The sequence below is a fragment of the Leptinotarsa decemlineata genome, unplaced genomic scaffold, assembly GCF_025532065.1.
Source record: "Leptinotarsa decemlineata unplaced genomic scaffold, Ldec_3_MD MMD2_tig00000008_RagTag_RagTag, whole genome shotgun sequence".
Taxonomy (NCBI): Eukaryota; Metazoa; Arthropoda; class Insecta; order Coleoptera; family Chrysomelidae; genus Leptinotarsa; species Leptinotarsa decemlineata.
In genome coordinates, this window is record NW_027412537.1 from 2,993,529 (window position 1) to 3,237,321 (window position 243,793).

Here is a 243,793-nt window from a genome sequence, read left to right on the forward strand (position 1 = left end):
AAACTTGCATTTACCGGACAGCCTGTCAGTGTGGCGTATTCTATATCGGTGAAACTGAAAGACCATTGAAAGACCGCATTGCCGAGCACAAGAGAACTCACAGCGAGAAGAAACCAGCAAATCGGGAATTGCAGAACATTTTCAAGAGGAAGAGCAATCTGACATCCATTACTCTGGTTTCATTAAATAACACTTCCGTTCGATAGAAATGAGATTTATGGGGAGTAACTTGTATCATTTCCAGCGGTGACGGGTGATTGGAATATGCGGCTCCCCGTGCAATTATACCCTAATCAATGAAGTTTTGCACAAGGGCATAGTATAGTGTTCTTATCTGTTGGATGTTGAATATACCGGTGTAAGGCCTTGTTCTATATAGCACATACCGAAGTTTCTTAACAGTCAAATCATCTAAAAGAACAATTCGTTCAGGCCAGTCTCAACACCCTACACAGTAGGTTAATAAGTTTAATAAGTTTCTTTCAATAAGCATCATATGCCAAACCCTTGTCGGCGTATGAAATTTTCATTTACATACGTCAACTTATGAAGTTAACAAAGATATAACTGAATGTAACAGGTATTCTTCTAATATAATGGTTAAGTTCAGTGGGATAAAAACAATTTAGATTACGTCTTCGTGAATCTTAGGTTATTCAGAAAGATCAAGACACAACATTTATAGAACCGAAATACACCAACGGATTGGTCCAAATGTTCAAATAATTCAATATGAAAATGGCTCTCAGAACTATTTTCAAATTTCACCAAGTGTTGGGTAACCCAAAAGACGAGACATCGAATTATGTGGTTTTCGAAATGAGCTTCGAAAATAGCGATAAAAAGTATGTTGGAAAAACTAAGCGGAATACAATAACTCTCTATAAGGAATATATTTCACATATTCGATTCCATGGACCACAGGAGTTCACTGATGCTGAACATTCCATAAAGAATGAACAACTGAGCAATGTTCAAAATTGTTGAGACCAGTATATTGCGTAATTTTTTCAGATGCCTTCGATGGTTTAGAAATCAGAAGATGTGGAATGACATCTATGGAGGACAACAAAAGTTCTACTCCATAGATTGTTGGTCTCTTTCGTAATAATTACAATTAGAAAACATATACTAAGTAAGTAACAAAACAGTTAGTCACGACAGGGACATTAACAAAATACTGGATATTGATTTTGAAACTCTTATACCTAGCCGTAGGATTCGGTTTCAGTCATCTCCTGATGATACTAAATGCTAAATGCTAAATGACGATGCTTTCTTCTTGTAATATCTATGTTAATATTGTATATTCTATAAACTATAATTCTATGAACTACTCAAGAACTTAAAATACTTTCGCCCATGCACAAGGAAAACCTTTTTTTGTAGGTAACAAAACAAAGTTACGTCAGGGACATTAACAAAACACTAGAAATTGATTTTAAAACTGTCATACCTTGCCGTAGGATTCGGTTTCAGTCGTTTCCTGATGATACTAAATGCTAAATTATGATACTTTTTTCTTGCAATATCTATGTTAATATTGTGTATTCTGTAAACTATAATTCTATAAACTACTGAAGGACTTAAAATACCCCATGCACACGGGAAATCTTTTTTTGTGCGCTTCGTAATTATTCACCATTATTCACTTTTAGCAATAGTTATATTCAAACTCTACTTGTATATTTAGTGATTAAATTTTATTGTATTGTATTGGGTGCGTCGGGAGACAGTAATTTTGTTCTGGCGCGAAAAAAGTATTTTCAACTCAGGCATTTTTCTTGATGTTTCATGACGAAAATGGAATAATCATATAGTATTCTTGAGAAGAAATTCAGCATTTTTTTTACGAAACTCAGTAGAGAAGGAAGTAATACAAATCATGAAATTATGAAACAAGAACAAAAAGTAATTGGCGTTCCTGGGCGACTCCATTGATTGCGCGCACTTGCTTTTTCACCTGCAGGATAACCCGAAAAAACAGCACCATATCATCTGAAGATCTTGATCTGCCAATGCCCTCTCTTTCATGAAACAAAATGTAGGGTGTCTCCAGAGGCTCCAATAAATTCAATACATCGCCAGAACACTTGGTGACACGACTATCGTCAAACTTAAACCAGTCCATTTCAAAACTTGACTTGAACTTGATGTATTTTTTTATTTTCTTTCGAAAATTTCAAAATCCTAGCCTACCTCTGGTTTAACTTCAAGTGCTTCAAATTTGTAGTTATTTCAGCTAAACTACCCCTAGTAATTTTAATTTTAAAAAACTCTATAAAGTTTTCCCGATAAAGTTTCATGTTGAAGTGAGATATTTTTCTATATTTCTGACAATTGCTGCAGCATTTGCTTGATCTGAATAACGAAAATTTTATTGAAGGGTAACTGAATATTCTTCTCATAAAAACATATGGGATGGCCGTCTATAAAGTTTTGAACGACTTCTTTACTCTTATCGGCTGTCAACCAGAGTATCTGCAAAGTATGCAGCTCCAAAATCCAGCAGTATAATTTGTGCTGCTCCCTTTTCCGGAACGGTGGCACTATCGAATGGGATGAGAGAAGGGTATGAAATTATTAAAGTAGATGTGATATGGTGTCATTGGCAGCCGGCTCGGAATTATTGGTGTTTTGAAGACTTATAATAGAGATGATGTGATGCAGTGTTTGAAGTGGTTTAGAAGCAAGGATGAAATTACTAATAGAGTAATAATATTGAATGATGGGTAATTTCTGAAGTTTGTTATTGACCAGTATCGAGCTCTGCATTTATGTAAATGTAAAATTAAACTCAACGAAAATCCACAGGTGGTTTCCATTCATCTTTTAAACTCTCAAAGAATTTTCATCAAATTTTGTCTAAACAATTAAATTTGGTGTTCAAAAACTCTGGGTGAAGTCGGACAGTAGGGGCTAAGGCAGACAGAAGCACTTTTTTCTATAATTTTTTTCAAGGACATTTCGCCGGTGTGTCAAATCGCGCTGGACCTGTCTAGATACGTTAGTAGACATCAAAACACATTAGTGGATAGTCGTGGCGACTGTAATTTCCTCCGGTCGCGTACAAATCGGCTTCTATTTCGTATTGCGTTTTGTGTTGTTTTTTTATCTAGTGACCTTTCGTTTTTTTGAAAAATAAAATATTGTCCACAGGTGTGGTGAAGGCGGACACCATGGTGAGAAATTACAAAAAGAAGATAGGCCTAAGTTTCATGAATTATGATGAAACAAATTCACAGAGAGCAACAGACGATGTGAAAAAAGGCAAGAAAAGTTTGAGACAAGCATCAGAATATTATAAAATTCCTAAACCTACACTCCATGACAAAATTAAGAAAAAAAAGAAGGAAAACATGGCGGCCAAACTGTATTTTCGGCAGAAGAAAGGTTGTTAGTAGAAGGCATAATCGAATTTGGTGAGTGGGGCTTTCCATTGACGAGCAGAGATATAAGATGCTCAGTAAAAAATTACCTTGATAAAAGAGGAAAGAAAATAAAAACTTTTAAAGACAATTTACCTGGAGTTGAATGGTTCTATAATTTTTTTAAAAGACATAACATATTAACCGAACGATTAGCCCAAAACATCAAAAGATACAACGCTAATATTACCAAAGACACTATAAGAGAGTTTTCTTGGAAATTTAGAATCGACATTGGAAAATGTTGAGCCTACCCATATAGTAAACTATGACGAAACGAATCTCACGGACGACCCAGGGAGGCAAAAAGTTCTATGCCGCCGTTTGTCTAAGAGGGTAGAAGTTATACAGGATTCCAGCAAATCAAGCACCTCAATTATGATGGCAATTACTACATCCGGACATCTACTGCCCCCATATGTGATATACAGAGCTGTCCACTTATATCCAACCTGGATAGAAGGTGGACCACAGGAGACAATATACAACCGAACTAAAAGTGGTTGGTTTGATGGCCCAACCTTTGAAGATTGGTTTGACAAAATTCTCCTTCCTTATTTCAAAAATCTTCCCGGAAGGAAGGTGCTCATTGGAGACAACCTCGCTAGCCATGTTTCAATACTTGTTCTTGAATGCTGCGAACAATATAACATCGAATTTGTGTTGCTTCCACCTAACGCCACCCATCTTCTGCAGCCCTTAAATGTTGCCTTTTTCGCCCCTATGAAAAAAAGCATGGCGTGCCATTATGCTACAATAGAAAATAAAGAATAGAGGAACTATCCTGAAGTCGGAGTTTCCACGGCTTCTTGATAAAGCTATTAAGAAGACTGAAAATTTAGAAAACAATATCCGGGTTCAGAGCTTGCGGGATTGTTCCATTAAATAGTGACGTTGTGATAAAAAAAAATACCAGATGTGGATGAAGGCGAAGAAGCGGCTCGAACAGAAAGTGCGAAACACTGGACCGAAACTTCACAAGAATTTTTAAAAGAGACTAGGTAGTTATAACTGAAGAAACACGACCAAAGCGAGGAAAGAAATCAAAAGTATTGCCCGGCAAAGGAGTTAGAAAAGAAGATCTGGAACCTTCAACTAGCCGTCCTCTTGAGGATGAAAATAGTAACGTTGAAAGCAGTAGTGATAAAGGAAACAAGACTGATTCAGATGATAATGATCTACAGCTTGAGGATGTGACTGAAGAATCTCACCAAGATAATTTCGAGACAGGTGACAGGTGATAGGTTCCAATTCCCCATTTTGAAAAAATATGAAAATATTCGAATTGAATAATTCAACAACATTTCAGTACCTGGTATAAGGTTTATATTTTGTTTTGTGTTATATGTAGGTAGTTTTATTTTCCTAGAAGGCAGTACAATTCGAATTGAATAAGTTCAGAATAAGTATGAGGTTTATGTTTTGTTTTTACTTGTGTTATTTTCCTAAAATAGATTAGTTTCTTATTGAAAAATGCGTTTTTCTTTCTTGTGATTTGCTATAAATTATTATTTTTCACTTTTTGTGTCCGCCTACGCCCCATTTCAGAAGTGAAGATGACTTCTGATGCAAAATAAATAGGTGTTCATGTTCACCCCACACGTAGGGGCGAAGGCGGACAGCACCCAACCAAAAAAAAGTAGTGGGGGAAATATTTTTCTACATATTTCTATATCGTATCATATTCTGGAGATTTAGGGCTTCCTTCATTATTTTTTTCAAACTTTTTGCTCTAAAGAGGTTCGAGTTATTGGCAAAAAAGACCAAAAATTGTCCGGCTTCACCCCAGATTATGGTACAAGCTTTTCATAGAAGATCGAAAAGCTGTGAATGACGACGTGTTGGACGCCTTGGAAGCACCAGCACATCAACAAACAATTAAAATGTTGAGAAGGTGAAGAAAATGGGAAAATGGGAGAATCGTCGAATCACTATTAGTTAAGTTGATGAGGACTTCAGCAAATAGGTCGGCTCATATTATGCATTTTTTTAGAAATTTAGGGACAGAGAAATTCCTTCGAAAATTGCAGAATTGCGATCAAAAAAGCCGTCTCATGAGCATCGCTAAGGAATTGTTGGATGACGTCAATGTCACTCAGTGACGGAAACCATAGGATTTGAAAACACGGAACTTATTACCTCCTACCAGGGATACCATAGCCAATTGGTACGAGAGGAAATACAGATCCACAAACATACAGATAATTACAACAACATGACGGCAGGTAGAAAAGAGACCATGAATGTTTTTCATCACTTCGGACTTCCATTGTCTAATATGATATAAATTGATTTGAAATCCCTGAAAAAAATAAAAGATCAACCGAAAATTACAATTTTATTAGAAACAAAAAACTGAAATTACAAGGAAATAATATACAAGCTACAACCAGAAAATAAAAAATTGAAATATTAATAAAAGCTGAAAATTAAAAAATATTATTAACAAAAAAAAATTAAAATTAAAAGATTCCAAACCCAGTTACGTCACGACGTTTCGATTGTTAGTATCCACATTCGTCTTCGGCTGATAACTTAATAAAATTGTTATTTTCGGTTGATCTTTTATTTTTTTCAGGGATTTCAAATCAATTCATATCATATTAGACAATGGAAGTCCGAACCACGAAACATTGTCAACCACCTTCTAACAAACCATGAATGTTATTAACAATTCACCTACTCCAGGAATAGGTATTATCCCAGCAGTCCACCCAAGTCAACATAAATACGCTTCAGGCAGCCGTAATACCCAGTCATCAAAGACTATCTCAGGATGTAAAAACCTCTGAAAAAGAGAGCCACTCGCGCCAAAAATGAACGGCCTTCAAACCCGAAAAATGATGACACTCATGAGTGAATGGTCCGAACGTCCCAATGGAAAAGCCCATCAAAAGAGTCAAGACCAAAAAAAAGCCACCAACTTCGATCAAAAATCAAGGTTTTGCTCACTGTTTTCTTCAATCGCCGTGCCGTTGTGTGTTTTCGCTACATGGTCGTACGATCAATGAAGTTATGCGCCCCTTGCGTAAAGCACTACGAAGAAAACAATTCATGGCTTTCGCATCACTCGTCATTGCTGTATCCACCAGATTTGTCCTCCTGCGACTTTTTCCTGTTTCCATTATTGAAAAGACACATAAAAGAAAGGCGTTTTTTGATGGTTAAGGAGATAAAAACCGAATCGCTGAAAGAGAAAAAGGACATACCAAAAAGTGCATATCAGATCAGGTTCGAAAATTGGAAAAAATCTTGCACAAGTGTATTATATCTGAGGGGACTAATTTAAAGGGACAAAATAAAAATTGATGAATTAATAAATTCAAGACAGTAGTACCTATATGCTCTGCTACCCCTGAGAAGCCCGGTCGAGTCGCTTGTTGATTTTGTCGGTGTTATCTAAACTTTACACCTAATAGCAGAATAGTAATGTCACAGAACAAAGTAATGATGCAGATAATATCAATTATACTGTCAATTAACGCATCTGCATTTCTTTATCAAAACTTTCAGAAGAGTAAAAGAGAAAAAGTGAAAGTGTAGTGAATGAACGTCCCCAATGATTCACATTGTGACAACATCCCTAAAATAAAAGTGAAAGATGAAGGTGAATATTTGGTGTAATCATACTTCTTGGAAATAAAAAATGCTTGATTCTCGTCCAATGAATGATTTGTTGCGAAGAAAAATGAAGCCCTAATTGTCAAGTCCAGAGAGCTGAAAACAAAACAATAATTTACTCATAAATGTAATTCAATCGTTCTTACTATTCCACCTTATAAAATCGTTAAACTGAATTCATTTTGCTTCTTCGGCATGAGGCAAGTACTGTAGAAAAAAAACAATCCCCGTCATTTGAACAGAATATCAGGGACCCCAACATAAATATTTTTATAGACAATATCTCATGCAAGTGAAATGATATTTCCTGCAAAAATACTTTACGAAAAGGGACGACGAAAATGAGATCACGACGCGGTAAAAAATTCATTTCATTGTTTACTGTGAACCGCAATATATTTTCGACTATACGTTTTGCCAACGAAAGTTTAAGAGGAATAGAGAAAAAATAGCAACTGGTGAGGTTGCAATATTTTTATATATCATAAGTCAGGAAATGACCAGTTGAACAACCAAATACCAATAATTTTATAATATTTCAGTAATTCAATAATCTCGCATTCAGCCTATTCCCAAAAGGGCAAGAAAAATATTCCAAATAACTATATATCATTCGCTTTGCTATCAGTGATAAAAAATCATGGAGAATACCGATAAAACACCATATCTTCAAATATTCGAAAGGCTTATCCATATTGAGCGATTATCAATATGGCTTTCGGAAACGAAGATCAACAGGCGACCTTTCATTCTATGTCACCCATATTTGGAATAACGCAATCGAGAAATATGGAGAGTAAAGATCTGTTGCGCTTGATATTTCTAAGGCCTCTGACCGTGTGTGGCATAAGGATTTGCTGGCCAAACTTCGATGCTATGGCTTGTTGGATAATTTTTGTGTATGGCTCTCCAGCTTCCTAATAGAACGTTCCCTGCAAGTGGCCGTTCATGGATATCTCTCTAATATTTTCACCATCAACGCTGGTGTTCCCCAGGGATCCCATTTGTTTCCAAGCTTTTTTTAATGTGTATTAACGACTTATTGGAAAAAACCAAGAATCCAATATATTGCTTTGTTGTCGACAGCACACTTGTCCTTTACATTTCATTTGGATTACACGACATCGGCTGCGAATGCACATCTTCACCGGCAGCAGGAGGATCTAGAGGTGATTTCTAATTCGGGTGAAAGTAACCAGGTTCAATTCAATGCCACAAAAACCTCTTCCATATTCTCTGTTGCACTATCACTTAAATCAATAAAGAATGTGTTTCCACCAATAATATAGAAGTGTCCAATCTCCATATAGTCTTTTTCAACTAAAATTACTTTCTTAATCCTTTTCTGCCAATCTTCTTCGGTAATATTAGATACTTCTTATTTTAGCACTATTACCATCTAATATAATTTTGGAAAATTATTTTTACGCCTGATGCTCTGTTTCAATTTTTCCTAAATCAACTCAATAGGATTGAAAACACAAAAATAGGGGGAAGTCTCAGTACGGTGTGTCCATACTTTTCAGCCATACTCTCGAAGGAATATACTTTTTCAAATGTGTTTGTCTGTAAAACTTCAAGTAGTTGGTTTTTGGTTCAGCAATCTCCAAAATACAAATTGTTATCCATTAAAAAACTTTTTATTTGATCTTTTTATTCGGTACTTTCATGAGCTGTCGCGAATGATAGAAAGCGTTGTCAGGAACTATTACACTATTCGTATCCCATTTCGGATTCAAGGTGTTTTCAAACCATTCCCCGGAAATATTAGCCCTCATGTTCTTATGATAGTCAACATTGCAGTCCACATAATTTCAAAGAATTCGGAACCTATCCCTAACTATCTCCGCAATGCAAAATTATTAGTCGCGATCATTTGTTTGCAGGCATGTTAGGCGTACACATTCTCTAACCATCTGTCCACCCTTTCATAACTGTGTCGTGAGTGTCATACCAAGATTCGCCCTAATAGAAAATTTGCTGTTGTTCTTGTCTATATTTATTTATTTATTTTAAGTATTTATAACGCAATTCCATTACTCTTCTGCTTTTCATGACCGCTTGACGTTTGTTCATTATTTTAAATCTAAATCCTAGTTTCTTTATCCAATTCTGAAGAACTTTGTCACAGAAGGTCACGTTATGGCCGGTAGTATTCAATTTCTTCCTTATGATTTCAGTTGTAGGAATCTCATTACTTTTGTAATAGTCGTATATTGTTTTTTTTTTCAATGATTTCATCAGATGAACATCTAAAGGTTTTGATAATCCTGTATCACATCGCGTCTTGCGTTCATAAGGTTTGTTGACAGAAATGAATCGGTCAAATCTGATGTTGTTTGTAATAGTGTGTTTTCCTGAAACCGAACTTGAGATGTAAATTTTTATATACACTGAAACATATTCTCTGTTTTTCAATATTCATATGCATTCGAATTTCATTCACTAGCATCTCTTTTTTGCTTATTCGCCATCGCTATTGGAACCACTACACTGAAATAAGTCTGCGTTGTTATCACACTCGTTATTAGTATTAGTACTTGTCTAAAGACGCCACATTTTGAACAGATTACAAAAATTTCAACATTTCAGAATAGTATCAAGATTTTTGATGCAAAAAAATATCTGGCTGATGTTTCACTATACAGAGTGGTCCAACAAAAAGTATGTACCTTGCTTTTCGCCTTTTTTTGTAACTTAACGCAAAAATGCTCGAAGAGGTCAATTTTGCTTTCGAGGGGGAAACATTTTAGATGTATTTTTCTACCTGTGCCTTCAACCCCCTAGCGAGGGTGAGTAACAACCCTAAAATTTTAAATGGAAAGTGGGGTCGAGTGATATATCATTTGAAAGGGCACAAAATTATCTTCCCAATGATATCTAATTTGTTGTATTTCACTCAAACATGTAGGTATTATGAAGAAAAACAACTACAACCCAGTACTTTGAAATGTGTAATTGACTTAGTAGAATCCCACTTCAGCAAGTGCTGAAAATGTGACCCATTTGCTTCCAGACAGATTTTGTTCAAATCTATTCCTAACATTCTGTAGCATATCAGGTGTTATACTTCTGCACTCTGCTGTAATTCGTTGGCGAAGATCTACTATGGACTCGGGCTGCGTAGCAAAACATTTATTTTTCAAGTGTCCCCAAAGGAAAGAGTCTAAAGGCGATAAATCAGGTGACCTGGCAGGCCATTCTATGGGGCTTCTCCTTCCAATCCTCCGTCCAGGAAACCGGTCATCTAAAAACTCTCTTACCGGAGCAACATAGTGAGGAGGTGCTCCATCTTGCTGGAAATGAAGCCGATCATCATTATGATTTTGATCATTTTCAATTATTTCTGTTATGAGAGGATCAATTGTATCTTCAAGCATGTTCAGGTAGACCTCACCAGTTGAATTCCCAGGAATAAAAAGTGGTCCTACGATATGACTACCTAATATGCCACACCAGACATTGATTTTTTGAGGGTTCTGGGTGTGGACCGGCAATTATGCCTATTCACAGCTCCATTAAAAAAAATGTACTCTCTCGGAAAAGCACGTGTTGAATGATAGGTGCGGATCATCAATTAGTAGCTGGCTCAGTTGTTCACAAAATTGCAGGCTTCTATCAGGATCATCTTCATTGAGTTCCTGTACTAATTTGATTTTGTACGGATGAAATTTATAGGCTTTTAATATCCGTATTATGGACGAACGGGAGACACCTGAGGCTGCAGCAAGCTGACGGGTACTTTGAGTAACATCCAATTCAACATGTCCCAAAACAGCGACTTCCACTGCTTCATTTCTGATCGGTTTCCGAGGCTGGTGCTTCATATTATAGACAGATCCGGTATCGACAAACTTTTGGACTAACTTGGCAACGTACATTTTTCCCGGGATGACTGTTATTAAAGAGGCGAGCAGTAAGTCTAGCACAACTATTATGTTGATAAAAAAGTTTAAAAATTTCAACTCGTTCAGGAATGGAATAAACCATTTTTACAGTAAAGTTGAAATAATTTCAAAAGCAACCGAACTGAATCGATCAACGTTTGCCTAAATTATTTTTGTACACTTATCTGCTGTTGTTATTTGAACCAAAAAACGCACGAGAGAAATTGAGGAATGTAGTAGTGATGAAAATGCCGTTTTTTCCGCATTGTCACTAACACCAAAAATATCAAGTAAATGTTCTTGCTATTTTTATAACTATTCAAGTAAATACAACAAATTATGTATCATTGGAAAGAGAATTTTGTGTCCTTTCAAATGATGTATCACTCGACCCCACTTTCCATTTAAAATTTTAGGGTTGTTACTCACCCTCGCTAGGGGGTTGAAGGCACAGGTAGAAAAGTACATCTGAAATGTGTCCCCCTCGAAAGCAAAATTGACCTGTCCGAGCATTTTTGCGTTAAGTTACAAAAAAAGGAGAAAAGCAAGGTGCATACTTTTCGTTGGACCAATCGATATATGCATTTTCACACCCACACAGCGGATAAGAAAGTAATCAATCTACCACCTCGTAACCTTGCCAGCTCCCTTACTCAGATATTCTGTTTGTTCATTAGTTTCACGAAATGCCAAACACCTACATGAAATATGTTTGGTTGACAGTTATACTATTCAATTATTCAAACATCTATGAGTTACTGTGAACTCACTCCCGATCAATCCCTTATTCATCTAGGAAACCAGATGAATAACAAGTAAAGCGGGAGGAATTAGGATTAGAGAAGGGATGCGTTAGTGGGGTGTCACTGGAAATATACTATGAACAACTACAAGGAGATGTTGTAAGAAACACCTGGTAACTGTTGGAGATAGAACTTGAAATGGTAAATACACAGTGAAATATACTCTGTTCTCCAGGATGTTTATTTTTAACCAATCAGAAGAATCATATTTATCTTTCTGCTTATAATTAACAATGTACGAGAAGAATAATTTGTGAAACAAATGTGTGTGCACACTTGTTTCACATACAGCAATAATTTCAGCTTTTGCTAATAAGGTTCTCAGAAACTGTCTCAAGTGTTTGGAATGAATTGAACACAGGATACATATAGTAAAATTGAATCACTTTTAATGTCCATCAACGATGGTGAACAATATTTTTGACATTGATTGGTTTTCTCTTTCTCAAAACCAAAAAATATTCTACAATAAATGATTTTTTTTGAAACAGAAATAATTATAAATTATCCGTTAAAAATTCAAATTATATTGAATCACCATTCAAAAATGATATTTGCCATTTTTCTCGAATCTCAAAATTCATAAAAAATGACTAGAAAAATTTTTAGACAATTGATTTCCGATTTGAATACCCATTATTTTTTAATGGAAATAGAGGTTCACGAGAAAAAGCCATGTTTCATTCATATTCAATAAGTTTTCCATTTATTGCCATATTTTTCGTTGCGTTGAATCCATGTGAGGAAAGTTAGCATTATGAAAATAAGTAAATGAAATGAACAAAATCAAATTATATTTTTATATGTACACAAAATTCGGCGGTTGAAAGATGGATTTATTTCACATATTTTCCTTTCTGATATATGAAAACTGGGCAGGTGAATATTTCAGTTTCCGTAATTACAGCTTGGAAAATCTAGATGTGCCTCTTAGATACATGAATGCCAACAAAATGATATTTCATCAGGAAATATAATAAACTCATGACATCACATGACATTTGAAAGAGACATTTTTATTTACCACGTAATCTTTCAGTCCAAGTCCAAACCAACTCAGTTGGATTTAGATGCGGGTGATATGGTGATAATCGTTAAACGTTGTGATTTGCTGCTTGAAAGAACTGATCTATTTCATACCGCTTGAATGTTGACTTACATTTGTCTATGGTGACATGTAATTTACGTTTCAGCATGTTCATTCAAAATTAAATATTCCTCTCTGATAACCACAAATGCATATCGGCTCTTTTGGTCGTTGTCGTTTGCGGTTTGTTGATTTGTTCATTATAATATCGTGCATTATCGATCATCACAACGCTTCTTGATGGTAAATTCGGAATCAACTATACCAACACCCATTTCTTGTAATTATAAAAATTCATGTCGTTGTGATAGATACCTGTATTATTATTTGATTTCCATCTAATGTATGAATTAGATACAAATCCATTTTTACCACCACAATGTATTATGATCGAACGTTTTTTAGACGTTCCTTGGTATGATCACTTCAACCTTTTTGGTGCTTGTGTGTAGTGTAACCACTTTGTTGACCTAGAACATTGAAATAACTTCAAGTCTTCACGAAAAGTCCAGAGTAGCTGTAGTAAATTGAAACCGTATTTTATCTTAGATATACACTCACATTATTTAGTAACTTATTCACCATAAAAGCTCCCTAATTCAGACTCAATTTATCGCTTATATAGGCTATATAATACAGAAACATCGAACCCATACCGAACCTAAAAACTCATTTAATAAGAAAATTTCAGGTGGAATTTGTGACTTCTCTATAGATGATAGAATTTTTTTACTATTTTTTCCGTAAACTGCATACAAAATACTGTTAAAATCACTTGTTAAATACCCTACAAATTATGAATTCCTGGTCACAAAGACTCCCGCTACTCTGATAGTCAATAACACAGATGATAGTTTTATAAATGTCCCTAAGCGTAGAATCTCGTTTCTGTTTGATATAGAAATGAATTATTCATTTGCGTGAAATTGCCAAATCAGCATCATCCATAACAATTTTGCAATTTTTGATACGTCTTTTGTTATTTGGTTTGATTTTTCGTTCAGTTCGCACGCCTCAGCTAGTTGTTCTTGAACTTTCGAAGTTAAAACACAATATTGATTGCAATTTTACTTGTTATTAATATTACAGCTTGTCAAATCTAGTAAGAGACTTGGGAAATATTTCTCTCTCTCTCTCCTCTCTCTCTCTCTCTCTCTCTCTCTCTCTCTCTCTCTCTCTCTCTCTCTCTCTCTCTCTCTCTCTCTCTCTCTCTCTCTCTCTCTCTCTCTCTCTCTCTCTCTCTCTCACTCTCACTGTCTTCTAACGAACGCAGATCTAGTGGGCGGATCTATAACGGAATTCAGAAACATTTTCCTACATTTGACAATCTGTAGTGCTTACTTTCGCAAGAGGAATTCTCATTTCATCTGTCGTTACTTCCGCTTGCATAAATCTTAATACGTTGTCCACAATTGCACTGTTTTGTCCACTAAGAACTTTGTTTTCCAGTTCACTGTTCGAAGGTATTACCAAAGACATCAAATTATTCACAGCTCATCACACAGAATATATTTTTCACTTACTATACTTACACGATGGCTGCTATTCGAGTTCTTCGATGTTATTGAGCTCTCGCCCCATTCTGCCGGCAGATCTACTATCCAATATTCAGAGGCACAGCTAGATTTGTCAAGCTGTACACTTGTGAACTTGTCCAGTTGTAAAATTTTGCCAGGTACTTGGACATAATTACCTTATCTCATTTAATTATAAACTGAGCGAACGATACTCAGGGCGGAATATATAAAGATACACCGATCACAAGATTCAATTTTGTTCCCAAAATCTTCAGTTATTTTGTGAATTGAAATAATTAGTTGGGTTAGGTCAAAAGTGAGTGACCCTCCATCGCAACCCGCAAGGGTTTATTGGGGCTGACACCTATTCAAACTCAACCAAATAAACCCAGCTTCTTGACGAAGCCGATTAGTTTATATAGTGAGTGGTCAGATGGTAAAAGTATGTTTCTACCAAACTCTGAAAACCTGATTCGGTCCACAACAAGGCACGCACAAAGTATATGCTTTGTTGTTTCATCATTTTCCAAACAGAGGCGACAAACACACTGTCTTTCGACAGTTCGAATCTCTGCATATAATGATTTAAATGACAGTGACCTGTGAGAATACCTGTTAGACATCGTAGTTCATCTCTACTGTAGTCCAACAACTGTTTGATTTCAAGCTTCGAAGAGTGAATGAACGCCTTGGAGTTAGCGATTCCTGGAAGATTTTGCTAGAAGTCTTTAAATCTTCTTGCCATCCAGATGTTCAATGTTTGTTTGGTAAAACTCACAGCGATGCCAATGACTGGTTTTGGTCCGATGAAGCTGCTTGCAGCAAGAGAGTCAGCAGCCTCATTGCTTTCCAGGCCAGTGTGGCTAGTAATCTGGACCATACAATAAATAATATAGGAAATTTTAATATAAAAACAGCGATTTATTTCCAACAGAAGGCCAAAATGTAACTACACATATTGCAATCTCGATAACGATAGAAGGTACGATATTGGATGGATTACCTACCCGCCCTAAACTAAATCACGATAACTTGAACCTCAGACTTTTAGGAGAAAACCTCATACTCCAGGATTCGTTGTCTTACTTGGGGGTCACTTTCTCGAGGACCCTCAACTGGGAGGTCGACCTGAAAGAAACTCTGGACAGAGTCCGGAAGAAAGAAAACCTGCTAAAAGCACTGAGAGGCAAGCTCGGGAGGTGCGGCAGTAAAAGTCTCCTACATACTTATAAATCTTTCATCAGACCAGTCCTAGACTACAAAGCGATGATATACTGTACGCTTCCCCCGAGACTATCCCACCGTATCTTAACTACCTAGAGAAGAATCCTACGCAACATCCACAACCTCCCTTACCGTTACCCATCCCAAAACTTATATAACCAAATAAACACTACACCAATCAACCTACGATTAGAACGATGAGCAGTAGCAACACCGATTCCATCAACTCGCTGACCACACCGTGGACTCCTCATGGAGGACCCAGAAGGATTCCTAGGAGGAAGCTCCAAACTCCTGGAAACAATGGAAGATCCACCGGTGCATATCCAGGATATCCTAGAGGGATACCCACTTGGAATCAGATAGCGGACAGCTGTGTCCAGGAAGGAGCTGAAATCTGAAGCCATGACCCCGGCCTTATAACCCTTACCCTAAAAACCCCAACAACCACTGCAACTGACCCGGACCACTCTAACGGAACAACGGAAAGGCTACAAACAAAAGGAACACTTGACACTAACACAACACACAACACTACACTAGACATCATCACACAAGACACCACACATGCAATCCACTAACGCTGAAGAGGCATACGCCTATAGCAGGGCCCGACACAACACAATATACCTTCACAATATTTTGTATATATTCTTGAAAACCAATAAATATTTTTGACTTGACTTGACTTGACTGGATGGATTACACCAAAAATGTATTGATTAGAATGCAAATTTTCTGTTTCTTTATATAAACTCCTTGAATTTCTTAGTATTCAAAGTACTCGCATCTCGAATATGAAAGAAAAATAAAAAATATCTAGTTCGTGTATGAAGTTTTGTGAAGTTTTATAAAAAATTCAAAACCCTTTCAAATAAGTTCCAACTCAACCACCCTTTCTACCTTTAGGATGGGGGATTGAAAGAGGGTTGGGAAATTGCGTGCAAGAAATAAATTTTCGAAAATTCAAACGACTTATTCGATGATTTTTCAAATATATTTTCGTTATGGAGATACGGTTTTCGTTTCATAACTTGTTTCCACCCTATATATAACTCAACATTTCCTATGTGAGAAAACACCTGTTTATTGCTCATTCAATGAATGAATTTAACTCGATATTTTGCACAGAGAGGTGTACAGTTCGGATGTAAACAATGCTATAAACTAAACTCTATTTACTGCTTTAACCGAAGAGCAAGTCGAACAATGCAGTCAATTTCACGGCAGCAGCGTAGATAAATACTTCCTACAAAAGGTGAGATTACTCTTGAATCTCTTGGGTGTTAAATTGAGACAAATCCTGGAATCCTCTTCTTTTGAAAAGGATAATGCAATTTCCAAGTCGTCGAAGAAGAATCAATTCCACTCCAAAAACCTGGCTTCAATAAATACCAATCGATTTCTTGCCTTCGTTCATTTGAAAACCTGCAAATTGAAATTCATTGATTTCAGATATGTTATCAGAAGGTCCGAATACAAACTTCTGAACTGAAAAAAATCACAAATGCTTCGTCTAGTTACACTAGAGATGTTCATTGTGGAAAACACTTTTTCCACACGAGTTTTTACAAGAGGTCTCGACTGAGGAGAAATTTAGGTTCATTTATGAAAACAATGATTCATTTTGGACCTTACTGTCAATGACAAAACTGAACTGCTATTGAAGTCAATTATCTCATGTGATTGGTGCAAATTTTCTTCAACGAATAAAACTAACCCATTACGTTGAGTGAAATTCCCAAAATTATATATTGTGGCTATAAAATTGATATAGGAATACGTTGAATTAACCTAATTTCATTATTAGATATGTGTTGTTAACTGTTGCCGCGGCTTCTCCCGCGTAGAATTTGGTTTGTCACATTGAGTTTCGTAACAGACCATTTAAAACAAATAGTTACCAAATTTTTTTTCAACCCAAAATTTCAGGTTTCCAACTTCAAAACTGATGAAATTCAATACAGTTTTGGAACCCCTATTTTCCCCCTTGGGGTGGAAGATCCTGATTCCCTTTCTTGATGATTAATAATGCTTATTTACATTCTTATTAGTCAGTGGGCTATGCTTTTAGACTGGCAGTAAATAAATCTAAAGAAATGAACTTTAAACGTTCAAGCCAGACATTTTGTTGTTCACTCCAACTTAGGAAAAGGAATGAAATACTCTGAAAGAATTCCGATTTTCAATTATGGCCACGATCTTGCACTGATGACTGGCTAATGAGCCCGAAACCGGTCTGCAAGTGTGCTCGTTTCAAAATTGAAGGTCGACTCTTTCAGTTGTATTGACAATTGCATATGCAGGAAAATTTCTGTGAAGATTCTTGCACTGACGCCTGTCGGATATAATCAATCCAACGCCCTTCGTGGTATTAGCCAGGGGAGCAGTTATTTTCTAATAGGCGAGAGTTCATTCAACCTATTGTGTAGGTATATTCAAGACTGACTTGAACGTTTGAAGTTAATTTCTTTAGATATGCTTATTGACGCTATACAAAGAACCTACCTGCATATTTCAAAAGTCTATGTTCAGTAGCTTCGGCTTTACGATAATATAAGAGTGTCAGTCAATCGATGTGTACCCATTTATACGATATTGAATAGCATCAGCAAAAATACTGAAAGGATTAGAATGAAATACATTGGTAATCTTATTAATCCTACTCCTACTAATATTGTAAATGTATAAAGTTTGTTAGATTGGACGAATATAATGTATGTATTTACGTATTTTACTTTTTCACGCCTAAATATCTCAACGGATTCAAATGTGAGTTGGTATATAGATAGAGCATGACCTGGAATGACACATAGGTTACGTTCCCACGGCAATGAGAGTAAAGCAGCGGGGAACAGCTAGTTTCTAATAATAAAAATATTGAAAATCTACAAATGGAATCGAAAACTAACCCAAGTCAATATTTCAAATATAACCCTTTACATTTCATCAGATCATCTGATGGGATATAAGGCGGATAAATATATTCACATCAAATGCGTATAAATCATACACTTTTCAAAAAATAAGATCCACCCAAAAAACACGAATAATGTGGATAGAATATACAGGTTGAATGATACCTTATAGACTGATATTCGAAGCTTCTACAACAAGCTTCTACCACGATACTCATAACGTTCCAAAGCGCTTAGTTTGGTCATCGTATATAAGTTAACACCCTACTTTTACTTATATACGGTTGGTAGGGTCGTTCCTTTTCGTACAGTTTCGCTATGGTATTTTATCGTGGTATTTTCCAGTCACGATCACGACCGTGCTTAGACCGTCCCTCTAACCCCGCGAATCGTCCCCTGTTGTCATACAGTAGACGCGACGCGTAATGACTTACTGCGTTGCGTCAAGTTAATCTTATCTTGATAACTTTCAAACGATTCGTCCAAATTACTTAGTGTAAAAGACAAAGTTTATCTATATTGAATACTTAAAACGACAATTGTATTCATTTTTATAAGAATTTGACACATATTCTGAAATTACATAGTGAAAAAGTATCCAATTTAATTATATATACTTATCGTTATATTATGAACGAAGTTACACAAAACCTTTATAAATTGTAGCTTATATGTTATTCTGATGTATAAGCTGTATTCATGTAAAGTTTCATCTAAATCCGTTCAGTCGTTTGGGCACAAACATACATACAGCCCATCATCACAAATTTTCACATTTATAATATTAGTATAAATTCAGATTTAGATATGTGGATAGCACCACATTTCCAGGACAGGTATAACTCTGTTAGTTTCTCTAGAGTAGAAAAGACAAATTTGCTTTTTGAACTCCAAAAGGATTGGTACATGGTATTTTCATAACCAGAATTTTTTCGTCTTCGGCTATCGATTTCATTATGGATAACTAGCAGCAAGAAGATAAGAAGAGAGCGTTGACGATCCAACTGCCAAATATAAAATTACTTTCTGCAAATAGCAAAGCAGATGATACACGAGCCGAAAATGATATCCACGATTCTCATCTGGGGTGAAAACGAAAATTGCCATGTTGTTGGTTAAATATAGTCTGTTTATAATCTGTTTCTGTTCATAATCTGTTTTTTCCGATAACCAGCTGTCGCACCAGACAGACAACCCTCAGAAGTCAAAACTTGTGCGAGCCAAGAACTAACGAGATATTACCTTTTAACGTGAGATTCCCAACACGAGTTGGACGATAGCAAGTGAAAATCGATCGTTCTGCCTGGGGCTTGAACCAGCGACCAACACGGTGGTCGATTTGAGTCGGTGAACCCACCCACGTCGAACCGACCAGCTACCGTCCAAAATGAATGAATAGAATGGATACTAAGTGATGAATAATCATTTTCCGTCACTTACATGATATATAGTATTTTTATGAAACTGATGAAAATGGATATTAATTTTGAAAATACCCTCAACAAAACATTTTATTTTCAAATAGACCCAATTGAATTGACTATAGTTTAGTGATCCAATAATTTTTCTCAAAAAGAGGTTGGTTGGGTAATAGGATCAATTTTTTCTTTCAAAAAACAATTGTATTCTTGCCGACGTTTCGAATTTAATTAGATTCTTCTTCAGGACTCGAAAAGTAGTTTTATCGTGTCGATGATAATACTATTTTAAAAACCATCAGACATATTAGATACGTATTTAAAAAAAGAAAATAAAAAACATTGCAACAACAAATTTTCTAGGCGACATGTCGTTTTGTGTTGGTATTGTCTCGAAAATTTGTTGTTGCAATGTTTTTCATTTTTATTTTTCGAATACGTATCTAATATGTCTGATGGTTTTTGAAATAGTATTATCATCAATACGAAAAAACTACTTTTCGAGCCGTGAAAAAGAATTTAATCATATTCGAAACGTCGGCAAGAATACAACTGTTTTTTTAAGAAAAAATTGATCCTGTTACCCAACCAAACCCTTTTTGAGACTCAAATGAGTTACATGTCTCAATTTTTATAAGGTTTATTATTTTTTGTGATGTACCTCTATTGATCATCGAATATCCTCAGCTTCTACCGAAACACAATTTATGAGTGCTTACTTGAAGAGATGATCCCAGGCTTTAATTCCTTAAATTTTCAGAATTCCTAATAAGATTTACAACATAACTTTCAGAGCTTTGAGTTACCTGTTCATTGTGTGAAACATGAAGTACTAGTCAACGTAATCTTATTCGAGCGGTGTGCTTCACTAAAATGTAACCTTTTTTTATTGTTAATATACAGCGTACAGCGTACGAATATATTAATATTTATTTTCTTATACTATGTATCTATCCAGTCGGTTCATAAAAGTCAGTTACACTTCAACCTGAGAAGGGCTATATAACCCGAAACAATGTTTCTCTATTGATATATCCTATGAATTGATTATTTGAGTACAATTTATTTGAACTCACTCTGTGTACTTTGCTTTGAAAATGAAGATGGATAATTAAGGAGAAATGAATACATGTAGTAAACGCAACGTTCAGGAAAGCCTTATGGAAAATTCCCCCGAGAAGTGTGCCGTTTCTTCAGAAAAGAACTCGCGAACACTCTATGGGGATCATAAGGAGATTCGGTGCTTTGCCATAATTTGCATATAGATATGCCAAGAGTCTACGAAGGTATGCATCCTCCAAAAACATTGTTTATTCATTTCATGAGCGCGTCGATGTGAACTCATAAATATTTATTGCGTTTTTAATACTTCATTATTTGCGCATTGTGGTGACTTGCTACAGCGAGCGAAAAAATTGGTAAAGAATCGGAATATCTGAGATTTTCCTCTTGAATAAATTTCACAGTCATCGACTGTAAACCATTTTTCTTGTAGGACTGTGGTGAAATTAATTGAAATGGATTACTGATTATCATAACACTGAATAACATCGAATGCAATAGTCATTCTCATTGTTTCGAAACTTCAATAACTGACATATTCCTCAATATCTGATAATGCCCTTTTTGGCAGAACATATTTTCAATTCAAAAAATTAAATGAATCGGGTGTGAGCTGAACAAAGACTCAGAAATATTCCTCATTTCCTATGGCTGATTTTAAATGAACTCAATTTCAAATGAAGTCTAAAAATTTGCATGAAAATTTTTTGCCAAAAAAATTATCCTATCAAATTTGTCTATTTCTAGTCATGTGTGTCGAAATAACCAATGAAACCATCATTACACTGAAAATTTTTTGCCAAAAAAATTATCCTATCAAATTTGTCTATTTCTAGTCATGTGTGTCGAAATAACCAATGAAACCATCATTACACTGATAACTACCCATGGATAGTTTTCACGGGTAGTTATCACTTATGTCATGACATTGCTAAGCAACCAACACAATAAAGTTGTTTGACAATTCAGTAATTCAATTTATTTCGAAAATGTCACTTCCTCGCTTTGGTGTTCATATTTGAACATTGATCAGGAACATCATAACCAAATAATCAATAGTATGCGTGGAAACACCTATGCAGTAACCGAGGCAAATACAGCAAGATCAACGGAATATCATTATACGAATTGTTCTTTTAATAACTGTGTGTTCAATAAATAATTTTGTTCGAATTGCAAAAAATTTTCTCACCGAATATCCCTCGAACATTGATAAATAACTCATAATTTTATCACAACTTCCTCAAACACGTTATTTTAGGTAACATCCCTCCGCCTTCGGCGTCGGGATGTTACCAAATAACGTGCTTTCAAAAACTGTGATAAAATTATTTCGTTAGTTATCAATGTCCTTGGGATATTATAGCTGATAACTACCCATGGATAGTTTTCACGGGTAGTTATCACTTATGTCATGACATTGCTAAGCAACCAACACAGTAAAGTTGTTTGACATTTCAGTAATTCAATTTATTTCGAAAATGTCACTTCCTCGCTTTGGTGTTCAAAATGATGCGGCAATTGACAAAATCATTGAAGAAAATACACCAAAAAATACTGTCAATAGTAAAAAATACACTTGGAAAATATTTATGGAGTTTTGTGACGCCAGAAAATATGAATTGGATGGAAATCGTACTCTCGAAGAGCTTGCATTAATACTCAAGGATTGGGCGATTAATATGAGAAAAAAGGATAGCACAGAGTTTAAGGAGGCTACTGTTAAAACCGTATGGAATATAACAAGCAAATTATTACAAGAAAAGTATTACAAGGAGTATAATATCATGCTAGACCCCTTTGAAAGTGTTTCATTCAAACAAGCGCGGAATGCACGCGACGCAGCACGAAGAAATTTACAAACAGATTCCACTAAACGCAAAACAAGCTTAGTACCATTAACTTCAAATGAAATGAGTAAAATTATAAACTTTTGGGATGAAAATACCCCTATAGGACTCCTACGCAAATTTTATCACATAGCAGCGGTGGAATTGGCTTGGAGAGGTGGTGAAGGTGCTGCTTGCTTAGTTGATTATTTTCATATCGAAAAGGACAACAATGGATCTCCAACTAATAGGATAGAATATAATCCAATTTTCAGTAAAACCTGCCAAGGGGGTTCAAAGAACTGCGCCTCTAGCAAATGGTTAGTTCAAAATAGTGATAACAATGCTTGTCCTGTCAGATTATTCATTAAATTATTATCAAAACGAGGCACAAATATCAAGACAAATAGACTATTTTTAAGGCCAAATCGTCACTGGAAGACAGGAAGCGATAACTGGTATGACAATATGCCTCTGGGTAGAAATATAATCAACGGATGGACGAAATCTTCTGCTGAAGCAATTGGCTTGGATACGAAACAGAGGAAAATAACCAATCACTCTAATAGAGCAACTGCAGTCAGTCAACTAGCTAAGAGTGGAGTTCAAGAACAGCAATTGTTGAAAATTACTGGGAACAATAATGGAAATTCCATAAAACCTTATTTGAATATTGATCAGGAACATCATAACCAAATAATCAATAGTATGCGTGGAAACACCTATGCAGTAACCGAGGCAAATACAGCAAGATCAACGGAATATCATTATATGAATTGTTCTTTTAATAACTGTGTGTTCATTAAATAATTTTGTTCGAATTGCAAAAAATTTTCTCACCGAATATCCCTCGAACATTGATAAATAACTCATAATTTTATCACAACTTCCTCAAGCACGTTATTTTAGGTAACATCCCTCCGCCTTCGGCGTCGGGATGTTACCAAATAACGTGCTTTCGAAAACTGTGATAAAATTATTTCGTTAGTTATCAATGTCCTTGGGATATTATAGCTGAAAACAATTCAACAATTTTCACAAACATTTCTAGACGCGTTTCGCTAACACCGTAGCTTCCTCGGTAGATTGTTCACAAGACTTCCTATGAGAGCAGACTAAGCCACACAGAAGAGGCAGATCGTTTTTTTTTCAGAACATACGAAAAAAAATACAAAACACCAAAGCACACCACGCCAATGAGATTCACATCCAAATGGCGCAAAAAAGCAACTAACATAAGACTGACACGACTTGAAAGACAGTGTCTTCAAGAACATGATTCAATATAAGATAACGTCAAAAAAGCGAAGGAGATTCTACCGCCATATTTCACTGAAGTACTTCAACAACCAACTGAATACACAAGACTGGATCTTTTGAAAGGAGACGATACTAAGATATATTGGTTCACAAATGAATAAAAAATAACTGCGGATTCTGGTGCAGACCCAGACCAGAGATATCTGCCAAAGGACCCAAGCAATCATTTTTTTGACAACAAAACACAAGCACTACAGGAAAATCCTTGAGGCGCTCTAGAGCGGTGCCTGTGCGAAGTCGCGTTAGATTTGAATAGCTAGAGATTGAATTCAATTGGAAAAATATTTTCAGGAAGATTATTCCACATAAACGCAGTTTATGGAAGAGTTTTTAAACACTTAAGTTCGAGGTATCTGAGTTGAACCTCAAAACGATGAACAGCCACAGTCCGTCGCGTATTTCTGATACGTACCGCTCTTGGTGAAATCAAATGTAACAAGTCACTTGAAGACCTCCCGTGATAGTATTTATAAAAGAGAGACAAATCTCCAACCTTTTTTCGATGTTCCAGGCTATCAAGGTTGCATGTGATGTTCGCGTCTCCAATCAGGCGGATAGCTCTTTTCTGGATGGAATACAGCAATTTCAGAGTATATTTGAGGGCAGAACTCCATACCTGAGAACAATAATCCAAATAAATCTAAAGAAATAAACTTCAAATGTTCAAGTCCGTCTCAGACATACCTAAAGGGTAGGTAGAATGGACTGACGCCTATCAGAAAGGCGTCAGTGCAGGAATCTTCACAGAAAATTTCCTGCATATGCAATTGGCAATACAACTGAAGGAGTCGACCTCAAATTTTGGAACAGGTACACTTGCAGACCGTTTTCGGGCTCCTCAGCTACTCGTCAGTGCAAGATAGAGGCCATCATCGACCTAAATCAATGATATTTCATAATCGAAAATCGAAATTCTTTCAGGGTATATCATTCCTCGTTTCAAAATGGGGAGCGAACAACAAAAATGTCACTCCATCTAGTAGATGAGGTACTAACCAATGGCATAGCCGAAATTTGCTCGATTCCTCTGAATAAGAAAGAAAAACTTTCTTATTTTTCTTTAGTGGCCTATGCTTGAAGGAAAGCAGTGAACAAATCTAAATAAATGAACTTTAAATGTTCAAGCCATTCAACCTACTGTGTAGATATATCCGAGATGGGCTTGAACATTTGAAGTTCATTTCTTTAGATTTGTTTACTGCCTGTCTCCTAATATAGCCCGCTAACTAATAAGAAACTCCAAAGAAGGTCTGATCTGAGCTTTATAGAGCATCAAAAATTGCTGAGGTGTTTACAGTTTTCTGGTTCGGAACAGTGTTCCAAGCTTTTGAGAAGCAGCCTTTGCAATTCCAGCGACATGATTGTGCCGAGACATATTGGTGTCCATTTTAACCCCCAACAAACTTATCGGAGTAGAAAGCGGATGTCCTGATATTATTATATCCGGTTTGGAGACATTCATATTTTTGAAGAAAACTGATGCCTGAGTTTTCGTGGCATTGAATTGAACCTGGTTACTTCCACCCTAATTCGCCTCTAATTCCTCAATAAGGTATGCAAACTCCTGCTGGCGGTAAAGATGTGCATCCGCAGTCGATGTCCTGGAATTCAAATGGAATGACGAGACGAGTATGCCGTCGTCAGCTAAGCAATATATTGTTAATATACAATAACAAGAGGGTTGGAGACAATATAGATCCCTGAGGAACACCAGCGTTGATGGCAAAAGTATTCGAGAGATATCCATTGACGACCACTTCCAGAGAACGTTTTTTCAGGAAGCTGGAGAACCTTTCGAAGAAATGATCGAAAAAGCCATAACATCGAAGTTTGGCCAGCAAACCCTCATACCACACACGGTCAAAGCCCGCAGAAATATCAAGCGCAACAGCTCTCAACTGAGTGGAAGTCTAGCCGAATTGCTTCAGAGGCACTTGATTTATACTAAGCATCGTCCAATTTCCTAGTGAACTTTCAGAAAATAAATTGTGAAAAACATTTTCATTACATACTCTGGAAAGAAGAAATTAAACTCACATAGTGCTTTGAATCACACAAATTATGCGACTGCAAAAAGCTGCGTGACACTCCAGCAACTTGCGCGAACTAGAAATACGATAACAATGGTAATTCCGCTGCTAAATTGGTGTGAAATTTTCCAATCCAAAATTTTCTTCAAACTGAGGAGCAATCATATGCCAGTGGCAGATACACGGTTCAACACGAATAAAGACTGACCCTTCTGAGGAAGCTAGTGTCGTCCAACCGGCTGAAACGCGAAGGAGACATACCAGGCAACTTGGCAACTCACCTCGTAGATTCGTAAAATAAACCGCATTCCAAGTTTAGGCCGCATTCAAGGCTCTCAGAATTATAACACATAATCTTGGCTTGTTTATCAAAAATATTCAACTCAGAAAGTAGCGAAAAACCCCTTTTTGATCATTTATTCCCTTTGGGAGATTCGTTACGCCTAATTCATATTAGAAGCTTGCAAAGCCGCTTAATTGACAGGGATTGGGGATTGTCGCCAAGGGACAAACGGCCCATTACCCCGTTTGACTGAGAATCTGTCTAGAGTTTTTGAATCTAGGAAAAACATCAACAAAAAGAAATGAAGTCGGAAACGGGTCTCTAAAGGCACGTAAAAGCATCAAGGGTGATATTTTCCATGTTGTTCAGTTTATTATTTCCCGAAACTTGGAAGTTTTACGAAAGTTTGCGTTCCTCATTGGTATTATAAAGTTTCAACATTATAGCAGAATTACAATTTTAATCTCTTGTATTATTCATATAACTGGATTTCCATAAACAACTCAAGCGTTTTTCAAAAATGTCTCCAGTATCTGCCAGGAATAGTTTACAAAAGAAATTCTGATATTTTTTATAAAGGAAAAGTGAGTTTGAACGTTTTTGTTTCACTCTAGGTCATAAAATACTTCTCTTGCAATGAATATGGAACTATATCAGATGCGCAGTGATTAGGATTTCATTTTTATCTTTAGAATCTAAAGGAGAAAAAGCACAGAAGCTTTTCCGTTAACTTGTCTAGTGGGTCGTATCAGCTGATCGAATTCAACTTTACTATAACCATTTTAATCTGAAGGGAAGGTGGTGGTTAAAGTTTTTATTCAGATATTTGTCTGTGCGCATTGGCTTCCTGTACAGTTCAAACGACTTAATGTTCCACCCTTGTGTCATCGCCAAAATAGATTTTTGGGTTGAGAGAGTTCAGATATGAAGAAATTGACTTTATTCCTCTTCATGCTGCTTCACTACGAACGTCGTGATTGCTTCAGCACAACGCATTGGTTTCATGGCCTCTTGCTCTAAGGCCCGTTTTTCCTATTTTTCAATGAAAAAGTTCACCTACCATCATCGGGCATAACTGCTCTTCATCCCCCAAAGACGCCAATTTGGTTGATGGAATTGAATGACGGTTGCCTCATACATAGTCACTGTGGATATTGATAATTTCACTCGGTACGATATTTTTCAGTCCGGCCACCTTCCTTGAGAGACGTAGGGAATATTGATTTAACATGATGTCATATTTTCTTCTCCATGAAGAATTATACAAGCTGTTTCTATTAGCTTCTTTCTCGTACGATATTTTTCAGTTCGGTCACCTTCCTTGAGAGACGAAGCCAATATTGTTTTAACATGATGTCATATTTTCATCTCTATGCAAAATTATATAAGCTGTTACTATTAGCTTTATTCTCGTTTCATTTGTTTTTAGATTCCAGGGGTTAGGTAAAGTTAGGTTAGGTCCAGAGTGAGTGGGTCTATTCGACCCTCCACCGCAACCCGCAAGGCTTTATTGTGGTTCACACCTATTCACACTTGACCAAATAAACCCACCTTCTTAACGAAGTCGATTGGTTTGTGTGGTGAGTGGTCTTTCAGGTCAGATGGTGAGAGTACGGCTCTGCTGAACTCTGAGATCCTGATTCGGTAACCAGCGGAGCAGGCACAAAGTATATGCTCTGCTGTTTCATCATTTTCCAAACAGAGGCGACACACACTGTGTTCCCACAGTCCAAGTCTCTGCATATGATGATTCAAGTGACAGTGGCCTGTAAGAAGGCCTGTTAGACATTGTAGTTCATCCCTACTGTAGTCCAACAACTGTTTGGAATCAAGCTTCGAATGGTGAATAAACGCTTTGAAGTGAGCCAATCCTGGAAGATTTTGCCAGAAGTCCATAAATCTCATTGCCATCCAGGTGATCAATATTTGTTTGGCAAAGCCTAAAGCGATGCCAATGGCAGATTCCGGTCCGATGAAGCAGCATGCAGCACCCTTCTTGGCAAGGGAGTCAGCAACTTCATTGCCTTCCAGGCCAGTATGGCCAGGAATCCAGACCAGAGACAATCTGTTGAGAATTCCTATCGAGGAGAGTCGCTTTTGGCAATTTGCTACCAATTAAGACGTTGCTCGGTAGGAGTCAAGAGCTACCAACGCTGCTTGATTGTCCGAGAAAAGTTTTTTATTGGCTTGTGTGTGAGGTTGGATTTATTCAATCTCTCCACACACAACTCAATAGCATAAATTTCCGCTTGAAATACAGTCGCGTAAGTTTCTAGGCAGGTAGATATCTCTGTCCTGGGTCTGCGACCAAAAACACCTGCACCAGAACCGGGAGGTGTTTTTGATTCATCTGTGAACCAACAACTTAATATTTCTCATCTTAATATTTCCTTCTCCCGAAGGATCCAGTCCTCTCTACTCGGGAATAGTACTTTATGAGGCAGTTCGTAGATGACAGTTGGAGGCATGAAGTCAGAGGTCATTTTCAGAATGTTGTGACCAGTATCAACCAACAGTCTGTTGCACTCTGCTTCAAATTGATTTGTGCAATTGGCAATGTTCACAAGTCTGTATGCAGTCCATTTAGCCTCTCTCTTCAGAAAAATGTGGAGAGGAGGTAGATCTAGAAGGATCTCCATGGCCGCTGACGGTGTGGTACTGATGATACCACTGACAGGCAGACAAGCCTGTATCTGTAAACCAAAGAGCTTCGCTTAGGCCGTTTTCTGTACAGCCTTCTGCCACCAGTCAATTGCACCATAAGTGATCATTGGTCCAACAATCATTACATAAATCCAATGGATTTGTTTGGGACCACAAATCCTTTGTGTCTGGCTTTGTGTAAAACTTTTTCCAAGGACAATGCCAAGATATTTCACCTCCGTTTCAAATGGAATGATCTCACCATTGAGGAAACGTGGCATTAGATCGGCCAATTTTCTTCTCTTGGTGAAGGGCATTATCACCGATTTGCTGGAGTTGAGAGACATCTACTCCCTCAGGGATCAGCTGTGAACAACGTCCAACGTGCTTTGGAGGATATTACAAGCTACCCTTCCCGACGTGGACCTTTCCAGGATGACAAAATCATCTGCATAAGCTTGCAGATCAACTTTTCTTCTGTCGAGAGCATCAAGCAAGCTATCAATCAGGAGCGACCACAGAAGTGGAGATAGTACCCCACCTTGAGGGCATTGTTAAAGTACGGCTCTGCCGAACTCTAAAAACCTGATTTGATCCCTAGCGGGGCAGGCACAAAGTATATGCTCTGCTGATTCATCGTTAATGAGGTAGTCGGATAGTCAAGGTGCCAGATTCTCACCTTGATACCCGCGACATTCTTCCCATATGAGGGTTTTTGCACGTCAGCTACACCTGACATTGCCTTAGATTCAACAGTATACGGCTTTTTCGCCTCTGGTTTTGGTGAATGATCACTTGAGATTCCAGAGAAGTGAAAACCCAAAAATGCTAGGAATAACTCATCGACCGTCTCAAATAACATTTGAAAACAATTTATATGTGCAATATCGTTCTTTGAAGAAATATAAAATAAATCAGAGAAACGGACAATTTTATTTCTCAAATACAATTATTTCAAGAAATATTTTCAGTTTTCGCATTCCACCTCCAACATTGAGTAAGTTGCTGATACCTTTTGAATTTTAAATGGGAATCGAAACCAAGTGGCACATAATTTTGTAGTGTTCAAAATTCTCACTCCAATGGTATTCTTACGTATACTTTTTACCTTGGTAATTTCCAAAAAGTTTCAAATTGAGCCCAGAAAAGACAAAATGCATCCTTTTTACCAGAAAGAACAACATCACTGCACCAAAACTGACGGTCTGTAATCAGTAAACTCAACTGGAATGCTCACTTAATTCAACTAAAAATATCTTGTAGAAGTGGTATTAATTTACTGCGGATGTTATCCAATCAAAACTGGGGTTCCGATAGTGAAACCCTTTTACTCCTGTATCGAGCTTTGGTGAGGACCAACATCGACTATGGATCCATAGTATATGCGTCAGCAAGCAAAGCTGCCCCTTAAAATTATTGATACTGTTCACAACACAGCAATAAGACTAGCTCTTGGAGCATACAGAACTACACCCTCTGAAAGCCTATACTGTGAATCGGGTGAACCATCATTACACATAGGAAAAAAATACCTGAGTCTGGCGTACGCATCTTCAGTTTCATCCAAATAATTGTCACCCGACATACGACTATACGTTTTCCAATCGTTTAAGCCGGCTTTTCGAGAAGAGAAAAAGAATAACGTTGCCTTTCTATCAAAGGATCAATAATACATTTCAGAATTGAACATAGCCTTCCATAAAACTCTCCCCATCAATTACTCCGACCCTCCGCCTTGGCTCCTGGTTCTACTCCGTTGCAATACGTATCTCTCCTATTTTATCAAAAAAAACACAGCATTCTCAACTTTTGGTATTCCAAATGGAACATCTCAAGAATGAAGTTGAGAGAAATCAAAACCAATACTACACCATGGAACAGAATCCCTGCATGAAGGAGACACCAGATTGTTATAACACGTTTACGTATCGGACATACTCGATACACACATGAACATTTGCTGAACGGGGAAGAAGAAAAGATATACCCTATGTGTTCGGTGCCAATGTCCGTCAAACACATCATAGTGTTTGAGTGACATTGTCCCAGTTTTGCACCACAACGACAAAAGTTCAGCATCAGTTCAGAATTGAAGACAGTTCTTGGAGAGCAATGCAACTTTGGAAATGTCGTAGGGTTCTTAGCAGAAATAGGAATTCTTCACAGGATATAATTTTTATTTTTAATATCACACAGTTTCTAGCCTCAATGTTGTAAATAGTATTAACTTCATGAAATGTTAATGTATTGTTGCTAATAACCCTAGGGGTTGATACAACTTATATTTTTTCCAATAAAAAAAAACAAAAAATTTGAAATAACAAATAAAGGTAATTATTACTATGAAAGATGATGGTTTTCATAATTCCAATCCCTGTAAATAATATATTCCCCTCATTCAGATAACATCTCAGATTGTAGATTATTTTTTCTCTCCATGTATGCTAGATTTATATATCCTTATTACAGCTCTTATACAAAAGTGAAAACTCGATAATTTCCAGAAAACTAATTTGCTCGTTTTGGTATTCAGCAGACGCGAAAGCATTTTGTTTTGATGAAGCCAAACTTTCTCAGGCTCCCTAGATAAGAGCCAAATAACTCGCACAAAGTTTTTGCAGTTTCCCAAAACAGATGACATAATTCGTAACAAGTTTCCTAGATACCCTAGCGTTCAAACATTCAGTTTCGGCCGACTTTGCTGAAGTTTCTATGTTGTTTATGTTTAACAAAAAGAGAAATACATTATATAATTTAGATGTGTCTTAATTATATTCGCTTGGATTAATAGTGTTCTTCTCAGATTATTTCCTTCAATATGGTAAAGATATAGAAGCAAAATACTACAACTAAATAGTTTTGTCAACTACAATGTTACCGTTTTGAGTTAACAAACCACCTTAATGCATTCCTGGTTCTTCATGTCGAATGTAATATCCTCGATTTCAGCTAGTAGTCTACAAAATTGATTTCATGAGATGAATTGGTTTATACTTTGGTCAACTCAGAAATCAGTATAGTTGTCTTTATGAAGATAATGTCATCAGTATTTGGAAGTACTAAAGTGCTATATGATTTGAGAGGGTGGAAAAAATTGCAATTATTTTCAATCAACTCTTACTAAAATTCGAAGGACTGTTATGATTTTGGTACCGCAAATAGTGAATATAATTCAGATGAAGAACCTCATCTCAAATGATGAAACCTCTTCACTTTATGATATCCACCTCAAAGCTGATCTCAAACTTCGGCACTTCATGAAAAACCAGCACTGAAATTGCATTTTTGAGACCCTCGGAAAACCAGTTTCATATCAAATGGCGTTAGATGCTCTTGAAGAAGATATTGTGGAATGAAACCGGTGTTGTGGTAATTTGTTTTGAAAAATATCTCAGCATGTGTTCCATATTTTGGATTCATTCTTCCTGGAAAAAGATAATTGATAAAATCATCTGGAGGAACAGGCCAGCCTCAACTCCCTACACTGTAGGACTGACACCTATCAGAAAATAACTACTTCCCTGGCTAACACCACGAAGGGCGTTGAATTATATCCGATAGGTGTCAGTGCAGGATTCTTCACTGAAGTTATGCCTGCATATGCTCTTAGCGATACAACTGCCGCAATAGATATTCAATTACTGGAACACACTTGCAGACCGGTTTCGGACTGTTTGGCCACTCATCAGTGCAAGGTAGTGTCTATCATCAACATCCATCTTAATTTCGTTCAGGTTTGGAGACCAGCTCCCCTACCCTTTTGGCTGATCATTGGCCTTGAGAGGGACCAATGGGTACATGACTGATGGATGACGGCATGAAGTCCTTAGACATCAGTGCCGCCCTTCACGGGATACCCCTACCTGGCTGGGGTGGGATGGATGAAAAAGTTATTCATCCTTTAACGGGGGACATGAGGGCCTCATTCGACAGAGTGTCGGGGCCTTCTATATCGGGAGGGGTCGTCTACAGCATAATCTGTGGCTTCCCTAACTAACGGAGATCAACATAAAGTCGATGATTTCCGATAATTGAAAGTCGAATTCCTTCAGAGACAACAAATAACAGGTTTGTCATCGCCCCATCTGCCTGTGAACGAGGTAACCAACCACATTATAACCATAAATTGTTTTCTGATAGATGTCAGTCCATTAACCTACAGTGTAGGGAATTGAGGCTGGCCTGAACGAATTGTTCCTTTAGATGATTTGATTTATAGCCATTCTTCAAGTATATATATATATATATATATATATATATATATATATATATATATATATATATATATATATATATATAGTGGTTGTTTTGAACGAGGGATTGACATAGTGTACCAACCAGCAAAATTGTTTCATGTTGCTGCAACAGTTTTATTTTGTTGGTGTTATATAATTACTTTCAAAATGCTAATTGATTATATTAGGCGAGCCGTGAACACAGTTTCAAGCAATGAAAGTGTTTTATAAATTTTTCATAGAAACGTTCATAAAATAAAATTAAATAACCATTATGAAATAGTCACGAAATTATCACAGAAACGTGATATGATGTATGATCTTCATAAAACTGCTTCAAACTCATTCCATAACTGCTTCTTGTGGCCTAAATGAAATTATTTTGTTGGAATGCTTTCAAACAAAATTTTGTTTTTGGCATCACACGTTAAAATGTAAGACCTCGTTGATCCTTTTTTTAACAGATTTTAATACCATATTGTCACTTTGATGATAATTTCCCAACTGTTTTATAGTATCGTATATTTACTACAATTCCAAAACAATAAAATAAATTATCAAATGAAATTGCTTAAGCGAATATATATTTGCTGTCGCCTAGAAAAAAATACAGAATTTAAGGAGAACTAGCTGACATTGATTTTAGAGGTCAAAGCAGCCATTAGAATACCTTATAAAAAATTCATTCAGAAAACTGACAGCAAGATTATCCATATCCCCAATAAGTTTTGGTCATTCATTAACAATTCAAAACATACGAATAGAATCGGAGCCAAAATGTTACATGAAGGCAAGCTACTAGATAATCCCTCAGATATTCTTGTTGGTTTTGAAGATTTCTTTAGTGGTTCTTATATAGTGTCAACAGCAAGTGACCATGCGAACAACAGTAGTGACATTCCCAGCTAAGCAATCAAAAACTTTAGTATTGAAGATGTATATCATACCCTAAAAAAATTAAAGCCTAAATTCACTGCGGGACCTGATCATATTCCAGCATTCATCATTGAAGATTGTGCCTCAGCTCTGGTTGAACCACTAACAACTCTAATTAATATATATATATATATATCCATCAATATGGATAATGTCGAAGGTCTGCCCAATTTTCAAATAAGGAGATAAAAGTGAGATACAAAATTACATACCAATCTCTATCATATGCAACTTTTGTAAAGTGTTCGAGATGCTTCTTGAAAAGATAATCTTTTGTCATGTCAGCAACATTATTAGCCTCGATCAACTGGAGCGTCCTGACACATTCACTGATCTAGGAGTTACTTTTGATTCATCCCTCTCTTTCAATAAACATATTGACACTACTCTAACAGCAGCTTAACGCATGTATGTATTCTTAGTTAGAAATACAAAGACTTTGAAAAAGCTTCAACATTGAGATTACTTTATTTCACTTTTGTTCAATCTAGGCTGGAATATACATCTGTTGTGTGGAGTCCCTACTATCAGGTTCATATAAATCAACTAGAAGCCCTACAGAGGCGCTTCCTAAAATATATGTCTTTTAAACTTAAAGGCACATATCTAACTGTAGGAATACCCTTTTATGAATTGCTTGTAACTCACAATTTTTGTAGTCTCGAGGTAAGGCGTAAATATTATTCATTTCTTTTTTCATTCAAGGTCATAAACAATATCATCACCTGCTTTCAACTGTTACATATGTTGAATTTTTGGGTTACTAGACGGTCATCTATCTCAACACTCCGCGTACAAATATAATGAAAAAATCTACAATTTATACAATGTGCGATATCTCTTATTCTGTTAGTCATGTCCTAGATGTATTCAATTGCCAGATTATACAAATCAGAAGACATTTCTTAGCTAACTGACAGTTCTGTTTTTATTTTATTCTTCATATAGATTCACAAATTATGTAAGTACATATTCGTAAATGTCACTGTTACTCCATATTCTGTAATTGGATTCATCCTGTAGAATAGTGTATGAAATAAATAAATAAATAAACAAATAACTATATACCTAATACTATCCTTCGGAATCTAGCCTTCATAATGAATGAAAGAAGCTTTTTAGCCAAAATCAAGAAATGTATAGCTTAACAAGTAGTCCGACTCTGCCGCAATATCATCACTCCTAGAACGGAGTGTTTCTTAAAAGTTTTATAGGGGTAACTTAGTAGCTAAAATGCGTTGATGGGTTGTGCATATAGTGATATTTATAGCAGAAAAGTACATAGATATTATAAAATTATATTATTTAGAACAAACTGGGTGAAGTTTGCCACTAGAAAAAGAAGTGAATTTTTGTAAACCTAATAATTTTTTTCAAAACAATAAATGAGTGGCGCGCTTAAAATTTGATAATAATACGCTATATATTTGTCAACAAAATTTCAATCACAGTAAAAGCATCGAACTTTGAAGCACACACAATATGTTTAACAGATTTATAAGTAGAAAAGTGAAATTATTAAAATTGCTTCAACCTCAATATTTGTTAGTTTTTAGTTGGCGACATATCTATTATATTTTTCTAGTGTCCAAAACAAAATTACTTCTTCCGCCTTTGAGGAAACATTTTGAACAGTTTCGTATTTTATCGTTATACTTTTAGGCTACATTAAATTTCATAACACTCACTTGGAACTACTGAAAACTCTTATAAAATTGTCTTTCAATTATTTTATAAGTATCTTCAGAAAAATTTCATAGTAACTGCCGAAATGTTTACAAAACTCTTGTGTTTGTGAAAGGTCTAACAGAAAATTATAAAGACTATAATGTTTCATAAAACGGTGCCGTTTTCCTACTCATTACCATTTTATAAATTCAATGAAAACATTTCTGGGAGAAATACAGTTTTATAATTTGTTCATCCGACACGTTTTCGCAACTATTATAAAATATGGAATTGCTAGTTAGACTTACATTTTGCGACGTTGAAATATAATTTGTTATCACAGCCCCATTAATGAATACAGTGTAATTACACGCAATCTCCTACATTTTAGACTCTTCAAAATTCAAGATCATTTGCAAGAAACAGACAATTCAAATTTTTTACTGCAATAGGCAGGTAATTACTGAACCTACTGAATTGAGGAGACCCCAAGTTGGAGCCCTGAGGTACCCCAGAATTGGCTGAAAATTTTCTACAAATATTTTCATTGTGCTTCACAATGAAGGATCTACCTTTCGAATAAATTTTAATTGAACGAAGAAAATTATTTGCGATGCCAGTTATTCAAAAATTGCAACTGGTTGAAATCACATTTGTGATCCCTCTATAATGATAGTCATTGTGATAATAATTAATGTAACTATTTTAATTAAAATTTTGTAACTTTTCAAAGAACTCTGACGCTGCAGATTCAAACTCATTCCTCATGTGTGTGTTTCTGACAAAAACATTCATTTCGTAAAAATATTTCCTGGATGGATTTTCTGCCATATTGCGTATGCATGCTTTTTTATTTTTATTACAAATAGGCGGATGCCTTCGGCAGTATAAAGGGACAATCGTACATAGGATCTTTTTAGTCAAAAATCATCCGTGTTTCTCTCATTTTCCCGTCCTGGAAAATGCATTTCAACGAATTCAGTGTCGTTCATTTTGAAGCCGAGGTATTTCCACTCCACTCACGTCCTTTCATGGAAATGGTGCTGTCAGTTGCTTCGGTGCACGTCTCAGTAATAGTAGCGTTCTCCGATATGGGTAACGAGATGTGAGAGGTAGAACTAGAAAATGCTTTGAAATATGATATATACTACGTTCTGAGTGCCATGTCGCGCAAATTCCCTAAAATTTTTAATGGTTTCGACATAACTGAAATATGAGCAGGTTATTGCTATAACTGTGGCCACTTTCCCCATTTAGTGTTCTAACCATACAGGGCGTTCTAACGAAAGACTCCCTCTGTAAGTCAGAAACAGACGTGTAATCGAAAATTTCAAAGAACACTTCAATTTTCTGTTCTAGAGGGACTAATTCACCCCGCTGCGGTCAGCAACTACCCTCCCTATTTTCTTCAATGGCATGGGGGGTCAAGTGATACATCATTTGAAAGAACTTTTCTCCCTCTATTACTTCTGTGATTTTCTTTCTGAAATTGGTTCATTCGTTATTGAATATTGAACATTTCATTCAAGAAAAAAGAGAAAATTCGCTGTCGCTCATTTTATTGACGAAATTAACAAAAGCAACATCAATCGCAACGCAGTCAACGGATAAAGTGTTCAAAATGACCTCCATCTAGTTCCATACAGTAATACAATCTACTTTCCAAAGATTTCCTTACATTATTGAAGATATCCGGAGTCAGAAATCGGCATTCTGTCGCAGGTTTTCTGTTTAACCCATTTTTGACCAAAACAAAAACAAGAACCGTTGTACGTGTTTTTCAGCTTATTCACTGAATATATGCTCATAAGAATACAAACAAAGCATAACATTGTAGAAAAAAATTTACTTTGATAAAAAATAGGTGTACTCAATCGAGTACAATGGGATGATTCATATATCTCATTTCGAGTGATAGGTTTCAAAACATCTTCTTTCTATGCAAAGCGTAGTTTTACATTTTTCATAACACCATCTTATTCGTGCATGACATATTACGCAACGCAGTTGTTTATCTAATTTTTCAGGATAATGTCCTATATTGTCCTGAACTACAGATAGTGGCACTGTATCGTGTTTGTATTTCATCAATTAATGTCTTGCTATATATCTAACGAAGTATATCTGACTCATTTTTCCAATATGGTAGGCTCAAAGACATTTTCCAAGCATTTGTGACGGTGAGATCTAACATATATGTAAATAAGACCCACCACCAGTTTTCCACTAATTCCGATACGGCAGACACCGCCCAACACCGCCCATTTTCTGGTTTTAATGATGAAAAACTTGTGTTTGAGGAACGTCCACTTTTTGTTTTTTTTTTTTTTGTTTAGACCACCGTTTTACAGAATGAAGAGGCTCCACTGTCCCGAAATTTGTAATCATTGTCACAACACTATTATCTACCCATTTGACCATGAGAAACTTATTTATTTCATCAAAAACATACTCGTATCTGCCTCTTTCTTGCTTAGCTAGTGTTTTCGATGATGTTAGAGGATATTCTCCCATTCTATTTTCGCGCATTGTTGCAGACGCACGAAATCCTTTCTCCCATAGGGTTTTGATAAGCAAATTGGTTGAAAAATAATTGTCAAAGAAGACAAAATGCTTCGATGGGTCGGGTATTTCATTCAATAGATCTAGAACAACATTGCTACCGATGGAATCAGTCTTCTTTTCGTAATTACTTTTTCCACAATATATATCGAAATAGTAGCAATAGCCTGATGAGCTAGCTATGTAACATCCGTTGTCCCAGATTGAAACGGTTACTTTGTTACTTAGGAACTAAATTATGGGCTGCCGGAACTCAGCGGAGAGGGATGGTGGGTAAATATAAGTTCAATTGGAGGATAAGTGTATTGTTTCTTTAAACACGCAGCACGCAGTCTCCAGCAGCACGATCCAACCCCTGTACGCAGTCCACTCAGGCAATAATCTTTTCCATGCAGATAACGTGCTCCTCGGAAGACCGTAATCAGAGATATAAGGAGTGTAGTGGTCTAGCCTTGCGAGAGATACACCAGGATATAGTTCACAATATCGACTTGAGGTGGTAATAAGAAGGCCTGAAATAAGGTTAAGGTTTAAAAGGATATACCCTTTAGGGTATCTTCGGGAAGTGGTTTCTTACCGTAGTTGTTGTGTGGCCTGAAGATTGTAATTTGACAAGAGAACGGGTACTTAATAAAAATCCCCAATACTGTGGGCGAGTTATTCCTTTAGATAACCCAAATATAGTTATTCCCGTATTGAATATTTTGGTTTCTTCAAATCCACACAGTGATGAGCTCAAAATTCTTGCTCCAGAGAAAATAACCAAACTCAACTCTCCTTCCCAGAGAAAAAAAACCCTTTTCTTTTTCCTTTCCTTCTTTTTCCCTATCAACGTTATTCAAGGTCGAATTATTCTGATTGTTTTTAGGCACAAAAAACTGAACTGAATTGTTTTGAATTTTATACAGGGTGGATGATGTTTAATACATCATTTTTCTGTTATCTTATAAATCAGTTCTTGCATTTTGGGAATCGTAACAGCTAACACCCAGTTCTTGTACCTGAAGCGAATAGGTTTGCCCCTGATGAACTGTTTTGACGAATGGCGGCCAAAATACTTGATCATGGCTTCATCTATCGAAAGATAAGTATGAAAAATTCCTCACTGCTTGAATTTTTCGTTGAGAATATTTACTGATGGGCATAATTTGAACATCTCATCGGACTGATCAATGTTGGAGTTATCTGCAAAATGAGTATTTTGTTTTATGCTGTCATATATATTTCGGGACATAGCAGATGGAACTATTTCTACTTTAAAACCGTCATCCAATTTCCAGTACATTCTTTCTTGCGATAGCTGGTGATATCCTGACAGTAAAAGAATTGCGAAAAATATTCGCATTCCTGATGAAGATACTGAAAAATTATGACGATTATGCTGCATTGCATATAAATTCGTTCGCTTCACTGAATATTCAATGGTTTCGTCATCAAAAAATATTTGAATAATTTCAACGAGGTTGAAGTCTCTCAAGTCATTCAGTATTTTTTTATATTCTTGTGCCAATATCAGTCCGGTTGATAATTCGCCTGCTTCCCACTTCTCATAAACAGGACGCTCTTTCTTCCAGTCGAATGAAAGTTTAGAAGAGCTTTTTGCTGCAGTGTCTTTTGTTGGAATGTTTTTTCCTAATTTTTTCAATCGGATTTGCTTTTCACTCAATAATTCATCATCACTCGAATCGAATGTTTCCTCTGTACGATATTTTCTCATTATCTCCAATGTATCAGCTTCTCATCATCAAAGTTTTCTTCAACAGTATAGGCATCTACTTCTGGAGGTATTATAACTAGATCGTCGTCTTCATCCTGTAAAGCATTCGGCAAGAAGTTGAAATACCCATACTCTTTTCTAGGATCGTCATAAAAGGATTCCATAATACTGGAAAAAAAGATAAATCAATCTTCACATTGTACTCAAATGAGTACAGACAAGTTTGGACAGGTATAATGAATTTGTTCATTATCTAATTGTGAAAATATATATATGATAATTCAATAATAATAGTTCAAGCGTGTATATAATGTAGTGAAGTCCTAGATTACTCACCCAAATTTGAATAAACACAATTTGTTCATACACAACGCATTGCTTTACTAAATGTCAGTTTTGCAACTGGCTGCAAATATGCAACATGAACAATTCACTTCTGTATGTTACAAAAATCTACTCCATCATTCATCAAAAACGCTCATTCAATTTCGGAAAGTCATAGAAATTTCAATAGACGGCACAATAAATTACATTCATGGTGTACTCACTTGAGTACGGCAGACAAAAATAGGTTAACGTATTGATGGCTCACGTTGTGGTCTGGATGATTCGTATTATAAATATTTGCAGCGGCTTCAGCACTTTCCTTATTTAGGTTGCAACAATTCTATTATTTCTTCAGTAAAATATATCATATTGGAACACAATAAACAAGAATGACTGAATGATAATTCGTGAAGAAGTGACAGTGGCCAACTATCTACTTTTGATTCTGCGACAACTAGATTCAACAAAAACTACTGGTGCAGAAAAAACGAACAGTGTCGTCCATTTCAAAACGTTTACTACTAATTGAATAATTTCTACAAATCTAGAAAACCTGCGACAAAGAATTGTTTGGAAATGTCGATTTCTGACCCCGGTCATCTTCAATAACGTAAGGAACGCTTTCGAAAGTAGACTGTATTAGCAGGGGAGCCCACGATGGGGATTTACTCGAGCGTCATCGAGACATATTAGTTTGCAAAGCTTAGATGATAAGAAGAAAAAAATTTTATATAATATATGCCTTTTCATCGGTGGGCGAAGCGGCTATATATTTTTAAATAGGTAAAAAAATACTGTTGCATGGACATACTCGAGCGCGTCAGATATTATTAGCATCAATGTCCTACGTATTTTTAATGATGTTGGTATATTCGAACCAGTTCGAAAAAGAAGATTGCCCGTTCCTAGAAAACTAATATTACTGCACGAATAACTTTGCGCCACCAGATAACTGCACACTCCACCTCTTTGAAGGAAAAGCATCGAAAAAATTATACATTTTGGAAATCAACGTGCAAGATCCCATTATAGAACAAGTAACACAAGATCAAGTATTAATAATCCCTTTCAAGGAACAACGTCTGTATTCCAAATGTAAAACAGATCAATTACCCAGTTTTGATCAAAATCCCACAATCATGCGAAATTCAAATCCATGATACAAAACACGTAAACGACATTTACATTCAACAAGAAAATCCTATGATTTTACCTAAACTGAAAATAACGGATTTGAAAACTTCAAAAGTCTACGACACCCCATAGTTTACCAAAATCAGACGAACTGCACCAAATCGACAGAATTGCCAATCAACTGATACCCGTTCAATCGCAACAAATCAAGGTCTTACAACACCTATTTTTGGGACTATAATATTTATAATCATCATCATTATAATACTGTTCAGTTTGAAGCAGTATTCTGTTTGAAATCTGTTTTTCAGTTAATCAGCTGTCACAACCCTACAAAAGACAGCCCTCAGAAGTTGAAACTTGTTCAAGCTAAGGAGTAACGAGGTCTTACCTTTTAACGTGTGATTCCTAACACAGAAACATTATTACCAAACAACATTCAAGAAGAACCAAAAAGAAGCCCGTGGATCCTTGGAAACCACAACTTCCAAAAATAACTCCGTTATTTTTATAGCCTAAGGAGGAACGAGTTACGTGGTACCGGCTAACAAAAAACGTGCCTTATCTTGTGAAATCGATTTTCTTTTTTAAAAATTTAGTATTCGATTTCAAATACATCATTCGCTGCTACCTATGCGAATTTTCATCGAAAACGCTGTCTAATTCATTCATGATATAAGAAGACAATTCAGTAAATATTATTTTTCTCCTGAAAAAACCATAATGGCATATAGATAGCTTACTTTACAAATGTCAGTGTTGAAAATAATGGTCACATATAATATGGTTGGAAAGCTATTCAGAAGGACACAATTCAAATTGATTGTTCCAGTGAATTTTCTTCAAAGCTTTCATTGTTAGATTATAGTTAAATCATTCAAATTTGCTCAGAAAGTTGATATGAGACTATGTGATAGTTGGGACAAAACCTTACGCTTCATCTTATGGAAGGTCGACGGACCTTGCTTTGCATATCCCTACCAATGGATAGCCTAACCTGCACTTAAAAGGTCTGGAATATTTTAAAACAATCCAGAGCATTTCACAATGACCTGGTTCATTTTGGGATGTTCCTGAACTTTCCATACTATTTTCGAACATTCCAAAAAGTTCACGAATGTTCCAGTATATCCTGAAACGTTCTAGAATGCTATCAAGTACTATTGAATATTCTAGACTATTCTAGAAATGCCCAGGGGACAAACTTCTAGCTATCTTCAAGAACACGCTATTCAGGCAATATTGGAAACCTCCTTCTAGGATGAGAGATAGAAGGCTCCATACCATATAACTACCTTGATGTTTTCACGATGAACTGAAATGTTCTAGTTTATTCTCGAACTGACCAGACTATTGGAATGTTATGGAATTCTTTGGAATACTCTCGAGTATTCTGGACTGTTTTAGACATTTCTGGAAGGTGAATTGTAGGTCTCATATCTTCCAATTGTGTAAAAACGGTAATCAATCTCATGGATAAGGGATAGAGGGTTACCATAATATTTAATTCTCCTGACCATTCCAAAGTGATCTGGTATATTCCAGGATATTCCCGAACTTTTCAAATGAATACCGAATAATTAACCATTTCCTGGAATATGCCAGAATGTTCCTGGATATTCTGGGGGGTTATAGAATATACACCGAATAATTAACCATTCCCTGGAATATGCCAGAATGTTCCTGGATATTCTTGAGGGTTATAAAATACTTTCGATGTTTGTGTGAACTAAATTGGGAAGTTTAATTTCCAAAATTCAATTACTGTTTGTTTGAAATCTGTTTTCCGTAACACGCGAAAATAAATATATAGTTGTGATACAAAAGAATTTTGTGGAATGTGGCAGAGACCGCGCATATTTTTATGAAAGAATAACTATGAAAAAATAATCTACCTAGCGTAGGTACCCTTCAGGTGCAGAGCTTCATCTTCAAAAGAATATTTCTAGCTACTTAGACATTCCTCAAAAAGAACGACCTAAATAAAGAGAAGCTGATTAACTTACACTTCTTGAAGAGACAAAACAACCAATAAAACTACAGTGGTTACACATTCAGTTTCAATATGACGAATTACAGAAATGAACTGGCTGGGCTGAAAGTGAAATTATTCCTTTCAATACGAATTCGTTAATTGAAAACAGGTTGAAAAACTTCGATTCGAACGCACCTACTTATTAAAAATTATGTCTCCGACACAAATTCTCAACAAGAGTCAAATTTACATTATTAAATTAATAATAACTGTGAGAATCCCTGCTTTCACTAATTTCACGTTATTACTGCTATCTATGCCAAAATACAAATATAGTATCTCTAACATGATTTCGCAATTACTGCAGTACCTATTTCCTTTGAACTTTAATCAGTAGATACTCAACAATTTCACGTAAATGAAAACCATTCAGATAATCGATACAAATAACATCATCATGTAAAAGTGAAGTTTCGACCAATTTGTAGTTGATTATATATATCCAACCTAATTGGAATTATAACGATAATTTGCTATTAATCTGACACTGTTATTTGTGTTTAATGCTACAGAAATTATTTTCCCTCGAATTGGGTTGAAATATTCACAATTTTCACAATAAATCTCATTTAAAACGCCTCACGCTACACGCTGGCTTCATCAGTTACTGGTTACTGTTACTGATTACCAGCAACCAGTAGCTTATGATATACCAGTAGCTGGTGGTTACTGGTAACCAGTAAGTGAAGTGAAAATTATATATGGAGTTCTTTTCCGACCGCGAAAGAGGACGGTTGTGCCGATAACGACTGCCCTCAAAAATGGCAAGTGGATGTTGTGTTCGGAGTGGAATTCAAAAGTGAGGTGGGGTTCGAATAAATAATGTCACGATTGCCTGAGTATCGACAAATTGAGAGAACTGGTGGCCCCTTATGCTATCAACCAGGCTGAATGTCGACGGATTCGACGAGGTCGTCAGTTCTTAAAGCATTCAAAAAAATGTGAAGTGTATATTTATATGAAAAAAAAAACACCAGAATGTCTCCCGATGAGAAGGCGACTATTATATAATCATTCCTAAATGTTTTTAATAAGAAAGTATGAAAAAATTAATAGGGTGGCAGCATTGCGTAAAGCAAGACGGCTGTGCCACCCGACGAAGCTCCTGTTAATTATTAACAGGGGGAGTCTGGTTAAATGCGACCGAGTGGGAAGCAACGACCATTAAAAAAATAGAGAGAGAAAATTATATAATCATTATAATCCGAAGTATCACATGAATGATCCCGAAGGTTCCGTAGAGACAGCTGATAGGCTCAAAGTCATTCATCCTCTCAGCACGGATACACACATCTTAGAAATAAGCCATCGTTGGGATGCCATTCAGTTAGGGAGTAACAGAACCACAAGTGATTCTGTCATTTCCGTATCCAGCGGGGCTACGTGGAAGCAGGCATACGATGGCCGGTTTGCTCAACCCCCACATCCCAAGCCAATGCACTCGCCAAAAACAACATGCACAGTGGTTCAGGCAGTGAAAGATGAACAAGGACAGCCAATCCGGAACCTTCGAGATACCGGGCGCCCTCTCGTCGTAGCATCGTCTTGTCACGGTAATGCGGGGCTCTGCCCTGATTGTCCTTCTTTCCCCAGCTACTCGTGGGACTTTTATGGGCAGAGTAAACTCCAGAGGAGATGGTTGTGGAGCTTACGACTCCAACTGATCTCTCTGTAAATTTGGATCAGGAGCGAGTCTACAGATGAGATGGATATCGAGCTTACAGCTCCAACTGTCCTTCCTGTGAATTCAGATCAGGAGCAAGAGCTTCTTAACTCTCCAACTCCTGATCCAATAACTGAACCTAAAAAGAGTTTGGTGGTGTAGCCAGGAAACGACTGAGTCGTTTCCGCAAGAGCGGGGTAGCTTATGAAATCGCCTTGCATCAAATATTTGAAACGGCTGGTCATGCTATACTTAATTTTATTAATACTTCTTTACGAACGGGAAAAATTCCACAGGGACTTAAAACCAGTACTATTATTCCAATCCAAAAAATCAGTAATACTATAAAAGCTGATGAATTCAGACCTATTAATACACTACCAGCCTTAGAAAAAATTTTAGAAATTACTGTTTATAACCAATTGTTGGAATTTATCAATGACAATCAAATCTTATTCGAAAGACAGTCAGGGTTTCGAAAACACCATTCCTGTGAGTCAGCACTCCAGTTGTCATTAAGTAAATTTAATAATGAATTAGAGCACAGCAAATATGTTGTTTCTGTGTTTCTCGATTTGAAAAGGGCTTTTGAAACAATTGATAGAAATATTCTTCTTGCTAAGCTCAAGAGATATGGTGTAGGCGGTCAGACCTTCAATTGGTTTTATGATTATTTGTCTAATAGAAAGCAGAGGGTAAGAATTAACAATACATTTTCAAATGAAATCACAAATGACAAGGGTGTTCCTCAAGGTAGTGTTTTAGGTCCACTGCTTTTCATAATATATCTTAATGATATTAACTTATTTGTGGACTGTGAATTCATAAATCTGTTCGCAGATGATACATTATTAGCATGTAGTGATACAGACTTGGATAGAGCTATTCACAAAATGAATTCCATCTTAGTCAGTGTTAAAAGATATCTCGATATCAATAAATTGAAATTAAATGTAACTAAAACCAAAGCCATGATAATTACTAATAAATTTAAATACAACAAAATTGGGATAAATAATTTAGACATAAATATTGATAACAAGAAAATTGAGATCGTCACAAATATAAAATACTTAGGAGTCCAACTCGACAATACACTTTCTTTTGATAGCCATTTCGACTATGTTCATAAAAAAAATTCAAAAAAATTATACTTTTTTTCAAGAATTGCTAGTAATTTATCAACAGCCACTAAAATAACAGTTTATAAAGCAATTATTCTGCCTCATTTTGACTATTGTGCATCAATCATATACTCTATGAACTTAAATAAAATTAATCAACTGCAGAAATTGCAAAATGGAGGCATGAGAATTATTCTGAGATGTAATAGATACACACCAATAAATTCAATGTTATCCACCCTTCAGTGGCTGCCCGTATTACAAAGGTTACTGTACTTCGCAATGATATTTATTTATAAGATAATAAATAATTTGTCCCCTTCTTATTTCATGAATATGGTCAACTACAATTATGAAATCCATGAACACTATACTCGCAATAACTGCAATCTACATATTGTCAGAACAAATTTTAAAAGTAGTATGAATTCAGTATTTTTTAAAGGCTTCATTGAATTAAATGACCTACCAACTGACGTAAAAGACTGTTTATCAATAAATGTCTTCAAAAGACATTTGTTAAAATATATAAAAGAAACATAACTTACATTTGGATAAAGTTGTAAATCTATGTTTTATATGTTAGTTTTGATTGTAAAATATTTGAATTGTTTCGGTATAAATCTTCTAATGTTACCTATATAACTAGCATTAATAAGTAGAAATAATGAATATTATTTGTAAAATAATAGCACGGAGCGATAGAACTATTTATTGTTACTTGTAATAGTTTTAAAATTACTGAATAGCATATATTAGTTACTTTTTCTGTTCTATCTTTTCCTATTTTTTTTTATTGTATATTAGGGAAACCTATTTCTGAAATAAAAAAAGATTAAATTCTTGAGCGGCTTACGCAGAATCTGTGTCAGGTGGAGGAACAAACCCCCATGAGCAGGTTAGCAAACGTTTTGTGCTCAAGTGATGATTCACCAAAACCAGAGGCGAAAAAGCTCTGCACGGTTGAATCTAAGGAATCGTCAGGTGTAGCTGACGAGCAAAAACCCTCATATGGAAAGGTTGTCGCGGGTATCAAGGTGGGAATCTTGCACCTTGACTACCCGACTACCTCAGCAGAGTATATATTTTTGTTTGCCACGCTAGATACCGAATCAGGGAGTTGGGCAGAGCCCTACTCTTACCATCTGACCTGAAAGACCACTCACCATACAAACTTATCGGCTTCGTTAAGAAGCAGGGTTTATTCGGTCGATCTTGAATAGGTGAAAGCTACAATGAACCCTTGCGGGTTGCGGTGGAGGGTCAAATAGACCCATTCACTTTGGACCTAACCTAACCTAACCTATCACATGAATGATACTCCGGATGGAGGAATATTCCTGTTATAAGTCATAGGTAAAGGATGGTCATATGACCTTCGACTCGTGCCAACAAATTTCATTTCCACAAGAAATATCCTTTTTCTCGCTCGCCGAATAATATACTATCCACAAGTATCTGGCTCACGTATGGGTTTTTAACATTTGAACTTTTATGAAAACAGACTTTCACGGCCGGTGGTCGTTAACTACGAGAACGAAGGTATTATCTCATATCTTAGTACTGCTGAGCATAAGTTACAAATTGATTTATTGAATCATAACCTCAGCCTGAATTTCCTCCTGGATATCAATAGCATTTGAACGCAGCCGCCTAAAATTGGAACTGAAAATGGAAAAGCACCTTACCTCTTCAGTGTGACGACGCACATATAAATCAGCATTGATATTTCATGCATCAGATTGGGTCTCCACATTCCTTATTCACACACAACCTAATATTGCATAGAGTTTTCCTATGCTGCGAAGGCACAATTTACAAAACTTTTTCTTTTTTTTCCGGTGAATAAGAAATGAACATTTAAAGTGTTCGAGGAGGAGAATGTTATTTGTAGGAAACTTAAAGGGAAGTGGATGCAGTGGCGTTCTGGGAATTCCTTTCTGTTCGGATGAAGTGTGTATTTCAACTAAGGTTTTGTCACTTATTCTGATCACTCAGATTCTTGAAAGTGTTTTCATTAGATAACATATTCTGAACAGATCGATTGTTAAAGTAAATTCTTTCAACGCCGAAAACAAAAGAATGTTAGTGAGATTGTTTTCATGTGTGGATACAAAAAAATAAAAAATAATTCGTAATCGCCTAGTGATTTGAACGATCTCCGTCCTATCAATATACTTTGTGCGATATCCAAGGTCTTTGGAAAAATAACAAGTAAACAAATAAAAAATTTTATAGATGAATTCCATATTCTACCACCTAGTCAATCTGGTTTTCGAGCAAATTTTAGGTGCACCACTGCATTACTAAAAGTAGTTGATGGCATCCAAATGTCAATAGATGATATATAAACTTTGCCTTCTAGTTCTGCTGGATTACTCAAAGGCGTTTGACCGCATCAACCATATCATTCTGAATTAACTTGGATTCGCACCGAGTGCAAGAGAGTTGATTGGAAATTACTTACAGAACCAATCGCAATATGTCACTTTCCAAAACTCTACGTAGAATCTCATCAATATCTGTAATGGTGTTTCGCAAGGGTCCATATGGGACCCACTACTATTTGTATTATATACATCACAATTTCCAGATTGTCTTCAATATTCTTTTATCATCTGCTACGCCGATGAAAGTCAAATCTACATAGAATGCGATGAAGATACTTTTGACATAACACAGAAAAAACTTAATGATGACTTATGTTCTCTGATGACATTATCAACCAAATATTGCTTAACTGTCAACCCCTCTAAGTCAGTAGTTATGCTCTTTGGAAGAACAGTGTCACGTAAACGCAATCTAGACAAGGTTTCTATAACTGCAAACGGAGTTGAGTTACCTCTTAAGGATATTTCTAAAAACTTAGGACTATACCTCGACAGTTCTTTGAGATTCACACGATACGTATCGCAAATTCTGAAACGAGGGTACAGGAATCTCAAAATGATATATTCTAATAGAACACTTTCGAACAAAAAAAAAATACCTTTCGAACAAAAAAAAATTACCTTGTGCGAATCTTTAGTGCTGTCACATGCTAATTTTGCGGACGTAGTATATGGTCCCAATCTCCTTCAAGCTGACAAGAGGGTGATAACTGGAACAAATAGACGCGACCATATATCACACCATTTGAAAGATATCGAATGGCTAAATAAGGAGTCGCGACGCATTCTACATTCTACTGTCTTGTTTTATAATGACAAGAAACCAACTTATCTTTATAGAAAAATCAGTTACAGGACGGACGTACACAACCTCAATCTGCGATTCCGAAATCAGCTTACCACACCAAAACATAAAACCTCTCAATTCAAAGGCTCTTTTTCATTTTCACTACCCTGGCTCTACAACCGGTTACCGAATGGATATATGCATATTTCTTCTGGTGCCCTAAAAGAAAAACTTGAAAGAGATATTTTACTGGGTATTTTCACTATATCTTGAGACCTGTCAAGTAGGGATTTTAATATACCATTTCATCTCATATATATATATATATACCATTTCATCTCACTCAATAATTATAATCTTCATTTGTATTTATTCATAATTATCATTTTAGAAATTGAATTTTGAACAGGAATAAGGTTGAATGGAAGAGCAAGTTTTGTCCATGTGTGAACATGTGCGAAAAATTAATCCTGCCATTTGATAAGAGCTATGTATGTACTGATTACTTATGTATGAACTTATCAATAACACCAATTATTATTATCATTATTTATTTTTGGAAACATTGATGTTCTTGTTTATGTCTTTTTACGTTTTGTCAGTTTTCAACTTCCAGAGTACTGCAATTAGTATGGACACGGGAAAAGTTTGGCATTATCAATATCACCAGAGTTATAGAAACATTATTAAAATGAATACTTTCAATGAACTATAAGAACATGTTTATGGGAAAAAATATTTTGGCTTTCTACCTTTCCATTTTGATACAAAAAAAGTGGAAATCTTCGAAAAAAGGGAGAAAACAGTAAATTTCAAAAATTAACTCTATACAAAGATGTGTAGATCATGCAAAGAAGTAACTTTCAGACGCAAACTGAAAGAAAAAGCCCTCTAGAAACAGCCATTTTCATATAAACATTGAATACACGGAATGAAAATACTTTCAAAACGAATACTTTTATATGAACTCTGAATTATATGAAAAACATTTTTCTATTTCGTTTGTATTCCAAATTATCGTACTGGAATCAAATCAGATATCATTCACAGGATTACTACACAATATAATTAATGAAAGAAGTAACATTTCGCTCACATGGAACACTGTCATACTCACTGGTAGACACCCCGGAGGTTTCGCCGTAAGACACTTGCCTTATTGGCAATTCAGTACCAAACACGGATAACATTATAAGAAAAAACACCTTCCCAAAAATTATTCTCTTCTAAAAATATACCTTTTCAGTTTAAACACGAACATATCGTACACGGAATCTTTTCTTTGTTCAATGAAATCTAGCAACCTATACTAATACATTCTTTTTGTTAAAGACTATCAGATTCAACTGATTTTCATATAGAACAATTACAGCAAATCATTTGATGTAATTAACCAATCGAAAGTTTCTGGTTTGTGTATCTTTCACTTTGATTATCTTCTTTCTGCATAGTGGAACCCATGTTGTTGTGATGAATAATAACAGGGTGTACCTCAGGGATCTATCTCAGGTTTTCTTTTTGAGACTTGAAGTTCGGTAATTTTATACCATATAAAAATGATAATCAAAAACTTTTCTAGAATTGCGTCTCTACATTTCTACCTTTTCAGCAGGTAGATTCTACAAGTATCCCACTGGAAATATGTTTTGGCACCGTTCTTCAACATGCCGTCTTTGATTGCCCCAATATTCAGTTTATACAGTGTTATCAATAAAGTTCGTATCATGGAGGGTTTGACCGTTTGATTTTGGCCTCAATTTCAGTAAACAAATTTTCAAAGTGAGGTTATTTTCCTAAATATTAAAAAAGTTGCTTTTTGGCCATTTTCGAACTTCCAGCTGCACAAATGATTTTATGTGAAATAAGACTGATTTCTTCACCCAAAAAAAGTGGCGGTAACACCTCCACTTTCTCCTCCAAGAAAGGGCAAGATTTATCACGGAGGTATTCGATGGCATGAGTGCTGGTGAAATGTGATTTTATAGCCTTCATAATCCTCCACCGTAGTCCTTAATTTTCAAAATTCCGTTTAATATTTCTAAAAGTATTGTATATTCTGAAATTTGAGATTAATTCATATTCATGATTAAATACTTATATATCTTCAAATGATTTTCGGATTGATTTTATACCATACTCTTCAAAAACTATTCATTGTAAAATCCACGGAGCGTTTCTGATTCATTCGTGATTTAGATTAAAATCACACTCACTTCCGACAACTAAATCTAAGAAGAAAGTATAAGAAATGCATTGGAAGGGAGAATTATTTATACATGGGTTCCAAATAACACAAAACGCAAATAAAACGTTATTTTTGAAATATCTCCGGCAGTAAACATTTTCATGTTGATATCGCAGGAATTTCAATACGAGTAATGAAAGTGTATATGAACCCGTTAACGTTTAAATTCATGAAAAAATTCTCTATATAAAATAAAATGTATTCGAAAACCATGGTTCTTTATAGAATTCAACGAGCTATATTTTCAATGGTTCTCGAAGGCTCATGAACCCTAATGAAATAAATCAATTATGCAGTCATGCCACTCACCAAAAATAAGAAATTCCACGCTATAGTCATATTGCCACCCACTCAGCTATCTCTCTTGAATGTATGAGACAATGTACTCTTTCTAATGTTTCATAACTACGTATTTTTGTTAAAATAGTTGACCATTGGCACCACTGCTGTAGACACGATCAATTTCATTGGTCAATAGACACGTGGCCAATTTAAACTCTTGCTTCTCGAATTTTTCTTTTTTCTGCAAATGTAAAGAGGTATTGGGCCGATTAGGCTCGATAAGTATAGTATAATAACTAGATCAGTCTATAAGCAAACCAGTATCACTATCACTAGCATGAAACGTTCATTACTACCATTACGTTCACACTGAAAGAACTGAAGGACAGTCAAAAATTTATTAAGTTTTTGGGGGTAACGCTGGATCAAACACTGAATTGGAAAAACCACATCAAAGATCTCTCTACTAAGCTGCCCAGCACTCTTTTCCTCCTTCGTAGAATCAATGAATTTGCTCCCTCTTATGTTTCGAGAGCAGCTTACATGGGGTTATTTCAGTCTAAGCTGTCATACGGATTAGTTTTTTGGGGACTTTCAACTGATTGGGAAAGGATATTTATTTTACAAAAAACGGCTATTAGAATCCTGGGAAGAGCAAAAAGAACTGGCAGCTGTAGACCTCTATTTGAAAAATTTAATATATTAACCATTACGGCTCTATATATAATTGGATGTCTTCTCTATATCAAGACACAAAATAACACTCCTCAAGTTAATCGCAACCATGAATATTTGACCAGAAATGGCCACAATCTTCTTATGACACAACATCGACTGGCAATAACTCATAAATGCTTTTTTACTATGGCGATAAGGCTCTTCAATCATCTACCACCATACATGAGGAAATTACATATGATTAAATTCAAAAAAAGTATAAACGGTATGTTGGTTGATCTCTGCCCTGCAAGTTTTAATGCTTTGTCTTTTTAATGTGTATGTATTGTGTATGAATTAATGTGTATGTTTTTTATTATATTCATCTACCTTGACGATGCTAAATCTGTTATATTGATAATTTTGATTGATTGATAGTGGGTCAAAGATCGAGCCCGATAAAAAATAGAATAGTTAGATGATGGCTTAATTTCAGGCTGTGGTGAAAAGTCTATGTTATTCTTGGCTTACTGCGCTTGCTCAGGGCACATGATTCTCGGACCCAATGATAACTTACCCTACGGTATGGGGAGTGGTCACTGGTTGATAATGCTGGCGCCCCCTCCCGAATATATCGGGGCTTCGGGGAAAAAGGCCTGACCAGCGTACACTACGGTGGAAAAAAAACTCTTACTCTACTCGTTTGGAGTAGTGAAGTGGACTCGGGAGGAGCTGTATCAACTCGACGTAAAGACCCGAAAAACTGAAGGGTTCATCATGGCTTGCAAGGATGGTGTCTTCAACACCCCAGTCTACCGCAGTCGCGTGAGATTCCTGACACAAGGTGCAGACCTACCGCGAGGCGTCCGAGACCCTAATGTACTTGCTATCAGCATGTCCATCATATGCGGTCTCGGCCTATATCCATCGACATAATGGATAATCTTAAACTTTATGGAGAAAGCACCTACATTAGTCCTTGAGGATGTTGAAAGAGTACACGCATACTATCGGTATGGAATTGGGAATAGTGCAATGGTCGATGATCAGAAAAACCATGCGGAGACTACGGAGAGGGTAATATTTTTTCAACGTAATATTACTATAATAAATTTTAATGGACGCTGGTTGTATATTTCAGAATCATAGCTTATTTTCTCTAATACTTTTTCCATGAAACAGAACCAGTTCTGGTATTACAGAGCTTCAAATCCTTATACCCCTCTCGCAGTATAATATTATTTGTTCTGAAAGTTCGGATTCAATTACACCCGTAAAAGTTTTATTTTTTTTAATATACTTGTTCTCAGAGTTTACTCCGTCTGATTAGCTCATTGTACCCGCTACTGTCTACTAAAAGGATAAAGAGAACGAGCAAACTTGCTTTTTGTCTATCTTGTAGTCCGTTGATGGTAGTCCTGAATGACAACTCCTGTTTTTCAAATAACATCCGTGAGAGCCGTTCTACAACGGATGTTTTCTCTTTTCTATTCCCTATAAAAGTTTTTGCGGGGATTTTTCCTTGCAATTTTGTACTTTTTATGTCGCTTACATGTGGACTAATAGTATAAGAAACTGACTGCTAGTTCGAGCCAGACCTTGTCTTCGAAAATATTTTTTGTCCTCGCGAGGGTGACTGATGATCGCAAAAATATAGACATGAAATATGAAATAAACGACGCATTTTCGTTTCACTGTATTTACGATGACAGAAATGAATAGTTGTTACATAAACCCGAATTGATATCTAGGAAAATCATTGAACCGAGATGATTTTAGGTATTTTTAGTTCAGTTCTAAAATTTCTTTGAATTTTTTCAGTCAGTGGTAAGTGAAAAGTTTTAACTTCAAAAGAGTTGTTTTTTTTGCTCAAGGGAAATGTGAACAGTCTATGGAGAAGAAATTGTAGTCCCGCCATATTTTGTTGTTGGCAATGATGGGAGCTCTGAAGTCATCTTGAATTTAGACAGGTTGGAGCCTGGCTCCCTCACCTTTGGACTGATAGCGATATGATGGGAGCTGTCAGGGATAAAAGTGAAAGTGCTTGAATGCTTTCTATATACATCAAACTCTATACCCTCATCGACATTTTTGATAACTAGTACATCCAGGATTTGTAGGTATTCAGGTAAGATGAGGCAAAATACAGGAATCCTTTACCTTTGTGCCCTAACAACATTTTCCTGACTGAGGATTATTGTTTATTCATTCATCCAGTGAGTGTCTGAATTTTTTCAATTCCTAATTTTGATATTTAGTAAGTCGAAATAATATTTTTTCATTAAAGGTCCAAAGTGGGAGTATTTTGCGCAAGCCAAAGTACACGTTTTAGGACGTATTTTCAACCCTCTGGGAAAATTATAAAAATTGGTCCTTCAGTTCTGGGATGGATATCTTTTTGGAAAATTTCCTCCTATTTTTGAATCATTTTTCTAATTTGCTAAATGTCAAATAGTTTTTGAGATATTTGCAAAAGCCCCAACCCCTTTTTTCCAGTCAATTGAAAGGCACCGATTAAAGTAATAATAATAATAATAATAAATATAATAATAATAATATGGATCGATTACCGTAAGGCATTTGATACAATTTCGCATGAGCTCATCTTGTATTTGCTCAGATGCCTTGCGGTACCCGGCAAAATGGTGAGATGCATTGAACAACTGATACCACTTTGGCGAACTCGCTTCACCATAACATCTGGTCAAGCAAGAGTCCAAACAGAGTGGGTCACTATCAGAAGGGGTGTATTTCAGGGTGATTCCCTCAGTCCCCTTCTATTCTGCATCTCACTATTGCCATTATCCGTTGCGCTCAGGAATACTCGAGGGTATAACTGTGGCACCCCCGGAAACCGGAGGCACAAGGTCACCCATCTGTTTTATATGGATGATCTTAAACTTTATGCCTCTGGAGAGAAGGAACTCCATCAGTCCTTGAGGGTGGTGGAAGAGTACACTCATGCTATCGGGATGAAATTCGGGATAGACAAATGTGCAATGGTCCGTCTCAAAATAGGACGATGCGGAGACTACGGAGAGGATGTGCAGCTCGTAGATGGAAGCATCTTACACCATATGCATGCCGGAGAGACGTATACTTACCACGGGGTGCAAAAACGTCACTTACAAGAGGTAACAGCAATGAAAAACTCTCTCCGCGGCAAGTATCAGCACAAACTTCGACAGATCTGGTCATCGGAACTGTCGGGGAAGAACAAAGTTGCTGCAACGAATATGCTTGCCGTTCCAATCTTACTCTACTCGTTTGGATTAGTGAAGTGGATTCGGGAGGAGCTGTATCAACTCGACGTAAAGACCCGAAAAATGATGCATCCCAATAGGAGTTTGCCTCCCAAATAGTCTGTTCCACCATTGAACTTCCCCCGACAACAGGGAGGCCGTGGACTTTTGAGTTTGGAGTGTCTACATGACAGAATGGTGCTGGATACAGCCTGTAAAGTCGTCAGGAGTTCGGATCCCCTTCTCTGCATGGTCCGAGACCATGAGAGAGCAGAAATTGGAGCATTTCTCTTAAGAGCAGCTGCCCGAGAAGCTGATGAACTCGGTATAGTTTTCGACACTGAACGAGGTGACCACAACTCTGTCACCGAGTTGGAACCTGTTCACCAACCAAAAAGCTCAGATAAAAGCCGCAGAGATCAACTCACTTCTGCGGAAACACAAGGATAAGCCAATGCATGGGTCTTCTTCAATAATACTGGAGACCTTGGCTTATCAAAGCGCCTGACCTTCGCTTTTCTCAGGTTGAGTGGGCTGAAGTCGGAAACTGAGGGGTTCATCATGTCTTGCCAGGATGGTGTTTTTAACACCTTAGTCTACCGCAGTCGCGTGATGGGTATAGAGGTTCCTGACACCAGGTGCAGGGCCTGCCGCGAGGCGCCCGAGACCCTAATGCACTTGCTATCAGCATGTCCAGCATATGCGGTCTCGGCCTATATCCATCGACATAACGCGGCCCTAAAATTGCTATACTACCATCTGCGGCACTATTACGGTATTGACGAGACAATGGTGTTGCCCTACGCTCCAGGGGATATTGAATCCGTTGTGGGGAACGAGAAGTGCCAAATTTATTGGAACTATTTGTTTCCCACCCGCAGGCTCATACAAGCTAATGAGTCTGATGTAGTCCTTCTCGACCACCAGACCAATACGATATTTGTCGTGGAGTTTTCAGCTCCTGGCGAGATGAATATCGTCAGAAAGAGATTTTCTCTTCGAACTCCGCAGACTCTTTCCAGATCACTCTGTCAAGATGGTTGTTCTGATATTATTGGAGTCCTTGGTTGAATGATGTCTTCTCTACTCTCGAATCTTAAAATCATACCGGCTTGCCGCACTAAGGCAGAACTCTTAGCCGCACAGATGCAGAAGGCTGTCATTCTTGGCTCATTGCGCTTGCTCAGGGCACATGATTCTCGGACCCAATGATCACTCACCCCACGGTGTGGGGAGTGGTCATTGGTTGATGATGCTGGCGCGCCCTCCCGAATGTATCGGGGCTTCGGGGTTAGGACCTGACCTGTGCACACTACGGTGGAAAAAAAATATTATTCGTCAGTACCGGGCAGGCGGTCCTCGATTGAAGACAAAATGTGAAAAACCAAGAAAAGTACTTGATAAAAATAACTGTGTTAACGCAAGCGAGACATAAGTGGAACCACCTATTGGTGTGACACCCGGACGTCACGCAGGTAGCTACAGCTGTCTACGTGGTTATGTTAGACGTAGCCTGGGAATTCTAGGTCTTCTAACTGGAACCACAAATGTGCAATTGGCTCCTGTTGTTGACTCCGTGCGTTTGTGTTGTTTTCTGCTTTCGACAAACAACTGTTGCCCATCTCAACACTGCTTCACCGCGCTGATGAGGCCAATAGGCAGAAACACATGTCCACGGTTTGCCCCCTTTTTGGAGTGTTGTGTCCACTAGTTTCATTTTTGATTTGTGTCATACAAACTCTTCTTCTTCAGGGCAGTAAAATTGAGTTAAAAACAATTAATAAAAACAATAAATCAAACATATAAACTGACGAAGAAAGTTAACCATGTTTAACGTTCTGATCGTTGATATATATATATATATATATATATATATATATATATATATATATATATATACAGGGTGTCCCTGGACTTCCTCTTTTCCTCTCAAGAATATATAGATAGGGTCAAAATATCACCAGTACTTCATATAACTTTTTTTCCTAAAATCCTTCGTTACCAAGTAACGGGCCCTCGAAGTTACAAAATGAAAAATGTTTTTCTTTGATAACTTTTCAAGTGAATATTCAAAATCATCCAAATTTTGGTAGTTGACTAAACAAATGAATTCCTTCGATGAGCTTTCATGAAGGATTCATTTGTTTTGCTACAAAGTCAGGAACGGACTACCCCCGATGGTCCACACCCCAAAACTTTGAAATGACAGATATTTTTCAATAATTTTCAACAAATTAAGGTTACTTGGACAATTTTATGAATAAAAGTACTCGTGTGGAAAGTCGATCGGAGCAACAAGTCTTGATAAAAATGTAGTTTCACTCGACGACATCAAACCCGCTCGTCCACCATTATTTGAAATGAATAATTATCAAAGCAGAAATAATAATGATGACGTTAATTCAACAACATTTATAACAGGAATAATACAAAGTATGCTAAAATGAAGTCGTAAACAAAAAGCACAGTACCTATATGGAAGTTTAAGTCACAATTGTGATAGCAGATAGTTTTTCAAAAGAAATATCAAGTTCTGTAGATTCGTGGTGTTTTTAAACTAACAAGCTACTCTACTATGAAATATCGAATTCATTCCATATTTTGTATGTACATAATACGTGTGGAATAATCACGTTTCGTGTTGATCAGTTATCTGAATCTCATGAAACTCAACATTCGAATGTTTCAAATTCTTCTTCACAGCTAAACTGTTGAGGAGTTTCACTGATGATTATAATTTTATGGGAGAAATTCTTTAACACGAATCTAAATTTAGCTGAAAAAACGCACATCGGAAAAAATATTTACTATACTAATAAAAAGCAAACGAATGAACTACAAAAACGGCTGCACATGATCAGGTGAAAAATATCCAGGGAATAATTATGTTCCATTTCTTTCACAGATGTTAATAATAATGATAATAATGATAACGTTAATTCAACAACATTTATCCTGAGATGTCTACCATTATTCGAAAATATTAGTTTTTAAGGAAAATGGAAATGATAGGTAAAATGTTCATAACGAATTTTTATAATGCAAACACGTTTAACTAACGAAACTCAAGAGCCTCAAGAGCAAACAGAAATGAAAAATCCGCTACAGAAACTGCTCGATATGACCACCTTCTCTCTCTATACATTTTCTCAGTCTGCGAAGACACCCTCTCTGTACTTGAAATAGCATTCCAGGGTCGTTTCGTATGGCTTCACAATGTAATGTTATTCTATTCAACAATGCATCTCTTGTGTGAATAGGTGTAGCGTAAACAAGGCTTTTTAGATGCCCCCACAGAAAGAAATCCAATGGATTTAAATCCGGAGACAGCGATGGCCATGAACATGGCCCACCTCTACCAATCCATCTATTGTGGAAAATATGGTTCAGATGGTCACGCACAATCAAACTAAAATGAGGAGGAGCGCCATCATGCATAAACCACATATCTCTTCGGGTTTGCAATGGAACATGTTCCAAAAGTCCATTCAAATCGTTCTGAATGAACTCCAAATAACGTTCTCCATTCAATCGGTCCTGTAGAACGAATGGTCCTATAAGATGGTTTCCTATGATACCAGCCCAAACATTCACGTTGAATTTCCGTTGGTGTTTGGTTTGCAATATCCCATGGGGATTTTCTTCGGCCCATATATGGAGATTATGAGAGTTGATAACTCCATCTCTACTGAAACCTGCTTCATCAGTGAATAAAACTCGATTAATAAAAGTCATATCCTCTCTTTGCCTATCCATGAACCAATTGGCATATTCCAGTCGTGCTGGAAAATCTTGAGGTGTCATGGCATGTACCTTCTGGATGTGAAATGGGTGGAGCAGTTGTTCCCTAATTATTCTATGAATAGTAGACTTGGATGTATGGAACTGTTCTGATAGATTTCTGATGCTCATTGAAGGATCATCAGCGACGGCTTCCAAAATATTTTCCTCCAATACAACGGTACGTACAGTCCTAGGAGCGCCCTCACCACCTCGTTTTGGCAAAACTGTACCTACAATAACATCAAAATAAAACAACGTGCTCAAATTAATTATCAATTATTACATACCTGTCTCCCTCAAGCTGCGATCGACACGCTCGAATGGTTCTCTTGACGGTACCGTTCGATTGGGAAAATGCTCGGAATACAGACGACGAGCTTCTGCAGCATTACAAAATGCTCGTCCATAAAATACATGCATATCTGCATATTCATTGAATGTAAACTGTTCGGCCATATCAAAAAAATCCAAAATATCCTATAGAATATTGACAATACAATGATAGTCATATGACAACGCACCACTCAACAAAACAAAATCGCATTCCAGTTTCTCATTTTTTATCAAAACTTTCTAAAAGGTTTTTTGTCAACATCTGTGAAAGAAATGGAACATAATTATTCCCTGGATATTTTTCACCTGATCATGTGCAGCCGTTTTTGTAGTTCATTCGTTTGCTTTTTATTAGTATAGTAAATATTTTTTCCGATGTACGTTTTTTCAGCTAAATTTAGATTCGTGTTAAAGAATTTCTCCCATAAAATTATAATTATCAGTGAAACTCCTCAACAGTTTAGCTGTGAAGAAGAATTTGAAACATTCGAATGTTGAGTTTCATGAGATTCAGATAACTGATCAACACGAAACGTGATTATTCCACACGTATTATGTACATACAAAATATGGAATGAATTCGATATTTCATAGTAGAGTAGCTTGTTAGTTTAAGAACACCACGAATCTACAGAACTTGATATTTCTTTTGAAAAAATATCTGCTATCACAATTGTGACTTAAACTTCCATATAGGTACTGTACTTTTTGTTTACGACTTCATTTTAGCATACTTTGTATTATTCTTTTTTAAATGTTGTTGAATTAACGTTATCATTATTATTTCTGCTTTGATAATTATTCATTTCAAATAATGGTGGACGAGCGGGTTTGATGTCGTCGATTAGAACTACATTTTTATCAAGACTCGTTGCTCCGATCGACTTTCCACACGAGTACTTTTATTCATAAAATTGTCCAAGTAACCTTATTTTGTTGAAAAATATTGAAAAATAGCTGTCATTTCAAAGTTTTGGGGTGTGGACCATCGGGGGTAGTCCGTTCCTGACTTTGTAGCAAAACAACTGACTCCTGCATGAAAGCTCATCGACGGAATTCATTTGTTTAGTCAATTACCAAAATTTGGATGATTTTGAATATTCACTTGAAAAGTTATCAAAGAAAAACATTTTTCATTTTGTAACTTCGAGGGTCCGTAACTTGGTTACGAAGACTTTTAGGAAAAAAAGTTATATGAAGTACTGGTGATATTTTGACCCCATCTATACATTCCCGAGAGAAAAAGAGGAAGTCCAGGGACACCCTGTATATATATATATATATATATATATATATATATATATATATATATATATATATATATATATATATATATATATATATATATATATATATATATATATATATATATATATATATATATATATATATATTTATCATTCGACGACTTGGGAAATTGAAATATCGAGTAGTACGTCTTTTTTATAGCTTCCGTTTGAAAATTGATTGGAAACCAGGTCATTATTTAGGATGTTTCGCTAATAAACTTGGCAACATGTATTTATGCATATATCTGGGGTCTGAAGTCACTTATCGCTAAAGAATTATTTATGGCTATAACTATTTCCTGTATTGAGGAACCCTTTTAATTCGAGTGACTTGTGTGTGTGTATCTGTGTGTGGGTGTGCATTAGTGACATATCCAAGAACATATTAGAGGTGACATCCAAAGAATAAAATATTAGAAGTGAGTAGATTTATATTTACTCTTATTGATACACTACAAATGCTATGGTGAAAATTTTATGATAGAGGAGTAAAATTGTTATCATAATTATGGAGGTGGTTAGAATTTATCATAATAATGAGACCAACCTTCTGATTGGATATGAAAACCACAAAAGTTGTAAGAAATAACATTTTGAATATTCCAAGTGTAGATAGTAGTTGAAAAGTAACAACAAAAAAACTATAGAATTCAACACTATTCAAGAATTCCAATACAAAATTAATTGGTGAAGAAATCAACAACAAGACTTATGAAAAGTTTTTCAAAATTCCACTACAAAATAGGGAGTTGAAGAATAGTAAAATAAATTTCTGTAGATACTTGTTGAATGTTTCTCACTAGGAGATCTAATATTCTAGTACAAGATTTATGGTGTGGAAAAAATATGGAAGCTACAGCTAATTTTATAAAAAAATCCACAACCAAATTTATGAAAATTGATTTAAAAAATACAAGTTGGAAGATTCTTCAACAATTAAAATACGAAAATTGTAAAAAAGTGTTTTCCCAATTGCACTACAGAATGTTTTGGAAATTGATTGATTCAATTCTCGTCGTGATAATAGCTGAAGAAGTAGTTGTTTTCTGACGAGTATTCACCATAATAGTTGTATATGAGAATAAAAAAATGTGTTTATTACTACAAAAGAATTTTTGTTTATTTGACGAAACTTTATGAAAATTAAGTATTATGAATGATCACGATGAAAAATGTTTTCATTACAAAGTTCAGAAACACGTATATAATTCTCATTATAGTATCTACGATATTAGCATATATTTTGATTAAGAGTTGTTCAGGAAATAGTTATGAAATTTAATGTGAAATTTGTTTTCAAATAGTAGATAGTTGAATATTCAGAAATTCTCGTTTCATTTCACATTTCAAGTCGAGAATGAAATATGATATTGGGAAGTATGAGGCGGATAATTGTCACGGTTATTAGGTCATCTACATAAAAAACGAATTGATACACTACAAATACTATGGTGAACATTTTACGAGAGAGGAGTCAAACTATTATCATAATTATGGAGGTGGTGATGAAATGGTAGAATTTTTCATAATAATGAGACCAACCTTCTGATTGGATATGAAAACCACAAAAGTTGTAACAACTAACAATTTAAATGTTCAAAGTGAAGATAGTAGTTGAAAAGTAACAACAAAAAACAACATACAAAATTATTTGGTGTAGAAATCAACAAGACTTGTAAAACGTTTTTTAAAATTCCACTATAAAATAAGGAGTTGAGGAATAGTGAAATAAATTTCCGTAGACACTTGTTAAATATTTCTCACTAGGAGATCCAATATTATAGTACAAGATTTATGATGTAGAAAAAAATATGAAAGCTACAACTAATTTCATAACAAATTTCACAACCAAATTTATGAAAATTGATGGAAAAAATACAAGTTGTAACATTATCCAACAATTACAATACGAAAATTGTAAAAAAATGTTTGCCCTATTCCACTACAGAATGTTTTGAAAATTGATTGATTCAATTCTCGTCGTGGTATTAGCCGAAAAAGTAGTTGTTTTCTGATGAGTATTTACCATAATAAGCGTATGTTGTAGATATATATGAGAGTTAGAAATGTTATTATTATTACAAAACAAGTTTTGTTTATTTGAAAAAAAAATTATGAAAACAAAGTATTATGAACGCTCATGAGCAAAAATGTTTTCATGATAAAGTTTAGAAACAAACGTATATTTTTACGCCATCATTGACTGCAAACATTATCCGGTTATAACTGATAAAATGTATGTATTGAATCATATTCCAACTTGAAAATATTATAATCGCACTCAGATGAGATGCATACGCTTTATTTAGAATTGTAGTAGTTTAAATATTTTGTCTCAATCAATTGGGCTGTTGTTTGTATACTAATTAAAGTCATATATTTGAAACATTTTTCGAAGTAATTTTTTATCACGTTGAAGGTTATAGCTATGAGTCATTAGTTGGGTACTCATTTAACAACGAATGATTATACAGTGCAGGGAGTTTTACTGTTTTAATACATCAGAGAAGAAAATTTCATTGAATTTAAGGTACATTTATAAGTTTCATATACACATAGCAGTTTGAAAAATTGTTCATCAAACCTGGCATTGTTGAAAACTGATTTGATAATTGAATAAATATTAGAAAAAATCGTGGCAAAATGTCTATTGCTTACACAACTCAGCTACAGTCTCCAATATATGCTCAAATGTTTTTGTGTGAACACATATTTTTCCGTCGCAGACAAATGTACGTGAAATGTCACGACACTTTGTTGAAGCAAACAAGAAAAATAGGAGACTTTGTTTATCAACCCCCCACATATTGAAAGCATGAATATGGTATTTCGCAAGAATCGGTTTTTATATATTTTTATAGTATAAATCTTGGTATTATGGTAGGTTACAAGGATCAATTACGTAGGTAGGGGAATTATTGCGTACCACTTTTTAGAATGTTGCTAGGTTCAAGACGAAAAGAGAAATGAAAATTTATATCTTCTTTACCACTTTTATTTGTAACTAATGTTACTGCAGTTTCGTCCTATATGGACATTTTCAAACTTATATAATAAACATTTTTATAGTATAAATTATAGCATTTTGGTATGCCTCAAGGTTCAATTACATCGGTGAATTGTGATGTGCCAGTTTTCATAATCTTTTTTATAAATTACAAGCGCGGTGTACCCAAAGGCTCAGTTTCACGAATATTTTATAGTATAAATTATTTCATTTTCATATGCAGCAAGAATAAATTACATAGGTGAATTTTAGTGTACCATAGTGGTTTCGAAAATATTAGGTTATAACTTTTGATGGGGACTGAGAAGGGATAAATGATACAAATAAAAAAAGCAGGGGGGTTCCTTGATAATTGAACAAGTAACCAAAATGTTATAACTTTGATGAAGACTTAAATAGAATTCGAAACGGTGTGTGCTGATGATGAAGAAATAACAAACATGTTGAAACTCTCATAAAGACTTTGATAAAGTTTGAAACTGTGTACTCTGATGATTAATAAACCAAAATAATGGGGCTGTTACTGAGGAGTGGGAAGTGAAAAAGGTGAAATGTAGGAGCACAAATATTTATTAAAAATTCAACAGAGGAAAGGAACATTGAAAATATTTTTCATGTGTATATGAAATAATTTTTATCGCTATTTAGTTTACGCTTTGCGCAGTATGGGTTGGTTCGGCGTACTAAGTTTTTTCGTGTAACTTTTGCAATTTGAAAAGTTAGAATTAAGACATTATTACTCTTAGTATCCATGAGACAATTGTATCATTTTGTCATCAAGAACTTTTATATCCAGCACTTTTACACAGCGACGACAAAACGTGTTTCACAAATCCTTAGGTAAATTCGAAAACTTCAGGTTTTTTTTTAAATGTGTTAGAAGAACCTACCTTTCCCTGATAAAAGTCAGGTATAAATAATGATTTTCATCCACCTTTCCCTGATAAAAGTCAGGTATAAACAGTGGTTTTCATCCAAAGAAATTGTTACTTGAAGTTTATCAAAGAACTGTATTTTTTCTAGTTGTTTATATGTATACACATCCTTTTAGCTAACGATTATTCAAAGCAATTTTGAAAACCTCAAAATTTGGGCATGATACTATCCATATGAAGTTGTATTTCGATACAACATTTTTCATTGTTTAGTTCAAACAATTTCATTGAATTATTTTCACTCCAACAAGTCTATATGCGTAATTGCACCAAAGTCGTGTTTCAATGCTCCATTTTCTCTCTGCTTCGTTCGAAAATTTCTATTGCTGACTTCCATTCATATGAATTCGTGTTTCAATAAATTTTTTATCGTTTAGTACGAGTTCAATCTTTCATGCAATATTTTTGTTTGTTTAATTAAAAATTGTCTTTTTAATTAAACAAATCTTTTAAAAAAGTGTATACAGGATGTTTCATTGACGTTTGTTAAAAGAAAAATTATACAAGGTGTTTCAAAATATATTACAATAAAATGATAATATAAGATGACGCGTATCTCAGTTTTCAACGTGCGATCCCTCAATGTATACATGATGTCTCAAAATGCATCATTCCAAAAAAACATGCCTGCATTAACGTGTTCCAAAAAACAAAGCGACTGGACTGTAAACAAATGCTGATACCTCACCTCACAATCAGCTCACTTTTTTTCCTTTTCTGCGGAAGCCCATGACGTTTTAACCACCTTTTTAATTGTTCACAATTATGAGCCTCAACTGAATTATAAACAAGTGATGCACCATCAATGGTTTTTTCCAATAATTTATTTTTTTATAGAGATAATATTCTTTGCCCAGCCATTGTTGATTAAAACAGTACGTATGTTTTGAATTACCGCCATTTCAATATGACGGCTACGCTTGTGCTCGTCTTATGATGAAAAGGCATATACGAGTAATGGAAGTGTATATGAACCCGTTAACGTTTGAATTCATTAAAAACTTCTCTGTATGAAATAAAATGAACTCGAAAACCATGGTTCTATATGAATTCAACGAGGTATATTCTCAAATGTTTCTCGAAGGCTCATGAACCCTAATAAAATAAATCAATCATGCATTCATGCCACCCACCAAAAATAAGAAATTCCACGTTATATATCAGTCATATTTCCACCCAGTCTCTCTTGAATGTATGAGACAATGTACTCTTCCTAATATTCCATAACTACGTATTTTTGTTAAAATAATTGACACTTGGCAACACCGCTGTAGAGACGATCAATTTTATTGGTCAACAGACACGCGGCCAATTTAAACTCTCACTCCTCGAATTTTTTTTTCTGCAAATTTAAAGAGGTATTGGACCGATTAGGCTCGTTGAGTATAATATACCCATAACTCGATCAGTCTATAAGCAAACCAATATCACTATCAATAGCATGAAACAAGCCCATTACCTACCACAACAAAGAAGAAGACTTGGAAGACTATGGAGAGACAATATCAGAAAGATGATGGGAAGATTATGTGTTAGAATAAGAAGAGTGAACATTTTCAAAAACACTTGTCTATCCCAGTGTAACGGTTGGCTATTGTTGATATTTTCCATTGCGCTGGATAAAATCAATCGTAGTCAAATTATCATCACAAGGAGACACTTTCTTCACTAACAACTCCAAGCCGACGAGCATAATATTTAATATTGTTAAATCAAACGAAGTTTCCATTACCACAATAATAAACTCCTAAGATCAGGTGATATTAACGTTATTATGTTTACAAGGTGTGGAAACTTTGGAGCTCGTGTTTACTTCAATCACAGCGGGAAATGCAATTTCCCAGACCTCTGCTCACACTGCGGAGATGAGAGTAATTTGCACGGTCGATCTTTATCTTCCACATGCCCTCAAAAGTGTCTTCAGAGAGCAAATTCATTCTTTGTATAATAATACCACTCTGATAAGACGTGAAATTTGATAATCGGCTTCCTTGGGTTGTTAATGAAATGCAATTGTAATCTTCTCATTTAGATGACCAATTATTTTTCTTCTCCGTGGTATTATTACATTAATTTCATTAAAATGAATAGGTTCCCATTTTTTTCGTAAATTGAAAATTTGTAATATTGCACGGTTAAGTATTGAGCAATAAAACTACTATAAAGCAACCACTACAATTCAAAAATCATGAAGCTAACTGAAATGTTTTAAGATGGGTCTTAAATTTTTTTTCTTTTGAAGATATGAACAAAAAAAGTCCAACATTGAGAATAACTGAGATGAAGATGGCTGAATGAAGTTATATATAATATTGCAATTTTGTGAATGGTTCATAATAACTACACTGCAGAGATTCCTACAATTTTCCCAAAATTATGTACCATTCTCTTGAAACTCCATTGTATGTTTCGATTCAATTATTTATAATCCCAGTTGTAGATCTGTTGAAATATATTTTTCCGATGATCTGCTGTCGTCCCTCTACGAATGACAACCTTCAAAAATCGAAACTTATACGAACTAAAGATTAGAGAGGTATAGCCTTTTAAAATGCGATTCCTAGGTAACTGAAGTGAATATTTCAGGCATTCACTATAGAGCTGATTGAGTTACTGAGTGTAGATTTCTTTTGAACTACCCAACTAAACCTCAGTCTTGAGAATTCTGAATGTATCAAAAAAAGTCTTTGAAATGCAACAAATATAATTTTTAATAATTTTGTAACATTTAGCCCGATGTCTAGATATCATTACACCAGGCTTTTAGTCAACCCCTATTAAAAAAGAAAATTTTCAGCCATATATTTTCCACTTTTTTTTCGAATGCGGATTATCTTGGATCTTGGACTGTTTATATGTCAACAGTGTAACTGAAAAGCCATGTTTCACACTTAGGAGCTGACCTGGCTAAATGAGGGTTTGTGAAAAACGGATGTTTGAGAATTAGAAGTGCCCCAAGTAGATAACCGTCTTTACTCTGTGTTTGGAATGTATTCAACTAGCTGTTACCTGAATCTTCATTGGCGTGGACTGAAATTTATTTTTCGGGAAGCTACTTCCTGTGAGCATTCAATTCACAGAAATATGTCAATCATTTAATACTTTCCTGAAAATATCATACTCATATTTCAAAAAAATTCCAATGGAGACTGAATTTTATATTTCTGAAAATTCCTTTTCGTGACATCTTGAAATTTTGTTCATCGAAAGACTCCATTCATTAGATCTTCATCTGATAACACAAACTGCATAAAGTGATGAGAACATTTTCAAAAAAATTAATTCTAATGAAACTACTACTTGTGACAACCTGGTATACCGAAAAAAAAATTCTAGTGAAGGCTTAAATTCATTTCTGTGGAAACTACTTCTTGTGATAACCTGGAATTTCTCTTATCGAAACACTACTCTGTTGACAATGTCACTCTTCCAAATCAGTATTACCAAAAAAACATATTTTCTAGTGAAAAGTAAAATTTATTTCTTGTGAAAACTACTTTTTGTGACAACCTGGTATTTCGCTCATCGAAAGACTCCATTCAATACATCACACCTTGACAATCTCACTCTTACAAACCAATAAAACCATTTTCTAAAATATATTTTTCAGCAAATACTGAAATATACCTTTTAGGAAACTACTTTTTGTGACAACCTGTATTTTGTCCATACAATTTTTATATTTGATAGATACTTTTCTGAGATTAGCGCACAAAGAAGCACAGACAAACAGACAAAAATTCTCAAAATAATTGTTTTAGGTTTTTAGGACAAAATTTTTGTTCTTTATTTTTTTTTTCATGAGATGTAGAATCGAAAAATACATATAACCCCCTATTTTTCACCCTTCTATCATCAACCCTATTTTTTGTGCGAGCTAAGGATTAACGAAGTCTTACCTTTTAACCTATGATTCCCAACACGGGATTTATCCAATAGAGTTTTTGAACACACTGTATTTGCTAGGCATGCATAATCTACAACTGAATCTCCGTCATTTGAATCCACAACGGCTGTGCAACAGCACGCGATTAGTCAATTAAAAATTCATGAGAAACGTTGTCGAAGACATCATTTTTAATGGCAAGTTCCAAGGTGAAAATGAATTAGTACCACGAATCCCTATTAATAATAATACTAATAATATTATTTTCTATCCAGTAGAACACAGGATTATAAAAAGAAAAAGATCTATCAAATACGCTACAACATTTTCTATGAAAACTAAAATGGCAGAGTTCATCTTGAATACCTGGAGTGCACAAAGATGGTCTTCCACTCAACCTTTGGACAAGCAGAACAAAAAATCAACAGACACAACTAATCAAAAATTGAAATAAACTATAGAAATATGTGCTGATTCAAACAACCGGTTTCAAAATATTATAGGATTTTCATATTCTAAAAATCATTTGAAATAGCATTGTAATTAGTCGATGTATTATAGGAAAAGCTTCTCTCAAACATGATAATTTGTGGACTGGTGGTGTTATAGTACGTTTCAATCTAATATTAAGATTGTGAACGTCACTGCGGAACACAATCTTTCTGTTAAGATAGGAGGGAGTTTTGGTATCAATTATTTTATGATATGAGATGGAGCAGTGAAGTTTTCGGCGAGATTTAATATTTAGCCACCTGGCTTCTCGTAGCTTATAATTGATAGGTTGAGGGCTACGAATACCATAGATGAAGCGGAGACAATAGTTCTGGATTTTTTGCGTAAATGTTGCCGTAAGTCGAAAGCTATAGCCCGTATCGCAATGAGTAAAGGTAGAAAGAACTAGAGACTTGCAAAGTATTTTTGCAATGACTATGAATAAGGACAAAGAATGTCCGTTTGTGGCGTGAGTTTGAGCATACCATGTTTTCACACGGACAATTATACGTGGCTAGCACTCGAGTGGGCAAGCCATCCAGATTTTTCGTGTTCTCGTGACAATTATTTATAGTGAAAATCATACAATAAACTGTATTAATCACTGTATTATTTGTAAGTGTTATTGTTTTTGAGAAATAATTTATGAAGCAAAACCCGTTTTCCGGGTCAGCTAGTTTTGTCATATAGTATAGTATAATATTAGTATAATCAGTATAATTTCCCTACGCCAATGCAAGAGACAGTCATTTCTAACAATTTAGGACCTACTATTTTGACATTATATTATAGTTACTTTTTATTATATGTGGAAGATTACAAAATTTATGTATATTAAAAAAAATAAATCACATTCCTTGACGTATTTTTTTCAACAACCTCATAATAGAAATATTTGGTCACTAAAAAAATGAAATATTGTTTTTTTAATTCATATTGAAAATCTATCAGCTCCTCAACATGTGAAGGTCGTTGCAATAGCAGAAAACAAAATCCAATCATCCAATAATCAGCGCCGAGTCCTTCATCAGTTTCAATTAACTACGGAGTCTCAACTCATTATCATCTATTTCCAGAAATTCTTGGCTAGACCGACTTTTACTGTCTAATTTCTCAAGGATAATGATTTGCGCTAGACGATGTTTCCATCAAATTAATTACAATTGATTCAGGCGCTGAGTTTATCTAATCGCTGAACTAACGACGTAATGTCTCATTTCATTTTCTGAAGGATATCGTGGCTCAAATTAAATTGAATGATCAATTGAGAAGTGCTTGCATTGCACAAGTACCGTTGTGGAGTTTGTTCAAAAGTAACGATGTGAGGAGCTTTTCTCGAAGCAAACTGTTGATCCCATTTTAGAACTTGGGTTTTAATTGAAATTTTGGCATGTTTGACAAGTAATAACAACACCAACTCAATATTGACAACTCTCTAGAATGTTATGAAATTTCTAGGGAAACCAGATGAATTTATTTCAGGAAACACTCACTTTTTGAAATATTTTCATTTCTGCAGGTACATTACTCCAAACAAAGTTGTGAAAACTGCTTGAATTTCAATTAATTAAAAATGGTTTATTTTTTGGGAAAGATAAGTTTTTAGGAAAGAAACTTTATCACTATCTACTTTTCCGTTGTATACAAAAAATACGAGAAACTTTCCAGCAGAAGAAGTAAGTGAATAACTCAAATGAAAGATATGTAGGATACACAAAAGTTTCTCTAGAATAGAAACTGGAAGACAAAGTTCAAATTCAAAGGATATGAACATGAATTACGCTGGATTCACTTTTCTTATTCGGTCAGTAACTCCAAGCACCCGTAATGGAATTGAAACACCGAAATCAACTCGGGTTTATTTTGTTCAAAATTGGCTTTATTATTCAACGTAATCTCCATCAAGACCCACACAATCATTCCAGCGCCCCTCTAACAATTCAATACCACTTTTGTAGAACGATTTGCCTCAAAATAGGGACTCGGTTTCAACAATAACCTTTTCATTCGAGCGAAATTTCTCACCGTTGAGCATATTTTTGAGGTCTGCGAATAGCCAGTAGTCACTGGAAGTCAAATCTGGCGAATACGGTGGATGTGGTAGCAATTCGAAATTCACTTCACGCAGTTTTGCCATAGTTTTGATTGACTTGTGACACGGTGCGTTGACTTGATGAAACATTTTCTTCTTTGCATTATATGTGGTCGTTTCTTTGCAATATCGGCCTTCAAACGCTCCAATAACGCTTATGTAATATTCGCTGGCGATGGTATTTCCCTTTTCCAGATAGTCGATGAATATTACACCACGCACATTCCAAACCACTAAGATCATATCCTTTCTAGCAGATTGTTATACTCTCGGGCTCCCCACTTAGATGACATTCGTTTTGATTCCTAAGTGAAGTGATGGATCCATGTTTCATCCATTGTCACATATTGACGCAAAAATCCGGTTTGTTATGTTTGAACATGGCTAAACACTGCTCAGAATCATCAAGACGTTTTTGTTTTTCGACAACAGTCAGCTCGCGCGGCACCCACTTTGAACAGTTTTCTCATAGTGAATTGCTCATGCATGCCAACACAATTTTTCGATATCAGCTAACTCATGCAACTTCACCTTTCGATCATTCAAAACGATTTTGTGGATTGTGGATTTATTTATGTTTTCTGGTGTTACTACCTCATTTGGACGTCCACTGCGTTCTGCTTCATCGGTGTCTCTACCACCAAGTTCGAAGTCAGGAAACCAACGTTTTCTCATTCGCGAAGTCCTCATAACACTTCACAAACCATTGCTTCACTTGAACAGTATTTTTCTTCAGAAAGAAGCAGTGTAAAATTGAAACAAGAAATTGTTTTGAAGTTGGAAACCCGAAGCTTTGGGTTGATAAAAAAATATTCTAACTATTTATTGGGTCACCCAAAGGCGATTGTGAAAACCAACAATCAAAACGTCGGAAAGGGCTTGGAATCTTGGAATTTAAGTTTTTTTTCTCAAAATAATTGTTATTTTTCAACTAACCTTTTTATTTTTCCAGTAGATTCTTTCAGGGATTTCAAATCAATATGATATTAGACAATGGAAGTCCGAATTAATAAAATGCACCACGAAATATTGTCAACCACCTTCAAACAAAAGATGGAGTACGTGTTTTCAGACAGCAAGTCAAGTCAAGTCAAAAATGTTTATTAGCTTTTAAGAATAATTACATAATATTGTAAGTGTGTTTTGTGTGGGGCCCTGCTATAGGCTTATGCTTCTTCAGGGTTAGTCAGACAGCAAAAAATAATGGTCAGAATGATATTTGATCCAGAGTTTGATTCATTCGAAATCCTTGTTCATCTACACAAAAATTATTCAAAGTTCAAGAAAACATTGCGATATGCATGAGTATGGAACAAGAAATTATGATAGTTTTTAACGTTTGTTTGAAGGTGATTGACAATGTTTCGTGATGAATTTCACTAGTTCGGACTTCCATTGTCTACTATATAAAATGATTTGAAATCCCTGAAACAAGTAACAGTCATCACCCGAAGACGATTGTAGATACCAACAATCGAAACGTCGTGAACTAACGTGACTTGGAATCTCTACACTTTATTTTTATTATTTTCTTTTTGCATTCCTTTAATTTTTATTTATTCAATTATTATATTTTTACTTGTAGGTTATTTCACTATCATTTCATTTCAGGTTTATTGTTGCTTAATATAATTGTTATTTTCAACTATTCTCTTTTTTAATTATTCTTTTTTACTTGTTTCAGGGATTTCAAATCATTTTATATAGTAGACAATGGAAGTCCGAACTAGTGAAATGATAGTTTTTGTCAACCAAATTTTAGGCACATGTACTACTTGCCGCCTAACCAACTAAAGACAGTATCAATGAAGAAATTTCAGAAATAATTGATAAAATTACTGTTTTTATAATTTGAGCGAGTTTTTATGCATAGGTATCTTTCGTTTCTATTTTAATTTATCTTTGGTATATTTTACACTGCTCTGTCAATATTTCTTTTGATTATTGAGGATCCTAAACACTGTATTCAATGGTATAAAAAGGTAATATATCTATTTGTCTATCGTTTAATCCATCACATATTCTAAGATCTCGCAGTTTCATACCAAATTTGGTGATTCTTCCATACCATCAATTTATTAAGAAGGGGGATACGATTTCGTTTTTTGTTCAGACATCTCCAGCAACTCATTTCATGAGGCATTTGCAATTTTTTACAGTGCAGAACAAAGTACGATGTTAAAATTGTAACTGAGATTCTGGAAAAATGAAAATTATTGGAACTCAAATTAGAACTTGGCGTGTACCAAAAAAATTATTTCAACAACCACAATTGTCAACATTAATAAACATGCATTATATGATAATTCATAAACATGAAATGAACCTGAAGATTGAAACCTATAACATATGCAATAAATTAAAATGTATGCAACTTTCGACAATATCCGCATTTGCATCTCTCACAAAAAATGATAAAATTTCATTAGCAAACTCCCGATCACAATGAATATAATGATTGTGATTACGCTACCACGAAAACTTGATAAGAGTTACTTGTGGGTAATGATCACTTCTAGTAGCTCCCTATAATATTCTCATTTGCAACTTTCACAGAAAGACAATAGAATTTCATTAACAAACTTCCTATCACAATAAATATAGTGATTGATTATTTTACGCTACCAAAAAAATTTGATAAGAGTTAATTGTAGATAATGATCACTTCCAATAGCTCCCTATAATATCCTCATCTGCAACTTTCACAGAAAACCACAGAATTTTATCAACAAACCTCATATCCCCTGAGTGGAAGAACAACTCAGTAGCACTTGTGCTAACTGAGATGAACTTCGCCTTTTGTTATATCAGCAACTATGTAATTTATCTAAATATTTGTATGCAACTACAGCTGGGAAACAATAAAGACGATTGTTATTATTATTATCATTATTATTATTATAAATATGGTGATTGATTATTTTACGCTACCAAGAAAACTTGATAAGAGTTAATTCTGGGTATTAATCACTTTCAGTAGCTCCGTATGATATCCTCATTTGCAACTTTCATAGAAAAACAATAGAGTTTCATTAGCAAACCTCCTATCACAATAAATATGGTGATTGATTATTTTACGCTACCAAGAAAATTTCATGAGAGTTAATTATGGATAATGATCACTTCTAGTAGCTCTATAATACTATCATTCGCAGCTTTCACAGAAAAACAATAGAATTTCATTAGTAAACCTTCTTTCACAATAAATATAGTGATTGATTATTTTACTCTTCCACGAAAACTTGATAAGAGTTAATTCTGGGTAATGATCTCTTTCAGTAGCTGCCTATAATATCCTCATTTGCAGCTTTCACAGAAAAACAAGAGAATTTCATCAGCAAACCTCCTATCATAATAAATATAGTGATTGATTATTTTACGCTACCACGAAGACCTGATAAGAGTTAATTGTGGGTAATGATCACTTCCAGTAGTTTCCTATTCCACAGTTAAATAATGCCTTTCACGTATGAGTTCTGCTCGACCCCAAAGACCGCAGTGACGCTTTACATATTTGCATGTCAAATGCTCTTAGCAAGATAATAGGTAGAATGCAGAATTCAACAAGACCGGGCGCGGTTCAACACAAAGGCAAGGACGTACATTGAATATTTCAGGAAGGTGTTTTGTAGTTGTTTCAGCTTCAGTGAGTTGAGACCTATCATTCCATTAATAGCACTGCTAGTTGAAGAATTTTTCAGAATAATTTTGAAACGTCCATGTGAGTTCTCAATTGTAAGTGATACGCTCGTTCAAATTCAAAACATTCATTCAATATTCAGCTCAACTAACACTTCTTACTTCAACTATACTGCATAGTTTTTGTGCTCTTTGGAAGTTCATTTCTTCCAAGTCTCCGGGCTTGGCCTGCGCCATAGTTAATGGCTCATTGCGTTTTCAAGAAAACCATTCCAACAATCTTGTTGACTGTAATAGTTTGATTACAAATATTTTCTTGAATCTGTATCTGTAGAGTAGGGAGGGTGAGAGTAGACCCCCAGCACTTAGGCCACATGTGACCCATTGTACATCCTACCGAGGAGTTATCCTGCTAGGTCATCGTCCATCCTCTCCTTTCCAAGAAGGTGGACAGGTCACTAGGAGACATCTACTTTATATTGGCAGGTGTAGGCCAAGACTCGCCGAACACACACTCTCTTTGGCAACCTTGAGGTGTCTCACGGTGGCCTCCGCAAAGGTTTTGGAAGATGCAGCGACATTACTGTCATTGCGCGGCTTCTCCAACATTCTTGGGGTTCCCTCCGTGGAGGTGCACAAGTGAGGAAGCTTTCCTGCAGAGGCAGCCGGTTCCTTGCCTTCATTCAAGGCGAAGCTCTTGGCTCCCGCCACAGGAAGGGCCCTTGCTGTTGGAGGTGGAGTGGGGAAGGAGGAAAGTGCACTTATAATTGCTGCCTCTCCTGCCTCGTTCGCTCTCTTTCTCCTTTTTTGGCCTCGGCGCCGCAAATGCGCTTTCGCCTTGGCCTTTGTATTACATCATGAGGTGATCTGCTATGTCCAGCCTCATTCCAAATGGTAGATTGGGGTGGACATTTCTGTTCATCCCCAGTCACCGCCTTAGATTGAGGTGAGCACTTCTGTCCGGGATTGGTTTTTGTTTTTGTTGTTTCTGTTTTTGTGTTTGTTTCATTCATGTCTGTTCCCACGATTAGCAAGGAAAGAGTTGGTGTCACCTCTGGTAAAGCCCCGCATTACCAGAGGTAGGCTGATTACAAAGAGGTTTCGCTCAGTTCCCAATGGAGATTGTTCGTAACCGCATATCACCGCGGCCATTCAGCTCTCGGCACGATTCCTTACGCATTAGCTTGGGTAGGCTGATCCACGAAGGCATGTTTTTCAAAGGCTTTTGGGGAGTTTTACTTCCCCTCACCCTACTTATTTCTGCCACTGACCAGGAGTCCGGCGACCCCATCCTTAACGCCACATTGGCTTCCCGGGCAAGGCCTTCAGTCCCCTGGCCGTTCCCCTATCCGCCACCTGTTCTAGAATATTCATTATATTCTACTGGACCTAATTTCCTGACAATACTCTATAAGAAAGTGAATATTTCGAAATGAAATTTCCATTATATATTATACTCATATACACATATACACATTATACACGATAATGGTAACTGGCTAGCGAAACTCCCCTTATGAGACACGTTTTTTGTTCTTGCATGGACAGAATGATCTAGACCAAAAAGGTACCTACAAAATGCATGCCAATTTTGAACTAATAAACCAATTTTGAAACGTCAGTCACCACATTAACAAATAAATTCATACATATTTCTGTCAAATATTGAATATTCGTGTTTTCTGTTTTTGTTATTGAGTGTTTTGGGTTTCTTGTTGTTGTTCAACCTTTCACAATCTGAAAAATAAATATTGCTTAATCAATAGAGATTCTGCTTGAGGGTGAGAAAGGTGTAACCGAAACCAAACCAAAAAACGTCACTGAGTCACTAATTAAGTTTTTCAGACGTTTACATTGAACCTCTGAAGAGTCAAATTAGTCAGTAATTTTTGCCTATTAATGCAATAAATGACTGAAAGTATAACATGTTGATATCAAGCTTATTCAAAATGGCTACCGTTCGGAAAGTAGGTAATCTATTTCCATTCTATTGTTCTTCTTTGATAAACGTCAGAAAAATAAATATCACACTATATATGAATAGCTTAGAGAGTTTTTTGAATTAAACAATTTTTGGTGAGAGTTTTGGTCTCACATTTTAAATTTTCAACTATTTTTCCACAGACACAAGCTATTTTATAAATACGCTGATTCGGTTTTATAAGGGTTTTAATGTCAATGTAAATTGAGGGATGTCGCCATTACTAGTGGTAGGAGATTATCATGAAAAATGAGAAAATAAGAGAGTTTTTTTACCAGTTTTATTTGTAACTTAAGTTACTGCAGTTTCGTCCTAAAAGAACATTTTCATATCATGCATGTGTATAAGTTTGAAAATATCCTTATAGGACGAAACTGCAGTAACTTTCGTTACAAATGAAAGTGGTATAAAAGTGGAAAATTTTATTTTCTCATTTTTCAGAATTTCTTAATGTGTTGATAGTTCTTCTTCTTCTCTTTTTATATGGTCTTTGCTTCCCTTCGGCACAGTAAACCAGTGTTGATAGTTCTAAAAGTTGTTTTATTAACACGTTATTTGTCACATACGTGTGTTGTTGAATTTGAAATGATTATATAATCTGTATATGTGTGTCTTTTTCATATTAATTTTATGTGATAGTGAAAAATATGTCCGAAACTGTTCGTTTCCGGTATAGGGAATTATGTATAAAATATACCTCATAATTTCATGAAGAATTATTCAACATAAAATAAATTGAAGCCTCGATTTCAAAAAACTTGGTCATGGCCGTTTTCAGATAACTATGATGAATATGTAGTTTTTACTAAACAACTTGTGTGAAAATCCCAAATTATTGAAGTTCTTCTGTATCAAAACCATGTCACCGCATGCAAGTAAATATTGTTAAAAAAATTCACATCTACTTAGATTTCTGAATTGGAAATGAAAATATCGTGAATAAACGTACATCAGAAAATGAATGAAAAAAAATTTCGAAAATCACCAGAGATATAGAATATCAAATTGAAAGGGGTAGGTATATTGTTAGGAGGAATACATTTTTTGGGAAAGGAAGGTTTTGGCTTTTTACTTATCCATCTCCATACAAAAAATGTGGGAATCCGGAAGAAAAGCTTTCTCGAAACAGCTACTTCCATATAAACATTGAATTACACAAAAGAAAAATACTTTCGAAACAAATACTTTCATATGAGCACCGAATTATTCAAATAAATACGTTGCTCTATTCAGTTTGTATTCCAAACATTCGTAATTGAATCGAATCAGATATCATTCACGGGATTTCTACACAATATAGTAAATGTAAAATTTCACACACATGTAAAACTGTCATCCTCACTGGTGGACCTCCGATGTTTCGGCATGAGACACTTAACTTATGGCGTCTTCAGCACCAAATCTGGATGATATTATAAGATATATCATCCAGATCAATATTATGTATATTATATTTTATATGATAATGTAATGGACACTTTCCTTTGAAACCGAAAATATAGGTGAAATGGAATTACACATGAACGTAATTCAATAACATGAATTATAATTATACAGGGTCTTTTAATTATTCCACCCACAGAGTCTGAAATTTTATGTCACGCACTAAAGTTTACAAAAACAAATATATAACCCCAAATAATATCAACACCATAACTTCGGCCAGACGCATATTTACATTTGAATCGCCCTTTCTTTGCATACATCGGGGCTGTTTGCGATAACCTACCCTCAAGTTACGCTACAGCTCGGTGGCATCCCACTAAGTAGAGCTTATCAGGTTTATCTACAGAATATATAGTGACCCTTCCGGTTAATATTCCACAATACTTTGGTGAAGTCGAGGTCATGTACCATCGAGACAATTTGACTAGTTTAGAAACTTGAACTCGATCAATTCTCCTGGTAATGAGCTTTAATAGTCACGTGGTGGTGAGTTTCAGTGAAAATATGGATGGTATTTTGGAGATAAGCGGTTTATCTGTGTAAAGAAATAACTTAATGCAAGCATACTATGAAATATGTAATAGGCTATTCATATATCAGAATAAAAAAATTACTTTTCTGGAGAAATGTAGTCTTTTTAGATAAATCTGAGAATTTGTTCAATATGTGGTGGAATTGGCAAATAATTGATAAAAATCCATTACGTATTCAAGAAACACTCCATTGTGAGACAATAACTGAAGCGCAACACTGTTTCGCTATACAGAAGCATCCTCAGGCGTGTTCATACTGACTAAATTCTACCAATTTGTTCATAATATGATATGACATTTTAACAGTACAACAACAATATAAAAATTCTAGCTATTCGATGACTTATAATTTCACCAAAATTTAGATATAAACTAATTGAAAACTAATAGGTATTATAAAAGACATTTCACCAATTATTTAAATGGACAAGTAATGAATTTTACACCTTTCTCTTCTATTGAAGAGAACCCTCAAGTCACTCTGCCGAAGAATGGTATTTTTAAAGACAAAACACAAGCACTACAGAAGAATCTTTGATTCACTCTGAGAGCGGTGCCTATGCCATAGAAGCGATTCACATTGGATTTGATTCGCTGGAGTTTGAATCAATTTAAAAAAACGTTCTGGGAAAGTTTATTCCACATAACTGCAGTTCTACAGATGAAAGAGTTCCTGAACAGTGAAGTTTGAGGTATACTGAGTTCAATCTCAAAACGATGAGCAGCCACAGTCCATAGCGTATTTCTGATATATACCCCTCTTGGTGGAATCAAATGTGCCAAGTGACTTGAACACTTTCCGAGAAAGTGTCAATAGAAGAGAGACAAATGTCCAACCTTTTTTCGATGTTCCAGAATATCAAGGTTGCAAGTGATGTTCGCATCTCCAATTAGGCGGATGGCTCTTTTCTGGATGGAATCCAGCAGCTTCAGGGTGAGCTATACAAAAGTTGCTGAGGTGTGTACATTTTTCAGGTTCAGAACAGTGTTTGAAGCTTTTGAGAAGCAGCCTTTGGAATTTCAGCGATATGATTGTGTCATGACATAATGGTGTCCATTTTAAGCCCAAACAAACTTATCGAAGCAGAAAGCGGAATTGTCTGTATTGACATTATTATATCCGGTTCGGAAATATATTTTCGTGTTTTCGTGGCATTGAATTGAACCCGGTTACTTTCACCTCAATTCGAAATCACTTATAGATTTTCATTAAGATATGCAACCTCCCGCTGCCGGTGAAGATGTGCATCTGCTGCCGAATCCAATTGGAATCCAAAAAGTATAATGAGACAAATATGCTGTCGTTACCAGAGCAATATATTGAATTATTGTTTTTCCAAAAGGTAAATCGTTGATTTACAATAAAAAAATGTTTGGAGAAAATATGGACCTCTTGAGAATACTTGCGTTGATGTTATTCAAGAGATATCCATCGACAGCCACTTGCAGAAAACGTTCTTTCAGGAAGCTGCAGAGCCATATACAAAAATGTTTCGATGAGCCATAGCATCGAAGTTTGGCCAACAAACCATTATGGCACACACGGTCAAAGGCCTTAGAAATATCAAGCGCAACAGTTCTTGACTCTCCATGTTTCTCGATTGCGTTATTTCAAATATGGGTGACATACGATGAAAGCCATATTGATGATCACTCAAAATGTTGAAGCCTTCTAACAAGAAGTAATCTTCCAACAAGAAGAAAAAACCCCTTTCTTGTAAGACTGGTTGAGAAGTCTGCAAAATACTGGTGCGAGTGCATTTGTGCACTTTTTAAGTACAATGACGGGCACTTCATCAGGACCAGAGGCTTTATTGATATTGAGCTGTTTCAAAATCAGCCTGATCAGACGTTGACGAAAAGTTATTTACAGCATTGTGGATTCTATTGTGGAAATAGTGCCTTTCCCAGAAAATTGACTGTGGAGTTGGACGCGAATTGTTCAGCTAGTAGATTAGCTTTGAAAAAACTACCTTTATGTTATTCTATTTTTGGAAGAATATTCTTCTCGTTTGGCCAATACAAAGTTTTGGAGGAGAATCGCAAGTCAAATTAATACTGATCTATCCGAAACTGAAGTTTTGCCTTCTTTTTGTTTTCAATGAATTGATAAAGCTACCGTGTAGCGTAAATATAATTTATAATTTGTTTGAAGGTGGTTGACAATGTTTCGTGATGCATTTCATTAGTTCGAACTTCCATTGTCTAATATGATATAAATTGATTTGGAATCCTTGAAAGAATCTGTGAAAAATTGAAAAGATTAGCTGGAAAAAAAACAATTGAGGGGAAAAAAACTGATATTACAATGAAATAAAATACAAGCAACAACTAAAAAATAAAAAAAATTCAACCAATAACACGAGATGAAAATTGAAAAAATTATTAACAAGAAATGAAAATTTATAATCAAAAGATTATAAGCAAAAGTACTTCACGACGTTTCGATTGTTAGTATCCACAATCGTGTTTGGTTGATTCCTCCGAGTTCTGACTATTTATAAGTCATTGGAATGCTTTCACCTATCCCCTCTTCCCTCTTTCCGCTTCATCAGTTTTAGTGGGAGCTGACCGTTTGGCGGGAGTTAGTCGTGTTCCGCTCGATTAGAGGTTTCCATATGTTGCGTATATCTACGCTAGCTTGGCTAAATGTGTTATTGGACAACATATATGCGGCTTCTTTGAATATTCTCCTAAACCAGTGTTCCTCCTTGTGGATGATTTCAGCTTGAGCCCACTTGATGTTATATTGATGAGTCCAAACATGCTCTACTATTCCTGATTTGCTGGTTTGTCCTCTCTGTATGTGCAATGCAAACTTTCAATGGCCTCTTAGTTTCACCGATGTATGATTCTCTGCACTCGCAGGGTATCCGGTAAATGCAATTCTTGGAATCGCAGTTCGCGTTTGGTGGCCTGGTTTTCGTGAGGCTGCTACGGATAGTGTTCCCAGATCTGAAGCAGGTTCTGATGTTATTCTTGGACTCAATACTTCTCATCCTTCCCGACAATCCTCTGATGTAGGGAAGTACAAGTACTGGTTATGCCGGCTTCTCTTCCTTGCGAGGCTCTTGCTGTCTTCTATCTAAAGTCTGCTCCACCATCACTTTGAAATAACCATTCCGTTGAAGGTCATTTTTGATGATGCCTAGTTCCTTTTCGAGACCTTCCTTTGTATTACAGAGCCCGAAAGCACGGTCTACTAGAGTCTTGATGATTCCTCTCTTAGTCAATTGATGGTTGTTGATTCCTGGTTGAGATACTGTGTCGTGTGAGTGGGTTCTCGGTATACAGATGTTTCCCATTTAGTCTCGGTCCTCTTCACCAATACGTCTAAAAATGAAAATTCGTTGTGGACTTCCTTCTCCATTGTGAAAGTGATGGAAGGATCTACGTTGTTGATGTGATACAAGTGAGAAGGCTTACTGTGTTGCGGTGTTAGCGATGATCTCTCTTTTTCCGAAAAATAGACTTAGTATTTTTTCAAAGTCTGGTACAACTTCCTTTCAATTGATGGAGTAGGGACCCTTTCGATCTTCGTGTATTTTCCTTTCTGAAGCACCTCTTTGATCTTCTGTTCTTAGAAGTCAGTATTCATCACAACAGTAGCGTTTCCTTTATCTGCAGGTAAGATCTTGATGGTGTTATCTCTACGTAGGTCATTCAGAGTGCTTCGTTCCTTATTGCTGATGTTAGATGTTGGAACGGCTTCTCGATCTAGCTGTTCTCTGATTTTCCATCTGAATTATTCTGCTCCGATCTGATCAATAATAACTGCAGTGGATTCCACTGCAGTTATTATTTTCAAAGTGGGTACATATGTTGGTGCAATGGCGAAGTTTAGACCTTTCCTCATTAAGGATTTCTCTATGTCCGTGAGCGGGCGGGAACTCATGTTGACGTTCGTGGCTTCATAGATGATCTGTTTTCGGTCTGAATTTGGGCATTGTTTCCTCACCAACTTCCTCCACTTCTTATTGTGAGTATTCTCCATGTCTTGTCGGATCTTCAAGCACGTGCTTTCAATGCAAAGATTGGTCCATGATCCTCTTCTAAGGTCCCTCTTCTTATTTTTTCAAATCGTTATGTGGCATCCTGCATCAGAGTTGATCTTTTCCAACGGTGGGGAGAGGTATTTTATCGTTTTGTGTAGAGCCACTTGAAAACAACAAATACATATCAAATGATATTGAAATCTCTCTTGCAATCATTACATCCTAATTTTTTTTTAGTTTGAATTACTCACATATAAAAAATATTTTAGAGTTTCCAATTGTTCTGTTAGCCATTTTGTAATTATACATTATATTGAATATATATTGGGAAATGAGACATTTTTCAAGAGAAAAAACTGCAATATATATTATTATTTTAATTCTCAAGACGGACTCAGATTTTACCACAATATGTGTTTTCTGATAGATACTTTTGTCAAATACGGTAAATCCAATATTACATACCTTTTTTGTTACACGCAGAAGTTTCAGTTTGACTATCCAGTGAAATCTCTATCATTCGCCATATATTAGCCTATAATGAATAAAAGACTAATAGCATTACTCTTTGCTACTAATAAAAAAAAACCGTGTAGCTTTATGAAAAATAAAATTAATTTTGAAAAAAAAAATATACCACGCCGCTTATGCCATACAAAGAAACTGTCGACGTTCGGTAACTATTTAGTTTTTATGCCATTCGAATTGACTTCGTATATACTATACTGTCTATCAAGAATTTCATACATTCACGAAGATTACGGCATATTTGCCAACGCGATTATTTCGAGTTTTATGAAGTTTATTCCATATAGGCTGAAAATTCAATTTCAAATCTCCAAAGTGTTCTGTTAAAGCCTCAGATCAACGTCACGTGAAATTATATTTCAGTAAAAACCTTGTATTATATTACGTTTTCACGTTTGGGAACTTTTCCGACGACGCTAGCACAAAATCATTATATTTCCTGCTGCTCGGGCTGAATTTCATTTTAATGCATACTATATTACACTGGGACGGTTTTTCAACAAATGATACTAAAATTGCTAGTTATTAAATATTTATTTAGAACTTAGGGAAATCTTTCAAGAGTAATTTTCGATTCATGGCATTGTTTGATGAATAGGCAGGTAATTTTGAGTATTCATTTGTTCAATACTATGAATAGTTATTTGAGGAAGTTCATGAATTGTTATTTTTGTGGAATTGACTACGAAAATTCAATAAATGAATTAATCAATGATCGCTAATTCATCATTTACTAGCAAACGGACCCGGCTTTTTCTGGGTGGCAGAACATTTGTCTGACGTAGTGTCTCATATCGAGGGTTCCACTATCAATATTTAGGAACCATATCATCAAAACATTGTTTCCACTAATGTTTTGTATTGTAAAATAATGTTTTATTATTTCGTAATTATTCATTCGTTTAATCAATCAACAATTCATTATAAATAGAACAATTCCCACACTTTATTTTTTAACCAGTAAAAAATCGGATGAAATAATGATGCAACCAGTGGTGAAACAAATTGTTCTTCTACATTTAATTTTTTTCCTTCAGAATGAATGGTTATTTTCATTCAATTCACTATTATTAAAAAATATTTCGAATATTTATTTATACATAACAAATTATTAATCGAATAAACAAATAAAAATTTTGAAGAACATGGTATATACAGTGTCACCATTAAAGTGCGCACCATATGGGAAACTTTTTTTTCGAAAAGTTTCAATGAAGTTTAACTTCGGCACTTGTTTGTGCTTTGAATTTAACTTCAAATAATGCGGCCAACTGCGACCCACTGACGTTCAGTGTTTGTCAAATTCAACTTTTTTTTTGAAAAAAATTGAAAAAGTGCATTTCTAGATCGAATTTAACAAAAAGTTACTTGAAAAAGTTGTGTCTAGGGCAATTTTATATTCATATGCCAAATTTTATGTAACTAGGATAAAGTTGACGTTTTGCTTATTTTTGACAGATATCCCCTTTATTTTAAAAAACAAATTCGGTTAATTGTCATCAATTCATGTATACATAACAAACTCATCATAGAGTTTAACTTTTCTGATACCTTTTTACTCATACGGATATTTTTAGAGAGAAATTAAAAATTTGCAATAAAACTTTTAACATGACTGGTGCAAAGTTTCAATCACTTGGCTATTTTTTTAAACAAACCTTTGATTTCGAAGAAGCAGAGGCAGCTAAAAAAAAAGCAAATAAGTTCGATAGAACTATTATTATTATTATAAATTTCAAACAACAATATTATAGAAAATACAAATGGGTACAAAAAATTACTTACTGATCTAAATGAGGTTGTCAAACACTTATAGCCTACATTTCGGTATGTCGTCCTCCACGTTCGATACAAATTATGGTCCTTCTACTGACATCTGTAACTGCATTTTTAATAAATCGGGGATTTATATTTGCACAGCACTCGCGAATGGTATTTTCCAGATATTGTATGTCAGTAAATGGTCTACTTCGGTACACTTTTTAATTCAGGTAACCTCACAAGAAAAAGTCTGAAGGTGTCAAGTCGGGTGATCTAGGTGGCCAATAATGTTCCCAGTTACATCCAATAACTTTGCCTCTGAACTTTTGTTGGAGGGACTGTTTTACAGCAACCGTGTGATGTATTGGTGCGCCATCAAGCTGATACCATGGGTCGTATTTGATATTTGAATGCATATTATCTGAAACTTCACTAACCTCATTATTTAAAAGGTTGAGATAACCGACGGATGATAAATTTTCCCTAAAGAAAAATGGCCCAATTATTTGGTCGTTAAGTATCCCATACCATAAATTAGTTTCAAAGGAATACTGATCACCACATTCAACTGTGAAATTGGGATTTTTTTGGGCCCACCATCGGCAATTTTGAGAACTTACCGTTCCATTTGAAGAGGACGTTGCCTGATCTGTTCATAACATTTCATACGGAAACTTCACATTTTCTTCTCTCTCTCCTTGAAACCAGAATGAAAACCCCAAACAGACATCAAAATCTCGTTCTTTTAATGTATTAATGAATTTTGGCTTGTAAAACCAAAATATATTCTTCAATAAAATTCAATAAACTTTCTATCTTGTAATCGGTATTTTTTATAATATCGGTTATGCTCGTTTGCCCGTGTTCAATAATTTTCAAACAAATGTCAAGTTGGGCCTCCTCATCATATTTACTTGGAGTGTGCTTTTTCCTAAATTGATTTGCTACGGATCCTGTTTCTCTGAATTTCGACATTATCCTTGACACAGTAGTATGTTGAACTTATTTTCCTGGATGCCGTTCATTAAAAATGTTAGCTACCTGCCGGTATGGTGTATTCTCACCACATATTAAAACTATTTCTATTCTTTCCTGAAGAGACAACATTATTGCAACAATAACTGTTGAAAATTTGACAAGTAAATCAACAATTCGACACTACCATAGCATGCATTTTGTTTGTCAAGACCTACTTGAAAATTTTATTCAACGTGATTGAGCATCCTTACCGCCCTAGTTAGTGTTTATAAATAATCTGTCAATACTGAATATTGAAATTTTAATATAATTTCAACTCTAGTAATTTTATTAATATTTATTGCAGTTTTTGAGTTGTGTCTGCTTTTTCAAAATTGAAGGTACTGACGTTTGTTTAAGAAAATAGCCAAGTGATTGAAACTTTGCACCAGTCATGTTAAAATTTTCATAGAACATTTTTAATTTCTCTCTAAAAATGTCCGTATGAGTAAAAATGTATCAGAAAAGTTAAACTCTATGATGAGTTTGTTATGTATACATGAATTGACAATTAACCGAACTTGTTTTTTTAAAATAAAGGCGATATCTGTCAAAAATAAGCAAAACGTCAACTTTATCCTAGTTGCATAAAATTTGGCATATGAATATAAAATTGCCGTAGACACAACTTTTTCAAGTAACTTTTTGTTAAATTCGATCTAGAAATGCACTTTTTCAATTTTTTTTTAAGTTGAATTTGACAAACACTGAACGTCAGTGGGTCGCAGTCGGCCGCATTATTTGAAGTTAAATTCAAAGCACAAACAAGTGCCGAAGTTAAACTTCATTGAAACTGTTCAAAAAAAAAGTTTCCCATATGGTGCGCACTTTAATGGTGAGACTGTATATACTATGTTCTTCAAAATTTTCATTTGTTTATTCGATTAATAATTTGTTATGTATAAATAAATATTCGAAATATTTTTTAATAATAGTGAATTGAATGAAAATAACCATTCATTCTGAAGGAAAAAAATTAAATGTAGAAGAACAATTTGTTTCACCACTGGTTGCATCATTATTTCATCCGATTTTTCACTGGTTAAAAAATAAAGTGTGGGCATTTTTCTATTTATAACGAATTGTTGATTGATTAAACGAATGAATAATTAAAAAATAATAAAACATTATTTTACAATACAAAACATAAGTGGAAACAATATATATATATATATATATATATATATATATATATATATATATATATATATATATACTTAATAGAAATAACTGCGTAAACGCAAGCGAGACATAAGTGGAACCAACTATTGGTGTGACACCCAAGTCAACTTGCCAAGTTTTTTGTCAGTGTTGGTGGTTTGACCAATCAATCGACAACTGCGGTGGCAGAAATTTGGAAAGCTAACCTGGAATGTCATCGAAAAACGAATCCACATGTTTCTAGAAATGATATGAAATCGAGAAAGGTTAATGCAGTCAAGCTGCCGGAAAATAATTCCATGAAAATCAAAATATGAATAACTGAGTACCATTCTGATCATTCCCATATTGATTTCAATTTAAGAGCCATCGGTAGACAGCTGTTTCAGCCTATTGGGCATTGTCAGTATCGGGCAGGCTGTCCTCGATTGAAGACAAAATGTGAAAAACCAAGAAAAGTACTTAATAGAACTAACTGCGTAAACGCAAGCGGGACATAAGTGGAACCACTTATGCATTAACCTTTCTCGATTTCATATCATTTCTAGAAACATGTGAATTTGTTTTTCTATGACATTCCAGGTTAGCTTCCCAAATTTCTGCCACCGCAGTTGTCGGTTGATTGGTCAAACCACCAACACTGACACCAAGTTGACATGGGTGTTACACCAATAAGTGGTTCCACTTTTGGATGTTTTTTCTTAATTATTATTAACCTTGTTTTTATTAGCTTCACCTGTATGTATGTATGTTTGTTTGTGTGTTTGTCAGTTTGTTTGTTTGTAACTCTCAATTTCATTTCATATTCATTTCCGTTTGAATGATGTTCCATAAGCAATTTCAGTTAATTGTTTATTCAAAAATTAAACTAGTTTTTCAGTTGTTTGTCCAAAATATGTTAAATGATATCTATGAACTTGATAGTTCACTTTTAAATTTACCTATAAAAGTGTTCAGCCATAAAATCAAAGTGAATTTGTAGAAATGGTAAACAATAAAAGTATATTTTCATTAGTTTGGAGTTCCATTGTCTATTAGGATATGAAATGATTTTAAATCTTTTACGACGTTTCGATTGTTAGTATTCAAAATCGTCTTCGGGTGATCACTGGAAGATTGTGGATACTAACAAGTCAGACAGCTCCCAAGGTACAAAAAAAACAGTCATGTATGATAATTCAAAGTTATGTCCAGAAGATCATGACGAAATCTGAAGAAGAACCTGAAGACATGGATCAAACTAGTGAAGAAAATGATACTGTCGAAATTTGTGTCACGAAAAGATATAAGAAAACAGCAATGAGACCAATGAAGCTGCTTTCTTAGAAGATTGGGAGTTAAAGGAAGAATCAATACTGTTCAAGTAGTTGAAAAATTGTTTCGGATATTTCATTAAGATTGAAGTTTGTACAATATATGCGTGACAGAAATTATATAGTACCTTATAAAAGGTAATAAAGTCTGTTTCGGTCTCATCGCCCTAACAACGTAGGTACTCTCCTAATACGCCAATTATACTGGACGCACAATTCCAATGGAAACATTAATTAATTAATTAATTAATTCTGTCGTCCTCCGACTACCAATTAGTAGCTTGTTCTCTTTCCTGGAATGCCCTCGGCAGGGCTTGGATATAGCACAGAATGCCACAGTGGTATCTCCTTAGAGAGCTGATGGGATCTCTCCCTAATACAATTGCAAATTAATGGTTACAAGTAACGAAGGTAAAAGCATCGGAGAAAATGCAACACTTGAGTGTTCGGGTGTTCCTACAAATTGAATTAAAAGAGTCGGCAATCCAAAGAAAGAACCCTGATTTAACTTATACGGCTGCGTTCAGTAGCGGACGAACTTAAATTTCAGGACAATAGCTGGAGTTCATTTTTCCAACAAAGTGAAAATCATAAATTTAGAAGCAAATTCATGACCGTGGTTGAAATCTTCTAACGGTAACTGAAATTTGACAGGTTCAATGTAAGTGTCGTGGTGAATAACAGGTATTTATATACGGGAATTGAGTTTTCCACCTCCATAGATGAATAAATGAGTGTTATCAACTTCAGTTACAACTTTTGGAGAAAACGTCCGGTATCGAGGAAAAACACACTCATCACAAACACAATCATCATGCCCCAGCCACCGTATTCACCGGATTTGTCCCCCTGCGACATTTTCCTGTCTCCAAAATCAAAGAGACCACTCAAGGGACGATTGATTAGATAATAACCGAATCGATGTGAGGACATACGGAAAAGAGCATATCAGAAATAATAATAATGATAATAATGCCCTACGCTCCGGGGGAAATTGACTCCGTTGTGGGGAACGAGAAGTGCCGAATTTATTGAAACTATTCGTTCCCCACCCTCAAGGCTCATACAAGCTAATAAGCCTGATGTACCTAGTCCTTCTCGACCACCAGAGCAAAACGATATTTGTCGCAGAGTTTTTAGCTCCTGGCGAAACAAATATCGTCAGAAAAGAGGGGGAAAACGAATAAAATATCGAGATTTTCTCTTCGAACTCCGCAGACTCTATCCAGATCACTCTGTCAGGATGGTTGTTCTGATTATTGGAGTCCTTGGTGGAATGATGCCCTCTCTACCTCTCTACTGGCTTGCCGCACAAAGCAGGTATCTTAGCCGGACAGATGCAGAAGGCTGTCAATCTTGGCTCATTGCGCTTGCTCAGGGCACATGATTCTCGGGCCCAATGATCACTTACCCCACGGTGTGGGGAATGGTCATTGGTTAATAATGGTGGCGCGCCCTCCCGAATGTATCGGGGCTTCGGGGGATAGGGCCTGACCAACGCAGACTACGGTGAAAAAAAAATAATATCGTCTTTATTATCTTCTAATACATTTAAATCAAATCAATCAGGAACAGTTCATTTATTATATGAAGATAAAAAGTGAAGTTCAATTTACATGATGGCAAGTCATCATTAAATTGCTCTTCCACTTAACCTCAGAGCATTGGAAAAAGGCTGGCACAAGTGTATGAGGGGGATTACTTTGAAGGGGACGAAATAGAAATTGATGAATGAATACATATTTTTTGAGAAATTGAAAATTCACTTCATTTTTTTAACAGACCTCGTACCTTATAACAAAAATGGTGGAAAAATAAAAAAATATTCACAAATAAATACTTTTCAAACTCACATATAGTACAGTTACAATTCATAATTTACCAATTGAAATCGAAATCCTCGCAAATGTAAATGAAGCTTGACTGACAAGTGACTTTTTCAGTTTCAAATTCAACTCTTATTGATATTGTGTCCAGTCGCCAATAGACGTTCGAAGAAAGACTATTCCTTCATTGTAAATTTGTGTTTATCGTTGCGGCCGAAGTGAGTCTTGTGACACTCTTGACATGGTACTTCGTAAACTCCTTGGGACTCCAATGATATCTGATCCTTTGGATAGGAATTATGTTGCTATGTTGTGTTGGCGAACAATTGTGCTGATATTGTCCGTGATTCCTTTAATATATGGTAGTATGATTGTTATTGGCAAGGTCCACGTCGGGAAAGGTAACTTGTCATATCTTCTAAAGCACGTTCGACGTTGTTCGCAGTTGATACCTGAAGGAGCAGATCTTTGTCAACCCCAGCAAAACTGTGGAAAAAGTTTTACACAGAGCCAGACTGTCCCTTTGGACATGTCGAAAGACTTGTGGTAAAGCTTGGGGTTTAGGTTCCAAACAAATCCATTGGATTCATGTGATGAATGTCAGACCAATGATCATTTATGGTACAATGGCCTGGTGGCCGAAGCCTATACAGAAAACGGCCCAGGCGAAGCTCTCTGGCTTACATAGACATGATTGTCTTGCCATCAGTGGTGCCATCAGTGCCACACCGTCAGCGGCCATGGAGATCCTTCTAGATCTACCTCCTCCCCATATTTTTCAAGAGAGAGAGGCTAGATGGACTGCATATAGACTTGTGCACATTGCCAATTGTACAAATCAATTTAATGCACAGTGCAACAGACTGTTGGTTGACACTGGAAGTCACAGCGTTCTGGAAATGACCTCTGACTTAATGGCTGCAACTGTCAACTACGAACTGTTTTATAAATACTGTTCCCGAGTAGAGAGGACTGGATCCTCCGGGAGAAGGAAATATTAAGAGCAGATAGTTGTCGGTTCACAGATGGATCAAAAACACCTTCCGGTCCTAGTGCAGGTGTTTTCAACCCCATACAGATATATCAACCTGCCTAAGAACCTATGCGACTGTATTTCAAGCGGAAATTTACGCTATTGAATCGTGTGCGGAAAGATTGGAGGAATACAACCTCGTATACAAGTCAACAAAAATATTCTCGGACAGTCAAGCGGCGTTGGAAGCTCTTGGCTCCTACCGAGCAACGTCTAAATTGGCAGCAAATTGCCAAAAACGACTCTTCTCGATAGGAAGACTCAACAGATCATTTCTGGTCTGTCCTGGCTATACTGTCCAGGAAAGCAATGAGGCTGCTGACTCCCCTACAAAGAAAGGTGCCACAAGCAGCTTCATCGGACCAGAACCTGTCATTGGCATCACTTTAGGCTTTGCTAAACGAAGATTGAACACCTAGATGGCAAGAAGATGTATGGACTTCTAGCCGAATCTTCCAGGATTGGCTCACTCCAAGGCATTTATTCACCCTTCAAAGCTTGATACCGGACTACAGTAGGGATGAACTACGATGTCTAACAGGCCTTTTTGAGGTAACTGTCATTTGAATCATCATATGCAGAGATTCGGACTGTTGAAAGACAGTGTGTGTCGCCTCTGTTTGCAAAATGATGGAATAGCAGAGCATATACTTTGTGCCTGCCACACAGGGGACCGAATCAGGTTTTAGAGTTCGGCAGAGTCGTACTCTTACCATCTAACTTGAAAGACCACTCACCATACAAACTAATCGGCTTCGTTAAGTAACTGGGTTTATTTGGTCGAGTGTGGATATGTATGAGCCACAATAAACCCTTACGGGTTGCGGTGGAAGGTCGAATAGACCCACTCACTTTGGACCTAACGTAACCTATGGTTGTTATTACCCGAGAAACACCGGTACCTACCCATTTCTTCAGTGATATGGGTGACAAATACCTTCTATACCTGCTTATACATATGTTATGACTAAATTGGGCGGAAATCGACTTCAAGTAACCAAATTTCACCTGTTTCAATGAAAGTATGTTAATTAGTTAGTTGTCAGGATGAATACACACATTTAAATAAATAATTGACAACGAAATCATATGGAAAATATCTGCTGTCAGAATACCTATAGGATAATGGTACTCCTTAATACCATTATTCTATTTCACAAATTTCACTAAATTTTTATTTCTATACAAAATTGACACTGAAAACATGTGAAAGGAATTTGGGTTCAGAATACCTATGTGATTAGTGATTTATAAGCTTATTAGCTTATGAAAACTCTGAAAAACCAGTTCATGTACTTTAAAATAGAAACTTCCGTACTGCAACACGCTGAAAATCTTGGAATCGCAATCGTTTCGATACTAAAACTCTAATCGGACTCGTAAACGGCACGGTAAATCGGTTTTATATGCAGAATTTTATGGGAGAAGGCGGAAAACGTAACAAGAGATAATTTAGGCCTCGATACTGCAAGATGAGACCTAATAAAGATGTGGTTCACTTACATTGATGGATATGACCGAAACATGCCAGGAATGTGCAAGTAACAGAGGTTGGCATCCATCTCTCGGGAATGAGGTGAAAGCATGCCCGGTTTCCACAGGGGTGGATTTGGGAGGCTGTTCTCTCTTAGATTGTCGTAAAAATGTTACAATTTTTTTTTCAATGTCATCCTTTTAGTAAAAATCATAAGAAAAGTAGGTGGCACCGTTCCCACTCTTGAATGACAGGAATAAATGTATTACGCGTAGGATTTTTTATTTGTCGGTTATTGTCCTTTTACAAAATGAAATTCAATTTGCGAGAAAAACATTTCAACAATACGGAAAACTTCACTAGGAATTGACTGGCATGCTGATGTAATTCGTCTTTTAAGTTCTTCAATATCAGAAGGTTGTGTTTTATAAACAACGGATTCAAGATGCTGCCAAAGAAAGAAATCTAAGGGTGGTAAATCGGGTGATCTCGGAGGCCATTCAACCGTTCCCCTTCTGCCAATCCATCTATCCGGAAATCTCTCGTTTAACCACTGTCAGACGGAAAGAAAATAATGAGGTGGGGCGCCGTCCTGCTGGAAATGTAACAGATCCCCCTGCAAAAGTTCAATACCTTCTGCATGCATTTGAGTTTCTAGCTGGTGAGTCTCTTCTTCGATAGTATCTTCAAGCATTTCAAGGTAAGGATTGCCAGTCAAGTTTTGTTCCAGAAATAATGGAGCAATAATGGCAATTCCAAGCATACTAACTAGCACAAGCATTAACTTTTTGTGGTTGTTGTGTATGCTCAATAGCGACAATTTTGTCTATCAACATTGCCATTCAGAAATAATCAACACTCACTGCTGAAACAGATGTTTAACAGAAGATTAGAGATGGTATTGACTCGATGAGGCATGATTTCAAAAATCAATGTTTTTCTATCATAATCATTCTCGTGGAGCTTTTAAAAAATCTACATTTTATAAGGATGAAATTCATTCATTCAACCTGTTAGGAATCACATGTTATAAGGTAAGACCTCGTTAGTCCTTAGCTTGCACAAGTTTCTCAACTTCTGAGAGTTGTCGTTCGTATGGGGGCGACAGCTGAGTAACAGAAAAACATATTTTAAACAGATTTTTCAAACAGATTCATTTTCAATGCTTTTCTTACAGTTTTGCATGACATTCTCGTGTGTTCTGATACTGATCGTAAGGAGCTCGTGGGCTCGCAGCAAATGTTCCCAAAACTTCAATTTGAGCTGCTTTATTTACTACTCTGGGTTTTTTTTTATTTGTCACTGAACCAGTTTCGTAAAACTTATTCACCAAATCAAGCACATACCGGTGACTTGCACTACAATTTGAATGCATTTCGTTAAAAAGACATGCCACCCTTCGTTCTCACTTTCCAACTTCTCCATAAATTAGAATCATTTCAATTCTGTCTTGAAAAATGTAAACCAATTTAACACTTTTTTATAATTATTGAAGTTATCACTAAACAGCCCAACAGATTCAACTGTATGCACAATATATAGTCTATCCATTCCCAATTGGAACGGCAATAAAAATAAGAGTACAGTCATAAACATTTCTTGCCTGTGGTCCCGAGTCGCCCAGATACTTAGTAAACGTGCTATCAAATGTAGTTGAGGAGTAAAGGCTCGGCTAGCTGGACTGGCTGAATACTAATTTTTTGTCCGTTTCACAATATTTATTTATCAGTGCCGTGTGTTCGTGGGGTTAGGTGAGGTAGTGAGTGGTTTTGCAGACCGATTTTTGAAAACATTTTCTAGAGATCAATCACCCTAACACCAAACTGATATTTTTGCACTCGACGCTCATTTCGCTAACAAGGTTAGCATCTTCAGGAGAAGCAAATCGATACTGAATCTAAAGACAAGGGTTAGCTATTTATATACCTAAAGCTTTTTGGTCCGATGTGGACTTTGTTTATTAAATGATGATTATCCTAATTGATTTTTTGGTAATTAACTAGTGGAACCACTACCTGCAAATTAATTTGTCAGCAATAGATCAAAAAGCGGTAATTGATCTCTAGAAAAAGTTTTCAACTTTTACACCAAAGGTTCAAATCTCATCGTTCAAACCGATTTTTGTGAAAATCTTAGTTTTTTTGGGTACTTTCATCAATATGGCTTTCTGGAGACCTTTTGAAACAAATGATAACATTACGTGTAAAGAATCTGTGTCAATCGACAGGGATCCGGAATTTGAAAATAAGGACTTACATGTTCAAGTTCAGCGAATAATTTTAAATATTCATGAATGCTTGAAGAAGAAAAACTGTCACACTTCACAGAATGCTATTATGAATAGAATATGCGAGTTAACGAAACTATCCCGTTCGACAGTTCTTCGAGTCATTAAAATAGGGGATGTCATTGACCATGCAATGAAACGAAAACAAAGGAATAAAAAATTCGCAAACGTTGATGGTACGAACAATTTATGGTATATACCAAAAAAATGAAGTACCAACCTTGGAAATGATTTGGTATAAATTACTCGACTATCCCGATTACAATTACAAATCTTTAGAAACTCTACGAGGTGTCTTATTGTCTTGTGGTTTCAAAAATTGAACAATCGGATGGTCATAATGAAATCGACATGCATTGTTCAACTCCGACAAGAATATTTGAGGCGAATGAAAAGCTACCGAGAAATCAGCAGACATATAATCTACCTCGACGAAACTTGGTTTGACACCCATGATGTTGTCAAATATAGCTGGGTACACGAAACCAAGTATTGTGCTTTGAACTCACCTTCTTCAAGGCGAAAACGTGTTATAATTTTCATGAGAGTGGTTTGGTACCTAACGCTTTGCTTCTGTCGGACAAAAATATAAAAGATTCGTCTGCTGATTACCACGAAGATATGACTGCGGCTTTATTCGAAACCTGGTTCAGTGAGCAGCTTCTCCCAAATATTCCTTCAAACTCGGTTATTGTAATGGATAACGCTTCGTATCATTCTCGGTTATTGACTACAATAACAAACAATAACACAAAAAAAGCAAATATTGTTGATTTCATGTGAAATCATGACATGGAAATACCCAAAAAGATTCCAACGAGAAAGGTATTACTGACGACCATAAAACAACGTAATTTCAAAAAAGAGTATATTATTGATTCGATGTATGAAACACGTGGTCATATTCTCTTACGTTTGCATTGTGTGCTCAATCCAATTGAAATGGTTTGGGCCACAATGAAAGAAAGCTTGCGAAAATGTAATCAGTCACCGATTTTGAATGCTGTACTGCTTGACAATATGGTGGTGAATGAAGTAGGTAATAGTGATGTGTAAAAGAACTGTGTGGCCCACTTCATAAAAGAGGAGAACAAATATTATGTGCGAAGTTCCATAAATGCAATCGTTATTCAACCCGATGATGATTCCACCTCATCCGAATATAGCGAAGAAGAATTTTGATTTTTCTAGTAATTTTGTTGGCCTCTATTATTTTTCAAATATATGTTTGACGAGAATTCGTTGTGATTATTTGTGTTTTCATTGTATATTAGAGTTTTGGACTCGGAAATCAACTACCTTAAATTTCGAAGTTTTTCATAATTACCCATGGTGGAAAAATTCGATTGAGATAACTTTTTCATGAGGTGATCAATTGCTATGATTGTAAGAATAAGTAACTGAAAAACTACCACTGAAAAATAATATGCCGACGCTATTCCAATTGGTATTGGAAATACTATACCACATAGTTCAAATCTGCGAACCAATTTTTTGCCTGAAAACAGAAACTTCACAGCAGAAGTAGCAAATACAACGGCTATCTGTACGCTTTCTGCAATGACAATTAAAAGTTCAGCATTTACTGAATACCTCCTACGTTTTACTATCACACTACTTTTTTATGTAAACCAATTGAAGCTAATGACTAATGTTACCCCTAATAAAGGGTTGGAACGGTACGATCTAATATTCTTACCAGTTCTGGTCAAATCATGCATCTCAGTATAGCCGTACTATTAATTACTTCTGTTAGTTCAGAATGCTATTTTTCGGAAAATGCTCATAAAAAAACAATGAGTCAGGGTACCATTAGAGGCAGAATTGAACGCTAATCAAAATGATAGCTACTTGACCCCCCTTCCCATTTAAAATTATAAGCGTAACATCTACCCCTCCTTGGAGGTTGAACCATGAGGGCTACAAATAGTCCTTGAAAGTATTCCCCTTGACAATAAAATTGACCAGTTTTTTCGATTCCCCATATTGTTTACCGGAAGGAAAATATTAAAGATGGGAAGTTTTAAATTGACACCCTGTAATGAGTTTCAACACCGCACTAGTTCGTTCTCAAAAAAACATCCGACTCCAGATTATTGGGCGTATTAAAAGAAAAACAGAAAACAATGTGGATATGAAAGTAATTGTTTACATTTTTGAAAAGAGTTTATTTTGAAATCAATTGCTTTCTTCTTTTCTTTGGAAGTTTCCCATATTTTTGTATAAAAATAGAGGAGTACAAAGTCAAAACGTTTATTTTCCAAACTCTCTACCATATGTGATTTCCTTCATTGTAGTATATACGAACTGAAAAATAAATCTTGTACACACTTGATGAATATTGATATAAATGAGCTTCATTTTGAAATGTAATTTCTTCTGTATTGTTTAAGAATAATGCTATTCCGTCTCTGGGTCTCTTCAGCTTCGCCTATTTTAGAGAGGAAAAGGAAAACAAATAGACGGAACCGCACGAATCGCAAGTAATGCATGGCTTGCGGAATATATTCCCTTATCAATTCATTTTATATATACTCCAAAAGAAAAATTTCATGGAGTCAATTTTGTACATCCCATATGTTCTCAGTAGATAAAAATGAGTTTCAAGTCGCAGGTCGCTATATTATGGAAAATTGTAAAATTTTTGAAGGGAAATATGTATCTATATTTTTGAAATATACTGCAACCAAATGTAGGATTATGAAACTTTTCTTTCTAATATGTATAAAGGTACAGAAGAATCGAAATAATGTACTAAAATCTTTCAAAGAACTAACAATTATTCTTCCTTCTCTGTACTCTCCAGATTTCGAAGTATGTCAGATAGTTATAGCTTGTGTTGGTGACTACTCATATTTGAGTTTTTTTTTTACTAGAAACTATGGAAATCACTTTCCATAGGCACCTCAACTGTGGGTCAAAAATGTAATCAGGTTTTGTCCGTTTTCATGAGTCTAATTTAAACTGTAATAACTCAAGGAATATTTATTCATTTGATCTGAATAAGTGCCACTCGAAAAACTGCACTTTTTTCAACACGAGTCGATCAATTCCGTCAATATAAAATTTTTATGATCTAGATTCGATGAAGTCGACGAAGGCCGTTTTTGCCTGGTTCTGATTAGCGAAGGTTCTATCGGTAAGAAAGTTATCGAAGTACTTGAAAAGGGCAGTCGGTTGGCAGGAGGTCTGGAGAGTATGGTGGCTAAGGCAGAACGTCGACGCTCAATATGTTTTATTTTCGCACGATGATTTGTGAAACGTGCGGACGAGCGTTTTCGTGGAGCAGGATCGGACCTCTTCTGTTGACCAGTTCCGGCTGCTGCTGACGGGTACCTACGTCGATTTCCTCACTAAAGGACTCTGCTGTGATAGTTTGACCAGTTGCAGAAAGTTATAGTGAATCGCACCTCAGTAACCATGTTTTTTTCTGGAAGGTTTCCGCCTATGGAAAGTGCCTGGGTGGTTTATCGGTGTCCAACCACTGTCCTGAACGTCTCCTGTTGTCGTAGAGGATCCACTTTTCCATCAGACGTTCAAAAGGCAAATAAGGACAGACAATTTATATCGATCGTTCAAATCGTGGGGCACACTTTTTTCGAGCCTATGACTTTTCTAATATGTTTCAAACAATCGAAAACCACATGGGAGCTGACGCTCAGTTCATTCACCATCTCACGCACCGTTTGTGATGGGTTAGTTTCCACCAGAATTCTAAAATCCAAGTCCTGAATTACTGTTGGTCGAACACTTCGGGGCTCAGTAAAATTGTCCTTCAGGATGTTGGTGTTAAAAATTGTTTATAGTGAAGTTGGTAAAGAGGGGAATGAGATTTAGGAAGAAAATATACAGCTCCTAAAATGTGCTTGCAGTTTCTGTGGTCCATGTGTTCGGTAGATGGTAGCGTTAATAACACTAGAGGAGATTGATTTCCTAACAGTAATTAGGACACCTCTACCTTTACCGAAGATGCTGGACTGGAGTGTTCGACCTTGTCTATAAATGTTTCAATCGTTCAGATCAAGTTCAGCATCGTTGATGTCAGCTGAAAGCCATGTGTTTCCGTGAGAACAATTATATTATAAGGGCAGTTTGTAACATTGAGATTTAATCTAGATAGTTTCGTTTGAAGTTTTCTGACGTTTTGGTTATAAACAGAGAGCTTACCCAATTCTAGTTTTTTGTAATGATCACAGGATTATTGTTGACGTATTTTATTATTGAATTCTGCTCACCGGCTTGCTGACGTCTTGATAATTCGCCTTTGATAGTTTCAAGAATTTTCTTCTGGTTGGGAGTTTGATCCAGATGTATGTAAACCTTATCTTCGCGGCTGATATATTGTTTGTTTTCAAAGACAGCATGTACATCATGAGAGGATTTCGGCACAACTTTAATGGGTCGATGTCCATTTTTATTCTTTTTTCCGTCTTTTTTCCGAAGTGGAAGACCTTGGTATCGTTAATGTCGGTGATGTTAGCACCAGCGGCTTTCGTTATTAGGGTTTTGACTTGAATAAGATTATCAGAGATATTGTTCAGCTCCGGCAGGTTCAATACTAGCAGGTTATTGCCTTTTTTTTGCGTTGATGGAGTTCACAAATAATATCCTCGCTACTCAACAGAGTGACATTCTTGCTGTCCTTAAGCCTTTTGTCTTCGTCTTTCAATTAATTTACTTCAGATCTGAGGTTATCAATTTGCTTCAATAAATTGGGGACACTTTTAAATGTATGGCGACAGTCGTCCTTTTTTTAATAGCCACAGCAGCACGCAGTTCGAAAGCTCCCACGCCAGTGCAGCCCTCAGTTGGATGCATCGAGATATGACAAGTATCGCAAACGATAAGCTTATCGCCGAGAAGATCACCGTTTACTAGCCGTGTAGGAACTTTGAACAGATTAATAAAATTAATCTGTGGGCTCCCGGACTAATAACAAATAATAAAAATCGATAGTTGTTATAAGGAACAGGTTTTTTTGTAGATTGTTTTTACTTGTAATAACTTGAACAAGTAGAGAATTAGTTCATTAATTGTAATAGTTGAAGAAAACTTACTGAAATATACACCAGTCAAAAAACGACAATTTTAGACGTCGAGGCTAAAATCTCCGGAAAAAAAATTAGCAAACCAACGACGAACACTGCGTTTACTAACACCATCATTGCCAAATGCCTGGTTGATTTTTCTGGCTGTTTTGGCAGCGCTTTGGTTCTATTCAAATTCATAGAGAAAAATTGGCCGAAAATGCTCAACGATATCATATTAATAATAAACTGAAAAGAGGTAAAACATTAAAATACAAAATGAACAACACACAGTACAAAATTCTCTACGCATCAGTATATACCACCACATATTAGAATAAATATTAATGAGATATGGAGCGCTACTAAAACACATGACATTGAAACGGACAAAACTTTTGAAACAACCTCATATGTACGATTCAAAAATCATGTTACCATCAACATTATTATAACCATGCTAAATAACGTGTTTTTTCACATTTATTTTTCGCATTTACAGAATTAGTACAGTTTTCATTTTGAAATGTCCATCATTCCAGTTACATGTGATGCACTGTTTGGAACCTTTGGTGTAGTAATAAATATTACTGGAGTTTTATCCTAACACCAAAACGTTATCTTAACACATCGACACGTGTTTCTATCACCAAGTGATCATCTTCAAGAGGAAGATTAAACTGATATAAGGGTTTTTGAGTTTCATATTCAACGTACACATTTTCCTGATATATTTTCATTTAATCATCCGAAACATTCCTGTCTGAAAGTCATTCCATTGTGCGTAATCATTTTCGTCTGATCTATATGTTAGTTTTTTTTAAATAAACTGTAACGGGTTAAATTCACGATAAATGTTTTCTCCTTGAAACTTTGAGAAAATAATACCTTATTCGGAAATCACGCTTCAATTATCAATTCGACCATATCATCTCACCCAGTAAGTATTCGAAGAAACCAATTCTTAGTATAGAAAATCTTATTTTCCAGCTAACCTATAATACTTGAGGATATATGATACCCTGATTTGTTAAAAACATTTCCTAATTTATATTGAACATGGTTTCGAATGTTTTCTTCTGGACTAATTTACCTGGACTATGGTAATTAGTTGAAATGATGAATTTTCAATTTTCGATCTCGGATTGGCCAACGGGCTACTTAAGTGTCAGAGAGGCATGCGCGCTTATCACTATACTTTTTCAAAATAGGCAAGAACGCAATTCCTTCTCCCGGTCGAGGTCAAAATTCCTTGTTCTCGAAGATCGTAGCTGGCAGCGATTGAAGAAAATTTTAAAGGGCTCGTGGAATGAAAAAGTTTGTGATAACAACTCCGTTGGAGGATTATATTCCTGGGCCCGAGATTAGTGGAAATTATGCCCTATATTGAACTTATGATATTGTTGGTTGTGGCATTCCACTCTCTTATTGAGGATTAGAAAATTTTCATAGTTCGGAATTCATTCTTGAAATTCCATCGAATTTTTGCTGGAACGATTCCAAATTAGAGAAAAAGTAGTTGTTCAGTGTTTTTTTTTGGAAGATCGAAGGAAAGCAAAAAGGGAAAATTTGTGTCAAACCTATTTAATCATATAATTTCTTTTGGCTATTATCAATGACTTCTAAATAACATCTATGTGTGGAGACACTAGAAAAGTCCGTCATTAGATTTGATTTTTCAGAAACAAAATATAGCAAATGTCACGTAATGTTTTTGTGGAGTATTTTTATGTTTCTTTTTACTTCCAGTCGAAATACTGAATTTCGACTCGAAAGAAATTTATTCAAACGAGTTGGCTCTATAATTTCTTGGATCTCTGGAATATTCTCATGGATAATTTTTTTATTGTAATATTGTGTATAGTTTTTTTTAATTCTTCTAGTTAGGAAGCAAGGAAAACTGAACGTGATACTCAAAATCAAAGAGAATGATATAGGTGGTTTCTTTTTCGAATAATTTATCAAGTATTGGTGCCACGTTCTGAGACGAAAAAAAATTAAATCAGTCATGTAAATACAGGTTGGATTAGCTTTAAAAAACGTTTTGAAGGGATAGAAACTTTTCTTATTTTTTTAATTGTGCTAATCGTCTCATAGTTTTTTGTCCTTCTATAATAGGATGGTACATACGGGTTGTCCCACCATAAATTAAACTGTTGATGATTTTGTTGTACATATTTTACAATGAAGATAGCTGAAATTAGTGCTACCTGTAGCTATCCATACGGGGATTAAATAGTAAAGAATATCGGAATATCGTCCAAGTTTTGTTCTTGACAGATGATTATTTTCCTAGGGTTTTTTTTTGTACGGAACTTCAATGCAGAGTTTTCGACGTTTTGGTAATCGAAGATCAATCCATATACGAGGTTATCGAAGAGTTAATCTCACCTTCATACGGAACGGTTCATGGTCATCAGCACGAAAGGAAAGAAGCTACTCGGAGACTTCGATATTATCATTAGTCCACTTACAATTCAAGAACATTTTGCTCATCTACAACCACCGTGGGAATTCACGCAAGTTATGGCTTCTTTCTGTTGATTTATTTTAGTGCTTTCGTTTTTTTTATTGTAAGGCGGAAATTAAATGTTTTTCTTATGATTTTTGAATTGCGCATACGCTTGAGCTCTCGCGACGCATTATAACTTGTTGTCGACATTTGAATTTCTGCATCAAATTTGGGTTGGTGTGTTATATATATATATATATATATATATATATATATATATATATATATATATATATATAAATGATTTGTTTTGTCTGGTCTAAAGTGTATAATCTACTTGCTGGATTGCTTAGACTTATACCTCATATAACAAGTGGTTTCAAGTTTGGAATAAATTTTTAAACCGGTACCTGTTGTTTCATATCATTTGGTAAGTTAGTGGTATTGACACATTTAAGGTGTTTGTGAGGCAATTTACCTGGCGCCCATTTATTTTTTTTAAATAAATATCATCCAAGAACCCCCCCCCCCCCGTCTTCACTAAGACTAGTCACAAATACCCACCTGTCTCGGGTTAAGGTGACAGGTGACTATAGCTAACTGATTCTAAGAGACTACGGTTAGTGTACAGATGATCGATTTTTAATTCAAGCCATTTCTCTTTGGCGAATTTCTGGACTTTATCAGCAACTGCAGATTCAATAGGAATATTTACGTTAACAAATTTTGGAAAAACTAAAAATCTTTCACAGCTCTTGAGAGACCAAATATTTGATTGTATTAGCCTAATTCTTGTTGATTATTTACGATACGTTGACCTGGCCGTCATTATGTACATGTGATGCACTGTTTGGAACCTTTGGTGTAGTAATGAATATTACTGGAGTTTTAACCCAACATCAAACCGTTATTTTAACATCTGGACACGTGTTTCGATCACCAATTGATCATCTTCAAGATTAAACTGTTCAATCTTCCTCTTGAAGATGATCACTTGGTGATCGAAACACGAGGCGAGGTATTAAAATAACGGTTTGGTGTTGGGATGAAACTCCAGTAATATTCATTCCAGTTACATCTGAAGACTAATTAAATTTTTCTAAATTATTGAAATGAAAGCAACAAAATGCAAATTAACACCGGCATATCACTTTCAAATTCCCCCCTACAAATTATTCACTGAATATAATGGAAACAAATTTTGTTGACATGCAAATGTATCCACAATAACACATATCACCATTATACCAATTTGTCATGTACGTGAATATTCAGATATAATTTAGCACATTAAACAAGTGTTTCATAAATGCAGGCTACAAATGAACATAAAGGCACTTTGTAATTTGATTTGTACTGAAAGTCAAAAAATTAGCAATTTACATTATATCATTGTATGAAATGGAAAACAGCGGCCCTGTAGAAAACATTTTATTTGTTTTTTCACAAACGAATGGATTTTTTTTATACAAAATGATTATTTATCATTCCGTATCATGAAACTAAAAGTATATACAGTCAGCAGATATATTAGCAAATAAATTCATTATTTCGCAAAACATAAGTATGCTTTAAATAAGAGTTTTGAAATAGGTCGATTTTTAATTGTCACTATCGATAGTTCAATGCATATATTGAAGAGTTTATGCCACCGATTTTGACGTGGTGACGTAATCGGTGAGTCTCTTCATTCACTGATAACAATAATTTCAGCAAAATTCTAGTGTAGGACAAACAAGAAGCGTCTCAAAAATATTCGCTATGAGGAAATGCCTACTATATGTTATCCAATGTATTCACCAGGACTGCAATGGTCTTATGGTGGTTTGTTCTGTCCAAGTAAGCTGCTGTCTTGATTGGATCTGTCCTATACTGTCACGGGATAATATTCTGAAATCGATTTGTATGGGTGATAATTCAATTGACTTCCACTGACAACAACGGTTCTGCTTTTGGATGATATATTACCAGCTCTTCTTCAAAACGGACTGGAAATAATTTTACCTATTCTCATAAAATTGTATAGAACTAGTATGGCGTGAAACTATATATACCACCCAGTTGGTTGGCAAGACCCACACCCTAAATCGGTACAACCAATCAGCCTAACATCCTTTCTGTTGAATGGGGGATACTAGACGGATACATCCCCCCTGAATAACTACCAGTATAGCTATAAAACCGAAAAATCGACAGATTCAGCATTAAACAACCTTGTGGAGAAAATGTGCCAATTCGTTGACAAGGAGATTGCGGTTGCTGTATTTCTCGATATTGAAGTAGCATTTGAAGATGCACTACCTAAATCTATAGTATCATCTCCGCCTAGGAAAAATATGAAATCGACCGTAACTGGCTGGATCTATGCCATGCTGGTGAACATAACTGCAACTATGATTCTTCAAGGCGAGGCCATTAGGTTCAGGGTCACCAGAGGCTGCCCTCAAGGTGGGGTACTACCTCCCCTTCTGTCGTCACTCCTGATGATTAGTCTGCTTGATGCCCCCGACAAAACAAAAGTAGATCTGCAAGCTTATGCAGATGTTCTTCTCATCTTGGCAAGGTCCACGTCGGGAAGGGTAGCTTGTAATATCCTCCAAAGCACGATGAACGTTGTTCAGTTGGTGCCTGAGAGAGCAGATGTCTGTTAACCCCAGCAAAACTGTGATAATCCCCTTCACTAGGAGGAGAAAATTGGACGATCTAACGTCACTTTTCCTCAATGGTGAGGTCATACCTTTTGGAATGGAGGTGAAATATTTTGGCAATGTCCTTGATAAAAAACTCACCTGAAACGCTCACTTGGAAAAAGTTTTACACAAAGCCAGACTGTCCCTATGGACATGTCGAAAAATTTGTGGTGAAACTTGGCGTTCAGGTCCCACACAAATCCATTGGTTACAGAGACAGGCTTGTCTGGCCATCAGTGGTGCTATCAGTACCACAGCGGCCATGGAGATCCTTCTAGATCTACCTTCTCTCCACATGTTTCTGAAGAGAGAGGCTAAATGGATATATACACTTGTGCACATTGCCAATTGCACAAATCAATTTTATGTAGAGTGCAACAGACTATTAGTCACAGCATTCTGGAAATGACCTCTGACTTTATGGCTCCAACTGTCAACTACGAACTGCCTTATAAAGTACTGTTCCCGAGTAAAGAGGACTGGATCCTCCGTGAGAAGAATAGAGCAGATATATATTGGTTCACAGATGGATCAAAAACACTTTCCGGTTCTGGTGAAGGTGTTTTCAGTCGTGTACCCAAGACAGATATATCAACCTGCCTAGGAACCTATGCGCGTGTATTTCAAGCAAAAATTCAAGCTATTGAATTGTGTGCGGAGAGATTGGAAGAACCCAACCTCATACACAAGTCAATAAAAATATTTTCGGACAGTCAAGCGACGTTGGAAGCTCTTGGCTCCTACCGAGTAACGTCTAAATTGGTAGCAAATTGCCAAAAAATACTCTCCTCGATAATAAGACGTAATAAATTGTTACAGATTGTCTCTGGTCTGGATTCCTGGCCATACTGGCCTGGTAGGGAATGAGGCTGCTGATTCCCTTGCAAAGGAGGGTGCTGCAAGTAGCTTCATCGGACTAGAACCTGTCATTGGCATCGCTTCAGGCTTTGCCAAACAAAGATTGAACTCCTGGATGGCAAGAAGATTTATGGACTTCTGGCAGAATCTTCCAGGATTGGCTCACTCCATTTATTCATCCTTTAAAGCTTGATACTAAAACAAGTGTTGGTCTGCAGTAGGGATGAACTACGATGTCTAACAGGCCTTCTTACAGGTCACTGTCATTTGAATCGTCATATGCAGAGACTAGGACTGTTGGAAGATAGTGTGTGTCGCCTCTGTTTGGAAAATGATGAAACAACAGAGCACATCCTTTGTACCTACCCCGCTGGGCACCAAATCAGGTTTTTAGAGTTCGGCAGAGCCGTACTCTCACCTTCTGAGCTGAAAGACCGCTCACCATAGAAACGAATCGACTTCGTTAGGAAGCTGGGTTTATTTGGTCGAGTGTGAATAGGTGTGTGTGTCAATAAACCCTTGCGGGTGTCGGTGGAGGGTCCCACTCACTTTGGACTTTGGACGAGAAATATCTGCAAGAGATGCCTCTGTGAGAAAAGTTGCACAAATGTCTATCGAACATAATTCCATTGCGGCATTAGTCTTAATGTTGAGAAACATTGGGGGAATATTGTGGAATATTGATATATACAGCAAATAACACAATTTAAATAGTTTCTGCTGGCGTTATGATGTTTTATGCGCAAACAGGTTTTTTTTTATTTCTCATTGCTCAACTCGAAATGTTTTGGAGTAAAACATGAAATATCTAATTGAAAACTTTCTGATTGAACCATTCTTTATTATTCAGCAATTCAATACATTGCAGTCCCCACCTGAATCAACAAGTGAATACTCATCAAAATTTATGCTCCGGGAAAATTTGGGTTCTAACGAAATTTCCTTGAAATTACATTTCACAAAATTAAGCACACCGTGAGAAAAGCCTTTATCGCTTCGAATATGTTTTCTTATGAAGATAATTCCAATTTATGACGTACTTCAAACATCCTAATTAACTCCTTCCTTCACGAGAATTCTCTTTCCACTGTTTTCCAAGAGCGTGTGCTGCTTTGTATTGTTTACGTTTGTCTTGCCATAAAACGCGATGCGTTCCTATAAAAGCACCCTCGCGACGTTAAAACAACTGCAAATGCCTGACTATTATGACCATACTAGAGGCCGAAGGCAGTGTTTCAGAGACAGAATAGTGAGTAAAGCTCGGAAATAAATAAACAAAAAATCTGCCGTATAATTCTTCAGGGACGGAGATCTTTCTCTCTATATAGTGCTGTCAAAACAAAAAGAAACACCTAATTCTCATAGTTTTACCGAACAGTGAACAAAACGAGTCTATGCCGAGATACCAAGCGAGACGGTCGATAAGTACGTGCTCATAGAACTTGGGACCTTTTTTATATTGTCCGCAAATTGATTTTTTCAAGTTTTGCGTTTTTCGTCACCAACAGCCAACAGTGCGGTCCAGTGCCGTGCACTTTTACATATGATCCAACCAAATAGGTACATACAATCTGTTAAATAAAATTTTCCTGGGATTTCTAACTAAAGGAATCGCCAACCTGCAACAACAACAGAAACCCCCGACCCATGAAGTAACAAAACCATGACTTATTCCTCAGCAGTGAGTCAACAACAATTTCCAGGAGAAACTCAAGTTTCCCCTTTCGTTGATGGAATAAAAATCCAAGAATATCTCCTAGCACTAGGAAACCTCGTGAATCCCAAACAAATTTTATTTGCATCAAGGGTCTCCAACAACCAAAACTGCATTCATATCTCTATTACTTAGCTGGTAAACACGTTCATGACTGAACAATCATGCCATAAAATCTTCCGAGCAAGGAGACTAATCACCAAGCCCGAGAGATTGATTCAGTCCAACGCCAGCCCTACCATTTTCCACTCTCTTCTAGAACATACTCTCCATCGAATAGGCCTGAAGATATTGTTGCAAACGTTGTCTTCAGAAGACAACTCTATATAAATCCACCAGAAGTCAACATTCCCGAATCAACGTGATTCACGATAATACGTTGTAGAAATTATATCTGCCATTTAACAACCTTACATTTTTCAAGTGCCGCCCACCCGGCTTTATATCTTCCCAATGTACCTACTGTTGAACTTCAAAAACCCTACCTTCTCCAGAAACAACCAAAACTAACCTAACCTAACCAAACTGAGTATCGCTCTCGTCGCCTGATCATAACCCTACCTTTTCCAGAAATAACCAAAACTAACCTAAATTAACCAAACTGAGTATCGCTCTCGTCGCCTGATCATAATGAATCTTCTTCAGAAATACCATCGGAAGAAAAGGAAACCAATCCACAACCTAGCGAACCATCCGTTTCTACAAACTCCAACAGCTCAAACAAAAGAATTGTTACCGAAACACTGGCACCAACTGATGAAACTATACTTGACCCATTTATGAAGCCATCATCGGGTATATCCAAACAGGTACTTGCTAATAGTGAAAAAACAAAATCAGTTGAAGAATGTATAAAACCAGGTAAAAACTTAATCGACTCATGAAATTTTGTGTTCAATTAAAATCAACTCAAATATTTCTTTAAGAATGTCTATGGATCCAATGACCCCCTAAGCGTAGCTAAACAGTACAATATGATAGGCAGCATCTATCTGTATTTAAACGAAAGATCTATTGAAACTAGATGTAAGAATCTCAAAAAAAAAGGATAATGAATCATTTACTGGTCGAAGAGGTATCCTTTTACTGATACAGAGAGCAACTCTTCTTCACAGGAACACCGATAGATATTTTTTCCAACACTGATTTTGCGACACAACGTTCAAACATCAGTTCAGAATTGAAATTTTTGGAGAGCAATGCAACTTTAAAAGTGTCTTAGGATTTTTAGCAGAAATAGGCATTCTACATCTAAATGGTATCTGTAGAGTAGGGAGGGTGAGTGTAGACTCACAGCACTTAGGCCACATGTGACTCATTGTACATCCTACCGAGGAGTCGCCTCCTAGGTCATCGTCCATCCTGTCCTTTCCTGGAACGTGAACAAGTCACTAGGAGACATTTTTTTTTCAATTTATTCAATTTATTTCAACAAGAACAAGAACAAAACCAGTTATTACAGTTCAGTTGGCTGATAAAGCAATTTCAAGGTTATCTAATTATTCATTTAGTTAACAATATACAAACAGAATGTCGGAAAAATAAGTAGAATTTCTAATAATACACAAAGTAATCCTTGGTGAATACAATAGGTATATCTTAATATAAATAATATTGCTCTATTTTGAAACTCATCCGGAGTGGAACAAAATACACCTAGGCGTATAACGCCTGTTTTGTGCTTTTTTCCCACTAGTTGATGAGGCATTCAAATAGTGTAATAACATATATCAAATAACAGCAGTAGTTGAGTATAAGTATGAGAATGTAGATGAAGATGGAAGTTAAAAAAAAGAAAAAAAAAATCTAATAATAAAAAACCAAACAAAACAAAGCAAAATGGGAAGAAAGGGACAGCGAACGGCTTTACAGGATTATGAGGCGAGTCTTTGGATTACTTTTTTTTCAAAATATTTTGAATGTCGTCGGGTTCTCTAGTATGTATAGCTTAAGGGTGGTTTTGAATTTACTCATTTTCCTAATTTTTTTCAGGTGCGTTGGAAGAAGATTGTACAGTTTGGGTCCGAAGAAAAAAACGAATCTTTGTGTATGACTTTTTTTGAAGAGTGGAATTTTGATATGTAAATTTTCGACGGATCTTGTTGTTATAGTTGAATTTATGGATGTTCGAGAACATCCATATTAAACATTGGTAGCTGTATAGGGATCTAATGTTGAATATTTTAGTTTCTCTGTATAGTTTCTCCGTTGCGAAACGTCTATCTCTTTTGAATATAATTTTCAGTAATGAGTTTTGAGTTGTTTGAAGGTACTTAATAGCATTATTGAATTCGCCTCCCCATACAACAATACAATATCTGAATATACACTCTGCTAAAGAGTTATATAAAATTAATATATTTTTTTGTGAGAATATATCTCTAAGGGTGTAGAATTTGAACGAGAATTCTCATTCTTTTTATAACTTGGGCAATGTGTTCATCCCATCTCAAATGTTGATCAATGACTACGCCGAGATATTTTATAGACGTTGTTTTTTCTATTGTTGGGCAGTTGCATATTATATTCTTAGCGCAGGTGTGCTTGTGTATTCTGAGATTATTCATAAGCGGTTGGTCATCTGAGTTCAGAGAAAAGCACATGAATTTTTCTTTTTTATATTCAAACTAAGCAGGTTATTATTAAACCAGGCTTGCAATTTTTGTAGGTCTTCCTCAAATTTCTTAGAAATATTATGCCAACTCTCATCTCTGAATATTAGAGCAGTGTCATCCGCGTAACAAATAACATGGCTATTGAAATTTTGTATTTGGGATATAGCGATGATGTATACAAGGAACAAGATTGGTCCCAAAATGGTTCCCTGAGGTACACCAACAGATATTTTTGATGACCCGCTGAGTTGGTCCCCGATTTCAACTTTTTGTGTACGTTGTGATAAATAATCCCGCAAGTCCAATGCATGGCCTCGAATTCCGTATAAAGAGAGTTTGTTCAATAAAATCTCATGTGAGACGGTATCGAATGCCTTTGCTAAATCGATGAATACCGCCAAGCACTTAGATGATTTATCTAAGGTTTCCACTGTCTGACCTATGAAATCTATTATGGCATTTTCTGTGCTGGAGTTGTTGACGAAACCAAATTGTCGTTCAGTCAGTACTTGATATATATTATATCTATATCCTTTATATTGGCAGGTGTAGACCAAGATTCGCCGAATACACACTGTCTTTGGCAACCTTGAGGTCTCTCATGGTGGCCTCCGCGAAGGTTTTGGAAGGTGCAGCGATATTACTGTCGTTGCGCGACTTCTTCAACCTTCTTAGGATTCCCTCCGTGGAGGTGCACAAGTGAGGGAGATTTCCTGCAGGGGCAACCGGTTCCTTGTCTTTCTCTTGGCGCCCGCCGCAGAAAGTGCCCTTGCTGTTGAAGGTGATCTGCTATGTCCAGCCTCATTTTAAGCGGTAGATTGGGGTGGGCATTTCTGTTCATCCCCAGCCACCTCCTTAGACTGAGGTGAGTACTTTTGTCCAGCCTCGGGATTGGTTTTTGTTTTTGTTTTTTCTGTTGTTTCATTCGTGTGTGTTTCCACGAGTAGCAACGGAAGAGTTGGTCACCTCTGGCAGAGCCCCGCATTACCAGAGGTAGGCTTTTACAATGAGGTTTCGCCCAGTTCTCCAAGTCGATCGTTCGTGACCACATATCACCCTGCGGCCATTCAGCTGTTGGCACGATTCCTTACACCTCAGCTTGGGTAGGCTGGTTCACGGTGACATGTTTTGCAAAGGCTTGTGGGGGGTTTTAGTTCCCCTCACCCTACTCATTTCTGCCACTGACCAGGAGTCCGGCGACCTCGTCCGTAAGGCCACATTGGCTTACCGGACAGGGCCTCCAGTCCCCTGGCCGTTCCCCTATCCGCCACCTGGGGACGCGCCCGATAGGTAGCCCAACCCACGGGATTTTACATGGAATATAGTATTTTTTAAAGTCACACAGTTTCTAGCCTTAATGTTGTGAATAGTTTATATTTCATGAAATGTTATTGTTTTGTTGCTGATAACCCAAGGAGTTGATGCAACTTAAAAAAATCGCGAAACGTGAACATAATTAGTGCTTTATATAACAATCCTTGACCTTCTACATAATTGTTGACTCAATTAAATTGAATAATTTCAACTGAGTTCAGGCATAACTAATTAAAATTGAAAAAAATAACCAATAAATGGACATGTTATAAATTAATTACCAATTTCCATCTCAGAAAACAAGAAGAATTTAATCCTTTTCGAACTTCCAGTGAATTATCAGAATTCTCCCATTCCAATAGATCCACTCTCAAATCTTTCTCTCCCAAATGTTCATAGTCGTCGTTAAACTTATGTAAATCAAAGATGCATAGAAAGTTTGGTATTTCACCTCCTGAGGGTTATGCTTTGTAAGCAGGTGACAATAAATGACTCAGTCGATTTACCATTATACATCAGAAATATAAGGGATTTCATCTCAAAATCTGAAACAGTTAGCTATAAAGTTATTTAAACCTTTATTTTGGCACTTTGAAACCTTCTTATCGTACCTGTGTCTGCGACTACAGATGTTCAAAGGTAAAAAGTCGAAAAATCGATTTTTTTAATATGTATTGTAAATATCTCGTTTCCTATGGGTTTAATGCTATTTGTATTCATTATAAATGTCATAAAGGATTTAATTCTTTTCAACTTCTTTTTCAACATTTATATCTTGAACCATTTTCGAGATAGAGGGCAGAGCACGCGCAGTGTTCAATTATAAATGTTCAATTATAAAGTAATGAGGGGAAATACTTTGATTATTTCCAATTCTAATATTGATTATACTGATTACTTCCTAGCTGAAATGCATTTTCAATTTTTGATTTAACACAGTTGTTAGGTGTTTTATTTCATCGTGAAAAGAGCCAAAACGAAGCCAAGTTAACCAAATCGCATGAGAAGTACGCGCTAACCCTCCATTACAGAAAGTAAGCGAAAAATTAGCACTATAAATGACACGGCAGAAATGAGAGCTTCAGTTTCAGTTGACACGCCTAGAAGAGTACTTCGACCACGCCACTGACGATGACTGCCGTAGTTGCAGTCTAAACGTTTGGAGGTTATAACCAAGGAAGACCACGACAAAACCCAGAAACTAATCAAAACATTGATGCCAGCCGTGAAAGCCTACATTTCTATATCCACTTATTGATTAGGGGTTAGTACTGGAGAAGCTATAATTATAGTGAAAGCTGTGTTGTGATTTTGTGAACTGTAAAGAAGAATATATCACAGTAAAGTACTGTTTATTTTTTCTAAGGACAAAACACGAGCACTTCTGGAAAATCATCGCTGGAGATTAAATCCATTTGGAAAAACTTTACAAAAAAAGACTCATATGAGGTTTTTAAAGCATAAAAAGTTGCTGAGGCCAAGCTTTTGAGAAGCAGCCTTTGCAATTCCTCGACATGATTGTGCCAAAATATATTGGTGTCCATTTTAACCCCCACAAACTTATTTAAGCGAAATTGTCTGATATTATTATACCCGGTTCGGAGAGATTTATCTTCTTGGAGAAAACCGATGCCTGGGTTTTTATGGCATTGAATTGAACCTGGTTACTTTCATTCCAATTCAAGATCCTTCAACATTCTGCTGCCGGTGAAGATGTGCATCTGCAGCCGATATTCTGGAATGCAATGACGTGTGATGTTGTCAGCAAAGCAATATATTGGATTCTTGTTTTTTTCCAATAAGTCGGTGATATACCAAAAAATGATGGTTGGACACAATATGGATCCCTGGGGAACACCAGTGTTGATGGTGAAAGTATTCGAAATATATCCATCGACGGCCACTTGCAGGGAACGTTCTTTCATAAAGCTAAAGAGCCATACACAAAAGAATCCGACAAGCCATAGCATCGAAGTTTGGCAAGCAAACCCTCATTCCACACATGGTCATATGTCTTAGAAATATCAAGTGCAACAGCTCTTGACTCTCCATGTTTCTCGATTGCGCTATTCCAAATAAGGATGACATACGATAGAAGGTCGCCTGTTGATCTTTGTTTCCGAAAGCCATATTGATGATCGCTGAAGATATTGAAGCCTTCCAAATATTTGAAGGTATGGTTGTTTACGGCCATGATTTTTGATATTACTGATAGCAAAGCGACTATTTAAATACGTAAGACTATTCATATTCAACTCATATCTTTCAAAAAGTTTACGTCATTAGATAAATGACGTCTGTCATTCGTCTAATGACAGACGAACCTTTTTTAACAATTCGAAATTCAAACCATTTTGAGACAATGTGATAAGAAAATATTTATCAATTCATTGGAGATGTTAAATTTGACAGACCCCTTTTTTGTGATAAATAAAGTAGTGCTCATGTTCACTCATTTCTAAAGTAAACTGGTTATAATTCGTCGATGTTCCATGATATCTCTCTAAATTATAATGTCCTTTGTCAATAAGGACATGCTTGAGTCACCATTCCATACTTCAGATAGTTTCAAAGTCCTAAATTCTAACGAGGAGGGTTTTGTATTCGAAATAGTATTCTGATGTGGTCTGTAATTAGGAAACCGGAACGGAAAATTCACTGAAACGAAGTTGGAAGTGCATATTTAAGTAGGGTGGTTTGTGGAATGTTGGAAAATACGCTGTGGTCTGTTGATTCTACATCCATTTAGGAGGGTTCACTCACTCAAAACACTTCTTGATCATCGTTTCTGTGCGTTGTTAGACAATTCTTTGTTAATTATTGTGGTTAGAGTTGGATTTAACTGTTCTGGATGTTATTTCAACAAAAACAGATAATTATTTTTCTACTACTGCTTTCCTAAACATTTGACATCGTTTTCACAATTTTCATAATTATATCACGTGTTTCTGTGGCTGTGAGAATCAGATGTCCGATCAAATGGTCCAAATGCACATGCTTCTATCAACAAACCACCTCAACGCACATATTGCATTACTTTGTCAATCATAAAACTTTTTGTTTCCTTTGTAGTTTTATAGGTTTCTTCGGGCTTCTATATATTCAATCATTCAATCAAAATCAACTAGTCTATTTACGTTCTCATTGATGTATTGTTGTGAACAGACAAACAATTATCACGCAATTTCAATTCTGTAAGTTATTATACAGATTTAAAATATTTCAGAAGACCTTGAAGGCATTTCTTTCTAATCAAAAATCAATTCTCATTTGTTTGAAGCATTATGCCACTATACGAGTAGCAGCTACTTCTCTCTGGAGGTGAAGCTACAACGTCTAACTTCTGCAGGGTTATGGTTAATATCATTCCAATTTTGGCTGTATGTGAAAATGATGTGCTTTGAGATAGTATAAATCCATTTTCTTTCTTCTGTCTTTCTTGAATTCCTCTACAGGCATTTGTACTCCGTAGGTTGAATGAATAGGATGCCATATGATCAAACGTATTTATATGTAAGTCTTTTTGATGGAACAGCCAGTTTTGTTCTGTGATTTATCGATGCTTCTACTTTTGTTTTTGAATTTCTTGAAGCGGTCTTTTACTCAAAATTTTTTCATGAAATTTACGAAAAAATTTTTGTTATGTAAATCCCAATAGTGCTTGGCAACTCACGATGACCAGTTCTTTACCTTTAGCGACCCCGAATTTTGAAACAGCTCAATATCAACAAGCCGCCTGGTCCAGATGAAGTGCCCATCATCGTACCTGAAAAGTACGCAAATGCATTTTGTATTTTTATGTATTTTGCAGACTTTTCAACCTACCTTACAAAAATGGAAGTTTGCCTTCTTGTTGGAAGATTGCTCGCGTTCAGCCTATTCCCAAAAGGGGCAAGAAAAATCTCTCAAATAGCTATAATGCTATCAGTGATATCAAAATCATGGAGAAAGCCATAAAACACCATATCCTTGAATATTTGAAAGGCTTCAACATCTTGAGCGATCATCAATATGGCCTTCGGGAACAAAGATCAACAGGCGAGCTTCTATCTTATGTCACCCATATTTGGAATAACACAGTCGAGAAACATGGATAGTCAAGAGCTGTTGCGCTTGAGATTTCTGAGGCCTTCAACCGTGTGTGACATGAGGTTTGCTGGCCAAACTTCAATGTTAGGACTCTTCAGCTTTCTTAAAGAACGTTCCTTGCAAGTGGCCGTCAATGGATATATCTCCAATACTTTTACCATCAATGCTGGTGTTCCCCAGGGATCTGTCTCCAACTCTCTTTTTATCATAAATCAACGACTTATTGGAAAAAAACAAGAATCCAATATATTGCATTGATGATGACAGCACACTCGTCTTGTTCTCTCTATTGAGAAAAAAGCTCAAGAACAAACATTCTTCTGGTCATGATGAGGTTCCTTCTTTCCTCATAAGTAAATGTCTCACCAGTATAATACTAACGTACTTGATAAATATGTCATTTGTAACAGGGTCATTTCCGAAAGAATTAAAAATTGGGAAGGTAGTTCCAATACATAAAAAGCAGGACCGAGAAAAACTGGAAAATTATAGACCAGAAACAATAACTTCTAGTTTTTCAAAATTATTCGAATATTCTTACTTGGATAGGCTCATTAACTTTTAGAGTAAGAATAAAATCTTACTGACCAGCAACATTTTTTTCGATTAGATAAATCTACGAATACAACAGTAATTAATTTTGTCGAGCGTTTGATATATAATATAGAAGCAGGAGAATGTCCTGTAGGCATTTTTTGCGGCCTAAGCAGGGCCTTCGATTGTGTTGATCAAATAAATCTCTTATCGAAATTGTATTCTTATGGTATAAGAGGGGTAGCATATGGTTGGAATCAATCGTTTTTAGAAAGCAGAAAACAATATGTGAGTATAACACATAACAATGAAACTACAACTCTTATACATCACTCCAATTATGCGGAGATTTTCATGAGTGTGCCACAAGGATCGGTATTAGGTCCGGTACTGTTTTTGCTGTACATAAATGAAATGGACAGTCATGAGATATACTTTTGTGTTGATGTATGCGGACGATACTTCACTGATCGTGTGCGACGAGTCAGAAGAAGTTCTAGCTGACAAATGTAAAAATGTGGTACAGAAAATTACCAATTGATGTGGAATGAATTCTTTATTCCTCAACGCCGATAAAATGCAATTGATAAGATTCCACAATCGCAAAAAACAATGCCCTGATATGCGAATCAGAACAGGCAACGTAATACTCGAAAATTCAGAAAAAACAAACTTTTTAGGTGTCACTATCGATTCGTGCCTGAATTGGAGGAAACACTGTAAACTTCTAATTGGTAAATTAAATTCCTTGTCTTATCTATTCAGAAATATAAGGAATTTTTTGACGAAACAACAACTACTTTCTTTATATCACTCACAGGTTACATCCAGGCTGAGATATGGCGTATGCATGTGGGGTAACTCTACATTGGCATCTGAAGTATTCATAGTACAGAAACGGATTTTGCGAATACTGGCTGGAGTTAACAGTACTTTTTCTCGTAGGAGTTCATTCTGGCAGTTCAGGGTTATGACTCTTACAAGTCTTTACATTTTTGAATTATCTTTATATACTTTTAAGAATAAAGATAAGTTCTTACTGAACTCAAATGTCCATAATGGGAATACGAGGCAAAATTCAAATTTTCATATTCCGTGCAACATTTCATCAGACTCGCCATCTGTGATAGGGAAAGTGATTTTAAATAAGCTGCTAAAATACATTGAGGAGGCACGCACCGTTGATGAATTCAATAGAGAGCTGAAAAGATTTTTAATTCAAGAATGTTTTTATAATTAAGCCGAGTTTTTTTTAATTCATAACGATTGTAAATGTATTTTTACGATCGATACTTTTTTACTTATGATCTGTTGTTAATTATGATCTTGTTTATGTATCCTTATTTTAATAATAATTGTATTAATTTATATACACATATATGTACATTTACAGTGCGTGTGCTCATGATTTTATGTGTGAAATTTGACGATTCCTATACTATATTATTATTATTATTTGTCATTCCATTTGGATTCCAAGACATTGGTTGCGGATGCACATTTTCACCGGCAGCAGGTGGTTGCATATCTTAATGGGGATCTAGAGGTGATTTCGAATTAGGGTGAGAGTAACCAGGTTCGATTCAATGACACGGAAACCCAAGCATCGATTTTCCCTAAAAAGATAAATGTCTCCGAACCGTGTATGATAATGTCAGGACAGCATTCCGCTTTCTTCGATAAGTTTGTTGGAGGTTAAAATGGACACCAATATGTTTTGGCACAATCATCTCGCTGGAATTGCCAAGGCTGTTTCTGCAAAGCTTGGAATGCTAAGCATACCCTGAAGCTACTGGATTCCATCCAGAAAAGAGCCATTCACATGATTGGAGACGCGAACATCACTTGCAACCTTGATAGTCTAGAACATCGACGAAAGGTTGGAGATTTGTCTCTCTTCTGTAAATACTTTCACGGGAAGTGTTCAAGTAACTTGGCACATGTGATTCCACCAAGAGCGGTTCATATCAGAAATACCCGAGGGACTGTGTTTGCTCATCGTTTAGGGATTCAACTCAGTACACCTGGAACTTCACTGCTTAAGAACTCTTTCATTTGGATAATTACGTTTATGTGGAATAAACTTTCTGAGAACGAATTTATTCGACAATTTCGGAACTGTGAGAAAAGTGTGTATGATAGATTCATTTCACGACAAAGATTCTGATACTGTCAATGAAGCTCGAATTGGATGTCACTGCCTTGTTCAGTTGTGATCTTGAAGGTACAAACTTTCCACTAAAGTGGATGATACCTCTGTTTTCAAACAAAAGTCGTCCAAAAGTTGCAAATTATTACTTATTCAAATTTCATTGCAAAAACTTGGGAAGGAGTCACATAAGTAGCTCTCACAAAATCAACAAGAAACTTAGCGGTTTTCAAATTGAAAAATGTACTTATCTTCATGATACAAACGGTTTGAGTCATGAAAAATGTTTGTCAATAAAAGAAATTAAAGAAAATCGATCGTCAATTTTGATTTTCAAGAGAAAAATCTTACTTAAACTTCATATAATTAATATAACACTGATCATGAAGTTTTTTCGGAGATAATTGGTCTAGTGCAAATGTGTGTGATATGACTTGTTCATTTTATGGAAATCTATGATCACTAGTAGAAATTAGCCACAAATACTTTTATATTCGATGTTATATTGGCAACAAATTTGTCATTACTTTGTTTTTGTTATACATCAGTTTGTTTCAATCCATTGTGCAAATTTAGCATATAAAATGCATGAAACAGTGCTCAAATATGAGTACAGTCCCGAAATTGTCGAATAAATAAACTGATTTATTTTTATTGAGCATGTCACAAATTAATTTAGGCACGCCGATCGCCACAAATCCAATTTGTATTTTAACGAATAATCTATCACAGATTCGTGTTTCACGAAACAGATACATTCGATGGCGGAACGGATATTTGAAATGTAAATCATTTTCATGATAGAAGACCGCAAAAATGCACTTCGGGAATATCAAAGCTTTCATTATTCCAGTCCGAAAATAAAAACAAAGCATCCTGTTATGTATTGGTTATCGCAATATTCAAATTTTCTAGTTCCTCAGGCATGTGAAATATGAAAGCTGTCGTTTTCACCGGTGTAGTGTGAAAAAAAATAATAGCAGTTCACTCTGCAGGAATTTTCGTTGTTAAAAAGCTGATGGCATTTTATGACTTTCTTATTAGTCAGTGTGCTTTGCTTGAAGACTGGCAGTAAACAAATCGAAAGGAATGAGCTTTAAACGTTCAAGCCAGTCTCGAATATACCTACACAGTAGGTTGAATGGACTGACGCCTATAAGAAAACAACTACTCCCCTGGCTAATACCACGAAGGGCGTTGGATTATATCCGACAGGCGTCAGCGCAGGAATCTCCACAGAAAATTTTGGAACGGGCACACTAGCGGCCCGGTTTCGGGCTCATTAGCCGCTCATCAGTGAAAGATAGTGACCATCATCGACCTAAAGTCAATGATATTCCATAATTGAATATCGGAATTCTTTCAGAGTATTTCATTCCTTTTATTAAGTTTGAGCGATCAACAAAATGTCACTCCATCTAGTGGACGAGGTACTAATCAACTGCATATCCGTAATTTTTCCGTAATTTGTCTATTGCGGCAGTTGTATCGCCAACAGCAAATGCAGGAATAACTTCAGTGAAGAATCCTGCACTGACACCTGCCGGATATAATCCAACGCCCTTTGTGCTATTAGCCAGGGGAGTAGTTGTTTTCTGAAATGTCACCGTTGTCTACGAAGCAATTTTTTTGCAAATTAGACATGTATGTACAGTTATGTTCCACTCTGAATAGTCAAAATGATAAATTCGTTTGTTTTACAAGGAAAATGTGTTATTTTTTCTATTTATTCATGAAATAACATTCCGGATTTTTCAAAATAAAATATGTTCCCTCCCTTCTACAATGAAAATGGGTAATTTTTCCACTGACGTTTATTGTAGTTCATCAGCATCTGCTTGGTCTCACAAATTACTCTTTACTCACTGCCCATATCAGTCCAATCCAAATCGAAATTACTGAATTCAGTTTAAAAAGGACCAATGAGTTCATTTAAAATCATCCCACCGCCGAAAGATGCCATTTCGAATATATTGAGTAAATTGAGTTCGAATATTGTTTCAATATATTCCTGAATATTGCTCCGATGATTTTTTTTTTCCTCTATATCAAAACGGGGATATGTCTTGGCGAATTTTCGGCACGATGAAGGTTTGTTGATATGGTAAACAATGTATTACTGAACGTCCTGAATTCGATGAATATCAGAAACTAAAGATTTTCATTTTAGAGCATGAGACAAGGTTATTTCATTCATAAATCTCATTTGATAATAATGACAATAAAACGTTCTGAGGTTTTTGTCTCCGGTCTAGGTTCCAAATCATCAGCTGTCATATAAACTCTCTAATACTTGGAATCATACGTTGAAGGGTGTGATCCTTTGCTTTCTGTTGTTGCTCAATAGGAATACTTTACAATATTTACAGCGAAAGAGGCAAAGTTGCGTATTGCGGAAAGAATTGTAACGTAAAAAATGAAAAATATGATTCAATTTTTCACTTATTAGGTTCGATAAACTTCTAAATATTGTTTACATATTGCAGTTTCGAAAATACGGACCATAAATCCACTTCTAGGTGGGTATCTGCTATTTACCATTACAACAGAAAGTTAAGATATTCAAAAAATTAATATTTTCTAGCATGTTAAAATGTGCATTATAGTGTGAATTCCACATGATGAAGGCATATTCAAGTTTTGATCTGACAATGCTGTAATATGGTGATTCTAGAGCTAGCACGTTTGATAATTTCTACAATTTCCAGAAATCAAAACAACCATTGGAATAGCTTATAAAAAATTCATTCTGAAAACTGAGACCGAGATTATTCATAATCCCAATAATTTTTGGTCATTCATTAACATGTCAAAATGTACGAATGGAATCGGAGATAAAATGTTACATGAAGGCAAGCTACTCGATAATCCCTCAGATATTCTTGATGGTTTTGCAGATTTTTTCAGTGGTTCTTATTTAGTGTCAACATCAAGTGACCATGCGAACAACAGTAGTAATATTCCCAGCCTAGCAATCAAAAACTTCAGTATTGAAGATATTCATCATACCTTAAAAAAAATTAAAGACTAAATTTACTGCAGAACTTTATCATATTACAGCATTCATCATTAAATATTGTGCCTCAGCTCTGGTTGAACCACTAACGCCTCTCATCAATATATACCTGAAAACATCAACTGTACTATCAATATGGAAATTATCGAAAGTTTGCCCAATTTTCAAAAAAGAAGATAAAAGTGAGATAAAAAACTACAGACCAATCTCTATCATATGCAACTTTTGTAAAATGTTTGAGATGCTTCTTGAGAAGACAATCTACTTTCATGTTAACAACATTATTAGCCCCAATCAACACGGTTTCATGAAAGGACGTTCAACCATCACCAATCTTGTAACAGTCGCTCAATGCATTGCGGAGGGAATTGATTGTCAGTCTCAGACTGATGTCATCTACACTGATTGTTCTAAAGCGTTCGACAGACTTGACCATAGTATCCTCCTCAACAAGCTTTCGACTTTTGGGTTATCCAATGATTCAATTACTCTCTTCAAATCGTATTTTCACATCCTTGAGCAGTATGTCCAACACACTGGCCTCAAGTATGTCGAATATGTAGCCACATCTGGTGCACCACAAGGGTCAAACCTAGGACCCCTACTGTTCAATATGTTCATCAATGATATCGGAGCTGAGATTGATGTCAGTTTCCTTCTATACGCAGATGACTTGAAACTCTATTACATTACAACATGTTCTAATGATTGCGATATATGTCTTTTAAACTTGAAGGCACGTATCCTACTGTAGGAATACCCTTTTATGAATTGCTTGAAACTCGCAATTTTTGTAGTCTCCAGGTGAGGCATAAATATTATTCATTTCTTTTTCATTCCAAATAATGAACAATATCATTACTTGCTCTCAATTGTTACATATGTTGATTTTTCTGGTTCCTAGACGGTCATATAGAAATAGTCTCACATCTTATCTCAACACTCCGCGAACAAATATAATGAAAAAATCCACAATTCATACAATGTGCGATACCTCTTATTCTGTTAGTCGTGTCCTAGATATATTCAACTGCCAGATTATACCTCCACTTAGCTAAGACATTTCTTAGCTAAGTGGCAGTTGTATTTTAATTTTTTTTATATAGATTCACAAATTATATTATGTAAGTACATATTTGTAAATGCCATTGTTTCTCCCTATTCTGTAATTGGGTTCATCCTGTAAAATAGTGTATGAAATAAATGAATGAAAAATAAAAAAATTGTGGATATTAAATCGCGTGTAGCCTCTGATGCAATGTTATCATTATGTGAAGAAAAATTGAGCTTAGTGTCAAACGTGACGCCAAGATATTTTATTTCTTCAATTTTGTGATCATGAAGAATGCTTTTTTTTCTAGTCAAAATACATTATTTACAGTATATTCAGATCTAACAGACTGTTCTTGCACCAGTAATTACATGTATTCAAATCACTTTGCAGTGATACACAAATAATGATTCATGGGAGTTTGTTGTTTTTGAACAATTTCGACTTGAGATTGAACATATGTCCATAAGTGCTATACGAACAGATGAATTGGAGATTTTTCATTATCACTAACGAAAAGGTAACGAAAACTTTTGAACTCATTTTCCCCAGAGACGTTTCGCTGATATATTTCCGCATTCGTCTCATTCTCTAACACCCAACACTAACCGATCCATTAATAAAAAGCGTACATTCGTGATATAACTTGAATGAGGAGAATTTCATGGTTTACCGAATGTTCTCTATACCGGATATTAGTTGATATAGTATCGGAAAGCGCCCAGCCTGCGCCGTAAGCTGTAATGAATTATGAATTATTCATGTGAGTATTACAAATAGCGTGAGAGTTAATAGAGCACGAAGATGTTTATCTTCAACTTTACGAAATATTGAAAAACTTCAATAATGTTTGACAGAAATCAGATATAGTTTAGGGTAGGAAAAACGTTTTCATTTAGAAGCATGAGCACTACGTGAAAGAGATGAAAAATGAGTATTGGCGCTACGATGATATGGCGCTATAATTTTCCGCTCCTAACACATTTCTACCAGTGAAATCAAGCTAGATAACTCAGTTACCGTTAAAGTATATATTTACAGAAGAAAATGAAGTCCCTAACATTCCAATTGTGAAACTTTTGGAGCAAGCGAACAGAGTAATTGTTCTACAACAAATTTTTCTGGAGCATTTACCTTCTTAGACGAAATTCTTCTTCATAAACCCTCTTTGCCAAGAATGAAAAGATTTGCATCAAAGTAGAAAAAAGAAGATATTTATTAGATTTACATAGTGTCTGATATAATTTTGAAAATAGGTTTTAGCCCATGGCGTATAACCTCCGTGGATAACACAGTTCCACAGTACAACTTTCAATTTCAAAATCATTATACCAAGTAGGGAGGACTGGCAAAACGGCCCATCGGTAAAGGCGAAAGAAACTTGGTATACAGATGGCTCAAAGACCCAAGAAGGAGTAGGAGCCGGTATATAAGAAGGCAGAGCAAAGACGAGAATCGCACCAAGGACATAATGGAACTGTGTTCCAAGCAGAAGTAGCGGCCATCGGACACTGTGTAGGCGAAATAAACAGGCAGAAGGTCACATATAAAACCATTGCCATTTTCTCCGATAGCCAGGTGTCAATTAAGACGCTAAGCTCAGTGGCTATGTGGCCGTTACTTAGTGGTAGGAGATCATGATGAAAAGAGAAATGAAAATTTCTATGTTTTTCACCACTTTTATTTGTTACTAACGTTACTGTAGTTTCGTCCTATATGGACATTTTCAAACTTAAACAATAAACTAAGAATGATTCATTACATTCGCTAATATATACCATTCAGGTACTTGATTGAGTACCTGAATTTACAGTTCACAATGCGCATGTGCCAATTTAAAAACCGAAGAGTAAATCAAATCGATTTGGTCATTTAACAGGTTGCACCCGCAATGTTTATGCTTGTGAATTTCCAAGGATTCTAAATAATTGAGTTTGCAACCCTTCCTTGCATAGTGCAGAATTTCCGTATCGTTTAGATTCGGAAACTTGTGGTTGCATGCCAAAGAATGGTTTGAAAACGTCGAATCATATTTTTCCAAACTGAAGGACCTTTCATGTTCAGCATACCGTTTTTGGAAATTTCGTCCGCATTGTCCCACATAAACACTATTACACTCCGGATACTTAAGCTTATAAACTCCAGATTTTTCCAACTTGTCGACCTTATCTTTGGTATTGAAAAGAAAATGAGATAACCTGACATGTGATCTAAATGCTACTTCTTTTTAAGCTCATTTTAAGTCCTCTCAAGACTGGTGGGAAGCTATCTGAGCACACTCAAGGAGCTAAGTACCCAAAATAGGGTCACTCTAACTTGGGTACTCGGACATGAAGTCACAAGGCCGTGAAAAAAAAAAAGCGATTTATTTCCAATAGGAGTATCCAGTTACAGGAAATGCCATTATTACAGAGTATATGTGGAATAAATATTGAAAATAATGGAATATAGAAATGTATAAAAGTATATGCTAAAACAAAGTATATATAAAATATTCGTTCTAGTAGAATTACAAAAAGGAATGAAACATTGATTATATAACACAAAAAGTTACAAATCATGTTACAATGTTACAGTACTGACACAAAAGTTATTTATAGTATTATTACAAGCGATTATGGATATAAGATACCTAGGCGTTCAGAGAGTCGAAATGAATATCGCAGTGTTCACAGATTTTATTGAAGCTACTGCACATAAAATTCAATGGTGATCGTAGCATATTATTTGTGCGTGATGCTTCGCAATAGAATTTCAGATTGTGTTGACCTTCACTTCTTGGTACTAAGAAATTGATCTCGGGTAAAAGAACCGTACTGTCAATATTGTAGTTGAGTAATTCATGCAGGAATTTTATACCAAGGGTAACTCTCCTGTTTTCCAAAGATGTCATATCAAATCGTGTCAACAATATGTTATGATCGATGCCTCTCGTGGGGTATTGACCATCAACTTTCAGACGTAAATATTTTTGGAACTTCCTTTGAACGCTCTGAATTGATGTTTTTTGGTAGTCATAAACCGTATTCCATAACAAAGAGCCATACTCTAACTGATCGCCTGATCTGGCATACGCAAAATATAGTAATTTTAAGGTGGCAATACTTTTGAAGTTCTTGCCATTTCTGTAAATGAATCCAAGCATCCTATTTGCATCATCAGCCATATTCCTTATATGTGTTGTAAATGTTAATTTACTGTCGTATGTTATACCAAGATCTTTTATCTCATGTACGCGGTTGATTGTAGATTTGTTGATTAAATAATCGTACATTAAAGTTCGCTTTTTTGTTGTAAATGATATTATTTTACATTTGGATACGTTCATTGTAGACGATTATCATCAAACCAAAGTTTGATTACATCTAATTCATGTTGTACACGTTGGCAGTCAGTAATGTCGTCGATTTTATAATATAGCTTCAGGTCGTCTGCAAATAGTAGGCTAGGAATATTCAAAGGGTTTGCCAAGTCATTAATGAAAATTTGAAATAAAAAAGGTCCAAGATTGGAACCTTGTGGTACCCCAGATGTAACTACGTACTGGGCCGATTTGGAAGATTCATATTTGACGAATTGTTTTCTGTTAATTAGATATGATTCAATTAGAGTGAGCAGTTGGTTAGAGAGTCCCAATTTTGTCAATTTGCTGAGAAGAACGTAATGGTCTATTTGATCGAAGGCTTTTTGAAAGTCTAAATGAACAACATCGACTTGTTTCAGCTTGTCCAGGTACGAACAGAGATATGAGAGTGAAGGCGTATCCCAGGCTATGATCGGCCCAGAACCCTTCTGCGGGGTAGCGAAAGCATGTATAATGGAATTCATGGAATTCATGGACGCAAGCCGAATGGATAGAAACCATCGCCCAGATTCACGGAAAACCTGCTAAACCACAACCGTGAGCGTTGTGGTGGGTCTACTAACGGGGCTAGTCGACTCAGGAAACATATGAGCAACATGGGTCTGACAAAAGAAACCTAATGCAGATTTTGCCAAGAAGAGTAAGAAACCGCATTGCATGTGCTCGGTGAATACGAAGCGATAGCAAGGCTGAGACACGCAAGATACGGGGAAGAGAAACCAGAGGCTGCCAGTTATATGATAGGGTCAGTGTTAAGGCTATGGAGTCTCATCAAAGAGATCAACCTTGACAATAAGCTCTAACAACCAAAGAACGTCACAATAGATCTGAAAAGGTCGCAGTGAATCAGGCCATGAGTCAGCTCACCGACAATCTAATCTAATGGCGGATAGCTTTGATAAAGACAAAAACTATAAATAAAAACCTATACTTTCTATTTTATTATTACAAAGATAAGTGATATGTGAAAGAAAGTAGCCAGATGATTTTTGTTCTCAAAATTCATATTGCTAATAATAAATCCCCAAGCGGGGATTTCGGGATTTACTAAAGCGCGGCAGATTAATATACAGGGAGATACCTTGTACCCGGTCAAGTATCTCCACCAAATATGAGCCCCATATATAAGGCCGCCCGTGAAGGATAAAGGATCAGATTAGTAAAAAAAATTGATCATCAGAAGTTCTCGAGCGCGTCAGAGTTAATTACGCGGTGAGTTAATTACATATGAAAAAGTGTATATTCCAGTAATCTGACAATTTGAGAGTGACGTAAAGAAAGGGGAGGGCAGCAAAGTTGTAAAATTCTCGAGCGTAGCTGATATTTTTTTATTTTGAAGAAAATGATTCGAGGATAACGAAAAATATATAATCTGACGATTTCCGCAAGCCGAAATAACAAAAACTCGTCGATAAAGTTTAATGCGTGCAGCTGTGTGATACCTATATTTCCCTCTCCGAGTTTCTATTCCTCTTTCACTTTTTCTCTATCTATTACTCTCTCACTCCGTCCCCACTCTGAATGTTGTTGCCATGACGCCATCACAGCTAATCACAGAGACTCGTTCGTCATGAAGATGAAGATGATGATAAATTAATCAATTGATTATAAAAAATTTGATTTTTTTGAGTATTTTTTAAAAATTATTTTTTTATAAATACAAGTATTCTACTCAAAAAACATACACTTATTTATTCGCAGTCTATTCCCTGAACTTTTCAATTATTCAAGTTCAATGTTTTAACAAAAAATTTAAAAAAATATATTTTTTTGTCAGATTAGGCGAATTCCTCTAGATAATCGTCAGATTATGAGACAGCACGTCTAGAACATATATGGTTCATCTTTCTAATCTGACGCGCTTGAGTACTGCAAAATGGTGAATTTTTTTTGCACATTATAATAATGGCCGCGAGTTTGCGTCAGATCGAAATCGTCAGATTATTGAATGAGAACTTTTTATTGTTGCACTCAACACCCTCTTAGAGAATCTGATGCGCTCGAATAATTTTTTCCACTTTTAACCCTTACGTACAAACACCCGCATCAACCATACGAACATTATTAAAAATACGTAGGACATTGAAGCTTTCAATATCTGACGCGCTCGAGTATGTCCATGCAACATTATTTTTTACATATTTAAAAATCTATAGCCGCTTCCCCCACCGCTTATATATTATATAACATTTTTTTCTTCTTATCATCTAAGCTTTGCAACCTAATATGTCTCTATGACGCTCGAGTAAATTCTCATTTTGCATCGTGGGCTCCCCTAATATAACATTAAGTTTTACAGCATTCCAAACATTCCATAATATAATGATTCACGTGTTTCAACTTAATCTTTGTACATCACTGGTGTCTAGAGTTATTTGGGATATTTTTCTTGCTCGTTTCAGGCATAGACGAAATTTTAGTGATCTTACATCAAGAAAGGAAACCCATTTTTGGGTTAGAGGAGAAAGAATCTATAGAATAGTGCTTCGATTTTCGAGCAAGCAAAAAATCAAACAAAAAGTGCTGACTCTAAAGACGTGGAGCAAGAGGAAGTTGAAGAAGTGGAGTTGCAATAAAAAAAATACAGGAACAGTGAACTAGACTTAGAACATTTACCAAATTCTCCATATAATGTACTAAATATAATAATATATATGTTGAAGACAAGGATATGAATGCTACATTTGAACTCATCGAACTTCACCAAGATGACACTCCTTATAAAGACGCCATACATTTCATAGAGAAAAAAACCTAATTCCTGATAACCAATGATTGACCTCCAAGTGAAAATTCACTTTCTGTCGTTTGGTATCATCTACTCGATGATACCCATGGATGTAGAAAAATATTTTTTTACGTTCATGATGATACCAAACTCCATTGAAATCTTAGTGTTTCTTGATTGGATCATTCCAAAGGTGCTTATCATATATAGAAAGGTCGCCTGTTCATCTTTGCTTCCGGAAACTATATTAGTGATCGTAGAATCATTCCAAATATCAGAAAATACGTTGATTAATATCTTTCATCGTAATTTTTGTTATCACTGGTAGTAAATATTTTTCCCACACCCTGGGGGTAAAATATAATAATAAAATGTTTGCACATATAGTCAGTGGGCATACTTGAGAACTGGCTATAAATCAAATCATCTAAAGGAACAATTTCTTCAGGCCAGTGTCAACTCTCTACACTGTAGGCTAATGGATTGGCACCAATCAGAAAACAACTACTACCCTGGGTAACACCCCAAAGGGTGTTGGATTATATATAAGTGTCAGTGCAGCATTCTTCACTGAAGATATTCCTGCATATGCTGTTGGGAATACTCTTACAGACTGGTTTCGAGCTGTTTGGCCACTCGTCAGTGCAAGATAGCGTATATCATCAACATAAAGTAGATGACTTCCGATAATTGAAAATCGAATTCATTCAGAGTATCATTTCTCGAACTAGACTCAAAATTTGAAAATAAGTAACTCTATACATGGATGTGTAGATCATGCAAAGAAGTAACTTTCAGACACAAACTGAAAGAAAGTCCTCCTGAAACAGCTACTTTCATATAAACATTGAATTACACGAAAGAAAAAAAATTCTTTCGAAACAAATACTTCTATATGAACACTGAATTATACAGAAGATACTTTTCTCTATTCAGTTTGTATATCGAACATTTGTTGAGGAATAAGAATCAGATATCATTCACATGAGTTCTACTTTGAATGAATGGTAATAAATTGTACTCACACGGAACACTGTCACCCTAACTGGTATACACCGTGTTTCGCCTTAAGACACTTGCCCTAAGGCTCTTCAGTACCAAATTGGCGAAACACGGTGTATACCAGTTAGGGTGACAGTGTTCCATGTGAGTACAATTTATTACCATTCATTCAAAGTAGAACTCATGTAAATGATATCTGATTCGTATTCCGCAAATAATGTTCGATATACAAACTGAATAGAGAAAAGTATCTTCTGTATAATTCAGTGTTCATATAGAAGTATTTGTTTCGAAAGAATTTTTTTTCTTTCGTGTAATTCAATGTTTATATGAAAGTAGCTGTTTCAGGAGGACTTTCTTTCAGTTTGTGTCTGAAAGTTACTTCTTTGCATGATCTACACATCCATGTATAGAGTTACTTATTTTCAAATTGATTACTTCTTTCCTTTCTTTAGAAGATTCTCTCATCCATTTTTTGTATCAGATGGAGTAGTAGAAAGCCAAAAACTTTCTTCCCCAAAAAAGTAATAATTATTCTTATATCAACTGTTCATATTTGGTATGAATTAATTTCAATGCATGTATACATACCCAATATCCTAATTTATTCATCAAAATTAATTTTTCATTGAGTATCTCGAGTAACTTCCGCATTCCCATTATACGTAATATATACATGAGCCAAGGAGCCGAAGATACCCCTAAAGAGTAGCACTTAGTTGGCAGTTGGGTTGAAACCAGAGCCGGTATTAGGGATTTTGCCTTTTATTGTATACAAAATACAAAAATATATCATATAAATTTTCTATGTTCGAATTCAATTTTCTGATAAAACGAAAAATGCCAAACGGTAAGCGAAAGAAGCCGTTATCAACCGTTCAAATCATATACAGAAAAACAAGTTGTCCGTACGATTGGAAATCTCATTACAAATAAAATCTCAACAAAATACCTCAAGATGAATGGACCGGGTACTCTGGTGAATTTTCCGAAGTGAGAACAAGTATACTTTCAAAGAAACATCTTTCGTTGAGTACAAGTCTCGTCATACTCGTCCCATGAGTGAGACTAACATAATATACATATATCTCATAACTGTTAGTAGAATCAGTGAGCAGCTTGAATCAATTTCAACAGAAATTGATGAAAAATTGAACTACAGTGAAAAAGCACCTATAACACAAAAAACTACGGTTATGAAATTATCACAATAGTTCCAATTCATTACTTTCTTCGAGTTTTGGTCATACATTTGAAGAGGTTTTCTCCAACATGAAAATTTGGAGGATGTTTTACACGACTGATTACGCAGCAGAAAACATAGCCCCTTGGCACAAGAACCTTTGTGTACTGTTGAATTACAGTGAAACCTATTAAGGCGCGTATTCATATGGGCTAAAGAACCGCAAAGTAACATTGAACATGTTAGAATGATTTATCTTTTTGGAGAAAACCGATGCCTGGATTTTTATGTCATTGAATTGAACCTGCTTACTTTCACCCCAATTCGAAATCATTTCTAGGTCCTCATTGAGATATGCAACCTCGTGCTGCTGGTGAAGATGTGCATCCGCAACAGATGTCCTGGAATCCAAATAGAATGACGAGACAGGTATGCTGTCGTCAGCAGAGCAATATATTGGATTATGGTTCCCAAAAAGGTTGGAGATAATATGAATCCCTGGGGATCAACAGCGTAGGTAGTTAAAGTATTCGAGATATTTTAGGAAGCTGTAGAGCTATACACAAAAATGATTCGACATGCCCTAGCATCCAAGTTTGGCCAACAAACCCTCATGCCATGATTTATCCAATTTGGCCGCGCCTTAACACTTTAACAACGCCACATTGCAGCCACCCAGCGTCGCATCAAAGAAATATTGTACATTCGTTTGCAAGTATTGGCAGGTAAGCAATCATTGAAGTTTTTGAAGAAACACAGTAAGACAGTAAGAAATACAAAATATATTTACATGGCATTAAACAATTTGGATGCAAAATAAGAGTAGTTTCTTCCACCAATAACTTTCTTCACTTTCTCTTTTGTTTCTGTACCTTGTATCATGAGTATGTTATTTATATCAGAGAGAAAACGTTCCTTTTTGGTGGCGATTAAAAAATTTTCAGCATAGAGTTTTGCCTAATATCTAAGACCTGTGCCTCTTGGTATAATTGATCTGAGCGGCATTCATTATCTTTTCGACGTATTACTTTTGAAATCCGTTTTTGAATCCCCTCAAATTTTTTACATATGTTTTATCAACACCACCACATCCAATAATTCCAAGTAATCTGGCATGACATAATTGTTCTGTGGGTGGAAAAGGGTCAGTCTCTCTGTTTCTTTTACAAAATGTCTTCTACGGATAAAGATTTCAAACGCGTGAACGTCTGAAATATTCAAGGATGATCTACAAGTATATCGGGCATATTCCCAACGAATACATTTGAAGGAAAGTAAGAAAAAGGATTAAGAAGAGCTTGTGGATTGACAGATTATTCCACAACTAAATTACGATAGTTATTATAAATCTGTGTTTGACATATTGGTTGTGAAAAATTACTTATCATAACATGAAAACAATCTGTTTCAAAAATCTGTTTTTTCGTTAATCAGCTGTCGCCCCCATACGAACGACAACTCTCAGAAGTTGAGAAACTTGTGCGAGCTAAGGACTAACGAGGTCTTACCTTTTAACGTGTGATTCCGAACAACTAACTTACGTCACGAAATCAGATATAATGACTACTTTGTTGGTCAATAACATTGTAACTCGAAATAAATCATATCATTATTTATTGAATAAATATCAAAACTGCCTCAACTCAAAAAATATTTATAAAGTAATAGATAGTGTATAAAAAATAACACTCATGCAACAGTGTATTATGCATGTATGTACAATACGTAACAAATTCTAAATGAGCAATAATTATTGTTACTTAAATTGGAAACAGTTTTTAGATTTCTGGAAAATGTACTTTTTTGACTCGTGTCACTTTCGAAATACATATGCGATATCATTTTTCCAGCGTTTTGAAATATGGTTCGAAGTGTCACAAATAAGTGTCCGTATCATTGGCGCGAAACATCAGCTTGTCTCAAAAATTTCATTATTTCATTCCGATAAAGTAGACATTGCAAAATAGGACAATGCATTTGAAATGTTTTATGTCTGGGACCTTTAAATTCGCAGAAGCCTGTAGACGATACATGGCGGCGGTATATAATTTGAAATCTTATGACTATAAATCTCAAATACTCTTATCAAGGTATAAAAAAGTACCACAGTGAGTCCCTCTCATACCAATATGTCTGAGCGTCACTAATATAAAACACTACATATTTTTTTTACATCAACCTTCTTTCCATATACTCCCATTTTTTTTTGCTTTTTCTCGTCTAAGCACTGACATTGAAGTATTCATTGCTTCAGTCATCTACCGAGACCCTTATTTCTTTCCCAACCTTTTCCTGTGCCGACGTATTTCCTCTTTATTATACAAGGTGTTAAGTATGTACCATAAATTCAGCAGACGATTCTATAGGTAATGTTAAGACGAAATGTTCATATAAACATGTGTCCGCAAATCGTTCGTTTTCAAGATACAGGGTGTTAAAATAAAAATAAAAAAAAAGTTATTCGTCAATATCTTAAATATCCTTTACCGAATTTTGTTGTAATTTGGCAATAGTATTTATAACATTAAGGAGCTAATTTAGCCCGAGCGTTTTTCAATTTATTAATTCCAGTGGCGTCTCGAGCGGGATTTGAACGAATATTTTTGACTTAAAAATGTACGCCACTGACTTTTGTGCAATTCTCATAATTTTTTTGAATTGAGCATTTAGAAATACAACTTTTTTGTCAATTGAATTTTTTTCGTATCTTGCTTACTTTTTAAGAAAAAAAGTCGACCTAATTGCATATCCCTGGACCTCACAAGGAATAATATGGGGAATTAAATGTTTCTTTTGGAAGTTATTATTTTTACAATTTTTCATTACTAATTTAATAACAATAATAACAAATATTGAATAACACGTTAATCTAGACTAACGAATTGCAGTAAAATAAGTGTTGGAAATAGCCTCCTTCGGCTTCAATACAACCGTCTAGCCGCCGCATCATTGAATTTCGCACTCTTCTGAAAATACCTGGCAAATTTTTTATTATGTCACTTGAATTAATGATTTTATTCCGCAAATACTCTTCACTTTGAATAGCAGTTGTATACCAACGCTTCAAAGTGTCCCCAGAGAAAATAATCTAAGGGATTAATTTCGGACGAGCGAGGTGGCCATGGGTGTGGGCCTGCTCTCCCAATCCAGCGATTATGGTAATTTTCATCCAAAAATTGCCGTGCCACTACACTAAAGTGTGGTGGAGCACCATCATGCATGTACCACATACGGAATCTTTCCACGACTGGAATTTCTTCTGAATGTCCAGGTAAAACAAATTCTAGAAACCTTCGGTATTCTTCTTCCAGTCTAGGTGGAAGGAAGTGAGGCCCAATGAGATGGTCACCGACAATTCCAACCCAAATATTAAAAGAAAACTGTTCTTGAAAATTATTTTCTATCAAGGCGTGTAGATTGTTTTCGGCCCAAATGTGATTGTTGTGGAAGTTAATGATTGAATTGCGAGAAAAACAAGATTCTTCTGTAAACAATATTCGACTTAGGAAACCTGGATTTCTTCTTACTTTAACGCGTAACTAATTAGAAAAAGCTAATGTTACAGGCAAATCTCTGGGGAATAGAGCTTGCACACGTTGTATGTGATAGGGATATAGCTGCTGGGCTCTTAAAATCTGCCACACTGTGACACTGTGACAGTTATTCAGCTATTTTCCGAGTACTGGTATGAGGATTTACTTCAATCTCATTCAAAACAGCTCCTTCAATTTGAACTGTTCGTACCGTTGCAGGCCTCCCAATGACAACCGCCGATCTTTTAAAGCTGCCTGTTCCAGAAAGTCATGCATGGAGACGAACAAAAGTTCTTCTATTAGGCACTACACGCTGAGGAAATCTTTCATGGTGAATGCGTCTTGCAGCATTCGAGTTTCCGTGAGCCATTCCATAACAGAAATGCATATCTGCCATTTCACTGTTAGTAAATTGAACCATGTTTTACAAAAATGGTTGGAAAAATAACCACTAAACACACTTTTTATAACAATTAGAAATTGAAAGCTTATAAATTTGACAACTGTCCATTTGTTTATTAAAGGCTGCAATCGTTTTCCAAGGCAACCCTTGATTATTATTTATGGTATTTTCAAAAGAGTACGAAACGCCGATGACACCGCTCTCCTCTCATCTTCCATGGGTCGAGAGCTCGGCGTCGTCTACATACAACGTGCATTGGAAGATCCGATTGGAAGATCCGAGTGAACCCGGAAAAGACTCAGGCGATAATCATGGGAAGACTGAAATCTTCTCCGGCCAGAAAAGTGAGAATCTCTGGAAAGGAGATTAACTGGCAAGCGCGGGTAAAGTACCTCGGCCTTCTAATAGACCGTAGGCTCACGTGGAACCCGCACATAATGAGCGTCAAATCAAAGATCGGATAGCACGTCTGTATCCTCTGATCAACAGAAGATCTAAAATGAGTCTTAAGAACAAGATTACCATCTATAATACGATGTTCAAGCCTGTCATCATGTATGCTTCAGGCATCTGAGGACAAGCGGTGAAATATAATATCTCCATTCTGGAGGTATTGCAAAACAAGTTAATGAGGATGATTGTGAATGCTCCTTGGTTCGTGCGGAATGAAGCCATCCGCAGAGATTTGCAGCTGCCTTCCATTCGGCAGTCCATTCAGTTGAGAAATCAGAGAGTTTTTGATGAAGCAGAAACTCATGAAAACCCATTAGTGAGGGAAGCTATGGACGACCCCTCTAGACGACCCCTCCCGATATAGAAGGCCCCGACACTCTGTCCAATGAGGCCCCTATGTCCCTCGTTAAAAGATGAACAATTTTTTCATCCAACCCACCCCAGCCAGGTAGGGGTACACCGTGATGTCTGAGGACATTCATGCCGCCATACCGTCAACACTCACCATCAGTTATGACCCGTTTATCCTTCTGGCAAACATCAATCCAAAAGGTAAGGGAGCCAGGCTCCAACCTGTTTGAAATCAAGACGACGTGCAGGAAGAGTGCGAAATTCAATGATGCGGTGGCTAGACGGTTGTATTGAAGCCGAAGGAGGCCATTTCCAACACCTAATTTAGTGCAATTCGTTAGTCTAGATTACCATGTTATTTAATATTTGTTGTTATTGTTACATAATTAGTAATGAAAAATTGTAAAAATAATAATTTCCAAAAGAAACATTTAATTCCCCATATTATTCCTTGTGAGGTCTAGGGATATGCAATTAGGTCGACTTTTTTTTCTTAAAAACCAAGCAAGATACAAAAAAAATTCAAGAGACAAAAAGGTTGTATTTCTAATTGCTTAATCAGAAGAAATAATAAAAATTGCACAAAAGTCAGGGGCTTACATTTTTGAGTCAAAAATGTTCGTTCAAATCCCGTTCGAGACCCCACTGGACTCAATAAATTGAATCACGTTCGGGCTAAATCAGCTCCTTGATGCTATAAATACCATTGCCAAATTACAACAGAATTAGGTGAAGGATATTTAAGATATTCATGAATAACTTGAGAACGAAGGATTTGCGGACCCATGTTCATATGAACATTTCGTGTTAAAATTACCTAAAGAATCGTCTGTTGAATTTATGGTACATACTTAATTAACACCCTGTATGTGTGGTTCCTAAATTTCAACAAAATGTATTTTGTATTTTTTTACTGTCTTACTGTGTTTCTTGAAAAACATCAAAGTTTGCTTTCCTGCCAATATTTGCAAACAAACGTGCAATATTACTTCGATGCGACAACTGCAATGTGGCGTTATTAAACTGTTGAGGCGTGGCGAAAGTTGTCCAAATTTCGAAAATATGTTGCGAATGAAATGGCTGCCACGAATGTTGAAATTGAACATCATTCTGAATTGGATAAGTCTTGGAATCATGGATATTTCTAAGGCCTTTCACCGTCTGTGACATGAGGGTTTGTTGGCCAAACTTCGATGCTATGGCTTGTTGGATCATTTTTGTATATAGCTCTCTAGCTTCCTAAAAAAAGGTTGCCTTCAAGTGGCCGTCGATGGATGACTCACAAATACTTTCACGATCAACGCTGGTATTCCCCAAGGATCCATATTATCGCCAATCCTCTTTTTGTTGTATATCAACGACTTAGTGGAAAACAAGAATCCAATATACTTCTTTGCTGACGACAGCACACTTGTCTCTTCATTTCATTTGGATTCCAGGACATCGACTGCGGATGGACATCGAATTGGGGTGCAAGTAACCAGGTTCAATTCAATGTCATAAAAACCCAGGCATTGGATTTCTCCAAAAAGATAAACGTCTTCGAACTGGATATAATAGTGTCAGAACCGATGTAAAAAGCTCAGATCAGACCTTCTTTGGAGCACTGTTCATATGTATGAAGCTTCGCCTCTAAGCATAACCTGAAACTGCTGGATTCCATCCAGAAAAGGTCCATCCCCCTGATTGAAGACGCTAACATCACTTGTAACCTTGATAGTCTGGAACAACGAAGAAAGTTTGAAGGTTTATCTCTCTTTTATAGATACTTTCACAGGAAGTGATCAAGACTTGGCACAATAAATTCCACCAAGAGCGGTACATTTCACAAATACGCGACGGACTGTGGCTGCTTATCATTTTGAGGTTCAAGTCAGTACACCTCGAACTTCAGTGTTTAAGAACTCTTTCATTTGGAGAACTGCGTTCATGTGGAATGAATTTCCTGAAAACGTTTTTCCAAATGAATAATATCCATTTGGAATATTATATTATAATCTTCAGCAATTTAATTCTAATGTGACCCACTACTTTTGCACATGCACCAGTCTTAGAGCACCTTAAGGATTTTCCTGTAGTACTTGGTTTCTTCCTTAAAAAACCCAGAACATATGTAATACATAGAATAATTCATTTCAACTTGTTCAAATATAATGCCTCTGGAAACCATTGAAAGTTTCTACAAAAAGTAACAGAAAGTGAAACTGGAACCTCAGGCGTAGAATAAAAAAAAACTGTAATTCTCTTCTCGACGCCCGTTTCACCAACCAAGTTAGCTTATTCAGGAGACGAAGAAAACTTCTTCGAAATGACAGTTGACAGCAGATAAAATATTCGCATGAAAATGTGCCGTATGAGTATAATCGCTCAATGCGATGGTTATTTTGCGATTTGCGATTTCCGTGAACGACCTTTCATGCTGTTGTAAAGTGACGTCCAGACTTGTTATTTTGTTGCATATCTGTACCCAGCTTTGCAAATGGATAACATAACCAAAATCTCTCGTGAACAGAGAGGCATATTATGTTCTTTTCTATGATCAAAAGTGAACGAAATTAGATTTTTGACGTGGTATAAATGTATACATTTGTAATTTAAATTGAATAATTCATTGGCTACACCTCATTCAGTTTCACTCTAGTCAATGTATTTTTCAGTCGCTAATATCCTTGGGGGTTGATACAATTTTAAGTAAAGTTTCAAAAAATATTTCAACACCGATTCTGGGCATTCCTCCATTGATAAATAATGCATGAAGTTTACCGTTTCACGTAACGAGTCCGGACTAATTTATTGTGAGATTGTGAGTTATTAGTAAGCCCGAAACTCCTGCTGCTCGTTCCGACGCGTGCTCTGGCGCCACAGGCGTCTTTTTGGACTATTTCTCGCCATATTTGTATACGTGACGCTCCTGAAAAGTTTGTACAACAACGGAATCCCAATCTCGAGTTATTCGTGTTTCGCTCATTCTACTGATGATACAAGTGTGATGGGATGTGTAAAAAAACAACTTCTATTTTTTCGTTCCGAAAATTAACTAGCAACTTCTGTCTCTTAAACGACCAACTACACTACACGATTTTATATATTCACAAAATGTAATAAATTTATTCAAATTTTATAGTATGCATTGTTCACAAGTATTCACACAAATTCACGGAAGTTAACGTTGGCTGTCCTTGTTCATTTTTTACTTCCTGAACCATTGTGCATGCTGTTTTTGGCGAGTGCATTGGCTTGGGATGTGGGGGTTGAGCAAACCGGCCATCAGATGGCTGCTTCCACGTAGCACCGCTGGATACAGGAATGACAGGATCACTTGTGGTTCTGTTATTCCCTAACTGAATGGCTTAACCTAAGGTGTGTGTATCTGTGCCGAGAGGATGAATGACACTGAGCCTATCAGCTGTCTCTACAAAACCTTTGAGATACCGGGCGCCCTCTCGTCGTAGCATCTCCTAGTCACGGTAATGCTGGACTCTGCTGTGATTGACCTTCTTTCCCTAGCTACTCGTGGGACTTTTCTGACGCTAAGTCGATAGAGGAGATGGATGTCGAGTTTATGACTCCAACTGACCTCCCTGTAAATTTAAATCAGGAGCGGATGTCAAGTTTACGACTCCAACTGACCTGTCTGTAAATTTAGTTCAGGAGCGAGAGCTTCTCAACTCCCTAACTCCTGATCCAAAAACTGAACCTAAAAATAAGGTTTGGTGGTGCAGCCAGGAAACGACTGAGTCGTCTACTCAAGAGCGGGTTACCTTATATCACCGTCTTGCGCCAAATTCTTGAGCGGCGTACGCAGAATCTGTCACAGGTAGAGGAACAAACCCCCCATGAGCAGGTTAGCAAACTTTTGCACTCAAGTGATGATTCACCAAAACCAGAGGCGATAAAGCCCTGTTCGGTTGAATCTAAGGCATCGTCAGGTGTAGCTGACGTGCAAAAACATCCATATGAAAAGGTTGTCGCGGGTATCAAGGTGGGAATCTTGCACCTTGACTATACGACTACCTCAATAACGATGAAACAGCAGAGCATATACTTTGTGCCTCCCCCGCTGGGGACTGAATCAGGATTTTAGAGTTCGGCAGAGCCGTTACCATCTGACCTGAAAGACCACTCACCATACAAACTAATCGGCTTCGTTAAGAAGCTGGGTTAATTTGGTCGAGTGTGAATAGGTGTGATCCACAATAAACCTAACGTTGGCCACACGTAATCATCTTAATATGATATTGAATTTTGATATGAATTAATGGTTATAACTACGAAGCCGTAATGTTAAGATCTGAAAAAAAAATGTCGACGCAAAGTAAAAATCAAGTCATCTCAACCAATTGTGTCAAAGCTATTTTACAGGTTTGCTGATCGTAGTCTGCGTAAGTTTTTATGCCTCACGTTTCGTCTTTTACTGCGGTAAGTATTATCAAAGGCGACAAGGCGATGGACGAGGTGCTCGAGGTGTTACCACCGCTTTGAGAACAATTTCGAGCATTTTCAAAGTAATAATCAGGAATAATAATAGACAATAACCAATAGTGAATTTTCACATTGTGAGATTGAAATTATTACCTTCATTGTAAAGTACTTTTCCATCACTTCGTTCTGATAATTATTGAAATTTGTGTTAAAATTATGTTTACTTCCATTATGAAAAGTGAAAGTGGTTATTCAGCAGAAGCATGAATGAAGAGATAATTTATTGTAATATTAGGATCTTTCATCATTATGTCGAAAATATATTCATCAGGTGCTAAAAACAACTACATCAAAACTTTATCTACAGCTGATTGTATTTTTACCCAGTTTTTTTGAAAAGAAAACCAATGAACCTACTTTTTTCTGTTTTTTTTTTTAATTTTTCCTTTATATGTATATAGAGGCATGTGTTCATCAAATAATTAATTGATTGGAATATAACTAGATATCTACCGTTTCTCTCAGTTTAACGTTGGCGACATAGTTAATACGTCAGTATCGACTTCACTGTTGTTATATTGATTAACATGCAAAATTTTTACGAAAAATTCCACGTCATGAGAAAAAAAATTGTGATTTTGAAGCTGTTTATGACATCTTACGAAGAAAGGACTTCGTTGATTCGACTAATTTATCAATTCATACTATTAGCTGAGAGTGAAACAATAGGTGGACGAATTGTCTAGATGATATCATTTGACGAATGATATATAATAATAACAGTTACAAAATACAAATCATGAAATTATAAAACAACAACAACAATTAATTGGCGCTCCGGGGCAACTTCATTGATTCCAGTGGCGCATTTGCTTTTTCAGCTGCATGAAAACCCAGAAAAATATGCAACACCACATCATCTGAAGATCTTGATCTGCCAACGTCCTCTCTCTCATAAAACAGAATTTGGGGTGTCTCCAGAGGCTCCAATAAATTCAATACATCGCCAGAACACTTAGTGACACTAAACATATATTGCCACTGAAAAATGAGGTACAAGGTATTATTGAATGAGTAGTATTTTCGAAAGAAATATTCCCAAATGAGATTTCATGGCTATTCTTGGACCTATTGAGAATTCATGGACAATAATTTTTTTGTTTCCAACTATTTTATCTCTCAATAACAACTCAATATTTTTTTGACTAACCAGTTATCAGTCCAATAAATCTCCACACCTTACTTCCTTTGATTTTTTTTATTCAGACACCACTTCAGAGTACCATTTTCTGAACTGTTTACAAATTATGAAAAGTATCAAATTAGTTACAATTAAAATTAAATTTTTCAAAAAATATTTTGAAATTAGTGACATGTTATTCTAGATGTTACCAACGACTTCCCGTTACTACACTTATTGGATTTCTCCGTATTTTCTAACCTTACCAAAGTATCAACTATATCAACTGAACGTCTTTCGGAAGGAAAGAAAGGAAGTTGAAAGCTTTGAGTTCATTTCGAAAATCCAAGCTATATCATCATCATTCTCCTAACTCAATTTTTCATATTCAACTCTGAATGTGTAAATTTCTTTGAATTTTTTCAATAATATCCAAACGAGCAAAGTATTTCGACAAATAAAGATGAGTTAATTCAATATTTTATTTAAACTTCTTCAACTTCTACAGTTGAAATAAAAAAAACTCCTCATAAATGACTGAGCAAACATTTAAATATACTTTGTAGAGCTATTGCCAGCGACTTCAGTCTTTGAGTTTTCCCAGATTTTATATCAGCAAAAATATCTCGTGTATTTGCATAACGTTGATTTAAAAGGAAATCGTTTTATTAATTATAAATATATGATGAAAGTCTCATCCAATTCGATTGAATAGTAATTTCAATATATGATTTTCCAACAAATGTTTCACGGGAGTCTTTGAATTGTCTTTCATTTATGACCCGATTGGAATGAATGAAACTCTAAATCCCAAGCGAAGCTTACCATAACAAATAAGAGAAAACTGCGCCCAACTCGATTGATTCATTCTCAAAATTAGCGCGTTCAAGATAAATAGACAAACAGACGACAAAGACAAAACTTTCGTGCCCCAACACCAGACAGCGCTGTTTCGACTCGAAATAGGTATCATCAGTGATGCTAGGCTGAACCACGAATGCTCTGCTGGTACATTGCTGGGACTCAAACAGTCTGAAGGTGATCCACTCTACTGAATGTTTTTCCATGGTTTTCAATATTTTCTTTGAATGATGATGTGAGGCTGTAAGCTTTGGAGTTTTGATAATAGTCTCGTATTCAGTTTTCTTGGCTTTTACGTAATGTATTTTGCGGTTGAACTGTGAAAATGTTAAACGAATTAGTAAATACACTGAATGAGAATTTACTTAAATGATCTACGTGAAACTTCGTTGTACAGTAAACAAACACCATAGTCATAAATTTTCTCCTGATTATTTAATGTGACGCATCGTCGTATAGTTGTTACAAGGATCGTGAACATTATACAGTGCTTTTCTTTAATGTGTCTCTCTTTTAATTTTTGAACGAGTCAACTCAAAAAATTGAAGTTCGGGATAATGAAATTATTGTATGGATACTCCCAGATGGCGATTGGGCGCCATCTGGCAAAGAAGTTGAATAGAAAGGGGGGTTTTGTGACACACCTTTTTGAAGCTCCTGACAAGTGCTTCACAACCCTAGAATATAATGTCAATATCTTCAACTACTACAAAATGACGGAACTTTTAATAATTGCCTGAATACATTGACATTTAACTACATAATATGAGGTAATAGGCTTGAGGTCAGTTCAGAAGATGCTCGAAATGGTTGACTTGAACTTCTTGACATATGAACAGCCTATCTGATATTTCACGCTGAACATTTTCGAACACAGTAACGTCAATATCTCTACAAATATTTATTATTCTCTGCCGTATATCCAATATTGAAGCAGATTCAGTACCTTCTGCTTCAAATAGCCCCATAAAAAAGTCAAAAGGTATCAAATCTGGCGAGCTGGCTGGCCATTCGACGGCCAATTCCATGACCGGGAAAAGTAGTATCCAATCAGTTTCTTACTTGTCTGAAGTAATGTGGGGTATGTGTTTTCTGGAAAACATGAGGGTTGGTGTCACTCCTCTAAGGGCAGTTTTGTCTGTGAACATTGTCTGTTCAAAAATAACTAGACTTTTCAGGATTTACTACCATCTCACCAATTATTTGCACCGGAATGGACGGATGATCTGGAGGCTTTTTGTTATGCACACTACCGGTAGTTGTGACTTTGGATACAAGTTCCCCCAAATATTTTCTACAGATAGGACGATTCGGAAAACATTCATTGAAAATCCTTTCGGTCTCGTGAAAATTACACGTTGCACTGTAAATTGACGAGAATTGACCATTTTACAGATGTTGACGTGATACCTTTCTACTAGTAAAACCGAAAAATAAATGAGAATATTCTAACTGGACAATGATGTTCATTGTTGTACTGACATTTTTTTTTCGTTTTTATGAACAAAAAATAACTTAACAAACCTTATCGGGTTGTTGGAATTGCTATATAAAAAGGAATATTTCTAGAAATATCGATATCAATGTGTTTGTCATCAGGTTGTGAAGTATTCGTCAGGAGCTTCAAAATGATGTGTTATAAGACCCACCTTTCCATTTAATTTTTTTCTCCAGATGGCACCTAGTCGCCATCTTGAAAGTTTCATCTGTCAATTTCACTTCAAAATAAAATATTCATGCAATAATTTCATTATTCTAAATTTCAATTTTTGAGTGGACCCGTTCAAAAAATAAAAGGGTCTGTGATGGTCCGCCGTACTGAGTAGACGTTTTGTGTTCGCTCCGATACATTTAACAAATTTGTTTGTCAGTGCTAGGTTGAATTGTTCCTCATCCATATATACAGAACTGTCATATTTATAACCGTTTAGTAACTGTGTTATAACTTCTCGAAATGCCTGGAGGTTCCATTACTGTAAAAGAACTCAACTGCCGTGTTGATAAGCTTAGTGAACAATTCCAGAAAGGACTTCAAGAGATCAGGAATAATATCCCAACAAAACAAACACTGAGTACAACTAGTCTTGATATCGAAGTTTTTCTTGAAAGGCTAAATTCCTTTGAAAAAAATATGAATAGTTCCCTCATGGATTTAAAAAATGACCTGGAGTCTTTACGTAAAGACGTAATAGAAGTTACTTCAAAAGTAAATAGATTTGAAATCTAAAGAAACTTCAATTATCTTGTCTTTCATGGCCTTGATGAGGGAGATTCAAATCAATTTGATATTATCTCGAATTTTTTGTCTGCTAAAATGGGAACCGATATCAGTAAACACGATATCAGTCAGATATATAGACTAGGAAAAAAAACTGCTCAAGCCAAAAAACCAAGGCCACTAGTAATTCAGTTTTGCCGCCGTTGGACGAGGAATTTAATATTTAACAACAAGAAGAATCTTAAAGGAACATCTATTATGATTACAGAGCTGCTTACCGTTGAGAACTTCAATTTGTTCAAGAAAGTTCGTGCTCATTTTAATAAATCATCCTGGACTTTTAATGGGCTTGTTTATGTGAACTTCAAAGGTCAGAAAAAACTTTTGAAATGTGAAGCCGATCTTGATAAACTCCTTATAGAATCATGAAATCTTTTATTGGTAACTTTGTAACATCTTTTTTTTCTATTTTTTGTTAGCCCTCTGCAATTCAAATTTTTCATACTTTTTTTTTAGTCTGCTGACATTCTATGGCATTGATTTATTCTTATCTACTTTATTTTTCGGAGCGCCTTGGCATTGGTTTTTTTGTAGGTTAAGGAAAAATAACTGAAAAGTGTTTTTGGTATTCTTCCTCTTTCTGTTACTTACTTTTGATAGATAATTGATTCTTTGTTTGATCTGTTACTAATAATAAATTATAATATCTCTTACATTTCAAGAATCTTTGTACATTACTGATCTATTTCATCCGTTTTTCCTCTCAAACAGTTATATTAAAAAAATATTTGCCGTATTTCTATATTTTCTATTTTATATCGTGGATATAATTAATGAGTAAACAGTCTGCTTTTCCTGTATTTGAAATTTAACGTTTCCGTTATGAAAATTGCTCATCTGAATCTCAGGTCAATTTTTACAGGCTTTAATGACCTCGTTGTACTTATACATGAGAACAAATTTAGCATTGTAATGGTCTCTGAAACGTGGCTGACCGATCAGTTTGATTCTAACATGATTCAAATTTATGGTTACAAGTTCATACATGAGGATAGAAAAGGGAGAGGTGGGGATGTCGGAATTTATCTTAGAAATGATTTGAAGTACAACAAAATAACTTTTGATTTTGTGGTTGAAGAATCTCTTGAATTCATCTTTATTGAAGTGAAACTTGGATGTAGAAGTCTGGCCTTAGGCGTATTTTATAGGCCTCCAAATACAAATTTTTTGAGCATGATTGGTGACCTTGATAATATGATATCCGCTGTTTGTCCTGTTTCTGATGATGTGATATGTATGGGAGACTTCAACGTTGACCTTTTCAAACTACCCAATCCCCTACTCAACTGCTTTGAATGTTATAATTTGGAACAAATTCTTAATGAGCCTACTAGAATCACCAACGTTTCTAGCATGCTCATTGACCCAATTTTCGTTAGTGATAATAATCATGTTGTGAGATCTGGTACTTTATCATCCCAAGGCATTTCAGATCACAGGCTAGTTTACGTTGAATATTTAACAAAGAAATTCAAAATAGAACCCAAACTTGTAACATACCGCTGTTTCGACAATTTCACTTTGCATACTTTTTTATCAGATTTATACCAAATGCCGTGGTTCGAAATTATAAGTGAAAATGATATTGATAATAAATTGTACAGTTTCAATTTATTTTTAATCACTACTTTTGACAGACATGCCCCTCTTAAAAAAGTTAGAATTACCAAACCACCCGCTCCTTGGCTCACTCAAAATCTCAGACTTCTTATGAAAGAACGTGATAAAGCCTTTCAAAAATTCAAAAAAACTAAATCTGTTAATGATCGTATGAGGTATAAAGAATTGAGAAATTATACCTTGTCAATAGTTAGAACTGAAAAAAGGACATATCTCAAGTCTGTCTGTTCTGAAAAAATACCACGCAAAACCTGGAATGCTCTTTCTAACCTCAATGTTCGTTCAAAAAAACAATATTCATTACCCAATCACCTCTCGAATCCCGATGAAATAAACAACTATTTTGCCCAATTCGTACAGAATGTTTCTAATAATTGTGATGAAAATATTGAATTTTATAGAGCAATAATTATTTAATCAGGCAAGATAACTTCTCATTTCGATTCGCTACTAAAGAAGCTATTCATGAAATCCTGAATGATATTAAAAGTCAAGCTTCAGGGGTTGATAATATTTCAATCAGAATGTTGAAACTTTGTAGCCCGTTTATAGATAAATATATTACGCATATCATCAATTGTTGTTTTGAACGTTCATATTTTCCAGACTTGTGGAAAATGGCCATTGGGAAACCCATTCCCAAAAATAATGATCCAGCTAGTTATTCTGATCTCAGAATTATCAGTATACTTCCAACCATGAGTAAAATCTTTGAAAGAGTTATTTATTTACAAATTAATGAATATTTCAATAACAATAATCTATTATCACCATCGCAATGTGGTTTTAAGCAGGGTTTTAGCACGGCTACAGCTCTTGCTACTGTTACACAAGACATTGTTGAGGGATTTGATAAGGGAATGATTAGCACTCTGGTACTACTAGATTTTTCGAAAGCATTCGATACCATCAATCATGAGCTGATTTGCATGAAACTCAAATATTATGGTTTTGATAGTGCTGCCTTATTTCTCATCTGGTCTTATTTACTTGGTCGATCTCAAAAAGTTGTTGTTGATGATCATCACTCCTTACCTCTTGATATTCTATCTTTATTGTTCATCATTTATACTACTGACATAATCTCGTCCATCAAGAAATGTAAAATACAGGCGTATGCTGATGACATACAATTATACATGCACTTTAAAATCGATGAGTGTGCTGAGGCACAAAATCTCTTCAACACTGATCTTGATTTGATCAATGGGCTATCAAGTGAACATGATTTGAAAATTAATCCTAATAAAACAATGATGATGCACTTTGGATCGCAGAAGAATCGTAAATTTGCAGAAAACAATTTCCGTTTAGAACTAGGTTATACTATCTTGACTCCTGTCAATACAGCTAAAAACTTAGGGGTCATGCTTGACACTGATCTTAGATTTACTAGTCATGTTAAAAATTTAATGAAAAAAGGTCATATGTCATTGAAACTGTTATACTGTAATCGTTTTATTTTGAGCCAACCTCTAAAAAGAATGCTCTGTGATAGTTTGGTGCTAAGCCATTTCAACAACTGTGACTTCATATATGGGCTATACTTATATGATTCAGATAAAAAAAAAATAAAAAGTACAAAATTCTTGTTGCCGCCTAATTTATGGACTTCGTAAGTATGATTCAATTTCTGAAGCCTTTAAAAACTCCCGGTGGCTCAATATGAAAAACCGTATGATTCATCATTTGGGTTGTTTTGTCCATAAATTGATCACCCTTCCCCATTCTCCTCTTTTAATACAAAAACTAATTCTGCGTGAAAATATTCACTCAAGAAACATCAGACATAAAAACAAATTAACTATGCCACAACATCGCACTGCAGAGTTTCAGAGATCATTTCTTTTTGGTGCTGTAAAACTCTATAATTCATTGCCTGAGCAATTGAAGAGATTCAATATCAGGAAATTCAAATACAAATATAAAAATTATATCTATGATAGTCAGTAATGTCTTTTTTTACTTTTTAGACAACAGATCAATTCAATTAAATTATTTATCAACTATCTTTAGAAGGTAATCACAAATTATTATTTTATTTACGGTTCTCATTTCGTGGTACCATCACTGTTAATTGCTTTTATTTTTGTATGTTTGCGTGCATTATGGATTGGTGCTTGTTGGTTGAGTTAGAGTAGCTTTGAGCTAGACTTCGCCAAGGAGTACCAGAATCTCCTGTAAACTATTTTCATTTTCAAATATATCTTTGTATTGTTTTTTTTTTGTATTATCAATGAAGCCGATTTGTTATTATTATTATTAAAGAAATGCACTGTATATTTCCAGAATTCAATAGTTCATCGATACAAAACGTACGGAAAGTTAATATATTTTCATCGTTAAAATCAAGTTTCACTTTCTTAAAATTCATTAGAACCAAAAGACGTTATTATCAAATACATTACACGACAACAGAAACTAGTTCAAATTGAAAGGGTTATATTTTTAGAAATGATTAATTTTTTGGTAAAAAAGTTTTTGGCTTTCTACCACTCTATATTGATACAAAAAAAAGGGGGGAAACTTCCAAAGAAAGGAGAGAAGAAATCAATTTCAAAAATTAACTATACACTAAGATGTGTAGATCATGCAAAGAAGTTACTTTCGGACAAATTGAATGGAAAAGCTCTCTCGAAACAGCACTTTTCATATAAACATTGAATTGCACGAAAGAAGAATACTTTCGAAACAAATTTTATATTAAAACTGAATTATACGAAAAACACTTTTCCCTATTCCGTTTGTATTACAAGCATTCGTGATGGAATCGAGTCAGATATCATTCACAGGATTCCTACACAATATAATAAATGAAAGAAGTGAAATTTCACTTACATGGTGGACCTCACTGATAGATATCCGATGTTTAGCCGCAAGACACTTGCCTTAGGGCTCTTCAGTACCAAACTGGATGGCATTATAAAAAAAACAAAATTCATGAGTTTCATCTACTCCTGTCATCGATGACATCGTAATGACATTTATTCGCTTATTTGATTCCCACATTTATTTGTATCAAGATGGAGTAGTAGAAAGCCAAAAACTTTCTTTCCCAAACAATAGAAACTCTTCTTGACTAACCCTGTAGACTGCGGTAATTGCGTTAACCTACCTATGCGGACCATGGCACTGAATATCGCTTACGTGTCTTTGACTTGGCATCAGCGGAGGTGAAGGTCCTCAGTGTCTTATTGCGTTCGCTCTCAATGGTACTTTACACCTGATATTCGTCGAACTGTTGACTATTCAACAAATATAAGAGGTGAATCTTTTATGTTTGAGTGAAACTGGTTGTGTGAATATAATTTGCGGAGAGTATTCAGGTAAGACTGCTTATTTTTGAACGATTTGCTATTGATGTTAAATGCAGATGACTTAACAGCAACAATTAATGATTTATTTTCAAAAGGATGCAGTACCTAAAATCAAATAACATCATAATTACATGTGGAGTTTCTTTATTGGACCTGAAGAGGGTATTTGATACTGTGTACACAAAAATTATCCGGAACGTAACGAATAATCGAGGTAGATAAGTTTGAAAATCATAATTATATAGAAGTATAAAGGAGTAAGGAGGTAACTAGATTCTCAGTCGAATAAACTTTCGATAAACAAACTTACTCTATTGATACGCGTATAAACTTCTCAAAAAGTGGATAATACTCCCAACTAACTCAGAAATTCTGTCCCTATAAATATTTTATTAACAGCAGCAGCAGTAACAGCAGCAAATTGAATGATCTGTTGATTGCTAAAAAAAAGATACTAAGAACCATGTTTTAAAAAATATGGTGATTCTTGTAAGCAGTTATTTACTGAGTTACACATTTCAACTGTGATATCCATGTATATTTTGAATTGTGTCACTTACATTAAGAGTCATTACCATGAGTTTCAGCAAAGGGATACTATCCGCATAGCTGCTGGTTATACTCTCAGGCAAAATTATAATCTGATAGTTCCTGTACACAAATTAACATCTGTATCAAACGGACCTCATGTTATGTCTATAAAAATATTCAATAAGCTTCCAACATTCATTAAGAAAATTTCAAATCCCATTAATTTCAAAAATAGCGTTGAAAATATTCTCTACAAAAATGCCTTTTATTCACTTGATGAATATTTTCAAACTGATCTGGCTGCTTGATTGTTTGTTTGTTAATATTCTACTGTTTATACTATGTATTTTTTTTAATTGTTTTATAGAATTATCTCCTACATCTACTATTGATTTAATTTTTTTATGTTTGTTCCATATTTCATCACTTGATATTTTTCAAATCCAATCTTTACTGTATATATGACGATTTCCATACTTGTAAAAAAGTCTCAGGAAAAATAAAGTATTGTATTGTAATGTCATGTCCAGAGCTCTAACTGTAATGGCCAGACTGACATTGAAAGTGAAAGAGATTTCTATGTCATGAATTATTTAATGAAATATTCATACAGCGAATATCTTATTTCAGTACAATTTATGAAGTTTATCAATCTCAAGCAAAAAACTTCAACTATTACTGAGATTTTCGATATCTGTTTTCTTGTTCATACTCTTAAGAATTATGTTGATTAACATCATTTCAGGAAAGAGTATTTTGGACATATTTCTTTCTGAATCCAAAACTTCCGTATGTCCTTTTTGATTTTAAGTCGTTTTAGTGCAGCACAAACATTTATGTTCTCGAAATTGTTCCAATACTCATATCACAATTATTAAAAAGTATGTTTTGTGTTGTGAGGTGTCCAGTAAAATACAGTGAGTGTGTAACAGTAATATACATTTTTGAAATTCCAATATTCTTTTCTTCGTAAAAAACTTTAGTTATGCTGGATGATTATTTTCCAACACTTTTTTCACTTGTTTACTGTATTAACTATTACCAATATCATTTTTCTTCTTTGTCTTCTATTTGTGGTAAAATTAATTTTCCTGAATAATTTTTCAGGAAACAAATTTTCTGTTGATATATTTTTCAAACAAAAAATTAGGTTCATAGATTTTTGATGAAATTAATAATGAAAAATACATTTTCCGAAATTGGAAGATTTGATATACCAATATGTGATCAAGGAACTGTCATTTCTGTGAATTATTTTGGTATGTAAATTACAACTTAAGGTTATAATGAATAACTTTATCAAGAAATTGTTGCGATTTGATTTGGAACAACATATACGAGTAACAAATCATCAACTAATTTTTGGTACTTGGAAACTAAGTTGGGGCAGTACTTTTTCAAATAGACGTACTATGCCAGTACCTATTGGTGAAATTGTTGGCGTACCTAAAATTTAAACATGGAAATTTCGTGTTTTTCACCACTTTTATTTTTAACTCACATAACTGCAGTTTCGTTATATGAGGTCATTCTCAAACTTACATTAAACTCAGTAGATAAACTACATTCATCAATTTTCCTAAAATTTGTATGTAGTAATTTCCTCCGAATGAAAAGTAACTTGAGTTGCTGAATAAATTCAGGTAATTCAAGAAATTTGGTTCAATTAATTTGGCAATTTTTATCAATATCATTCCATGATGTCAATATTCTTTTTCCAATGAGTACTATAGGTATGTTACTGAGAGAAAAACACATCAAGACTTACTTAGCAAATGAATTATATTGGATCAGTCGTTATTTCTTCAAAAAAACCTGCACTTGGAAATTATATGCTCCGAAGAGATGCACAAAATTTCCAAGTGCATGTGGAAACATCAAACCCTTGAAAAAAAAATGGTTGTTGAATCACAAAATCTCTCCCGAAAAGTTGTGTAATGAAAATTTTTTCCAAAATTGTTTCTTCATTATTATAGACTCATTACGAATCGAAAACCAATGATTCGATATACTCAGCATGCGTCGTCCAAGAGAGCAAAGTAATGTAACCAAAATTCAACTTCTTCATCTTTTTTTTCATAATGTTGATATTGGTCCAATTTATTACAATATGAGGACAAATTAACGGTATTAGGTATAAAATATGGTATACTTGGTTCAGTTCCCTTATTGAATCAACCAGAAACTACAAATCCTTTGGCTGATTCTGCACTAGGGGATCTAATGTGGTGTCTATGTTCAATCCTTCGTATTGAATAATTAGCTACTAGTGAGGTATTATGATCAATGATCATTGATTGGTGATATTAAAATAGTAGTGTCCTCATAAAGTTTACTTGACCCTGACAAAATAGTTCTGAAAATTAATATCCTCATCGCTTAATTTTTTCGACAGATTTCAAAGGGCATTTGAAATATAAAGTAGGTGAAAGTAGTAGTGAAAGTGGTTTGTTATTTTGGTCTGTTAGCAATATTTGTCATTGTGCAACGTTCCTGGAAACTCTTATTTCCTATACAAAAAAAGTGTCAACTGCCCTTCAACATCTAGTAATGTTAGCTAGAAACGTTTATACATTTGTTTCTGAACCTGGCTGAGAATAAACTTTTCGTTAGCAAATATAGGTGGAAATATACAGGGTGATCCACTACATTCTCCTCGGTATTTCTACGAGAAATGAAAAGAGTTAGAGGAAAACTTTCGGCACAGTTATTTGTAGGTCTATGAGGAGCATATTCCAAAATCATTTTGAAATATATATGGTAAGTCACAAAAAAGTTACATACAAAAGTTATATTTTTTCTTAAGGAACACCCTATATGTTTTTAAATTTTTAGATACTATAGACAAAATAAAGGTGAGTTACTATTTTATTTTCTATACTTAAAACTGACCGTTTCTGAGAAATTTTGAGAAATTTAAAAATACAGATCATATATCTGTCTCTTCTGCTTTTTACACAAAAGGCGTTTTTATATTTTACTTATGAGTAATTTTTTCATCTTTAAAATGAAACATGCTGTATTATAATGAAAAGTTAAAAAATCACTTTCAAAACCTTTTTATTAAAGAATACGTAGATTCGCTGAAATTACGCTTTTAAATTTTTCAAAATGAGGTCTATCTAAAGTAAAATGCAGGCAACTGTAAAAACTCAAATTTATTGCCATTTCTGAAATATTGAAAATCATTATTCAAAATAGGAAGATGCATCTGTCTCAATTATTGAGGCAAAATATATTAAATTCGCTTGTTTCTTAGCAAATATATTAGATTTCATAGTGAAATAATAACCAAAATTACAATATGGGGTCAATAAAAACATACATTTACGATTTCCTATGAAACCTATTCTACTATTTTTTCGATAATAGTAGGCTCTGGTCTAGATGACGTTAATTATCATTATGAAACAAAACAGTGACACAAATTGTTAATCAAACTATTATCATTGTTTTGACTAGTTTGAAATTATTGTCATTTTGAAATATTGTAAAATGGAACTTATCGTCAGGAAGAACGAATTGATACGATTTTGATAATCGGCGAGTGTGAAGAAAACTATGTATTAGCGTCAAGAGTATATGCCCAAAGGTATCCTAACAGGAGTCATCCTAACAAGCGTTCATTGGAAAAGTTGTTGGAGCTTTTCCGAAGAACAGGCAGTGTATCTTATAATATGTAAGAACGGCAAAAACCGGTTACTGGAAATGAGGAAAATGAATATTTAGTGATGTTATCTCAAATTGAACATCCTCATACAAATCAACGAAAAATATGTGGAACAAATGGAATAAGCAGACAGAGTATCCAAAGAATAATTAAAAATTACAAATTCCACCCGTATCGCACTACATCAACATATTTCTGAAGAAGATTATGATCGACAACTGAATTTTTGTTTATGGATTTTAGAAAAGTTTGGTGATGAAGAAATTTTTTTTGATTATGTGCTTTTTTCGATGAGTCAACTTTTCATAACAACGAATTAGTTAACAGACATAACTTTTACTACTACATTGACGAAACCCCTAATATTTTCAGAACCATTGATCACCAGCACAGATGGTCTGTTAATGTATGGGGTGGAATAATTGGAACGCAAGTAGTGGGTCCTTACTTTTTTGATGGTCATTTAAACGGCGTCATGTTTCTTAGATTTATAATTTGCCTACGCTGTTGGAAAGTATACCTCCTAATATTCTTCAACGGATGTTGATGCAGCTAGATGGTGCTCCTGCATACTCTGCAGGAGTTAGAGTTAGACCGACAATATCCAAATAGATGGATAGGACGAGGATGTCCACAGAACTGGCCAGCTAGGTCTCCGTACCTTACAAGTCCAGACTTTTTTTATGGGGATATATCAAAAGTATTGTTCACGTGTTCACGATTCACCGCCAACGACACCTCAGGATATGAAAGTACGAATGAGAAGAGCGTTTCGTTCCATATCGCAAAGTTCAGTGCTCATTTCAAGAAAGAGTTCACCTATGCATCGAAAATAATGGACACCATTTTGAGTATTTATTAAAATACTAATCTATTTAAGATTCTTCAATTTTTCGATAAAATTACTTCAAAAATGCTTTTTTGCTTTTCATTACAATACACCGTGTTTCATTTTAAAGATAAAAAATTTACTCATGAGTGAAATATAAAAACGCATTTTATGTAAAAAGCAGAAGTATAGGAAACCCGTATATAGTTTTGAAGAGAATCTACTTCTGCGTCAAATTACGGCACTGAATACGGGGTGTTCCATTCAACTTTAAGAAGTTATTTAATTAAATGTGTGTCCAAATTTTGAGACTATTTTTTCGCCACTCTGAATAATACTGTATTGAAAATTTCATGTGGTACTTAACTTTAACCTTTGAGCTGAGCAGTACATTCAATCACGAGCAGCTCGTTACACGTTACAGGATGAAAATAATTTTTAAATTATGGTCTATATTTTTAAATTTCTCAAAATTTCTCAGAAACGGTCAGTTTTAAGTATGAGGAATATAATAATAACTCACCTTCATTTTGTCTATAGTATCTAAAAATATAAAAAATATAGGGTGTTCCAAAAGAAAAAATATAACTATGGTATCTAACCACCCTGTATAATTGTTATTATTGTGACATTTTCAAACATACCAAAAATGTTTGGTCATTTCAAGATTATGAGAATTTGTAATGATAGTATCTACAACTATTAAATGATAATCGAAGAAACGCTGAGTTCTTGAACAAATCAAATTGATGCTGCCAAGGATTTCAAGAAGAAAATATACGCCATCCAATAGCAGGCATAATCAAACAAATGAGTCGGTTAATTGCGGAAATCCTTGGCAAACTCCATGTTATTTCCGCAGTCTTATAAAATTTTCCTAATGGGATGAAGAAAAAAACAAATTTGTGTTGTACAGAATGTAAATAATTTCTTATTCGAAGGTCGACAGAAAACTCAGTTGGATTCAAGTAACAGTTTGTTGTGAGATTTGTATCAGACGGTATACAAAATACTTGAGAAAGCTATTGCATAACGAAATACGTGCTGTGGTTGTTTGCGATTTTATTAACTATCTAGTGAAAATCACACAATGAAGTATTTTTTTTGGTACCTTGAGAGCTGTATGACTTGTCCATTTAGTCCAAGTCTCCAGAAAACAGTGCAGCCTCTTGGGCTTATTGCGTTTATTCTCCCATGTTCTCATGACACCCATTTCATCAGTCCGTTCCCTGTACTAATTTGTACAGGCTCCGTGTTGGATGTTCGTCATATTCTTCTGGACGTAATTTCGTAAGCCTGCCTCCTGTGATTCAGTGCCTCAAATTCGCATAAGATGTGTAGAGCTGTTTCTATCCCTTCGTTGCATAATCTGCAGCTGTGGTCTCCGTTGTACAGCCCCATTTTATTCAGGTGTCCTCTAAGCGGACAATGACCGGTTAGTAACCCTGTAATTATTCTGAGCCGATCCCTACTATATTGAAGTAGTTCTTCGGTTCTTTTCTCGGGCTGTTCCCTAATGAAGGTTCTACTGTGTTTGTTGCCAGGTACTTTTGTCCAGTACCCTCTGTGTCCTTCTTATCGGTCCATGTCCTAATCTGGTTTCGTATAAATGATTTTGGCACTTCCAGAGCTGGAGTTACGTGGTCATAGTTCCCACGACACGGCCATTCACACGGAGATTCAGCTGAGTAAGAGATATTCCAGGAATCCCTTATCTCGACATGCAGTTAGCATCCAGTTAACATTATATTAATTATCATTCTGTTTGTAGCTCTCGTAAGAGACAGTCGTCTCTAGTTTGTAAAATAAATTCTTTTTAAAAAGTTATTTTCTCGTTCCAATCATTTAATTGGCGCAGTCGGTAGGATTTGTGCAGCGTGAAAACGAACTTTTTGCGTCGTGGAGTTTCAACCCCTTCAGCACAAATTCAACAAGAATCCTTCGAGGACCACCCAGAACGAGCGGACAAGGAGACGACAGAGCCCCAGGGAAGCTGCAAGGAATCAACGGAGAAGGAACTGGAACTTACAAGTAAGTGCCAAATATTTCCTTCTTGCCTTCACGAACCCTCTGTATAAGGACTTCGGCGAAGATATATAGTATCGTTCATTGCGAACAAATTGTTGTCTATTCGAGACGAGTAATTTTAAGAAACTATTTATTGAGAAAAACAATTATTTATTTATGAGTGAAATTGAAGATATTTTATCACGATTGAATATTTTATCATTTCAAGAAAGTTCAGCAAATAATACTGAAAATTTTGATAATACTTTTCAAACCACAATGGTTCCACCAGTTCCGCCCCAACCAATTCAAATAAATTGGAACCTTTTCAAATCTAGAATAAACAATTTAAAAACTTTTGATGGTGATAGCAATACATTGAACAAATCTATCAGTAGATGCGATGCTATAGTTAACGCGTACAATGTGTTTAATGATGCTTCACTTAATGAACACGTTCTTGAATGTATTCAAGAAAAATTGACAGGTAAAGCCGAGTATATGGTTGGTAACAGAACCGAACTTAATACTTGGGACGCCTTAAAATCTGCTCTAAAACAATGTTTTTCGGATAGGAGAGATTTGGACTGTTTAGTTCAGGAATTAACTAGAAGTCGACCCCATAGAGGAGAAGACTTAATGAATTTCGGTAGTAGAATTCAATTAATCAAAAGTAATGTAGTTCAAAGAGTCAGTAACAACCCAGACTTAACTCCAGAAGAAAAACTTTACCAAACAACTCACTACGATAAAGTAGCCCTCAGTACTTTCATTGCTGGTTGTCCTGGTATTTTGAGAAATAATATGCATCTCAAAAAGCCAGCCTCACTGGAAGATGCCATAGCATACGTAAACGAGTTCGAAAATTTTGAAAAAATGTATGGTTCGTTAAACGATTATAAACCAAAGTTCAATACTTTCGGTAGACAATCCATCATACCAAACGTCAACCAAAATGGCCCTAGATTTATACAACCTCAAAGACAAAATTTTCAAAACGAAAATTTTTCTAACCCAAATTATTTTTCAAAAAATGAACATTTTTTCAATCCACGATTCTCAACTAGACCTAATTGGCCAAGCCAACCTATTAATATCCAACCTAAACAATTAAACAAACTAGACGACTACTTCCAAATAATCAAAAATAATTTTGATAAGGGAACAATTAATAACCCAATTTCCTATCATGGATTAGCATACAGCCTGCTAGTCAGAACCGAGTATCTTATTGAAATGACAAAAAAGAAATTAGAAAACCTCCAACCCCATATCCGTATTAAAAGAGGTATGATAAATGTTATTGGAAAAATCGAAAATTGGTTATTCGGTACTCTTGATGCTGATGATGGTAAACGATACGACGAAAGTATCGCTATATTAGAACGTAACCAAGAAAATATGATTAATGAGGTAAACATGCAAATCTCTCTCTCCAAAAAATTAATCAATCACTATAATAAAACTATCCAAATTTTGAATTCAAATCAAGAAAAATTAGAAAACAGTCTAAAAACATTTCAAGTTGCAGTTCAAAAAACCATTGGCGACCTGACGAATTACATTAGTTTTCAAGGAATTGTCTCACAAATAACCCTTGACTGTCAAAATATGATTACTTTTATCGATAATCTAGAAGATGCTATCACATTTGCAAAGTTAAATACTTTACACAATTCAATAATACCTAGTTCTGAACTGAAAGAAATAATAAATTATTTAAGCAACATCTATTCTGATTCAAAAATCCCGAAATTTGAAAGTATGTTGACATATTATCAATTTTTCGGTGCACAAGTAACTTTTTCGAATGACAGAATAATTTTCGCAATACACGTTCCTATTGTCGGAAACGAAGTTCTTACATTTTTCCACCTTTATCCTATCATCCAAAATCACAGTATTTTTATCCCAAAATACCCATATTTGGCACGAGCAAACCACAATATCCAGTTCGAAGACAGTCCATGCCCAGTATTAGAGAAAACGTATTATTGTCCAGAAGATTACTTTTCCGAAGACCAATGCACATCCCACCTGATCGAAGGCAAAGTTGCCGATAATTGTCAGCCTCTTCCAATCAATGTGGCAGAGTCGATTATCGAACAAATCACTCAAGAAGAAATCCTGGTAATTCCCATACAGAGCGAAAGAATATTTTCCAAGTGTAAAACCGATCAATATTTGGAAATAAAAGCGCCCACCCTAGTCAAGATCCCGAAAAATTGCCAAATTGAAGTGAGAAACAAGATTTTCACCAACAACGTGAAAATAGGAACAGGCAAGCCACTGATCTTACCTAAAATTGAAATGAAAAATATCGAGAAGTCAACAATATATGAAACACAAAATTTCTCGAGAATCAATTTTGAAGAACTCTACGAAATCAACAATATAGTGGACCGATTGAAACCAATCCACAAATTTAACAACTCCGAAAATAACACTACCATTTTTGGCGTTTTTGCAGGAGTTACTATCACAATAATTGTCCTGATATTGGCAGCTTTTAAGAAAAATTGGATTAAAACCCGTATACTGGGATGTTGTTGCTTCAAAACACCCCAAAAAGAAGAAAATACCAATGACGAAGATATGGTTCCAAGCCGCCAAAATAATTCCATTATTTTTTCGGCCTAAGGAGGGAGGAGTTACGTGGTCATAGTTCCCACGACACGGCCATTCACACGGAGATTCAGCTGAGTAAGAGATATTCCAGGAATCCCTTATCTCGACATGCAGTTAGCATCCAGTTAACATTATATTAATTATCATTCTGTTTGTAGCTCTCGTAAGAGACAGTCGTCTCTAGTTTGTAAAATAAATTCTTTTTAAAAAGTTATTTTCTCGTTCCAATCATTTAATTCTGGTTCAGGACCTATATTCACCTATTCATAACTAAGATGGCGAAAAGTAAAGATGTGGTGTTAAATCTAGAATGGGAATATTGCAAATAAAGTGTAATAAAAAATCCAATGTCATGCCAAAACTGCAGGAAAGCATATCATAAAAGCTGCCTGGAGAGAAAAAACTGCTGTAAGCAGGAAATTGAAGAAAATCTATACAGACAATCCAAAGGTCAATCTCTAGGTACACTCGTTAATAGTCCTTGGGATAAGGATGCGACTGGCACAAATGTTGCGGATGCACTCACAACAAATGAGAAAATGGATTATGAAAAACTGAAGATAGAAGTGGTCATGCAAAGGAAAATCATCAAGCAATTGGAAGAGAATAATAAACTTTTGTCTGAAAATAACACATTATTGAAAGAAAGTAAGGAACTAATCCAAGAAAAAATACTAAACCTGCAAAAACAAAACGCTACATCGGAGATAAGAACGGGCATTCCTTCTGTTGAAAAAAACGTGAATAGCATTCTGAAACAGAGTGGTCATACCGTACCGAAATTTGATATACGAGAGGTTCAGAAAAACTGGTCACATCAAAATTTAAGTAAACATGAGTTAACATCTGCCGAAACTAATGGGAACTCCAGCTCTGATGGAAAGCAAAATGAGATGTCCAACATTGAGAAGGAACAGCTCAAATTGATGAATGATATCATCAATTTGACTGATCAAGAAGAGCCAAACAAGAATGAGATAGAACATAGTGAGTGGAAAACAGTGGAAAGGAGACCTAAAAAATATCATCGGAAAAACATTGGACAAGCAGATGATGGAAATGGAAAATTCAGAGGACGGCATCCAAGAGTATGGATGTTTATATACAGGGTTAATCAAGATGTTGAAGAAAAAGACATTCAAGAATACTTACAGGAAAAGACTAATCAAAACGCACAGGATTTTACAGTAACTCTCCTAAAAGAACAAAACGGATTCAAGAGTTTCATGGTAGCGGCGGATTTTAAATTTAAGGAAGATTTTTACAAACCATCCTTCTGGCCTCGAGGTGTGGGATATCGCAGATATGACTTCAGAACAGATGGACCTACAGTGGGACCAGTCTCTTTTTTAGAAAGAGCAAGGAAAGACTCCAATTGAATTCTAATGACAAATCACCAATATTGATAAATTTGGGGAATTCCAAAAAATTGTCGAACACTACAAAGGAGGAAACCGCATCAGTTTCATTGTCTCATGTAGAATTCACAAATTTTATTTTATCTAAGGAATTGAAGGGGGTCGATGTGGTGAGTGTATTTCATATAAATATACAATGCCTATCAAATAAAACTGAAGAAATTGATCTTTTTCTGAACAAATTCAATTTTGATATAATATATCTATCAGAACATTGGCAAGAAAAAACAAATCTTGAAAGTATCAACATTTCAGGATTCTCTCTGGCAGCAGAATTCTGTAGAATACATAATAGACACGGAGGAGTAGCTATATTTACAAAAAATAATATAAAGTCTAAACCATTACAACTAAAGGATTTGAATGATGAGATAAACTCTGAATTTTGTGGCTTAGAATTATCAAACCAAGTCTTAATAATAACACTTTTCAGATCCTGCTTGGGAAATGTTGAAATTTTCTTGGTAAACCTGGAAAATTTATTAAATAAATACGTAAGAGGTAAAAATAAAATCATAATACTGGGTGATTTTAACATTAATTTCAAGTCGAATTCGAATGTCTTATCTGAATTGAAATGCTTACTAAATTCGTTTGGCCTCACTATAATCATATCTGAATTCACCAGGATAACAGCATATTCATCCAGCTGCATTGATAATAAATTGACAAATATAGAGGAACAGAACATGACTTCAGGTGTATTGGATCCATGTCTGTCTGACCATATTGGACAATATATAATCTTAAACAAAATCACTGAATGTAAACCCGACATAATTATGAAAAGATCTTTATCTTACTCCTCAATGGAAAAATTCAGAGAATCCTTCAAGAGTATTGATTGGGGTATTTTTGAAAATACAAATTTAGGTATCAACTTTCTAGCAAATTTTCTGGTTGATACTTATGCTGATTATGTGGGAGTACACTTTCCATATAAAAAGTATAAAATTGGAGAAAAACCGCCAGTTATATGGTACAATAATTCTTTGAAGGAGAAGAGGGACACACTTTCAATAGTAAAATGTATCTATGATACAAAGAAAAATCCTACTGATAAGGTGGCATACAATTCACTTAAGAAAAGCTACAGGAAGGAATTGAAAGAAGCAAAAAGAAATTCATATGGACATTATATCAGTACATCAGAAAACAAATCAAAAGCTAGTTGGCAAATTATAAACTATGAGTTAAATAGGAAAACTAAAAGTAACCCTGAAACTCCAATATGTGAAACCTCTTTCAACGCTCACTTCACAAGTGTTGCTGAAAATATAATAAACCAGTTACCCAATATACCAGACGAATTGATCCAATACAAACATTTTCCTGTGCCATGCAATTCTTTTTTCCTAACGGGAGTCACAAGCTATGAGGTTCTTGATGCAATTAATGCATTAAAAAAATTCGAAATCAGTAGATACACATGATTTAAATTGCCATATCATAAGACAAACATCAGATCTAATTCTTGCGCCATTAACATCAATGATCAATTTGATCTTCAGTGAAGGCATTTTTCCAGATAGTTTCAAATTTACCAGAGTTATTCCTATTCATAAAAAGGGAGATATTACAGAAATTGACAATTATAGACCAATATCCATTATTTCCATATTTGCTAAAATCATCGAAATAATTCTGAAAAATAGACTAGTGAAATATTTTGAAAAAAACCAATTTTTGAATAATGCACAGTATGGGTTTCGACAAAATCGCTCTACAACTCTTGCAATTCTTAATATATTGGAAGGCATAGTTGAGGGTCTGGAACAAGGTGTACTCACGGATATTACACTCTGTGACTTGTCGAAGGCCTTTGATTGTGTCTCTCATGAGATACTCATTTTGAAACTCAAATATTACGGTATTAGAGGGGTGGCATTGAAGTTATTCAGTTCATATTTAGAAAATAGAAAACAATGTGTTACTGTTAACCAAAGAAACTCGGACTTTCTACCTATAAAACATGGTGTCCCACAGGGGTCAGTGCTTGGGCCATTCTTATTTGTAATTTATATAAATGACCTATGCAACTTCCTATTACCCAATAAAAGTGTTCTATTCGCCGACGACACTACTTTGATGAGTACCGGTAAAAACCTTATGGAACTCACTTCTTCTTCTTATAACATTGAAAAACGTGCTGAAAATTGGTTTACTGCAAACAAACTCAAGTTGAACGCAAGCAAATCCCAAAAAATAACCTTCTCCTCTAATATGAACTTACAAATGGGAAATACTGTCAAGCTACTCGGAATTGTTATTGATGACAAACTCACATGGTCGAATCACATAGAACAGCTCTGTAACAAATTAGCAAGTACTCTATTTCTCTTGAGGCAGTTAAAAAAAGCAATTCAACCTGATACTCTGAGAATGACATATTTCTCTCTGTTTCATTCGCAGATAAACTATGGAATAATTTTATGGGGAAATGCCACTCGTACAATAACCATCTTTCGACAACAAAAAAAAGCAGTAAGAATTTTAGCTGGAGTTGGATATAGAGAACATTGTCACCCACACTTTATAAAGTTTGGCATCATGCCTTTACCTTCATTATATATCTACAATGCCTTATTAGAAATACACAGAAATATCAACCAGTTACAAACCCAGTCAGATATACATGACCATAATACTAGGTATGCTAAGTTATTAAAAACTCCAAGGTATAGATTAACCAAATCTCAACATAATTCTCTGAATATCAATCTAAATAATCGCTTGCCGGAGAGAATCAAATCACTATCTTTTGATCAGTTCAAAAAAAGCACAAAAAAATATATTCTTGAACACTGCTTTTATTCCACAGACGAGTTTCTCGTCACACTCAACACACTCAACACATCACTTCTCTGAAATATTCCATTCTGTTTACGCTATTTATTTATGCCTCACCTGATTATGTTTGTAACATTTTCAAAATATCATATGTTTTATTGTATAATTTTATTCATTGTGTACTTTATATTGTATCTATTAATATATTGACATGCCATAAATGTATTTATATATGTAATGTGGTGAAAATATATCTATCTATCTATATGAAGTTGATGATCCGTGTCTAGCGCATTCATCAGCTTTATTATTACCTGTGATTCCTGAATGCCCTGGCACCCAGTACAAAGTTAATTTGTTCCTGTTTGCAAGTTCATTCAGTTCTTCATTCATGAAAGACGGATATGTATAGTTCTAGCGGATAGCTGTTGTTTAAATTTCTATCCGCTCGGTATATTACAGCTTCCGTTCCATGTTTGATCTTCGATCCATCTGTATACCAGATGTTTTTTCCAAACATGTTTTCGGGATGACTAATGGCCTTCCACTCTTCACGGCTTATGATTTTGGCCGTGAAATTTGTGCTAAAGGTGTACTTCGATGTCATGTGGTCCGTGCGCATATTCAATATGTGCTCCTCCACTTGTTCCGAAATTTCTGTTCGGTCCAATCTTTTGTGGTTCAGTGAGTTTTCCAGTCTGGATTGGCCCATCCTGGCCTCCCCCATTATCACAAAGTGTAAAGGAGATAGATTCAGGAGTGACTCTAATGCAGTTGTTGGGGTAGTTCTTATTGCTCCCGTCATTCCCAAACATACAATAAGTATTACTTGAATACGTTATGAATGTTCATCAAGTATCGGCCAATTTCATCAAATAACTCAGTCGGACTTGAATTTTTATAGGGTAGGTGGGATTATATAAATGACACTAGAAAGATCAGTTATGATACATAATTGGTAATATAAAATAACGATTTCAAACATGTGGTCCCTCTATTCCTCTTGAAAATTAAAAAGGTAGTACCTGAAGTGAAAAAAATTTGTTAAATTCTAAAAAAATCGCAGGATTACTTAAAAAAAAATATTTTCGATGATTGAAACGAAATAATAGTAATAATAGGAATTTGCATCCCAAATCATCCGTTCCACGGTTGTGCTTCCCCCGACAACAGGGAGGCCGTGGACTTTTGAGTTTGGAGTGTCTACATGACAGAATAGTACTGGATGTAGCCTGTAAAGTCGTCAGGAGTTCGGATCCCCTTCTCTGCAGGGTCCGCGACCATGAGAGGGCAGGAATTAGAGCATTTCTCTTTAGGGCAGCTGCCCGAGCAGTTGATGAACTCGGTTAAGTTTTCGACACTGAACAAGGTGATCACAACTCTGTCACCGACTTGGAAACCATTCAGCAAAAAGCTCATATAAAAGCCGCAGAGATCACCAGTCGGAAACTGAGGGGTTCATCATGGCTTTCCAGGATGGTGTCTTCAACATCTTAGTCTACCGCAGTCGCGTGATGGGTATAGAGGTTCCTGACACAAGGTGCAGGGCCTGCAGTTAGTGTTTCACAGAAGAATCATAAATGGTTTGAAGTTCAGTATTCATGACAGCAACAGCTTCATTCAGCAATTCTGATTTAAACGATACTTAAAGTTGGGAATCATCAGCGTAAGCATGATACTATATAAACTATATAATATAAAACTAACTATTTAAACTAAAAAGCGAAGGCCCAAGTAGAGATCCTTGCGGAACACCGCGCATTAATCTCACCTATTCAGATAGTTCGCCTTCGAGTTTCAACATTTGATGTCTATTTGTGAAGTATTCTTGCATCATCTCAACGGCTGTTTTAGAGAAGCCAATGTAATTGAGCATGTCATCCGTTATTTAAAGCAAAGCTGTTGTACATTATACCTAACTATGTATTCAGTGAAATTGTCGTATCGGTTGATTTAAAAGATATATAAATTAGCCCTAATGTACCCTTAATGACCCTAAGCATCTCTAATTAGAAAGTTTCACCAGCTAAACACGTCCTTCATTAACAATCCATAATTTTTTCTTCATCGAACTCTGTTTCTTATGCAAACAAAACAAAACGATCAAATAACCTTGTCTTCGCTCACTGATTACATTTTTTTCAGCATGATATTCTTGGGCATCGACTTCGGCTGCCACATAGTGCAGGCACTCCTTGCGTTGTTGATAGTCGGTTTCCTGACGGTCGTCTCTTTGCTGAAGTTTTACGCGTACGTGACCTGCGGCTATTTTCACGATCGCGTGAAAATGAACGGGAAAACCGTGATCATCACTGGCGCCACTGGCGGAATCGGCAAGGAAACCGCCAGGGAATTGGCGAAAAGAGGAGCGAGGGTTATCATGGCTTGTAGGAATCTGGATACGGCAAAAAATGTCAGAGGTTGGTATTTGTTTTATTATTTATAGTTTATTGATATCCGGGATATCGCCCGAATATGGCTCTGTTTCGTTTTTATCGGTAATACTGAGCTCTAACCTAGAAAATTCGTAACGTTTGAATATTTATACGGTGTGTGAATAAGCGTAGTGAATAAATCAGAGTAAGATATGTTTTCCTAATGAAAAAACTATCTTCTGATACACAAATCACTCTCAATGGTGAAAATAATAAAATGGCGGGTGTCAGAAAAGTCTTACCAAAAGGTAATATCTCCGAAGTCTGTGAAGATATGAAAACAACATTTTGGCAATAACAAATGTACAAAGAAATCTTTCTCCTTACTCATTTGCAATGTTTCCACTCTTGCAGGGCCGGCATCAGGGCGCTGCACCCCAAAATCTTAAATTGAACCCTATATCGATATACAGTTCATTTCAAAGATCTTAATGAAACAAACATTTCTGCACAAAATAGATGTCTATACGATAATCCGTTTCAGAATGAAACAAATTTCAAGTAATCCAACGAAAACATTTTTTGTCAGTCAGTTGATTTTATTTTTACACAATTGTTTTGTATTTCGATTCGAGTTTTTAGCTGTATCCGTTGATTCAGTTTTTCATTGACATTGATTTCGAAAAGACATTACTAAATAGTGATTTCATTTCTTTCGATATGAGTCGCTTGAATGAAAACAGGGTTGAAATAATGAAATTGGTCTGTATTTTCTCAGTCTCAGTAAAACTTTCAGCGTAAAATTATGAAATAGCATGAATTCAATCCTTTTAGAAGCCATCTTGACAAGAACTGAATGAGGATCACACAGATCGAAGATTGCAGTTTTGAGAAACCATTGAACACTTAATAGCCACACAACCCAACTACCTCTATAGAATATGTTTCAGTGATGAAGAAAGATTTTTTATTAATGGTTCTGGTAATAGACACAGCTGCCGACACTGGCGTGATCACAAATTCCTGAGAAATTCAACGTATGGGCCATAATTAGTTGTAGTACGATAATTGGTCGTTTTTCATCAACGGGAAACATCTAAGATACCTGGGATTGAAGCTGCTATTGAGGCTTTCACCTACGATCCAATTTTTCAACAAGATGAGGCACCTCCACACATTTATGTTCCTGTAAGAGAATACCAAGATGAGGAATTTCCTGGTCGTTAAATTCAGCGTAGAGATCATATTGAATGGCCACCAAGTTCCCCCGACCTCTCTCCCAACTTCTCATTGTGGGTAGAGAGGTCGGTACCAGAAAACTTTCAAGAACTATGACAACGAATCGCAAATGTGTGCAGTACTATAACACAAGAAATTCTGACAAATGTAAGGACAAAATTTTAAAGTTGACTCTATTTTTGTCAAGAGGTTGGTGATAGTCATTTTGAACATTTTGAACACAGAATGAAACTCTTTCTCATGATTGACATTCATTAGTAATCTTCCTCATTGATCGGTGACCGTAGAGACCTCTTGTAAGTGCAGAAATGTTTCACCAAGGCCTCCAAAATGAAGTATATATCAATGGTTTCCATTTGAGATTTTGGGATGCAGCCCCCTGGTGACGCCCTGCAAGGGTGACTTATTTGTAAATACATAAAGAAGTAGATTTCTTTATACATATGCCAAGGTTTCGTTTTGCTATCTTCATTAACTTCGGTGTTATTTTGTACGTACTAGGACTTTTTGGACACCCAGTACAGTACATCCATAAGGTAACAGATAAACTTATTATCAACTAAATGAACAATTTTGGAAATTTACAAAACCGAACGATTTTCACTTTCGATTTACTATTTTCCAAACTGGTAATTTTATTTGAATTGAAGGGGTTTATTTTTGGGAAATAAGTAACTCTATACATTGATGTGTAGATCATGCAAACAAGCAACTTTCAGACACAAACTGAAAGAAGGTCCTCCTAAAACAGCTACTTTCATATAAACATTGAATTATACGTAAGAAAAAAATTCTTTCGAAACAAATATCTACTTCTATATGAATTATACAGAAGATAATTTTCTTTACTCAGTATGTATTTCAAACATTCGTTGTGGAATAAAATCAGATATCATTCACATGAATTCTACTTTAAATGAATGGTAACAAATTCCACTTAGCTAATTCTTAGCTGGAACAATTCGACTTCCGGATTTATGATTGTCACGACTGTAGGTCTATTCAGTTTCGAGAATGCCATATTGACAACACTATCACTAACATAAGTCTTTTCAGACAAATCATCATTTTGAATTACAAACCTGGGTGCAAATAGTCATTCCAGAGGCAGTTCTGGATTGAACGGATAACCTCCCGTTACTTTAAATCCAGAAACAATATCAGCAGGCGAAATAGCTTTCAACAAAATATTATCGAACGTTTGTCCAAATATCAGTTCAGTTGAAACTTTTGGAAACTGACTTATTTATCGGCTGAATTTTATGTGTAGTACTGCTGGGACTGCAGAATAAAATCATTGCATGATTGGCTGTAGGATTAATGTAATATTTGATGCAATTTGGCACAATCATATATTAAATTTGTAGGTCTAGGATTTTTGAACACCGCAGAATTGGTAATCTAAGAAACAAAGACTTCGCTAGTCATACCCTTCGTCGCGGTCAGTATCTTTGACCCCGGTGGCGAGTAATGACCCCATTCTGTTTTGGTGCATTATCCTTCAAAGAGTATAGAAGGTGAGATCGCTTGTTCAAATGTGTTTCCACATGCGACTATATTGTTATTTTCCCTATGTTGCGAAACTGTTTAATCAACAAGTTTGACTTCCTTTTTCACTAATACGATTTACCGATTTACCGATGAAGCCACACTGTTAGCGAAACGCGTCTAGAATTAAAAAAACAATTGTGCACATTGTTCAATTATTATCATAGATAGTGTTATTGATTTTTATCAAATAACGGGTCATTAATAATTTAATGTTACTATATCTAGGATAAATACTCTGAAAAATTCGAAACGATTAACTAACCACCAACTACCACTATATGAAAATACCACATAAATCACTTGTTTGGTGAGTTCAGTTTTGGAATTGTGGTTTGTTGTGGTTTTCCACAAATTAATTAATTCAACAAGGCCATCCTAAATTAGTTATCAGAGGTCATCCAGAACATAACTCATCTGATACCACACGAGTTTTTTTATTTGGTATGGTACATGAATAATAAACTACTACGTGGTCAATTATTCTTTGTACCTCGAAAAGCAAATAATCGCTATTTATGATATGAGTATTAAAAGTAAGGTTTTATTTTGTGACTGAAAAAGTTTGCGAAACAAGCGTAGCGAGTTGATCAATTTCACGAACAAAATAACAACAATTCACTTCACAAAATACTTTTAACAAAAATATCGTACAAACTTTTTTGTACAACTGTCCTGTTTTCATACTTAAATAGTGGAAAGTAAAAATACCCTAAAAAGGTCGATGAAAAAAAAATATCATTCCTATAAAAACACATTTTGACATCTCTTATCATTTAACTATTTTCATGTTATCGTATTTGATGTGGAGTGCCGTGTCAGGTGACTCCGAATCACCTGGTTACCAATAAACAGTATTGTTTACAGCTCACGCGTTTTATTTAAAGTTCTTGCAGGTGTTCAATGTCCTGCATAATGAAGAACAATAGTGAGGAATTGTGTGTTTCTGATGGATATTGAAGAGGCTGCAAAAAGAGCTTCAATAGGGAAGTTCCTCAATTTGGGTTATTACAGCAAATGCAAGTTTGAACAAAATAAAGTTGAGTTTGATTCATGAGTTTTTCAAATTCACTTCAAACAGTATTCAAACTAATGTTTCAAATGTTAGGTTTTAATTTTTAAAGGGTTTTGTTTCTAATTCACAAATTGGCAACAGCGCCTATATCAAGTTGAAATAATTTATACGTACCTAGATATTCTTCTTTTGAAAAGGAAAATTGTCTTTATAATACAGCAATAAGGGCAAAATATAAATTATAGTTCAAAGGCACCTCCACAAGCCACATAAACAACAGTTGTTTTGTTATTTATTTATATAGAGGAAGATGTACAAAATGTCATATGTCACAGAATGTTTCGGAACTCGGAACATAAGTAAACAGAACAGCACGCCTCTGAAATATGTCATCTTTGTTTGTCTCATTCAGGTAACAGATTCATTGTCCTTTATTAGCTATAATCGATGTTGCCAAATGGTGAAATAGAAACGAATCCCTTTAAATGTTAAATGCATTATTTAATTCCTCTTTTTTAAGTATTTAAATAATTTTTCAAAGAAAAAAGTTGAAATGATAAGTTTAAAATGCGTTGTTTTAGAGTGCTTTTATGAAAACTACTTGATTTTCGTCAGGAGAAACATTCCCCATTGAATTGTTACCAAAAAAATCGGCTCAGCAGTACGACATCGCATGTTCTGATTTTCTTATCTGGTGTAGACTTGAAAATGTCGAAGGAAATTTCAGCGAAACCGTCATCCTAACCTATCTAGAAGAGAAATCAAAAATATGGAACTCGTCAACTTTGTGGAGAAAGTTTTCAATGATGAAGTTGAGTGCGCTTGTTAAAAATGGTGTTGATACAAGCAAATATTTCAAGGCAATAGCATTCCTAAAGCGAAAAAATGAAAGTTATAGGCCCAACAAATCAAAAACTCTTACGTTTGAACAAGTCCAGAGGTTTATAAATGAAGCTCCAGATGAAAAATATTTTTGGAATATATATGGGGCCTGCCAGCGTGAAGAGCTGTGCTATTTATCACATCAAATTAATGGATAAATCATTGATTGTTCAAATTACAAATACAAAAAAGAAAATAGGTCGTTCTTTTTGCATTGTTGGAAAAAAACATTCACTATTTCAATTACGCCCTCTTGTCATCAACCATCAACGTTTTTTTCTGAAATACTCAAATTGTAAATGCAGTGCCAACAGACTAGTTCAGGAAAATGCCCTCTACCATTACTGAGTTTCAGAACCTGCCGGAACTAAAGGAATATACAGGTCACTGTTTCAGAAAGTTTTCTGATTCTTTGCTTGCAGAATCAGGAGCAAATATAACGGATATTAAGAAACACGGAGGATGGAAGTCCACAACAGTAGCTGAGGGTTACAGCGATCAATTTATTTCTTATAAACAGGCTATTGCTAAAAGGATGATCCCAACAGCAAGCTCAATCGTTACATCATCGTCCTCTTCACTTCAAGAATTAAATGTTAATGCCCATGAAATAATCAACTCAGATAGTTCAAATATATGAAAAGGCTCTTCAACATCGCAGCAGTTGTTCTAATTGCACTTTTCATATTAATGTTCATAAATAATAATAATAATGTAATCAATTATAAGCATCCATTGTTTCTTGGGACAATAAACCGAATTGAATTAAAATTTATATAATACATCACAAGATATTAATATCAGCATTTGCTCTAATTGTACTTTTCATATTAATGTTCATAAATGATAATAATAATGTAATCGATGTATATAATACATTTGTAACAGAATTTAATTGTATCTATATCTATTGTTCATAATCAAACTTCCTTGAAAACTGAATAATTATGGTTTGTTTATTGCTATTTGGTCGAAAAAAATCGTGTTGAAAATACTTTTAAAACTAGTGTTAATATTATTTTTAACTCGCTACTTTGTAAACATCATATTTTAATACTCTTGACAGCCATTAGAAATGTCACTTTTTATGACAGTTGTACAAAAAATGTTTTAAGTGATTACCTTCAAAAATGCCTCAATTGAAGGGAAAATCTTCAATCGACTCAAAAATTATTTTTGAAAATAAATGAAACCATTTTCTGTGAGGATCATTGGTTTTCGTTTTCAGAATCGAAAGTTGTTTCAAAAGTTCTGCCCCTTTTTATGAAACTACTTCAAACTATAATATATCAGTGAATACTTATTTAATTTAATCAAAATAAAATCCATGTGAAACATTGCACTTTTGCCAACGTTACACGAGTCGATTAATTGCGTCAGCATAAAAATGATGTGCTCGGGATTCGATGAACTTGACGAAGGCCCTTTTTGCTTGGTTCTGATTGGCGAAGGTTCTACCGGTGAGAAGTTGGTAGTCGATTGGCGGGAGGTCTGGAGAGTATGGTGGGTGAGGCAGAACTTCGACGCTCAATCCGTTTGATTTTTGGTCGGTGATTTGTGAAACACGGCGTTGTGGATCGGACCAGGCCCGGTTGCAGAAAGTTATAGTGAATCACATCAGCCGCTGACCACCATACAGTAACCATGGTCTTATTTGGTGAGTTTTCGCACTTAGGAAGTGCCTGGGTGGCTACAAAAACATATGATATCAAAACGGGCAGAACTTTCGAAACAACCTGATATATTTCTATAATCACAGACAGTAAATGTATATGATTTTTTTTCTACGATGCATGTTGATCTGTGAACTAATTTGTTCTGCAAATTTGAATTCATCTTGAAAAATACTTAAACAATGTTGAATTTTTGGAAGAAACATTTGAAACCTCTTCATAATGCATAATAATAATAATGGTATTTATTGGGTCAAAAAGGATATGACAACCAAAGGGCAACACTACAGCTCTGTTCTATCATGATTTTTATAGTCCTGAAATATGATTTGCATAGTCAAATTTGCCAAAAGTTCTTGTACGCCTTTTTCCAGTTGGATATTAATAACGACTGAGATCGTTTTTCAACCATACAGACATAATATGTGACAGAAAAATTCAAAATATTATCATGCTGGAAAAAGTGATTTCTATGGTTATTCATTCTTGTAAGAATTTTGTAAAATACACCGATGACACACTTTTTTAGTTGATGGAAGTAATATCGATAAATCAAAGACAAATCATGCCATAAACTGCTTTTCATAAACGATTGTGGTAAAATAAATATTAAGAATATAGATTTCTCCGAAATTATCTATATACCGGGTGTCAACGAATCTATTAGACAAGTCATAATTTCTAGACTATTAGGAGAATTGAAATGAGATTTGGTATAGTTGAATGGTATGTGGAGAGGAATGTTTTCACATATTTTCCACTTTCCGGTCACTTCCGGTTTCAGCGGAAATGGCTCCGGTTCTGAATTTTTAAATGGAACACCCTGTATATTGTAACATTTTTGGATTTCTGAGACAATTCTGGATCAGAAACTGACATTTCCGGAAGTTTTTCAGCCTACTTGATTTTTTCAGAGTCACTTTTAAAATTGCATCTAGGTGGCCATGATCGGACGTAAACTAATCTATGGACCTCAGGTGATATCAGAAAATTGCAATAGCGGAGTTTTAGTGACTAGTGTGTTGAATATGAATGAGACAAGTTTACAAAATAACATTTTCGTGTCTAACTATTATTTTTCAAATGGCGACCATTTTTTGACAAGCAATTTCCGAAAAAAGGATTTTTTGACGAATCTAACGTTACTAATTTATTTGCGATTGGATCAACAAATTTAACAAATTTAACTAATAATTTCAGCGATGCACTTAGATTTTTTGCAATATCCTAAGTTCTTGAAAATTCCACTATAGTAAATTTTCAAAGTGCATCCCTTCTTGTTCAAGACACATTTCAGCTCGTTCAATTGTTTCTCTCAACACGTTTTGTAACATTTGAGGCGATATACTTCTAAATGCCTGTTGAATCCTTTCTTCTAAGATTTTGAGAGTGGCTGGGGCTGTTGCATAGTAGACCCTTTCTTTTACATATCCCCAAATGAAGAAATCTAACACAGTCAGATCCGGTGAGCGGGCATGCCACCGTACTGGACCGTTGGTTGCAATAACTCTATTATTAAAATGCTCTATTAAAAAATCAAGTACGTCTCTGCTATTAGGGAGTGGTGCTCCATCTTGCTGGAAGTAAATTTGCCGTAAAACTTCTGAAGGCATATCATTAAGATGATCCTCGATTTCATTTTGAAGAAAACCCAAGTATCTAACCCCTGTTAACTGACCTTGAAACAATATTGGACCAATTATTCTGTTTCCAACGATACCAGCCCAGACATTGACGCCAAACCTTTCTTGAAAATTGCCCTCTCTCATTGCATGTTGATTTTGTTGGGCCCAGTACCGACAATTCTGCTTATTAAACATGCCATTATTTGTAAACCGTGATTCGTCGGAAAATAGAATGAAGTTGATAAAATTTGGGTTAACTCTATGATTTTGAAGCAACCAATCACAAAATACTACTCTTCTATTGCCGTCGTCAGCATACAAATGTTGATGTAACTGATATTTAAATGCTCGATATCCGTGCTTTTTCAGTATTTTTCTTGCTGATTCGTGACTTATCTGCATTTCTCTACTAATTTCTCTTAAAGAAACCGTTTTGTCAACTTCTACCATAGCAAGAACGTTAATCTCAGTCTCCTCATTTATGACAAACCTCTGTTCTGCGTCTCGATTTCCCTCTTGCCTAAAACGACTCTCAACATAGGGAAAATACTGATGAGATGGGTGTTGCCGATTGGGATATCTCTGAGCATACAACTCAGCAGCTTTCCTTGAATTTCTGTGGCATTCTCCAAACAATAACAACATATCCACTTTTTCACTTTGAGTATACATTATTTCGACGAAAAATCAAACTAAAATTAACGAAAATCAAGAGAAACTTCTACTTTCTGCTCATAAAGCTTATGTCACTGTCATAACCTATCATCATTCCTATCCATGGCACCCTTGACAAAAGTAAATGAATTTGTATCGAGTATTTTCCTCAGTAATATTCAATTTATGTTCTTATTTGTAATCCAATCGCAAATAAATTAGTATCGTTAGATTTGTCAAAAAATCCTTTTTTGCTTGTCAAAAAATGGTCGCCATTTGAAAAATGATAGTTAGACACGAAAATGTTATTTTGTAAACTTGTCTCATTCATATTCAACACACTAGTCACTAAAACTCCGCTATTGCAATTTTCTGATATCACCTGAGGTCCATAGATTAGTTTACGTCCGATCATGGCCACCTAGATGCAATTTTAAAAGTGACTCTGAAAAAATCAAGTAGGCTGAAAAACTTCCGGAAATGTCAGTTTCTGATCCAGAATTGTCTCAGAAATCCAAAAATGTTACAATATACAGGGTGTTCCATTCAAAAATTCAGAACCGGAGCCATTTCCGCTGAAACCGGAAGTGACCGGAAAGTGAAAAATATGTGAAAACTCTCCTCTCCACATACCATTTATCTGTACCAAATCTCGTTTTGATACACCTAATAGTCTAGAAGTTATGACTTGTCTAATAGATTCGTTGACACCCGGTATACTTTTCTCAAAGACTTCATGATAATCTCGATCCCAAATCCTTCAATGTAATTTTTGAAAATAGCGATTTCCAGCTAAATCAGAAGCAACATATTCCCCAAATGAATAAACAAAAATGAGTAAATCCTTTGTTCTTAGAACTCTGAAAGCACAGGTCTCACCCAGTAAAGCATTAAAAATAGTTTATTTTGCAATCATAAACTCTCATGTATCTTATGGAATCACTGTCTTACTACTCACTTGATGAATTTCTCAGCTCAACTCAAAACTCATAATTGAGTTATGTACATTATGTATGAACTATGCAACTATTTACAATTGAAACCACTATATGTTAAGAAGATGTTTTGTATCTCGTGTTAGGAATCACACGTTAAAAGGTAAGACCTCGTTAGTCCTTAGCTCGCACAAGTTCTCAACTTTTGAGAGTTGTCGTTCGTATGGGAGCGACAGCTGATTAACGGAAAAACAGATTTTGAACAGATTTTTTTTTATTGAAAAACACTTTCCCAACACCAGAATAAAAAATATAGCCTCTCTCCGTGATTGGAGAGACCGTAATTTTTGTTCTGGTTAGGAAAGTGTTTTCAATAAATTCATTTTTCGCCAGATGTTCCAGTACGAACTATCAAGTTAAGATGTTTTGTGTTTATATTCGCAACTTTTGTATTAATTGATGTTTGTGCATTATTAGTTTTTTCATTTTCACTCTACTATTGTGTACTTTCTTATAAACTTTATGTTCATTAACCACTGTCTGTCAACTTAAAGATATTTCTATCTCAATATTCACATCAAAATAAAGGTAGCTCACGACACACAAACGGACACAAACTTAGATTTGATAATAAACATTCTTGATAATTTTATAGATTTTTATAGATTCTTAAACGATCCAGGTAACTTCATGCATATTCATACATAATCTTAAATAATATTTCAGAGTTTTTTACGTTATTTTGGATAAGCTTGAGTCCAAATGGAATCATGTAAGCCATACTGGTCGGCTATTCTTCCTCTCACAAAATGACATTTTATTACCAAACACCTCATTGTTTTCTTGTGCCTAGATGAAATAGTAGAGAGTACGAAGAACGAAAACGTGGTCATCAAGAAGTTGGACATCTCCTCACAGAAATCAGTCAGGGAGTTTGCAGAGGATGTTCTCAGAACAGAAACCAGATTGGACGTTTTGATTCACAACGCAGGAACAGGCGAGAAAAACTTCCAAAAGACAGAAGACGGCGTTGAACTCACTATGGCAACTAACCATTTCGGACCATTTCTTTTAACACATCTTCTCATTGGTAAGTACCTGCACAACTCAATCATTGTCTTAAAACTAAATCGTATATTTTTCCTATATTACCTTTTTACCTACACCTACATTATCTTTTTGATGACAAAATTGTCCCGGAATCAACACTAGATTTAAATTTGCCACCATTTGTGCAATAACATGCTGGCAACCCTGAAAGACTATTTACAAGCTGACAGTTTAGGATAAGTAATTGAACAACGTGTCTTCATTGTTGGACATTATCTCAAAATAATTAAAATTTGGTGACTGCAGTTCGAAAATTTCAAACAAACTATGGTCAAAATATGGAAAATGGATCAGTTGGATATACTTTAAATACACTGGTTTTCCTTTATTTCAACACCTTGACACGTGTTTCGATCACCGAGTGATCATCTTCAAGAGGAAGATCAAACAGTTTGATCTTCCTCTTGAAGATGATCACTTGGTGATAGAAACAAGTGTCGAGGTGTTGAAATAACGGTTTGGTGTTGGGAGAAAACTCCAGAACTGTTCGACATTGGTTGGCGAAATATTCGTTTCGGAGATTTCAATCTTGAAAATAAACTTTGAAGTGTTTGACCTACAGTAATCCAGGACAAGGATTTGAAGACCCTGATGGAGACTCACCCATCACAAACGGTGCGTGGGATGACGGAAGAAGTGGGATTTGAACGATCGACAAAAGTTTTAAATTTTTGAGGTCTGTTCTTCTTTGCTTTTGCGCAACCAAAACGATCTTTTTTTGAATCGGATCGTCACGTGTGATGAAAAGTGGATTCTCTCCTGAAACAATATTCCCCTGTTGGTGCCATTTTTGGAGTGTGTGTTCCATGATTTGATAAATTATCTCCCCCAAGCAAAAATTCTGAATACGTCCCTGGTTTCACAGGTGATATCGCTCCTCACATTTGACACATATATTTCACATATCAGAATACTGAGGGCCACTTGTTGAATAAATAAGTTAACTTTCATCCTTCGAGAGCCAAATAAATAGAAGACGAGTAAACCATTGAAGAAACTTATGTAATGTAGACAGTAACTCATACTGAATGTGATAAAACTGGTAGATATTGATGACAATCCACCAGGACGTATACAAATAATACGTTATTGTGAGATTTTCACTTAACATACTATAAAACCGGAACACGTGTTTCACACGTGTCGCTATTGTATAGTGAACCGTGTCACGGTTTTGTAAACTGTTAATTGAAAATCTCAAGTGTTATTTGAATACGTCAAGTCGGCAGAAGATCATATAAAAGAAGTGCAAATGCATAATTTTTTACAAAATGTCGAGCGGGTTTACTTCGAAGAATGACTATTTCCCAAGAATATTATCATACTATTACATATTGTCATGAATAATAATATGTAAAAACAAAATCAGTACGTATAAATTCAGTACGTTCAGCGAATATATTTGTTTTATGAAAGGATATGCCCTATTTAATCTCCGCTGGAGATGGTGAACTGACAGACGCTATGGAGAAACTCATATTAATGAAAATGTATCATTATTATCATAACCGAACATTTGAATAATTATGAAAATGATAAATCATTCAATTAGTGATCATTATGCCCGTTCAGAACTTAATATTATCATTTGTCAATGAGAATAGTCATTAGGTGAAATATATAATTCAAACTGAGTGAATAATGAATACCCCAGGCAATATTTTTTCGCTCTTCTAGGTAATGGTTATCGATAACTACTTGTTCTTCTGGTAGGCAATGAATCCTGAAGGTTTTCAATAATTCCATCATCTATTATTCATTAAAGAGTTTGTCGATTCACTGTATGTTCATTATATTGAGGTCAACAAAAATGGGTGTAATATGTATTTACCTCAATTATTCCGTATATTTAGTTTCGCTGTTTGAGTTATTTGGAAGATATTTGAAGGTGATCGACTCTGTTTCATGGTGAATTTCATTAGTTCGGACTTCCATTGTCTGATATTATATAAAATGATTTGAAATCCCTAAAAGAACTAATAAAACAAACAATTAAAAAATAATAGCTGAAAATAACAATTATATTAAGCAAAAAAACTCTGAAATGAGATAACAGTGAAATAAAATACAAGTAAAAATTGAACGATTCAACAAAAATTTAAAAAAAGTTAAGAGATTCCAAGCCAAGTTAATTCACAACGTTTCGATTGTTAGTATCCACAATCGTCTTCGTGTGATGACTGGACTAATTCCTCCCAGTGATGGACTATTTATGGGTCATTAGAGTACTTTCACTTATCTCCGCTTTCCTTTTTCCGCTTCACCGGTTAAGCAGGAGATGACCGTTTGGCGGAAGTTGGCCATTTTTCGCTTAATTCTGGGTTTCCATATGTTGCGTACCTCTACGCCACCTTGGCTGAATACATTGTTGAACAACATGTATGTGGCCTCTTTGAATTTCCTCCTAAACCAATGCTCCTCCCTGTGTATGATCTCAGCTTGGAAGCACTCGATGTTATGTTGATGGGGCCAAACATGCTCTGCTATTCCTTATTTGCTGATTTTCCCTCGCCGTGTGTGTTTCTTGTGCTTGACAATGCGGACTTTCAATTCTAAAACATTTTAAAAAAATTATTAAAATCGATTTATTACTTCAAATTTTAGGGGGGTGTTTCCATTAAAAATAGGTCACACTGTAGATGTTTCCCACTCAGTGTCGGTCTAACGAATTGTCATTCTTGGACGTATTGGTGTCAGGTTATTAGCTGAAATTTTCATATTGTATCATGGTAAGCACGTAGTCGAGCCATACTAGGACGACCAGTGTTGCCAAGTCATTATAATATTTAGTAGAGCAGTAGCTTAGCCAAAACAAAAGATGTACTGCAAAAATAATATACACTGAACACGGCGCTCTTCTCACCCAATTTCTTCTTCATCTGCATTGATTCGCGATAGTCCGCAGTCTAATACAATACGGCTCCAATGTGAAAGATTCGATCTTTTTGCTCGCCGCATTGTAAATAACACTGTGACGAATATTTCCGACTTTGCGTCTTTTTTCACATAACAGTTATTCATGCGCAGACAATCACAAATATTATAGCCTCAGTTATCTTTGGGGCACCATAACAACTATCATAACCTAACAAACTCAATTTATTCAGTCTTTAACTTTTTTCTCAATTTTTCAAATGTTACGATAGTTATTCTGCTATTCTAGGTGGAGAAAAATCCAACATTTCAATTCTATGTTCTTAAGTTATAACACGATTCTGCGACCTTGTTTACAAAATTGCAACACGTGTTTCGCTATACAATAGCTTCTTCAGACTCAACACTCCACGCCTGAAGCGTATAGCGAAACATGTTGCGATTTCCTAAAACTGTTTCCTAAAAGCCTCACAATAAAGTATTTCTTGTATATATACTATAATTATATAATAATGTTTGTTTTTTTTACTAGATTTACTCAAACGTTCGGCACCTTCAAGAATAGTAGTAGTAGCATCCGAGCTCTACAGATTATCTTGCCTCAATCTAGAGAAAATCAATCCTTCAAGCTGCTGGTTTCCGCCGTATCTGTACTACGTTTCTAAATACGCAAACATTTGTTTCACTCTAGAGCTTGCCCGCCGTTTGGAAGGAACAAACGTAACAGCAAACTGCCTACATCCAGGCATGGTTGATTCAGGGATCTGGAGAAATACACCCACCTTACTTACTTGGCCTGTAAAATTAGTTGTTAAAGGTGAGTGATACGAAGAAGGTTACATACTTTGTTTCATTCTGTTCAGTAAATCAACTTAGCCTTTGTGTTGCCTAGCAACACTTTTTGTTTTTGAGAACAATGACGTTTCAAATTTCACATTGGAAGATTCCAACAATTTTTTGTATAAAAATGAATAAGTAGAAAGGCAAAACCTTTCTTTCCCAATAACTTTTTAGTTTCGAGTTCAGTTTCAAATTTTGACCAGTTTTCACTCAATGTTAATTAGAATTTTCACTGAAATCTGTACGAAATATACAAGGTATGTGGGATCACTATTTGTGTCAAATTGACGAAAACTAAGATCATAATAATTATCATATACAATTATTACAATTATTATAAAACTATATGTCTTAATGTTCTAATTCAATTTGTATTTTTATTACAGTTTTCTTCAAAAAACCTGTCCAGGGCTCCCAAACCAGCGTGTTCGCAGCTTGTTCCGAAGAGTTGGAGAAGGTTTCGGGAAAATATTTTATGGATTGTGCTGAGAGAGGTCTTAGCAGCGGTGTCTTAGATGCATCGAAAGCTAAAAAACTGTGGGAACTTTCGGAAACTATTGTCAACTTGAGACCGACTGATCCTAAAATATGACTTTGATCTTATACTCATATACTTAATTTGTTGATTTATATTATTTATCAAAATGTACACGAATTCACAAAATATACGGAGAATTGTTAAGAAAGAAAAATGTTCTCAGCGATGGGTCAGTTTTTTAAATGAATCAAGGTAGATAGGTAGGTTTAAAGTGAGTGGGTCTATTCACCCTTCTACCGCAACCCATGAGGGTTTATTGTAGCATAAACCTAATCAAACCGGACCAAAATGAATCCAATTCTTCAACGAAGCCGATAACTTCATTTAGAAGGTGATCTTTTAGGTCAACTGGCGGATGTGGAACTCTGCAAAAGAACGAAACCCTGATTAGGTCTGCGGCGTGACAGGTGAAGATTACAGAACCATTACAGAACCGTTTTTTGTGGAATGTGATATGTTTAAATATTGACAGACCCTGGTACATGTTCCTCAATCTAGTGTGGACCTGATAGACGTGACGGTTCGCCTTCGATTACTTTCCAAGCCAAAATGTGCACTTTCATAGCTACAAGGTACTAGCTTCGCCCACCAGACAGAAGAAGCTCTCAGGTAACTTGAATCCATCGGGATCGGAATGCGCGGCTCTGGATTCATACATATGGGCTAGCTTCTAAAATATTCTCTACTATACGACAGTCATGCTGTTTGTTATTGATTGATAAATATTGGGGTTGTCGGATAGTCAAGGTGTAAAATTTCTATCTTGATGACCTCAGAAATCTTTCCATTTGAGGGCATCTGTAGGTCAGCTGTACATGACGTTACATAATATTCAGCAAAGCAGAGCTCTACTCCAATTAGTATCTACAAAATAGTATACGTTTTTTACCTGCTCAAAGGTAGTTTGTTTCCTGTTCTAATGCAGATTCTGCTTCTGCTACTCAAAAATTTCATGCAAAACAGTTTCATAAGATGTCCTACTTCTGAGGAGGCCTACGTCAACCTATTTTCATAATACCAAACAGAAAATTAGTTTTCGGAACTAGATGTTTGCTTCAACGAGAGCAGCAGGAAGACTGCAACAAAAAGTATGATGGTTAGACTAAACCAACTGTTGAAACCCACCTCAATAAGCATGATTTGAAAGACCAGAGGAGTTTTTTGGGAAAGAAAGTTTTTGGCTTTCTACTACTCTATCTTGATACAAAAAAAGATGGAGTGGTAGAAAGCCAAAAACTTTCTTTCCCAAAAATTAATCACTCCTAAAAAATATAACCTCTTCAATTCAAACCAGAGTCTATTGTCACTCAAAAAATCTTAAAAAATGGCCACCAGGTCGTACACAGAAATGTCTCTCAAAAACAAACGAAAAAAAGCATTTCCTAAACAACTACTTCCGATCACTTCTCATTCTGAATATGAATGGGAAAGTGAAAAACCAAAATGGAATGTTATTCCTGAAACTAAAAATTCGTTCCATTCAATAAATGAAATTTACACGGCTGGAAGTATAGTACCTAGTGGTTTGAATGACTTAAGGATCTTCCATTCCAGAGTAAGATGGTAAAAATTTTCAAATCATTTGAGTGACTTGTTTTTCAGATGTATTTTTAAAAAGTGCTGATGATGAGCTGGTGTGTAGCTCGCCGATGAATGATGTTTATTTATTCGCTAATGTTTTTTGGATAAATTCAATTGAAAAAAATTTATTTTCATATAAATCGATGTTATCAATCAAAAGTAGTTATTACAGATAGATTGTTTGATTCGGATCGGGAAGAAATGTATATGCATGATCACTCGTATCGTGAAAAGATTTATTTGGTATAATCTTTTCATTACTTCTTTAGAAGTTCCTATATATACCATAATCTAAGTTATTTTCTTCATCTTAGGCAACAAAGTAAATCTCTTAACAAACTATTTCGTTTGACGTTTGGCAGCAATATAATTGAAGAGTCGAGTGGATAAAGGAGGTGAGTAACTTTTTGTCAAAAATCGACTTATCCCCATAGATAAAACGGGTAAGTGATATTTTCTCACTTAACTTTAACGTTGCAGCAAAAATATAAAAAATAAAGAGAATTTGTACGTGAAAAAAGAGGTATGTGCATATTTTCTAACACAAGTTTATGAATGAAATAGGTATCTATCGCACTTGTCTCTTTTATTCACTGAAACTGGTAGTTACCTCCTTTATCCATTCGATGACACAGCTTTACTCACGCTTGTCTCCTTTATCCACTAAAATAACAGTTCAGTATTTAAAAGTCAAACAGTGCAAGTGTGTTTTCTTTTAATTTTGATTCGATAATGAAATCGCTTTTCTTTAATACTGATTACCTTGTTTGCGAGAAATAAATTGATACTGCAGAAAGCAATAGAAATATTTAGGTCAACTAAAAATTAGGGTGATACTAGTGAAAATAGAAATTCAAAGGTTTACCAAAAATTCGTTAAAAAGCCTGGATAAAGAACAGCGTGATTTTACAGAACGAAAAGGTAAGTTTTTGAAAGTAGTGTATCTACGTGTAATAACTCGTATTTTATCACGGGAGTCAAAAATGTCTGAATATTATCAATATGAATATACCTTGAGCCATAGGTTTTTTTACACTTTTTTGTTTTGTTTCTTATACCTGGCCCATCAAGATCCTGTCGCATAAAACCCTAAGCAAGAATTTTGCTTTTTTATTGCAGTCTATCTCACTGATTCCGAAAATGAACCTTATCAAGCAGACTCTGAAGATGATCTCAAACACCAAAAATGGTAAAGACGTTGGAATTTAAAAATCTTAATAGTACCATCAATTCTATTCAAAGAGAATGTAGCTGCAACTAAAAAAAAATAAATATCTAACACATAAAAACAGACAAAAGAGACAAAAGTGTTTGAACTGGACGAAAAAACAACAAGAAAGAAACACAAAAAATCAAATATGTGGAAGAAAAATATTACAGCAATGGCAAGTGACCAAAAAGGGAAAATAAAACCAAAGAAGATTGTGAATTCAGAAACGCTTTGTGAAAATAACTGCATGAAAAATTGTAGTGATGAATTGAAAACGGAAAAAAGATAAAACATATTTACCAAATTTTACATGTTAGATGAGTATCCCTTGTAAAGTACCTGAAAGGCCCCAGAAAATGCTGCTCGTCACAAGTCTGCATCTTTTATATATGAAGTAATCATTAATAATACAGAGGTGTATCAAATTGGCAAAAGAAAGGTAGAATATCTTTAAAAAGGCATTAAAGAAAGTTTGCGTGCACCCAATAAACGAGGTAAACATAATCGGCCTCATAAGATACCAGATGATATATAACAATATGTGATGCAACATATCAGATTATTTTCAGCAACAAAGTCTCACTATTCAAGAAACAAAAATTCCAAAAAAAATAACTTTCTTTTTTTTTATTTCAAAGATGTACAAATTGTACCAAGAAAAGTGTTTGAAAGAAAATAAAGATCCTCGTTTTAAAATAAAATAATGTAATATTGTGGACTGAATCGTGTTCAGGTCAAAATGAAAACTTTTGAATGATATATTTATACCAGTACCTAATATTTAAGGGTACAGTGAAAATTATTGACCATAAATTTCCTGAAGTGGACTACAATTAATTTGATTCAGACCGCGATTTTGGGGGCATTGCAAAAGTTTTACCTCGTCATGAAAACATATACTCACCTGACGATTATCAAACTATAATAAGCCAATCAAGGCATCACAGATTTGCGTCAACACTTTAGGAAATTTTATAGCTTTTGATTCAGCATCGATGTTAAATTTAGTTAATGGTACAAAAAACGCACTAAATGAAACCGTTCCATTTTGAGACGGATTAAAATGGATACGTGTCTGCAAATATGGATCATACTATTCTTGTTTTTTTTTCTAATCTTATAATAAACTTCATCTGGAAAACTTTTAGTATGAATACCCCCTTTTCCAATTAAAGCTGATCTGTTTCGTGTAAAAATACTTAAAGGATGAAAGAGGTAACTGCACTTTTTTTCAAAATTTGTTTTTTTTTTGTAAATGTTATCAAATTTTAACTAATGCTGAAGAAAATGTTCCATCATAGCCCAAGAACGGGTAGGGGAAGGGTGGGCATAGTGGCCACTGGTGAAGCGTTTTTGAAGGCAGCTACATCAGTTATCACCATAAAAGACTTTAGAAAATGTGGAATCGTCCCAATCGACAGAAATGTGTTTACAGAACTGGATTATGCAGCTGCTGAAACAACAGAAATAACTCTACAAGAAGACCCTGCGTCAGGAGAAGAGAACACCATCATACAAATTTGTGCATCTGTCAACAACAGTAGCTCAACAGAACTCATTGGTGGTTCTGAAAACCCCAATAACGCCTTCATAATGGTATCCCTACCTTCTGTTAATCATCCAATCAGGTCTAGCAGTGGGCTTCCTTCTGCAAAATTTGATCCATCTATTCCCAGCACTTCATCAGCTGGTTTCCTAGAAACAACTTCAAATTTGAACAGTCCACCAAACAAGAAGTCCACTTCATTTGCTGTAGGTCCACGTAAAATTGTTCCTGTACCCAAGGTCAATATGATTATCAAAAGAGAAACTAAGCGGAAGAAAGGAACAGCAACAGTTTTAACATCCAGTCCTTATAAGGCCACTCTCATGGCAATTAGGAAATAAAAAGAAGATGAAGAGAATGCGAAACAACGTAGACTAGAAGCAAAAAGAGAAAGGGAAATCGAAAAGAAACAGCAGGCTCCTAAGAAAAGGGTGGCTGAAATTGAAAATAAAGGAAAACGCGCATTGTTTAAGAAAAAGAATGACGGTCTCTATAATGATGATGATGAAGGCAACGTCAGCGATGTCGATTGTTTAGTCTGTGGTGATTGTTACTCGAAATCCAAGGAAAACGAAGGCTGGATTAGATGTTTTCGGTGCCTCAAATGGGCTCACGAAGCCTGCACAGGAGCCGAATAGGAGGACGATGACTTTATTTGTGATTTATGTAAATACCAGTGATTTCATAGTTTCACATACTTTCAGAAATGTATTTTTGTTTAAAACCCTAATACAATCGTTTTGAGTTCTGAAACTAAATGCGTTTTATTTTTTCCATACTACCTACATCCATTTAGGCAGTGGCCACTTTGCCCTACCTAGTGGCCACCTAGTGGCCACTTTGACAACTTTTGGTAAAGTCAAAATTTTGTACAAATAAGTTCAAAAATCAAGTTGTTTTTATTTTTGGATCAGGCCTAAGTAACCATACTAAATGTTGAAGGGATTTATAAAATGTTTCAAAAAAGTTTAGGGGTGGAAAAAAATAGATGTTCCTTAGAGTGGCCACTCTGCCCACCCCTCCCCTAAAGTTTCAACAAAAACATAAAATCATCAAACGATTCACACCTTTTGTGAATCACTGTATATAATTTTTCCTTTATATTATCTCGAAGCATCACTGTCATCTGTCAGTCACAATTACTCGTAACTTCAAAATCATCAGTATCATTCATCATTAATCCATCAAACCACTAATCTAATAACCACTTCACAATGAATCAAACCAGTACAGAATGTGTCCGAGTGGACATAAACGTGTTTCCCACTGCGCCACCTCCTCCGCCCCCAGTCGTCGGACCCATCCCCGAAAAACTTTTGAAAATCATGAGAAAGTACAAGTACAACTGGCGGTTAGATCAGTTATCCAAACCCAAGCATCTCGAGAAAAAGTTTATCGCTGAAGTTGTTGAACCGCTGAAGATTGTTAAAGTCAAATTACCTAAATTGGATCCGGAGAAAGAGTACTACGCGGATCAACAATCTATACCCTTGATTCGGTGAGTACTTAATCAACTAAGGACTATAAGTACATGGGAAATAAACTATACAAGTAACGTGTCTGTGAGAATTTCCATTTGAAATCTGGTAGAATGACGATGAGTCTGGAGCTAATGCTCTGAAAAAATCGCAAAAATTTGCAGGAAGTTACAAAATCGAGGTTCACTGCCTGTCTTCTCTGACACATGCAAACTTTTTGGCCTTTTGATAAAAGCTGCAGAGAGACACAGAAATCGAGCTCTATCCGGTGTCAAAGCTCGACCTTGCAATGGACTGACGTCGGGAGTCTCGTTTATCTTTGAAATTAGCGACTCGCCCGGCTCCGCACGGGTGCCATGCTGGCACTAAATATAAATTTACCCACCGGAAATTTAAGGGCATGGAGAAACAGTGATGAATAGATAATTTTGTTTTATAAACGCGCCTTTTTTTCCCGCGGCTGGCGCCCCAGTTGGAATATTTAAAAATCCTTCCGTGTCCTGCTGAATGAATAAAAATTTCGGGAGATGCCATTAGTCATTTTTTTCTCAGAAAAGTGGATAGTCTATTTGATTTGGACATATTTTGAATGTTTATATATTAAGTTTCAGCTCAATATATCATACAGGGTGTTAGTTTTATAATGACAAATTTTCATGCTTTCTTGATTGCATGAAAAACTATACATTTCATGCGAATGTAAGTTTGTTTGTTACGGTTTCATGCGAAAACTGCTCAACCGATCATCATAAAATTTTGTACACATGTTCTTGGAGGTATTAGAAGTAACATACGATACTTTTCATTTAAAAAAATATATTTAATAATTGTTATGACGAGTCTTCCTCAATTAGTCTAGTGTTATTTCACCACACTTTTGCCCTATCCCCCCCTCCTTGAACTTGTTCGAATTTTGCGGTTTGTTTCCATAAATACGTTTTCCCAAATATCCCCAACACAAAACGAACATTTCTGAAAATGGATGAAAATGATGAAACGCGACAAAAAGTTTTAAATTATATCAAAGATGAAAGAAATAATTTCTATTTATATCAATTCTATTTTTATTGATCCGTATCTATAGCATCCAATAGTCATTCTGAATTACTGATTTTACTGCTCTGCTTTTGCTTCTTTTTTCATTTCTTATTGCTTCAATCGTTTCCGCAACATATCTCAGTAATGTTCGACTCCAAATAACTCACGATTAATTTCGATAAGACAAAATGTCTTCCGTTTTCAATCACCAAAACCAATTTTCCGGATAATTCACATGTATCAATCACCGACAATAATAACACCTTCACTATACCCATAATCATAAACATAAAATATTTGGGAGTCTACTCAGATAGTCACATGAAATGGGACACTCAATCAAGAAATTTCTTGAAATAAGATACTTGAGAATTTTATACTTCGCACTGGTGGAATTACAATTGAGGTACGGAATAATAGCTTGGGGAGGTGCCTACATAATCAAATGAACGGACTCGACGTTCTCCAGAAATGGATACTAAAGATAATATACTCGAAAGATCGATTATATTCCAGTGATGAACAACTGGCAAAAGTTTTAGATACCAAGCAATTATTTTTGAACGTCTTGATAGTGAAGCAGAAAAAAATAAGGATCTAAAAATTACTCGAAAAGGAGATAGCCACCTCGCAGTGGCCTTCGTCTCTAAAACAATATCCCAACGTTCATCATATTTTCTCAAACCCAGAGTATACAATACAGTTCCCAGTGAACTGAAAACAACTCGCTAAGCCTATTCAAGAAAGAACTGAAAAATTGGATTTCAAACCTTCCTAGATCATTCACCCATCAACTGATCGATATAAAGAATAATTTCTGAAATAATACAATAGGACCAAGAGACTATTCTACAGAGGTCTTCATTTTCATTGTGGACTAAGTTTTATTCAATGAAAAAGTATCGATACTATAAATCTCAAATAGCTTAATTTATATATGTGTATGTGTGTAAATGTATGTATGCACATGTATGCGTTAATTGATATTTCGTCAACATCCTTTATTATTACCTATCATTATTTTTTTTCATTGTTTCACGACAAGCATGTTTTTTGTGGATTATCACTCATATTTATCCATTCATATTTCATTTCATGATATGATACTATGTAAATTATGTACAAAAATATCATCAAAACCATTTAACTACCTGCTGAAATCAATTTGTATCATATAATTAACTTTGTCATTTGTTGAATAAACATATTATTATTTTTTTTTCACCGTAGTGTGTGCTGGTCAGGCCCTATCCTCCGAAGCCCCGATACATTCGAGAGGGCGCGCCAGCATTATCAACCAATGACCACTCCCCACACCGTGGGGTAAGTGATCATTGGGTCCGAGAATCATATGCCCTGAGCAAGCGCAGTGAGCCAAAAATGACAGCCTTCTACATCTGTGCGGCTAAGATTTCTGCCTTAGTGCAGCAAGCCGGTATGATTTTAAGATTCGAGAGTAGAGAGGACATCATTCCACCAAGGACTCCAATAATCGAAGAGTTCGAAGAGAAAATCTCGATATTTTATCCGTTTTTCCTCCACTTTTCTGACTATATTCGTCTCGCCAGGAGCTGGCGCCAAATATCGCCAAATATCGTTTTGGTCTAGTGTTCGAGAAGGACTACATCAGGCTTATTAGCTTGTATGAGCCTGGGGGTGGGGAACGAATAGTTCCAATAAATTTGGCACTTCTCGTTCCCCACAACGGATTCAATATCCCCCGGAGCGTAGGGCAACAACGGTGTCTCGTCAATACCGTAAGAGTGCCGTAGATGGTAATATAGCACTCTTAGGGCCGTTATGTCGATGGATATAGGCCGAGACCGCATATGCTGGACATGCTGATAGCAAGTGCATTAGGGTCTCGGGCGCCTCGCGGCAGGCCCTGCACCTTGTGTCAGGAACCTCTATACACATCACGCGACTGCGGTAGACTGAGGTGTTGAAGACACCATCCTGGCAAGCCATGATGAACCCCTCAGTTTCCGACTTCAGCCCACTCGACCTGAGAAAAGCGAACGTCAGGCGCTTTGATAAGCCAAGGTCTTCAATGTTATTGAAGAAGACCCCATGCATTGGCTTATCCCTTATTATTATTATTATTATTATTATTATTATTAGCTCACTGTCTAATGAACAGAAGGTTAAGTCGGAAGTTCTCCAAGACTTTGTTCTTGGACCTCAATTGTTTGTAATATTTGTCAATGATCTATGTGAGTGATTGCCATTCAACTATGTTCGCTGATGACACCACCATCACAGTCATAGAATCTACGGTAGAGAGTTCAATAAAGAACAATGATAGCATCAGTTCACAAGTAAGTATATATGTGATTACTTGATTTTAGATACCTCAAAGTCGGTATTGATGAATTTCACAACAGAAATGAGAGTACCTTGGGTGAAATAGATCATTGCGATCATATCAACATGTCACATGAGGTTAAATTTTTGGGAACAATATTGGATGAACCATAAAGCTCGAATTTGCACATCGATAGTGAACAAAGTATTTTTTGCGATTGAGCAAATGAAAGTCTATCGGCAATCTATTATGCTATGGTTTATTCTTATATTTCGATCAACATAATGTCTTAGGGATATGGCAAAGATTTCAATATTCCTCGGTTGACAAACCATATGTACATATTGTACCACACTGACTCAATGAATTATTATTTTTATTATTGATAGTCTTATATTCTCAAAGTTGTTTATGAATACACTGATTCGTTACTTGATGAAATTAATGAAAACAATTTCCATAGTGATAATCAAACATTTTTCACACCATGAAGTTTACTCAATAGCTAAAACTTAATTCTCAATCTGACCTCCAGAAGAATTGTGCACATTTTCACTTAGAAAAACAACAATTTGTCAGTAGCGAATATCACTGAAATATCACTCAATTTTCATTAGTGATAAGGTTAGTTTCAGAAAAAAATTATTTGAGTTGCCTAGCGAACTTTCAAAAATGTCTACATACTTCTTCATCAATATATTTTTTTTTCAAAAAATTAAGAGTTTGAGAACTACTACTGGAAGATAAATTCAATTTCCATTCAAATACCCAATTACCAAGTTCAACCCCCGAATTTACCAAAAGGTTTGAAATAACCACTTAAACCAAAATTGAGTTTATTCTTTGCAAAATACAAATTGAAAGTTGAGATACTAAACTCACTATACAATTCAAATTGAGTATCAGAGCCAGAATTCAGTCACCGATTCCACTAGTTTACAAACAACATCTACTAAATAGTTATGAATATCTTCTTTCTTGCAAAAACAGGTTGCTTCGTAATTTTTTTCTGTTCATCATTTTTCAGTGCTTCATCTCTTCATGGTTCTCATTATTCTTCCAATTTGTTCATTTAGTATTATGGGTTACGAAGTCTTTTCAGGCATGTGAAGCAACACATTTATTTTGATAGTGGTGGCAGAATATTAAAATTCAACACAAACCGTTTTTGTTAGCAATTTACTGCAATTCAAGAATAACTAATTTTTACCATTTTCAAGGCCCACTGTGGAGGTGAACTTTACTATTTATATATACATCACGTACTCAGATTTGTGAGAATGCCAACATATTCAAACTAATATTATCATAAATATTATAACATATTGATTTCCACAATTTGATGCAACTTTTTCGAAATCGGACTTTTGCAGCTAAAAAATAAACATTTGGGAAATTTTAGATCACATATAAATTTCATGAAAATATTCTTGGAATTCGAATTCCCAAAATTATGGATTTCATATTTTACAGGTGGTTGGTGATAAATAAAAAACTTTATGGAAAACAGAATGGAAAGAAGTATCGCAAAACCATTAATAGATATATCAATAAAGGCTGGGGTTCAATATATAACTTTTATAAGAAGAGAGAACGTGATAGGAGACTGAGGTAAGTCAACAAAAAACTTTTTCACGGAAAAAAACAATATGAGGCAAATATTGTGAATCAGATTTAACGAAATCGTACTTCCAATATTTTTTATTCATTGATTTTCATCCCTTTATATGACGCTAATAAAATTATGGTAGGACATCTTCCATTATTATAGAGAAAGTAGAAAAAATTTCGATTTCAATTTTTCGAATTTCCTATATATCATTCTAAGATGGCGATTTTGCCTCGAAAGTTTTCCAATTTTATGACTTTTCACTAAAAGCATGCATCAATATCACAAATTAAATGCTGAAAACTCGGCATTTGCTTTCACCATTCGAGCAATTAGGTACAATCGGGAGCTTTGGGCTGGTAAGGTTGGTGCTGAGAATTCGAGACATAACCTTCATTCTCGCAGTCAACACGTATACTACTGATGATATCTGCCGCGAAACGTTCGTTGCAATAGGTAACATTTGACTAGGGAATACCAGCCCGAACTTTTTTCTCTTGAAGCCACATTAAAGTTTTTAGGCATGCCGTTCTCTTCCAAAAATCCAGTATTACCCTCAGAGAATATTTATCAATTTTTTCGCAGGTTCTTCGTGACTCACAAACCAGTTTTTAATCATTCGAAATATATTATAGTAATATGAACCCTCTAAATTTTTTGAAATCACTATATCTTTTGGAATGTCTATAAATAATTATTATCAAACAATTATTAGCTTAATATGATACTATTTCGCCTCAAATGAATTCTAAATGATGTCCTGCAAAAGTTTCAAAATGTTTTCCCAAAAAAATCTACCGATGTCGCCGTTCAGTTATATTTATTATAATTGAAAGATTATATTTTTAGGAGAGATTCAATTTTGGGAAAGAAAGTTTTTGGCCTGCTACTTCTTCATCTTGAATCTTCCAAAGAAAGGAAAGAAAAAATCGATTTCAAAAATTAACTGTATGAAATCATGTGTAGATCATGCATTCAGACAGAAACTAAAAGAAAAGGCTCTTTCGATACAGCTATTTTCGTATAAATGAATTACACGAAAGAAAAATACTTTCCAAACAAATACTTCTATATGATCGCTGAATTATATGAAAAACACCTTTCTCTATTCCCTTTGTATCGCAAAGATTCGTAATGGAATCGAATCAGATATCATTCACAGAATTCCCACACAATATAATTAATGAAATGAGTGAAATTTCACTTACATGGAACACTGTCGTTCTCATATTCGATGTTTCGGCGTTAGGCACTTGCCTTATCGACTATTCAGTAGCAAATACGGATTATATTACAAAAAAAAACAGTCACTTCTTTCATAATTACGACTTTTTGTCACGGAATGGGTTGAATCTACCCATGTCGTCGATGACAGTACCCAAGTAACATCCATTCTCTTATTTCTTTGAATCCCAGCCATAAGAATCTTGTTTAAATTGAAATCGTATATTTTTAGAAGAGATTGCATGATCTAGACATCTTTTTATACAGTTACTTTTTGAAATGGATTGCTTCCTTCCTTTCTTTGGAAGATACCCACATTTTTTTGTATCAAGATGGAGAAGTAGAACGCCAAAAACTTCCTTTCCCAATCTATTATAATTTTTTTAGAAATTAACTTATTACAAATGTGAAATTGTCGAGTGAAATCATTTGGTGTTATATTACAGGCAACGCAAGCGAGAAGCAAAGAAGGAAAAAAGGATGCCAGATTTTGAAAGATTCACTAAATTGGCCATACCCAAACGATTATTCAAACCACAATCTCCTACGGTAAGTTTCATCCTTCATCAATTACTGAAATATTTTTGTTTGAAAGTATGTTTTTCCGTTAACCAGCTGTCGCACCTCTACGAACGATAACCCTCAGAAGTCGAAACTTGTGCGAGCTAAGAACTAACAAGGTCTTACCTTTTAACGTGTGATTCCCAACACGTCCTGTGATATTTTCAATTAGAAAATCCAAATGGAATTCAATTGAAAGCAACAAATGAAATTATGTTCGTTTTTATTTCAGAAGAAATCACCTGCGAAGATATTTTCAAACTTTGATCGTCTAGATGTATTGGCGACTCCAAAACCATTTGTTGAAGAACCAGTGAAACGTCTTGGGGTAAATATTTTACAATAGATAATAGTTAACGATTTTGATAATATAGAAACATTCACAAAGCCAATTCCTTTTGGGACTAGAGATTGAAGTAATAATAGCAAAGATTTATTTTCCCAAGAAACATACAAGCTTATAACAGGAAAAAATAATTCGAAGCTGTAAGATAACCAAGTACATAACCAAACAAATAAAAACAAAAAAAATCAAAACTGAAATTAATAAAAAAGGTTATTGAATTTACATTGAGGATTCAATTAGAAAAATACATTATCAAAATTGCAAACATAAACACGCACATCAGAGAAAATGTAGGTACACAGTTTTAAAGCAATAAATGTTTTTTCAAATCCAAGAATATGTAGAAATTTTCATTTATTATATTTTTCAATGTATTTACTAGTTTGTTGTGAAACTTGATAACTTCAAAATAATCGAATTAGGTATATTTGTTTTCATCACAATCAGATTGTCTGAATATATTGTTGAATTGTATTGGTCACTATTAATTCTGAATGTCAAGTTCAAATGTTTGAGCCAATTTTTACACAACTGGATGAAGGTATATAATTCGAATTTATGTATATAAGGATGGCAAATTTTATAGTTTTCTGAGCTCATATAAATTATATGTAGGCTCATTGTAGTGTAACCGAAACATAATTTTATTTTCAATACTGATATTAGATATTGAATTCTCAAAAGAATTGATGGAAAGTAAATCAGTTTGAGTTATTTTGATGATATGACTTTTCTAATTTCGAAAAAAACAATCATGGAAGCTATTTTCCTACTCATCGTTTTACGGAAAAAGTTTTAGGAAAAGAAGGTTTTGGTTTCTTTCTTCTCCAGATTCAAATTGGAAGAAAAAGCCATCTCGAAATAACTGCTCCTACATGAACATTGAATGACACGAAGCAAGCAAAATTATAAAAGATTTGCCAGATCCAACCTTCTAATATCAAGTACTTTTTCTATATTTATTTTTATTCTTTGTTTCATTTGTCCATGCCACGATTGTTACACTATTGGAAGCACCTGAACTTTGTTTGTGAGCATTCATATTTTTTTCTAGTATAATCTAAAGTCACGATAACTAGTAATTATCATCGTTAATTAACTGCGTCGAATTACTTCCACTCACAATAGTTTTTAAAATTTGAGAAGGCAAAGTTATATTAACCCTTGACATTTTCAAAACGGTAGAAAGTAATCACTCACTTTGAAGAAAATATTCAAATAATCATTAGTTTTTCGTTGAATCCCATATATCTTCCAAGAAAAATTACCGTCAAACTCACTTTCAGGTAAATCCAGCTGCTCTCACCTATGAACCGACTGAAACTGTAATTAGGCTTGCCCAAATTCCTGCTAGACTGAAGAATCTACCGAAACCTTTGGAACCTGGGAAAGTACAAAAAAGTGCTCTAAGATATAAAGGTGAGATGTAGTTTCGATAATTTCATACAATAAAAACGATCAAGTGCAGAGATAAATACAAATTCTCTCTTCTCAATCTCAATAGAAAGTTAATAATATCAAAACTAAATAATATCTTTTAGGTTTTATTTAGATCACAATTCATTATTCATTATTAAACATTAATTTTCAATTCCCAATTTTGAATTATCCGCTGAATTCGAGCTTTTTGAGTCAGTTTTATATACCCTATTCAGGTGCTCTCGTTTTTCGTCTTCACTTGCTTTCACGCTTAGCATACCGGGTGGGGGAACGCACGATATGTTGTGCCAGTGGCGGTCAGTTCGCTAGATCGTTATCGACGTAATAATAAAACTTGGGCGATTGAAGGTATCTCAGATCGTTTCGACTTTCAGCAAAGTTTGCATGTTGGACAGCCCCTATCTGTTTATATTTCGTGTATCAATTTGTCTGCCTGTCTGTCTTGTCGTCTTATGATTTAGAACACTCAATGGAGAATAATTATTTCGGTATTCGTATTATATATCAAAAATCCTAAAAACATATTCAGGGTTTTTTATCGATAAATCTCTGAGTTGAAAGACATATGAATAATAAATCATTTATTATCGAGAAACGTTTGATATTATTAGACCCATGTAATCAGAATTTCTATGTTAATTCTATTAAGAGTCCTTTCTGATATATAAGTATAGTTCAATTGAAAAACCGAAACATTGGTTTGAATCAAAATAGTTTTTGGCTTATCCTTGATCCTCTCGTCGTCAATACATTTTTGAAATTTATTGATTTTGCAAAACTTTTCGATAATGCAAAATATCCCCTGAATGCTTCCTGTTTCAGTCACCCCGAGGATAGAAACACTTGCAGTACCAAAACAAAGGAACGAAAAAGCCAAAGTAGATGAAGACTATGATCCATGGACCATACCTCCAAATGTTCTGAAGTACAAAGCCACCCCACGAATATTAGAACTCGCAAAACCGACGGAAAGAAGCTAATACTTGTTCAAATGTAACTACGCTATGTCAAAAGTCAAAAATAAACTAAGCTATGTCAAAAGTTGAAAAGCAACTATTCAAATAAGTAATAAATCAATAATAAGAAGATTTCCTTTTTTCTTTTGACGTCATCGGCGTAGACTACCTATATGGTTATTAGTATCGTGTTTTGAGAAGTTATGTTAATAACTTGCTAAGCGTCGTAGGAAGTCGCAGTCCTGTTAGCCATATAATGTTCACCCAGATGGTGAAAAATATGTGGTTTAGGGTGGATTTGATTTTCCGTCGAAATCCGTAAGAGTTATTTACAATAATGCAGCAAGTCAATTCTGTTTTTAAACGGTTTATCATGCCCTATTTGTTTGTTGGTTTGGGTCAAATTTAGTACTTGTGATGCACTGTTTGGAACCTTAGGTGTAGTAATGACTATGACACCAAACCATTATTTTAACACATCGACACGTGTTTCAATCACCAAGTGACCATCTTCAAGAGAAAGATTAAACTAATTATACTTACAATGTTATCCTTATTTATACCATAGTTACCTTTTCTAGGTACCTGCGTCATATGTGTCTTAAATTAATTTCACAATAATACCTTATCTACGAGTCTTAAATTAATATTCAAACAAATATGTGATAAGACAAAATTTGGCAACTGGCAACATAATACCGATCATTGATTGACACATTTGAACGAGTGCAAATTTTCATGTGTTGGCGGCATTATTTGATTGCAAAGCTGGCCACAGATATCAATTGAGATTAATAGTTTTTATTATTTTCAAATTATCTGGAAAACGTGCACGAATGACTATTGTTCGTGTATTTTGTCTAATAAGAAATAACGTTACCATATGTAAGGTCTTCCCAATTTTGACAATTGATAAAAGGCCATCTTGTTGAAACTACATCTGTCAAATTAGTTGTCGTTCATTCAATCTGTTTTGCCAAATCACCATAGACGGATATAGCATTCAACACAAGTGCAAATAATAAAATTGTTTTATCAAAATAGGTGTTCTGTTCGGGCAACATACTGCGCGCTTCGCTCATTTTACGGTTCCCATAATCGTCCTATCGAGAAGACTATTTGCAATGTGGTGGATAAATTTGAGTCCACTGTTTCAGTAAACGATCGACCAAATCCCGTACGTTGACGAAACGTAAGATCTTCCGAAAACATCGCCGCTGTCTATGAGAGTGTGCAGGACAATCCGAGGCGGTCAATTTCGCGTTGCTTACAAAAACTCGACCTTGGCGAATTTTGTGTCGTGATTTGGGCCGGCACCCGTAAAAAATTCAACGGACCCAGGAACTGAAGGTAAACGACCATAGACAACGACGTGTGCACTATAGGAAAATCCTTAGGTTCTCAAAGAGCTGTGCCTGTGCGAAAGTAGTATTGGATTTGAATCGCTGGAGATTAAATTCATTTTGAAAAACGTTCTTAGGAAATTTATTCCACATCAACGCAGTTCTCCAAATGAAAGAGTTCTTGAAAGTGAAATTCGAGATGAAGTTTGCTGAATGGGCTCTGAAGCACTTGGCAACTGACCCTAATTTTCATCGAAAAATCATCTTCAGCGATGAGGCCCATTTTTGGATGAATTGGTACGTGAACAAACAAAATTTTCGAATTTATGACGATACTAATCCACATATGTTATCCAAGAGCGTCCAGTGCTTCTTGAAAAAGTCACTGTTTGGTGTGAATTCTGGGCTGGTGGCTTCGCCGGTCCATATTTCTTTGAAAACGACATTGGTCAGGCCATCACTCTCAACGGCTAGAACTAAAGGTCGATGATTACTAACTTCTTTTGGACTGAATTGATTGATCTGGACACCAACCAATATCAATATCAATATGATAATTTAATAATATCTCAAATCGATTCATTTGAGACTAAATCATAAATTGCCTAAAATTAGCCACATCTGGCAAGATAAATAGGTAAATAACACCCTTCCAGTGGCGTGCTTTTTCAATTTTCTTCACTGTGAGAAAAATGGGTAAAGTACTGTGTAATAAGTGTGAAAAGGATTTAGAAGGGGAAGACATTGTCGTATGTGACTGCTGCAATGATGTAGTACATTCAACATGTACTGAACTTACAAGTACCGAACTTAGAGCTATTTTCCTTTAATCAGATCGATGCATTACATATTTCTGTGATCAATGTAGAAATAATACTAAGCAAATGCCTAAACTCATAAAACAGCTAAGTGATATTATGAAGATAAATAAAATACTTCAAGAGGAAAATGAAAAATTGCGAAAAAAAATTGATGACATGAATGTATCCCACTCACATTCTGACATGGAATCTAATTTGCTTGGAAGTGAAGATCTAACATCAGAAATTATAGACAAACAATCACGAGCGGCCAATATTACCATTTATAATGTGAATGAACCTCAGGGAAACCTCCACACTGAAAGATCAGCACAAGAAAGAGAAACCATGAATAATATACTGCAGGACTTCAACGTCAATAAGGAAGAAATAAAACATTTCAGATTGGGAAAACCAACAATTAACAGAAATCGGCCCATCAAGGTTATTTTCAAATCACAAGATGATGCCAGACATATATTGAAGAATAAACAATTGATAAAAATACCCAGTTGAAAATATCTAATTACCAAACTCTAAAACAAAGGGACTATTTCCGTAAAGTGAAATCTAAATTGGATGAAATGATTGCAGCAGGGGATAACAATAGTACCATCAAATATATGAATGGAAAGCCCACAATTGTGAGAAACAAAAATTTTAGTCATGTAAGAAAAAACCAGTAAATAACCCTGATATACAGTTGAACAGTGATATCTTATACCTCAATGTACAAAGCCTACTGAATGAATAAAGATGAAATTCAAGAAAGTATTGTTTGTTATGATCCAAAAGTAATTTCATTAAGTGAAACCAGAACAACTGAGGATATTGAAGATGTGGGACTTATAATGGACTTATACTACTTGCATCCGTTGTGATTCAAAAAACAGACATACTGGTGGCGTTGTCATGTATACCTATAAATAAAAAATTCGAATTTTCTATTTTTAAGAAGTTCATACTGAAATCGAACTACTGGTGTAAAATTGTTAAAATTGACTTTAAATCTTCAATATGGTTGATCGGATGTTTATATCATTCACCTTCTAGTTCTCATGCAACTTTTTTAGAAGATTTCGAGGATGTTTGCGAGAAGCTTGAATTAAATGATTGGAACGAGAAAATAACTTTTTAAAAAGAATTTATTTTACAAACTAGAGACGACTGTCTCTTACGAGAGCTACAAACAGAATGATAATTAATATAATGTTAACTGGATGCTAACTGCATGTCGAGATAAAGAATTCCTGGAATATCTCTTACTCAGCTGAATTTCCGTGTGAATGGCCGTGTCGTGGGAACTATGACCACGTAACTCTTGTGTCATCTAACAATCGCTTTATTCTGGTAGGTGGTTTTAATTCGAACTTATTAGAAGAAAGTTTCTATACAAAAAAATCAAGAATATTTTCACAACCTATGGTATAAATCAAACATTAACTGAGCCTACTCAGTGACTAATAACGATAATATAGTTTCAAATGTTCATTTAACGCCAAAAATTACTGACCACTCAATTATTTCTGTCAATTCCCTCTTTATAGTCAATCTAACAAAAAAAGCTCAATAAGAAAATACAGAAATCTTTATGATAATAGTTTGAGTATAATTAAAGAATAAGCTCATTTCTTGTAATTGGTCTTTAAACTCTATAGATGTTGATTTACTTTATGAAGAATTTCTCGAAAAGTGTTCAAATATTGTCAATAGTATTTCTCCCATACAAATTAGTAAGTTCAAAAGCAATATTCCTTGGTTTGACAATGAAGTTTTTATCAAAATTAAGAAACGGGATGAAGCCCATAAAATATTCATGACTACGGTGGGAGATGAAGATTTAAAAATAATTAGATGGGAAAATTTAAAAAAATTGAAAAACGATGTGGTTAACTCATTGAAAATGAAGAAAGTTCAGTATCATCATAACAAAATAGACAGATACAAGAATAATTCTCATTTGATGTGGAACACCTTAAAAACCCTTGTTAATAGTAATGATCGTACATTTCCTAACCTAATCCAATTTGAAGATGAAGAGGAAGTAAGTACTAAAAAAGATGAACATGACATGGCCGAAACTTTCAACCTATATTTTGTAAACAGCATCTAACCTATAGTCCAAGGTATTGAGAATTGAATGATATAATTGGGTCATTAGATAATAAACGTAGTATCCATGAAACCTTGAATTCTAAAATATTAAAGCAAGTATTTGAAACAGCTGGTCATAAAATCCTCAATTTAATCAATACATCGCTCCATAATGGTCAATTGCCTGAATTATTGAAAATAAATTCCATTATACCCATACCTAAAGTTACAAACACTATAAAAGCAAGTGAATTTAGACATATTAACACCTTACCGCCAATAGAGAAAGTTTTAGAAATAGCAGTATATAATCAATTATTAGAGTTTATTGACAAAAATCAAATCATGTTAAGCAATCAATCTGGTTTTCGAAAAAAACATTCTTGTGAAACAGCACTACAGTTCACTAATGAAACAGATAAAGGTAAATATGTTGTAGCTGTCTTTTTAGATTTCAAAAAGTCTTTTGAAACGATTGATAGAAGTATTTTGCTTCAGAAGCTAAGAAGATATGGGATTGAGTATACGGTTTATGAATGGATAAGTAATTATTTATCAAATAGGAAACAAAGAGTACGTGTGAACGATTATTTCTCATCATATATAACAAATTACATAGGAATGCCACAAGATAGTGTGGTTGGTCCCCTATTATTCATTCTATATCTGCATGATATTCAATTATTTACAGACTGTGAGTTCATCAACTAATTTGCAGATGATACCTTATTGGCCTGTACTGGAGTAAATTTAGAAGAAACTGTTGGCAGAATGAATAAAGTTCTAGAGAAAATGGAAATATATCTGAAAACCAATAAAATGAAACTTAACGTAAAAAAAAGCAATGATGATTACTACTAAATTCAAATATAATCAAGTAAATACAAACAACAAAAATATAAAAATTGAAGATGAACGTATAGAAATAGTAACATCAGTGAAGTATTTGGGATTTCAACTTGATAATTGCTTATCATTCGACGACCACTTCGAATATATTGAAAAAAAGATTGCAAAAAAATTATATTTTTTCTCAAGAATCGCCAATAACCTACCAAGAGATACAAAAATGATGGTATATAAATCAATAATCCAACCACACTTTGACTATTGTGCATCTATTTTATTCCTTTTTAATTTGAACAAAGTGCAACAAATACAAAAACTACAAAATCGAGGAATGAGAATAATTTTAAAATGTAATAGGTATACACCAATTTCTACCATGCTATCTGCTCTACAATGGCTCTCAGTATCCAAAAGATTATTCTATTGTTCCATGGTTTTCATTTATAAAATATTAAATAAAATGACCCCACCATACTTGCTATCATTAATAACTTTCAATAAGGACATTCATCACCATTCTACTAGGCAAAACAGTCACATTCATATAAATAGAACAAATACAAGAAATAGTATGAGCAGTTTATTTTTTAAAGGTTTTGTCCAATTCGATGATTTACCTGATTCAATTAAATCTACTCTATCATTAAAGATTTTCAAGAGCGAACTGTTGAAATATATTCATGATGGAAATTGAAAAATTTTTTGTTCAGTTCAAATTATGTATGTATATAAAGCTGTAATATTTATATGAATTTTGTTGATTATATTATATTTTAAGTTAGCTAACCTGTATATTACGGAATCCTAATTCAATAAATAAAAATAAATTCAAATTCAGGACTGCGCTATACGTACCACCTCATACCACCTCATACCACATTTTGTCTGTTTTTCACTCTCAAAGGTTGTTTGGAGGATAATAACTTCAATTTCATCAAAATATATTAAGTAGGTATGTCGGTAAACCAATTTTTATTATTTCGTCAACGATTTCAGACCCCTAGAGATTCATGAGTATATCCGAATTCGCTCGTTGAACAAAAAATAATGAGGACAGTTTTGGGGCCACACCACAACTCCTCGAACGAAAATATTTTATGAGTTTCATATTTATAAGATAGAACAGCAAATGTGTTAATTTCAGATATGATAAAATGAGTTTACATGAAAAATCGAAATAAGAAAATCTTATTGAACATATTTCTGAAAAATGTTAACGATTATGTATCTATACTCGAAAATAAAATGGATTCGTTAACATGACACCCAAAAATAATCGCGGACATCACGTTAAGACAAATAGCCAAGTGCAAAGATGGGCAAAACTATTGACGAAAACAACGCATTCCACGGAGTCACCAACAGAAGCTAATCGCACATTTGTGTGGGGACATCTAACATATCCAGCTATTGGTCCGTGATAATGATTCCGACAGTGTCACTCAATTTTGACAACTACACGAAAAAATATTTTCAAATTCTTCGTGAACTCGAAATATGCCCAAATCTATTTTGAAAGGCAATCGAGGTAGCAATATTCCTGACGACTTCAGAAAAATTAATGCAGAAGATATTTTAAAGAAACCAACACTAAAAAAGAAAGGAAAGAAAAATGCTCAGGTAATAAAATATATTTATTGTGTCGTTCTTAACTAGAAAGAGATCAGTTAGTTATAGGGTGTCAAATATTTTTTTAGATGAGACCTATAACTGCACCGAACCAGCTTTCTCATACTATTTCACACTTAGCAGAACCAAAAAGAAGGTACAGCGAAAACTGCGATGACAGTCATTGGGCTATCAAAAAATCTACCTTGAATTACAAAGGTATAATCTTTCATTCACCCAACAAAATGACTAGAATTCGTCAATATTTTTCAGCAACAAGAAGAATAAAAAATTTGGCACAACCGAAATCAATTTCTCCAAAGATTAAAGATACGTCGAGTTCGTTTATTTCGCCAAAATCTTCAGTGACTCCAAGTGCTTTAAAGTACAAACCATCTCGGAGGATTATGGATTTGGCCAAACCGAAAGACTGGATTTACTATGAGCATTATGATTAAGCGCCATGAACTTAACATGGTTTGGAAATGAATTGAACAAATGTACGGAGGATTATTAAACAATATTTTTCATAGTGTGCAATGCACTCTGACTTTCTCTTATGTAACACCTGGGCTGAAAAGTCCCGGACCTAAGAAAAAACCGCGTTGATGGTATTTCCCTTCTCAAGATAATCGCACATCCCAAAATACCGAGGCCATAACCTTTCCAGCCGATTGTTGCGCTTGCAGGCGCTCTGAACGAGATGCTCTCCAGTCAGATGAGGATCGTTTTGATTCCGGAGTGAAGTGATGCATCCATGTTTCACCCACTGTCATATAGACCCAAAAATTTCAGTTTGTTATGTTTAAACTTGGGCAAACACTGCTCAGAATCATCAAAACATTCTTATTTATAAACAAATAGTGTGCTCTCGTGGCACCCACTTTGAACAGAACTTTCTCAAAGTCAAATAATATAATGCCAACATGTTCTTTTGGTATCTTTACAATATCAGCTAACTTAAGCAAATTCACTTTTCGATCATTCAAAACGATTTTGTGGATTTTTTTATGTTTTCTGGTGTTACTGCCTCATTTGGACGTCCACTGCGTTCTGCATCATCGGTGTCTCTACGACCACATTTGAAGTCAGCAAACCAACGGTATTTTTTCCAATCAAGAAACAGTGTAAAAATAAAACACGAAATTGTTTTCAATCCATTGTTTTGAAAATAACAAAAGTAGTGTCACTCTTAGCACAATAACTCACAAACTTATGAGTGAAATATCATGAAGCTTCAACAACTTTTTCTTGAAGGTTAGTACTAACTGAAAAAGCGGTAAATGCAATCTATGTCTTAGGCACAGTAGAATAATACAATCAGTAGGCTATCTAACCACATGATCCGCCCGAGTTGCCGACGACCTTCAACCGCTCTTAGGATGAGATTCTCATCCAACGCGTTCAGTGCTGTAGCATCGAAGGATTTGACGGTACCACGGACATCGGATTAGTTATAAACGGTCGGAAATTGATATTGTGTTCAGTTCATTCGCTGTTGTTATTATTGTTTTTAGTTTTTGTAGTTGGTTATAAGTAATTTACCACAAAATATTCTAAGTAACCTTAAATTTCGTTTTTATATGAGCGCACGCCTATGGTAAAAGAACGAAATTGGCTCCTCACTTTGTTTTGAGGTCACCGAGAACTTTGTGAATTTTTGAATGAAAGTAGTGGGAGTCGACTTAATGGTTTTTGGTTTGGAGTTTTCAAGTCGGAATATTTTAAGAAACAAAAAATGAAAATAGGTGGTTCTTATATGCGCTTCCCTATAAAGGTATATAAGGTAAAAATACGCGCGACAGATTCTGATTCTTGCACCATCTAGCAGTATGTGTACAAAGTTGAATCAATCTAACTTCTCGCGTCGAGAATTTTTGACAAAACAAAAGCGAATCTGTCAAAACACCAGGTTTTTTATGCATATTCGTTCTGGTCTAGGAAAAGTATCAAATCAGATTTTTCAATTCAGACGACGATGGCAAATTTTTCACATTGTCGGTGGTAGGTACTTTATTATACTATGCTTTAACGATGCAGTTGAAACAGTATTTGATACACCATCTATTGGAAATAATTTACAAAAACTGAAGGTGACCCAAATCAATATCAAATCCTTTGAACCTAAATTCTTCAATACAAGTTGCATCTGTTACTTTTAGATGTCAACAAGTTCATAAATTATTATTTATTTGTGAGGTGATGTGAAAGCTTTACACTTTTCGTCCTCATAATTATTTTTCCTGTGAACTTTTTTCAAACATGAACCAATTAAAACATGTCTGTCACACCAGAACAAAAGTACTGAAACTAACGTGTTTCGTTAAACCCAATAATAGACCCTTCAACCGCTCCCTTACAAACTTTCTCAACATCATATAAAAGAGAGATATACTCGAAAAAAAGCCTTATCTGTTATTAGACTTGAGCGAAAGGGTTTCAAAAAATTATTTGTGGTAAGTATTTGGCTCTTAAAGAAGTATGATTATTCATTATCTTATTTTGTGCAGTTAATTAAACACTTGTGATATACTGTTTGGAACCTTTGGTGTAGTAATGAATATTACTGGAGTTTTTTTCCCAACACCAAATCGTTATTTTTACACCTCGACACGTGTTTCGATCACCAAGTGATCATCTTCAAGAGGAAGATAAAACTAATAACTACTCAAAACTAAAGCTACTTATACTAATCAGGTACATCATACAGGTAGGTAATCAGTAATACCACCCATACAATTGTACCACCCTAAATTAATTTTACAATTGGCCTTTCTATTATTTACAATATGTCCTTATATGTATTTTAAATGTTACAGCTATATATAGAACAATTTTCAGCTATATAAAATTAGTTTCACAATATTGCCTATCTAAATATATTTACAATGTGTCTTTTTGTAGTAATCAGTAAACCCAACAATATTATTTCAACAAGCTATATAGTATGCTATTTGGTATTGGTCCGTTGTCGTTATTCTTAATATTATTATGTTTACTTATTTCCACACTCTCATAGGCATCTAGTTGCCTGTTGTTATTAACTTGTCTAACTAATCTTAAAGAACTGAAGTCTATGGAATGGTTTTGTTGCAAAATATGATGGGCGACTGCTGATTTTTCAAATCTTCCATATTTTAAGTGTGCTATGTGTTCCTTATATCTCACTTTAATAGATCTTTTTGTCTGTCCATAATATTTTGCATCGCAGTCCTTACATTCAATTTCGTAAATTCCAGACTTTTCCGAATTCTCGACTTTGTCTTTTGGACTTCCCAACAGGTTCTGCAGTGTATGACTTGTTTTAAAAATCACCTTCATACCTAGTTCCTTGAAAATCTTTCCAAAGTTCTTCGTATATTGGTGGTATGGAACTGAGATGTATTTATCTTGGTTTTTGTCCTTTCTGAAAGTCGAGATTTCGTTCATTCTTACCCTAAACTTCTTTTTTTTCCTAATTATGTCATCTACAATACCCCTCGGTAAACCGTTAGTGGCTGCTATTTCCTGTATTGTACTTTTTTTTTGTGAACCTATCATGTGTTAGAGGGAAAGTCAAAAGACGATGCACCAAAAAATTCAACCCAGCACGTTTGTGTTGGGGAAAAAAACTCCAGTAATATTTATTAAACACTAATTGAAATACTTGTGATGCACTGTTTGAAACCTTTGGTGTAGTAATAAATATTACTGAAGTTTTATCCCAACACCAAACCGTTATTTGTAACACCTCGACACGTGTTTCAATCTCCAAGTGATCATACACATACAATGTTATCCTTATTTATACCTGCGTCTTATTTATCCTTAATTAATTTTACAATGTTACCTTATCTACTAGTCTGGTAAATATGACTTATTTCTACGCTCTCATTAATAGGCATCTAGATGCCTGTTGTTAACTTGTCTAACATCAATGAACTAAAAGTCTATGGAATAGTTTTGTTGCAAAACGATGGGCGACTGCTGATTTTTCAGGTCTTCCATATTTTAGGTGTGCCAAGTGTTTCTTATATCTTATTTTAACAGTTATTTTAGTCTGTCCATAATATTTTGCTTCACAGTCTTTACATTTAATTTCGTAAATTCCAAACTTTTCCGAATTGTCGACTTTGTTCTTTGGATTTCCTGAAAGGCTCTGTAGTGTATGACTCGTTTTTAAATACCACCTTCATCCCTAGTATGTGGTAGGAACTAAGATATATTTACCTTGTTTTCGTCGTTTCTAAAGTCGAGATTTAGTTCATTCTTAACCTAAACTTTTTCTTCTTTATTATATCATCTACAATATCCATCGAGAAACCGTTACTGACTGCTATTTCCTATATTGTCACTTTTTTCTTTGTAAACCTTTCATGTGTGAGAAGCAGTCTTTTGACGTTTTCTCTCAGAATAAAATTAAAAGCAAAGAACAGACCTCGAAACGTGACAGTTTCTACAGCTACAGCTTTTTGAACACAAATCTCATTGTGTTCAGCAATAACTTAGCACTCTCGATAAATACTGGAAAACAAGTTGATGTACTCTACACAGACCTAGCGAAAGCATTCGACAAAGTGAACCATGGAGTTCTCATCACCAAATTAAGGAAATTCTCAATGAGTTAATCAATGATAACATTAGTGAAGTCGCATATCTATCAGATAGAGATCAATTTGTTGCTTTCAATAAAAAAAGGTCGACACTATTCAGACGAACCTCTGGCATTCCTCAGGGAACTTTTATTTATAATGTTCATTAACAATATAGGTGACTATACCAAACCATCAACGATGAAAGAGACAGTGAAAACCTTCAGAAAGACTTAGATTCTATCACTATCTTTTGTGAGACGAACAACTTAATGCTGAATGAGGGTAAATGCAAAGTTGTGTCTTTTTTACAGAAAAATGTTATTACTCCAACAGAATATTCAATAAATGGCACCAAACTGGAAAAAGTTGCTCAAATCAAAGATCTAGGAGTCATATTTAATAGTAACTTCAACTTCAGAAATCACATAGAATATATTGTACGTGATGGTTTTGTGTTAAGAAACGCCAGGGATTTCAAATGGGAACTAGGAATTCTTCTATTCAATGCCTTTGTCAGATCAAAGCTCGAATACGCCTCAACAAACAGCATTTCATTCAGAGATGATAGAAAAAATACAGAAGAAATTACTTAGGTACACCTACTTCAAAAAAATTAATATTCTCTCTCTATAATCTCCTATAGGACTCAACTAGAACATTTTGACATGCCAACCCTGCCAGATGTCGAAGCTTGAATGATGTACTATTTATATTCAACATATTTAATCAGATAATGAATGTACCTGAACTCCTCAGTGTGATCAATCTTCATGTCCCTGGTGCTAGTCCAAGAAATCGCAATAGGGTTTTCTATGTAGACACCCGATCAAGAGTCTCCACTCAATCACTGCCTTAGGCAAGTGAAAGATCTAGTCATAAGTCATCAAAGTCTGGATTTTTTTGCTGTGATGAATTAGAAATAAGGTAGTCGTTTGGAAAAACAAAATGTGCCATATATACCTGTTTCTCTTGTACGTAATTTTGGGTGTTTATTTATTCCGTGTATTTTAAAATCATATATTTTATGTACCATGACATTAACTGTATACATATAATAGGGTGTAAACTTGTTTGGAATGCAGTTTAAATAAAATCTATCTATCTAAAATTTCCGAAACGATATTTCGCAAACCTACGTCGAACAGAGAAGTTTCATCAGAGACAGGATCGACTCAGAACAATTACAAGGCTACTGACTTGTAACGCAACAAAGGTACAGAGAATAAACTTAATCCAGACATATGTAACAAGCATGGAGCAAACAATATTATTGGAGTAGATGTCACGAAATGTTTCGAGGAAAAACACTACCAGCCCATGAAGCTGTAATGGTTTATGGATACTTGAAAGAAATGGGAAGTTAGACTGCTCTCAAGCAAAACCAATATCAGTTTATCGAGCAATGGAAAATATTCAACACAAACACACACATGGTGTGAAAAAAAAACAACCAAATTCAATATTATTTACAATTTATTGGCCTAGTAATATTATGGACGCAAATAACTTGTATAACAAAACAAGCCTTAAATAAAATTCAACCGATGCCAGATAATAAAGATCACATTGGTGAAAATACTTATGTATATATATATATAACACAGAATCTCAATAATTTGATTAGTTGCATGCTGCAAAATAAATAACTTGTTAAAATTAACAGGTAGAAAATAAAGTCAAATATAAAATTATACAATGGAAAATACAGGAATGGAAAAAACATTAAGTACTCAATAGTAAAATTATGTACAGGTGTAGTCTCACTAAAAAATAACTAAATCTAATTATAGAAAATATGATTCTCATTTACATATATGGATGTCTACACTGAAAATAGACTCACATATTTATAAATATAAATATTCAACAATATGAGAAAACTTTTTTAACTTTTTATCCGTTATTCCTCTGTCAATCCCAGATGTCGATAGGAAAGTTGTTCACATCGAACTGGTCCTGCATTGGGTTTCCATCAATGATATATGACAGTCGAACTTTCATCTTCAACACATTCTGAAACAAATAAATAAGACATTTTTAAAATTTACCTTTACCCTGTCTTACCTTGACAAGTAAAAACTTACAATCATAACCTATCATAAGCTAAAAATGCTTATTATTCCATGATTGACTCTCATTTGAGGTATGGAATATCATTCTGGGGTGTATGCTGCAAACAGCTTATGAACTCGGTGTTTGTATTGCAAAAACGAGCAATCAGAAATATGTGCGGTAAGAAATTTTAACTGTATTTTCCTTATTAATTTTAGAAACGTCTTATCTGGTACATAAAAATAAAAGTTCCTTCCAAAATGAAAAAAGTCACTGTACTAGACAAGCACATCATCTCAAGTTGCCCATTCCAACATCCACCCTAGTTAAAGATTCTATTGCGTTCACGGGAATAAAAATATATAATAAGCTGCCAGCTACCCTGACTAATAGTGTGAATCAAGCGAAATTCAGGATGGACTTGAAGGTTATCCTAGCAAGGAAAGGGTATTACTCGCTTGAAGAGTTTTTTGAGGATCGTCTAGAGTTTTGAGGAGTGTGTTTTTTATTGCCTCATTCATCGTTTTTTTATATTATTATATACATTCCCAACTAACAGCTATATTTCAACTTTTATTTATCATATGATAATTTCACAAAAAAACTGTTTTCAATTAACAATCTCACTCTATGTGAAGTTATTTTAGTTGTATAAATCTTAGATTTTAAGCCCTAATTTGTTTATCTACAAGATTGTTCAATCTTTCAGATAATAAATGTATATCTCTCTCTCTCTCTATCGACCTCATTTATTTGACTCACCTTACTAGGATTGGTTACCCTGACAACCTGTGTTACTTGACCATTCGGACTGATCAATGTCCCTGATGGTGATAATAATTGTAATTGGAATGCCTGAAACAATACGTTATTTTAAAATGACAACAAACAGTTTATTAAATAATAACTCACCTTAGGAACAGCTACTTGAAATAGGTAATCAGTCATATTCGAAAGCGTGTGGTTGGTTGTTGTAACATTTATCGTTAAAGTATTACTATCTGGTACTTTGTCCAGAGAAAAGACTATTTTCAAACCGTCTTTGTTGTAGACAGTTAGTGTAGGCACATTCCTTTCTGAAAAAATAAATAAAATGAAATGAAATGTTCTTACTCTCATTTCGTTCGATGAATGACAATGAAAGAATAAGAAACGGAAACATTTTAGCTAATCATAAATACACACACATACATAAATGAATCATTAATTGCAGCTAGAATGAATAAAAATTACTCACCATCGATATTGTTACTGTCATCAAGTAAATCATCCCTCAAGAAATTAGTATTTTGGTTGTTCAGTATTGGTTCTAAGTTGGGATTGTTATTTTCCATTATTAGACTATTAATACCCCCAGAATCCCCAGATGGCGCCACAGGTAATATATCCAAACCCAATAAATCTAAGAGGTCTTGATTGTTTGAATGCGAGACTGGTTGTGAAGGTTGTGAATTTGGTTTGATAATGTCATCTAGTCCTTCTGTACCGCCCAACAGATCCAGAAGAGCATTCTAAAACATAAATTTCAACATGAATTCATAAAAACGTAAAGATCACCCAAAACATGTTGAATCACTTGTTCAACTAAAACGTTCAACTCCAGAATATATGAAAATATACAAAACTCACCGAGTCACTATTTACGATATGTTGTGGACTTTCTTCTGTTGATCTAGGCTCTGAATCACTAATATCCCCATTAGTTTGATTGTCGACTTGCCTAACTACTTCCATTGGTGGCATTCTCTCCAATAAGGCAGGCCTTAAGTGTGAATATTTACCAAAAAGTTGAGAATATTCTGCCCCTCTTTGCTGCAATTCTACGTGCAAACTCGAACAGAAAGAGCTTATAATTTGATGGATTTTACTAAAACAAAATATTACTCTGAGAATAGAATTACAAAAAATATCTGTTGCAAAAAATCTGTTTTTCCGTTAACCAGCTGTCGCTCCCCTACAAACGACAACTCTCAAAACTCGAAACTTGTGCGAGCCAAGTTCTAATGAGGTTTTACCTTTTAACGAGTGATTCCTAACTGTCTCCCGAGGGCAGGATTTACAAGCTTTAGCTTAGGGCCCACTTTTTTTGAGGTCCCCAAAAACAATTTTTTGAGTGAGCAGATGTCTCTGGAGAGAAATCTTTTTTCTAACTGAAGAAGATAAAAACCGAATTGAGAACAACAATGGTACAAGATAAAATATGTTCCATTAGTCTCATGTGCATAGAAAGTAACAAACTTTGCAGTTTATCATTTGATGTCCTTAGTAACTTTGCTAAGGCAAAGGCAAGAAAGAAAATATTTTAGTTCAATATAATTCTTCACTTCTTTTGTTCAACAAGATTAAATAATGAGTGCATGTGTATAGCTTTTTTAAAAATAACTTCCTTTTTTTTATTATCAGCGTTCGAAATTTTGAGTTTGTTATGAACAAAAATGGTTTTCATAACAAACTTGAAATAAGTTTATTATAAATAAAAATGATTTTAAGTTTGTTATGAATGAAAAAGGTTTGAAGTTTATTATATCACTGTTATATCTCGTTTTAATAGTATTTCAGTGAAACCCTCTAGTATTCGGAAATCATATTTAGCACTCAGAATATCCAAACTGGTTACGGCATTATCGAATCTAAATCTGGCCTTGTGTCTAAGTAAAAATAAAGTGTATAAAGGCTCAATAATGATGGACCGATTTGCAGATGCCCATTAGAGTATTAAAACATTGGGTAATATTGAAAAGGAAAAAACAGTTTGTGGTCCTTTTTTATAACTCAGTAACTAAACATATATTATATAAGTACATGACTTATTGTGCATTCTACTAGATCAAATCTATATAATCAAAATTATATCCTACACTTATATCTACAATTATATCACCACAATTTGATAGGTTGTTTTTTTATGAAAACAGTCATTGGAATGAGGAAATAAAATGTATTGTGCAGAGCAGGCCCCAGGACAGGGCAACTGCCCATGGCACAATTGTGTAGGGGCGTCAACCGAAATAGAGGTGACAAAATTGGTTTTGTATGCAACTTTATTCAATTTTATTATTGAATAATTGAATTATTGAAATCGGGATTACTCAATTTATTTTTTTCTAGTTATATTAGGAATAACATACCCCTTCAATTAATACCTTACAAAAATTCATAAGTTTTCTGCAACTTTTCCTATTATATTGCATAGAAAATTCGGCATCACCATGTTCTTAGCATATTTCAATTCGTATTTAAATGTACGTAAAGGTTGAAGGACAAATATACAAACAGCGGATTGTAGTAAATTAATATTGGTATACATGTTGACATCTTAGAGTGTCGATGTGACAATATGTAAAAATAATAATCATGGTATCGCAATCTGAAACAAAATAGTATCAAACATCATAGACTTACTCATTGGTGTTATTAAATCTCGTGCTGAGTTTTGTCAAGCTCAACAGGGTATACTGTTTTGTAATCACACTATTTTGAGGGGACCACAGCAGTTTTTGATAAAGTTCTATAACTTTTTCTTCAGTAGGTGGATGTATGTTATGTTCTTCATCTATAGGTGCTTGTAAGAGCAAGTCACCAAATTCACCTATCGCCCATACGGCAACTTGTGTTAAAGGTTGCTTATTCTGCAAGTCTTCCGATAACGCCTTGTATAACTGTAGTGTAACATAAGCTTGCTGACTGGTAGTTTCCGAGATGAGCTGGATTGTGGATGATATTACATCATCTCGAACATAGTTACCAGCCTGGAAATATTTTGTTTCATTTATATCACTTATGATACGAAATTTACAAAAATATATGACATGTAATCAATGCATTACATACAATGAATATATAAAAAGATTCACTTCGCAGGATTGAAAAGTAACTAACAATTGGACATACAAATCCAACTATATAAGGAGGATTACTCAGAAATACAGTTGGCTTTGAAGATATCAACAAGAAACACCAAAATATTGACTCTTAGTGGCATAACACAAATGACAAAAAATATCAATGATCTATGGCACATATATTAAAACCTCATTGTCTACACCAGTGTTTCCCGAACATTGTTACGCCATGGCCAGTGATTTTCACACTGCCCCTTCGTGATCCACTTAATGCTTTTAAACCCAAGCTGGTTTCATTAGGAAAAATAATGGAAATTTAATAATAGTAAAAATGTTTTATTATTACTGCATATTTTGGTATCGCCTATTTAGTGAAAAAATTTTAGTGCGAAGTCAGTTTCTATATTTATTTTTAAGGTAAACTAGTGTTGAAAATCCAGCTTTCACATTTATAAGTTGTGAAAAAAAGCATTAAAAAAGTTTTTGCTTGATGAGCTTATCTTGTGTATTCTTGACGACACGATAAACAAAAATCTATCGATGGTCTTGTGTCAAATATATTCTTGAGTGCTGTGTCAGCTGACATTTATTGGCCTCCGATTGTGTTTCTCTGACTTTTTCTTGTAGATTGAGAGAAGATGAATTTGTTTTAATTACTGATGTGTCATCAACTAAAAGAGCCATCTCAGTGATCAGCACGACCATTGGAAAGTCATTAATATTATAATCAAAAATAGTTATGACCCAGTACGGAGCCCTTAGAAACACTGGTACACAGTAAGACAGTCAGTCCATTGATATATAAACAGCTTTATAAAATCTGCCTAGTCAGGTGAAACAACATTATACTAAGTTTTGTGCACATTAACATTCATAAAAAATAAAGGGAAAGCAGTGTGGACATTGGTACAAAAGTACACAGGGAAAACAGAAAAGAAGAACGTTTCAATTCTAAGAAATATTGATAAAGAAGAAAAAGATAAAAAATTAATCTTAAACAAAGTAAATAGCTTCTATATAAATCAATGTCCTAAGTCTATCGTCATGACAACAAATGAACATACAAGTTTACATCCAATAAATATAACCCTATTTCTTGCACCAACAACTGAACATGAAGTAATCTCTACAATAATGTCACTAAAAAATCTAAAATCGGTTGGCTATGACGAAATCCCAGTAAAACTCTTGAAATATGTTGCACGTGAACTATCAACACCCCTAGCAATTATTATAAACATGATGCTTAATAAAGGAATATTTCCTGACAAATTAAAAATAGCTCATATAAAAGCAATCTTTAAAAAGGGTGACAAGGATCAAATAAAAAATTACAGACCTATAGCATTACTATCAAATATTAGTAAGATTTTTGAAAGAATCATATATAATCGCCTTATATCCTACCTTGAAACATTCGAACTATTAAGTGATACACAAAACGGTTTTCGAAAGGGTAAATCGACAACAAGAGTAATATATCAAGCTTTATGTTCAGTCATAAATAGTCAAAACAACAAGAAACATAGCTTAATGATTAACATAGATCTTTCAAAAGCTTTTGACAATGTCAATCATAAAACATTGCTAAATAAACTTGAGGCTTATGGAATCAGGGGAACCTCAGCTAACTTGATAGAATCATACTTATATAATAGAAAACAGTACGTGGTCGAAAAATGTCTCATCACAAATGAGGTTATAAGGTCTGATGAACTAACAATAATTAGAGGGGTACCACAAGGATCAATTCCAGGTCCATTGCTGTACATTCTCTATACCAATGAACTACAAATGGACAACAACTTAAACACTATACAATTTGCTGATGACACAACCGTTATCCTTGAAGAACAAAATGGAGATGACTTGGAAAGAAATGTGTTCAATGCTTTAAGTACCCTGGAAGCTTGGTTTGCACAAAATCACCTAAAGCTGAACCCTAATAAAACACAGGCAATCAAATTCTCACAGTCAGCTGAAAATGATTATACTTTTTCGGATGGTAAATCAACAATAACAACTAGTAAAAGTTCAAAATTCCTGGGAATTGAGCTAGATTTTAGACTGGATTGGAAATCTCATCTGGATACTTTGTCAGAAAATGTTGCAAGGCATTGCTATGCCCTAAGAGTCATCACTAAAACAATAAATGTTCAAGCGTCAATGTCTGTCTATTATGCACAAGTCCACTCAAGACTTAAATACGGCTTAATTTTTTGGGGTGCATCTGTGAACGTTAAAAAAATTTTTTCACTTCAAAAACGTTGCCTTAGAATTATTTATAAATCCAAACAAACTGATAGCTGTAAACCTTTATTCATAGAAAAGAAAGTACTGACCCTATACAGTCAGTATATTCTTGACAGCATAATGTTTATTAAAAGCAATCCAAAGCTTTTTAATGACTTTGATAAAGCACACATCTACCCAACAAGAAATAAAGCAGATTTGGTTACTAATATTCCTAATTTTACTTATATTCAGAAAAATATACCGTATACTCTAATAAAAATCTATAACAAACTTCCAAATGCACTAAAAAGCCTCTCTAAAACAACACTCAAAAATAAACTTAAAAACTTTCTTCTAAATAGAGCATACTACTCAACTGATGAATATTTTAAAGATACCATCCCTTCAGATTTTACCTGCTAAAATGTCTCACATTTAATTGATTTCAATTTTTAAATGTTTTTAACTGTATATTTATTACACTGACATGTTCTACGCTCATTTGGGCATTTTACTTCATTGTAATTGAACAAATAATAAATAATAAATAAATAAAAATAAAATAATTGAGTAGTCAAATAACTTACCGCAACCAAAACTTTCAATAGGGTATCTAAATGCCATCTTTTATTCGGTGCATACTTCTCAGCTGACAATACTATCGAACTTGAACAGTGTGCCTTGAACTCTGCATCTGTTTTTTCCAAGAAAGCCAGTAATTCCTTCATCATGGTTCTTATATTCTGTGAATTGACTAAGGCAAATGATAACTCCATCGCTCTCTTTCTAATAGAAACATCGGGATCTTTGAGACACTCTAATATTGTGGAACGATGTCTCTGAACAGCCGAAGTGTCAACGTGGACCGTTCTCAGTAGCGTGTTGAGGGCGACATATCTTATATTTTTATCATTATTTAGAAGAAATCTGCCCAGAATGTTCACTGCAAGAACCTGTTAAAAACCAAAAAATTTAAATGCAAAAAAAAACAAATAAAGAATCTTTACCCTCAGTCCACCTTCTGATTTTATATCCATGATTGATAAAACTGTTTCATATAAAATAGTATTGCCAACATTTTTACTAGTCTCTGTATTAGTTGCTACTTGTGCAAGGATATCATTCATTGCCTCTGATGCTTCAACATCATTGATACCCAACACTCTTAGTAGTTTTAGAATTTTCACCTAGAATATCAAGTTTTTTTACTTTCTCTCTCATCAAATGTTCAAATAAATTTAAAAGTACGTTAAGACACTTAAACATCATTTGATAGTCCAGAAAGTTTACCTGTAAAAATGGATCGCTGACTCCTGACACATCATGTTCTGGAGAGTATCCAGCTAGAATTAAATTTTTTAAAATGCGTACAAGATTTGGCACAATCTGAAACAAAGTTAAAGATATATATGTACCAGGGTAATAAAGTAGATGTTTATACCCTGAAGGCGATGATCTTACAAACCGGGGGCTTCTGGCCCAAAAGTATGGAAGATCCATGGCATTCATATCTATTAATACCCGCGGTGAAGACAAATTTTTATGTCAAACTAGTCCGTTATTACATTCACAATTAGCAAATTTTAATATTTCAAGAAATCTGAAGATTTTATTTCTGAGAAATAGTCAAAATTAATATCATATGTTAAATTTTACCAGAAATATTACCGCCTTTAAATAAAATTTGAATATTGATTTATTCAACTTGTCAGTAATACTTCTTATTATGATGAAAACATATTTACTTTGTATTACATTTCAGAAACTGAATCAATCCACATTTCCAAATCTTTAAGAAAATTCCTAAAATTTGCCTCAACTGCAAAATATCAATTTACTTGAAATGAAAGGGTTATATTTTTAGGAGTGATTAATTTTGGGAAAGAAAGTTTTTGGCTTTCTACTACTCCATCTGATACAAAAAAAAAATGGATGAGAGAATCTTCCAAAGAAAGGAAGGAAGTAATCAATTTGAAAATAAGTAACGCTATACATGGATGTGTAGATCATGCAAAGAAGTAACTTTCAGACACAAACTGAAAGAAAGTCCTCCTGAAACAGCTACTTTCATATAAACATTGAATTACACGAAAGAAAAATTTTTTTTCGAAACAAATACTTCTATATGAACACTGAATTATACAGAAGATACTTTTCTCTATTCAGTTTGTATATCAAACATTTATTGAGGAATAAGAATCAGATATCATTCACATGAGTTCTACCTTGAATGAATGTTAATAAATTGTACTCACATGGAACACTGTCACCCTAACTGGTATACACCGGTGTTTCGCCTTAAGACACTTGCCCTAAGGCAAGTATTTTTTTTTGTATCAGATGGAGTAGTAGAAAGCCAAAAACTTTCTTTCCCAAAAATCAATTTACTGTCAGAACATTTTTCAGAACTCAAAATCTGTTCAATATCTTTATTGGCTAAAACAAAACTGGAAAACGAGGATCAAAAATAAAAAAATTGTATTCACTGTACTTCAAATGGCGCTTATTTGATTGAATCGGATGAGTATTCACTGAGATATTACAATCTGAAGTACTCATAAAAATGTACAAAACTTGAAATAACGTAATATATATATCACATTGGATGTGATCATATAAATCCGACAACTACTAATTATGATGGATTACGTTACCGCTGCCTCATGTAGTCAACAACCTCTAACAAAACGTTTTGATGAGGCATAAAATCTATTGAACTTCAAGTAATTTTTCAGTATACACTGTGTCCGTAAAGTATGGAACAAATTCATTTTTAGCTAAACAGGTCATTTTAAGAAATAATCCTGAAACACGTCGATTTTTGATGTCAATTTACCGTATTTTAAAATGATAATATAATATACAGGGTGAATTACGTTCGAGTAATGACGTCACCGTCATTTTTTTTAAATGGAACACCCCCATTTTGTCTCAATTTTCGGATTACTCTAGCTGAGCTGATTCCAAAAATGTATCACATGTTGATTCCAATTGGTACAGGGTGGACAAAAATACAGTAGTTGTGTGTGTGCTAATGAAGTAACGCTTAACATTCTTTATTAGGTAAATTAACAATATTATCAAAAATACTTATTGTCTAGCGGACAGAATATGCTGGATACATGACTTTATATTAACTGTTCGAACTGCAGCCCTTGCTGTATTTGACAGTAACCCAAACGGTGTAAAAATTCTTGTTGAACCTTGTGTATGGTTTCTTGCGTAATATTGTTTTTTTCTGTTCGAATTTTCACTTGTACAACTTCAATATTTGCTGGTTTCGTTTCATATATAACATTCTTCAGATGGCCCCACAGAAAATAATCCAAAGGATTTAAATCTGGTGACCTCGCTGGCCATTCATAGGGTCCACGTCTACCAATCCACCTATTCGGAAAAATGTTATCTACGTACCTTCTAACATCTACAACATAATGTGGAGGTGCACCATCCTGTTGAAACCATAAACTTTCATCAAAACCTCCAGGATTACGTCTGCTGGGAAATAAATTACGTAAAATAGGTACGAGATACCCCCTTAAAAACTCAAGGTACTTTGCTCCGTTTAAATTACCTTCGATAAAGTAGGGTCCAATGATTCAATTTCGTACAATTCCAGCCCATACATTTACCTTTTGAGGGTATTGTGTATGATGCTCACGCATCCAGTGGGGGTTTTCTTTTGCCCAGTATCTACAATTCTGACGGTTAACCTCACCATTTAACGTGAAAGTGGACTCATCAGAAAAAATAATGTTTTGTATCAAGAGAGGGTCTCGGTGACATTTTTCCCTCATTTCTTCGCAAAATTGGAGTCGTCTTTCGGGATCATCTTCATTTAATTCTTGCACAAGTTTGATTTTATAAGGATGCCATTTTTCAAGCTTCAATAGTTTGTGTACCGTTGTTTTGCCAACACCGATTTCGCGACTAACTTTACGAACAGAAGTGTGTGCATCTTCTTCAAAACTCAGTAAAACATCTAATGCTGTATCAACATTTGTAGGGGGGCGACCTGATTTGCGTACATTTGCAACCGTACCAGTTTCTCGAAATTTCGTTTCCAGCTTACTGACTGTTGAACGCCTTATAGGTCTTTCTGGATATTTATCATTAAACAAATTGCACACTTCCATCTGAGTTCGCGATCTGTCTCCATACCCAATCATCATAAGTATTTCAAGTGTTTGTTTTACACTTAACTCCATTTCTACTTCCAATTAAATCTAAGCAATGATATTTCACAAAAAACTAGACGACTATGTTTTTTATAAATGTAGATAAGAAATAATTTCTTTCATATTCTGTCTGCTAGATCACAAGTACCAAACATGTTTGGAAACAGCTCATTTTTATTACTCTAAACATGTAGTAAACTACGGGGTGTTACATTTAAACCAATTGCCGCTAGACAATAAGTATTTTTGATAATATTGTTAATTTACCTAATAAAGAATGTTACGCGTTACTTTATTAGCACACACACAACTACTGTATTTTTGTCCAACCTGTACCAATTGGAATCAACATGTGATATATTTTTGGAATCAGCTTAGCTAGAGTAATCCGAAAATTGAGACAAAATGGGGGTGTTCCATTTAAAAAAAATGACGGTGACGTCATTACTCAAACGTAATTCACCCTGTATATTAGATTATTATTTTAAAATATGGTAAATTAACATCAAAAATCGACGTGTTTCAGGATTATTTCTCAAAATGACCTGTTTAGCTAAAAATGAATTTGTTCCATACTTTACGGACACATTGTATAAATTTATGTTTGAAGAAGCAAGTAAATGTGTATCTCTCTAATGATAAATAAAAGAGTTTTATTGTTTTTTAAAAAAATAGCGAGACATGCAAAAAATTCCGATAACAGAACTCAAGGAAAAAAAAAAACATCAAGTAGATTTACCTATATTTGAATTCACACCTTTCCAATTGAGTGTAATTTTTACGGGTTTTCTTGAAGGATTTGAGAATGAAGACCGAAGTAGTTTCCCAAATTTCATCGAAAGGACGTGAATTTTCATTTGGAATTCATAATTTTTTTAAAGTATGTAGGCAAAATTTTTAATAAGAATCACTGATGAAAAAGGATTTATGTCAATTCGACCAAACAATTTTAAACAGATATTTGAATAATAGATACTATTATTTCAAATATTGTAATTTTATTAATAAAGGTTATTGATAAGTTATTCAGAAATTGACTATTATCTTCATGTCCCCAAGCAAGTACACTTTTTTGTGGTCAGTACCTATGCAATAACGAACTAGTGTGGTATAAAAATTGTAATTAATTCAAGTGAATATTGATTTTATTTTCAATGAATTTGAAAAAATTTCTTACTCTCTTGAAATGTTCTAAAGTATCTGGGCTATTCTCACACATTTCGGTAATCAGAGTTACACCAGTTATTAGGACACCTAAAAAAAAGTGAATCAAATTATGAAACGATAGCCAGATGATATCAAAATTAGATGTATTTGACCAGTGGTACAAAACAGTAGTAATGGGGAATGATATGGTTTGAATTTAGCGTTGTATTGATTGATCTATCATCAATCAAGAGTACAATCTAAGAAACCTTCATAAGATGAAGAATTTGTTGATCTTGTATAATGTATTTGAATTTAATTGGTGCAAATGAAATTTTTGAAGTACATGAGGAGTTTCCAGTTACTATTGAAAATAGAATAATAGAAAAATAGAACAGTCTATGTTTATTGCTGTTTTTGGGTATTTAATCTTCCTGAAAAATGAACGTAGCTAAATCAATAGAAACTCTACTAGAGTGTTTATTTTGCAGATTATGGAAATAAATACCCAAAACAACAAAAATTTGCTTTTTCACAAAATATGTCTTTCAAAGAATATAGAACAGTCTGTCTTTTGCAGATATCTAGCTAACTAAAGCACTAACATTTTAGTGGTATTCTCATGCATCTGTACTGTAATTTGTCAAGTATAAGTAAACAATTTGCATCAAAATGGGGCTTAATTAATGTTCCAACAAATTTATATTTTTAATATTTTGTGATGTAATATTAAAGAGTAGTTTTGACATGAATGGAATGTCAGTTTTTTCGTATTAATGGTCGAAATCAAATTCTAGATAATATAACAAAATTTCAGCAAACCTCTAACATGACAATTACTTTGTACTATCTTGTAGCATTTCCACGGATAATTTAGTTCTATAGAGAAACATGATTAAAAAGACATCTGAATTGTAGTTTGTTTGTAGCTGAATAAGCACTAAAGCAGAAGTCATTTTTAATATCCACATAGTACACAAAATTTTAGGAAATTATTCATAACTACCATCAAAAATAAAAAGAAATATGTTTTTGTTTCATGCATTGTCGGAATAAATTATTTTTTATCGATATTTATTCACCCAAAATGAGGTGAAACTAATCAAAATTCATGGAATCATTGCTAAAGCCTGACCTTGTTTTAAAATATTTTACATTTTGAATGATTATTCTGTTGTCCTTTAAAAGCATGTGAGGAATAGTTGATAATCATAAAATCATAAAGAATAATTAGCCTCACCATGATTTTTTTCTGAAAGAAGACTTCTTGTAGCTGGCAAAAATATTTCCATTAATTCAGGAACCCTTTTTATTATACGAAATGCACAAAGAGCAGCTTTCTTTCGAATATATGCATTTGGAGATTTCATCAATCTTTCTACCTCTCCAGCTAAATCTCTAGCCATTTCAGGAGAAGCAATAGCTCCTAATGTACAGAGTGCCAATCCAACAACAAACTGTGTTGTAGAATTCAAATCGCTGAAAAATATTAATAATAGTAAATCAGTGACTTTCATTTGAGTTCACTGAAATTGAGTTGTTACTTTCTAAGAAAATCAAACATTCGTAATTTGAAATAAATTTTTCAAAACGGTTCGTTTATAGTCAGATATTAGAGAAGTGAAAATATCAAGTTTAAAGAAATAAAATAGGAACTTCACAAACATACTTTTTCAGACAATTTGTTATCAACAAATGTACATCTTGGCGTTCATCCAACAACAGCATAGCTCCAAGATATCCTATTCGTTTGTCTGTGAACCTTGAACTTGCAATCAACTTCAGACATTCCAGTTGACCAAAGTGTGCTGGGTATCCTAACATGTGAATATACAAGAGTTTTGCAATATTTCGACACCTAAAAAATAAAAGATTTAGTAAAGTATGTTAATAGATATACCAAATTGACAATTTGAACCTGTAAGATAAAACCAGCAGGTACAATTTTGAATGAGAATAGACTGAAAATTTCACAGAGATTTTAAATTTTTATAGAAAAAAATGATAACTTATAAGTAGCAAATTACTACCACAGCTTGTAAAACAAATTTATTTGAATCTGATCTTTGAATATCGGTTGTATTTTTGAAAATAAGTTTGTAGATTCCAGAGGCTGGTTAGAATTCAGTGTAGAAGATGGAATCACACCAACCACCCTAACTTCCAAGGATATAGTAAAAAATGTATTTGAATGTTTGAAGAACCTTGACTTTCGTAGGAAAGGTGCTATAACTGAGAAGTTGATTTTAAGAAAGATGCTGAAAACAGCTGTATGGGAAGTCTCATTTGATGTAGGGAAAAGTGAAGTGGCATTGAAAGTGGTAAAGTTATCAATGAGGCTAGTGCAGATATAATATGAAGAGATACATACAGAAAATCTGAAATGTGTTCCAGCATAAAAATGTTCATATGAATGCTCAGTGAGGAATGAATTCAATATTAAATGCAGCTGAACTCTCTCTACATGTGCTTTAAACTTATTGGTTTCAAATACAAAATTTTGCCAAACGGCAAACTCTTAGTGGATCAAGATTAATACAAATTATGTGTTTCAAATATTTACTACTGGACCATCATCAAATCATAAACTGAATCCAAATATACCACCAATAGTGTCTAATTATGGATAATGCTTCTTACCATAGTCTATAATTGTCAAGAGTTCCTGACACAAAACAGAGATTTAGAATTTTCTGTTGGTGAATGATATATTTTGCAAAAAAATCAGCTATTCATGTTTGTGATAATTTCACTGCAGAACAGGAACACATTCCTAACACATCCTCCATAGCGTTATATTTTTAATGCAATTGAATTCCTTTGTCATAAACTTAAATCACCAGTAAGCTCTAAAATGCCAAACTTGATGAAAAAAACAGTAATTAGCCTAATAAAAGAAGAAAATTCAATTATCCTAGAAATTAAGTAACAAAAACATATAATCATTTTGCAACTGTCATAGATCCAGTAATAATTAAATTGAAAGACTGATTCAGATTCTGTATTGATATCAATTGTAGGGAGTTAACTCATAAAAACAAAACAAAAATGTTTCACATTTTCATTTTTTATATTGTGTTTACATTCTCACTATTATTAATGCCACTGGAATTTTGTAAGCCTTTTTTACTACTATAACAACACAAATTGTCAGTTTGAAAGCCAAGCTTCAACATTGTCCTGCTAAACGAGACCGTCTTGTCTCTCACTGCATGGCATCTAGTTGAGCTCTAGTTTCCATTCAATTTGAAATATTTAGATTTTTCAAAAGCAAACAGAGAAATTTTCTCACCTCCATACTGAATCTTCTTCTCGAAAAGTGGATCTAATATATGCACATTCTTTGTTGACCACACTGCGTTCCTCAGCTGCTGTTCTTGCTGCCCTAATTTGTCTTATGAGATCTCGAAGTCGCATCGGAGTAGGCATTCGTACTTGAATAGAAAATGAATAAGTAAGTGTGTTACACTAGAACTACTGATTACAGTAGACTGGATTGACAAGGCAACATACCTCTTTCGATAGCCTCATTAACGACTTGCTTGATAGTAGCCATGTTAAAAGCAGGGTTAAATCTAAAAACCAACTCATATCAAAAAAACAATCATGCAATTAACAATTTTTTAAGTTTACCCATGCTCTGAAGCATTCATATTACTTGTTCAACTTGTACAACACAGCAAAATTCAGGTTATCAATCTGTTAAAGCAATACACACATTTAATAAAAATCCATTTATGTAAATAGACTCCAAATGATGTAACGCACTTTTTGTTTGATCAGTACTTTTCAATTTCAATTCTTTTCAGAACCATGTACAAATATTATAAAAATCACTCAACAAATTCACCTGTTTTTGAACACCTTAGGAATTTGACAGATGACAAAAAATAATGAGAAGTCACGAGAACAAAGTATGTAGCACTCAAATTTATTCAAAAAATAACTCACAACAAAATAAAGAACTATCTCTTCGGAAATAAATCAAAGTACTTTATTTTTCAGAACATCCTTATCCCATCCCACTTAAATTTTTGACATTCTGCAATATGGCCGGCTTTATGACGTCATATAGTCATCCGACGTGGGATCCGATTTTCAATCACTTGTGACGTAAAAAAGTTTGATATTTAAATTCAATAATTTGAGTTGAACAAAGCCAAATGAACTGAATAAGAGTGGTATATGGGCTCAACTTCTGTATCAGGATAACTAGTCATAGAGTATGCAATAACAACAGAAAGTGCATGGGTAAATTTCAAGTTTTCTATTAACCTGTGAAGGTTTTAAAAATGAGCATTATTTTTTCTTACCTTCTGTTACATTCCGGAGGCAGAACACTCCAATCGGATTCATAATATGGATACATTGCACTAGGTAATTTGGAAAATCCAAGTTTTCTCTCATGCACTGGGTTTAAGAAAGAATCTATATTTTATATATCATTATAGGTGTTTGATAAATAGAGCAAAGATAAGAAAGTTATTCATATTCCTTTATCAGTTTATCGTACACCTGTCGTTTGATATTGTAAAAATACCATTTCCTCGAAGGTTTATAGCTAGAAATGTAGGTATAGTGATGCCCATGTGCAAATAAAAACAATATGCATGTCAGAATTATTTTAATAGGATTTATTTATATGTACATGTATACCTCCAAATACGAGTTGCTTAATTACTTCCTTATATACCTACCTATTCATTTTACGAATGAATTAATTTATTATTAGTAACAAACAGTGTGACATTAACAACAGTTGATTGCGGATTTAGCGGGCATGGTCCATAAGGAACGTGATAAGGACCACGAGGACAATAATTGAGAGCCAACCTCAACGTCCCGCCAACAAACCACTTAACTTGCTGAATAGTCAAGTTCAGTACAATAACAATAACTACCTAATGCGCAGTGGCTTGAAAAATTGGGATTGTTACCTCAATATTATTGTGAAAAAGCTTCTTATGGCTAGAATGACTTATTTTATAAAAAAATATTTTTTTCTCAAAATTACTTATGTCAAGATCAAGTTATATATTTCAAACCTACTTGTTTTTCTACTCAAATAAATCTGGTGCAAGCTTTTATATCTTATATAAATTGTTTAATATACCTATACCTAATGAATTGATGGGTTCCAGTCAATTCGAGAAGTATTTTTCCCTTTTTAAAGTTTGTAAATGAAATCTTGTGCATAAAACTGTCATTTTTACTATGAATTCATTATTCATTCTCTAGTAATTCGCTTGGTCTGTTCATTTATTCATTTAATGCGATCGATTCCTACATTTATTGAAGCACCAACCAAACTATCCCTTACTTTTGCCGAATTAATTACTCTAAAATTGGTATGGCGGCCATCTTGTTTTCCGCATAAAAAACATATAGTCTTCCATCATTTTGAGTCCGCCATATTGAAGTTGAAGTGTCGTCAATTCATTTTCCGTATTCTTATTTTCAGCAAGCCTTTTTCTTTGATACTATGCGGAGGCATTAGAAACCTATAAAGTGTTTGTGAAAAATGCCTTTGATCACTGTCTGATGATATATCGTTCACAAATCCAACGTTATTGTCTTCGGATCGGAAAGCTCTAGAAATGCCGTTTTCCAATATGAGAATATTACATGTTGCAACCTTTTTCAATGAGTTGGTACTGTGAAAATCTTGTAAATAACAACAAACTGATTTTATGTATTCTATAATGTCTAGGTACTTACCTATTCAGCGGCAATATACATCTGTAAATGTGGTATCACTATCCTGCAAAAAAACGAAACGCTCTAAAAACGGATAGATGATCTGGAAAATGGAACTAAACATGATATGAATTATGTTTATTATGAATGATTGAACGCATTATTTTGATTTAAGATATGCTTGAAGCCCAAGACAGTTCTGACTTCATCAATAGCAATTTTCTCAATTGTCCCAGGTGCGGATATAGAACTCAAAAACAGGTTTAGATGCGGAAAAAAATTATCAGAACTCTCAGCCAATGAAAGCTTGCCTACAGCCTCGTGACGTGTTGAGATCAGTTTTGAGAAATAAAAATAAGCTCTCGAAGTCAAAATTTCCTGGGATCTCAGAGTCGATTTTACACTGAAACAAAAAAAATAACTAAGTGATGTGTACAATATGAGCTTGACCGATGCAGAGAGTGGTGAAAGAGATATTTTTAATAAATATGTCAATAATCGAACTACAATTTTTCAAAATAGAACAACCCAGTTCACTCAATATAAGAGCCCGTGATGACGAATATTCCCCTAACGTATTGATAAAATATCTAAGGAGTCCAATTAGCAACCCCTTTGAATAATTACCTGGAATATGCAGTGATTCAAGCACCTTTCCGAATTCCTATTCTTTGTGTTTCCAAGACTTGGCCAACTGCAGATTTAGGCTCTTCCCCATGAGAACTAGTTGACTGTCATGTAATATTCAGTAATGTGGTAAAGTGACAATTCCAGAGGACGTGGTAGCGGCGATCTGCTGACTTTTGAAAATACATTTTTACTGTGTACTGGACATGTCTCCGTGGTGAATTTTTCGTCACCTAAGACACCACAACTTTTCTTTCATTTTATGTGTTTTTTACTTCAGTCCCTCATTCTGTATTGTTGCTATATTTTTGAATTATATATGATATATTCGTGCCAAAATTGATGAGTATTATCATATTCTATTTATCATTTTTTGTCTCTGTAGCTGTAAGGTTAGTCACCTCTAAAACTGTTCTTGTAGGCAACTACCTATATCTTGAAAGACTTAGTTTCGACAAAATTGGTAACAGTAGGGGCCATAGTTTACTAAAATATATGGATGCTCAATCATTTTGTCTATCAAATGGTAGAAGATCGAATATAGCTGTTGTGAATTTCCTTCTTTTGTTCTGGGGTGGGAATTCACAAATGTGTTTTCGTGAAAAACTTTTAAGGTCACTTAAAGTATATTTTTTCCTGATATTGTTGAATCATACCCTAAACTTTCGAATGAAGCTCGAATAGATATGCAAGCAACTATAAAGCGCGGTACAAAAACTCGCCAAACATAAAAGAGCAGATTATGAAATGTACATTTTGAGTAAACTTAATGTGAAAAACTCTAGATAATTTTGGAACACACTTAGGCAATTTCGAAACAGTCACGTAATTTGCTAGAAATCTCTATAGTTGTCTGGAAAGGGTTCTATGAATCTATGCTCCCTCTACGGATAATCGATAATACTTCATTCTCCGGCACGCGCAATAAAACTTGGATTAAGAAATTTTTCTCGATTTATTGTTGGTCTGTTTGGATACTTGCAAAAATAATAAGGCTCCAATGTTTTAAACATCTTGCTAATAACTGGTTATTATATCTTTGTTCTCGTAAAACGACTTTTCATTCAACTTATATAATTCTTACTGATTTTCATCTCGACAGTCCATGCGCATGAAACTAAAAATAATTATTTCATATGTTTTTTTCAGCATCCACTTCCTCGGCAGAGGTTGCGAGTGACAATCGGTGCACTTTCGACAGAATAAAGTAGTTATTTCAATAATTTTCTCTAAGGCCAGTCCTTTCGAAGAATTGGTCAAATTTTTCATTCCAGCGATTTTTTTTAAATTTCATGTTACCTTTTTCGAATCCCGGCCAATATTTTCCTCCGGTATAATTTAATTTTTTTTCAACTACAATGTTATCATAACATCCACTTCAATGTTGGTCTATAGTTCAATGTAAGCTGCTTATAAATCAACAAATGGGTTAACATTGATTTATTTCTGTATTTCTTATTATTTGAAGTGTCATCAAACAAAAATGTTACTCTTTGCTGGAAAACTGATGGTTTTTTCCAATTTAATATTATAATAAATACCGACGCCACTGTGCCTTCGGCATCCTTCGAAAATAGCAGCTGATAAATTTTGCGGCCAAGTTCACATTAGTCATAATGGAATGTGTAATTACAGAAAAACTGTCAAAATAGAAACTGAAGATTATAGGTTAGGAATTTTATTTTATTTTCATTTTGATAAGATTGTTTTACAATTACCATTACGTAAGTAAAATGGCAATGTTCATGAAATAAGGAAAAAATACTGGAATAACTTTAATATGTCTCATTCTGAAATTGTTGTTGTTGGCTCTTGCATGATTGATTTTGTTAGGTAATAAAGAATTTATAACCATTACTATTCTACATTTATTTTGTGTTAGTTATGCCCCCAGGCTACCAAACGTAGGTGAAACTATCCATGGAAAAGAGTTTGTTACGAATTTTGGTGGTAAAGGTGCCAATCAATGTGTAGCAGCTGCAAAACTTGGTGGAAAAACTGCATTAGTTGCTAGAGTACGTATATATCTAAATGGGAGTTGATCCACAAGCAACTAGTGATTGGTGAATAATTTCCTATTAATCACCCAGTCTATTTTCTTAGTTTGATGTTGATTTTGGTACATGGATTTCTCAATATTCTCATAAGAAACTATACGATTCAATGTGTTTGTTCAGTGTCACTTGACAATTACAATCATTTCAGGTTGGAGATGATGTCTGGGGCCCAAAATATGTGCATAATTTGAATAAAGAACAAGTAAATACACAAAATATCAAGTCAACAGATAATACATCAACTGGTGTTGCTCAGATAATAGTTTCCGAAAAAGGAGAAAATCAGATAGTTATTGTTGCAGGCGCCAATGGAAAGCTAAGCGTAGAAGATGTTGAGGAGGCTCAAAACAGTATCACCAATGCCAAAGTTCTTGTAGTACAGCTAGAAACTTCAGAGCAAGTAGCTATAAGAGCTATACAATTCTGTAGAGGAGTGAGTATGATACTGAAATTTGAATAAAATATAATTTACTGGGATTGATACTTAATCAGTTATTGCAAATGTTTTTCGAAGTAGTGAACAGTGTAGTCTTTACTTAAAAAGATATCATAAAATTGTCATGATGTCTACTATTAAAGTGAAGCTACATAAAAAATTATTTAAAAACAATTTTGATTCAAAAAAAGAAGTAAAAATAAAAACTGCTTCACTACATGGAGCCGGAATAGTTTTTCCATGTGCTCAGACCTCAAAGAGAACATGAGTTGCTATTTCATTGCTAAAAACGCTTTTTCAAATCAGTTAAAGTGAATTTTTATTGAAATCTGCAGGTATATCAATACGGTATATGTTATACATAAATATATCAATTGATCAATTAGTGTGTGAAATGTGATTTTATTTTCTGGTCAAAATGTTTTTTATCTTGTTTATGATAATTTTGCAACTCTTTATTTAAAATAACAATTATATTGGGCAAAAATAACCTGAAATGGAATAATAGTGAAATAAAATACAAATAAAATTAAAAACGATTGAACAAAAAATAAAGGAATACAAATAAATATAAATAAAAAACGTGAACTAATGTGCCTTGGAATCTCTTGAATTTTTATTTATATTTATTTGTATTTCTTTATTTTTTGTTGTATTTTACTTGTATTTTATTTCACTATTATTTCATTTCAGGTTATTTTTGCTTAATATTGTTATTTTCAGCTATTTATTTTTAATTCTTCTTTTTCAGTTGTTTCGAGGATTTCAAACCATTTTACATATTAAACAATGGAAGTCCGAACTAGTGAAATTCATATTTTTTTGTTTTCACAGACATCCATATTAAACGGAGCTCCAGCTCTTTCTAAGTACAATCCACAGCTTGAAATTAACCATTCTTCTGACATCTTTCAGACTTACATCTTGATTTAATCCAAAATATAAAAGACGTACTCCTTACAGAATTGTATTTGTGTTACCGCTTCCCCATATGTTATATTTTTTCATTTTCACAGATATCCATATTAAACGGAGCGCCAGCTCTTTCTAAGTACAATCCACAGCTTCTTAGTTTGCCAACAATATTTTGTGTCAATGAGTCTGAAGCCTCTGTATTTGCTGGAATGCCAGTGAATAGTGCAAAGTGAGTTTATTAGTGAATTTCTTAGTGTACGATAAATACAAGTAATTCTGTAATACTTGAACTTTAAAGAAATTATCAAATTATTTTTGTATCAATATTAGAAAATTATTATATTTTTCATGCAAAATTCAAGGATGAAGAAAGATAATTAGAATATAATTCAGATTACGGAATCGATAATGTAGAATGCTCTGAATTATTCTTAAGGCTCCTACCTACAAGCAAGAGAGGACATGTTCATAGAGCCGAACTCTCCTTAAAATTAGAAGTACTTGATCATTAGGTATATTGTCTAAATGGTAAAGTAGGCAAAGCTAGACTTTCTGTGTATTTTCAATTAGATTCATTTGACTCATTCTACCAGTTGAGATAAAAAATGTTCTGTAAAATATGAATTAAAATACCTATGTGGCCAAATCAATTTTAGCAGGCTCTGCAACAGTCATAAATTTTTGCATCTAAAAACCTTTTTGGTTTTGAATACTCATTCTTTTTAACTTGTAGAGACGCTGAAACTGCAGCACTTAAACTTCTTTCAAGAGGATGTAACAGTGTTCTTATAACATTAGGTGCTCAAGGAGCCATTTACGTTGATAGCAAAAATAAGCATTTTCATCATATCTCCTGTCCTGAAGTCAAATGTGTTGATTCAACTGGTGCCGGTGATGCCTTTATTGGTGCTTTGGCATATCTCTTAGCATATGAAAAAAATATCAACATCCAACAGGCAATACAGAAGGCTTGTATTATCGCTTCTGATAGTGTAACTCGCTCAGGTACTCAGATCAGCTTTCCTGGACCAAGTATACTTTGTACTGAAAATTATAATTAGGATATACAATAATTGAAATAAATCTCTTACTTGGAGTGGCGTTAATTTTATCATTCCATACATATTCCATGGGAATCACACGTTAAAAGGTAAGACCTCGTTAGCCCTTAGTTCGCACAAGTTTCTCAACTTCTGAGAGTTGTTCGTATGGGGGCGACAGTTGATTAACGGAAAAACAGATTTTAAACAGATATTCAAAATGTTTCCTTGAGATAGAGGAATGAACCTTTTTAGATTTCAACTTGTCCTATTTGAGTACCATCCTTCACAATATATTTTTTCCAGGGTCTCCATCTTTCTCTCCGCATGTCCCTTTGTCAAGATATAACTTGAAAAACAATATGACAGACAACTGGTAGGAAATAATCAACGTTATATTTTTACCGAATGAATAAAATTGGCCGATACTTGTTAAAAATCCATATCAAAACTTACTAATAAGATTTATGATCTTCACTATAAAAGGTTCACAAAACTGCTTTGCTATCCTCGAGCAAGCTATGGTATAGTGAAAATCAAAATAATTATATTAATAAGTTTCCATAATACTGAGCAAAAAAATTAATTTCAACTTCCCAACTACAATGCACCATTTAAATTTTTTTTGTTCAACACAGTCAATTTCTACGAATCCAAAAAAAATAAGGTGAATTAAGACATTCTCCCGTAAATAAAACAGGGTCAAAGTTTCAAAATTGAATTGCATATAAATACATGGCATCTTAGAGCTTGAGTCAGTCAAATAAGGGATTCAGATAATGTTACATGGCAACATTTAACTTGCCTCTGAATCTTTCTGTTCGATATAATATTTCAAAATGAATGATTAAAATACGGAGAAACTTATGGATTGATAAAGAATATGTGCATTTTCTTCTTTCCTTGCAATTCGAACATGTCGGTTTTTCATGTCTATCCAAAGTTTCCTCTCGTGAAGGAATCCAAGCATTGTGATAAACTCAAGATTCTATTCTCAACAAAAATAATAGGGTATTTCCGTTTGTTGCTAAGAGATGATCGAGTTGCTTACTGGAACTAAATAGGTACCCAACTAAAACTCTCTCGCTTGTCTAGACACACGCTTCTTTCAGTGACACATTGTGATGGCTGTATCTTTGAAACGACTGCATTACAGTATATCAAGAAATGTTTCGTTATTTATATTCATGCAACTGAAGACCATTGAAATGCAGGAGAATATTTGACCAGTATTTTCGAATAAATTTCATAAACAGAATAAACTGTCATGGTTATTTCAACTCAGCATTTAACTTGAAAATGATAGCAGAGAAGAGATGATGGTTTTGTTTGAAATGGTATATTGATAAGAGTTATCAATATTTGAATATATTTGCAGGCAGGTACTTCATTGAAAGTACCAAAATTCCTGTCACACAATATAAGATTAACAACATATTTTAATATTGTCTAAATTGATCAACTATAAAATATCTAGAAGACGAATAGTTTTGTTCAACTCTTGAATAATGAGCAGTTGAAATGGATGTGTAAGGACTTACTGGGAGAATTAACATTTCTGGTACACAATATTAAAGTGGTTCTGATTTTATTATGATTTACTTTGATAAATCCTCTTAGATAAAAATTGTTTCAAATAGACAGTCCATAGTGATCTCAATACAAATCTATTTGACACAAAAATCTATTTTTAAAATGAAAAATATGTTCTTAACACTTTATTTCAAGCATAGTCTTGATTTCAACAAGAAATTGTGACATTTCTTGTTACCACAAATATTAGTCCATTTATTTATAAACAACTTCTTTAAGTTTCTTCTTGGTTTCTGGGTGGTCTCAAATATACATTCCTTTTGATGCAATCCACAAGCCACCTGATGCCTTCATCAACTCCTTCACTAAAAAAAGTCAGGTTTTAAAATTTCAATTGTATATAATTTTCATGTTATATTCTATCAAATGTAGATAAATTTTGAATTTCACATATGAATAAATTAAAAAATATAATTTAAAAAAACTAAAAAAATCGCTTTTAAAGAACATCGAACTAAAGAGTTAGAAATATTTTTTTTAAATAAGTTTAAAACAATAATGAATGAAAAATACTAGTATTATTGTGAAAAAAGCGCCCACGCTTTTTTCATAATAATACTAGTATTTTTGGTTCGTTATTATTTGTTATTTATTTTGAACAAAATTATTTTTCATTTTTTAGTTCAATGTTCTTTAAAAGCGTCTTTTTTAGTTTTTGTAACTTATATTTATTTTTCATTTTTTAGTTTCGTATGCTATAAAAGCGTGTTTTTTAGTCTTTTAAACTATATTTATTTTATCTAAATTTTGAGATCAATCAGCTATATATTGTTTAGAAAACCGACCATTGATATTTTCCGATTCCGGAAAGGGAGCCTGAAAATCAACTACCAAGCCCAAGGAAGGCAGCAAGCGCGCAAAGGAGCGCCATCTGCCCGCGAATAGATCAAGCAATAATGTCGATAATTCTGTCAAATACAGATCCCGAGCATTCAAAAGGGAATGAATATGAAATGAAAAGGAGAGTTGCAAACAAACAAACATACATACATACAGGTGAAGCTAATAAAAGTGTGTTAATTGAAAATTACCAAAATAATTTCAAATCCCTTGAAACCAAATTGTTTTGAAGACTTCATAATATTATTTTAAACTGATCTATATAATTATTTAGAGGCTTTGTTTATCAGGTTTGTACATACAAAAAAAATTGTACCTCAATATAATAATTCGATTTTTTCTCTGTGTTAAAAATCAAATAAATCATTATTTGTATGAATGGAATGATAATCTATTCAGTTGAGTGGTTTCTAATATGTTCTCGAAATAAAGCAATTTAAATTACCTCATACCCAACAAAAATACTTCTCCCCTATACCAAAACAAAAACATTTTTCTTGGTTCTAATGTGTGGGTGAAGTGTTTTTATTAGATTCATTCTGAGCTAGACAGAATAATTGTTTTTTCGAAGATTGAGAAATTAGGACCTGCAAAATGCAGTATATTTTCCACGTACCCTGTGAGAGCTGATATTGGCATAACCATACAGTCTCTTTTTCCAATCAGATGCGCATTTTTGTTGAATATAGGCTTCACTTCTCTAACTCCCATGCATTCTGGAATATCCTGTTTATTTGCTAGAACCAATAGAGGGATTCCTTGTAATGCTTCACTTGATATCATTTTATCTGTAAAATCATAGTGTGTTTTTAACTTCATAAGAGCTGTGGGATTATTAAATGGAGAAAAGTATAAATATTTCTGTAAGTTTTTTGATCTAACATAATATCTGTGCTTACTACAAACTTACCAAATATCTCTTTTGATTCTTGAATTCTTTCTCTATCGGAAGAATCAACAATATATATAATAGCATGCGATTCTTCATAATACTAAAATGAAAAATGAAATGGTGAAATTTCAGTGCTAGGAAAAAAGAAGGATTTTCAAATAGTCTCTTGTTACCATTAAGAAATCATTTGAAGAAATAAAGTTGTGCGTTGTCTCACATAAATCAAAATATCAGACAATTTCCATGTATCTTGAATTTTTGTAGTTATTAAGGTCGTTTTCAACAATCTTACATGCCTATCTACTTCTCTTAGATTAAGCAAAAGAAATCAGAACGTTCAGAGGATTCCAAAAATTAAATAATTTATAAGGTGATCTATTTAAAAATCGAAATTTATTGTTTCAGATGGAAGAAAAATGAAAGTAACAAAAAATGAAAGTTGCAATAATAAAAAAAGGGGAATTTCACTTGTTTTTATTACTAGAAATGTGTTCTGAAACAGACGATTTTTTTTTACTTCAGATTTGTAGTCATTACACAAAAATACATTTTTGTTGAACTAGCACCAGTCATTAAAACAAACAAATATCGAAAAATAGACAGTTGAAGTTAATACAGGAAGTTAATACAGGAATGAATAGTGAGATTAATTAATAGGAAAATGTGCTCAATATAAAAATCTTATCTTTGCAAGGATATATTTTGGGATATGCGATCTCTGTGAATAATCCAAACAACTTTAACAAAAAAATTGTTGATTTTCATGTTACGCTAGTTGCACACACACCGATTTTGGACGGCCAGTATAAAATCGGCCGATATTTTATTGGGAGCGGGTGTTTGCACACTCACCGAATTTTTATCGGTCAAACAATCAGTTGCTTTGTTGTCGTAATTAGCACGCACTACCAAAACGAAGTTAATGCTTAGTAACTACAATTTCACCGAGCATTCGAGACTGGGATGGTCGGTAAAAAACCGGTGAGTATGCAAGAGTATTTAGTCATATACGCCACTACTTCCCGGTACTGCCGGCGATACAATGGCAGTGGACGGCTGCTCACCAGTATTTTACCGGCGACGATCCAGGTACAAAGTCGGCGTGTGTGCCAGGTACAAAGTCGGCCGTCCAAAATCGGTGTGTGTGCAACTAGCGTAAGGTTTCTAGTTTTCGTGGGATGATATATTACTGTAAAGTATTGTATCTACTATTGATAACACTGCTGTGCATGGTTCATGATCTAAAAGACCTGTCAAAGGAGTTTCTTCTTTGATTAATGTGAAAAATCTTCAAGAAATATTTTTCACAAGATTGTCAAGAAAATATCCCCAAGTAATATCCATCATTTGTGAATAGTTTATATACATATTCATATTTTAAAAATTCTCAATGTTTATCTACCTTTCTACTTTACCTTGTCCCACAAAGACTGAAGTTCAATTTGACCTCCTAAATCCCAAAAGTTTAATCTTATACCAGCAACATCAATCTTTCCAATATTCAAACCAACAGTTGTAGTGATCTTTGTAGGATGTATTCCTGTATAATTTTTCGTTAATTTAGTTTTTGCTGCTTCCAGGTACGTCTAAAAATTTTAACGTAGTTTTAGAATCCTCCAATGCATACAAATGGAGTTACTTACAGTTTTACCAGCATTATCCAATCCTAATATTAATACACAAAACTCATCCTTTTGTACCATATATTTATAAAATCCATGTATGAGAGTGTACATTTTGCAGATTAAACTAATGTTAGAAAAAACCGTTAAATTTATTAGGCATACAAACAAAAATGCGTTTCAAAATATTGAAAATTATGTATAACCTTTGTATATAGACTATAATATCGTATACAAATGCACAAGATATCGCAAGAACAATATTCTTTGACAAACGTATAACCTTACTTTAAAGTAACTTTACTACCACAGATTCACAGATATGGAACAAGATACCTACCTGTTGGCGAAAATTCGAATACGACATTGAATGCAGTGGATGTCTATGTAACTACATCTCAGATATACAGAATACTGTATATCAATTAAAAAGATAGTGATATTTGGCGGTAGATTTTGAATTCTCAATAAGGATCTAATTCTGAATCAAGTGGAAAAATATTTTATTGCAGAATTTGCTACATTTTCATAATTTTCTGTCCAACAGTTACTGTTGCATGTACTCCCAAAGTGAAAATAATTGAAAATATAGTTTTGCTAAACATTTGGATATAATTTTTATTTTATCCTTATATTCCAATTAGGTTGGAATCACCTAGAAAATTCATACAAACAAAATCAATTCAAAAGTTATATAACGTCGATATTGAATCCATAGAGATTTTCGGACAGAAAGGCAATAATAATTAGTAAAACTACTAAAATGCAGCAAAAACCACTGAAATATATTTTTTCATAATGTGGTTTAGTCATTTAGAAGGCTCACGCCAAGATAATATTTTATGAGATTATAAGGCAGAATTTATTGCTTCCTCAGTAATAAAAACGGTCTTGAATGATTCTGAAAAAAATATACGATTTCTTGCAAGATACATACGTACAATGAGGTAATATATAATAACAATTTCCAAAATTACTTGAGCATGGTTCACTGATTGTTATGCAAGATTGCAGGTTAACGAATAATAGATATCCTCAACTCCGATTATGTTTATAACCGCAGAATACGACTGTGATGTAATCTGGAACAAAAAAGTCATTGGGGACAGAAATCTAAAAGGTTTTTCAAAAAATTCCCTGTCTGTGTCTTTGATAGAATAGCATATTGTCAATAGGAGAATGAGTGATCCTGGCTTTCATTTTATAAAAATTATTTTTCTGGATTACTTTTCGATAATACTTTAAAACTTCAAAATAACCTAAGCTAACATCATTAAAAATAGAAAACAAGAAATCTAACTCGGGAGAGATTTTGATACTGTCGCCGATTTTAAAATTGAAACAATAATAACATAGAGCACTTTTTTGTAAAACTATTCTTATATGTTGCATCAATTAATTAAATTAAAGCGAAAATTATGATCAACAAGTAATTTACTATTGACAGGTACTGGGCACACCGCTAATTGTTTCACTTGCATGAAACACTATCACCCTCAATGCCGAACCTCGATGTTTCCTAAAGACACTTGTCTTACCCCACATTTTAGTTTGCATAGATTTTAAAAATGGTAATACCTATACTGACTAGGCTTAAGTTCTTGTCATATTACCGCTCAATACCTTTCGCCCTAGAATCGCTGAACTTAAAGCTTCCTTTAAAAGGTCTCATGACTCCTCATAACAAAATAACTATTAGGATACCTGACCTCACCATTCACATCTATTAGCGCCCTCTCGCGGCAAGAATTTTCGTGATTGCTCTCATTGTTTTGATGTTACCGCCACTAGATTCAAAATCTCAGAGTAACAAAAGACAATAGAGATGCCTTTTCCATCCTTACATTGAATGCAGCATAACTTTATTTGTTTACGGAAGTAAGTTGGACCATAAAACAGTGGCGGTTGGTCTAGTTATAATCGGAGAAATATATTTATTTTATATCAGGTGAAAATGTATTCTGTTTAAATAGTTCCTACAGGAAATCTGATTTATGGGGATTTATTGAAATGAGGCCAGTATATCTACCACCTACTAGATTTTTATTTATGTATGGCTTTATAATAAAGCGTGTGATTTACTGGGTTAAAATTAAATTATTTCATATGAACTAATTTATAACAATGATAAATGTTAATTTCAAAAGGATTGAACTTTGCTCCATAAAATCAGATGAAGAAATTTGTGATTCATTCTCAGATTTGATAAATAAGCGGTACAGTTTGTGAGGTCCGATATAAAGAATTTTCGATTAGAAATCATGATTTCATTTAAAATTGGTATCTAGGGATCTTTGTGGACCGACATTATGAAAGGGGATATTTTTGATGTTCTTAATGATCATTTTTTTGATCTTATTCTTATAAGTAAAGTATTTGAAACTTGGTTTATATCATTTTATTATTTGTTGTTCGGAATCACACGTTGAAAGGTAAGACCTCGTTAATCCTTAGCTCGCACAAGTTTCGACTTCTGGGGATATTTGTTCGTAGGGGAAGATAGAAAAAAAAATATAGTAAAAAAATGAATAAAAATTTAAAAAATAAAAATGAGAGAAAAGAAAAGGAGAGGTAATAAGAAAAGGAAAAGAACCAGGAGAAGGTTGGGATTTCCCAACATGCATAACTTGAAGAGAATTCTGAGTTGGTTGAAATCTTCAAAAAAGTTCAGTTCCTCCCAAGTAAGAAAACAGTCCTGAACAGTCCACAAATTTTGAAGTGACAATTAACAAAATTCCCAACTTTTCGCTGTTTTTTCGACTTGGAAAAGTTGTGAAATTTCTGTTGGTGAAGATAGAAAAAATAATAGTAAAAACAATAAGCACAATATTATTTAAGTGTTGTTTCCTTTCATTTGTATTGAATATTCCTATACATGGTGAAAGACCAAGAACCTTGGTCCAAAGTGGAATAATTCCCATTATTATTTTTATAATCACCAAAATTTATTTTTGTTTGTGCATACCCTAACGGGCATAAGCATTCAGCCAATCTTTGGATAGCTAAGTAAGAAAATTATTATATTATAGTAGTAACACTAATCCCTCGGCTTTCATTTCTTCGAAAGTTGGGAAATTTTGCTGGTGGGGTTGGGAAAATTTGGATTCCCTGCCCCACTGGTGTTGAGATTACTTAGTTTGAATAGGTTACTGAGAGACCAATTTGCAGTATATATCAATTAACCACTGTAACTAGTTTTACTAGCAAATAATTTTATTCAACAGGGCACCTTTATGCACATAACAATGTATAATGTATATCTCTATATACTCAAATTCCTGAAAAGAACGCAAATAAGAAAATGAACAATTCAAACAAACATTATTCAACTTACGATTGTCCCTAATTCATTCAAACAAATCTCAAAAGAGAATTTCAATATTAATCTCTTTCTTTCAATTTGACGTTTTTTACTAAAAACCTTTCTCCTGTCAGATGAGATTTTTATATATACAGGATGAATAATAACATTGAACGATTAAAATTGAAATGCTCCAATTAGGTTCTACAAAGGGTTTGAAAAAAATAAGAAATATGAATAATTATTGAAAAATTAATAAATGTTAATGGTTATTTCTAACAACTGGTTTTTCTTTTCGCTACGGCCCTGCCTATGGCACACATATGAAAAACATATTTTTCATTTTTGAAGAGTTTTTTTCATTTACATTGATGATTTTTCGTAATTATAGAATTCGTCAGCATGAATTATTGAGAAAAAAACATAATGTCGGTCCACAAATACTCCTAGAAACCAATTTTGAATGAAATCACATAATAATATCAAACCTCAATCATAATCATAAATATTCATGATTTCTAATCGAAAATTATTTATATCGGACCTCACAAACCGTACCGCTTGTTCATCAAATCTGAAATAATTTAATTTTAATGCAGTAAACCACGCGCTTTATTATAAAGGCATACATGAATAAAAATCTAGTAGGTGGTAGAAAAACTGGCCACATTTCCTCAATCCTTGATGGTAAATGAGATTTCCTGTAGGAACTATTTGAACAGAATACATTTTCACCTGAAATGATTTATTTTATAAATATATAATATCCCTCCGATTATCAATTAAACCAACCGCCACTGTTTTATGGTCCAACTTACTTCAAATGTAAACAACAAACTCTCCATAACCTCTCATTACCCGCCACCACCCTTCGCTCATAAGTTGTACAGAAAAGGATATTACGAAACCCGTTTCAAAATACATGTATTGTATTGGTATAGGCATGGCAACTCTATTATCTTATTAATTACTCTGAGTTCAAAATATATAACAAAATGAAGAATGAATTAACAATTAATTGAATAACCTTCAGCCGGCTAGCATAGCGACTGAGTGACCAACGACTAGTGCTCGTTTGTACAGCCACAGTATAAGTTTTAGCTTTATATCTGTGGTACAGACAAAGATTTAACTGAGTCTTTGATACATCTTTTTATATTATTGTGCTGTTGCCTTTTGTTTTGGCACTCCGTAGTTTTCTTTAAAAGCGGTTGTGACCATACTAATTGTGAGAAGAAAAAAATCGAATATGAAGTTACTCTTGATAAGTGTTATTATTATGATGGCTGTCAATCTCAGCCCATCCAATTGCGGCTTTCCAAATTTTTATGGGGAAATCAAACAACAACCAGTAACTGATGATCCGGGGGTGCCCCTGTTTCTAACCCCACTTATTGAACAAAACAAAATAAAAGAGGCCAAAACTGCATCCTCTATACATTTCAATGGATTCAAGAATATGGAATGTTATTCTGGCTATTTCACCGTGGATAAAGTCTTCGATTCAAATTTGTTCTTTTGGTTCTTCCCATCGAAATCTAATTATGTTGCTGATCCTGTTATATTGTGGCTGCAGGGTGGGCCAGGAGCCACATCATTACTGGGATTATTTGTTGAAAATGGACCTTTCTCTGTTAAGAACAAAAAGGGGCTGAAATTGCGTCCATATGCATGGACAAATTCCCATTCTGTTATTTACATCGACAATCCTGTAGGAACAGGTTACAGTTTCACCAATGAGGGATATGCTCAAAACGAAACAAAAGTTGGGCAAGATTTGTACAATGCGTTGCTTCAATTCTTTACTATGTTTCCTGAACTACAGAAGAATGAATTTTTTGTTGCCGGAGAGTCCTATGCTGGAAAATATGTTCCAGCACTGTCTTACACAATATTAAAAAACAATCCAGCTGCAAAATTGAAAATCAATCTCCAGGGATTGAGTATTGGCAATGGATTCAGTGATCCTGAGCACCAATTCAAATATGGGGACTATTTGTATCAAATTGGATTGATTGATGATAGTACATATAAAGTTTTCCAAAATCAAGAACAACAAGGTTAGTTCATTTTTTGTTTGCATGTCTTTTAGTTGGCACAAAAAATATGTGTTGACATGCGCCAAAATGATTTTTTCCAGAGATCTGTAAAAGGCTACTCAATATTAAATTGGCAGAACGCGGGGCAAGTTGTCCATTGTGAATGATCTCTTACAGTTTTGGTGATTAATTTGAATGTTTTTGGGATTTTTGATCTGTATTAAATGAGTCACTATTTTGTTTTGCTAAATTTGTCATAAACAAAAGCATTACTTATGTTGTAGTCATGAATGACAAATTTTATTGCATGAATCATTTCAATGTTTGTTTTCATTTTTAGCTATCAACTGCATTCAGAACAAACAATTTGCCAAGGCTTTTGAAATATTTAATAATCTGTTGGATGGAGATTTGAACAATGTATCATCTACTTTCAAGAATGCTACGGGATTCACCAATTATTTCAATTATCTATATCCTGACGATCCAAACAACATAGAACTGAAAAATTTTGGCAAATATATTCAGAGGTCAGATGTTCGAGCTGCAATTCATGTTGGAAATGCAACGTTTCACGGAGAAGACAATACTGTGGAACGTCAGTTGAGCAATGACATAATGCAGTCAGTTGCTCCTTGGATGGTTGACATATTGAATAATTATAGGGTTTTGATTTACAATGGACAACTGGATATAATAGTTGCATATCCACTCACAATTAACTATTTGAACAATCTGAATTTCAACGGAGCCCAGGAGTATAAAACAGCTCCAAGACTCAAATGGTATGTTGACAATGTTTTGGCTGGTTTTGTGAAGCAGGCTGGAAACTTAACAGAAGTTTTAGTGAGAGATGCAGGTCACATGGTACCTGCTGATCAACCACAATGGGCTGTTGATTTGATCACAAGATTTACAAGAAATAAACCTTTTCATAGGAAAGAGTGAAAATGATAATCACACAGTCAATTTGTTAACAATATTAGTCGAATGTGCAAAATACTCTGAATATTATTTTTTCTGGACAATATATTTTAATGTATTTGAGAATAGTAATATGTTTTAGTAGAGAAGTTATTTATTCCAGTGGAATATACTTATGTATATTTGAAATATAATTCTGTGTGAATATCTTTTGTTCTGGTTTTTAATTATTGCCTTCTCTATCCTCGAACATTTTTTATCTCTTTACTGGCAGGTTCAGGAAGGAAGACTTCAATGATATATGAAATAAAAATGAAATAATCTACAAAAGTGGAACACACTAAAGGCATAGATACTAACCTCCTATTTTTTTGTATTGAAAAATTTATTGCTGAACAAATAGAAATGAAAAGTATATTCTATTATTTCCAAAATTATAATTTTTTACCAATTACGAACTTAACTTGGTTTTTCTTCAGTAGTGCCTGTGTAATATGTTTCATAATAATTCATTCGAATACCATT

The 243,793-nt window shown here is 34.7% G+C and overlaps 7 protein-coding genes across 18 annotated transcripts; 5 read left to right on the forward strand and 2 right to left on the reverse strand.

Moving 5' to 3' along the window:
• Nucleotides 1-61,785: 61,785 nt before the first annotated feature.
• On the forward strand, nucleotides 61,786-181,424 carry LOC111502620 (retinol dehydrogenase 14). Of its 3 annotated transcripts, none has more exons than XM_074170872.1 (5): nucleotides 61,786-61,898; nucleotides 166,108-166,382; nucleotides 176,762-176,998; nucleotides 180,425-180,709; nucleotides 181,119-181,424. In XM_074170872.1, exons 2-5 carry the CDS (start codon nucleotides 166,109-166,111, stop codon nucleotides 181,322-181,324), a joined length of 1,002 nt encoding a protein of 333 aa, XP_074026973.1. In that variant the 5' UTR covers nucleotides 61,786-61,898; nucleotide 166,108; the 3' UTR covers nucleotides 181,325-181,424. The 3 variants fall into 3 exon arrangements, with proteins under 3 accessions (XP_074026973.1, XP_074026972.1, XP_074026971.1); XM_074170871.1 differs by lacking the exon at nucleotides 61,786-61,898 and adding an exon at nucleotides 149,914-150,037; XM_074170870.1 differs by lacking the exon at nucleotides 61,786-61,898 and adding an exon at nucleotides 149,929-150,098.
• Nucleotides 181,425-186,720: 5,296 nt separating this feature from the next.
• LOC111502622 (uncharacterized) lies at nucleotides 186,721-196,696 on the forward strand. Of its 2 annotated transcripts, none has more exons than XM_074170874.1 (6): nucleotides 186,721-187,105; nucleotides 191,902-192,039; nucleotides 193,708-193,810; nucleotides 194,058-194,150; nucleotides 195,455-195,587; nucleotides 196,431-196,696. In XM_074170874.1, exons 1-6 carry the CDS (start codon nucleotides 186,822-186,824, stop codon nucleotides 196,586-196,588), a joined length of 909 nt encoding a protein of 302 aa, XP_074026975.1. In that variant the 5' UTR covers nucleotides 186,721-186,821; the 3' UTR covers nucleotides 196,589-196,696. The 2 variants fall into 2 exon arrangements, with proteins under 2 accessions (XP_074026975.1, XP_074026974.1); XM_074170873.1 differs by having other exon boundaries at nucleotides 186,722-187,105; nucleotides 194,055-194,150.
• A 6,371-nt stretch (nucleotides 196,697-203,067) lies between these two features.
• On the forward strand, nucleotides 203,068-203,802 carry LOC111502606 (Testicular haploid expressed gene). Its single transcript, XM_023156716.2, has 3 exons — nucleotides 203,068-203,270; nucleotides 203,348-203,477; nucleotides 203,532-203,802. Exons 1-3 carry the CDS (start codon nucleotides 203,148-203,150, stop codon nucleotides 203,714-203,716), a joined length of 438 nt encoding a protein of 145 aa, XP_023012484.1. The 5' UTR covers nucleotides 203,068-203,147; the 3' UTR covers nucleotides 203,717-203,802.
• Nucleotides 203,803-209,287: 5,485 nt separating this feature from the next.
• On the reverse strand, nucleotides 209,288-225,767 carry AP-1gamma (Adaptor Protein complex 1, gamma subunit). Of its 6 annotated transcripts, none has more exons than XM_023156737.2 (16): nucleotides 225,599-225,704; nucleotides 224,919-224,984; nucleotides 224,799-224,860; nucleotides 224,578-224,719; nucleotides 222,955-223,143; nucleotides 222,526-222,764; nucleotides 221,317-221,393; nucleotides 217,252-217,347; nucleotides 216,969-217,148; nucleotides 216,549-216,914; nucleotides 213,287-213,633; nucleotides 211,514-211,751; nucleotides 211,122-211,395; nucleotides 210,797-210,960; nucleotides 210,647-210,739; nucleotides 209,288-209,845 (listed from the first exon to the last, which is right to left on the reverse strand). In XM_023156737.2, the coding sequence occupies exons 2-16, from the start codon at nucleotides 224,936-224,938 to the stop codon at nucleotides 209,744-209,746; spliced, it is 2,589 nt and encodes an 862-aa protein (XP_023012505.2). In that variant the 5' UTR covers nucleotides 224,939-224,984; nucleotides 225,599-225,704; the 3' UTR covers nucleotides 209,288-209,743. The 6 variants fall into 6 exon arrangements, with proteins under 6 accessions (XP_023012505.2, XP_023012504.2, XP_023012501.2 ...); XM_023156736.2 differs by lacking the exon at nucleotides 225,599-225,704 and adding an exon at nucleotides 225,237-225,384; XM_023156733.2 differs by lacking the exon at nucleotides 224,919-224,984 and having other exon boundaries at nucleotides 225,599-225,767.
• A 3,298-nt stretch (nucleotides 225,768-229,065) lies between these two features.
• On the forward strand, nucleotides 229,066-232,113 carry LOC111502625 (ribokinase). 3 transcript variants are annotated; one of them, XM_074170877.1, is made up of 5 exons: nucleotides 229,066-229,277; nucleotides 229,492-229,624; nucleotides 229,815-230,099; nucleotides 231,119-231,246; nucleotides 231,751-232,113. In XM_074170877.1, the coding sequence occupies exons 1-5, from the start codon at nucleotides 229,231-229,233 to the stop codon at nucleotides 232,076-232,078; spliced, it is 921 nt and encodes a 306-aa protein (XP_074026978.1). In that variant the 5' UTR covers nucleotides 229,066-229,230; the 3' UTR covers nucleotides 232,079-232,113. The 3 variants fall into 3 exon arrangements, with proteins under 3 accessions (XP_074026978.1, XP_074026977.1, XP_074026979.1); XM_074170876.1 differs by lacking the exon at nucleotides 229,066-229,277 and adding an exon at nucleotides 229,284-229,442; XM_074170878.1 differs by lacking the exon at nucleotides 229,066-229,277 and adding an exon at nucleotides 229,284-229,442 and having other exon boundaries at nucleotides 229,504-229,624.
• A 1,511-nt stretch (nucleotides 232,114-233,624) lies between these two features.
• On the reverse strand, nucleotides 233,625-237,324 carry Arfrp1 (ADP-ribosylation factor related protein 1). 2 transcript variants are annotated; one of them, XM_074170880.1, is made up of 5 exons: nucleotides 237,026-237,324; nucleotides 236,798-236,968; nucleotides 235,401-235,482; nucleotides 235,107-235,278; nucleotides 233,625-233,950 (listed from the first exon to the last, which is right to left on the reverse strand). In XM_074170880.1, exons 1-5 carry the CDS (start codon nucleotides 237,116-237,118, stop codon nucleotides 233,944-233,946), a joined length of 525 nt encoding a protein of 174 aa, XP_074026981.1. In that variant the 5' UTR covers nucleotides 237,119-237,324; the 3' UTR covers nucleotides 233,625-233,943. The 2 variants fall into 2 exon arrangements, with proteins under 2 accessions (XP_074026981.1, XP_074026980.1); XM_074170879.1 differs by having other exon boundaries at nucleotides 233,625-233,955; nucleotides 237,026-237,317.
• A 3,844-nt stretch (nucleotides 237,325-241,168) lies between these two features.
• LOC111502627 (venom serine carboxypeptidase) lies at nucleotides 241,169-243,478 on the forward strand. The gene is made up of 2 exons (XM_023156745.2): nucleotides 241,169-242,365; nucleotides 242,685-243,478. Exons 1-2 carry the CDS (start codon nucleotides 241,555-241,557, stop codon nucleotides 243,290-243,292), a joined length of 1,419 nt encoding a protein of 472 aa, XP_023012513.2. The 5' UTR covers nucleotides 241,169-241,554; the 3' UTR covers nucleotides 243,293-243,478.
• The last annotated feature ends 315 nt before the right edge of the window (nucleotides 243,479-243,793 follow it).

Coding starts and splice junctions, on each gene's coding strand:
- LOC111502620 (XM_074170872.1), top strand. CDS start 166,109: ATGATATTCTTGGGCATCGACTTCGGCTGCCACATAGTGCAGGCACTC. Junction 176,999..180,424: donor TTTAACACATCTTCTCATTG/GTAAGTACCTGC, acceptor TTTTTTTACTAG/ATTTACTCAAACGTTCGGCA. Junction 180,710..181,118: donor TGTAAAATTAGTTGTTAAAG/GTGAGTGATACG, acceptor TTTTTATTACAG/TTTTCTTCAAAAAACCTGTC.
- LOC111502622 (XM_074170873.1), top strand. CDS start 186,822: ATGAATCAAACCAGTACAGAATGTGTCCGAGTGGACATAAACGTGTTT. Junction 194,151..195,454: donor AACCAGTGAAACGTCTTGGG/GTAAATATTTTA, acceptor ACTCACTTTCAG/GTAAATCCAGCTGCTCTCAC. Junction 195,588..196,430: donor AAGTGCTCTAAGATATAAAG/GTGAGATGTAGT, acceptor TTCCTGTTTCAG/TCACCCCGAGGATAGAAACA.
- LOC111502606 (XM_023156716.2), top strand. CDS start 203,148: ATGCCCAAATCTATTTTGAAAGGCAATCGAGGTAGCAATATTCCTGAC. Junction 203,271..203,347: donor AAGGAAAGAAAAATGCTCAG/GTAATAAAATAT, acceptor ATATTTTTTTAG/ATGAGACCTATAACTGCACC. Junction 203,478..203,531: donor ATCTACCTTGAATTACAAAG/GTATAATCTTTC, acceptor AATATTTTTCAG/CAACAAGAAGAATAAAAAAT.
- AP-1gamma (XM_023156733.2), bottom strand. CDS start 225,654: ATGTATCCATATTATGAATCCGATTGGAGTGTTCTGCCTCCGGAATGT. Junction 222,765..222,954: donor ATAACAAATTGTCTGAAAAA/GTATGTTTGTGA, acceptor AATATTTTTCAG/CGATTTGAATTCTACAACAC. Junction 221,394..222,525: donor TCTTTCAGAAAAAAATCATG/GTGAGGCTAATT, acceptor ACTTTTTTTTAG/GTGTCCTAATAACTGGTGTA.
- LOC111502625 (XM_074170876.1), top strand. CDS start 229,390: ATGTCTCATTCTGAAATTGTTGTTGTTGGCTCTTGCATGATTGATTTT. Junction 229,443..229,491: donor TGCATGATTGATTTTGTTAG/GTAATAAAGAAT, acceptor ATTTTGTGTTAG/TTATGCCCCCAGGCTACCAA. Junction 231,247..231,750: donor ATGCCAGTGAATAGTGCAAA/GTGAGTTTATTA, acceptor TTTAACTTGTAG/AGACGCTGAAACTGCAGCAC.
- Arfrp1 (XM_074170879.1), bottom strand. CDS start 237,118: ATGTACACTCTCATACATGGATTTTATAAATATATGGTACAAAAGGAT. Junction 236,969..237,025: donor TGGATAATGCTGGTAAAACT/GTAAGTAACTCC, acceptor TAAAATTTTTAG/ACGTACCTGGAAGCAGCAAA. Junction 233,956..235,106: donor CCAATATCAGCTCTCACAGG/GTACGTGGAAAA, acceptor GACTTTTTTTAG/TGAAGGAGTTGATGAAGGCA.
- LOC111502627 (XM_023156745.2), top strand. CDS start 241,555: ATGAAGTTACTCTTGATAAGTGTTATTATTATGATGGCTGTCAATCTC. Junction 242,366..242,684: donor CCAAAATCAAGAACAACAAG/GTTAGTTCATTT, acceptor TTTCATTTTTAG/CTATCAACTGCATTCAGAAC.